At 44.9% G+C, this 271179-nt stretch overlaps 1 protein-coding gene across 4 annotated transcripts; it reads right to left on the bottom strand.

The window, feature by feature from the left end:
* Positions 1 to 75369: 75369 nt before the first annotated feature.
* On the bottom strand, positions 75370 to 234882 carry LOC127395165 (E3 ubiquitin-protein ligase UHRF2-like). 4 transcript variants are annotated; one of them, XM_051641666.1, is made up of 17 exons: positions 234329 to 234367; positions 223299 to 223420; positions 206167 to 206409; positions 173184 to 173446; positions 158453 to 158671; positions 131307 to 131416; positions 129066 to 129252; positions 116226 to 116349; positions 115916 to 116023; positions 105015 to 105119; positions 97481 to 97587; positions 94800 to 94962; positions 90097 to 90234; positions 89173 to 89296; positions 88632 to 88792; positions 85141 to 85239; positions 75370 to 76439 (listed from the first exon to the last, which is right to left on the bottom strand). In XM_051641666.1, exons 3-17 carry the CDS (start codon positions 206311 to 206313, stop codon positions 76293 to 76295), a joined length of 2202 nt encoding a protein of 733 aa, XP_051497626.1. In that variant the 5' UTR covers positions 206314 to 206409; positions 223299 to 223420; positions 234329 to 234367; the 3' UTR covers positions 75370 to 76292. The 4 variants fall into 4 exon arrangements, with proteins under 4 accessions (XP_051497626.1, XP_051497625.1, XP_051497627.1 ...); XM_051641665.1 differs by lacking the exon at positions 223299 to 223420 and having other exon boundaries at positions 234329 to 234882; XM_051641667.1 differs by lacking the exons at positions 223299 to 223420; positions 234329 to 234367 and adding an exon at positions 233724 to 234019.
* Positions 234883 to 271179: the final 36297 nt, after the last annotated feature.

The raw sequence follows: 271179 nt of genomic DNA, 5'->3' as shown, positions 1-271179 counted from the left end.
ATAGATGAAGTAACACCAGGGGGGGCGTCATGTACCCCAGACCCAATTGGTTGTGCATGCGTTTTTGGCCTCGTTTTATGCAACCTGGGAGGGACAACTTGTGACACAGGCCAGCCCCCTCTGTCAGAACTCTGTCCCTCTGCCAAGAATATATAAACCAGGATTTTCCTGAGGGCATGGGGCCTAGTGCATCGCTAAGGTCACTGTTGCTTCCATGGGGATGCCCATGTAAAGTGCTGCGCCTGCTGACTGCCTCTTGCACCACATGATGCTACTGTGGGTCTTCATCCCTGTTGGGTTGGTATATATAAACTTTAATGAGTAGTACCGCTTTTGCTTTGTGTAGGGAATTAGTAGCTTAATAAATTGCATATGCTTATCTTATCAGTGTGTTCATGTGTCTCCCCTTTTAAGCCACTAAAGGAATCCCCGATCCCACTCTAAAACAGTCCTGCACTTGGGTTACAATAACTCCATGCAATGCTACAGGCTTGGGGAAGAGTGGCTGGAAAGCTGCCTGACAGAAAAAAAAACTAGGGTGCTGGTTGACAGCTGGCTGAACATGAACCAGAAGTGTAGATGGGTGTCATATTTGCCACCCTCCAGTTCACTGGGACTTCCCCAGTTTGCCAAGACTTCTGGTAAATGATGGAAAGAGGCTTGGTGAGAACATCTGCCAGCTCCTTCAGTACTCTTGGGTGCAACCCATCTGGCCCCATAGACTTGTGTATGTTTAAGTGTTGCTGCAGGTCCCTGACCATTTTCTCTTTGATTGAGAAGGCTTCATTCTGTCCCCTCTCCCTATCCTCCAGCCCAGGGGGCTGGTTGTCCAGGGAACAACTAGTTCTACTGGTAAAGACTGAGGCAAAGAAGGTGTTAAGCACCTCAGCCTTTTCCTCATCCTTTGTCACTAAGTTTCCCCCCACATCCAATAAAGGATGGAGATTTTCCCAAGTCCTCCTTTTGCTGTTGATATATTTATAGAAAGATTTTTTTGTTGTCCTTAATAGCAATGTGCTCTTGTGGCCAAGAAGGCCAATGGCATCCTGGGGTGTATTAGAAAGGGGGGGGTTGGTAGGTCAAGAGAGGTTCTCCTCCCCCTCTATTCTGCCCTGGTGAAGTCACATCTGGAATATCGTGTCCAGTTCTGGGCCCCTCAGTTCAAGAAGGACAGGGAACTGCTTGAAAGAGTCCAGCGCAGAGCCACAAAGTGGAACATCTCCCTTATGAGGAAAGGCTGAGGGAGCTGGGTCTCTTTAGCTTGGAGAAGAGGAGACTGGGGAGCAACCTCATCAATGTTTATAAATACATTAAGGGGGAGTGTCAGGACGATGGAGCCAGGCTCTTCTCAGTGATGTCTGGTGATAAGACAAGGGGCAACAGGTGCAAGCTGGAGCATAGGAGGTTCCACGTAAACATGAGGAAAAACTTCTTTACTGTGAGAGTGACAGAACACTGGAACAGGCTGCCCAGAGAGGTTGTGGAGTCTCCTTCACTGGAGACATTCAAAACCCACCTAGATGCATTCCTGTGTGATGTACTCTAGGTGATCCTGCTCTGGCAGGGGGGTTGGACTAGATGATCTTTTGAGGTCCTTTCCAACCCCTAAGATTCTGTGATTCTGTGTAGCTAGATTGAGTTCTAGTTGGGCTTTGGGTCTCCTAATTTTCTTCCTGCATAGCCTCACTACATCTTTGTAGTCCTCATGAGAGGCCTGCCCCCTCTTCCAAGGGCCATAAACTCTCCTTTACTTCCTGAGTTCCAGCCAATGGTTTCTATTCAGCCAGGCCAATCTTCCTCACTAACTTGTCTTTTGGCACATGGGAATAGCATGCTCCTGCGCCTTTAAGACTTCTTTTTTTAAGTATGTCCAGCCTTCCTGGACTCCTTTATCCTTCAGGACTGTCCCCCAAGAGATTTTGTTGACCAAAGTCTGTCCTCTGGAAGTCCATGGTGGCAGTTCTACTGACCCCCCCTCTGTACTTCCCCAAGGATTGAAAACACTATCATTTCATGATCGCTAGGCCCTAGATGGCCTCTGACCAGTTCTTCTCTGTTCACAAGGAGCAGGTCCAGGAGGGCACCTTTCCTGGTCGGTTCCTTCACCAGTTGTGTCAGGAAGTTATCTTCCACACAGTTCAGGAATCTCCGGGATTGTTCTCTCTCTGCTGTATTGTATTTCCAGCAGACATCTGGGAAGTTGAAGTCTTCCATGAGAACAAGGTGTAGCAATCGCGAAACCTCTCCTAGCTTTTTATAAAATATTTCATCTGCCTCTTCATCCTGGTTGGGTGGTCTATAACAGACTTCCACCACCATATAAGCCTTGTTGCCCTTCCCCCTAGTTCTTACTCATAAGTACTCATCACCCTCATTAATATGCAGGCATTCATATGTCTCCCTAATATAGAGGGCAATCTCACCACCTCTTCTTCCTCGTCTATCCCTTCTGAAAAGTTGGTAGCCACTGATCACAACACTCCAGTTGTATAAGTCATCCCACCAGGTTTCTGTGATGGCAGCTATATCACAGTTTTCCTACCACACAACAGCCTCCAACTCCTGTTTATTGCCCATGCTATGTGAATCAATGTAGATGCACTTCAGCTGGGCTAATGATCCTTTTTCGGGGGAGAAGCCCTAATACCTACCTGACTATTCTCAGCCACTTCCACAATTACTAACCTGTCAATGAGCCTTTTATTTTTGCTGCCGCATGGATCAACATCCCCCACCTCCACTGAGACAGCAGATTGAAAGGCCTTACCAGCACACCGTTCCACAAGCACCGGTCTGCCACACACAGGCTCCCCTGCGGTCAGCCCAGTCCCATCCCCTTCCCACTTCGAGTTTAGTTTAAAGACCTTTCTATGAGCCCTGCCAATTCATGCGTGAGGATCCTTTTTCCTCTTTGAGATAGCTGAACCCCATCTGTTGCCAGTAGACCCAGTACCATGTAAACCTCCCTGTGATCAAAAAACCCAAAATTCTGTCAGTGGCACCAGCCTCTAAGCCATGTGTTGGTCATGTGTTATCCTGTTTCTTTCAGTACACTTCCCTGCCACTGAAGGGACTGAGGAAAACACTACCTGTGCTTCCGATTTTGCAACCAATCTCCCTAATGACCTGAAGTCCTTTTTAATTGCTTTTGAACTTCTCTCTGTGATTTCATCACTACCAACTTGGATAACCAAAAGCAGGTAGTAGTCTGAGGGCTGCACTAGACCAGCAAGTTTCCTACTAATATCGCTAACCCAGGCTCCAGGGAGGCAGCAGACTTCCCTGTGGGAGGGATCTGGTCGACATGTGGGGCCCTCAATTCCCATCAGAACCTACCACGATTACCCTCCTTTTTTTCCATTCCCCCTCATCTCTTCAGTCCCCTCCTCTTACCTGGTGGCAGGAGAGTAGGAGATCCTGTGCTTCATGTAGAACTTAGTGAGGTGGGTGCTGTTCTCTTTTCCCAAGTAACAAGTGATAGGATGAGAGGAAACATCCTCAATTTGTGCCAGGGGAGGTTTAGATTGGATATTAGGAAAAATGTCTTCACTGAAAGGGTTGTATTGCATTGGAAAAGGCTGCCCAGGGAAGTGGTGGAGTCACCATCCCTGGAGGTATTAAAAAGACATGTAGATGTGGTGCTTAGGGCCATGGTTTAGTGGTGGATTTAGCAGTACTAAGTTAATGGTTGGACTCAATGATCTTAAGGGTATTTTCCAAGCTAAATCATAGAATCCTAGAATCCTAGAATCATAGGGGTTGGAAGGGACCTCTGAAGATCATTGAGTCCAACCCCCCTGCTGCAGCAGGAACACCTAGGGAAGATCACACAGGAACACATCCAGACAGGTCTTGAAAGTCTCCAGAGAAGGAGACTCCACAACCTCCCTGGGCAGCACGTTCCAGTGCTCCATCACCCTCACAGTAAAGAAGTTTTTCCTCATGTTGAGGTGGAACTTCCTGTGTTGCAGCTTGGTGCTGTTTCCCCTCATCCTATCACAGGGCACCACTGAAAAGAGACTGGCCCATTCCTGACATCCACCCTTCAGATATTTGTAGACATTAATAAAGTCCCCTCTTAGTCTTCTCTTCTCAAGACTAAACAGCCCCAGGTCTCTTAGCCTTTCCTCATATGACAGATGTTCCAGTCCCTTAATCATCCTTATAGCCCTTTGTTGGACTCTTGCCAGCATATCCCTGTCCCTCTTGAACTGGGGAGCCCAGAACCGGACACAATACTCCAGATGTGGTCTTATGAGGGCAGAGTAGAGGGGGAGGAGAACCTCCTTCGACCCGCTGGACACGCTGTTCTTAATACATCCCAAGACACTATTGGCTCTCTTGGCCACAAGGGCACATTGCTGTCCCATGGATAACTTGTCCACCAGGACCCCAAGGTCCTTCTCCATGGGGCTGCTTTCTAGCAGGTCAACCTATACTGGTGCATGGTGTTTTTTTCTCCCCAGGTGCAGGACTCTACACTTATTCTTGTTGAACCTCATGAGGTTCATCTTTGCCCAGCTCTCCAGTCTGTCTCGATCTCACTGAATGGCTGAACAGCCTTCAAGTGTATCAGCCAATCCTCCCAGGTTCGTATCATCAGCAAACTTGCTGAGGACACACTCCATCCCCTCATCCAGGTCATTGATGAATATGTTGAATAAGACTAGGCCCAGTATTGGGCCCTGGGGAACACCACTAGTCACAGGTCTCCAACTGGACTTTGCACCGTTGATCACAAACCTCTGGGCTCTATTGTTTAGCCAGTTCTCGATCCATCTCACTGTCCACTCCTCTAACTCACACTTCCTGAGCTTATCCACAAGGATGTTATGGGAGACAGTGTCAAAAGCCTTGCTAAGGTTGAGGAAGACTAGAATGCTAGAACAGTCTAGCAATGACTTCTGCCAGTTCACTCAGCACACATGGATGAATCACATCAGGGCCCATGGATATGTAGATGTCCAGTTTCCTTAACTGATCTTTAAATCAATCTTCTTCAATCAAGGTAAAGTTTTCCTCACTCCTGACTTCTTCTGTGGTCTGGAAGGTTTGGGAGTCCTGAGGGTCAGCCTTAGCAGTAAAGATCGACGCAAAGAAGGCATTAAGTAACTCCATGTTCTCCGTATCCTCTGTCATGAGGGCACTCGCTTCATTCAGCAGTGGGCCCACATTTCCTCTGGTCTTCCTTTTACCTCCAATGTACTTGAAGAAGCCTTTCTTGTTGTCCTTGACTTCCCTTGCCAGTCTTAATTCTAAGGAGGCCTTAGCTTTCCTAGTTGTATCCCTACACCCTCTGACCGCATTCTTTTATTAATCCCAAATGGTCAATCCCTTCTTCCATGATCTATAAACTTCTTTCTTCTACTTAAGTTTATTCAGAAGTTTCCTACTCAACCATGCAGGTTTCCTGGCTCTCTTACTTGATTTCTTACTCTTCGAGACATTTCGATCTTGAGCTTGGATGAGGTGGTGCTTTAATATTAACCAACACTCTTGGGCCCCCTTTCCTTCCAGTACCCTATCCCATTGGATTTCTCCAAGTAGTTCCTTGAAAAGGCCAAAGTTAGCTCTTCTGAAATCCAGGGTTTTGACCCTGCTTGGTGCTCGGTAGCTGCTGCACATGATTCTGAACTCTACCATCTCATGGTCACTACAACCAAGGCTGCCCCCAACCTTAATGTCTTCTACCAGTCCCTCTTTGTCAATACTAGGTCTAGTAGTACACCTCTCCTTGTTGGTTCCTCCACCACCTGATTCAAAAAGTTATCATCAATGCACTGGAGGAACCTCCTGGACTGTACCTGCCTGGCTGTGTGGTCTTCCCAGCAGATATCAGGATGATTGAAGTCCCCCATGAGGACCAAGACCTGTGATTGTGAGGCGACTCTCAGCTGTCTGTAGAAGGCCTCATCCCCATCCTGATCCGGTGGCCTGTAATAAACACCCACAACCATGTCCCTCGTATTAGCCTGCCCCTTAATCTTTACCCATAGGCTCTCAACCTTCATCTGCCCCCAGGGACAGCTCAATACATTCCAGGTGCTCTCTCACATAAAGAGCAATTCCACCACCTTGCCTTGCTGGTCTATCTTTCCTAAAAAAGATGTACCCATCTGTGACAGTGCTCCAATCATTTGAGCTATCCCACCATGTCTCAGTGATTGCAATGAGATCATAGCCGTGCGACTGCACACAGATCTCTAGTTCTTCCTGTTTATTCCCCATGCTGTGTGCATTAGTGTATAAGCATTTCAGAGAGGGAAAAATACTTGCATTATGCCCCACAAGTGCTGAGCCACAACACCCAGGCACCTCTCTAGCAAGCCCAGTTGTATCCCCATCCCCCTTCAAATCTGGTTTAATGCTCTCTGGATGAGCCCAGGTAACTCTTGTCCTCTTGTTACCCCCAGGCTCATTTCCAGCGGGCCTGGTTTTATCCCCTACCCCCTTCAAACCTAGTTTAAAGCCCTCTCAATGAGCCCTGCTAACTCCTGGCCAAGAATCCTTTTCCCCCTTGTTGATAGTTATACACTATTTTTTGCTAACAGACCCGGTGCCGTGTAAATATCTCTGTGACTGAAAAACCCAAAATTCATCTGATGGCACCAGCCTCTAAGTCATTTGTTAATCAGCCATGTTTTCCTAATCCTTTCAGCTTTTCCTGCCACTGAAGGAACTGAGGAAAAGACCACCTGTGCTCCTGATCCTGCAAGCATTCAGCCCAGTTCTCTGAAATCCCTTTTCATCACCCTAGGACTTGCCTTGGCAACCTCACTGGTGCCCACCTGCATAACCACTAGTGGGTAGTAATCAGAGGGCTGCACCAGGCCTGGGAATTTCTTGGTGATATCACTAACCTGGGTCCCAGGAAGGCAGCAGACCTCCCTGTGGGATGTTTAGACTTATGTGGGGAAGAAAAGAACAGTTTCCCACATCAGCATACGGGGCCCTCAGTTCCCTTCAAAAGAGAATTACCTTCCTTTTATTGTTAAGAGAGGCAGTCCTAATGTTTGGGGCTCTTTCATTCTATGATTCTAATGTAAGTTGGTCTGTCTTCAGTGATGTAGCTGGTTATTGCTTAGACTAAAGCTTCATGCAGTCAATTGAGTTCAGTAGTATTATGTTGCTGGAAAATGTATCTAATAACTAGATCCACTAGTGATCCAAGTAATAGTGCTACACTCGCTACCTGCTTAGGTGTCCAGTCCCAGAATGGACCTGGAATCCTGCAGTAGGTTTGAGAGGTTTCTTCTCAGGTCAAGAGACATTTAGGCTCTCAAGAATTAGATCTGTGTTGAGGGGGAGGTGAAAGAGTGGCTGTAGGAAAGGTCAAGGATGGGATGTCACTCAATGGGTTTCACTGTCTCCTGTAATTAGGAAACTTTGCCCTTTAAAAAGGAAGGAAGTCATTTGGTAAAGATTTGTATTGGGTTTGCATGGTGTCCTGGTTTGAGTGAGGATGAAGCCAATTTTCCTTTTAGGGATTTTTTTTTCCTTCAGTCAGCTCTCTTTTAACTAGCAAAGTGTTCCAGCTTGGAATGATAACAAACACTGGATTGTTTTTATTATTTCTGGGACTCTGCCGGCTCAGGCACTACTGGGAGATCTATGACCCCCCCCGTAGGAAGCTGAGTTAGACAGACAGCAAAATTGGCTAGTGATATTCCATTCCATATATCTATGTAAGCTCAGAGGAAGGTCAGAGATCACAGAAGACAACTTCCTTCCTGCTTCTTCTTCCCTTCTCTCCCGTCCATGGCCGGCATCCGGGGAGGACTCCATCCATCCAGCACCGTCGACCCTTAGGCTTGAACCCTCCTGACCCTCATCACTCTGTTCTTTCTCCAGCAGCAGCTCCGGGATTTCTCAGAACTGTTCCAGCTCAGGGGAGTGTGGTGGGAGTTGCTGGGGGTGGGGGGAGGCAAGAGGTTTTTGTAAATTTCCTGAACACATCTGTATATAATTGTATATATATATTTTTATCATTACTGTTTAATTAAAGCTGTGTAGTTTAGTTTTCAATCCAGAGTGTCTCTCTTCTCATTCTCTCCTTCCATACCTGAGTGGGAGAGGGAGGGGATCGAGAGCATTGTTGTCAAGCTGAGTGAAACAGTGAAAACAATTTATTGGTGCAAACATGGGGCTCGATTTTAAGCCCAGATTATATATTTTTGCTAATTGGGAGTGTTCAAAAATCCATCTCTGATGGGAGGAATCCCTCAGATAGCAATGGGCAGCACATATGCTGAATGTCATGATGGATTGAAAGCTGAACAGACACTTTCTGCAATGAATCTGCTGGACCTTGTTCCCAACATGCAATTGTACATGCAGTATACAGCCAAAATCATACTGCACTGTGTAAATGCTCTTCTTATTGTTTCATGTTTTCTCAACAGAACTGTGGCCATTATCAACCATATACTTGCCAGCCTAGTGATCCTAGGGGTTATGATACTGATCTTTATGGGAGCACTATACATGTACAGTTATGGTACACCTCCTAAAGTGAACGGAATGATCCATGTTGGTAATGGCAGTAGCAGGTTCAATTTTACTTCTCCATTTTCTTTCAAGCTGAATCTCCCAGCTCTTGATTGGAATAGCATTGTTGCAGTAGGGATGCTTCTGCTCAATGTTTATAACATATTGCAGAAATATAGGGTGAGGTGTTGCTCCACTCACTGTTACTACTACAAAAACAGCTGCTTCTACAAGAGCTGCTACAAAAACAGCTGCCTCTTCAAAGACTAAGGACACTCCCATTTGAATCAAACTAGTTAATCCTGTGATCAGGAGCAAGGCCAAGGTGAAATGCTCCTCCCTTTTTATCCGCTCCTGTCTGAGACACCCAGAGCTTCTTCAAGAAATGATAGAGACTGAGATTGAGGAAGCAGACAGTTCTAAATCAGTTGATGGAGCAGGTACCTCTCAAATAGATACAAAATCAGGCCCTTCTCAAGCAGATAGAACAGCAGGCCTTCCTCAATCAGATGATGATGATGACCTTGCTCAGCCTTTCTCTATGAAGGAACTGCGCCTCGTGAGAAAGGACTTCACCCGCACTGACGGTGAGGGAATTCTTCCTTGGTTGCTCCGATGCTTTGATAGTGGTGCTGAAACCTATAACGTGGACAAGAGAGAAGCCAAGCAGTTGGGATCCCTAGCCAGAGATGCTGGTATTGACAGAGCACTTAGTAATAAGGTGGGAACTACCACCCTGTGGGACCGACTTCTTTCAGCTGCGAGGGAGAGATACCCCCACAAGGGTGACATCGAATGGCGCTGAAGCAGAACACCCACTCTTGAGAAAGCCATCACATACCTGAGAGAAATAGCTGTGCGAGAGGTGATCTATGATAAAGATGGACTTACAAATCCTGATGATGTTCTGTGCAAAACACAAATGTTTTGGAGGTTTGCGCGGGCTGTACCAGCAGCACATGCCCATATGTTCTCCTTCATGGGATGCTTTGATGATGATGCAAGATCAACTGTGCGTGAAGTGGCTTTCAGAGCATGACAGTATGGAGACATGATCTCTGATTCCCATCAGTTCCACACCTCAGCCATTGAACAATTGACTGACAGAAAGAATAAGATGCCAAACAGATGGGGAGGTAAACCCCAGAATCTCCCCAGAGACGATTGGTCACGTGTTGCAGCCATTAAGAGGAGAGGTCCTGCTATGAGACAGCAGCAAGTGAGACAGGACCCACTGCAACGCCACCTGTGGTCTCTCATGAAAAATTATTTTAAAGAGGACATGAGAGTCTGGGACAAGAAACCCACTGATATTCTCCAGATACGCATGCAAGAGCTACTAAACAGAACAAAGCCAGGAGATGGTTCTTCCAAGAAGAAGGTTGCACCAGTCTCCACCCGGGATGGTGCATCAACCTCCAATGCTCAATGTTAGAGGTGCCCTGCCTCCAGCCAGGGGGAGGAGAGGGACAACCGAGTTTACTGGACTGCATGGATTCGGTGGCCTGGCACATTAGAACCACAAAGGTATAAAGCCCTGGTGGACACTGGTGCACAGTGCACCCTAATGCCATCAAATCATAAAGGGACAGACTCCATCACTATTTCTGGAGTGAAGGGAGGTTCTCAACAACTGACTGCCGTGGAGGTCGATGTGAGCCTCACTGGTAAGGAATTGGCGAATGCACCCTGTAGTGACTGGCCCAGATACTCCTTGCATCCTTGGAATACGCTATATCAAAAAAGGATATTTCCATGACCTGAAAGGGTACCTGGTGGGCCTTTGGTATAGCAGCTGCAGAGACCGAGGACACTGAACAGCTGCATACTTTGCCTGGCCTTTCGGATGACCCTTCCCTAGTGGGGTTGCTGAAGGTTGAAGACGAACAGGTGCCAATTGCCGCTTCAATGGTGCATAGACTGACAATATTGCACCAACAGAGACTCTGTGATCCCCATTCGTAAGCTGATCTGGCAATTGGAGAGCCAAGGAGTGATCAGCAGGACTCACTCAGCCTTCAACAGTCCTGTTTGGCCAGTGCAAAAGCCTGATGGCGAGTGGAGGCTGACAGTGGTCTATCATGGCCCGAATGAGGTTACACCTCCGCTCAGTGCTGCTGTGCCGGACATGCTAGAACTTCAGTACGAGCTGGAGTCGAAAGCAGCCAGGTGGTGTGCCACTACTGACATTGCTCATGCCTTTTTCTCTATTCCTCTAGTACCAGAGTGCAGGCCACAGTTTACTTTCACCTGGAGGGGAGTCCAGTACACCTGAAATCGACATAGCCTTCATGTTCCAGAATAACCTGTCTCCTATCCATCATGACACCAATGCGACTTGGAGTAAATGGACTGCTTTAATCACCCAGCAAGCTTGAATAGGAAGGCCTACTCGTCCAGGTATTGTGGAAGCAATTACAAACTGGCCAGAAGGGACCCACTTTGGAATGCCACCACAAGAAGTGGTGTGACAGGCTCAAGAAGCTCCACCATATGATGATCAACCAGAGACTGAGAATTAATTTGCTCTTTTCACCAATGACTCCTGTCATCTTGCAGGGGACCAGTGGAAGCAGAAAGCTCCCATGTGGAGTCCTACATGACTAGTTGCACAAGCAGCTGAAGGAGAAAGTGAATTGAGTTAATCTGCAGAGGTAAAAGCCATTCAGGTGGTTTTGGACATTGCTGAGCGAGAGGGGTGGCCGAGACTCTATCTCTACACCAACTCGTGGATGGCAGTGCATGCCTCGTGGGGTTGGCTAAAGCAGTGGCAGCAGAACAACCTGCAGCAAAAGGGTAAACCTATTTGGGTTGCTGACCTGTGGAAAGACATTGCAGCTTGGATAGAGAAACTGGTGATAAAAGTGCGTCATGTAGATGCACATGTACCTCTGAGTCGAGCCACTGAGGAACATCGACACAACCAATGAGCAGATGAGGCTGCTCAAGTGTTCCAAATTGTCTTAGACTGGGAACACAAGAATGAACTCTTTCTGGCTTGATGGGCCCATAATACTTCAGGTCATCAGGGCAGAGATGCAACATATAGATGGGCTCATGACCGAGGGGTGGACTTATCCATGGATGCTATTGTGCAGGTTATCCACGACTGAGACGTGCACTGCAATTAAGCAGGCAAAACAGTTGAAACCTTTGTGGTATGAGGGGAGGTGGTCAAAGTACAGATGTGGGGAGGCTTGGCAAATTGACTACATCACACTGCCTCAGAGCCGACAGGGTAAGCGCTATGTGCTTACAATGGTGGAAACAAGTAATAAAAAAAAAAAATAAATAAAATGCTGACCGCCTTTGCCCCATGGCAAGAGTGGCTGTAGGAAAGGTCAAGGATGGGATGCCACTCACTGGGTTTCACTGTCTCCTGTAGTTAGGAACCTTTGCACTTTAAAAAAGGAATTAAGAAGGAGGTCATTTGGTAAAGATGTGTACTGGGTTTGCATGGCATGGTTTTTATAGCAGGGGAGCTTCAGGGGACCTACAGGGGTGGCCTCTGTGAGAAAGCTGCTAGAAGCTTCCACTATGTCCAAAAGAGCCAATGCTAGCTGGGTCCAAGAGGGACCTGCCACTGACAGAAGCTGAACCAATCAGCAATGCTGGTAGCCCCTCTGTGGAAACATATTGAAGAAGGGGAAAGAAAAATAAAACTGTGCAATTACAGCCAGAAAGAGCACCAGGAGGGGTGAACTTGGCTAGTGGACTTGTATTTTGTGGCCAATGGACTCTGATTTGCTGCCAATGGACTCTGACTATGCAGCTGTGGAACACCCCAGCACCAGGGGAGTTGGCTGTTCCCAAAGCAGCCTGTGACTCTGTGAGAAGCCCACGCTGGAGCAGCTTGCTCCCGACCTCGTGGGAAGGACTCATGAAGGAGAGGTTCATGGAGGACTCTCTCCCATGAGAGGGATCCCATAGGGAAGCAGGGAAGGACTTTAAGGAATCCTTCTCCCTGAGGAGGAAGGAGTGGCAGGAACCACCAGACTGTGAATTGACTAAACTCCATCCCCTGGCCCCTGTGCCGCTGGGGGGAAGGAGGGAGAGAAACCGGGAACAAAGTGATTTGGGCCCAGGAAGAAGTGAGGGGTGGGGGTAACATATGCAAGCACTGCTCTTTGTGTTGTCTGTGTCCTGTGTGTGTTTGATTAGTGTGAAATTAAATTATTATTTTTTCCTCAAGTTGAGTCTGTTTTGCCTGGGACCTTAATTGGTGAAGAACCCTCCTTGTCCTTCATCTCAACCCATGAGCTTTGTCCTCCTCATCCCAGTGTGTGTGTGTGTGGGGGAGTTGAGTGAGCAGTCATGAGGCTGTTCCTTTTGTTGTCGTGTTGGGCCCAAACCATGACACATGGTTCAAAACTACCCTTGACCTTGGTTACTACAGAAACCCAGAACTACAGAAACTCACGGAACTGGACTCTGCAACCTCTCAAAACTACAGTTTCTCTGAACAGAAAAATTATTTTAGAATTCTGTTCCAGCAAAACCAGGACAGCTCTTTATATAAAATTAAAGCTTACTGAGTATGACTTTGCTGTCCTTGATTATGCCAAAATATGCTAAAAGTATGCCAGGGACATTTAGGGAGCTGCAGATCATAAGATGGAAACCACCATAAAAGATTCCCTCAAACTTACCTTATGCATCACATCTGGGAGATGTGATATACAGCACTTATATGTTAACACTGAATGTTAGAAAATTATAGCAAATTCTGCTTTTGTTTGCTTTTTTCCCTTTTGTTGCTTTTTTTCCTTTTGTTAGCTCATAATGAGCTAAAATATATCAAAAACATAGCAAACTTTAACTGAAGAATATGGAACTATATGATCTTTAAGGTCCCTTCCAACCCAAACCATTCTGCGATTCAATGATTAATCTTGAGAAAATCAGAGCTACAGGACTATGATTCCATATGGGATTCCACATCAAATCAAAGATGTAGTATCTTCAGTGTTTTTATGATTAGAAGTTTTATTATTTTCAGGTTTTATTTTTGAGTACAAATAAAACTAACAGAACAAAAAAGTGCTTGCAAGAAGATACCAAGTTTGTCACCATTAGCAGCATGAACTGATACATTCAGTTACCAACTGCCAAGCTAAAGGCATGTATACACCGTTCAATGGATGTGGGAAACTGTTCTTTTCTTCCCCACATAAGTCTAAACAAAATGCCTTTTAAGCCAGCGAAGGCCTCTCCTGATTATCCCCAGCTAATGAACTAAAACGGACTTGCTTCTCAAGGACAACTGAACCCAAAACAACAGATGTGATCCAGGACAGAAAGGATGAGTGACAAGCCATCCTGTGCCCCTGGCAGTCACCACCATAACGTGGGGCTCACAGATGCTCCTTGGCTCTGGACAGTGACACTGACTGGACAGGTGGGTCACGGGGGTATCAAAGGCGGTGAGTGCAGCAGGTGGGCCCTTCCCTCCTCCCTTTGGTCCTTAATCCTCTCCCTTAAAAGCACCTTTGCATTGCCTCCCTAAAGGACACTTTCTCACTACATACATATTTATATCCCTGGTAGCCATTCACATTTGCATTGTCCCTAAACATCATCCCTTGGTTTGTGTCAACCCTTAATAAACCAATTAGTTTGTGGATTTAGAGGCAATTTCTGAGCATGGTGGGGTGGGGGTGCTTTCTAACTACCTTAATTGGTGAAGAACCCTCCTTGTCCTTTGTCTCAACCCATGAGCTTTGTCCTCCTCATCCCAGTGTGTGTGGGGGGGGTGGAGTTGAGTGAGAGGCCATGTGGCTGTTTTTTTGTTGTCGTGTTGGGCCCAAACCACAACAGGGGCACAAAGATGATAAGAGAGCTGGAGCATCTCTCCTATGAAGACGGGCTGAGAGAGTTAGGGTTGCTCAGTCTGGAGAAGAGAAGGTTCTGAGGAGACCTTATAGCGGCCCTCCAGTATCTGAAGGGGGACTACAGGAAAGCTGGAGAGGGACTTATTACAAGGACTTGTAGTGAGAAAGCAAGGGGTAATGGATCAAAACTGGAAGAGGGGAGATTTAGGTTAGACATTAGGAAGAAATTCTTCAGTGTGAGGGTAGTAAGACACTGGAACATGTTGGAAAGGGCTCTGAGCATCCTGATCTAGTGGGAGGTGTCCCTGCCCATGCAGGGGGGTTGGAACTAGATGATCTTTAAGGTCCCTTCCAACTCAAACCATTCTATGATTCTATGAAAATGGGGATTATGTTTCCCCTTTTCCAGTCAGTGGGAACTTCACCAAACTGCCACATCTTCTCAAATATGATGGAAAGCGTCTTTGCAACTTCATCCATCAGTACTCTCAGGAGCCGCAGATGCATTTCATCAGGTCCCATGGACTTGTGCAGTTTCAGGTTCATTAGATGGTCTTGAACCTGATCTTCTCCTACAGTGGGGGGATCTTCCTTCTCCCAGTCCCTGCCTTTGCCTTCTGCAATTTGGGTGATGTGGCCAGAGCCCTTGCTGGTGAAGACTGAGGCAAAAAACTCATTGAGTACCTCAGCCTTCTCCATATCCCACATGACCAGGTCTCTGGTTTCCTTCTGGAGCAGACCCACATTTTCCCTAGTCTTCCTTTTATCACTGACGTACCTGTAGAAGCTTTTCTTGTTACCCATGATCTCCCTGGCCAAATTTAATTCTATCTGGGCTTTAGCTTTCCTAACCTTATCCCTGGTTGCTTGGACAACTTCTTTGTACTCCTGCCAGGCTGCCCGTCCTTGCTTTCACCCTCTGTAGACTTTCTTTTTACATCTAAGTGTGTCCAGGAGCTCCTGCAATAAAAAGATATTGCATTGCATGGGTTACACTGTTTGGGTTAGTGGTTATGGAACCTGGACCACCCAGTTACCTTTAGGGAAAAAAAGTGCATTAGCATAATTTGGGAATGTTAACCTTATGTCCCTTATGGAGACAAGGACCTTTGAGCAACCAACTATGGGGGAAACGAAAGTGAGATGAAACAGATCCCTGGCAACACCCATCCACTGAAAGTAAACAAGGATTGATCTTAGAACCTATTTTTAGCCCCCAAATTACCTTATTTCAGAATCAAATGTGGTCATACAGCTTATCAGGGCAAATAGAAATAGTGGCAAATGCAACAAAGACAGGATTACAGGGTTTGAATATTCAATTACAGGCTACATCTAAAATGACTTTGCAGAATAGATTGTCATTAGACCTAATGCTATTACATGAGCATGGAGTCTGCAGGTATTTAAATTTAAATAACAAAGATTGCTACATTCACATCCCCAATGTTACTGATGTTTTAGAGGAACAATCAGATAAAATAAAACAAGTAGCAAACCTGAATTGTTATCTTAAAGGCTGCAATGGATATGGGATGATTAAACAAAATATTACATGGACTAGGATTCTCCCTTAACTGGATGGTTGCAAAGCTTATTGCAAGGTTTGATTTACATGGTAATAACAACTGTGATTATTTGTATCCTATTTGGATGTATTAAGAGCATGATAGTGAGAAGAGTTACAGGACAGTATACAATGATGATTCCTAATGATAAAAGTGAAACTTATCTGAGGATAAATTATAGATAAGTTTCAAAGGGGGGAATTGATGACAAAGGGAAGATTGTTGAGGAATACCAGAAGCTGGTAAAGGCCTATATAACAGCCTTGAAGAGTTACAGGAATAACAAGAACTGAGATAAGAGGACTCTAGCTTTTATACCTTAATAACCATTAATCTGAAGAGGAAACTTGAGAGATAACAAAGGAAATATTGTGCCACAAGGCATGAGGTCAGCAGAACTCAAGAGAAATTAAAGAGGGCAGGGGAAGATTGAGACCACGGAGTCAAGAAACACCCCCTCCTCAATTAAGACCACTCCTCACTGAACATGCGCCGTGATTTAAAAGGACACTGTGACTTTAAACAGAAGAGGGGAGTACAATTAACCAATGAGATAGGTAACTTTTTCCCAAAAGTGGGGTTGTCATCCAGTATGCACAAAGCCAATCCACACACAGAGTCAAGATATTTGCTTTAATATCCAGTTCTGCACAGAAAAGGGAGCAGGGTGGTATTCCACAAAGCAAGCTCAGTTTCCCAAAACACAAGTGCTACTTTTATACCCAAAAATGTGAGAAAGAACTTTATCTCTAACATTATTCTATCACTGGCGCACGATTGGTCAACCAATTCCTCCCTTGAGCAGGGAAAGACTGACTGTACAGCACTCTTCATAGCCAAGACACTGGTGTGGTGGGTTGACCTTGACTAGCTGCCAGGTGCCCACCAAGTCGTTCTATCACACACACCCCCCCCCCTTATCTGGATAGGGGGGAGAAAATAAGGACAGTGGAGAAGATAAGGACAGTGATCACTTCCCATTTAACATAATGGGCAGAACAGACATGACTTGGGGAAATGTATTCAATCCATTGCCAATTAAACAGAGCAGGATAATGAGAAATAAGAACAAATCTAAAACCACCTTTCCCCTAGCCCTCCCTTCTTCCCAGGCTCAGCTTCACTCTTGACTCTTCTACCTCCTTCTCTGCTGCACAGTAAGACAGGGAATGGGGGTTGTAGTCAGTTCATAAGGCTTAGTCTCTGCTGCTCCTTCCTCCTCATGCTGTTTCCCTGCTCCAGCATGGGGTCCCATCCATGGGAGATAGTCCTTCTCCAACCTTAGTCCTTCCCATAGGCTGCAGTTCTTCAAGTACTGCTCCAGCATGGGTCCCTTCCATGGGGTGCAGTCCTTCAGGAACAGACTGCTCCAGCATGGGTCCCCTGCCAGAGGTCCTGCCAGAAAACCTTCTCCTGCATGGGCTGTCCAAGAGCTGCAGCTCCCTTCAGGACATATCCACCTGCTCCAGCATGGGGTCCTCCACAGGTTGCAGATGGGTATCTGTTCCACTGAGGCCCTCCATGGGCTGCAGGGGGACAACTGGTGTCACCATGATCTTCACACAGGCTGTAGGGGATTCTCTGCTCCAGCATCTGGAGCACCTCCTCCCTCTCCTTCTTCACTGACCTTGGTGAAGCCTTGGTTATTTACATTCACATTCTCGCTCTCTCAGCTGCTGTTGGGCAGCATTTTTTACCCTTTCTTAAATACATGATCACAGAGGCATTACCAGCATTGCTGATTGGCTCATCTTTGGCCGGTGGTGGGTTTGTCTTGGAGCCAGCTGGGACTGGCTCTGTCCCACATGAGGACAACCCCTGGTGTCTTCTCACAGAAGTCACCCCTGCAGCCCCACCACCACCCCTCCTCCCCCCCGCCCTCGCTACCAAAACCTTGCCACTTAAACCCAATACAATGGTGTAAGTACAAGCTAAAGCACAGTTTAGGTGTCACATGTTTATAAATGGAAGCTGTTTTCTGCTCTTGTTTTTCCAGGTACCTCTATTTCCTGGAATCTTCTTTTCCTATTGGCCTTTCCTAACTCTTTATCTACATTATGGCTCCAGTGCCCTTATGACCTTCTGTCGTGGTTTAAGCCCAGCTGGCAACTAAGCACCACCAGACTGCTTGTTCACTCCTCCCCCCACTGTGGGATGGGGAGGATAAAATATAATCTAAAAGGTCATGGGTCAGGACAAGGATAGGGAGGAATCACTCACCAATTATGGCCACAGGCAAAACAGACTGATTTGGGGAAAAAGATCAATTTTATTTGTCACTGATCAAAACAAGAGTAGTGATGTTGAAAGAGACAAGCCAGCATGACCAATGGAAGGGGGTGCTTGCTGAGCTTATCTTGGTGTGAATGTCTGTAGCCACAGGAGATGGGTATCACAGGTAGCAGAGAAGAATGAGCAGTTAAACTTACTGGGAAGGACCCCCTTCTCACAAAAGAACTCTCCAGACAAGTATGTAGACAATAATATTGGTGTACTTGGGACGTCATACACTTGTATGGTGATGACCTGAGTACGGGGAGTCTGGTTGAGAGCACTTCTCTTTATATATTTGGTAATTTTATAATTGTTAAAAGTTTCATTGTTTTAGTTGTGTCTCTTACTGTTTCTTTGCTTCACTTGTGTCTTGTATTTGTACTATTAAAATGGTAACATATCCTCAGCAGGAGGTGGCATTACCAAATGTTCACCATTAGGGTGCATTCTGGGAAACTGGAATAAGTTTGGGGGTGATCCCCTGTGGGAAACTGTTCTTTTCTTCCCCACATAAGTCTAAACAAAATGTCTTTTAAGCCAGCGAAGGCCTTCTGCTGATTATTCCCAGCTAACGGACTAAACCAGACTTGTTACTCAAGGACAACTGAAACCAAAACAACAGATGTGGTACGGGACAAGTCATACTTTGCCCCTGGTAGTCACCACCCTAATTTGGGGCTCATGGATGCTAATTGGCTCTGGACAGTGACACTGGCTGGACAGGTGGGTCACGAGAGTATAAAAGGCAGCGAGTGGTGCAGGTGGGCCCCTCCTCCCTGAGGCCTGTTCCAATGCTTTCTTCGTGGGACACCCCCCTGCTGTGGATACTGGTGCTGGGACTCTGCCTGCCCGCCTGCCCCGGGTCGAGCCTGGGCCTTAGCAGTGAGCGTGCCGAGGTCCTGACCCCTGGGGTCGGGGCCGGAGCACCCCCCGTGTTGCTGCCGGTTGCCGGGGAAACCAACAGCCGCTACACCCGCTGCCGAGCCGCGAGAAGCTGCCCCTCCGACACCACGGACTTCGGACCCTGCCGTCACTGCCTAGCGAAAAGGGGCCACCAACCGCCGCTGCCGCTAGGAAAGGAGCCATCGGGGACAAGCCGCCGTCGGGTAACATCACTACGCAGGCACGCAGGCACGCACACACGCGCGCGCACACACACTCCTCTCCTCATACTTGCACACACAGCGCGACCTCTTAAGGAGGACTGACGTCGGGCTTCCTCCCTCCTCCCTTTGGTCCTCAACCCTCTTTCGGAAAGAACACCTTAAAAGCACAGTACCTTTTGCATTACCTCCCTAAAGAACACTTTCTTACTGTATATATACATATATATATATATCCTTGGTAGCCATTTACATTTATATTTTCCCTAAACATCATCCCTCAGTTTGTGTTAACCCTTAATAAACCGATTAATCGTGTAGTAAACATTGGTCTTAGAGGCAATTTGTGAGCGTGGTGGGGGGGTGCATTCTAATTACCACTCTAAAATACGGTCCCGCAGTGGCCGTTCCTCTGTGAGGGGCGAGCACCACGTGTGAGCCCTCGGTCTTATTCAAAAACCCCTCCACATCGTGTAGAGGGCTTTTTTAGCGAGCAGTGGATATGTGAGCAATCCAGCCTTTACAGTAAACATCGGGACCTCGCCAAGGCCGTTGCCATGGATACCAACTGAAAAAAGTGAGCAGCGAAGTAAACAACTTCCGGATGTGCCAAAGAAAGGAGGCGAAGAGTCATGACTGCGCATGTGCATGCTAGGAACCCAATCACTGTTTAGGTCGTGGCAGGCCTTATGAGAATTGACCAATGACAAGAGTGGTTTCAGTCGCGTGTACACAACAAGAGGCTATATAAGAAAGCTTGGCGCGCAGAATAAATTATCAGCACCCAACCATATTGGTTCTTGTGTGTCTGTCCTTAGTTTATCCTCCCGCAACATCGGGGGGGAAGTCGCGAAAGCATCCTGGCAGCCGGTAGCCCCCCAATATCAGCTCGCAACATCCCCTTACCCGGAAAAAAAATGATTATGTATTGTAATGAATGGGGGCCACTTTATACCCTGAAAAATGGGAAAAAATGGTTGGAAAAGACCTCTAAGATCACTGAGTCCAACCGTCCACCCAGAGGGGTGGAAAAAAAGTAAAAGAAAAAATGAAAAACAACAACAAACAAAAAACATAACCACACACCCCACAAAACCAACAACAAAAAACCTGCAAAAAACCCACCATGCCCACTAGAGCACCAACAATAACCAACCCCTGAAGTGCCACATCTACACATTTCTTAGATACCTCCAGGGATGGTGACTCCACCATCTCCCTGGGCAGCCTGTTCCAGTGCCTAACTACTCGTTCAGTAAAGAAATTCTTCCTAATATCTAGTCTAAATCTCCCCTGGTCAACTTCAGGCCATTTCCTCTAGTCGTATCATTATTCACTTGGGAGAAGAGGCCAACGCCTGCCTCACTACAATCTCCTTTCAGATAGTTGTAGAGAGCAATGAGGTCTCCCCTCAGCCTCCTCTTCTCCAAACCAAACAATCCCAGTTCCCTCAGCCTCTCCTCATAGGACTTTTTCTCTAGACCCTTCACCAACTTGGTTGCTCTTCTCTAGACCCGCTCCAGCAACTCAATGTCCTTCTTGTAGTGAGGGGCCCAGAACCGAACACATTATTTGAGGTGTGGCCTCACCAGTGCCAAGTACAGGGGAACAATCACTTCTCTACTCCTGCTGGCCACACTATTCCTGATGCAGGCCAGGATGCTGTTGGCCTTCTTGGCCACCTGGGCACACTGCTGGCTCATGTTAAGCCAGATCAAGAATTAGTAAGAAAGGTTGTTGTGATAGGGGATGAGGATGTAGATGTGTAGTTATTGGTACACTCAGCTCCTCCTCTCCACCCTGGTAATGATGGAGGGAGTGAAAGGGGGGTGAGAAGGTGATTGGAGGATATGGATTTCAGTCCAGTGGCCAGGAGAATGAGGGTAAGAATCCTGCTGTTCAAGCTCCTTTAAGACAAGTAGTTGGGGTGGAGGGACAACCTGTTTATGTGCATGTTCCTTTTACAGCGTTGGACTTGTAATGTTAAGTTACTAACCAATGAGTGTAAATAAAGGTGGATCTTGATGCTTGCTAAACAGGATAAATATGCCATAGCTGTTTGTATAGGGTATGCTAGCTTTGTGGATTTACCACCTAGCACACCCCTTTCTGCGCAGAACTGGAATAAAGAAATACCTCAGCTCTGTGTGTGGATTGGATTACTACACACCAGATAAATGGACTCCATTTTGGGACAACAAATCCACGCACAGCACGCTGGGCAGACCCCGTTCCATTTTTGTCGTTCAAGCTATTTAAAGGATTTTCATACAATAAACCAACTCTATTAATCATTTTCACTGTCAAACAGCAAGGATGTTCTCATGAAAGCCTCTTGCTGCACTCCTAGATAAAGCCAAGGACATGCAGGCAGTCTAATTGCTGGTACCAAGTGGGAGCTGCCCACAGGCTTCTCTGCTACAATGAGTTGGCTGTTTTATCCTGTGGCTACGGGATTTGTGCCACCAACACAGGCCTGAAGTCCGTGCTGTATGTGCAGGATACCAAGTTAACTGTTATGTGGATCACTCACCCCTCGATGTACAATGGTCTCCTGGGTAGGATCACTACATTCTGGTCTGAACATTCATTACCTGACTCCTGCAAACCAGAAGTCCCTTCATCAGGATCAAGAGGAGAGGTGTCCTCAGCCCTTGTATTGCCTCTGGGGAATTGCTTGACAGAAACCAGAGCAGTAATCTTCCTGGATTAACCCATTTTAGCTGCTGTATTTCCCTGCAATTCACATACTCAGGCTTCCAGGTCTGAGGTGGATACACCATCCCACTTCCTCACGTGCTCTTCATAGTCCCATAGATGGAACCACAGTGTTGTCCCAAAAGCAAGGGCCATCACTCGGTGTGCAAGAAGCCGATACACACACAGTTGAGATATTTGCTTTAATATCCAGTTCTGTGCAGTAAAGGGAGCCAGGTGGTATTCCACAAAGCAAGCGCAGCTTCCCGAAACACAGGGGCTACTTTTATACAAAGAAACATGTAAGATTAGTTTCTCTCTAATTATATTCTATCACTTCTATACATTCTTGGTTACCTAGTTCTTCACTTCCATTTAAAGTGACAGTGCTTAAAAATTTCATTATGCATACTCAAAGGGTAGGGGGCTTGTTGTTAGTAGGGGTCCCTCTAGCCTATGGTTGGGTATTTTAGTATGCTAATAGTACATTAATATACTGATGATATGTTACTAGAGTGATGTCACCGTTTGACTCAGGTCTGACAACAGTGCTCTCGATTCCCTCCCCTTCCCACCCAGGTAGGGAAGGAGAGAGAGAAAAAGAGAGAGACTTGGCTGGATTGAAAACTAAACTACACAGCTTTAATTAAACACTAATGATATCAGAAAATATATACAATTATATACAGATTTGTTCAGGTATGTGCAAGAGCCTCTCGCCTCCCCCTACCCCCAACAACTCCCACAGCACTCCCCTCAGCCAGAACAGTCCCGAGAAATTCCGGAGCTGCTGCTGGAGAAAGCAGAGAGTGATGAGGGTCAGGAGAGTTCGAGCCTAAGGGTCGACGGTGATGGATGAACAGAGTCCTCCCCGGATGCCGGCCATGGACGGAAGAAAAGGGAAGAAGAAGGAAGGAAGTTGTCTTCTGTGATCTCTGACCTTCCTCTGAACTTACGTAGATGTATGGAATGGAATATCTCTGGCCAATTTTGCTGTCTGTCTAACTCAGCCTCCTACGGGGGGGTCATAGATCTCCCCATAGTGTCTGAGCCGGCAGAGTGAAGGTGCGACCTTGAAGCCTCAGCAGTTAGAAGAACATTCCAATGTCTTATCAGCCTAGCTAGAACAGAATGTTGCTAGTTAAAAGAAAGCTTACTGAAGGAAAAAAAATCAGTAAAAAGGAAAATTGGCTTCATCCTGGTTCAAACCAGGACAGGTGAGTCCAATCAGTCAGTGTTTTCTGATCACATTTGGGAAAAATCACATAAAAGAGAACATAAGGGACACACAGAATAAAAACAGGACCTAGATAACAGTGAAACAGTAAAAATTAGACAAAACCAGATTCCAATTAGAGGAAAAACATTCCCCAAGTAGTCAACAGCCTGGCCTTGAGACAGGCCTGCAGGACACCTGCAAGACAGATGAAAGAGATGGAAAGAAGCACTCCCCACAGCTTATCTTGGTTACAGCCTTAACCACTGGGGAAAAACACATTGAGTAATCGAAATCACCGTATTAATATATTAATGAACCATTAGCATACTAAAATTCACACCCACAGGCTAGAGGGAGCCCTACTAACAAGCCCCTTACTCTTTGAGCATGCGTAGTGAAATTCCTGAGCATTGCCACTTTAAATGGAAGAGAGGAATTAGTTGACCAATTGTGTGTGCCAGTGATAGAATAATGTTAAAGTTCTTTCTCACATTTTTGGGTATAAAAGTAGCACTTGTGTTTCGGGAAACTGAGCTTGCTTTGTGGAATACCACCCTGCTCCCTTTTCTGCGCAGAACTGGATATTAAAACAAATATTTTGACTCTGTGTGTGGATTGGCTTCTTGCACACCAGGTAACGGACCCCATTTTCAGGACAACATATTCACATGACTTTTTAGGTCCTGATATGGAACCTTTTACACAGTAAAAGTTAGTTCTTTGCCAGCCAAAGAGGGAGACAAGGGAATTTATTCTGTCATATTAGCAATGCACATAGCAGTGCCCCACCCTAATGCATGGAGGACCCCAATATAGAGGAAGGCAGGGTTTATATATATTGCAATACAATTGTGTAGACCAATTAAATTATTCATATAAAGAGGTGGGATAATAATAGAATCATAGAATGGTTTGTGTTGGAAGGCACCTTAAAGATCATCTAGTTCCAACCCCTGTGCATGGGCAGGGACATGTGGGAAACAGTTCTTCTTCCCCACATAAGTCTAAACAAAATGCCTTTTAAGTCAGCAAAGGCCTGTTGATTATACCCAGCTAACAGACCAAAAACAGGCCTGCTGCTCAAGGACAAATGAAAGCAAAACAAAAGATGTGATACAAGGCAGGAAGGACGGGCAACAAGTTATGAAATGCCCCTAATAGTTACTGCCCTAATTTGGGGCTCATGGATGCTAATTGGCTCTGGATATTGGTATGTTCATGCATTGCAGCAGTGACACTGACTGGACAGTGGGTCACTGGGGTATAAAAGGCAACGGGTTTTGCAGGTGAGAGTGGCCTGCTCGGACGTTTCTTGCGTGGGACGCCCCCCTGCTGCGGAGCCTGGCGCCGGGACTCTGCCGGGCGGGCGGGCCGGCCGGCCTGCCTGCCCCGGGGATCGAGCCTGAGCCCTTATAAGGATTGGCGCGCCGGAGTTCTGACCCCTGGTCCACCGAGTTCTTCCCGCAGCCGTCGGGGCAGGGGCTGGAGCCCTCCCCCGTTTTGCTGCCGGTTGCCGGGGAAACCAAGCCGCTGCCCCTGAGGGGGAACAGCCGCCGCTGCCGAGCTGTAAGGGGCTGCCCCCCGCCCCGAAACCACGGACTTTGGGACCCTGCCGTAGCTGCCTGGCAAGGAGAGAAGCCGCCGCTGCCTGCTGAGAGGGAGGGCCATCCACTGCCGCCGCCGCTAGAGAAGAAGCCGCCGGGGACTGCACTGGGGGCTGCACCCCCCCCCCCCCCCGACAAGCCAGCCGCGGGAGGGTAACGACTCCATACAACCCTCTCTTCCTCTCCCCATACTTGCACACACATCGCGACCTCTTTGAAGGAGGACTGTCGTGGGGCTTGCTCTCCTCCTCCCCCTCCTTTGATCCACAACTCTCTCTAGGAGAGAACGTCTTAAGGGCACAGTACTTTTTGCATTACTTCCCTGATATATCCTTGGTAGCCATTTGCCATTTTTACATTTTTCCTAAACCTCCTAATCCCTCAGTTTGTGTTAATCCTTAATAAACAGGTTAATTCGTAAACTAAACATTGGCCTCAGTAACAATTTGTGGGCATGGTGAGGGTGGTATTCTAATCTCCGCCCTAAAATACGGTCCCGTAGCAGCCGTTCCTCTGTGAGGGGCGAGTGCGACGTGTGCCCTCGGTTTCATTTAAAAACCCCTCCAAATTGGGGAGGGAGGGGGAAGTCGCGAAACCATCCTGACAGCCGGTAGCCTGTGTGACGGCACCGGCTCGCAACAGGACACCTCCCACTAGATCACGTTGCTCAAAGCCCCATCCAACCTGGCCTTGAACACTTCCAGGGATGGGGCTTCCACAGCTTCCCTGGGCAACCTGTTCCAGTGTCTCACCACCCTCACACTACAGAATTTCCTCCTAATGTCTAACCTAAATCTCCCCTCTTCCAGTTATTAATGCATTACCCCTTGTCCTCTCACTACAAAAAAGTCCCTCTCCAGCTTTCCTGTAGGCTCCCTTCAGGTACTGGAAGGTCTCCCCAGAGCCTTCTCTTCTCCAAGCTGAATAACCCTAACTCTCTCAGCCTGTCTTCATAGGAGAAGTGCTCCAGCCCTTGGACTCGCTCCAGGAGCTCCATGTCCTTCTTGTGTTGGGGGCCCCAAAATTAGACACAGTACTCCAGGTGGGGTCTCACAAAAGCCGGGTAAAGGGGGAGAATCACCTCCCTTGACCTGCTGGCCACGCTTCTTTTGATGCAGCCTAGGACACAGTTGGCTTTCTGGACTGCATGCGTACATTGCTAGCTTATGTTGAGCTTCTCGTCCACCATCACCCCCAAGTCCTTCTCCTCTGGGCTGTTTTCCATCCATTCTCCACCCAGCCTGTATTTGGTTTTGGAATTGCCCTGACCCAGGTGCAGGGCCTTGCACTGGGCCTTTTTGAACTTCATGCAGTTTGCACTAGCCCACTTCTCAAGCCTGTCAAGGTCCCTCTGAATGGCATCCCTCCCTTCCAACATGTCGACCTCACCACACAATTTGGTGGTGTCAGCAAACTTGCTAAGAGTGCCCTCAATTCCACTGTCCATGTCTCCGACAAATCAGTTACTGTTGTTTGCATAATCAGTATGTGCTTGTCCCGTGCAGGTGATGTGGATGTATGGTCAGTGGTGTGTTAATCTTCATTGTTCTAAACTGATGTCCCATGCAGGTGGAGTGGTTTTATACTGAATTCTGGTCAGTTGCTGTTTTGGCCATGGTTATACACCTGTTTTTTTGAAAGGTAAATTGTGGAGAGTCCTTAAGGGGTTAAGCTAATAGAAGAGGCCAGCTGCAAGCTGTAAATCTATCACTTAAACTTGTTGCTAATTAGTTGTGAAATTCTTTTGTGTGAGCTTATCTGTAGTTTTTAGGAATAGACTACAGGAGTCCTTGAAGAAGCTTCTCAATTGAGATAAGGAGTGTCTTCTGTCTCTGAAACTAATTCCACTGCTGATTAAAGAAAGACAGGATGAGAAGACTCCCTGATAAAGTGATGGACTTAATAATTGGTGGACACTTGTTTAGATTTAATTGACCAATGAATAGGTAAACTGCTTATATAATCTTCCTGTGGACACAGCATGGACAAGGAACTGATTGTTACCTAAGCACATGCAACATAGTAAAAGACAAGCCTTAGAGTATAAATTAGGTACTGTACTAACAATACAGGATTTTTGTCTGGTATGCAATAGGTGATTTTCATTTGTGCTAATTTTCACCTGGAATAAACTTATCCTGTTTGAACCGGAATGGAGGTCCATGCCTCATTTGCTACAGTAAATCTCCTGTTGTTTTATCGTCAGTATGGGACATTCTCAGTTGGTAAGAGCTGGCTTAGGTTGGGTCTTCAGGTCACATCGATCCTGAGGTAAAAGCTCATAGTCCCGGGTAGTGTTTGTTATTCTAAGCAAGTTGAAGTGAAGTTAGTGCCTTGCCTTGAGCAAGATGCAACATGAAAACCTGCATATTAGGGTTTTCAAGGCATATGGGTGCACCATTGACCTTGAAAGGACCAATAATTTCCTTGCTAGGGACTGCAGTGGAAAAAACAGTGGGGATGTTATTCTGTCACTAAGATAGCTTGGTGATGATCAAACTGAAAAAGAGAAGACAGAGCCTGAAGCATTTCAAATGCAACAGCTCAAGGATAAGGTTACTCGGAAAGAGGTGTTTCTTGTACTAATACAGGCAGGAGTGCCTAGAGAGCAGACCTTGGGGCATTCCTGATGAATGTAAATATATATATAAAGTTGTCCTGGTTTGAGCAAGGATGAAGCCAGTTTTCCTTTGTCCGGCAGTCAATTCCAGGTGTAATGGACTCCCCTCCAGGTGAAAGCAAACTGTGGCCTGCACTTTGGTGCTCGAGGAATAGAGAAAAAGGCATGAGCAATGTCAATAGTGGCATACCACCTGGCTGCTTTTGACTCCAGCTCATACTGAAGCTCTAGCATGTCCGGCACAGCAGCACTGAGCGGTGATGTAACCTCATTCAGGCCACGATAGTCCACTGTCAGCCTCCACTCACCATCAGGCTTTCACACTGGCCAAATAGGACTGTTGAAGGGTGACTGTGTCCTGCTTATCACTCCTTGGCTTTCCAATTGCTGGATCAGCTTATGAATGGGGATCACAGAGTCTCTGTTGGTGCGATACTGCCGTCTATGCACCGTTGAAGTGGCAATTGGCACCTGTTCGTCTTCAACCTTCAGCAACCCCACTAGAGAAGGGTAATCTGAAAGGCCAGGCAAGGTACTCAGCTGTTCAGTGCCCACCGGTATCCTTTTGGGTCACGGAAGTATCCTTTCCTGAGATAGTCTATGCCAAGGATGCACAGAGCATCTGGACCAATCACTACAAGGTGCATTTACCACTCCTTACCAGTGAGGCTCACATAAGCCTCCACAACAGTCCGTTGTTGAGAACCTGCCATCACTCCAGAAATAGTGACGGAGTCTGTCCCTTTATGATTCAATGATAGTAGGGTGCACTGTGCTCCAGTGTCCACCAGGGCTTTATACTTTTGTGGTTCTAATGTGCCAGGCTTTGGCGCCAGTCGATGTCACCCTTATGGGGGTTTCTCTCCCTTACAGCTGAAAGAAGTAAGAGATCCCAACTGCTTGCCTTCCCTCTCATCCACATTATAGGTTTCAGCACCACTATCAATGCATCGGAGCAACCAAGGAAGTATTCCCTCACCATCAGTGCGGGTGAGGTCCTTTCTCATGAGGCACAGTTCCTTCATAGAGAAAGGCTGAGCAAGGTCATCATCGTCATCTGATTGAGGAGGACCTGCTGTTCTATCTACTTGAGAGTGGCCTGATTTTTTTATCTGTTTGAGAAGTACCTGCTCCATAATCTGATTTAGAATCCTCTGCTTCCTCAATTTCAGTCTCTGTCATTGCCTGAAGAAACTCTGGATATCTCAGACGGGAGCGGCTAAAAAGGGAGGAGCATTTCTTCTTTGCTTTGCTCCTGGTCACAGCATTAACTAGTTTGACTCAAAAGGGAATGGACTTTATCTTTGTAGAAGCAGTTGTTTTTGTAGCAGCACTTGTAGAAGCTGCTGGTTTTATAGCAGTACGAGTGGTGATAGCAGCAACAGTGGCAGCAGCATTGCCTGTGGGGGAGTGGCAGTGAGTGGAGCAACACCTCGCCCTACGTATCCACAATACATTATAAACATTCAGCAGAAGCATCCCCACTGCAACAATGCTATTCAAATCAAGAGCTGGGAGATTCAGCTTGAAAGAAAATGGAGAGGTAAAATTGAACCTGCTACTGCCATTGCCAACGTGGACCTTTCCATTCACTTTAGGAGTTGTACCATAACTATACATGTACAGTGCCCCCATAAAGATTAGTATCATAACCCCTAGGATCACTAGGCTGGTAATTATACAGTTGATTATGGCTACAGCTCTGTCCATAAACCATGAAACAATCACAAGAGCAGCTACACAGAGCAGTATGCTCTTGGATGTATACCTGTATACTGTATATCTTGTACCCATGTGTAGCTAGCGTTTGTCCTTCAGGGATGAATTGTGCTCAAGTAAGACGACTTCACCAGAGACTCCCACTAGAATAAGTACATCAAGATCCAAGGGTAAATGATAATGCAAATGCTATCATCTGGGCTCAAGAATAGCAATCGAGAAGTCTAATGATTGTTAGAAGTACTGAGAGTTTAATATGTTAGTAAGAGTTTAATTTAGATTGAATGATTTGTAAATTTGGATGCTTTCAATGTTTTACTAATGCTGTGTATTACTTATTTGTTAAAAACAGTAATCATTAGTAGTTCACACCGGATTGTAAGACATACATATTATTGTATATACTGTTTGGGAATTGTTCCCTCATTTCAACATATATGTAACACCTGAGGAGGGGAAGGATCAAATGAGGAGAAGGACTGAAGGATTTGGGCAGGAATCTAGATATAATAATGAACATAAAAGATATTTTGTTTAGACTTATGTGGGGAAGAAAAAGAACCATTTCCCACACCTCACCCTGTGGCTTTTAAGGCAGCAGGTTGTAATTTGAAGTTTTATGTTTATTATTATATGTTTTAAGTCAGTGAAGGCCTTCTGCTTATTATACCCAGCTAAAGGACCAAAAACAGACCTTGTCACCATTTGACTCAGTTTGACAACAATGCTCTTGATCCCCTCCCCCTCCCACCCAGGTAGGGAAGGAGAGAGAGAAAAAGAGAGAGACTTGGCTAGATTGAAAACTGAACTGCACAGCTTTAATTAGAATACTAATGGGTGATATGAGAGAATATATATGTGATTATACAGAGGTGTGAGCAAAAGCCTCTCACCTCCCCCCACCCCCAACAACTCCCACAGCACTCCCCTCAGACGAGACAATTCCGAGGAATCCCGGAGCTGCTGCTGGAGAAAGGCAGAATGTTACGAGGGTCAGGAGGGCTTGAGGTCGACAGGTCGACGATGATGGACAGATGGTGTCCTCCCCGGACGCCGGCCATGAACGGAAGAGAGAGAGAGAGAAGAAGGAAGGCAGGAAGTTGTCTTCTGTCATCTCCGACCTTCCCCCCGAGCCTACGTAGATATATGGAATGGAATAGCTCTGGCCCAATTTGCTGTCCGTCTAACCCAGCCTCCCACGGAGGGGCCACAAATCTCCCCGCAGTGTCTGAGCCGGCAGAGCAAAGGCACGACCTTGAGGGCCCAGCAATTATAAAAACATTCCAGTGTCTTATCAACCTAGCAGAACATGCAGTTGCTAGTTGAAGAAAGCTCACTGAAAAGAAAAAAATAAAAAAAAAATCAGCAAAAGAAAAACTGGCTTCATCCTGGCTCAACCCAGGACAGACCTGCTGCTCAAGGAAAAATGAAAGCAAAACAACAGGTGTGATACAAGGCAGGAAGGATGGGCAACAAATTATGCATTGCCCCTGCTAGTTACCGCCCTAACTTGGGACTCATGGATGCCAATTGGCTGTGGACAGTGACACTGACTGGACAGGTGGGTCACGGGGGTATAAAAGGCAGCGAGTTCAGCAGGTGGGACTGAGGCCTGCTTGGAAGCTTCCTGTGTGGGGCACCCCCCGGCTGTGTAGCCTGGTGCAGGGACTCTGCCGGGCCTGCTAGCCAGCCAGCCAGCCAGCCAGCCAGCCAGCCAGCCAGCCTGCCCCGGGGATCGAGCCTGAGCCGTAAAGGTGAGTGTGCCAGGATTCTGACCCCTAGGTGCCAGGGTTCTGACCCCTGGAGCACCGGGTCCTTCCCGCAGCCGTTGGGATCGCGGCCGGAACCACGAGGGGCTGCCCCCCCCCAAACCATGGATTTCGAGAACCTGCCGTAGCTGCCTGCCTGGTCCTCCTGCCGCTCTGCCCCGGGATTGGAGCATGCCCGGTCCGCCTGCCTGCCTGCCTGCTGCTGGGGGGGCGCCCCTGTTACTGGGAAGCAGACCCCTATGGACCTGCTACCGAGCCCTGCCAGCTGGAAAAGAAACCGCATCCCAGGAGCTACACGCTATGGAAGGGTAAACACACACACTCTCTAACTTTCCTGCCGGACTCAACTCCTCCCTCCCTCTCCTTTGATCCACAACCCTTTCTCGGAGAGAACGCCTTAAGGGCACAGTAGGTTTTGCATTACCTCCCTAAAGGACACATTACTTCCCCGATATATCCCTGGTAGCCATTTGCCATTTGTACATTTTCCCTAAACCTCACCCCACAGTTTGTGCTAAGCCTTAATAAACCGGTTAATTTGTAACTAAACATTGGTCTCAGTATCAATTTGTGAGTGTGGTGGGGGTGTATCTAACTACCACTCTAAAATACGGTCCCACAGTGGTCGTTACTCTGAGAGGCGAACGCCAGGTGTGAGCCCTTCGTCTTATTCAACAACCCCTCCAAATTGGGGGGGGGGGGGATGTCGTGAAAGCATCCTGACAGCCGATAGCCCCCGGCATCAGCTCACAACATAAGGTTACTTGGAAAGAGGTGTTTCTTGTACTAATACAGGCAGGAGTGCCCAGAGAGCAGGCCTTGGGGCATTCTTGATGAAGGCAAATATATATATTAAGTATTTCAAAAAAGAATCCAAGGAGTATCAAGAGTATCAATGTCACAAGTTCCCACATAAAATCAATATAAAGGCTATACAGAAACAGGTTGAGCACTAGTACCAAGACAAGCAGGTCTGGGAAATTCTTGAAGTTTGTAGGAGATAACATCTTGTCACAAATACTTTATGAGCCAACTGAGAAAGACGCCTTCCTAGACTTGTTATCTGCAAATAGAAATAGAAAAGGACTTGCGGACATGTGATGGTAGGTGGCTGTCTTGGCCACAGGGATCATTAAATGGTTGAGTTTAAAATTTTCAGTGTAATGAGAAAAAAAGACAGCAGAGTTGCTACCCTGAGCTTCAAGAGAGAAACCTTTAAGCTATTCAGGGAGGTACTTATCGGTGTCCCCTGGGAATCTGCCTTTGAGGGCTTAGGAGTCCACAAGCGCTGGTCAGTCTGCAAGAAGCACCTTTTAGAAGCATAGGAGCAGGCTTGTGTCAAAAGTCAAGCAAGTGGGCCAGAAGACTAGCTTGGCTGAACAGGGAACTCTTCATGGAGCTCAAAAGGAAAAAAATTGTACGATCCCTGGAAGTGAGGTCAGGCTTCGCAGGAAGATTACAGAGCAGTGGTTCAGATATGCAGGGAGAAGATATAAAAGGCCAAAGCTCAATTAGAGTTGAAACTGGCCAGTGTTGTGTCAGACAACAAGAAAAGCTTTTTAAAGTACATTAATAGCAAGAGGAGGTCTAAAGAAAACAGTGGACCAATGCTTGTTGAAGATGGTCACCTGACCAACAGGGATGAACATAAAGCAGAGGCATTTGTCGCGAGCCGGTACCGGGGGGCTACCGGCTGTCAGGATACTTTTGCGACTCCCGCTCTCGATGTGGAGGGATTTGTGAATAAGACCGAGGGTCACATGCGGCGCTGCCTCTCACGGAGCAACGGCCACCGCGGGACCGTATTTCAGGGTGGTAGCTAGAAAGCACCCCCCACTCCACCACGCTCAGAAATTGCCTCTAAAGCCAAGGTTTGCTCCACGAACTAATTGGTTTATTAAGGGTTAACACAAACCGAGGGATGATGTTTAAGGACAATGCAGGTGTGAATGGCTACCAGGGATATCAATATGTATGTGGTGAGCAAGTGTCCTTTAGGGAGGCAATGCAAAGGTGCTTTTAAGGGAGAGGATTAAGGACCAAAGGGAGGAGGGGAGGAGGGAAGGAAACCCGACGCCGGTCCTCCTTAAGAGGTCGCGCTGTGTGTGCGAATATGAGGAAAGGAGTGTGTGTGTGTGTGTGTGTGAGTGTGTGAGGTGATGTTACCCTCCGGCGGCTTGTCCAGCGTTGGTCGGTGGCCGGAAGGCAGGACGGCAGGTCCGTGGTGTCGGAGGGGCAGCCTCTCGGCAGCGGGTGCAGCGCCCGTTGGTTTCCCCTCAAGCGGCAGCAACACGGGGAGGGGGCTCCGGCCCCGACCCCAGGGCTCGGGACCCCGGCACGCTCGGCGCTGAGGCTCAGGCTGGACCCGGGGCAGGCAGGCAGGCAGGGTCCCAGCACCAGTGTCCGCAGCAGGGGGGTGTCCCACGCAGAAAGCGTCCGAACGGGCCTCAGGGGGGAGGGAAGGGCCCACCTGCTGCCCTCGCCACCTTTTATACCCCCTGACCCACCTGTCCAGTCAGTGTCACTGTCCAGAGCCAAGGAGCGTCCATGAGCCCCACATTAGGGCGGTGACTGCCAGGGGCACAGGATGGCTTGTCGCCCATCCTTTCTGTCCTGGACCACATCTGTTGTTTTGGGTTCAGTTGTCCTTGAGAAGCAAGTCTGTTTTAGTTCATTAGCTGGGGATAATCAGGAGAGGCCTTCGCTGGCTTAAAAGGCATTTTGTTTAGACTTACGTGGGGAAGAAAAGAACAGTTTCCCACAGCATTCAATGTTTTTTTTTATCAGTCTTTAATAATACTGATAGCCCTTGGGCTGCCTGGTTCCCTGAGTTGGAGGACCACAACTGTGGAAGCAGTGACTTTCCATTTGTGGACACTGAAATTGTAAGGGACCAGCTCTGTCAGCTGAATGTTCACAAGTCCATGGGGCCTGATGGGATTAGTTCCAGAGTACTGAAGGAGCCAGAGGATGTTATGGCAGGATCCCTCTTGATCATCTCCCAGAGGTCTTGGGAGTGTGGAGAGGTCCCTGCTGACTGCAAGCTAGCCAACGTTATTCCACTTTACAAGAAGGGCGTGAGGGAAGATCCAGGAAACTACAGATTTAATGAGATATCAAGGCCTGGTTATCACTGAATATTCTGTTCCCAGCACCAGCTGTAGAACTCCTTCGTCTCCAATCTCAGCATGTCCCACACTAAACTCCCCGGTTCTCAGGTACACATCGCAAGGGGGGAAGCAAAATGGTTGGGTGGGTTGCTGAGACATCTCTTTAGTCCATCAACAAATCTTGTTTAACTCTTAGATGTCTCAAGACAGACAACAGATTTCCTGAGGGCCTGAGTACATCGCTTATCTCTTGGATTGTTCGAGACAAGCACTATAGATCCTGAATGTCACATCACCCCATGGTTCAGACAATCCAATGCTACTTCCTGGGTGGCTCAACGTTGTGTTTTTTCCTATGTGATAGTTTTGAAAGATAGATAAGGAAAATAGGAAATTTTAGCACACTTATTGCCTGCCTGCCTAGGTGGCAGCTTATTTGCCAGCTGCTCGCTAGCACATGCGCATGAAAAGGAGAAGAAAGGATGGAAAAGTAGGAAGAGAGCATCAGCTAAAAACAACAACAATGACAAACAACAACTATATACAAATTCTAAGAACAATTACAAAGATCACAACCACCCTCAACCCAAAGTCCCCAAAAGTCCAAATAGTTTTTTCTCTGCTACCATTCTCCTCGGGTCAATGATTTCTCCACTTTTATCCAGCATTACTTTTTTTCTGGAAGCTCTGATATAAGTCCCAAGGAAAAATTTAGTCTTTCCGCTGTAACAGTCCAACTCCAGCCCGTGTTTTCCATCCACGGTGATAGCAGAAAGGAACTGTAAAACTCAACAATTATCAGCAGTTATCAATTACAAGAACTAACAATCAACATTAACGATTAACAATTTCTTAACATTATTTTTACAAAACTGGGGAGATCCCAGGCCAGGACCAAGGTCTATGGCTGGGAAGGGTTAGAGGTGGAAGGTAGGGGAGAGTTAGAGGGGGAAGGTGCGGGGGGCTTAGAGGTGGTAGGTTCAGTATTCTCAGGGGATGAGGATGACCATCTACACAAACGACTACATACTTCACACAAGCGATTGCAAGGCCATAACAAATACAAAGCAAAACTGGCAAAAATAATAATGAGGACAGCAGACATGGCAAAGTAGGCATGTATGGCACCCTCCAGGATTTCATTTTGTTTTTGCATGGCGCCCAGGATGTCATTTTTCAATGCCTTCATGTCACTTCTTAAAATCTCTAAGCTGCTCATGGTGGGTCTGTCGCGCCAAGGTCTGCTATGCTGGAGTCTGATGTGCTGGGGTGCGATGCGCTGGCTATGCCTGTGCTGGTCTGGCCCATGCTGGTCTGGCCACGCAGAAGGAAAAAGGATGTCCATGCCCTCATCCCATCAAGGCGCCTGCGCAGCTCAGGTTTTTCCCATCTCGTAGATAGTTATAGTTTTTAAGCTAGCTATGCAAAAACAAACTATAAAACATATAATAGGGAATCTGTAAAATAGTGTTTGCTCATAGAATCCTTACCACTGATGGTTTTGGTTGGTAAACTGCATGAATGTGTTTAACACCTTCTGGGGATAAAGTGGTTACAAACTGCATCTTGGCTACTACGTGTTGGATAAGTTGGATAGAACATGGAATGATACAAGGCAAAAACATTAATGTTGCTAAACCACATAAAACAAAAAAGAGGATATGTTTGATGGTTGGGCCACCTGGAAGCCACGAAAACATATCAACTTCCCAGCCTTTCCAGGTCTGGACTGGGACATGAGCCAGTTTCCAGACTCCTTGGGTAATATCCTTTACAACTTTCCCATTATCATCAATTTTCAAACAACAAATGGAATCATTAAGCTTCCCACAGACTCCTCCCTCTTCTGCCAGCAGGTAATCGAGAACCATCCGATGTTGCAATATTGCTGTCCGCATTTGTGTAGCTTGGTCTGCTAATAGGTCAAGAGCGGCAGCTGTCTAGTTGGTAATAATTTCTAACACGGCCTGTAGCCATATAATGTAATTAAGATTATAAATTGGTTCTCGAGCACCACTGATCGGTTCATAGGGGTTCCATGTGGCCAGCCCATAATATTCTATGATACGCTGAGGGGTCCACTTGTCTTTCCCCCATGACTGGGAGCGTTTGCCCACCAAGCTTGTGTCTATGGAACGTTTTTCTCGGTGTAAATCATCATACACTTTAACTCCAAGTTCATTACCCACTACATTCGGGAGTAAGAAAAATAAGGGGTGAATCACCCCAATGTAACATATTCCAGTCCAATTGGCAGGTAACCATTGATAAGCAGTATACCCACAAATCCAGTAATGGCCTCTTAATGCTCTAGTTCCATTAGCAAAAGGGCCATTCCAATGTTCTTCATCTGTAGGGACCTGATAATATAATGTGTCACCTGGTCCTAAGGGTCCCCCCAAGACGGTGGGCTTTCCACCTTTATCACAATAGTCACATTGCCATGCTTCCCCATTTTCTTTCCATTTACAATTACAAGCAAATTCTTTACCTGTTTGATTCGAACTAGCCCAAAATTTCTTGAATTGAGTGCGAGAGCCATTTTGGAGTTGCCACTGCCATTGACATACACGTATGATGTGTATATCAATGTATATAATTTCGGTGAAGCCACTGAGGCGAGGGACACCAGAGCGAGGGATCGTGCCGGTGGACCCCTTCTGCAGCGGCTAAACCGCAAGGAAAACCTCGGCAAAACCGAGGAAGAGAAGGCGAGAGAGAGAGAGAGAAGCGGAGAGAGAGGGGGAGGGAGTCAGTCCCAGCCCCTGTCTCTGGGCGGCGAGTGAGAGCTTCTGGGGAGTGGCAGCTCTGACTCACCGTGGGCGGAGACAAAGGGATGGCGGCCTGGCCCCCCCTCAGGTAGAAGAGCAGCCCCTAGGGAGCGCCAGCGACCAGGAGTAGGCAAACAGGGCGTGGCGCGGTAGTTGGCCCGGCAGTTCGCGCAGGCAAGGCGCGCGGAGCAGGGCACGGGCCCCCTCTTGGTTCAGGGTAAGAACTCGGCTAGTGATCATCCCCCCCTTGAAGAGGACCTAGCCATGGTATCCACTCGGGCGAACACTGTTGCCAGGAGGACAGTGGCAACCCAGACAAAGGTCCCTCTCAAGAATGCAGCTGTCCAGGTCTCTGGCTGCACAGAATGCCTCAGCCTGGCAGTCGTATCGGAGGAGAGCAGAGAGAACACCTGCGTATGCTGTGACCAGGTGAATGATTTACTCAGCCTAGTGGCTGAGCTGAAAGAGGAGGTAGAAAGATTACAAAGTATCCGGGAGTGTGAAAGAGAAATAGATTGGTGGAGTAATAGCCTTCCATCCTTGAGACAAAGCCCCAAGGGAGAGGTTTCACGAGACGTAAAGGATCTTCTGCCTTCCTGTCACCTGGCAGAGGTAGGGGACCTGAGAGAAGAGGAAGACTGGAAGCGGGTACCTGCTCAAGACAACAGGTGAACCCACTCCAGGAAAATCTGGTAACTGAAGTTACTGACCAAGGTCCGTCCAGGGAGTTGCCGAGGCAGTCTGCCCCATGCATTAGAACTGCCTCTGTTAAGAACAAGAGGAAGGTAATTGTTGTGGGAGATTCTCTTTTGAGGGGAACTGAGGGCCCTATATGCCGGCCAGATCCAACCCTCAGGGAGGTCTGCTGCCTCCCTGGGGCCCAGGTTAGCTATGTTACTGAGAAACTCCCAGGCCTGGTGCAGCCCTCTGATTACTACCCACTAGTGGTCATGCAGGTGGGTACTGGTGAGGTTGCTAAGGCAAGTCCCAGGGCCATGAAAAGGGATTTCAGAGGACTAGGCCGAATGTTTGCAGGATTGAGAGCACAGGTGATCTTTTCCTCAGTTCCTTCAATGGGAAGAAAAGCTGCAAGGACTAGGAAAACACAACTGATTAACAACTGGCTTAGAGGCTGGTGCCGTCAGATGAACTTTGGGTTTTTCAATCACGGAGATGTTTACAGGGCACCAGGTATGTTAGCAAATAATGGCATAGAGCTATCAACAAGGGGGAAAAGGATTCTTGGCCAGGAGTTGGCAGGGCTCATTGAGAGAGCTTTAAACTAGACTTGAAGGGGGTAGGGGACAAAACTCCTGAATGGCTTGATGTACAGGACACCGGGCCTGCTGGCATTGAATGGGAAGACCCTGTCCTGCAGGGAACAAAGGGTCCTAGGGCAAGAGTTAGCAGAGCTCATTCACAGAGCTTTAAACTAGATTCAAAGTGGGAGGGGGTTGTAGCTGGGTTTGAACTAGCGGGGCATTGTTCTAGTATTAATGAAGACCAGAAGGCCTCCCGCCTCCCAAGGGTGCCACCAGCGTGCTCAGCTCGCTCCCTGAAATGCCTGCACACCAATGCATGCAGCATGGGGAATAAACAGGAGGAGTTAGAGGTCTGTGTGCAGTCTAAGGGTTATGATCTGGTGGCAATTACAGAGACATGGTGGGACAGCTCACATGACTGGAATGTGGTCATGGATGGCTATGTCCTTTTTAGGAAAGACAGGTCAGTGAAGCGAGGTGGTGCAGTTGCTCTTTATGTGAGAGAGCAACTAGAATGTATTGAGTTCTGTCCAGGGGCTGATGAGGAGCAAGTGGAAAGTCTGTGGGTATGAATTAAGGGGCAGGCTGGCATGGGTGATACAGTTGTGGGGGTCTATTACAGACCTCCTGATCAGGATGAAGGAGTTGATGAGGCTTTCTACAGGCAGCTGAAAGCAGCCTCGCAATTACAGGCCTTGGTCCTCATGGGGGATTTTAACTACCCCAATATTTGCTGGAAGGCCTACACAGCCAGCCATTCACAGTCTAGGAGGTTCCTCCAGTGCATTGATGATAACTTCTTAATGCAAATGGTGGACAAACCAACTAGGAGAGGAGCGCTGCTGGATCTCATACTCTCCAACAAGGAGGGTCTGGTTGAAGCGGTGACGGTCAATGGCAGCCTTGGCTGCAGTGATCACGAGATGGTGGAGTTCAGGATCCTGTGTGGGAGGAACAGAATACCTATCAGGACCACAACCCTGGACTTCTGCAGGGCCAACTTTGGCCTCTTCAAACAATTGTTAAGGGAAGTCTCATGGGAAAGGGTACTAGATGGTAAAGGGGCTCAAGAGATAGTTGGTCAACATTCAAGGACCACTTCTCCCAAGCTCAGGATCAGAGCATCCCAATGAGTAGGAAATCAAGTAAGGGAGCCAGGAGGCCAGCATGGTTAAACAAGGAACTGCTGGGCAAACTCAAATGGAAAAAGAGAATCTATGGATCATGGAAGGAGGGGCTGGCCACTTGGGAGGAATATAGGACTGTTGTCAGAGGATGTAGGGAGGCAATTAGGAAAGCTAAGGCCTCCTTGGAGCTTAATCTTGCAAGTGAGGTCAAAGACAATAGAAAGGGCTTTTTCAAATACATTGCAGATAAAACTAACACTAGAGGCAATATAGGCCCACTGCTGAATGAGGTGGGTGCCCTAGTGACAGGGTATATAAAGAAGGCAGAGGTGTTGAATGCCTTCTTTGCCTCTGTCTTTACTCCTGCAGGCTCTCCCCAGGAGCCCCAGATCCCTATAGCCCCAGAAGGAGTCAGGATGAAGGAGGAGTTTGCTCTGGTAGATGAGGATTGGGTTAGGGATCAGTTAAGCAATCTGGACATCCATAAATCGATGGGTCCGGATGGAATGCATCCAAGGGTGCTGAGGGAGCTGGCGGAGGTCATTGCTAGGCCACTCTCCATCATCTTCAGTAAGTCATGGGCAACAGGAGAGGTGCCTGAGGACTGGAGGATAGCAAATGTCACTCCAGTCTACAAGAAGGGCAAGAAGGAGGACCCGGGTAACTATAGACCTGTCTGCCTCACCTCCATCCCTGGAAAGGTGATGGAACAACTTATTCTTGGCACTATCTCTAGGCATATCAAGGATGAGGGGGTCATTAAGAGCAGTCAACACGGTTTTACCAAGGGGAAGTCATGTTTGACTAACCTTATAGCCTTCTATGAGGAAGTAACTAGGTGTATAGATGATGGTAGAGCAGTAGATGTGGTTTATCTTGATTTCAGTAAAGCATTTGACGCTGTCTCCCATGGCATCCTCGTAGATAAGCTAAGGAAGTGTGGTCTTGATGATCAGGTAGTGAGATGGATTGTGAACTGGTTGAAAGGAAGAAGTCAGAGAGTTGTGGTCAATGGGACAGAATCTAGTTGGAGGTCTGTGACTAGTGGAGTCCCTCAGGGGTCAGTACTGGGACCGGTACTGTTCAGTATTTTCATCAATGACCTGGATGAGGGAACAGAGTGTGCCCTCAGCAAGTTTGCTGATGACACTAAACTGGGAGGAGTGGCTGACACACCAAAAGGTTGTGCTGCCATTCAGCGAGACCTAGACAGGCTGGAGAATTGGGCAGGGAGAAACTTTATGAAATTCAACATGGGCAAGCGTAGAGTCTTGCGTCTGGGGAAGAACAACCCCATGTACCAGTACAGGTTGGGGGCTGACCTGCTGGAGAGCAGTGTAGGAGAAAGGGACCTGGGGGTCCTGGTGGACAGGCGGATGACCATGAGCCAGCAATGTGCCCTTGTGGCCAAGAAGGCCAATGGCATCCTGGGGTGCATTAGAAAGGGTGTGGTTAGTCGGTCAAGAGAGGTTCTCCTCCCCCTCTGTTCTGCCTTGGTGAGGCCACATCTGGAATATTGTGTCCCATTCTGGGTCCCACAGTTCAAGAAGGACAGGGAACTGCTTGAAAGAGTCCAGCGCAGAGCCACAAAGATGATTAAGGGAGTGGAACATCTCCCTTATGATGAAAGGCTGAGGGAGCTGGGCCTCTAGCTTGGAGGAGACTGAGGGGCGACCTCATCAAAGTTTACAAATATGTTAAGGGGGAGTGTCAGGACGATGGAGCCAGGCTCTTCTCAGTGATGTCTGGTGATAAGACAAGGGCAACAGGTGCAAACTGGAGCATAGGAGGTTCCATGTAAATATCAGAAAAAAACTTCTTTACTGTGAGAGTGACAGAGCACTGGAACAGGCTGCCCAGAGAGGTTGTGGAGTCTCCTTTGCTGGAGACATTCAAAACCTGCCTGGACAAGTTCCTGTGTGATGTACTCTAGGTGACTCTGCCTGGCAGATGGTTGGACTAGATGATCTTTTGAGGTCCCTTCCAACCCCTAAGATTCTGTGTGATTCTCTGTATGTGGTTAGGACTGGTGGTGTTAGCATGGGGGCAACTCAAAAACAAGGCATCAAAAAAATTGTCCTGTCCCACAGCTTTACATCCTTCCCCTGTTGGTTTTTCGTAAGAGCATTTCACCCAACTATTATTGGAAAGTTTTACATGGGTCTGATTCCATCTTCCTGCATACTTAGAACAATCATAGGGGCAACAATATGGATCCCAGCAATCATAACCAGGAGACAAGGTCCATTCACAATTACTTTGTCCCACAAAATGACCATGGGGATCAATTCTATTTAAACAGTATATGCCTTTTTCAGGATAACGAATGGACCAGGGGGAGGCATCCTCTTCCTAGAATGCTGTACCGTTTCTCACATCACTTAACTTGCTTATCCACCACTTAGCAACTGGCTTGGCTACCCAGGGCCAACTTGAAAGTCCCAAGGGTCCTCTGCACACCCAACAAGAGGTGAGGTCAAAGGCTTGGGCTATCTATTCACCTAAAACCATAAATTCATTTTGTCCTCCCCAGTTCTCCCATGATTCTGGTGTTTGGTCTCTCCCTTCAAAAGCAATGACATGGAGGATGGTTGTCCAAAGAATAAGGGATAATATTCCATAATACATGATAGGGTCCCACCCACTACAATGATTATACAAACAATACACATAATTACAAGGGTTTCAGGAGTCAATTCTCCCATAAAGTTGCATAGCAGAGATTTGATCCTCTTGGTTCTGTGCCTGTAAAGAGAAAAAAAAGATAAGATCCTTGGTCCTAAATGAGGGACTGGGTTAATATTAAAAGGATGGGACAATCCATCTTGTGTTGATTTTGTGCTCTGTTATGAGCATCTCTGGCTTTCCAGATATACCGGTTTAGGGGTATTTTTAGCACAAGGGGGACTCTCCCAACTGTGGGGAGGTCCACCAGGACTGGTTGCCCTGGGTAATAGGAAGGGTGTGTTGGGTGATCTGATTCAATGGGAGTGGGTAAAATAGTGGGAGCTTTGAGGCAAAAGGCTGTCAGTTTTGGACATCCATTCCTTCCCTATTGGCTATTCACGGCTGTAACTGCATCCCTCAGTCTTGATGTCCACCCACTGCCTTGTGGTTTCAGAAAACGTTTTAACATGCCATTAGTTCTTTCTACTATTCCATTTGCTTGAGGATAGTAGGGAGTGTGGAAAATCCAATTGATTCCCTCCTGTTTTGCCTAGTCTTGCACATTTTAGCAGTAAAATGTGTGCCATTATCTGATTGAACTGTTTGAGGTTTTGGGAGTGTCCCCGCAAGGGGGGAAGCAAAACGGTTGGGTGGGTTGCTGAGACATCTCTTTAGTCCATCAACAAATCTTGTTTAACTCTTAGATGTCTCAAGACAGACAACAGATTTCCTGAGGGCCTGAGTACATCGCTTATCTCTTGGATTGTTCGAGACAAGCACTATAGATCCTGAATGTCACAACGTGGAAAAATTATGGAGAAATCATACTGGGAACTATTGAAAGGCATTTAAAGGACAATGCAATCATGAGGCACATTCAACATGGGTCCACAAAGGGAAAGTCCTGTCTAACTAATTTGATATACTTCTGTGATAGGGCCACCCACCTAGTGGATGAAGGGAAGGCAGTGGATGTAGTTATTCTGGATTTTAGTGAGGCTTTTGATACTGTCCCTCGACAGCATCCTTCTGGACAAGTTGTCCAACTGTGAGATGAGCAGGCACACAGTGCGCTGGGGGAAGAACTGGCTGAAGGGCAGGGCTCAAAGGGTTGTAGTGAATGAGGCTGCATCTGGCTGGCAACTGGTCACCAGCAGTGTTCCTCAGGGTTCAATTCTAGGGCCAGTTCTGTTCAATATTTTTATCAATGGTCTGGATGCAGGAGTTGAATGCATGTGGTGGTGCAGACCCCTGACTCACTGAGCCACGTTGCGATGTCAACACCAGCCAACGTTGTTCTTGCTTTAGTTACAAGGGCGGTGGGCCCAACATTGCTCTTGTTTCAATAGCAAGTGCAGTAGGCTGAGACAATCTAGCACATTCCGACCTTGCCTACTGGGGCAGTGAGTTGAAACAATTGGGTACCTTCTTGTCCTAGTGCAAATACAGTGAGTTGGGACGATTAGGAACACTCTAACTGCACCTGGGACTCCTGTTGTCTGGGAAATGTACCCGAGACCCCTCCTGCTTGGATCACAAGCCCACTCTGAAAGTTGCCAAAGATCACCTGACTCGAATTGTGGCCACAGTGGAAAAATATTAACCCAAGTCAATCATCTTGTGACCCTATAAATATCAATCCTGAAATGAGGCCCTTTGGAGCTCTCTAGGATCTCAGCAGACTACTACTCTGTCATGAAGGAAATTGGTCTATCCGATAGAAAGAGTGAGTAGTCCACTACTTCTCATTTTGCGGCAAATAGATGGATTTATAGTAATTCACTATAATTTCATCTCGCAGATCAATTGGAGGAATATTTCACTGCAACTTCTTTTCATGCAGTTTGATGACTTTTAGGTACCAAAATTTAACATCTTAACATCTCTGTGTGTACGCGTATGTGAGCAATTTAGTTTAGAAACTTTGTTAAATCTTTAATTGAACCTCTGTGCTTGATTATAATAAATTGTTGATTATCGTTAAGTGTTGCTAGAAAATCATATAATCCAATTTTGTGGTTTGTTATAATAATGTAAATCAACCTCAAATTGCTGCTATTCCAAATAACACCAGACCCATAATTATGTGTTAAAGCACTACACTGAAATCCCTACACCTAAACCTTTTAAACATAAACCATTGACCAAATATGGGACTAAGTCCGGATCCAGCCGCACCTGGACTCCTCTCTGAGAAAGAGTTTAGAAAGCAAGAAGGTCCATTCTGAAACTCCTGACTCAATGGGAGGGCCTTTGTCATTCTTTTCCCTCATCTCTGTGCAGATCACTCCAACCCGATCCTGACTCAGTTTCCCCTATCCCTGTATAAATTGTTTCCTCCTCTAATCCAATTTCAACCCCTACACGTCCCTTTCACATAGTAATAGAGTGAACCTTGCCATAGAATTCTGTTAAGTCGCACTTTCATAAACCTGTATTAAAATCACCTTTTCCTAATATCTTTGTCAGTGATTCTTTAAGTGACCTTAAGACCTTCCACTCCATTAGCAAACTTTCTGATGATACCAAACTGGGAGGTGCTATTGTCTCTCTTGAGGAACAAGAGGCCTTGCAGAGGGATCTAGATATATTGGAGCTTTGGGCAATGATTAATGGGATGAAATTTAACAAGTTCAGATGTTGGGTTCTGCACGTGGGACAGAGAGTAACACTGGGCACAAGTATAGATTGGGAGAGGAGGGGCTGGAGAGCAGCCCTGCAGAAAGGGATCTGGAGGTCAGCAGCAGGCTCAATATGAGTCAGCAGTGTGCCCTGGCAGCCCAGAGGGCAACTCACGTATCCTGAGGTGCATCAAACACAGCATAACTGGTCGGTCAAAAGAGGCGATTATCCTGCTGTATTCAGCGTTGATGCAGCCTCACCTTGAATACTGTGTGCAGTTCTGGGCCCCACAATTTAAGAAGGATGTTCAGATCCTTGAAAGCATCCAGAGGATGACAACAAAACTGGTGAATGGGCTAGAAGGCATGTTCTATGAGAAGCAGCTGAGGAGTCTGGGTTTGTCTATTTTGAAGAGGAGGCTGAGGGGTGACCTCATTACTCTCTACAGCTTCCTGAGGAGGGGAAGTGAAGAGGGAGGTGCTGATCTCTTCTCCCTAGGATCCTGTGACAAGACATGTGGGAATGGTTCAAAGCTGCATCAGGGAAGGTTAAGGCTGGACATGAAGTAGCATTTGTTTACTGAGAGGGGGGTCAAACACTGGAACAGGCTTCCTAGAGAGGTGGTTGATGAAGTGGTCAGGCAGCTGGACTAGATGATCGTTGTAGGTCCCTTCCAACTGAACTTTTCTATTCTGTTCTCTTCTGTTCTAGCACTATGGATACATGTAATTCACCTGAATGTTATTCCTGTAATGTTGTAAAGTTGCTGAGGGAAGCTGCTCTGGAGTTGGCCTGACCTGCAGTGGAGTGGCAGATCCCAGCACACAGGGGCTTTTCCTCAGGCAGGGAAATGCCAGGGCAGCACAGAGATCCACCAGAAGCTGGCAGCTCTCGCGGGAGCTGCTGATGAGACCTGGGCGTTGCCAGGGCTATGGTGCCTACCCCCACACCTATAAAAATCTGCCTAGGGAGCGCTGCCAACAGAGCAGGCAAACAGAAGCGCAACACAGCAATTTGCAGGGAAGGGCCTGCAAGAAGGGCATAGTGACCACAATAGCTCAGGAGGTGAGTTCAATTGGTGGTAATCACCCTCTGAAAATAAGCTTAACTATGGTATCTACCTAGAGGAAAGCTCTGTTCTCTGCACTCACCAGAGTGGATGTGGCCACCCAGACAGAGCTCGCATGAAAACATGCAGCTGTCCAGACAGAGCTCTCATGAAAACATGCAGCTGTCCAGGTCTCATCTTGAAAGTACAAACAGAAGGCCAAGTTGATGTCTGTAATGCCAGCTGCTCTCCTGTGTGGAAGAACATGGAGCTCAGCCTAGCCACAGCTAGGCCAAAATGGAGACAAAACAAGAATGAACAGATAAACAAAAGAATTCTCGCTTGGTGAGTGTCGCGAGCCGATGCCAGGGGGGCTACCGGCTGTCAGGATGCTTCTGCGACTCCCCCCCCCACCAATGTGGAGGGCTTTGTGAATGAAACTGAGGGCTCACACGTGGTGTTCGCCTCTCACAGATGTTAGAAATGAATGGTAGTGTTGATTTTGCATTCTAGTGTTAGAAATGTAGTGTTTGGTTTGGTTCACATATATATATTCTAGTGTTAGGAACATATAGTATATTTTAGTGTTAGGAATATAATTGTTTGTTTGAGAGATATCTACACATTCCAGTGACACCTGGAGTGGTTTATGGGCCAAGAAACTGAGGGACTTAATTGGGCTCCATCTGGGGGATCTGAACATGGAGAAGGATTTATGGCCCAAGATAAGGCCGAACAAAGCTACTTCTATGTTGCTCCTCAGGGCAGGATGACACCAGTAGATTGTTAATTGGGAAGACAGCCAAGGGGGCAAGAAAGGTCAAAATTTTACCTTAAAAGGTAAAAAGTAAACTGCTAGAATGGAATGTGTAAACAGGGGCGGGAAACTTATAGGATAATTTGAAGCGTCGGATAGGCTGTAAACCCTGGAGTACTCAGCCAGTGGGGAAACAGGGGAGGGAATTTTGCGTCGGGAATAGGGAATATAAACCGTTATTCACCTTGCTATAGGTGTGCCTACTTGCTTAGGTCACCCATTCTTGCAAGGATGTAAATAAACTGTGCTTCGCTGAAGGATCTGTGTGGGCCTGCTCATTGGCGCGACAAACGTTTCTCACAAATTTGGGGGCTCGTCCGGGATCAAAGTCATCATCCAGGGAGTCGTCGTCTCCGAAGAACGGAAAGGTGCACCCCGTTGATTTCAGCGGTTCCGTGGATCGGCGGCGCTGGCTCCAGGGAGACTGACCAAGACCCGAGACCGGTTATAAACAGATCCCACGAACCACAGAGGGGGAAATAAAGGAAAGTAGGCGCCCTGATATCGACCAGGCAGACTCTGTGCACGGACCAAGGTGAGAAAATTGACTGTTAAGTATTGCCTTGGTGGTCGGGGCCGGGGTGAGAAAACTGACTGTTAAGTATCACCCTGGTGGTTTGAGACTCGTGTGTGTGTGTGTGTGAGTGAGACGTACATCAGTACGAAGCGAGTGCGGAGTCCAACTTCGCGGTTCTGTTCTTCCGCGAGGAAAACAGCCGGAGAAGGACGAAGCGAGAGTAAAAGAGTGCAAGGAGAGTCTCGGGAATGAAATAAAAGCGCTAGGCCTAGGGAGGATAAGGGAATATCCTCGGGAGCGATTCCTCCATACAGTCCTTTAGGGAGGATGCTGCAGTACTGGGAAGTACTGGAAAGACATGTCAGGTACTAAAGGGAAGAATAAGAATTCAATGATAAACTATTGTGTGTTTATCTGAACATGGGAGCCCATACAGGGGCGGCATGTATTTTGGCTGAAGTATGGGTCGGATAATAGCTGGCTGTGCCAGGATTTGCTTTTCTGTGTGAATGCAAAAATTCTTTTTTCTTTGGAGGAGTGTGAGTATGTTCTGTGCTGGATTACAGAGCATCCCCAGGACCATCCTGTTAACTTTCCCCCACCTCCTCACAATCCTAAGCCCCAGGAGAGTGTTGTAAATCATTCCTCTACTTCACACACTCCTGTGAATTCCTCTCCCCCTTTATAGCACCCTGAGCACTGTGACAGCACTTACAAGGAAGCTGCAAGTGCTGCGAGTGCTTCCCCTTTTACAAATTTTCCAAAATTGAGAAGAGAATTGGAACAATGTAAAAGAGACTTGGAGAGTTTTCTCATACAAGGGGGCAACCACTGACGGGCAGGCTCAGTGGAAGTTATGTTTCCCCTCCGGGAAGTACCTCTTGGTCCCGGACAGGTGGGATGTGTCAGTGCCCCGCTGACAAGCACTGAGGTGCGGAACTTTAAAAAGTAAATGAAATCATTGGTTGAGGACCCTGTCGGCTTATCCGAATAATTAGATCAATTTTTGGGTCCTAATTATTATTCCTGGGCAGAATTAATGTCCATCATGAATATTCTGTTTAGTGGAGAAGAACGGGGAATGATTAGACGGGCGGCTCTGCAAGAATGGAAAAGGAGGAACCCTCCCAGGCAAGGGGTAGTTCCCGCAGAGCAGAAATTCCCCAATGTGGATCCCAATTGGGATAATAATAACCCTGTACACCAGAATAATATGAAAGACCTGAGAGAACTAATAATACAGGGAATTAAAGAGGCTGCCCCGAGATCCCAAAATTTTATTAAGGCATTTGAACTCTAGCAAGGGAAGGATGAGTCCCCATCAGATTTTTTGCAAAGGTTATGGGATCAGATGAGGAAATATCCAGGCATGAACCCTGAGGATCCGGTGTCCCAGGGTTTGTTAAAAGTACATTTTGTTACTAAGGTATGGCCAGCCATTCAAAAGAAGGTACAGAAAGTAGAAGGCTGGAGTGGGAAACCGCTTGAGGAGTTATTGAGAGAAGCACAGAAAGTGTATGTGAATCGGGAGAAAGAAAAACAGTAACAGAAGGTTAAAATGATGGTTTTTATAATGGCATAGTGCAAGAGAGTGGAAACAGAGCTGAGGAAAGAGAGAACAGAGAATGAGAGCGAGAAGTGTAGAATGAAGTAGAAAATTATCAGGGCAAGGATTGTCCAGTAACCTCCCTTCAGCTGGATGTCATAACTGTGGCAAGCTGGGACATTTTAAAAAGCAGTGCCCAGACTTGAAGAGAGAAGGGAGGGTGATGTCATTGATGTATCTTGAAACTCAGGGGTTCTATCAGTCCCACCCAGAGCCCTTGATAAACATAAAGGTGGAACCCCAAGAAGACGTAATCTTCTTGGTGGATACAGGAGCGAGCAGAACTTCTTTAAACTATGTTCCTCCTGGGCTAAAATTAACCTGTTAACTAGTGTTTGTTTCAGGAATAGAGGGAGAAAAGTTTGGAGTTTTTACATTTGAACCTACAACGCTTAAAATTGGAAATAGAAAAGCCCAGGAACAGTTGCTATATGTTCCTGAGGCATGTGGTAACCTATTGGTCAGGGACATGATTATATGATTGGGCTTGTAAATCAGAACTCACTCAGAATGTATGGTTATTTCTATGAATGTGTTAACAGAACAAGATAAGGCTGGAATAGATAAGGGAACGGCAAGAAATAAAACAAGCCACAAATTCACTTTTAAATTTTTTGGGTAAGCAGGGCTTACAAGTCTCAAAGACAAAACTCCAATATGTGGAGGAAGAGGTTAAATATTTGGGACACCTTATTTCAGAAAGAAAGCGGAGAATTAACCCTGAAAGGATTCAGGGAGTTGTAAATCTGCCACTTACCCGGACAAAAAAGGAATTGAGAAAATTTCTAGGTTTAATTGGATATTGTCGCCTGTGGATCGAAGCCTATGCACAAAAGACAAAATATTTATATCTTAAATTATTAGAAGAGGAACCTGATGTTCTTATTTGGACTAATGATAAAGTAAAACTAATCCAAGAACTGAAGCAGAGTCTAATAATGGCCCCTGTCTTGGCTCTGCCATCCTTAGATAAACCCTTTTGTCTGTTTGCCACGGTGGATAAAGGAGCAGCTCTGGGAGTTTTTACCCAAGAATGGGGGGGGAAACAACAGCCGGTGGCTTATCTGGCTAAACTTTTAGATCCAGTATCCCGGGGTTGGCCAGAGTTTGTGCAGGCAGTGGCAGCAACTGCCCTTTTGGCAGAAGAAAGCAAGAATTTAACTTTTGGGGAGAAATTAAGTGTAAGCACACCACATCAAGTAAATCCTGCCTCCTTTTTATGAAAAGGTGATAATGAAAACTCAGAACATAGTTGCTTGGACCTAATAGAATATCAAACCAAGGTCCGACCAGATCTTAAGAATATACATTTGCATGCAGGACTTTAGTTGTTTATAGATGGTTCTGCAAGAGTAATTCAGGGAAAGTGGCACAATGGATATGTTATTGTAGAAGGGGTAAACAGTGAAGTTAAAGAAATGGGGCGGTTACCTAATGAATGGTCAGCCCAAACATTTAAGTTATATGTTTTCAATCAAGCACTACTGATGTTAGAAGGCAAGAAGGAACAATTTATACTGATTTTAAATATGCCTTTGAAGTAGTGCATACCTTTGGGAAAATCTGGGAGGAGAGAGGACTGGTAAACAATAAAGGGAAGGAGTTGGCCCATGGAGAACTTTTTCAGCAAGTGCTGCAGAATTTGATGCTGTCAGAAAAAGTAGCTGTGGTGCATGTTAATGGGCATCAGAAAGGAAACTCCCCACAAGCTAGAGGTAACAGGCTGGCAGATGAAACTGCTCGAGAAGCAGCCATGCAATCAGAAGTAATAACAATGAATTGTCTCATTCCTGAGATGCCAGCTCCAAAGACAACTCCAATTTTTGAAGAAAAAGAAAAAGAGTCAATTAAGAAACTGGGGGCAACAAAACAGAATAGAAAATGGTTACTCCCAGATGGTAGAGAAATGTTAAATAAACAAACCATGAGGGAAATATTAGCTGTTCTGCATCAAGGTAACCATTGGGGAACACAAGCCATGCGTGACCTGGTGCTACAAAAATATGGGTGCATTGGAATTTATACAATAGCTAAGCAAATTTGTAAAGGATGTATGGTTTGTAGAAAGATCAACAAAAAGGTGCTAAAAAGGCAACCAACAGGGGGGCGAGCTCTAGCTTTAAGACCTTTTCAGAGTATTCAAGTATCAAAGATAGGCAGAGCTAAATATTTACTGGTTCTAGCAGATCATCTAACAGGGTGGGTAGAAGCATTTCCTCTCAATACAGCTACTGTATTAGCAGTGGCAAGGGTAATCCTGGAACAGATTATTCCCAGATATGGGATAGTGGAAAACATTGATTTAGATCAGGGAAGTCACTTTACCTCCAAAGTGTTGCAGGAGTTAATTAACAGCCTGGATAAACTAAATTGCCTTGGACTAAGTGTCAAAGACATAGGGGTGTCACCTTATGAAATGCTGTTTGGACTATCATATTTAGGCAAAGGTGATGGACTTCTACAGTTTGATACTAGAGATGTTTTTCTGAAGAACTGTATACTCGGGTTGTGGTCTTCTTTGTCCTTCCTTAGGCACCAAGGGTTCTTGGCGCAGACTCCGCCCTTGGAATCTGCAGTGCATTGATGCCAGCCTGGAGACTGGGTCCTGGTTAAATCTTGGAAAGAAGCCAAACTCCAACCAACCTGGGAAGGACCATTTTAAGTTCTGTTGACTACAGAGACTGCCATCTGGACAGCTGAGAAAGGGTGGACTCATTATACCCGACTCAGAGGACCAGTAGAGGCTCCACCTGAGAAGGAACAGTGGCAGGCCTACCCAGCTGAAAACCCCTTTTGCCTTAAACTGAAGAAGCACTAGAATTGATCCATGCTAACTGATGAAGTAGAGTTTGTAGTAATTCTGGTTATTGCAGTTATTGGGTTAATGTTTATCTGTTGTGTGGAAAATCATAGGTTCTGTGGCATAAAAGGAGAAGAGAGCCTTTTAGTGAAAATGAGGGAGATCATCATAATAGTGAGTTGTCTGTGGATCCAAAAGTAGTAACCTTGACAGAGGTCAAGGATATAAAGCAAACCCTTTAAATTGAAACTGGATATGGAGATACAAATGCCTGGGTAGAATGGGTCAAATATACAGTGCGAAGTTTGCCATGTTTGTGTTTCAGGGAGGCCTATGAAACAGATAGTTCCTTTTCCATTGGGGTGGAGCAAAGACCCACAGGGAATGAAATGCATGATTGCTTTATATCAAGACACAACTGCATGGGGTGATGAGGCTTGCAAGTCTCTATCACTGCTTTTTCCTGCTGTATAGATCAAAGACCTCAGTGTGCCTCCTGCTTTCTCTATAGTGCCCGGTAACCATACAGCTTGTCTCTCACGACAGGATGTGAATGCTGCCAGGTATCTTGGAGATTTGGAGATGTGTATTGAGTCACTGAATGTGACTGGTGACAAAGCAGGAAACTACTCAGCTATGAGTGTCCCCAGGGCAGATGGTGGTATTGTGGAGGAAAAATTCTAAGGTCTGTGCTCCCTTACAATTGGAAGGGTACGTGTGCTCTTATTCAATTGGCCATTCCATTCACCCTGGCATATGTAGAAGAGCCTCATGTTGAGAGACAGAGAGCAAAGAGAGGTGTAGGGATATCATTTGATGATAAGATTTACATTGATGCTATTGGGGTTCCTAGGGGAGTTCCTGATGAACACAAAGCTAGAAATCAGATAGCTGCAGGATTTGAATCCTTCCTGTTCTGGTGGGTAACAGTCAATAAAAATGTGGATATGAGGGATGCAATCAAAGGAATTGCAGAACAACTCGATGCCACCAGTAGGATCGCATGGGAAAATAGAATAGCATTAGACATGATACTGGCAGAAAAGGGGGTGTGTATGTGTAATGCTGGGGAATAAGTGCTTTATTTTTATTCCAAATAATACTGCCCCTGATGGTACAATAACTAAGGCACTGCAAGGACTCACTACTCTGGCAGATGAATTAGCAGAAAATTCAGGAATAGATAGCTCACTCACTGGATGGCTAGAGTCTTGGTTTGGGAAATGGAAGGGGATGATAATTTCCATTTTAACATCCCTAATTATAGTGCCATGTGTACGAGGTCTTGTTCAACATCTCATTAAAACTGCTTTATCAAAGCAAATGCCTCTAAAGCCGCCGTCATACACTGACGCAATGCTATTATTAGATTAGCAAAATCCAGAAGAAAGATGTGAAATCATGTTGTCTGAACTAGAGGCGTCTTACAAAACAACCTGAGATAATGCAAAAGCAACAGTAGGGTAAATAAAAGAAGGGGGAATTGTTAGAAATGAATGGTAGTGTTGATTTTGCATTCTAGTGTTAGAAATGTAGTGTTTGGTTTGGTTCACATATATATATTCTAGTGTTAGGAACATATAGTATATTTTAGTGTTAGGAATATAATTGTTTGTTTGAGAGATATCTACACATTCCAGTGACACCTGGAGTGGTTTATGGGCCAAGAAACTGAGGGACTTAATTGGGCTCCATCTGGGGGATCTGAACATGGAGAAGGATTTATGGCCCAAGATAAGGCCGAACAAAGCTACTTCTATGTTGCTCCTCAGGGCAGGATGACACCAGTAGATTGTTAATTGGGAAGACAGCCAAGGGGGCAAGAAAGGTCAAAATTTTACCTTAAAAGGTAAAAAGTAAACTGCTAGAATGGAATGTGTAAACAGGGGCGGGAAACTTATAGGATAATTTGAAGCGTCGGATAGGCTGTAAACCCTGGAGTACTCAGCCAGTGGGGAAACAGGGGAGGGAATTTTGCGTCGGGAATAGGGAATATAAACCGTTATTCACCTTGCTATAGGTGTGCCTACTTGCTTAGGTCACCCATTCTTGCAAGGATGTAAATAAACTGTGCTTCGCTGAAGGATCTGTGTGGGCCTGCTCATTGGCGCGACAAACGTTTCTCACACAGAGGAACGGCTGCTGTGGGACCATATTTTAGAGTATTTCAGAATACCCCTCCTCACCACGCTCACAAATTGCTACTGAGACCAATGTTTAGTTTACGAATCAACTGGTTTATTAAGGGTTAATACAAACTGAGGGACCAAGGTTTAGGAGAGGTAGACTAGGTATATATATATGTATAAGGAAAATAATTCAAAGGTACTGTGGTCTTATTAAATGTATACTCCGAGGGAGAGGTGTGGAATCAATGGAGTAAAAGGGTAGGAGTCGAGCCCCGCAGGAAAGTTAGAGTGTGTGTGTGTGTGCGTTTACCCTTCCGTAGCTGTGGTTCCTGGAATGCGGCTGGCAGGGCTCGGCAGGTCCGTAGGGGGCCGGCTTCCCAGCAGCAGGCAGGCAGGCAGGCAGACGCGGCTCCTCCGTGAGTCGCGGCGAGCTCCAATACCGGGGCAGAGCGGCAGGCGCGGACCGGGCAGACAGCTGCGGGCTCCGGTCCGGTTTGGCTCCGGTGTTAGGCTCGGGCAGGCTCCGCCCAGGCAGGCTCCGGCGGGCAACAGTCCCTCGGGAGCAGGCCAGCTCCCCGCGGAGAGGGTACAGCTGCCCCTCCCTCGGCTTCTCCGGGCAGCGGTTGCGGGGCAGCCCCCCCTTCCCTCGACAGCGATGCTGGCATTCCAGGCGGCTTCTGGTACTGCAGCAGGGTCTCCTCCCGGGCAGGCAGAAAGCACCGGCCTGCAGATCTTGCCCTCTTTCATAGATCAGAAATCACTGTTCGAGTAAAGTACCACTGTTCAAATTAGCCAATTAGCATTAGCCAGGTACGTGCTCTGTCAGAGGCAGTCTTTAACCTATTGTCCATTTTTCTGCCAGTTATCATAACCCTTGTGCTCTTTTCTTGCTGTGGACTTATCTGGTACAGCAAGAGGCCTGTTCCAGTCTGTCCTTGGCTAAATCAGCTAAAAGACACCACTCTTGCTTTGCTGGCTTGAAAGGCATTTTATTTAGTCTTATGTGGGGGGAGAGAAGATGGACCGTTCCCTAGAAAAGGCTTTTATAAATTCATCAACAATATAAAGAGAGCCAGGGAGAATCTCCATCCCTTACTGGATGAGAGGGGGAACATTGCAACCAAGGATGAGGAAAAGGCTGAGATACTTAATGCCTTCTTTGCCTCCATCTTTAATAGTCAGACTGGCTCCCCCCAGGGTGTTCAGCCTCCTGAGCTGGAAGATAAGGACAGAAAGCAGAACAACCCCTCCTGTCGCAAGCCAGTACCGGGGGGCTACCGGCTGTCAGGATACTTTTGCGACTCCCCCTCTCAATGTGGAGGGGTTTGTGAATGAGCCCGAGGGTCACACGCGGCGCTGCCTCTCACGGAGCAACGGCCACCGCGGGACCGTATTTCAGGGTGGTAGCTAGAAAGCACCCCCCCCTCCACCACGCTCAGAAATTGCCTCTAAAGCCAAGATTTACTCCACAAACTAATCGGTTTATTAAGGGTTAACACAAACCGAGGGATGATGTTTAGGGACAATGCAGGTGTGAATGGCTACCAGGGATATCAATATGTATGTAGTGAGCAAGTGTCCTTTAGGGAGGCAATGCAAAGGTGCTTTTAAGGGAGAGGATTAAGGACCAAAGGGAGGAGGGGAGGAAACCCGACGCCGGTCCTCCTTAAGAGGTCGCGCTGTGTGTGCGAATATGAGGAAAGGAGTGTGTGTGTGTGTGTGTGTGTTTGAGTGAGGTGATGTTACCCTCCGGCGCCTTGTCCAGCGTTGGTTGGCGGCCGCTGGTTTCCTCTCAAGCGGCAGCAACACGGGGGGGGGGGCTCCGGCCCCGACCCCAGGGCTCGGGACCCCGGCACGCTCGGCGCTGAGGCTCAGGCTGGACCCGGGGCAGGCAGGCAGGCAGGGTCCCAGCACCAGTGTCCGCAGCGGGGGGGTGTCCCAGGCAGAAAGCGTCCAAACGGACCTCAGGAAGGAGGGAAGGGCCCACCTGCTGCCCTCGCCACCTTTTATACCCCCTGACCCACCTGTCCAGTCAGTGTCACTGTCCAGAGCCAATGAGCGTCCGTGAGCCCCACGTTAGGGCGGTGACTGCCAGGGGCACAGGATGGCTTGTCGCCCATCCTTTCTGTCCCGGGCCACATCTGTTGTTTTGGGTTCAGTTGTCCTTGAGAAGCAAGTCTGTTTTAGTCCGTTAGCTGGGGATAATCAGGAGAGGCCTTCGCTGGCTTAAAAGGCATTTTGTTTAGACTTATGTGGGGAAGAAAAGAACAGTTTCCCACACCTCCATAATCCAGGAGGAAGTAGTTAATAATCTGCTTCTGCACCTGGACATGCACAAGTCTATGGGGCCGGATGGGATCCACCCTAGAGTACTGAGGGAGCTGGTGGGGGAGCTTGCTAAGCCTCTCTCCATCATTAATCAACAATCCTGGTCAACAGGGGAGGTCCCAGATGACTGGAGGCTGGCTAATGTGACACCCATCTACAAGAAGGATCAGAAGGAGGATCTGGGGAACTACAGGCCTGTCAGCCTGACCTCAGCACCAGGAAAGATCATGGAGAGGCTCATCTTGCGTGAGCTCACATGGCCAGTTCAGGGCAGCCAGGGGATCAGGGCCAGCCAGCATGGGTTTATGAAAGGGAGGTCTTGCTTGACCAACCTGATCTCTTTCTATGACTATGTGACCTGCCTTTTGGATGAGGGGAAGGCTGTGGGCATTGTCTACCTGGACTTTGTTAAAGCCTTTGATACCATCTCCCACAGCATTCTCTTGGAGAAGCTGGTGAATCATGGCATAGACAAATGTACTCTTCACTGGGTAAAAAACTGGCTGGATGGCCGTGACCATAGAGTTGTGGTAAATGAGGTCAAGTCTAGTTGGTGGCCAGTCACCAGCGGTGTCCCTCAGGGCTCAGTTTTGGGGCCAGTCTTGTTCGATATCTTTATCAATGATCTGGATGAGGGGGCTGAGTGCACCCCCAGTAAATTTGCAGGCAACACTAAATTGGATGGGAGTGTTGATCTGCTTGAGGGTAGGAAGGCTTTGCAGAGGGACCTGGACAGGCTGGATCGATGGGCCAAGGCCAATTGTATGAGATTCAACAAGGCCAAGTGCCGGGTCCTGCACTTGGGCCACAACAACCCCATGCAATGTTATAGGCTTGGGGAAGAGTGGCTGGAAAGCTGCCCAGCAGAAAAGGACCTGGGGGTGCTGGTGGACAGCCGGATGGGCATGAGCCAGCAGTCTGTTCAGGCGGCCAAGAAGGCCAACAGCATCAGGAATAGTGTGACCACCAGGAGCAGGGAAGGGATCGCGCCCCTGTATTCACCACTGGTGAGGCCGCACTTCAAGTGCTGTGTTCAGTTCTGAGCCCCTCACTACAAGAAGGTCATTGAGGTGCTGGAGCGAGTCCAGAGAAGAGCTACCAATCTGGTGAAGGGTCTAGAGAGCAAGTCATATGAGGAGCAGCTGAGGGAAATGGGGATGTTTAGTTTGGAGAAGAGGAGGCTGAGGGGAGACATCATTGCCCTCTACAACTACCTGAAAGGAGGTTGTAGGGAGGTGGGTGTTGGCCTCTTCTCCCAAGTGAATAATGACAGGACCAGAGGAAATGGCCTGAAGTTGCAGCAGGGGAGGTTTAGATTAGATATTAGGAAGAATTTCTGTACTGAAGGAGTGATCAGACACTGGAACAGCCTGCCCAGGGAGGTGATTGAGTCACCATCCTTGGAGGTATTCAAGAAACATGTAGATGTGGCACTTCAGGGCATGCTCTAATGGCCGAGGTTGTGTGTGGGGGGGTTATGGGTGTTTTCTGGTGGAGTGTGTGTGATTGGTTGTGTTTGGGGTTTTGGTTTGGTTTTTTTTTTGTGTTGATGGTTGGACTCGATGATCTCAGAGGTCCTTTCAAACCATGATGATTCTGTGATTCTGTGAATGGAGTGCACCCTCAGCAAGTTTCCTGATGACACCCCTACCTGGCTGGGAGGGGGAGGGGATCGAGAGCATTGTTGTCAAGTTGAGTCAAACGGTGACAACAATTTGTTGGCGCCGAACGTGGGGCTCGGTTTTAAGCCCAAATTATAAATTCTCACTAGTTGGGAGTGTTCAGAATTCCATCTCTGATGGGAAGAATCCCTCAGATAGCAATGGGAAACGCTTCTGCTGAATTTCATGACTGATTGAAAACTGAACAGACATTTTCTGCAATGAATCTGCCGGACATTTTTCCCAACATGCACTTGTACATGTGGTATACAGCCAAAATCATACTGCTCTGTGTAAACGCTCTTGTGATTGTTTCATGGTTTATCGACAGAGCTGTAGCCATAATCAACTGTATAATTACCAGCCTAATGATCCTGGGGGTTATGATACTGATCTTTATGGGGGCACTGTACATGTACAGTTATGGTACAACTCCTAAAGTGAATGGAAAGGTCCATGTTGGCAATGGCAGTAGCAGGATCAATTTTACTTCTCCATTTTCTTTCAAGCTGAATCTCCCAGCTCTTGATCGGAATAGCATTGTTGCAGTAGGGATGCTTCTGCTCAATGTTTATAACATATTGCAGAAATATAGGGTGAGGTGTTGCTCCACTCACTGTTACTACTACAAAAACAGCTGCTTCTACAAGAGCTGCTACAAAAACAGCTGCCTCTTCAAAGACTAAGGACACTCCCATTTGAATCAAACTAGTTAATCCTGTGATCAGGAGCAAGGCCAAGGTGAAACGCTCCTCCCTTTTTATCCGCTCCTGTCTGAGACACCCAGAGCTTCTTCAAGAAATGATAGAGACTGAGATTGAGGAAGCAGACAGTTCTAAATCAGTTGATGGAGCAGGTACCTCTCAAATAGATACAAGATCAGGCCCTTCTCAAGCAGATAGAACAGCAGGCCTTCCTCAATCAGATGATGATGATGACCTTGCTCAGCCTTTCTCTATGAAGGAACTGCGCCTCGTGAGAAAGGACTTCACCCGCACTGACGGTGAGGGAATTCTTCCTTGGTTGCTCCGATGCTTTGATAGTGGTGCTGAAACCTATAACGTGGACAAGAGAGAAGCCAAGCAGTTGGGATCCCTAGCCAGAGATGCTGGTATTGACAGAGCACTTAGTAATAAGGTGGGAACTACCACCCTGTGGGACCGACTTCTTTCAGCTGCGAGGGAGAGATACCCCCACAAGGGTGACATCGAATGGCGCTGAAGCAGAACACCCACTCTTGAGAAAGCCATCACATACCTGAGAGAAATAGCTGTGCGAGAGGTGATCTATGATAAAGATGGACTTACAAATCCTGATGATGTTCTGTGCAAAACACAAATGTTTTGGAGGTTTGCGCGGGCTGTACCAGCAGCACATGCCCATATGTTCTCCTTCATGGGATGCTTTGATGATGATGCAAGATCAACTGTGCGTGAAGTGGCTTTCAGAGCATGACAGTATGGAGACATGATCTCTGATTCCCATCAGTTCCACACCTCAGCCATTGAACAATTGACTGACAGAAAGAATAAGATGCCAAACAGATGGGGAGGTAAACCCCAGAATCTCCCCAGAGACGATTGGTCACGTGTTGCAGCCATTAAGAGGAGAGGTCCTGCTATGAGACAGCAGCGAGTGAGACAGGACCCACTGCAACGCCACCTGTGGTCTCTCATGAAAAATTATTTTAAAGAGGACATGAGAGTCTGGGACAAGAAACCCACTGATATTCTCCAGATACGCATGCAAGAGCTACTAAACAGAACAAAGGCAGGAGATGGTTCTTCCAAGAAGAAGGTTGCACCAGTCTCCACCCAGGATGGTGCATCAACCTCCAATGCTCAATGTTAGAGGTGCCCTGCCTCCAGCCAGGGGGAGGAGAGGGACAACCGAGTTTACTGGACTGCATGGATTCGGTGGCCTGGCACATTAGAACCACAAAGGTATAAAGCCCTGGTGGACACTGGTGCACAGTGCACCCTAATGCCATCAAATCATAAAGGGACAGACTCCATCACTATTTCTGGAGTGAAGGGAGGTTCTCAACAACTTCAGTACGAGCTGGAGTTGAAAGCAGCCAGGTGGTGTGCCACTACTGACATTGCTCATGCCTTTTTCTCTATTCCTCTAGTACCAGAGTGCAGGCCACAGTTTACTTTCACCTGGAGGGGAGTCCAGTACACCTGGAATTGACTGCCCCAGAGGTGGAAACAAAGCACAACCTTTTGCCATGGACTCATCCACACTACACTAGAGAAGGGCAGAGCTCCAGAACACCTGCAGTACATTGATGACATCATTGTGTGGGGTGACACACCACAAGAAGTCTTCAAGAAAGGTAAAAAGATCATCCAAATCCTTCTGGATGCTGGTTTTACTGTAAAATGAAGCAAGGTCAAGGGCCCTTCAAAGGTGATCCAGTTCCTGGGAATCACGTGGCAAGATGGATATCGCCAGATCCCAACGGATGTGATTAACAAAATAACAGCAATGGCCCCACCATCTACTAAAAAGGACACTCAAACCTTTTTAGGGACTGTTGGTTTCTGGAGAATGCATATTCTTGTTTACAGTGAAATTGTGAAACCTCTCTATGAGGTGACCTGAAAGAAGTGGGACTTGAAATGGAGTCCTGACCAACAGAAAGCTTTTGAACGGGTTAAAAAGGAGATTGTGCAGGTAATGGCCCTTGGACCATTTCAAACAGGTCCAGACATCAAAAATGTGCTCTACACCACAGCCAGGCACAACAGTCCTAGCTGGAGCCTCTGGTAGAAAGCACCGGGGGAGACCGAGCCTTGGGATTCTGGAGCTGGAGCTACAGATGTTCTGAGGCCAACTACACAACAACTGAGAAGGAGATACTTGCAGCATAGGAAGGAGCTGCTTTGGAAGTGATCGGCACTGAAGCGCAGCTCCTCCTGGTGCCCAGGTTACCAGTACTGAGCTTCACGTTCCAGAATAACCTTTCTCCTATCCATCATGCCACCGCTGCGACTTGGAGAAAATGGACTGCTTTAATCACCCAGCAAGCTCGAATAGGAAGGCCTACTCGTCCAGGTATTGTAGAAGCAATTACAAACTGCTCAGAAGGCACACACTTTGGAATGCCACCACAAGAAGTGGTGAGATGGGCTCAAGAAGCTCCACCGTATGATCATCTACCAGAGACTAAGAAACAATTTGGTCTTTTCACCAATGGCTCCTGTTGTCTTGTAGGGGACCACCGGAAGCGGAAAGCTGCCGTGTGGAGTCCTACACGACTAGTTGCAGAAGCAGCTGAAGGAGAAGGTGAATCGAGTCAGTTTGCAGAGGTAAAAGCCATCCAGCTGGCTTTGGACATCGCTGAGTGAGAGGGGTGGCTGAGACTCTATCTCTACACCAACTCGTGGGTGGCAGTGCATGCCTCGTGGGGTTGGCTAAAGCAGTGGCAGCAGAACAACCTTCAGCAAAAGGGTATTGTTCATTATTTTTCTGCCAATCATTTTTGTTTTCTGTACTGAGATTTTGTTTTTTCTCCTCCTCCTGCCCTCTTTTTGGTTTTCTTTTTGATGTCTTTTTATTGGCAGAAGGAGGGTTATTTAGTTTCCTGACTTATTGGATCTTTCCCTGGAATTAGACCTTGAATTGGACCTTGAATTAGACCTTCTAGGCCATTTCTCTACCAGTGTTTTTAGGAGATTGTAGGAATAATTCTGAGTCAAAATCTCAGGTGGGATGCCTATATGCCTGGCTTCTTCTTTAAGCTTAGCATATGGCCCCATGTCACCTTGAGATGAAGCAGCGTTCTTTTCAGGATGTTGGCCTTTTTGTGTGCTGTTTGGCTTTCTGTTCCGTTTACCTCTGTTCACAACTATCCAGTCACCCCGTGATTCCTTTTGCTGCTGAGGAGGAGGAGGGTTCTGGGGTGGCATAGCAGCCACATCAGCATATGAGGGCTCAGTGACTTGCCTGACCACAGGAGGCTTGTGAGAATATTCAGGTTCAGGTGCACTATAAATCCTGCTGTAATCTATCAATTCCCTGGCCAAATCAGACCAGGTGTACCCTCTGCTATCTCCCTTTTGAATTTTATCTTTATTTTGGATGGCCACATTTTTAAGTGACTCAGGGAGTCCCCTGATTAAAGCATTCATTCTATCTGGATTCACTCGGAAATTCATAGGATATCATGACTTGGCACCAAGTCATGTTCATAAATCATTTGAATTGCGGCAGCCTTTTGAACATTTTCCAGAAGATTAGGGTGGTCTGCTCGCAGGACACTCGGTTCTCCCCTAGAAATGGGTTCAATTGAGCCAACATTATAAGCCGCCCACTGAGTTAGGGTCCATGGGTAAGTCGGATCTCCAGTTGTTAAAGTAATTCCAGGTCCCCAGTACCCTGTGGCTTCATCTTCATATAACATGATTTTGTCTCCCCCTGAGATGGACACTCTAACAACATATTCAGTGTCCGTCTCAGATGGAAGCCTGCTGAATTGTTTTCTAAGCTTTGTCAATTCCATTGGTGTGTAAGATGTCTCTTTATGTGTCACTGTTCTTTTACCAGTATCTTTTTCATCAGAAAAATCGGTTCACACAACCGCAGGTGTTTATGTTCCACTCTCCTCTTCTCCTCATCTTCAGAAGTAGTACAGTGAGAAGATGAATGAGTTAAGGCACTTTCCACAACTGTGGAGAGTTGGTGGAGTTTTTTCTCCAATTTGTCAAACCATTCGGTGCCATGTATTATAAAGGCATTGACTACTTGTTGCAGCACCTTTGATGAATCTGCCTTTATTTCTCCCTCCCGCTTCTCCTTGGCTGGAATGGGGGGAGAGAGAGGCTGCATGGGGACTTGCTGCTTTTGCAGCTGTGACTTTGTTTTTGAGATGGAAGAGCAGAGTTTTCCCATTTTGGGATGGAAACTCCCACGTTTCTTAGCTGATTGCTTGGGGAAGAGAACCTGCTTAGAGTTTACGGGCTTGCATTTTTTTAGTGTATTAAGGTCGTCCGGGATCTCAGTGCCCTGGCTACTGGAATCTGAGGAATCCTCATAACTTACAAATTCCCCAAATTCATCATCTGACCAAGACGGGGTAGCACTGTTTTTTTCTTCTTTTCCTGCTTTCTTAACTCTTTAACCTCTTGCTGTAACCCTTCATTCTCTTGCTGTAACCCTTCATTCTCTTGCTGTAACTCTGCAACTTTATGCTGTAGCCCCTCCTTTGCTTGCCACACAACCATGGCCAAGATAAAGAAACTACGGGCGTTAAAGTAATCAACCCCATGTTTCTTAATCTGACTTTTAGCCTCTTTAGACAGAGGAGTACCATTTTCCAAAGCCATGAGGTCATTTGCGATGCTACCGAGGTCTCCCTTCATGTAGGCATTGTAAATTAATTTATAATGATCCCTGTTTATGGTGTACTTATGCCTTTTAAAGTGCTCCCAAAAGGGACGCACAAACGTACATTTTCGCAATTCCTCCTCAAAATCAGGGAACAGCGAAAATAACCTTTCCTGATCTTCAGTGCTTTCTGCACAAATCTCATTGTCTGAACAAGCACTCTCAGCATTGATATCATTTATATCCACCTTGGTAGCCATATCTATCTATCTATCTATCTATCTATCTATCTATCTATCTATCTATTTTCCAAAAACTTTTTACTTTACAAATGTATCAATTTCAGAGCGTGGTGGGCTTCTAACGACCCCTATATCCCACTTCTGACACCACAATGTCGTGAGCCGATGCCAGGGGGGCTATCGGCTGTCAGGATGCTTTCGCGACTTCCCCCCCCCAATTTGGAGGGGTTGTTGAATAAGACCGATGGCACACACATGGCGTTCACCTCTCAGAGTAACGACCACTGTGGGACCGTATTTTAGAGTGGTAGTTAGAATACACCCCCACCACACTCACAAATTGATACTGAGACCAATGTTTAGTTACAAATTAACCGGTTTATTAAGGCTTAGCACAAACTGTGGGGTGAGGTTTAGGGAAAATGTACAAATGGCAAATGGCTACCAGGGATATATCGGGGAAGTAATGTGTCCTTTAGGGAGGTAATGCAAAACCTACTGTGCCCTTAAGGCGTTCTCTCCGAGAAAGGGTTGTGGATCAAAGGAGAGGGAGGGAGGAGTTGAGTCCGGCAGGAAAGTTAGAGAGTGTGTGTGTTTACCCTTCCATAGCGTGTGGCTCCTGGGATGCGGTTTCTTTTCCAGCTGGCAGGGCTCGGTAGCAGGTCCATAGGGGTCTGCTTCCCAGTAACAGGGGCGCCCCCCCAGCAGCAGGCAGGCAGGCAGGCGGACCGGGCATGCTCCAATCCCGGGGCAGAGCGGCAGGAGGACCAGGCAGGCAGCTACGGCAGGTTCTCGAAATCCATGGTTTGGGGGGGGGCAGCCCCTCGTGGCTCCGGCCGCGATCCCAACGGCTGCGGGAAGGACCCGGTGCTCCAGGGGTCGGAACCCCGGCACACTCACCGCTAAGGCTCAGGCTCGATCCCCGGGGCAGGTCTGGCAGAGTCCCTGCGCCAGGCTCCACAGCAGAGGGGTGTCCCATGCAGGAAGCATCTGAGCAGGCCTCGGTCCTACCTGCTGAATTCACCGCCTTTTTATACCCCCGTGACCCACCTGTCCAGTCAGTGTCACTGTCCACAGCCAATTGGCTGTTTTTGTGTGTGTGTGTGTGTAAGTTTGTTTACCCTTCCGTAGTGTGTCTCCTGAGATGCGTCTTCTTTTCCAGCTGGCAGGGCTCAGTAGCAGGTCCGTAGGGGGGCTGGCTTCTGGGTAACAAGGGCGACCCCCCAGCAACAGACAGGCAGGCAGGTGGACTGGGCAGGCAGCTACGGCAGGATCTCGAAATCCATGGTTTCGAGGGGCAGCCCCTTGTGGCTCGGCAGCGGCGGCAGTTGTTTTCCCTGGCAACCGGCAGCAAATCGGAGAGGGACTCTGGCCCCGACCCCGACAGCTGCGGGAAGGACTCGGTGCTCCCGGAGTAAGAACTCCGACACGTAGGGGTCAGAACCCCGGCACACTCACCGTTACAGCTCAGGCTCAATCCCCGGGGCAGGCAGGCAGGCAGGCAAGCTGGCTAGCAGGCCTGGCAGAGTCCCTGCAACCAGGCTACGCAGCAGGGGGGTGTCCCATGCAGGATGGGGCTGAGCAGGCCTCAGTCCCACCTGCTAAACTTGCCGCCTTTTTGTACCCCCGTGACCCACCTGTCCAGCCAATGTCACTGTCCACAGACAATTGCCATCCATGAATCCCAAGTTAGGGCCATAACTAGCAGGGCCATTGAATAACTTGTTGCCCATCCTTCCTGCCTTGTATCACACCTGTTGTTTTGCTTTCATTTTTCCTTGAGCAGCAGGCCTGGTTTTGGTCTGTTAACTAGGTATAATCAGCAGAAGGCCTTCGCTGGCTTAAAAGGCCTTTTGTTTAGACTTATGTGGGAAAGAAAAAGAATAATTTCCCACAGTGGAACAAAAATTTGGCAAAGGACACCTGGTTAGTTAACACCAGTGGATCCATCAATCAGACTGGTCCTGCTCAATCAGACCTTCTACATACAATAGATGGGGATAAAGTCCCTGTACTGTGTGAAAGGAATCTGTTGGGGAAAAGTTTTTGGTTTTTTCCTGCTGTCTGGGGTGTTTCTTTTGTTCAGGGACCTGGACATACCTGGTGTGTGATGATGGAGGATGGTGAAGTACAAAATGTACCTCAAGGGGAGAATCCTTAATTTGACAGCTGGTAAAGTATGGATCCTATATGTAATATATGGTATGGAATAAGGGGTGGAATGTCCTGGTTTGAGCCAGGATGAAGCCAGTTTTCTTTTTACTGGCTTGTTTTTTTTTCCTTTAGTAAGCTCTCTTTTAACTAGCAACAATTTTTCCAGCTAGTGGACTGATAATGCTAGAATGTTTATGTTACTGCCGGGACTGCAAGGTCACCAGAAGAGTCGTATCTACAGCCCTCCCAGAGGGAGGAGCGTACTAGACGGACAGCAACATTGACCAAAGTATTCCATTCCATATATCTACGTAAGCTCAGCGTAAGGTCAGAGATCATGGAAGTCAACTTCCTTCCTGCTTTTTTTTCCCCTTTTCTTCTGTCCATGCCTGGCATCTGGGGAGGACTCTGTCTATCCATCACCGTTGATCCCTAGGTTTGTGCGTTCCTGACCCTCATCACTCTCCCTCAGCTCCTGTCTGCTCTGCCACTATCTCAGGCAGTGGTTCGGGACATTTCAGAACTGCTCACAGCTAAGGAGAGTGCCGTGGGAGTTGCTGGGGGTGGGGGGAGGCAATAGGTTTTTGCACATTCCTGAACATATTTGTATATAATTGTACATGTTTTCTTTTGTCATTAGTGTTTAATTAGTTTTCAGTCCAGAAAGTCTCTCTCCCTTATTATCTCTCTCCTTTCCCTACCTGGGGGAGGGGATTGAGAGCATTATTGTCGCTGGTTTTATTGCCGATCCTGAGTCAAACCATGACAGCCAGGGAAAGCACCTCACCTTTACCCCAATCACTTTGGAAGGAAGTATTATCCTTTGGGCTGGGAACCAGCAAGAATCTAAAAGTGCAGCTTTTAAGATAATTCCATAAGGTCTGTGTGTGAGTCTTTCCTCTACTATTAATAACACAATGAGATACTCCCCTTTAGGTGAATTAAGGTTCTTTTAGCAATCTTCCCCCTCCAGTATATTGCCTACCTGTGTGCTCATTCCTGTAAAGGGTTACAGAAAAGGCCTAAGAACCTTTTTCATCTTTTATGAAAAATAAGGTTGTAAACTGCTAGCTAATGCTTATATTAACTCATAACCTGTAATCAGTGACTGGATTTGTTCTTAATAATTTTTTCATGCTCCAACCACGTCCTGGAGAATGGCAGGGACACATGATTGAACCAACACAGTCAGAATAGAAGGCAGAGCTGGATAGATTCTGTCATGCTATGATCAATATTCAGCAGGAAATTTCTAAAATAGAGGAAGACAGGATGGACCCTGATTATCCCACTGAAGTTAATAATTATGTTCAGGTCTTGGATAATATCTTAAACCAAATTGAAAAATTCACAAAGGTTGATTAATTTCCTTTTTTAAACTGGTCTGTTCTTCAGATACCCTGTCCTGGTTGTATGTTCCAGAGAACCTCTTAGGGCTTATCTCAGCTATATTCATGTAGTAACGTGGACTTGAAGGAATGAGGATTCAGCGTTGACACATTTAGTTGAATCCAGTTGTCTCATGTCTTAAAGACATCTTTCTGCCCTAATTGTCACCACATACTCTTAACTGCCTCTTCTAGATGGGCTCATCCTTACTGTAGAAAAACACAAAATCACAGAACGGTTGAGGTTGGAAGGGATGCGATTGGCTTTCTGGGCTGCGAGTGCATGCTGGTGGTTCATGTCAAGCTTCTCATTTACTACGACCCCCAGGTCCTCCTCCTCTATCCATTCTCCCTCCAGCCTGTATTTGTGCCTGGGATTGCACCAACCCAGATGAAGGACCTTGCGCTTGTCCTTGTTGACCTTCATGAGGTTGGCATTGGCCCACCTCTCCAGCCTGTCAAGGTCCCTCTGGATGGCATCCCTTCCCTCTAGGGTGTCAACCACACCACACAGCTTGGTATCATCAGCAAACTTGCTGAGGATACACTCAATCCCACTGTCCATGTCACTAACAAAGATGTTAAACAGCACTGGTCCAAATACTGACCCCTGAGGGACACCACTCGTCACTCGCCTCCACTTGGACGCTGAGCCATTGACCACAACTCTTTGGGTGCAGCCATCCAGCCAATTACTTACCCTCCAAGTGGTCCATCTGTCAAATCCATGTCTTGTCAGTTTGGATACCAGGACGTTGTGTGGGACAGTGTCAAATGCTTTGCAGAAATCCAGGTAGATGTTGTCAGTTGCTCTTCCACTATCCACCATCTCTGTAGCCCCATCATAGAAGGCCACCAAATTGGTCAGGCACGATTTGCTCTTAGTGAAGCCATGTTGGCTGTCACCAATCACTTCTTTATTTTCCATGTGCCTTAGCAGATTATCTAGGACGATCTGCTCCATGATCTTGCCAGGCACACAGATGAAACTGACCAGCCTGTAGTTCCCCAGGTCTTCCTTTTTTCCCCTTTTTAAAAAAAGGGGCTATGTTCCCTTTTTTCCAATCAGTGGCAACCTCACCAGACCACCATTTCCTCATAGGAGAGATGCTCCAGTCCCTTAACCATCTTTGTGGCCTTTTGCTGGTCTCTCTCCAGTATGTCCATGTCTCTGTTTTACTGGGGAGCCCAGAACTAGACACAGGACTCTAGGTGGGGCCTCACCAATGCTGAGTAGAGGAAAAGGATCACATCCCTCAACCTGCTGGCAGCACTCATAATGCAGCCCAGTATGCCATTGGCCTTCCTTGAAGAAAGAGCACATTGCTGGCTCATGTTCAACTTGGTGTATACCAGGATCCCTAGGGACTTTTCTGCCAAACTGCTTTCCAGCTGCGTAGCCCCCAGCATATAATGGTGCTTGGGGTTGTTCTTCCCCAGGTGTAGGACTTGGCACTTCTCAATTTTGTACTTTATGATGTTTCTGTTGACCCATTTAATCAGCCTGTTGCTGTCCCTTTGGATGGCAGCACCACCTTCCGAGGTATCAGCCACTCCTCCCAGTTTTGTGTCATCAGCAAACTTAAAAACATGAGGCTGCTCCTATCTGTCTATAGAGAGTCTCATCTGCTTATTGTTCCTGGTCAAGCAGTCTGTAGCAGCCACACACTATTATGCCACCCTTACTTGTCCTTTCTTTAAACTCTCAGCTGGCTTTTCATTCGTTCCCATGTAGAGCTCCATGAACTCCAGCTGCTCTCTCACATAAAGTGCAAATCCTTCTCCTTGTCTTCCCAGTGTGTCCTCCCTAAAGAGCCTGTATCCCTTCATTGCAACACTCCAGAAGTAGCAGCCTTCCCACTAGTAACTAAATTATGGACTTGTGAAGAGATAAATTTGCCCTCTGCTCTGTGTTTTCCTCAGCTGTTGATCATAGAATCATAGAATGTCTTGGGCTGGAACCTATAAAGGTCATCTAGTCCAACTCCCCTACAATAAGCAGGGGCATCTCGCACTAGAACAGATTGCTCAGAGTCCCATCAAGCCTGACCTTGAATGTCTCCAGGGATGGGGCCTCCACCACCTCTCTAGGCAACCCGTTCCAGTGATCCACCACCCTCATATTGAAGAACTTTTTCCTAATGTCCAACCTAAATCGACCCTTCTCTAGCTTAAAACCATTGCCCCTTGTCCTATCATTATACGCCCTTGTGAACAGGTCTTCACCAGCCTTATTATAGGCCCCTTTCAGGTATTGGAAGGTCACAATAAGGTTCCCCCAGAGTCTTCTCTTCTTCAGGCTGAACAACTCCAACTCCCTAAGTCTGTCTTCATAAGAGAGGTGCTCCAGCCCTCTGATAATTTTTGTGGCCCTCCTCTGAACATGCTCCAACAGGTCCACATCTTTTTTGTGTTGGGGGCTCCAGAGTTGGACGCAGTACTCCAGGTGAGGTCTCACCAGGGCAGAGTAGAGGAGCAGAATCACCTCTCTTGATCTGCTGGCCACACTTCTTTTGATTGCAGCCCAGGATGCGGTTTGCCTTCTGGCCTGCAATTGCACATTGGTGGCTCATGTCCAGCTTTTGATCCACTAGTACTCCCAGGTCTTTTTCCACGTTGCTGCTCTCAAGTGTGTCCTCCCCCAGTCTGTATACATATCTCCAGTTGCCTGGGCCCAGGTGCAGGACCTTGCACTTGGCCTTGTTGAACCTCATGAGGTTCACCTGGGCCCACTTCTCCAGCCTGTCCAGGTCCCTCTGGATGGCATCCCATCCCTCTGGCATATCAACCACACCACCCAGCTTGGTGTCATTGGCAAACTTGCTGAGGGTGCTTTCAATGCCACTGTCAATATTGTTAATGAAGATATTAAATGACACTGGTCGCAGTATAGACCCCTGAGGGACACCACTTGTCACCGTTTTCCATCTGGACATTGAGCCGCTGACCATTACCTTCTGGACGCAACCATCCAGCCAATTCCTTATCCACTGAACAGTCCACCCATCAAACCCATATCTCTCCAACTTAGAAGGATGTTGTAGCGGACTGTGTCAAAGGCCTTGAAGAAGTCTAGATAGATGACATCCATAGGTCTTCCCTTGTCCACTGATGCAGTCACTCCATTGTAGAAAACCACTAGGTTGGTCAGGCAGGATTTGCCCCTAGTAAAGCCATGCTGGCTGTCCTGAATCACCTCCCTGTCCTCCATGTGCCTAAGCATGTCTTCTGGGAGGATCTGTTCCATGATCTTCTCAGGCACAGAGGCGAGGCTGACCGGTTGGTAGTTCCCAGGGTCTTCCTTTCTATCCTTTTTAAAAATGTTTCCTTTCTTCCAGTCACTAGGGACTTCACCTGACTGCCATGACTTTTCAAATATCATGGAGAGTGGCTTGGCAACTACATCAGCCAATTCCCTCAGGACTCTGGGGATGAATCTCATCAGGTCCCATGGACTTGTGTATGTTCAGGTTCCTCAGATGGTCATGAACCTTGTCTTCGCTTATGGTGGGAGGGACTTTGTCTCCCTGGTCTCCGTCTTGTGGGACATCAACTTGAGAGCCATGAGGAGAGAGGATGCCAGTGAAGACTGAGGCAAAAAAGTTGTTGAGAATGTCAGCCTTCTCCTCATCTGTTGTTACTAGTTAAGCATTGTTGCTCATCTGGGGGGTACGCTTTCTTTAACCTTCCTTTTATGGTTTACATACCTGTAGAAGCCCTTCTTGTTTTTCTTTACAGCCCTTGCCAAGTTCAGCTCCAGCTGTGCCTTGGTGTGGGAAACTGTTCTTTTCTTCCCCACATAAGTCTAAACAAAATGTCTTTTAAGCCAGCGAAGGCCTCTCCTGATTATCCCCAGCTAACGAACTAAACCAGACTTGCTTCTCAAGGACAACTGAATCCAAAACAACAGCTGTGGTCTGAGACAGAAAGGATGGGCGACGAGCCATCCTGTGCCCCTGGCAGTCACCGCCCTAACGTGGGGCTCACGGACGCTCATTGGCTCTGGACAGTGACACTGACTGGACAGGTGGGTCAGGGGGTATAAAAGGTGGCGAGGGCAGCAGGTGGGCCCTTCCCTCCTCCCTGAGGTCCGTTCGGACGCTTTCTGCGTGGGACACCCCCCTGCTGCGGACACTGGTGCTGGGACCCTGCCTGCCTGCCTGCCCCGGGTCCAGCCTGAGCCTCAGCGCCGAGCGTGCCGGGGTCCCGAGCCCTGGGGTCGGGGCCGGAGCCCCCTCCCCGTGTTGCTGCCGCTTGAGAGGAAACCAGCGGCCGCTACACCCTCTGCCAAGAGGCTGCCCCTCCGACACCACGGACCTGCCGTCCTGCCTTCCGGCCACCGACCGACGCTGGACAAGGCGCCGGAGGGTAACATCACCTCACACACACACACACATACACACACATTCCTTTCCTCATACTTGCACACACAGCGCGACCTCTTAAGGAGGACCGGCGTCGGGTTTCCTTCCCTCCTCCCCTCCTCCCTTTGGTCCTTAATCCTCTCCCTTAAAAGCACCTTTGCATTGCCTCCCTAAAGGACACTTGCTCACCACATACATATTGATATCCCTGGTAGCCATTCACACCTGCATTGTCCCTAAACATCATCCCTCGGTTTGTGTTAACCCTTAATAAACCTATTAGTTTGTGGAGTAAATCTTGGCTTTAGAGGCAATTTCTGAGCGTGGTGGAGGGGGGGGTGCTTTCTAGCTACCACCCTGAAATACGGTCCCACGGTGGCCGTTGCTCCATGAGAGGCAGCGCCGCATGTGACCCTCGGGCTCATTCACAAACCCCTCCACATTGAGAGGGGGAGTCGCAATAGTATACTGAAAGCCGGTAGTCCCCCGGTACCGGCTTGCAACACTTGGCCTTCCTGACCTCATCCCTACACAACCGGGCAACGTCCCTATACTCTTCCCATGATACCTGGCCCCACTTCCACTGCCTGTGTAGTTCCATCTTGCCTTTTAGTTTGACCAGCAGGTCTTGACTCAGCCATGCTGGTCTCTTGCCTTCCTTGCCCAATTTCCTACACCTGGGGACTGAGTTCTCTTGCGCTCTATGGAAAGCATCCTTAAAGATCTGCCAGCTCTGTTCTGCTCCCTTGTCCCTGAGGGCCGTTTCCCACGGGGTCCTACTTACTAACTCCTTGAAGAGCTGGAAGTTTGCTTTCCTAAAATTTAGAGTCCTGACTATGCTTTTCATCTGCCTCATACCCCTTAGGACAGTGAACTGCACTAGTGCATGATCACTGCAGCCCAGGCTGCCTTCAGCTCTGACACCCCTGATGAGTTCACTTGCATTTGTGACCATCAGGTCTAATAATGCATTGCCTCAGGTAGGGCTGCCAATTTCTTGTCTTAAGAAATTATCATTGAGGTATTCCAGGAGTTTCCTGGCTTGCCTAGATCTTGACATGCTACTTTTCCAACAGCTGTCAGGGTGGTTGAAATAAAAGCCAGCTGTATCCTGGGCCACATAAAAAGAAGCGTGGCCACCAGGTCAAGGGAGGTGATTCTCCCCCTCTGCTCTTCCTGAGACCCCACCTGGAGTATAGTGTCCAGTTCTGGAGTCCCCAACATAAGAAGGACATGGAGCTCCTGGAGGGAGTCCAGAGGAGGGCCAAGAAGATGATCAGAGGGCTGGAGCATCTCTCCCATGAAGACAGGCTAAGAGAGTTGGGGTTGTTCAGCCTGGAGAAGAGAAGGCTCTGGGGAGACCTTATAGCCACCTTCCAGTACCTAAAGGGGGCCTACAGGAAAGCTGGAGAGGGACTTTTTACTAGGGCATGTATTGAGAGGATGAGGGGTAATAGCTTTAACTGGAAGAGCAGAGATTTAGATTAGATATTAGGAAGAAATTCTTTAGTGTGAAGGTGGTGAGACACTGGCACAGGTTGCCCAGAGAAGCTGTGGCTGCCCCCTCCCTGGAAGTGTTCAAGGCCAGGTTGGATGGGGCTTTGAGCAACCTGGTCTAGTGGAAGGTGTCCCTGCCCTTGCAGGGGGGTTGGAACTAGATGATTTTAAGGTCCCTTCCAACCTAAATCATTATATGATTCTACTATTCTAAACCATGTCTCTAAGTGCCACATCTACATGCCTTTTAAATACCTCCAGGGATGGTGACTCAACCACTTCCCTGGGCAGCCTGTTCCAATTCTTGACAACTCTTTTGGCTGTCACAGTTTGACTCAGGTTGAATCAGAATCGACAATAATGCTCTCGATCCTCTCCCCCTCCCACCCAGGTAGGGAAGGAGAGAGAGAATGAGGAGAGAGACTTTTCTGAATTGAAAACTAAACTACACAGCTTTAAATAAACACTAATGATAAAAGAAAATACAATTATATACAAATGTGTTCCGGAATGTGCAAAACCCCTATTGCCTCCCCCCACCTCCAACAACTCCCACAGCGCTCTCCTTAGCTGTGAAAAGTCCCAAAAAGTCCAGGACTGCTGCCGGAGAGAGTGCAGAGTTATGAGGGTCAGGAGAGCTTGAGCCTAGGGGTCAACGGTGATGGATGGACAAAGTCCTCCCTGGATGCCGGCCATGGACAGAAGAGAAGGGAAGAAGAAGCAGGAAGGAAGTTGTCTTCTGTGATCTCTGACCTTCCTCTGAGCTTACATAGATATATGGAATGGAATATCTCTGGCCAATTTTGCTGTCTGTCTAACTCAACCTCCTATGGGGGGGGGGGTCATAGATCTCCTGGTAGTGCCTGAGCCGACAGAGCAAAGACGTGACCTTGGAGTCCTGGCAGTAACAAAAATATTCCAGCGTTTGTTATCAGTCCTAGCTGGAACACTTTGCTACTAGTTAAAGGAAAGCTTACTGAAGGGAAAAAAAAATCAGTAAAAGGGAAATTGGCTTCATCCTGGCTCAAACCAGGACATTGGTGAAGACATTTTTCCTAATATGTAATCTGAACATCCCCTGGTGCAACTTGAGACCATGTCCTCTTGTCCTGTTGTTTGTTACTTGGGAGAAGAGACTGACCCCCACCTCGATAAAATCTGCTTTCAGGTAGTTGTAGAGAGTGTTAAGGTCTCCTCTCCTTTTCTCCAGACTAAACAACCCCAGTTCCCTCAGTCACTCTTCGTTAAACTTGTGCTCTAGACCCTTCACCAGCTTCGTTTCTCTTCTTTGGACATGCCCCAGCACCTCAAATGTATGAATGCACATATAGACATGCACTCAAAAGGGGATTATCACTTTACATAAAACTATTAGCAAATAAAGTATAATACTTTACTGACATAATGCAGCCTCAACCAATATTTAACAGTAAACAGAATCACAGAATTGTCAGAGTTGGAAGGGACCTCTAGAAATCATCTAGTCCAACTTCCCTGCTAAAGCAGGATCACCTAGAGCACATTATACAGTGTCCTGGTTTGAGCCAGGATTAAGCCAATTTTCTTTTTACCGATTTTTTCTCTTCAGTCAGTTCTCTTTTAAGCAGCACACTTGCTGAAACTAGCAACAAGTTTTCCAGCTAGTGGACTGATAATGCCCAAATGTTTATAGTTACTGCTGAGAGACCAAAGCCACTTTGCTCCACTTGTTGCATCTGCTGCTTCAGACACTAAAGGAGCAGAAGAGTCAGTGGACTACCCAGGTGATTTAAAACTGGCCAAATGGAGTATTCCAGCCCACTACATCATTCTCGGTATAAATTCAGGGATCATAGAAGTAAAGTTCTTCTTCCATCTGTGGTCGGTGTCCAGGGACAGCTCCGTCTATCCATCTCCTTTGATTCCTAGGCCTGTACTTTCCTGACCCCTATATCTGTACCCTCAGCTCCTGTCTGCTCTGCCACTATCTCTGGAAGCAGTCTGGGACCTTCTCAGGACTGTCCACAGATCAGGGGAAGTGCTATGGGAGTTGCTGGGGGTGGGGGGAGGCAATAGGGACTTTGCACATTCCTGCACATATTTGTATATATTTGTACATATTTCCTTTTATCACTAGTATTTCATTAAAACTGTCTCATTTAGTTTTCAATCCGGAAAGCCTCTCTCCTTTCCCTACCTGGGTGGGAGGGGGGGAGATAGAGAGCATTATTGTAATTTGTTTAATTGCTGCTCTAGTGACTCCCAGGAATGCATCCTTGCAGGTTTTGAATATCTCCAGAGAAGAGGACTCCACAACCTCCCTGGGCAGCCTGTTCCAGTGCTTTGTCACCCTCACTGTAAAGAAGTTTTTTCTCATATTTAAATGGCACTTCCTATGTTCCACCTTGTGCCCGTTGCCCCTCGTCCTGTCACTGGGAACTACTAAAAAAAATAAATAGTATTTCAAAGGTCTTAAATGAGAATTGACACAAAGATTAATATCTATTTTTTGTTTTCCTCCAACATCATAGCATATGGCCTTTGTAGACTATACACTGTTGGTACTACCCCGTGACTACTTAGACAACGCTTTTGCTGATCACTGTGCTGGGATTCCACAACACACAAAGCTAACAGGAAGGAAAGGCTCTCTCCTGCAGCAGGTCTCAGGACTTCTGCTTTGATATATAGAGCTAGGGATAGTTCTTGTCTCAAGCAGAGGCCTGAATGGCTACGCTTGTAGCACAAACACTGCTACAGGAGAAATATAGAACTGATATGTAAGACCCTGAAATCAGGTTAGATATTTTTCTTAAGTCATGGTCGGGGGGGATGATGTCTTAGAAATTCATTTGAGCAAACATTCTTCTGTTTTCTTGATGAATTAATTAAGGTTTATGAAGATTCAAGTTTGAAGAATAACAAGCCTGCCTAAAGGAAATAATCTGTAGTCTGAAAAAAGTATCTTAATTTTAAATGTAATAATTTAACAAGTTTGGATAATACAAAATACACACAATTAGCAACATTTCTGAATAATAAAATATTTAATGCATATTTTGGGGGATTATATTGTATATAAAATTTCTGGTCATCATATGAAGCAATTTAAACTATTTTTGAGCTAGCACTGTCTTCAATGCTGTATAGATTTATTGCCACTGATACAAGACCTACTAAAAGCATACATTTTAAACTAATACAAAAGTGGGGGGTTTTATATTAAATTTTTGTACACAACTACTGTCTCGAATATCCAGTTAGTGCAAAAAAACACAGATCACTTTACACTACTGTAGCAACAACACATTCATATTGTTATTATTATTAGTCCTTAGTAGTCAGCTTGCATAAGATACAAGAAAAAGCACAGTGAAGCTCACAAAAACAGACTAAAAGTCAGCCTGTTCTTGCAAAAAAAAATACACCATAATGGAAGACAAAAAAAAAGGACTATGCACACCACAGATTTTTCTGTTCTTTAATCCAGCTGACTTAAGTGCTGTTTGTTTTTTGTTTTGGATGTTTGGGTTTTTTGGCTTTTTTTTGTTGAACCAAACCACATAGACTAGACATAAGTAAAATTAAGAAAGCAGTGGGTAGCTAAAAATTTATGAATTATTTTTTCTGTCCACAATTTTTTTTCCTCTATCTGAGGTAGTTATAAAAAACAAATAATAACTTAAGCACCAGCTAGGACTCACCACTTAGACCTAAAGCTTCTGTTTTGGGTTTTTCTCCCTCCCTTTTAAAAATTATTTTTCAGCTCACCAAAACTACCTTTGATGTTAAAGACAGCAGAGATTTAGAGTTCTCACTACATGAAGAAAGATGGTGATAGGGAGGAAGAGGATTAGCTGCTTCAAAATGCATCAATAGTCAGTTCCATCAAGCTGGCTGGTTTACTGTTGACTTTTAGATGTTTATTCTCCTTTACTGTCTATAAAGTCAATGAGAGAAATATAAAAGGATTTGAACACATCATCGTCCTTTACTATAACCAGGGAAGAACTGGTCAAGTAGTGTCTGCAATATCTTGTTAGGAATCACGGCGTAGCTCTTTCCAAGGTCATAGCGGCAGGCAGGACAGGTAAAGACTTCAGCTCGGAAAGAGCGCTGTAAACAACTCTAGGGCATACAAAGACAAAGGAGTGTTACAGCTTTTGCTTTACATTGAAAATTTAGCTGGCGAAAATTAAGCAATTACTAGGAACCAAAGATGCAGTTTCCCACATTTCCAGAAATAGCAAATTCTTACTGAATTCTCTTGCCATATTTCTGTCTTTACAATTGAAATGCTATACTGTGTCTGCCTGGGATGGAGTTAATTTTCTTCATAACTGTGTTTTAAATCTGTGACTAAACCATTTTTGATAATACACCAATGTTTTAGGTATTACTGAATATTGCTCACACAGCATCAAGGCTTTCTCTGTTTCTCACTCTGTCCTTGCACAAAGTAGGCCAGGGATGGGCAAGAAGTTAAGAGGGGACACAGCTGAGACAGCTAACCCAAATGGAATAAAAAGGGATTTTCCATGCCATATAGCCATATTCAGCAATAAAAACTGGTGGGTGATCTTTCCAAAGTAGCCTTTTCATAATAGTTTCTTTATTTGGCTTTCGGTATAGACTAAGACGTGATGGAAGTCAAACCCTTGGTTTTCTTTTCTCTCTCCTTTTCTGCTTACTGTCGCTTCTATCACCCTCTCTTTTTTCTCCATTTTTTCTTCATAGCTGACATCCGAGGACCCCATCCATGTGCCTAGACACTCCCCCCTTTCAGCCAGGAGACACCAGAAAGAAGAGTTGCTGTGAGAGTCGCTGGGGTAGGAGGGAATGGATCAGGTTTTGCACATCCCATATATATATATATATATAAAAATATATATATTCCCTTATCACTAATAGTTAAAATTAATTCGTGTCACTTTTCAACCCAGAAAGCCTCTCATTTTTTTCTCCCTCTTTCCCTACCTTGGGGGAGAGGATCAAGAGCATTATTGTTATTGGTTTGACTGCCAACCCAGAGCCAAACTGTGACAGGAGACTCGATCTTAAGCTGAATGGACAGCACTTCTACTAAAAGTATGGATGGGTTGAAAACTGAACAGATAATTTTTGCACCAAACGCAGTCATACATGCCTTATGCGGCTGGGAGACTACTGCTTTGTGTATCTGTTCTTGTTATTGTTCTGTGGTTCATTGATAAGACTACAGCCATAATCAACCATGTAATAACCTATCTAGTGATAACAGGGGTCATGATATTGATCTGTATAGGGATACTGTATGTGTATAGTATGAATGTGCATGTGGATGGAAGGTCTATGTTTGGTAATGGCAGACTCAATTTTGCCTTTCCACTTCCGCTCAGGCTGAATGACCCAGCATTGTTTCACTGAGGATGCTTCTGCTGAATGCTTATAGTGGATGCGTAGAGTGAGGTGTTGTTCCACTCACTGCCAATTCCCCACAGGCAGTGCTGTTGCCACTGCTGTTGCTGCTGCCACTGCTGTTGCTGCTGCCACTGCTGCTGCTACCATCCATGATGCTGTTGCCACCACTGGTGCTGCTACAAAAACAGCTGTTTCTGCAGAAATTAAGTCCACTCCCATTCGATTCAAACTAGTAAGAGTTAATCCTGTGACCAGGGGCAAAGCAAAGACGAAAGATCCTTATTCTTGCTCCAGTCTGAGATATCTTCAAACAATGTTAGAAGACGTAATTGAGGAAGCAGACGATTCTAAATCAGATGATGGAACAGGCCCTTCTCAAGCAAATAAACAGACAGGCCCTTCTCAAGCAGATGGAGGAGCAGGCCCTTCCCAGGCAGATAAGAATGACAACCTCCTACAACCTTTCTCCCTAAAGGAATTGCATCTCATGAGAAAGGACTTTACCCGCAATGAAAATGAGGAGCTTCTTTCCTGGCTGCTCCAATGTTTTGATGGTGGAGCCAACACCTATGCCCTGGACAAAAGAGAAGCCAGACAGCTGGGATCCCTGGCCAGAGATGCTGGTATTGAGAGAGCACTTGGTGATAAGACAGGAAATATCACCCTGTGGAGCCGACTTGGTTCAGCCGTAAGGAACAGTGTCCTGGTTTGAACCAGGATGAAGCAAATTTTCCTTTTACTGCTTTTTTTTTTTCCTTCAGTAAGCTCTCTTTTGACTAGCAGCAAGTGTTCCAGCTAGTGGACTGATAACACTGGAATGTTTATGTTACTGCTGAGACACCAAGGTTGCATCTTTGCTCTGCCGCCTTAAATGCTGCCGGGAGCAGCCCATAGGGAGAGGTGGACTAGACAGATAGCAAAATTGACCAAAGTATTCCATTCCATATATCTACATAAGCTCAGAGGAAGGTCAGAGATCACAGAACACAACTTCCTTCCATCTTCTTTTTCCCTTCTCTTCCATCCACGGCTGACGTCCAGGGAGGACTCTGTCCATCCATCACTGTTGATCCCTAGGCTCGTGCATTCCTGACCCTGACTACTCTACCCTCAGCTCCTGTCTGCTCTGCCACTCTCTCCGGCAGCAGTTCGGGACTTTTCACAGCTAAGGAGAGTGCTGTGGGAATTGTTGGGGATGGGGGGAGGCAAGAGGCTTTTCCACATTCCTGAACATATTTGTATATAATTGTACATATTTTCTTTTATCATTAGTGTTTAATTTAAGCTGTCTAATTTAGTTTTCAATCCAGAGAGTCTCTCTCCCTATTCTCTCTCTCTCCTTCCCTACCTGAGTGGGATTGGGAGGAGATTGAGAGCATTGTTGTCTCTGGTTTAATTGCCAATCCTGAGTCAAACCATGACAAACAGGTACCCCCATAAAGGTTACATTGACCCGTGCCGATGCAAAGCACCCACTCTTGAAAGAGCCATCACATATTTGAGAGAATTAGCAGTGTGAGAGGTGATCTATGATGACCAAAGGTTTATAAATCCTGATGATGTCATGTGCGACATGCCCATGTTCTGGAGGTTTGTGCAGGCTGTACCAGCAACACATGCCTGTATATTCTCCTTCATGGGATGTTTTGATTAATTCAATAGAACAACTGTGGGTGAATTGGCTTTCAGAGCACAGCAATATGGAGATATGTTTTCTGATAATAGTCAGTTCCACACCTCAGCCATTGAAAAGATGACTGATAGAAGGAAACTGGACAGATGGGAAGGTAAACCCTACCTTTTCCCTATACCCCAGTATCTCCCTGAAGACAATTGGGCTCGTGTTGCAGCCATCAAGAGGAGACATCCTGCGATGAGACAGCAATGAAAGAGACAGAACCCACTTTGATGACACATATGGTCCCTTTTGCATGGTTATTATAAAGAGGATATGAGAACCTAGGATAAGAAACCCACTGATATTCTCCAGCTATGTGTACAAGAGCTGCTAGGTAGGAAAAGTGCAGCAGACAGTTCTTCCCAGAAGAAGGTTGCTCCAATTTCCAGCAAACAGTCTTTCAAACAGGATGGTGCATCGACCTCTAATGCTCAATATTAGAGTTGCCCTGCCTCCAGCCAAGGGGAGGAGAGGGACAACCGAGTTTATTGGACTGTGTGGATTCAATGGCCTGGCATAATAGAACCACAAAGGTATAAAGCGTTCTATCCTGGTTTGAACCAGGATGAAGCCACTTTTCCTTTTACTGATTTTTTTTTTTTCCTTCAGTAAGTGTTCCAGCTTGGACTGATAACAAACACTGGAATGTTTTTGTTACTACCACGACTCCAAGGTCACATCTTTGCTCTATCGGCTCAGGCACTACCAGGAGATCTATGACCCCCCCCCCATAGGAGGCTGAATTAGACAGACAGCAAAACTGGCCAGAGATATTCCAATTCCATACATCTACGTAAGTTCAGAGGAAGGTCAGAGATCACAGAAGACAACTTCCTTCCTGCTTCTTCTTCCCTTTTCCTTCGTCCATGGCCGGTGTCCAGGGAGGACTTCGTCCATCCATCACCGTCAAACCGTCAAAAGGGGGGAGGCAATAGGGGTTTGCACATTCCTGAACACATATGTATATAATTGTATTTTCTTTTATCATTAGTGTTTAATTAAAGCTGTGTAGTTTAGTTTTCAATTCAGCCAAGTCTCTCTCATTTTCTCTCTCTCCTTCCCTACCTGGGTGGGAGGGGGAGGGGATCGAGAGCATTTTTGTTGATCTTGAGTCAAACTGTGACACCTTGGTTGACACTGGTGCGCAGTGCACCTTAATGTCATTGAATCATAAAAGGGCAGACTCTGTTACTATTTCTGGAGTAACAGGAGGATCTCAACAACTGACCATTGTCGAAGCTGAAGTAAGTCTCACTGGTAATAAGTGGCAGAAGTGCCCTATTGTGACTGGCCCAGATGCTCCTTGCATCCTTGGAATGGACTATCTCAAAAGAGGATATTTCCAGGACCCAAAAGGGTACCGGTGGGCCTTTGGTATAGCAGCTGTAGAGACTGAGGACACTGAACAGCTGTGTACCTTGCCTGGCCTTTCCAATGACCCTTCTCTATTGGGGTTGCTGAAGTCTGAAGACCAACAGGTGCCAATTGCCACTTCAACAGTGCACAGACGACAATATTGCACCAACAGAGATTCTGTGATTCCCATCCATAAGCTGATTCGGCAACTGGAGAGCCAGGGAGTGATCAGCAGGACTCACTCACCCTTCAACAGTCCTATTTGGCCAGTGTGAAAGCCTGATGGAGAGTGGAGGCTGACAGTGGTCTATCGTGGCCTGAATGAGGTTACACCACCCCTAAGTGCTGCTGTGCTAGACATGCTAGAGCTTCAGTATGAGCTGGAGTCAAAAGCAGCCAGGTGGTGTGCCACTATTGACATTGCTCATGCCTTCTTTTCTATTCCTCTAGCACCAGAGTGCAGGCCAGAGTTTGCTTTCACCTGGAGGGGAGTCCAATACACCTGGAATTGACTGCCCCAGGGGTGGAAACACAGCTCAACCATTTGCCATGGATTGATCCACGCTTCACTGGAGAAGGGTGGAGCTCCAGAACACCTGCAGTACATCGATGACATCGTTGTGTGGGGTGACACACTATAAGTCATCTTCGAGAAAGGTAAAAAGATCATCCAGATTCTTTTGAACGCTGGTTTTGCTGTCAAAAGGAGCAAGGTCAAGGGACCTTCATGAGATTCAGTTCCTGGTAATTGGATGGCAAGATGAACATCGCCAGATTCCAGTGGACGTGATTAACAACATAGCAGCTATGGCCCCACCAGCCAACAAAAAGCATACTCAAAACATTTTAGGAATGGTTGGTTTCTGGAGCTTGCATATTCCTGATTATAGTCACATCATGAAACCTCTTTACAAGGTGACCTGGAAGAAGAATGACTTTGAGTGGAGTCCCGACTAACAGGATGCTTTTGAGAAGATTAAAGATGAGATTGTGCATGTGGTAGCCCTTGGACCAGTTCAAACAGGTCCAGACATAAAAAATATACTCTACACTGCAGCCAGACACAATGGTCCTACCTGGAGCCTCTGGCAGAAGGCACCAAGGGAAATTTGAGGTCATCCCCTGGGATTTTGGAGAAGAAGCTACAGAGGTTCCAAGGCCAATTACACCATAACTGAAAAGGAAATACTGGCAGCATATGAAGGAGTTAGAGCTGCTTCAGAAGTGATCGGTACTGAGGTGCAGCTCCTCCTGGCGCCCCGATTGCTAGTACTGCACTGGATGTTCATGAGTAATGCTCCTCCTATGCATCATGCCACTGATGCTATCTGGAGTAAATGGACTGCTTTATTCACCCAGAGGGCTTGGATAGGGAACTCCAATTCTCCTGGGATCGTGAAACCTATTACAGACTAGCCGGAAGGCACACATTTTAGAATGCCACCACAAGAAGTGGTGAAATGAGCTGAAGAAGCCCTGCCATGTAATCATCAGTCTGAGGCTGAAAAACAATTTTCTCTTTTCACCGATGGCTCCTGTTGTCTTGTAGGAAACCACCAAAAGTGGAAAGCACAGCATGGAGTCCTACGTGACTAGTTGCACAAGCAGCTGAAGGAGAAGGTGTATCAAGTCAGTTTCCAGAGATAAAAGCCATCCAGCTGGCTTTGGACATTGCCAAATGAGAGTGGTGGCCAAGACTCTATCTCTACACTGATTCGTGGATGGCAGCAAATGTCCTTGTGGGGTTGGCTAAAGCAGTGGCAGCAGAACAACTGGCAGAGAAAGGGTAAACCTATTTGGGTGGCTGAACATATGGAAAGACATTGCTGCTCAGGTAGTGAAATTGGTTGTGAAAGTGCACCATGTAGATGCACACGTGCCTCTGAGTCTAGCTAATGAGGAACATCAGCACAACCAACGAGCACATGAGGCTGCCCAAGCGTTCCAAATAGACTTAGACTGGGAACATAAGGGTGAGCTCTTTCTGGCTCGATGGGCCTGTGACGCTTCAGGTCATCAGGTTAGAAACGCAACTTATAGATGGGCTCGTGACCAAGGGATGGACTTAACCATGGACACTATTGCACAGGTGATCCACGACTGTGAAACGTGCACCGCAATTAAGCAGGCTAAACGGTTGAAACCTTTGTGGTATGAGGAGAGATAGTCAAAGTACATGTATGGAGAGGCCTGGCAAATTGACTACATCACACTGCCTCGGACCCTCCAGGGTAAGCGCTACGTGCTTACAATGGTGGAAACAAGTATAGGATGGTTGGAAACACATGCCACAGACCAGAACACCATCCTGGGCCTTGAGAAGCAAATATTGTGGAGACACGGTACTCCAGAAAGAATTGAGTCAGACAATGGGACTCATTTCAAAAACAATCTTGTGACTGACTGGGCCAAAGAACATGGTGTCAAGTGGATATACCATATCCTGTACCATGCTCCAGTCTCAGGGAAGATTGAAAGGTACAGTGGTTTGTTAAAAGCTACCCTGAAGGCAATGGGAAGTAGAACCTTTAAGAATTGGGACAAGCGTTTAGCAAAGTCCACTTGGCTAGTTAACACCAGGGAATCCATCAGTAGAGCTGGTCCTGCTCAGTCAGACTTTTTGCAAACAGTGGATGGGGGATAAAGTCCCTGTGGTATGTGAAAGAAATCTATTGGGAAGAAGTGTTTGGGTTTATCCTGCTTCTAGCAAAAGCAAACCTGTCCAGGGAGCTGCTTTTATTCAGGGACCTGGATATACTTGGTGTGTGAGGATGGAAGATGGTGAAGTTCAGTATGTACCTCAAGGAAATCTAACACTGGGAGAGAATTCTTAATTTGACAATTGATAGACTTTGTGTAAATATTATGAGAATGGAATAGAGGTGGAATGTCCTGCTTTGAGCCAGGGTGAAGCGAATTTTCTCTTTCCTGATTATTTTTTCCTTCAGTGAACTTTTTTTTAGCAGTGCCAGTGGACTGATAACAAACAAGGGCACTTCTGAAAGAGCGGAGAAGCTCATGTCTGCGGCTTCTCCCCCCATGGGGGAGCAGACTAGACTGAAGGCAGGATCAGCAAATCAGAATATTCCCTTATCATAATATTTTCTCTATCTGGCTTTCGGTATAGGTTAAGGCATGACGGAAGTCAAACCCTTGGTTTTCTTTTCTCTCTCCTTTTCTGCTTACTGTCACTTCTATCACCCTCTCTCTCTCTCTCTTTTTTCTCCATTTTTTAGCTGACATCCGAGTACCCCATCCATGTGCCTGGACACTCCCCCCTTTCAGCCAGGAGACACCAGAAAGAAGAGTTGCTGTGAGAGTCGCTGGGGTAGGAGGGAATGGATCAGGTTTTGCACATCCCATATATATATATATATATATAAAAATATATATATTCCCTTATCACTAATAGTTAAAATTAATTCGTGCCACTTTTCAACCCAGAAAGCCTCTCTCTCATTTTTTTCTCCCTCTTTCCCTACCTTGGGGGAGAGGATCGAGAGCATTATTGTTATTGGTTTGACTGCCAACCCGGAGCCAAACCATGACACCATTGCTTGGAGACCGGAGGTGGTGAGCAAATGCCTTTGTATCACTTTCTTTTATTTATTTATTTTTTTCCTCTTCACTTATTAAACTGTCTTAATCTTGACCCACAAGTTTTTCTCACTGTGGGAAGATTGAGCAAGTGGCTGGTGGGTGCTTATTTGTAGAATAAAATAGGTTTCAGACTACAGTATCTAAAAGATGATTATTAACATTACTTTTTTTTCTTTTTGGTTTTCCCAAACTGCAGACAGTCCAAGCATATAAGTTAAATATGAAAATTTTATGAGGGAAAAATCTTTTCCCAAACAACAACACTGTCTGTCAGTCTATAACTTAAAACAGTAACTGGATGTTACTTTATAATTAGTCTTGGATAGATTTAGATTCTATGCTTTGAAATTGTTGTCATTAAAGATTCTCCATATTTTTTCCATCACTCTATATATTAATCTCCTCATAATACTTTACCTCTATGTAAAAAGCAGCTCTTTAAAGGAGCAGTCTTACTCTATTCTCACTTCTTAACTACATAAAATTAACATCTTCTTGTACCAACATATAGCTCCTGGAACAAATTTATCCCTAGCATAGCTTCACTAACTACAATGGAATGATAAACTTGATACATCATGTTTATAAGAAATTTTACTAAATATATGTCCACTAATTTTTACATAACATTAAGATGGATGATATGGCATCCACACAACTGGAAGTGAGCATGTTACAGTTCTTGCTCAGACTGCTAGACAATAATTATTGTCTTCCTAAAACATATGTTGGTTTTGGTGATTGGTGTCTCAGTGCCAAGAACACAGCCCAGAGCAATACAGGGATTATTCTTACTTTACAGATGTTGTGGAGACACTCTGTTGTCACTGGCTGGTAAACCAGCTCCTGACAGCAGACACACATAAAAGATTGTTCCAATTTCTTCAGGAAATTCTAGTACAGAGCAAAAGAGAGAAATAGAACTATTAGAGGCACATTGACAAATATACAAATAAAATGTATTTTTACTTAAAAAATATTTTTAAAATAAACTAATTTACCTGACTACTGTAATTACCTATATTTAAATCATAAATTCACAGCCCTAAATTAACTAAAAAAGTTGGCCTTCATAGCATTTGGTAATTGCAGAGATACATTAATGAAATACTTGTTTTAACATCCTTGTTACTCTTCCCAAACTCATAGTTAGCATGGGCTAATAATGTTACACAACTGCTAGGAGTTGTTAAATCCAATATTCAGTGTGATAGGACATCTTGACATTTCAAAGATTCCTTAGACTGAAACTTTTCTAGTGTCAGCTTCAGGTCTCAGTTCAAGTTACAAACTTCCTTCCAAAGCCTACCACCATTACTCCTGTATTCATGGACATTTACATAACGACGTTCCCTCACCCTCTGCTATTACCTCTACCTATCTTCTGCTTGTTTCCTATATTACTATTGTTCACAGCTTCATGTTAATTCTTATTTTCTCACAAGTGAACCTCTATTGTGTTCAGTGCAAAGTATACATTAAATAAATTATGTTTATTACATTAAAAATTGTCCCGGTTTGAGCCAAGATGAAGCCATTTTTCCTTTTACTCATTTTTTTTTTCCTTCAGTAAGCTTTTTTTTAACTAGCAGTAAATGTACCAGCTTGGACTGATAACAAATGCTGGAATGTTTTTGTTACTACCAGGACTCCAAGGTCATGTCTTTGCTCTGTCGGCTCAGGCACTACCAGGAGATCTGTAACCCCCCTCCCCCATAGGAGGCTGAATTAGACAGACAGCAAAACTGGCCAGAGATATTCCAATTCCATATATCTACGTAAGTTCAGAGGAAGGTCAGAGATCACAGAAGACAATTCCTTCCTGCTTCTTCTTCCCTTTTCTTCTGTCCATGGCTGGTGTCCGGGGAGGACTTTGTCCACCCATCACCGTTGACCCCTAGGCTTGAGCTCTCCTGACCCTCATAACTCTACACTCTCTCCAGCAGCAGTCCTGGACTTTTTGGGACTTTTCACAGCTAAGGAGAGTGCTGTGGGAGTTGCTGGGGGTGGGGGGAGGTGAGAGGCTTTTGCACATACCTGAACACATTTGTATATAATTTTCTTTTATCATTAGTGTTTAATTAAAGCTGTCTAGTTTAGTTTTCAATCCAGAGAGTCTCTCTCCTCATTCTCTCTCTCCTTCCCTACCTGGGTGGGAGGGGGAAGGGATCGAGAGCATTGTTGTCAATCCTGAGTCAAACTGTGACACATCTTTGGAAGGCTCATCTTATATCCTTCACATCCATGAGAAGGAGTGTGGCTAATAAAGTATTTGGACAGCAAGTCCATGAACAATTAATTCCTCTTCTTTTCTGGAAATCAGAGAACTTGGCTCCACCCTCCTTGCACCCACCCTTTAGGTACTTATAGGCATTAATAAGGTCTCCTCTCAGCCTTCTCTTCTCAAGGCTAGAGTCCCAGCTCTCTCAGTCTTTCTTCATAAGGGAGATGCTCCAGTTCCCCAGTCATCTTTGTCGCCCTCCACTGGACTTTCTCTAGTAGTTCCCTGTCTCTCTTGAACTGGGGAACCCAGAACTGGACACAGTATTCCAGATGTGGTCTCACCAGGGCAGAGTAGATAATTTACTAATGGATAATTTACTGACTACCAGGACTGCCAGATCCTTCTCCGCTGAACTGTTTTCTAGCAGGTCCACCCCTAACCTATATTGGTACATGGTGTTCTTCCTCCCCAGGTGCAGGACCCTACATTTGCCCTTGTTGAACCTCATTAGGTTCTTCTCTGCCCAGCTCTCCAACCTGTCCAGGTCATGCTGGATGGCAGTGTAGCCCTCTGGTGTGTCAGCCACCCCTCCCAGTTTTATATCATCAGCGAACTTGCTGAGAACACACTCTGTACATTAATATAATTAAAAACAAAACAGAGGGCCTATGAAGCCTGATTCTTAGCCCAAGTCAGAGAATTTGGAAGCTAATATCTGTATTTAGTGATTATCACTAGAATTTTGCACATCCATGATGGATAAGTGATTGTTACTGCTCTGCAAAGGGAAAGCAAAATACTGTATACCACTTTCATTAAGAAATTCACCTCTGCACCTGCTGGAGGTGTTTAATTGGTTTCTTGAGTCCTCACTCTGAAATACTCTGTATTAGGTAAAAGACCCTTCCTGTTTTTCAGTCTTCTCAGAGCAAGTCTGAAGAATGTGGGATAAATTTTGTGCTGTAGATTTTACACATAAAAGCATGCTTACAGAGACCTTATTCTCTGGTATTTCAGTAGTCTCAAGCATATTCACTCAGAAAAACAAGTGTAAAAATATCTAAAGTTAATAAAAATACAGTTATTTTCAATAATATTGGATTCATTTCAACACAAAACTTATCATTTAAGTGGAAAGGCTGTTTCAAGCATTCAGATTTATATTTTCATTGCAACTATTGCATCATTTTAATTGAAATTTCTGTATGGCTATCACCAAGGGCAATCAAAATTATGAGCAGGAATCTATAGGAAAATAACTTCCTGGTAACTGGATTTCTCTTAAGATACTGTTTTCTGTTGCTTTAGAAACAAATATCTATTGTATTTTATCACATAACTAAGAGTTGAAAGTCTATTTACAAACATTGGACAAACAACAGATAAATCACTCATAACTTTACAGTATCAGCTCTTATACAAGTACGGTAGCATTATAGCAATAGTAGTACTGTAAGTGAAATAACAAGGAGTTACCAGATGCTTTTTCTGTCAAAGAACCTGGAAATTCCCAAATAGGATTATTTTATACATTAATTTTTAGGCATCCATTCTCAAACTAATCTTTTGTTCTTTCACTGACTTGATAGTGACCTTTACAGTTCTGATATTTTTATTTCTTTTCCTCTGCAAAATGGCTAAAATAACTATGAATTGGAAGATCAATAAAGTTGATTAATGTTCAAGGACATAATATTTCGGAGGATATTACAGAGACTAATAAAAAAAAATATCCACAAGTGTCTTCAAATCTGAACTGTCCTTCCTATTTTCTTGACAGCTGGGGAAGGAAAGTATTTCCTCCTTTTTACTTAAGGTTCTCTCTATAGTGAGTTGAATAATCTACTAAACTTGAGATAAAAATATTTTGATTAGGTATCTAAGTCTCAATATGACAGTATTTCTTCTTTCTCCTTAAATTAATGAAACTACATGACCCATACAGATAGTATGTATTCAGCAATTTTAAGCAAGTGAATTAGGTTTTAGCAAAGCCTCATTTTTCCTAACTCTATATGAAGAAAGGCTAAAAATTAATAATTTAAGCAAGCTGCAAGCATACTGGTCCTTCCTTAAGAGATGCAAGTACTTCATCCCACAATTTCTGGTTCATACAGTCTTCTTTAATCAGCCACTTCTGTTGCTGGGTTAGTTGGAAAGACTCTCCTTTCCCTCCATTTCCCATTCTCATGGCTTTGGATGTATTTTTAGTCTCCTCTATACCTGTTTAAAATTACGACAAGATACAGTAACAGTAGTAGTCTGAACTATTAAAAAGGGAAGACAAAATTATTTCTATAAAGCTAAAACACTAATCACATCTATGATGCAATGAAGTTCCTATACAAATTGCCCAGCTTTGTTTTTAACTACAGATCATAGCTACATAGAAGATAATTCATTTTTCTGTGACATTTAAGAAAGAAAAAAAACCTTACAAGTATGGAACAGCACCATAAGATCCCCAGCTTCCCATTTTATTACTGCGCACTTAACACTCCACATTTGGATTTCAGATTATTTCCAACTTCCTGGTATTTTTCATACTATTTTCTTGTATATAACTTGACAGAGCTCTAACACTAGTAAGTAAAAAGAAATACCATCATCATTTGTCCTTTTCTGGTTTCCGTTACTCTGGCTGGTTGGCTCCTGTTTCACAGTTTTCTTCTTAACCTTATCCTTTTTCTCCTTACTAGCCATGGCTTCCCAATAACCTTCTGGATACTAAGAAAACCCAAAAAAAACAGTTTTAAAGCAAAATCCACTAGCATCTAGGAATTCCCAAATACTGACAAGTCTATTTTCTAAAAGAATGAAAACCCCTATGACTACATATTGAAATAATATAAAAATATTTTTAAAACTCTATATAAACAGGAAAGCTTTTAAATTAATATTTTTTTAGAAAACTATAAAGTCAAAGGATCTGATCTAGAATAATTTTTATTAAAAGGCATCTTATATCCATATCTACAACTCAAACTACACAAATGAGAAAGTTACAGTTGAAGATGTCATGTAGCAAAACATCACATCCAAATGAAATGATCGGCTTGCTGAAGAAAAAAAAACAAACTACTTTGATTCTTCCCATCTGCCACAAATTTCACAGTGCTTAAGTCCCTGCCTGAAATGTTATCTATAATAGTTCCTCAATCACAGGTTACCATTAAATAAAAACATATATTTTTTAAATTCTAAGATAAGACTAAACTATTACAAGAGTTACTTTTATAAATCTTATCCAGCATAAGGATCAAAAAACTGTATTCAAAGTCATAATTTCCTGATCCAGAATATTTTCCTGTTAAGGCAGAGAGCTTCATCCACAATTCTTTCTGCTTTGCCAATATAATAGTTTTTCAAATTACAGATTATCTAAAATATTTGTTATATTAGACCCTGCCTCATTGAGGTATATGAAAAACAGGGCTCAAAATTAATTTACATTCCTAGTTTTAAAATTTAAGACTCCATTTATTTGAACAGAATATCAGAGCAACTTTGTGAATAGTGATTCTGACCTGTACACTCAGACCCAGTTTCTTTGACCGTTCCATCCCTTCTGAAGTCCAAGGTGCCGGTTCAATATCATCTCTCCTCAGAAGATAGCGCCAAACCAGGAACCCACATTTTCCAATTTCTGGCCAATATTTTACCACCTAAGGATAAATAACAACAGGTTTATGTTTTTGCTAACACAGTAGATCCTCAAGTCCAATTTAAGAAATTCTACCCAAAAGTTCAACAGATATTCTGCTAGGTAGTAATGATTTTATCACAAGCCAAACACATGCAGGTAGTCAGATTTTATTGGCTCAAGGCAAAGAGAGTAAATTTGAATGATGTTACTATTTTACAGTATCTCTTCTCTCAGTTGGGAAATGTTTGTATTTTGATAAACACAGTACATCTGATTCACATCTTTATTCTAGATACCAAGAAGATATAAAGTGTATGAAAAGTCAGAAAGGGAGCTGGAAGGAATGAAGAAATCAATTGATTTCCAGGAATGAATATGACATAGTTAACACGCACAAAAATAGCTTACATATTCTGTGGATTACTAGCCATTATTACTCTTTCACGAGAGCACAAATGACACCGCAACCCATAACCTGGGCAGAATCAAGACAGACTACAGAGCTCTGGGGCAACAAGTGAAAAAATTTGGGGGCCAAGTTATCTCTTCCTCCATTTTACCAGTCAGAGGCAGGGTGACAGCCAGAAATAGGCATATAAAACATATCAATCTCTGGCTATGTGACTGCTGTCATCATGAAGGTTTTGTTTTTTCTGACAATGGGACATTCTTTTATGACTGTAACCTGTTAGGGATGGATAGGATCCATTTGTCTAGAAGGGGCAAAGGAATCTTTGGCAGGAGGCTGGCCAACTTAGTTAAATGGGCTTTAAACTGGGCACCTGGCAGCCAGCCAAGGTCAACCCACCACAATGTTGAACTGCATGGGGCCCCAGTATTGATTCCTGGGGGATCCCTCTTGTGCCAGGCTGCTAGCCTGAGTAAAAACCATTGATCACCACCCTCTGAAGGCTGCCTGTTCACCAATTTCCTACTTGGCTTGCAGACCACCTGTCTAATCTAGATCTTGCCAGTTTGTCCAAGACAAGGCTGTGGGTAACACTGTCAAACACTTTGGGGAAATTCAGGTAAAGAACATCCACTGCTCTCCCTGTGTCAACAGATGGTGTTATTTTGCTGTAGAAGGTGATCAGGTTAGTCTGGCAAGATTTGCCTTTGGTATATGTGTATTGGCTTTTCCTAATCACCAGCTTCATTAGGTTTCTGACAGTTTCTAGGATTTGTTCCTTTACTTTCCCAGGGATTGAAACAAGACTAATAGGCCTTTAGTTTCCTGGGTCTTCTTTTAGGCCCTTCTTGTAGATGGGTGTGACATTTGCCCTTTTCCAGGCATCAGGGACATCCCCTGATCTCCACAATTTTTCAAAGATTATAGACAGTGGTCTTGCAACTGTGTCAGCCACTGCTCTTAACACCCTGGGGTGGATTCCATCCAGGCCCATAGATTTAGGGTAGATTTAGCTTAGACATCAGGAAGAAATTCTTCACTGTGAGGGTAGTAAGGCACTGGAAGAGGTTGTCCAGGGAGATTGTGGAAGCCCCCTCCCTGGAAGTGTTTAAGGCCAGGTTGGATGAGGCCTTGTGCAGCCTGGTTGAGTGGGAGGTGTCCCTGCTCATAGCAGGAGGGCTAAAACCTGATGATCTTTAAGGTCCCTTCCAACCTTAACAATACTATGATGTTTGTGGGTTGAGCCCTTGCAAGAGGCTGCAGACCAGCCCTTTCTCTATTACTGGTGGATCAACACGTATGTTGTTGTAGCTATTTCATCTTGTGATCTGGGATCCAGCTACACCAGTAAACACAGGCAAATAAGATATTGAGAACCTCTACCTTGTCAGCATTATTACTGTCTAGTTTCCCTGCTCTGTTTAGGAATGGGCCCATGTCTTCCCTGTGCTTCTGCTTACTGCTCACATACCTGAAGAACCATTTCTTGTTGTTCTCTAATTTCAGTTCTAGCTGAGCCTTAGCCTTCCTGGCTGCATCTCTGCATACCCTAACAAGGCTCTTATAGTCCTCAATGGTTATTTGGCTGCTTTTCCATAGCCAGTATGCTTCTTTTTTTCCTTTAAACACAGCCAAAAGCTCTTTGTTAACCCAGGGGGGGTCTCTTGTTCTGCCTTCTTTTTTTCCCTTTGTAGGGGATGGACTGTTCTTATGCTTCCAGAAAGTTGTTCTTGAATGACTCCCAGCACTCACAAGCTCCTTTGCCCTCCATGGATACTTTCCACAGGATCCCTAGCAGCTGAGCTCCGAATGTATTGAAGTTAGCTCTTCTAAAATCCAGGGTCTTTGTTCTACTACTGGTCTTCAGCATGCTCAGCAGGATCTTAAACTCCACAATGTTGATTGCTGTATCCAAGGTTGCCATTGGTAGTTATGTTGTCCAATAAGTCTTCTTGGTTCATAAGCAGTAAATCTAGCAATGTGCTGTTCCTAGTCAGCATGTCCAGCATCTGTAGCAGGAAGCAGTCCTCAATGCATTCCAGGGACCTGATGGACAACTTGTGCACTGTTGTGTTATTTTCCCAACAAATGTCTAGGTAATTGAAGTCACCCATGAGGACCAGGTTCTGATGGCTTGAACAACCAAACTAAGATTTTGTTAGCCTCATCATCCTGCTTGGGATGTCAGTAACAGACACCTAACAAAAGATCCCCCTTGGTGATGATCCCTCCAATCTTGATCCAAAGGCATTTGATAGAGCTTTTGTAGTCTCCATAGCTCACCTCCATACATTCAAATTTCTCTTTTACATAAAATGCAACTCTATCTCCCCCTTTCCTATCTTTCCAAAAGAGCTTGTAGTCTTCCAGTCATGTGAGTTTTTGATAGGTTGACCTTTTCTGGATGTCAGGTGCTCACCAAGCCACTCTATCACTCCCTTTCCTCAGCAGGACACAGGGAGAAAACAAGATGGAAAAGAACTTGTGGATAAAGGCAGTTTAATAAAGTAAAAGCAAAGGCCGTGTGCAGAAGCCAAGGAAAACACAAGACTTATTCTCTACTTCCCATCAGCAGGCAATATCCAACCACTTCCGAGAAAGCAGGGCTTCAATACACATAGCAGTTGCTCCAGAAGACAAATTTAATAATAACAAATGCCACCACCCTCCTTCCTCCTCCTTTCTCTTAGCTTTTATTTCTGAGCAGATATCATGTGGTATGGAATATCCCTTTAGTCAGCTTGGGTCAGCTGTCCTGGCTATGTCCCCTCCCAAGATCTTGTCCATTCTCAGCCTAATGGCCTTTGGAGACGAGGGGGGGGAAATGTTGGAGACAGCCTTAATGCTGTGGGAGCGCTGCTCAGCAGTAGCCAAACACTGGTGTGTTATCAACACCATTCTAGCTACCAATACAAAGGCACAGCACATTTGTAGGGCTGCTCTGGGGAAAGTTAACTCCATCCCAGCCAATACAATCTCTGCCCCTTATTCCATACCATTTACATCATGCTCAGGCCCCACATAATTTAATACATACATCTATATCTTCTAACCACCTCATTTTATTTATCATTACTTGAGTTTTCCCACCAAGTATCTTATGACATCATAACTCCCAGTCTTGGCATGGAGCTCCAGTTCCTCCTGTTTGTTGCCCAGACTACATGCTGTGGTATATATGCACTTGAGGTGGCTGAGCTTGGATAGGTGGAAAGAGTTGGGGAGCATTCCTCACATCCCAGATCTTGGCTCCTGGCAAACAGCAAACTCGTTTTTTTTTCTGTTGCCAAGACTTCATCTCTGTTGTTGGCTGGTATGTACAAGGAAGTGGGGGAGCAATATCCTATTGCCACGAGTCACCAGAGACCATGGCGCCTCCTTCTCCAAGGTGCTGTCTGTTCACTGTTGACACTTTGGCAGTCCTTGGAGGTCAGTGTCATGGGGCCCTAGTATTTCTTCTTGCAAAGTCTCAAATATACTCTATTGCTTGTTCTCCATCTCTAATACAGCATAGCCTCCTGCAGCTCCTCTACCCGCTGCCTGAGTGACTCCACAAGAGCACACCTTGCACAGGTGGAGCTTGCGCCCTCCTCCACCCAGGACTGTGAGGGTGCGGTCTTTGCAGCCCTCTACCTGGAAAGCAGCTTTCCTGGTAGGAAGTTCTGTCTGAGTGGCTGCCTTCACTTGTCCCAGAATAGCCTGGCTAGTTAGCTGATTAATGCCTGCTGCAGAGCATAACCATTGCCTGTTCTCTACCACTATGCATTTGACTATCCCAAATCACTGCCTAATAAGCCCTTCTAATTCCCTGGAGACCTCAAACTGCTGGGTAGGCTTGCACAGCTACCAGCTAGCTGGGGTGACTGCCAGGGCTGCAGCCTAAGCCTGTGGGTCAGCAGGACAGGCAGTAGCCCAATAACTGTCAGAGTGCACAGCTCTTCCCACATGTACATCCACGTGAACTGCAACACAATCTGTCAATGCCACAGATGGAACAGAATGAAATATTTCAATTTAATTTCAGTAGAAAATGAGGAAGGCTAAACTATCCTCATGGTAACAAAATAATTGTTCCTTCAAAAGCAATAATGAAGAGTTTGCTATGTAACGCACACAAGACAAAAAAGCATGTCTTAAGAAAAATGTAATGCTATATATAATAAAAATCATAATACCTTGTAAATGCCATCATATCTGTTGCCTTCCTCTGGGGCATATTTGCTGATCCGTCGTCCTTTTGAACTGCGCACTACTCGGACTGGTTTACCAGCTCTCCAATTCTTAGACTCTGCTCCATTTTTATCATCCAATGGAGCATCACAGTTAAGGGCCAATGCCCTGAAAATCACATTAAATATCTTCATAAATCTTCATTAAATATGCTTCATACAACATGCTATTGAGAATTGGTGTGACAAAATCAAATTTGTTTGCCTTATCCAATTATGTTTACTGAGCAGAAGAATTTGCAGTGAATTCTTCAGTAGACTGCAATACCAATGGAAGCACGTGTGAGAATAGGAATACATTTAGTTCCAAATATTCACCATGAAAACTCAGCTAATATAGTTAAATAAAAGAACCAAATCCCTTCAGGTTTAATATTTTTTCATTTAAAAAAATATTTCTGAAGTAACATGGAAGGATTTTAAGAAGTCATAACAATGGCAAATTATCTCTCTATTTCACATTACTGCATATTTTTTTTAAGTACATGAATTAATATAATGAAAAGTAACATATGGAGAAAAGTATATAGTGACTATGCAAAAATACATCTGTAACAAATATTACTTTTCTTATCCCATTAACTCCCTACGTTTACAAATTAAATGCCATGAACTAATTCAGAGACAAGCAAACCATAATGTTCTTTTCTATGTATTTTGATCTAGAAGAGTATTGATGGATCAAAGGTTCAGAAAAAATAAATATCAGTAAACACCACAAAAATGTTCTTCCTTTTTTAGTTGCAGCATCTCCCACCTCACATGTTAGTTTTAAGAATGAATGAAAATAAGAATTTCTACGCATGAGGGGAGAAAAGTATTGTTTTTGGCAGGAAGTGAAAATCTTTATGGATAAACCTTTATCCTTCCAAAAGGAACACGGGAATAAATCTCATGAAGATAACTGGTATTTCTTAGAAAAACATTATAACAATGTAGAGAAACGTTAAGCAACAGTATTTATATTGTCTAAATTTAACCTTTTACCTATTTGGATCTCCATACAATTGATGATCAGAAGTAGGTTCCAGCTTGCTCCGAGTCTCTCCTGAAGCACTCACATTTATGCACTATTTATATAGGTGTCCTATTTTAGATATTTGGAGTAAGATAGCATGAACCCCTCCCTGACTAAACAGCTTGAACATAAAATATTTTTATGGCCATTCATTGATTTGAGTGTGGATGAACAAGTCTCTGAAATCAGGTTCAAACCCAACCATAGACCACAAAAGAAACAATGATGCTCTAAAAAAATATGGGAAAATTTACAGCCTGCAATATACAGAAACCTAAGGAAAGGTGAAGTAATGCAGGTTTTAAAATTATTTATTTTGTACAGACAAAAGGAAAGTTCTTGAAAAAAAACCCAACAATTCTGATTCTATTACATGCAAACATACTGTCCTCCTTCATTCATCACAAGGATAAAGAACATGAAACCCAAAACTAAGACTACCACCAGCCAGTCAAAATGGATAACTAGTAGCACCACATTATACTCCATGCACCTCAATTACTACAAAGCAACCAGACACACGCTTTGCCAATGGCTTTCACAACCATTTGCTGAGAGCAGAGGAACAGCAAGACAAAGGAGTCTAGGTTTTATTCCAGGTTCCAGTAAAAAGTTTGTTTTAATGATTAAAAGCCATTATAAGCCTGCTGCCAAAATATATTTTTTGTCTCTCTTCTTTCCATGCACTTGTTTCTGTTACATCTATCTCTTCCTCCTCTGTCACTATCCAAGTTAGGCTTTTCTTCTTTTTCCTCTGAGTACCAGCACAGAGCATGAAAGAATGCCTCCCCACTCAGTTTTGGCACTTGACAGAAGCACAGCACATCCAATGTCAGGTCTGGTAGAGAAAGTCCAAGTCAACCTTAGCAACCCACAACCACTGCACAGTTAGTTGCTTCAAGCAGATGGTATACATTTAAAAATGTAAGGGTATGGAAAATTCCTAGAGTTTAGGCAGGCTATTCACAGAATATACAGAATATACTTTAAACAAATGTCTAATTTATTTTTTCAAACTCTTTTTTAAATTTCAGTCAATTGTTTTTGCCTACAGTTTGGTAAAAACATCGGCCAGCTTTTGTTGAGGACATCAAAACACACAACCTAAAGGCAAAGCAATACTAATTCCTTTTTCTTCAAAGTATGAAGGAACTAGAAGCTATCAAAAATATGTAAGAATTCTTCTAGTATGGGCAAATTAACATACTTTCTTCATACCTAACCTTCATAAACTGTTAAACCATTTAACATGAAAATTTATAAGAACAACCTGAGGCAAACATCCAGCACAGAAAATTTCAGCTTAAGAGGTTTAAGTTTGGCAAACTGAAAACCAAGCCTTCTCATAAGTGTTGGTCAATTTCAACTAGATACATAGCTACCAGCTGAACCTGTAATACAACAATATATTTTTATCAGTTATAAATGATTCTTTAAATCAACCTAACACTATGTTTGACAAAATGCCTCTAAACAGCAGGAGGCATCACTGTTTACAGTAGCAGATGATGTGTAAGAAGAAACATATTTTGCTAAATATGATTTCTAAATTAAAGGAATAAAACTCAACTCTTTGGAGCATTTTAAAAATTTAGTCTGAAAAGCTTACCTGTTCATGTGTGTTAATGTTTGATCAAATGAATGTTCTCCAATTCTTTTATTTCCAGAAAGATCTCTACCTCCACTCCCAGTATAAGTGAACTCATATCCTCTATCCTGTGCAAAAAGATTATCCTCCATTTTAGCATTCCATATTAAAGCATCTGAACTGAAAACCTGCTCCTTCATTTGCTCTATTTACTCAAACAAGAACAATTGCCTGAGTCAAAGAAAAACACATGCTCAGTTTTAACATCATTGTCCTTTCAAAATAACCATGACAGCAAAAAGCTACTAGTTCAGTTGCAACATATTAATCAGAAAGTGATTATATAAAAAAAAACACACCTGCCTTAAAAAAATATTTTAACTCCTCAAGCATTACTTTTAGTCACATAAATATTTCCAATAGAGGGAATGCATTCTAGCTAGGGTTTACTCATTCACCAACCTCACAGCTTGCAAGAAAATCCCACTGGAAAACACATGATACATTACTCAGAGACCTCACTTCTGCTTGTTCATGGGACTAAACACCAATACAGCAAAGCACTTTGTACTTAAGTACTTCACTAACACTATGCTAATTTACTATCAAGCAAAAAAAGCCAAAGAAAAAAAAAGAGGTGTCTAAGGTTTTGGTTTTTTGTTGCTGTTTTTATTTTATTATTATTATTTTTACATTTGCAGAAGTCACCCATACCTCGATTTCAGTTGTACTGAACTGCTAAGAACTTAGAAGGCTAATTCAGAGACAAATTTTATGAACTGATATAATTCTGTAGTAGTTTATATTTACTGATGAAATAGTATGTAAAACTGAACAAAAGTTGGTTAAACACTCCTTAAAAAAAAATTTGAAAAAGAATTTAAAAATACATAGTGCTTAAGTGAAGCCACTATTATTTTTTCTTTGACCTGTCAGAAATTTACAATACTTGTAAAAAAAGCAAGTATTTTAGAAAACACACAAATATATTAATTATAATGAATCTCTTTTAAAATGCAAATCTTTTGCTAAGCACAAAAACACTGATATAAAATGAACATTTAGCAAATTAGCAATTTTCATACGAAGTTTCAGAGCAAAAATCTTAAACATACTAGTATGCAATAGTAAAATTCAGACAATTTCTAACCATTATTAAAAGTTTTTAATCAATTGATATTGGAACCAATACCAATCCACTACAAGATTATTACAGCCATTTTATGACTGGCAATAACAGAAAACTGTTATGACAGAGAAACCTTGGTTATAGAGGACCATAAAATGATTACAGAAACGCTGCTTAGTTTATACTGTGTCGAAAAATCGTAACAAATGAAGCAACAGAATCAGCAAAGGGAATTTGTTAGTGGTATCTGCATCCCAACTGTTTATGAGACGCCTCGAATGTCTAAAGAGAAACAGTGTAATTGTTAAAAAAATATGCTGCTAGCATACACGTGCTTTGCTGCGCTAGGTTGCGTGTACTGTGTGGCCTTCAGGCCTGTGTTATGCTGCACAAATCTCTGGGCCGAAGGAGAGACTCCAGTAGCTCATTGTAACAGAGGAGCCTGCAGGCACCTCCCACTTGGGTGCCAGTGATTCCTTATATAACAGTGCAGCAAGATGTTCTCATGAGAACATAGTTTTTGTTTTAACAGTAAAAATAATGGAGTTGTTTCCTTGTAAGGAAATCCTAGAATTGCTTGAATGACCAAAATGGGAGAATCTCTGCTATGGGCAGTGTCTGTCTGTGTGTACTATGCATGGATCAGGGGTCTGTTGGATGCTACACTGCTCAGGGTTCCCAGCATCTAAAGAGATGTAAGATCATCTATGCTATTCTCTCTATTATGAAGGGACTGGGGTGTCTCTCCTACGAGGACAGGCTGAGAGAGCTGGGACTGCTTAGCCTAGAGAAGGCTCAGGCGAGGGCTCTCATCAGTGTATGTAAATACCTGAAGGGAGGGTGCAAAGAAGACGGAGCCAGGCTCTTTTTGGTGGTGCCCAGTGACAGGATCAGAGGCAATGGGCACTAACGGAAACACAAGAGGTTCCCTCTGAACATAAGGAAATGCTTTTTTACTGTGAGGATGACTGAGCCCTGGAACAGGTTGCCCGGGGAGGTTGTGAAACCTCTGTTTTGGAGCTATTTAAAAGCCATCTGGACATGGTCCTGGGCAACCAGCTCTAGGTCACCCTGCTTGAGCAGTGGGATTGGACCAGATGACCACCAGAGGTCCCTTCCAACATCAACCATTCTATGATTCTATGACTGTATGATTCTATGACTTTAGTCTCATGTATACACAAACTCCTGTATCTCTGTATCTGTCAATATATAAAATATTATATGATTAAAGGTTAAGATTTTCTTTAGCATCACAAAAACAGAATAAAATTCTCTTTTTAAAAAAGAAGCTATTAAATGCAAGACAAGCTTTAAATATAGTACTTTTGTTTGAAAGAAAATGAGATTTTTCAGGCTGTGAAAGTAATCTTCAACCTAATGCAAGTACAGAAAAGGAGACAATGAGGGGTTTGAAGATCAGGACACAGCAAGAGATTTCACAAAATTATACAAGAAAGATAACTTTTTTGTATTAGCATTTTGTATAAACTGAAAGGTAACAACAATATGGAACAATATGTAAAGGAAGGTGGAGAGGAGACTATTGTAGAACAGAAAAAAATACCCTGCCTATGAATCTAAAATACCAGTAACAAGAAAGTATGACTTTAAAAAATACCATATAGCAAAGCAATGTCAAATATGCCCTTAATATCATAGATATCTGAATGAATGGGAAGATGCTTGCTAGCTATTCCCATAGTAGAGAGATAACTCACAATGTCTCACACTGGAACGCTAGTTCCAAACTAATAGGTGCCAACTCAGCATGGCAATTAAGAGATGTTGGAACCATGACAGCATCTATAAAAATGGATAACAGGTGTCAGGTTTTCAGCTCCGTAATCAGTTCAGATTACTCACACTAGACAGATTCTCAACATAATGACTGTAATGAGTTTCTGATATTGGATCCTCAGCAACATAAACAGAAATTAGAACACCTCAAAGGACCTGCGCCCTTAGCAACAGAGTCAGCGGGGCATATTTCAAGACATTTACATGTGATACAGCATTTCCTCTGTACCTAGTGCATCAGTAATAGTTCTCACACTGGATCCAGACGATGTAGGCATATAGCTAGAATAGATACAGACCATGCATGCCATTTTGACTAGCAGTTTACCCAGACCTTTGGATATAACAAGTGTTGACTAAAATCTGAAGCTCTTATTGCTGCTTAATTTGTATCTAAAATAATTTAAATGGGTGATTAATCAGTCTTGGCAATGCATCTTTGGCACTGGTAGAACTGATCTAGCATTTTTATTAAGGAATAAACATTAAGCAATGGTTCAGAGGTTCCGGATCTTCACCATAAGATCCAGACAAATCTAGAGATCTAAATATTAATAATGCTGTAACTGTACAATTTCAAGGAAGTAGAACACAGTCATAATGACACCTTGGGACTGATTACCCAAACTTGAGATTGATGTAGATACACTATCCAAAATGGACAGTAGACTGTTTCATAAAGCAGTTTATTAATGCCACATTCTAGGCACTAGATTTGATTGAGCTAGATTAAATAAAGAATCTAAGCAATAAGTATATTAGCTTGGAGTCACATTTGAGTCACTAGAACTACCCTAGAATATATATAGATTAATATACCCTCAGAATGTTCTGCAAGAGTGAGTGATCACAGCAGATACTATTCTCCAAGACATTCTAAACCTCAATGTTGAGGCACCGTATGATTCTATATGCAAAAGCCATTTAATGAAGAAACAAACTTTGTTAATCTGAACAACACAGAAAGAAAATTAACATCTCAATAACACTACCTCAATCCAGCAGAAGTATGGATCTCAAAATGTATGCATGAGGAAGCTAAACAGTTTTTGACCCCAACTCAAAACCAGTGACAACAAGTAGGATATCAATTTTGCAACTCAAGGAAAAAGTAAAATATCTTCAGCCACTTCATTTGATGAACAAATACTTTCAAATCATTTAACCATGCAATTTGTGATCATATCTTTCACAGTAGCTCAATGTAACCAATAGTTGGGTTACAAATGTTAATTCAGTCAAAAAAAGAAGTTTACTTTCAAAATAATTATTGCTATTTCTCAGCTAATATGCCCATTATATGTCCCTAAGCTAGGGGACAGGGACCAGGAGCAGAGCGATCCCCCCACAATCCAGGAGGAGATGGTCAGTGACCTGCTACACCACATAGACGTGCACAAATCTATGGGGCTGGATGGGATGCACCCAAGAGTGCTGAAAGAGCTGTCAGGGGTGCTCACCAAGACACTTTCTATCATTTACCAGCAGTCCTGGCTGACTGGAGAGGTACCAGCCAATTGGAAATCAGCCAGTGTTGCCACCATATACAAGAAGGGACAGAAGGATGATCCAGGAAATTACAGGCCTGTTAGTTTGACTTCAGTCCCAGGGAAGCTGATGGTGATGATCATCCTGAGTACCATTATGTGGTACCTGCAGAACAACCAGGTGATCAGGCCCAGTCAGCATGGGCTCATGAAGGGCAGGTCCTGTTTGACTAACCTGATCTCCTTCTATGACAGGGTGACACACTTATTGGATGAGGGAAGGGCTGTGGATGTTGTCCGCCTTGACTTTATCAAAGCCTTTGACAAGGTTTCCCACAGCATTCTCCTAGAGAAGCTGGCTGCTAGTGGCTTGGATGTGCACACGCTTCGCTGGATAAAAAACTGGTTGGATAGCCGGGTCCAAAGAGTTGTGTTCAATGGAGTTAAAATCCGTCGGCAGCCGGTCACGAGTGGTGTTCCCCAGGGCTCAGCCCTGGGGCTGCTCCTGTTTAACATCTTTATTGATGACTTGGATGAGGGGATAGAGAGCCTCAATGAGTTTGGAGATGACACTAAGCTGGGTGGAAGTGTCAATCTGCTTGAGGGTAGGGAAGCTCTGCAGAGGGATCTAGACAGGCTTGACTGTTGGGCCAAGGCCAATAGCATGAGTTTTAATAAGGCCAAATGTTGGGTTCTGCACTTTGGCCACAACAACCCCCAGCAGCGCTTCAAGCTTGGGGAGGAGTGGCTGGAGAGCTGCCTGGCCCAGAGGAACCTGGGGGTGCCATGAGCAGGGAACCCTACCAGTAGACCAGGTTGCACAAAACCTCATCCAACCTAGCCTTAAAAACCTCCAGGGATGGGGCATCAACAACCTCCCTGGGCAACCCATTCCAGTTCCTCACCACCCTTATAGTGAAGAATTTCTTCCTAATATCTAACCTAAATCTCCCCTCTCTCAGTTTAAAACCATTACTATCTTCTCTGATGAAAAGCCTCTCCCCAGCTTTCCTGTAGGCCCCCTTCAAGTACTGGAAAGCCTCCATAAGATCTCCCTGGAGCCTTCTCTTCTCTAGGCTGAACAGCCCAAATTTTCTTAGCCTGTCTTCATAGCAGAGATGCTCCAGGCCTTTGATTATCTCAATGGCCCTTCTCTGGACCCTCTCCAACAGGTCTATATCTTTCTTGTGCTGAGGGCACCAGAACTGCATGCAGTATTCCAGGTGCGGTCTGACCAGAGCAGAGTAGAGGGGTAGAATCACCTCCCTGGCCCTGCTGGCCACACTTCTTTTGATACATCCCAGGATGCAGTTGGCTCTCTGGGCTGCAATTTTTTCTTTTCTTTTTTTTCAATAGAATTGAAAACTGAGTTTGTGTTATAATAACTGCAATTATTCTATTCCTAGTCTTGTACCCATGTGTAGCCAGCGTTATGTCCTTCCTGAATGAACTGTGCTTGAGCAAGATGACTTCACTCAAGATTCCCAGTGATCGAGTCTGATACTGCAGCTGGGATTCAAGGGTGAATGATAATATAAATGCTCTCTTCTGGAATAACAATTGAACAATCTAATGACTGTCAAAAATAACAAGAGTCTGACATGTTGGTAAGAATGTGGTTTAGACTAGATGATTGGTAAATTTGAGTGTTTACAATGTTTTATTAATACTGTGTATAACTTATTTGTTAAAACTAGTAATAATTAGTGATCATGGAGCTTTTGAAGATATGTTAGATTGTTAGACGTGTGATTGTATATACTTATATGATATGGGAACTGTTCCCTTGTTCATACATATATATTCCAGCCAACACCCACGGAGGGTAAGGATCAAATGCGGAGGAGAAGGATTTGGGCAGGAATCCAGATATAATATACATTTATGCACATAAAACTTAACTTTACACCTTGCTGCCTTAAAAGCCACGGGGTGAGATGTGGGAAACTGTTATTTTCTTCCCCACATAAGTCTAAACAAAATGCCTTTTAAGCCAGCGAAGGCCTCTCCTGATTATCCCCAGCTAACGAACTAAAACAGACTTGCTTCTCGAGGACAACGGAACCTAAAACAACAGCTGTGGTCCGGGACAGAAAGGATGGGCGACAAGCCATCCTGTGCCCCTGGCAGTCACCGCCCTAATGTGGGGCTCATGGACGCTCCTTGGCTCTGGACAGTGACACTGACTGGACAGGTGGGTCAGGGGGTATAAAAGGTGGCGAGGGCAGCAGGTGGGCCCTTCCCTCCCCCCTGAGGCCCGTTCGGACGCTTTCTGCGTGGGACACCCCCCTGCTGCGGACACTGGTGCTGGGACCCTGCCTGCCTGCCTGCCCCGGGTCCAGCCTGAGCCTCAGCGCCGAGCGTGCCGGGTTCAGGGCCGGAGCCCCCTCCCCGTGTTGCTGCCGCTTGAGAAGAAACCAACGGGCGCTGCACCCGCTGCCGAGAGGCTGCCCCTCCGACACCACGGACCTGCCGTCCTGCCTTCCGGCCACCGACCAACGCTGGACAAGCCGCCGGAGGGTAACCACCTCACTCAAACACACACACACACACACATTCCTTTCCTCATACTCGCACATACAGCGCGACCTCTTAAGGAGGACCAGCGTCGGGTTTCCTTCCCTCCTCCCTTTGGTCCTTAATCCTCTCCCTTAAAAGCACCTTTGCATTGCCTCCCTAAAGGACACTTGCTCACTACATACATATTGATATCCCTGGTAGCCATTCACACCTGCATTGTCCCTAAACATCATCCCTCGGTTTGTGTTAACCCTTAATAAACCTATTAGTTCGTGGAGCAAACCTTGGCTTTAGAGGCAATTTCTGAGCGTGGTGGGGTGGAGGGGTGCTCTCTAACTACCACCCTGAAATACGGTCCCTCGGTGGCCGTTGCTCCGTGAGAGGCAGCGCCGCGTGTGACCCTCGATCTTATTCACAAACCCCTCCACATTGGGAGGGGGAGTCGCAAAAGTATCCTGACAGCCGGTAGCCCCCCGGTACCGGCTTGCGACACCGATCCTGAGTCAAACTGTGACACTGATATTTTCATAAGTACTTCTTTTAGGATCAACAACAGGCACCATTTTTCATCTTTATAAACTTTAAAATAACTTATTAGAGATTTGACTAAATTACATACCACTTCATCTTCAAATCCTCCAGCTAGTACAAGCGAATAAGCTCCATCGTTACTGCGTCCATGAATTCCACCAACATGGGGTCTGTGAACACCTGCTTCACTCACCTTGAGTATTAAAAAGAACAAATTTTAAAATAACTTTTTGAAAAACCTGGCCATTTAAAATATTTTTCTGCTTAAAAATTATTTCCATAAGTATGTTTGTGTAACAGAATTGCCATTAAATGAAACAATTTTATTAATTCTCTAGGTTATTTAAAGAAAAAAAAAACAAAAGAAAGGGCATCCAATGAAAAGAAAGGACAATATAGAACAGTGCTGACACAAAGATCAATAAGTACACTTTGCCTTTTAGGAAAAATCTTCATTATTCTTGCCATAAACAAAATTTAAGACCAGATTCATGGTTGCTTAGACCAATTCATAGAAGATACATATTCAGTAGTGTTTTAAATTTGTGTAAATAATTATGCAAAAAGATCATAGTGAGTAATTTTTTTTGGTGAAAATTATGTCATTGTTAAAAGTTAACCAACTCAAGAAAATGCAATCACATTTACAGCCTTCCTTAATCTCTGAACATTTTCTCTTCCCAGTTCTGCCCAACCCCTGTATCCCCCCCCACACTTTTATGCAATTTTACCAGATTTTGCATTGCTGTTCTATTGTAATAAGAATGTCATAGTCATCAAACTGCATCAAACCAGAGTTCCATCTAGCCAAATATCCTGCCTCTGACAACAAATAAAAACAGATAACTGGTGCCCTGGTTTAAGCCAAGATTAAGCCAATTTTCCATTTACTGATTTTATTTTCCTTCAGTAAGCTCTCTTTTAACTAGCAGAAAGTTTTCCAGTTTATGTTACTGCTGGGACTTCAAGGTCACTTAGTGACTCTGCAGCCACAGATGCTATGGGAGCAGAAAAGTTGTATCTGCAGCCCTCCCATAGGGAAGAGGAGACTAGACGGACAGCAAAATTGACCAAAGTATTCCATTCCATATATCTACATAAGCTCGGTGTAAGGTCAGAGATCATGGAAGTCAACTTATTTCCTGTTTCTTCTTCCCTTCTCTTACATCCATGGCCAGCATCCAGAGATAACTCCATCTATCCATCACTGTTGATCCCTAGGCTCATGCATTCCTGACCTTCATAAGTCTACCTTCAGCTCCTGTCTGCTCTGCCGCTATCACCAGCAGCGGTCTGGGACATTTCAGAACTGCTCACAGCTAAGGACAATGCTGTGGGAGTTGCTGGGGGTGGGGGGCAGGCAATAGGTTTTTGCACATTCCTGAACACATTTGTATATAATTGTACATATTTTCTTTTATCATTAGCATTTAATTAAAGCTGTCTAGTTTAGTTTTCAATCCAGAAAGTCTCTCTCCTTCAGTTTCCCTCTCCTTCCCTACCTGGGTGGGAGGGGAAGGGGATCGAGAGCATTGTTGTCTCTGGTTTAATTGCCAATCCTGAGCATAACCGTGACAATAATTTCTTGGAGCCCAACACAAGGCCTGACCTTAAGCCCAGGCTATAACTTCTCACTAATTGGTGAATGTTTAGAATTCCATCTCTAACAGAAGGAAACCCTCAGATAGCTATAGGCAACGCTTCTGCTGAATATATTGACCGTTCTCATTAGATCCAAACAAACAAAAGTTAAAGTTAATCCTGTGACTAGGAGCAAAGCAAAGAAACATCCATCCAAAACCACAAGAACACGTTTAACAGTAGAGGGCCCCTTTTTCAAAGCGATGTTAAAAGACCTAACCAAAGGAGCAGACGCTTCTATAACAGATAAAGGAGAAGGCCTCTCTCAAGCAGATGATAGTGATGATCTTGTCCAACCTTTCTCTCTAAAGGAACTGCACTCATGAGAAAAGACTTTACCTGCAATGAAGGTGAGCTGCTTCTTTCTTGGTTGCTCCGATGCTTTGATAATGGGGCTGAAACCTATGACATGGACAAAAGAGAAGCCAAGCAGTTGGGATTCCTGGCCAGAGATGCTGGTATTGATAGAGCACTTGGTAGTAAGACAGGAACTGCCACCCTATGAAGCCAACTTCTCTCAGCTGTAAGGGAGAGATATCCCCATAAGGGTGACATTGACTGATGCCAAAGCAGAACGTCCATTCTTGAAAGAGCTACCACGTATTTGAGAGAATTAGCTGTGCGAGAGGTGATCTATGATAACAACGGGATTACAGATCCTGATGACATCCTGTGCGATATGCCCATGTTCCGGAGGTTTGTGCAGGATGTACCAGCAGCACATGCCCATATACTTTCCTTCATGGGGTGTATTGACTGTGAAAGACCAACTGTGCATGAATTGGCTTTAAAAGCACAACAGTACAGAGACATGATCTCTGATCCCCATCAGTTCCACACCTCAGCCATTGAAAAAATGACTGGCAGAAGGAGTAAGATGCTGAACAGATGGGAAGGTAAATCCCAGTATCTCCCTAGATACAAGTGGTCTCGTGTTGCAGCCATTAAGAGGAGATGTGCTGCTACAAGACAGCAGCGAGAGAGATGGGATCCCCTTCAATGCCACCTGTGGAATCTCTTGCATAATAATTATAAAGAATACATGAGAACGTGGTACAAGAAAACCACTGCTATTCTCCAGATACGCATACAAGACCTGCTAAATAGAACAAATGCAGGCGATGGTTCTTCCAGGAAGAAGGCTGCAGCAGTCTCCAGCGACTGGTCCTTCAATCAGGATGGTGCATCAATCTCAAATGCTCAATATTAGAGGTGCCCTGCCTCCAGCCGGGAGGAGGAGAGGGACAATCAAGTTTACTGGACTGTGTGGATTTGGTGGCCTGGCACATTAGAACCACAAAAGTATAAAGCCCTGGTGGACACTGGTGCACAGTAAACACTAATGCCATGGAATCATAAAGAGACAGACTCCGTCACTATTTCTGGAGTGACAGGAGGTTCTCAACAACTGACTGTTGTGGAGGCTGATGTGAGCCTCACTGGTAAGGAGTGGCAAATGCACCCTGTAGTGACTGGCCCAGATGCTCCGTGCATCCTTGGCATAGACTATCTCAGGAAAGGATACTTCCGTGACCCGAAAGGGTACCGGTGGGCCTTTGGTATAGCAGCTGCAGAGACTGAGGACACTGAACTGCTGCATACTTTCAGATGACCCTTCTGTAGTGGGGTTGCTGAAGGTTGAAGACCAACAGATGCCAATTGCCATTTCAATGGTGCATAGACAAAAATATCACACCAAGAGAGATTCTGTGATCCCCATTCATAACCTCATAGGGCAACTGGAGACTCAAGGAGTGATCAGCAGGACTCACTCACCCTTTAACAGTCCTATATGGCCAGTGCGGAAGCCTGATGGCAAGTGGAGTCTGACAGTGGACTATCGTGGTTACACCACCGCTCAGTGCTGCTGTGCCAGACATGCTAGAACTTCAGTACAAGCTGGAGTTGAAAGCAGCCAGGTGATCTGCCGCTATTGACATTGCCATGCCTTCTTTATTCCTCTAGCACCAGAGTGCAGGCCACAGTTTGCTTTCACCTGGAGGGGAGTCCAGTACAGCGGAAATCGACTGCCCCATGGCTGGAAACACAGCTCAACCTTTTGCCATGGACTGATCCATGCTGCACTGGAGAAGGGTGGAGCTCCAGAAAACCCACAGTACATCAACGACATCATTGTGTGGGGTGACACGCCAGAAGAGGTCTTTGAGAAAGGTAAAAAGATCATCCAAATTCTTCTGGATGCTGGTTTTGCTGTGAAAAGAAGGAAGGTGAAGGGACCTACACAAGAAGTTCCGTTCCTGGGAATCAGGTGTCAAGATGGATGTCACCAGATCTCAGTGGACGTGATTAGAAAATAAATGCTATGGCCCCAATGTCTACTAAAAAGCATACTCAAACCTTTTTAGGGACTGTTGGTTTCTAAAGAATATATATTCCAGTTTACAGTCAAATTGTGAAATGTCTCTATGAGGTGACCCAAAAGAAGAGTGACTTTTAATGAGGTCCTGACCAACAGAAAGCTTTTGAGCAGATCAGAAAGGAGATTGTGCAGGCAATGGCTCTTGGACTAGTTTGAACAGGGCCAGACATCAAGAATGTTCTCTACACCGCAGCTGGACACAACGGTCCTACCTGGAGCCTCTGGCAGAAAGCACCACGGGAGACTCGAGGTCGACCCTTGGGATTCTGGAGCCAGAGCTACAGAGGTTCTGAAGCCAACTACACAGCAACTGAAAAAGAAATACTTGCAGCATATGAAGGAGTTAGAACTGCTTTGGAAGTTATAGGCACTGAAGTGCAGCTCCTCCTGGTGCCCAGAAAACTGAGCTTCATGTTCCAGAGTAACCTTTCTCCTATCCATCATGCTGCTGATGAGACTTGGAGAAAATGGGCAGCTTTAATCACCCAGCGAGCTCAAGTAGGAAGGCCTAATCATCTAGGTATCGTAGAAGGAGTTACAAACTGGCCAGAAGGCACACACTTTGGAATGCCACCACAAGAAGTGGTGAGACAGGCTCAAGAAGCTCCACCATATGATCATCTCATATGATCATTATCCTGAAACATCTGGATAAATTTGAAAGGGGATCCCCTAACCAAAGAAAAGATTAAATTATACTGTAATCAATGGTAGCCACAGTATCAATTTGAAGATACTGAAAAATAACCGGAAAATGTGTTTTTGAAGTATAATACAATATTGCAATTAATGTTGTTTTGTAAACATGAAGGAAAATGAGATTAAGCACTGTCACCATTTGACTCAGGTCCGACAACAATGCTCTCGATCCCCTCTCCCTCCCACCCAGGTAGGGAAGGAGAGAGAGAAAAAGAGAGAGACTTGGCTGGATTGAAAACTGAACTACACAGCTTTAATTAAACACTAATTAATAAGAAAATATATATAATTATATACAAATATGTTCAGGTATGAGCAAAAGGCTCTCGCCTCTCCCCACCCCCAGGAACTCCCACAGCACTCCCCTCAGCCTCCTACGGGGGGGTCACAGACTTCCCGTAGTGTCTGAGCCAGCAGAGTGAAGGTGCAACCTTGAAGACCCAGCAGTTAGAAAAACATTCCACTGTCTTATCAGCCTAGCTAGAACAGAATGTTGCTAGTTAAAAGAAAGCTCACTGAAAAAAAAAAAAATCGGTAAAAAGGAAAATTGGCTTCATCCTGGCTCAAACCAGGACAAGCACCATATGTGGAAATAACTATGGTACTAGAAGGAAATATAAGTTGTTAAAAGGGAATATGCAAAGTGTTATAATATTGACTGAACAATGTTAGAGAACAAAAGTAATCATGGGGAATTTCCATTATTGTAATTGTAATACAACTGTGTGTAAATTGTCCTTTTTCATTTGGTATTAAGCTACTATTTTAATTCTGGTGTGATGTTTGTAAAGATTATACCAGATAAATGGAAGGTGGATTGGAACCCTGTCCCATGGATCTCAGCTCTGCTCGAGAAACTTGGACTCAAAGGGGTATGGAACCCAGAAAACCAAGAGGTGACCTATATATATCTGGCACATAGTTGGTCCTACCTGGAGCCTCTGGCAGAAAGCACTAGGGGAGAATCAAGGCCAACTCCTGGGATTCTGGAGCCACAGACGTTCTGAAGCCAATAACATGACAACTGAAAAGGAGATACTTGCAGCATACGAAGGAGTTAGAGCCACTTTGGAAGTGATCAGCACTGAAGCGCAGCTTCTCCTGGTGCTCCGATTACCAGTACTGAGCTTCATGTTCCAGAGTAACCTTTCTCCTATCCATCATGCCACCAATGCAACATGGAGTAAATGGACTGCTTTAATTACCCAGTGAGCCCGAATAGGAAGCCCTAATTAGCCAGGTATTGTAGAAGCAATGACAAACCAGCCAGAAGGCACACACTTTGGAATGCCACTGTAAGAGTCGATCACAAGATCAGTATTGTCTCAGCATTGTCATCAGTGACTAGACCCCAAAATCTGGACTAACATCTCAACATGAGTTTGCAGTGGCTTGCTGAACTGGCTTGCAGATGCAGAAACCATGGAGAATGGACTGAGGTATGAACAGTGCCGATACCTGGTACGGGTCTATTCTACTGGAGCAGCAAAGCGAAGAAGATGGATCTCGCTTGCTGTGCCAACACCGATGAAGCCTCAGTTGAACTTTCCTCATTATCATGTTATTATAATACAAAAATCACACCTCCTGGTAAGAAGCTACCTGCCTCAAAAGCTGGCCACGCCTCAGACACTCTGCTCTGGGTATGCATGGAAGCCTCACTCCAGACAGGTGGAGATTGGCACATTTCCACAGGACAGAGGTGGAGTGGAGGTGGGTCCAAGGAGGAGCAAGGTGTGCTACTCAGAATAAAAGATGGTTCCTTAGTAACCAAACTTCGTAGATCTTCCCCACCGAGAGATCACAACGATTGAAGAAGAAGCAGCGGAATGCCTTCTGGATTCAGGACCATAGGGACGCCTTTGGACCCGTGGTGGTAGCTATTATCCTCTTTCCCCCCACTTTTTGCCTCATCTTTCCTATTCTTTCTTCCTTTCTATCGCATGACACTTTACGGGCAAGACCAATAAAGTCATTATGTGTTGATAACTTAACTCCCTGGGCTTGTTGCCATTTCATTTTTGCAGTTCGGGATCACAACTGAAACGAACCATCACATGTCCATCGAGGAGTGGATCATGACAGCCAACACAAGAAGTGGTGAGACGGGCTCAAGAAGCTCCACCATATGATCATCTACCAGCAACTGAGAAACTATTTGCTCTTTTCACCGATGTCTCCTGTTGTTGTGTAGGGAACCGCCGAAAGTGGAAAGCTGCCGTGTGGAGTCCTACACAACTAGTTGCACAAGCAGCTGAAGGAGAAGGTGAATCGAGTGAATTTGCAGAGGTAAAAGCCATCCAGGTGGCTTTTGACATTGCCGAGTGAAAAGGGTGACCAAGACTCTGTGCACTGACTCATGGATGACAGCAAATGCCTTGAGGGGTTGGCTAAAGCAGTGGCAGCAGAACAACTGGCAGAGAAAAAGTAAACCTATTTGGGTTGCTCACCTGTGGAAAGATATTGCAGCTTGTATAGAGAAACTGGTTGTAAAAATGCGTCACGTAGATGCACATGTACCTCTGAGTCGAGCCACTGAAGAACATTCACACGACCAACAAGCAGATGAGGCTGCTCAAGTGTTCCAAATAGACTTAGACTGGAAAAATAAGGGTGAACTCTTTTTGGCTCAATGGGCCCATGACACTTCAGGTCATCAGGGCAGAGATGCAACATACAGATGGGCTCATCACCTAGGGGTGGACTTAACCATGGACGCTATTGCGCAGGTTATCCATGACAAGTACAGGATGGTTGGAAATATATCCTGTGCCTCATGCCACAGCCCAGAAAACCATCCAGGGCCTTGAGAAGCAAATCTTATGGTGACACGGTACCCCAGAAAGAGTTGAGTCAGACAATGGGACTCATTTCAAAAACAGTCTTGTGACTGACTGGGCTAAAGAACATGGTATCGAGCGGATATACCCTATCCCATACCATGCTCAAGCCTCAGGGAAGACTGAAAGATACAATGGTCTGTTAAAAGATACCCTGAAGGCAATGGGTGGTGGAACTTTCAAAAACTGGGACAAAAATTTGGCAAAGGCCACTTGGTTAGTTGACACCAGGATGTCCATCAATCGGGCTGGTCCTGCTCAGTCAGACTTTTCTACATACAGTACATATGGATAAAGTCCTTGTGGTGTGTGAAAGGAATCTGTTGGGGAAAAGTGATTGGGTTTTTCCTGCTTCAGGCAAAGGTAAACCTGTCTGGGGTGTTGCTTTTGCTCAGGGACCTGGACATACCTGGTGTGTGATGATGGAGGATGGTGAAGCACAATATGTACCTCAAGGAAATCTGACTCTGGGGGACAATCCTTAATTTGGCAGTTGGTAAAATACAGAGTTTACATGCAATATATATTGTCTGGAATAAGGGGTGGAATGTCCTGGTTTAAGCAAGGAAGAAACCAGTTTTCCTTTTCCTCATTTTTTTTTTTCCTTCACTAAGCTCTCTTTTGACTAGCAGAAAGTTTTCCAGCTAGTGGACTGATAACGCTGGAATGTTTATGTTACTGCCAGGACTTCAAGATTGGTGCTCTACTTAGTGAATCCGCAGCTCAAATGCCATGGGAGCAGAAGATTCTTATCTCTGACCCTCCCGCTTGAGGAGTGGATTGAATCGACAGCAAAATTCACCAAAGTATTCCATTCCTTATATCTACATAAGCTCAGTGTAAGGTCAGAGATCATGGAAGTCTATTTCCTTCCTGCTTCTTTTTCCCTTTTCTTCTGTCCATGGCCAGCATCCAAGGAGGACTCCATCTATCCATCACTTGATCCCTAGGTTCATGGGTTCTTGACCCTCATAACTACCCTCAGCTCCTGTCTGTTCTGCTGCTATCTCCAGCAGCAGTATGGGACATTTTGGAACTCTTCACAGCTCAGGAGAGTGCCGTGGGAGTTGCTGGGGGTGGGGGGAGGCAATAGGTTTTTGCACATTCCTGAACATATTTGTATATAATTGTACATATTTTCTTATATCATTAGTATTTAATTAAAGCTGTGTAGTTTAGTTTTCAATCCAAAGAGTCTGTCTCCTTCATTTTCTCTCTCCTTTCCCTACCTGAGTGGGAGAGGAAGAGGATTGAGAGCATTATTGTCGCTGGTTCTATTGCCAATCCTGAGTCAAACCGTGACAACTGGTCAGTGTGAAAACTGACTATGCAAGTGCACAGTGATATTTATGTGTAAATTTTCTGTTTCAAGCAATGTGTGACAGATTTCCTGAGCCAAAGGCATAGTCTTTGCATTTCATGGAAGAAAAGTCAACCAATGGTTGCTAATTTATCTACTTGAGTTCTGAACTCTTGCACACTCCTAGCTTTCACAATACCCTACAGGAAAGAGTTCATAGTATTGCTGCATATTGCATGTACTGCTTCCATTCAGTCTTAATCTAGCGCCCGATCATTTCATTTCATGTCCCTTCCTTTTGCATCAAAAAACCATAGTTGTTCCCTACTTGCCTTCTTCAATTTTAATAGACTTCTGTAGCATACCATCTTTCATACAATTTTTGTATGAAAGCCATTCTATACCTTTAACCATCCTTGTTTTCATAATTATATTGTTTTTCTCTTCCTTTCTTAATCATAGAATCATAGAATCATAGAATGGTTAAGGTTGGAAGGGACCTTAAAGATCACTGGGTTCTAACCTCCCTGCTACGAGCAAGGACACCAGGCTGCACAAAGCCTCATCCAACCTGGCCTTGAACACCTCCAGGGAGGGGGCATCCACAATCTCCCTGGGCAACCTATTCCAGTGCCTTATTGCCCTCATGGTGAAGAATTTCTTCCTGATATCTAACCTAAATCTACCCTCTTTCAGTTTAAAACCATTACCCCTTGTCTGTCTCTGGTGAAAAGTCCCTCCCTAGCTTTCCTATAGGCCCCCTTCAGGTACTGGAAGGTGGCTATAAGGTCTCCCCAGAGGCTTCTCTTCTCCAGGCTGAATAGCCCCAACTCCCTCAGCTTGTCTTCAGAGCAGAGGTGCTCCAGCCCTTTGATCATCTTTGTGGCCCTTCTCTGGACCCTCTCCAACAGGTCCATGCCTTTCCTGTGCTGAGGGCTCCAGAGCTGTATGTGCAGTCTCACCAGAGCAGGGTAGAGGGGGAGAAGCACCTGCTTCACCCTTTTGGTGTGGTCCCTTCCAACTCAAACTATTGTATGAATCTATAAAATCCTAACTTTTATTCCTGCTGATTCTGGCTAATCCAATAACAAGAAAATTTGATTCAGATCTTGAGTCTGCAGAACTGATTTTTAAAACTTCCCCTATCTAAGAGGATATACTTTACCTGGAAACTAATTTAAATATTGATGATTAAAGAAGTACATTTTCAGAATAAAAATATGTTTTGAAGTATTTATTTTTAGTTTGCTTCACAGAAAATTTCTTCAAATACAGTAGGGATAAATCAAAATATCACAAAAACTATAAGAATAGACAATTTTCTCAAAGCAGTAGTTGTGTGTAAAATCAATGAATGATTGACATTAAGGCTGCAATTTTGCATTAGAAAATTAATTTGTTTTGCTATTCTCTAATATCGGTATTGATGGTAGTGTTCACATTAGCACCAAAGTCAGGCAAGGGTCAAGGAACTTGTTTCGTAGTCAGCTGTTTCACTGTGAATTCTATTAAGGGGAGAAAATGAAAACTGTTGCTAAGGGGTAAAACCTCTGTTGTTGACCATTTTAGCCTGAAGACATGCATGTCATACCAAACTCAAAACTGTTCAGAGACCCATTTTCCATAAGAAAACCCGATTTTTAAAATAAGCACTTGTGAGCATCAGCTATGGGCCGCAGCCAGCCTTGGTCTCGACAAACTACAGCTGTGCCCTTGACAGTTAGAGACAAACATGTTTGTGGGAAAAGAAGGTATGAGAGAGATACGGATGTGTGTTGACATTCTTGTAAGAAAATGTAAGAAACTTGTAACCTATCACAAAGTAAGATAGAACGCGTGAACAGAAGCTGTTAACCAATGGGAAGGAAGTGTAAGGCGCGTGGACAGGAGAAAAAGGTATAAGAATGCTATGTAGCTGAATAATAAAGGCTGATACTGGTGACCACCATGGCGTGTCAGTCCCTTGCTCCGCTGCAGGCACTCTCTCTGGAGGCAATGGATGGGATGAAGATTTCAGAAAACACATTGGAAGAGGCTTTTGGTTCTTGCCATGCCCCTCCTCCCCAAGGGGAAAAAAAAGTCTCTGGCTATTATTCATATTTATTTCAATTACAAATCTAAAAACATACCTGTACTCTGAATTTCCAGGTTGTCCCAACAGGAACACCAGGTATAGGACCATAGTGATTAGAAGGGACAATAGTGCATTCCTTAGTGCGACCAACACAAGCCATGCCCTAAAAAACACATCAGAGGGAAAGAATTTTGTCATATTTAAAATAATTTATAAAAGGTGATGCAGATACCAAGACATCCAGCCATTATAGTAAACACTTCAAAATATATTCATAGAAACATTTTTAACAGCAGTTAATTAATTAATTTGCATTTCTTTACCTCTAGTCATCTTAACAATTTTTAAATTAAAATACACTCTACCTTGCCCCAGTCTCTCTGGCTTTCAGTACTGGCAGATGGCATCTTTGCTTTCTTTTTACTCTGTTTAAGTTTTTCTCCAGCCTTTACAACTTCATTAGAATCATTTTTGCATGAAGGACAATACCTAAAATAAAAAGTTTCAGTAAAATCTTTATTATTAATAAAAATGGCAATACATTTATTCTAAGCAAAATAGTGTAAAATATGTTCATCCTGACTAAATATTTTTATGCTAGCAAATATATGACAGTTTTTAAAAGCTGAGGACTCAGGCTGAAACAATAAACTCAAGAATAAATACTGTCCACTTCTAAACCAAGATTGTTTTGTTTGTGGTAGAGGTGAAAGATTTGGGGATGGATGGGGAGCTGAATGAGAGCTTATGGGTCAGGATTAAAGGGAGGACAGGGGACATTACAGTGGGGGGTCTGCTACAGGCCACCTGACCAGGAAGACCAAATGGATGAGGCCCTTCATAGACAGATAGGAGCAGCGACATGTTCACAAGCCCTGGTCCTCATGGGGGACTTCAACCACCCGTATATCTGCTGGATGAGCAACACAGCAGGGCATAGGAAATCCGGGAGGTTCCTAGAATATGTGGATGATAACTTCCTGCTCCAAGTGGTAGAGGAGCCAATGAGGAGAGGTGCTATACTGGACCTTGTTCTCACCAATAAAGAGGGGCTGGTGGGGAATGAGAAGCTCAAAGGCAGTCTAGGCTGCAGTGAGCAACAGATGGTGGAGTTTAAGATCCTTAGGGCAGCAAGGAGGGCACAGAACAAGCTCACTACCCTGGATTCCAGGAGAGCAGATTTTGGCCTCTTCAGGGATCTGCTTGGTAGGACACCATGGAATAAAGCTCTGGAGGGGAGAGGAGCCCAAGAAAGATGATTATATTCAAGGATCAACTCCTCCAAGCTCAGGAGCAAAGCATCCCAACAAAGAGGAAGTCAGGCACAAATGGCAGGAGGCCTGCATGAATGACCAAGGAGCTCCTGGACAAACATAAAAGGGAAGCTTACAGAGGATAGAGCAAGGACAGGCAGCCTGGGAGGAATACAGACAAATTGTCCGAGCAGCCAAGGATCAGGTTAGAAGAGCTGGTGGTCAACGGAGTCAAAGGTGGTCAATGGAGTAAAATCCAGCTGGCAGCCAGTCACAAGTGGTGTTCCTCAGGGCTCGGTGTTGGGACCATTTCTGTTTAACATCTTTATTGACAATCTTGATATGAACATAGAGTGTATCATCAGTAAGTTCACAGATGACACCAAGTTAGGAGGGAGTGTTGATCTGCATGAGGATAGGGAGGCTCTACAGAGAGACTTGGATAGATTGGATAATTGGGCTAATGTTAATGGTATGAGCTTCAACAAGGCCAAGTGCCGGGTCCTACACTTGGGCCACAACAACCCCATGCAACCCTACAGGTTTGGGGAAGTGTGGCTGGAAAGCTGTCTGGCAGAAAAGGACCTAGGGGTTCTAATTGACAAGCAGCGGAATATGAGCCAGCAGAGTGCCCAGGTGGCCAAGAAAGCCAATGGCATCCTAGCTTGTATTAGAAATAGTGTGACCAGCAGAAGTAGAGAGGTGATTGTCCCCCTGTACTCAGCACTGGTGAGGCCACACCTGGAGTATTGTGTCCAGTTTTGGGCACCTCAATTCAAGAGAGATATCGAGGTGCTGGAGCAAGTACAGAGGAGGGCAATAAAGCTGCTGAAGGGCTGTCCTGGTTTGAGCCAAGATGAAGCCAATTTTCCTTTTACTGATTTTTTTTTTCCTTCAGTAAGCTTTATTTTAACTAGCAACAGTCTGTTACAACTCAAACTGATAACAGTGGGATGTTTCTCTAACTGCTGGGGCTTCAAGGTCACATCTTTACTCTTCCAGCTCAGGCACTACCGGGAGATCTATGACCCCCCTGTAGGAGGCTGAATTAGATAGACAGCAAAATGGGCCAGAGATATTCCATTCCATATATCTACATAAGCTTAGAGATCACAGAAGACAACTTCCCTCCTGCTTCTTCTTTCCTTCTCTTCCATCCATGCCCGGCGTCCAGGGAGGACTCCGTCCATCCATCACTGTCGACCCTTAGGCTTGAGCTCTCCTGACCCTCATAACTCTCCGCTTTCTCCAGCAGCAGTCCGGAATTTCTTGGGAATGTTCCAGCTAAGGGTAGTACTGTGGGATTTGCTGGGGGTGGGGGGAGGCGAGAGGCTTTTTCACATATCTGAACATATGTGTATATTATTGTAATTAAAGCTGTGTAGTTTAGTTTTCAAACCAGCCAAGTCTCTATCTTTTTCTCTCTCTCCTTCCCTACCTGGGTTGGAGGGGATCGAGAGCATTGTTGTCGAACCAGAGTCAAACCATGACAACAATTTATTGGCACCCAACATGGGGCTTGACTTTAAGCCCAGATTATAACTTTTCATTAATTGGGAGTATTCAAAATTCCATCTCTGATGGGAGGAATCCCTCAGATAGCAATGGGCAACAGCTCTGCTGAATTTCATGACAGATTGAAAACTGAACAGACACTTGCTGCAATGAATCTACTGGATCTTTTTCCAAACATGCAACTGTACATGTGGTGTGCAGCTGAGAGCATTCTGCTCTTTGTAGCTGCTGTTGTGATTGTTTTATGGTTTATTGACAGAACTGTGGCCATAATCAACCATATAATTACCAACCTAGTGATCCTAGGGATTATGATACTGTTCTTTATGGGGGCACTGTATGTATACAGTTACAGTACAAATCCTTGTGGCACAACTCCTAAAGTGAATGGAATGATTCATGTTGATAACAGCAGTAGCTGGTTCAAATTAGCTCTCTATTTTCTTTCAAGCTGAATCTCCCAACTCTTGAACTGAATCGCATTGTTGCAGTAGGGATGTGTAGAGGGCTTTTAGCGAGCAATGGACATGTGAGCAATCCAGCCTTTACTGAAAACATCTGGGCCCCTGAGCAAGGACGCTTCCAAGGATACCAACTGAGAAAGTGAGCGGCGAAGTAAACAACTTCCGGATGTGCCAAAGCAGGAAGTGAAGGCGGAGAATCATGACTGTACATTCGCGTGCTATTAAGCTAGGAATCAATCACCATTTAGGTCGTTGCAGGGCTTTATGACAATTGACCAATGACAAGAGTGGTTGCGGCGCATGTACATAGCAAGGGGCTATATAAGAAAGGTGGGCACGTAAAATAAACAGCATTTACCTGATCATATTGATCCCTGTGTGTCTGTCCATAATGATCTCCCACAGGGATGCTTCTGCTAAATGTTTATAATGTATTGTGGATACGTAGGGTGTTCCACTCACTGCCACTCCCCCACAGGCAATGTTGCTGCCACTGCTGCTGCCACCTGTGATGCTGCCAACACCACTGCTGCTGATACCACCACTCGTACTGCTACAAAAACAGCTGTTTCTACAAGTGCTGATACAAAAACAACTGCTTTTACAAAGATAAAGTCCACTCCCTTTTGAATCAAGCTACTTCACCCTGTGACCAGGAGCAAGGCAAAGGCAAAACGCTCCCCTCTTTTTACCGGCTCCCATCTGAGATATCCAGAGTTCATTAAAGCAACAGAGGCTGAGGCTGAGACTGAGGATTCCAAATGAGTTGATGGAGCAGGTACCTCGCAAACAGATAACAAATCAGACCACTCTCAAACATACAGAACAGCAAGCCCACACTGATGGTGAGGGAATTCTTCCTTGGTTGCTTTGATAGTGGTGGTGAAACCTACAACGTGGATGAGAGAGAAGCCAAGCGGTTGGGATCCCTGGCCAGAGATGCTGGTATTGACAGAGCACTTGGTAGTAAGATGGGAACTACCACCCTGTGGGACCGACTTCTTTCAGCTGTGAGAGGGAGATACCCCCACAAGGGTGTCATCAAATGGCGACAAAGCAGAACACCCATTCTTGAGAAAGCCATCATATACTTGAGAGAAATAGCTGTGCAAGAGGTGATCTATGATAAAGATGGACTTACAAATACTGATGATGTTCTGTGTGACACACAAATGTTCCGGAGGTTTGCGCAGGCTTTACCAGCAGCACATGCCCATAAATTCTCCTTCATGGGGTGCTTTCAAGATTACGAAAGACCAGCTGTACGTTAGGTGGCTTTCAAAGCACGACAGGATGGAGACATAATCTCTGATTCCCATCAGTTCCACACCTCAGCCATTGAACAAATGACTGACAGAAATAATAGGATGCTGAACAGATGGGGAGGTAAACTCCAGATTCTCCCTAGAGACAGTTGGTCACGTGTTGCAGACATTAAGAAGAAACTGCTATGAGAAAGGAGAGAGACAGGACCCACTGAGACCCCACCTGTGGTGTCTCTTGCAAAATTATTTTAAATAGGACATGAGAGTCTGGGACAAGAAACCCAATTATATTCTCCAGATATGCATGCAAGAGCTACTAAACAGAACAAAGGCAGGACATGGTCCTTCCAAGCAGAAAGCTGCACCAGTAATCATCCAGGATGGTGCATCAAACTCTAATGCTCAACATTAAAGATGCCCTGCCTCCAGGCAGGGGGAGGAGAGGGACAACCGAGTGTACTGGACTGTGTGGATTCAGTGGCCTGGCACATTAGAGCCACAAAGGTATAAAGCCCTGGTGGACACTGGTGCACAGTGCACACTAATGCTATCGAATCATAAAGGGACAGACTCCGTCACTATTTCTGGAGTGACAGGAGGTTCTCAACAACTGACTGTTGTGGAGGCCGATGTGAGCCTCACTGGTAAGGAGTGGCAAATGCACCCTGTAGTGACTGGCCCAGATGCTCCGTGCATCCTTGGCATAGACTATCTCAGGAAAGGATACTTCAATGACCCGAAAGGGTACCGGTGGGCCTTTGGTATAGCAGCTGCAGAGACTGAGGACACTGAACTGCTGCATACTTTCAGATGACCCTTCTGTAGTGGGGTTGCTGAAGGTTGAAGACGAACAGGTGCCAATTGCCACTTCAGTGGTCCATAGATGACAATATCGCACTAACAGAGACTCTGTGATCCCCATTCATAAGCTGATCCGGCAATTGGAAAGCCAAGGTGTGATCAGCAGGGCTCACTCAGCCTTCAACAGTCCTATTTGGCCAGTGCGGAAGCCTGATGGTGAGTGGAGGCTGGCAGTGGACTACTGTGGCCTCAATGAGGTTACATCACCGCTCCGTGCTGCTGTGCCAGACATGCTAGAACTTCAGTATGAGCTGGAGTCGAAAGCAGCCAGGTGGTCTGCCACTATTGACATTGCTCATGCATTCTTCTCTATTCCTCTAGCACCAGAGTGCAGGCCACAGTTTACTTTCACCTGGAGGGGAGTCCAGTACACCTGGAATCGGCTGCCCCATGGGTGGAAGCGCAGCTCAACCATTTGCCATGGACTGATCCACACTTCACTGGAGAAGGGTGGAGCTCCAGAACACCTACAGTACATTGATGACATAATTGTGTGGGGTGGCACACCAGAAAAAGTCTTTGAGAAAAGTAAAAAGATCATCCAAATTCTTCTGGATGCTGGTTTTACTGTAAAAAGAAGCAAGGTCAAGGGACCTTCGCGAGAGATACAGTTCCTGGGAAGCAAGTGGCAAGATGGACGTCGACAGATCCCAATTAATGTGATTAAGAAAATAACAGCTATGGCCCCACCATCAACTGAAAAGGACACTCAAACCTTTTTAGGGACTGTTGCTTTCTGGAGAATGCATATTCCATGTTACAGTGAAATTGTGAAACCTCTCTATAAGGTGACCCGAAAGAAGAGTGACTTTCAATGGGGTCCTGACCAACAGAAAGCTTTTGAGCTGATCAGAAAGGAGATTGTGCAGGCAATGGCTCTTGGACTAGTTCGAACAGGGCCAGACATCAAGAATGTTCTCTACACCACAGCCGGACACAACGGTCCCAACTGCAGCCTCTGGCATAAAGCACCACAGGAGACTCGAGTTCGACCCTTGGGTTTCTGGAGCCAGAGCTACAAAGGTTCCGAGGCCAACTACGCAACAACTGAGAAGGAGGTACTTGCAGTGTATGAATGAGTTAGAGCCACTTTGGAAGTGATCGGCACTGAAGTGCAGCTTCTCCTGGTGCCCAGATGACCAGTGCTGAGATGTTCCAGAATAACCTTTCTCCTATCCATCATGCCACTGATGTGACTTGGAGTAAATGGACTGCTTTAATCACCCAGCGAGCTCGAGTAGAAAGGCCTAATTTTCCAGGAATTGTTGAAGCAATTACAAACTGGCCAGAAGGCACACACTTTGGAATGCCACCACTTTGGACATTGCTGAGCTAGAGGGGTGGCTGAGACTCTACACTGACTTTTGGATGGCAGCAAATGCCTCGTGGGGTTTCCTAAACAGTGGCAGCAGAACAACTGGCAGCAAAAAGGTAAACCTATTTGGGTTGCTCACCTGTGGAAAGACATGGCAGCTGGGATAGAAAAAGTGGTGGTAAAACTGCGTCATCTAGATGCACACGTACCTCTGAGTCGAGCCACTGAGGAACATCGACACAAGCAACAAGCAGATGAGGCTGCTCAAGCGTTCCAAATATACTTAGATTGGGAACATAAGGGTGAGCTCTTTCTGGCTAGAAGGGCCCATGACACTTCAGGTCATCAGGGCAGAGATGCAACATACAAATGGGCTCATGACCAAGAGGTGGACTTAACCATGGATGCTATTGCAAAGGTGATCCACGACTGTGAAACATGCACTGCAATTAAGCAGGCAAAACGGTTGAAGCCTTTGTGGTATGAGGGGAGGTGGTCAAAGTACAGGTATGGGGAGGCTTGGCAAATTGACTACATCACACTGCCTCAGAGCCGCCAGGGTAAGCGCTATGTGCTTACAATGGTGGAAACAAGTACAGGATGGTTGGAAACATATCCTGTGCCTCATGCCACAGCCAGGAATACTATCCTGGGCCTTGAGAAGCAAATCTTGTGGAAGCATGGTACCCCAGAAAGAATTGAGTCAGATAATGGGACTTATTTCAAAAATAATCTTGTGACTGACTGGGCTAAAGAACATGGTATCGAGTGGCTATACCATATCCTGTACTATGCACAAGCCTCAGGGAAAATTGAAAGGTACAGTGGTCTATTAAAAGCTACCCTGAAGGCAATGGGTGGTGGAACTTTCAAAAACTGGGACAAAAATTTGGCAAAGGCCACCTGGTTAATTAACACCAGGGGATCCATCAATCAGGCTGGTCCTGCTCAGTCAGACCTTCTGCATACTGCAGATGGGGATAATGTCCTTGTGGTATGTGAAAGAAACCTGCTGGGTAAAAGTGTTTGGGTCTATCCTGCTTCAGGCAAAGGTAAACCTGTCCGGGGTGTTGCTTTTGCTCAGGGACCTGGACATACCTGGTGTGTGATGATGGAGGATGGTGAAGTATGTGTATGTCAGGGTAATCTGACTCTGGGGGAGAATCCTTAATTTGACAGCTGGTAAAATATGGAGCCTGTATGTAATATATGGTATGGAATAAGGGGTGGAATGTCCTGGTTTGAGCCAGGATGAAGCCAATTTTCCTTTTACTAATTTTTTTTTTCCTTCAGTAAGCTTTCTTTTAACTAGCAACAGTCTGTTACAACTAAAGCTGATAACAATGTGATGTTTCTCTAACTGCTGGGGCTTCAAGGTCGCATCTTTACTCTGCTAGCTCAGGCACTACCGGGAGATCTATGACCCCCCTGTAGGAGGCTGAATTAGACAGACAGCAAAATGGGCCAGAGATATTCCATTCCATATATCTACGTAAGCTCAGAGGAAGGTCAGGGATCACAGAAGACAACTTCCCTTCTGCTTCTTCTTCCCTTCCGTCCATGGCCGGCGTCCAGGGAGGACTCCGTCCATCCATCACCATCGACCCTTAGGCTCGAGCTCTCCTGACCCCCATAAGTCTCCGCTTTCTCCAGCAGCAGCTCCGGAATTTCTCGGGACTGTTCCAGCTCAGGGGAGTGTGGTGGGAGTTGCTGGGGGTGGGGGGAGGCAAGAGGCTTTTTCACATATCTGAACACATTTGTATATAATTGTATATATTTTCTTATGTCATTCATTAGTGTTTAATTAAAGCTGTGTAGTTTAGTTTTCAATCCAGCCAAGTCTCTCTCTTTTTCTCTCTCTCCTTCCCTACCTGGGTGGGAGGGGGAGGGGATCGAGAGCATTGTTGTCGAACCAGAGTCAAACGGTGAGAAGGGCCTAGAGAATAAATCTTATGGAGAATACTTGAAGGAGCTGGGAACATTTAATTTGAGGAAGAGGAGTCTGAGGGGAGACCTCATGAGTCTCTACACCTACCTGAAAGGACATTGTAGAGTGCTTGGTGCTGGTGTCTTCTCACAGGTAATTAGCCATAGAAAAAGAGGGAATGACTTCAAGGTGCAACAGGGTAGGTTTAGACTGGGAATTAGGAAAAAAAATTTCACAGGAAGAGTCGTCAGACACTGAAAGAGGCTGCCCATGGAGGTGGTTGAGTCACCATCCCTGGATGTGTTTAAGGGCCGTTTGGACATGGTGTTGGTGGATATGGTTTAGGGGAGAACTTTGTAGAGTAGGGATGATGGTTGGACTCAGTGATCCCAAGGGTCTTTTCCAACCTGAATGGTTCTATGATTCTATGATTAAGCGAAAGCCCTAATCAAATTAAATCTGGCCAGGGACATCTAGGGTAACACGAAAAGCTTCTATAGGTACGACAGTGATAAAAGGAAGACTAGGGAAGATGTGGAAGGAAATGGGAGACCTGGTTACACAGGATATGAATAAGGCTGAGGAACTCAATGAGTTTTTTGCCTCAGTCTTCACCGGTAAGTGCTCAAGCCACAGCACCCAAGTCATAGAAGGCAAAGGCAGGGACTGGGAGAATGAAGAACCACCCATGGTAGGGGTAGATCAGATTTGAAACCCTCTAAGGAACCTGAAGATGCACAAGTCCATGGGACCTGATGAGCTACATCCACGGGTCCTGAGGGAACTGGTGGATGAAGTTGCAAAGCCACTTCCCATCATATTTGAGAAGTTGTAGCAGTCTGGTTAAGTTCCCACTGAGAGGAAAAGGGGAAATATAACCCCCATTTTTAAAAAGGGAAAAATGAAGACCGGGGGAGCTACAGGCCAGTCAGCCTCACCTCTGTGTCCAGCAAGATCATGGAGCAGATCCTCCTGGAAACTATGCTAAGCCACATGGAAAATAAGGAGGTGACTGGTGACAGCCAACATGGCTTCACTAAGGGCAAATTGTGCCTCACAGATTTGGTGGCTTTCTATGATGGGGTTACAGTGTCAGTGAATAAGGGAAGAGCAATTGATGTCATCTACCTCGACCTGTGCAAACCATTTGACACTGTCCCTCATTACATCCTTGTCTCTAAATTGGAAAGATATAGATTTGATGGATGGACTGCTCAGTGGATAAGGAATTGCCTGGATGGTCACAAAGAGTTGTGGTCAACTGCTCAATGTCCAAATGGAGACCAGTGACGTGTGGTTTCTCAGGGGTCAGTACCAAGACCAGTGCTGTTTAACATCATTGTTGGCAACGTGGACAGTGGAATTCAGTGCATCCTCAGCAAGTTTGCCTACGACCCAAGCTGTGTGGTGAGGCTGACACACTGGAGGAAAGGGAGGCCATTCAGAGGGACCTTGACAGGCTTGAGAGGTGGGCTCATGCCAGCCTCATGAAGTTCAACAAGGCCAAGTGCAAGGTCCTTCACCTGGGTTGGGGCAATCCCAATCACAATTACAGGCTGGGCAGAGAATGGATTGAGAACAGCACTCAGGATAAGGACTTGGGGGTGTTGGTCAATGAGAAACTCAGAAAGAGCCGGCAATGTGCACTTGCAGCCCAGGAAGCCAACCGTGTCCTGGGCTGCATCAAAAGAAGCATGGCCAGCAGTTCAAGGGAGGTGATTCTCCCCCTCTACTCTGCTCTCATGAGACCCCACCTGGAGTATTGCATCCAATTCTGGAGCCTCCAATGCAGGAAGGACATGGACCTGCTGGAGCGAGTCCAGAGGAGGGCCATGAAGTTGATCAGGAGGCTGGAGCACTTCTCCTATCAAGACAGGCTGAGAGAGTTGGGGTCGTTCAGCCTGGAGAAGAGAAGGCTCTGGGGAGACCTCATAGCAGTCTGCCAGTACCTGAAGGGGGCCTGCAAGAAAGCTGGGGAGGGACTTTTTACAAGGGCATGTGGTGAGGGGACAAGGGCATGTGGTGAGGGGACAAGAGGTAATGGTTTTAAACTAAAAGAGGGGAGAATTACGCTAGACATTAGGAAGAAATTCTTTAGTGTGTGGTTCGTGAGACACTGGCACAGGTTGCCCAGGGAAATTGTGAGTGCCCCCTCCCTGGAAGTGTTCAAGACTGGGTTGGATGGGGCTTTGAGCAACCCGGTCTAGTGGAAGGTGTCTCTGCCCATGGCAGGAAGGTTGGAACCAGAGGATATTTAAGGTCCCTTCCAACCCAAACCATTCTATCCTTCTATGATTCTGCGACCTCTCTCTTCTCACGCGATGTACGAGGGGTCACCATATTTCCTGTATTCCCTCCTCATTTTCTCTTCCTTTTCTTGCTTGTTCATATCACACAGGGGAGAGGATAATTGAGATTAGAGTATGCTGCTGACTAATGCTCACGGTTAATTTCCACATCCTGCCCACTCATCATCTTCTTTTGCTGCACCAAATCTCACTTCAGACAGGTGGACATGAAACAGCCTTGGGGTACCACAAAACATGCATGCATGTACACATGCATCCCTATCCTACCCCACCATTCCTAAGGCATCAGGAATGTGACTCCACTAGTGACTCAGTACTCAACAAATGGGAAGAGTATTAAACTCCATTTCTATATATTTCTTTTCCTCATATGGCATTGAGACTCATTCCAGCCACCATAAAACCATTACAGCAGAAAAAGGATAGGAGATTGTAGGAAACAGTGGCTAAGGCAAAGGAAGGAAGGGAGAACACAGATCCTTTTATTGCTTCTAACAGTGCTTTTTTCCCAGTCCAGGAGTGCCAAGACAAAGGCAGCTGCCATTGCTTCTGGCTTCCGTGGGCTGAGTTTGGTGCAAAAGTCACTAGTGGAAAAAGTCTGATCTATATTAATAACAATATATTTAGATTGCTACTAGTAATAATGCCTTGCTTTTACTATATGCTTTTTATCTTTGAGTATGAACAGAAGTCACTGTGTACAGGTATTGCACAATAATTGTCTGCGTATACAGCTCTAAACCCTCTAAGAAGATGGGAGTTACCTCAAATAATGTTTTTATTTGCAACTTAGAATTCACATAGATACTTATTGCAAAACACAGTCACAATTCACAATTCAGTTTAATACTCAAGGTCTTGGTACTCATAAAGCAGCTTATTACACTAAAACCAAGAAATAATGTAAAAGTATTCTAAATTTCTAAAAATTGAAAAATATACACTGAAACAATCTTTTCCAAATCATACCTGTTCAATTTAAAGGTAAAGAAAAATCTTTCCATAATTTTCTGCTCGGCAAACTCCACCTGGACATTGACATTTAGGCTATGTTCTTTCCTGTTCAAACACACTTTGAGGGCTGTTCTTTTTAAAAAATTAAACTTGGAGCATGTATATTTTCTTTTTTGTTTCTCCAAACAGAGCAAATATGAGAAAAATTCTTTTCAGTTCAGGTTATTCAAAAGGAAATGTCTATTTTCTTTTAAATTAGCAGAAGCATCTCAGTATGCACATATATACAATGAAAAAAGCCTCACCAAATGTCATCGCTGAAGTTGCACATAGGTATAAATATAACCAGAGTCTGGGGAAACCGAAATATATTAGCCCAAGAAAAAAGATAGAGCATTAGATACTGAACTATAAACAAACTTCCTCAGTATGAGGAAGCTAATGTAATATAATACACTAAGTGATTTACTTCCATAGAATGTTAAAACTTCTAAAGTACTTAAAATATTTTATTTGAAGTGTGTAGTTCCACTAAAATCTATCACAAAGTGCAGTTCAAAGTTTTTCTTTAAAACATGTCCGTAGACATCTATCGATGTATTCATAATGGAAAACTTAATTCTAAATTTCTATTTTTAAGTCACTTATAAAAGATTAGCATTTAATATATTTTACAAGGAGGTTATAAGTACAAATGGTTTGAGTTGCACATAACTGATACAGGTGAGATGTGTCATGGAACTCAAGATGATAAGCTTCAAGGGGCTGATGCTGACTCCATGCAGAGTCATCTCAGAATGGAGTCAGTTGAGTCCACCAAGGCCTACTAGTTTGGCTTTCTTGCTAGTGGTGCTGGAGTTACTGGAAATGGGGAGGAGTAAGGTAGTGGTTTTCTCACAGCAGAAAAAATGAATGAGGCAGCTAAAAGGATAAGGGAAGGGCAAGGAGGCAGCAACAAGGACTGAGATTGAGGGGAAAGAAAAGGATTGAAAGAGAAGCAACAATGAAGTCTGAATAAAACAAACAAAAGGTTGGGGAAGCACCACTGTAGGTGGTGTTAATTAAGTCTAATAACATCAGTTAATGTCACAGAGGTCATAAACTGAACAAACTGATTTCTGAAATTCTGTAATGGTCAATAATGCTCAATGTCAATAGTTTACGAATTATATTTATGAATAGAATCTTAACATAAAATGTAAATATGTTTACATACAGTGAAAGGACGAAAAACATACCAGAAATATAAAAGCTCTTCAGTAATTCCTCTAGTTGCAAATAACAAAGAGGTACCTTGTGTAGAATGGGAATATACATAAGTAAATCATCCTTGTATATTTACCAATCTTCATCTTCAGGTATCTTGCTTAAGGGAGGGTTCAGGCAGTATATATGATAAGCCATATTACATTCATCACAAAGGAGTTGCATGTGAGCATCCTGTTTTCCACCACACAAGTAACAGGAGCAAAAGCGACATTCCTTATCTGGGTCAGCCCTGCAGTGTTTGCATTCAGGGCCACTCTTTCCTATCAAAAAAGATAAAAAGCCACAAGTATTAGAAAACTGATTTCAGATTTAGAAATACAACATAGTGGTAGAAGAATATATATATGTGTGTCCACATGAAGATGCCGTGGATCTAGTAGCTTTGCTATTACAGCGAAGTCTGGGTTGAAAAAGATCGAGCCAACAGGAACAGTTTATACCTATATAACATTTATGTATTACTGCATGACTAAGCAGCTACTGTCAATATCAACTTATGTTCTTCAGCCTATCATTTATAAAAGGGTCATTGTCATTTACAGTTTAGGTTGCAACCTAGCCTGTTGCTCTGCTAACCTGGCCATTGGGGGATGAGGGTGTTTTAAACTGGTTTAATAACTCAAATTGCATTGATTTTATTTGCACTGTTGTTCAGATAGAGATGAGTCTGTTCACCCCTACCACTACTGTAAAATTAAGTTGTGTAGGTTCTTTCATATTCCCTTCTATTGTAGGAAGAAACTTATCTAAAGTTTGTAGTACAAATTTAGATTCTGATGGAAGTTAAAGTAATATGTTGATAACCAGTTCTGTTTTGTATAAAAACATCTAAAATATGTTCTAGAGCTCTTAATTTCAGCACATTCTCTGACCCTGCTCCATAACAAACTCATGGAGCATTTCAGGCCAATTAATTATCTTTGAATTCTAGTTTCTGTTATTAAAATACCGATGTACCTTTTTTCTTAGCATATGAATACACTAAGTGAGCTGTACGTATGGCTAATTTTTGAATGTAGAGTAGGACTAGGGCGGCAAATACAGAGGAGAAAAAGAAATCAGTTGAGCCATAAGCAATAAGAAAACTACAGTGCATTGTGCTTCACTGAACATATTGAGGACAGCTTACAAAAAAAAGAGCAGAATAACAGCAGGAGAAAACAAAGTAAATAGTGTGGTAAGGAAGTTAGACTTTGGGGGGAAAAAGTAGATGAAGACAAAGGAATAAAGTTACATAGCCAGCAGTAAATTGACAATTAAATCTTTAAGGTTAAAATATAAGTAAATAGTATTGTGTTACACTTAATTATGATGGCTTGTAAAGAATAATCTTGAAAAAAGTGATTAAGAGAAACATAAAGTAAATGGATCGTGGGTTTTCATTGGCTAATTTTGAGAAAAAGAAATAATAAACAATGAAAAAAATAAATGGCTTAAAATGCCTTCATTTATTGAAAATTACATTTCTACTTTTATGAACACATTTGCAAAAAAACCACTGATTTTTTAATATGACATTATTTCTTTAATAGTACACTGCAGTCTTGTGTATTAACAACACCTATATACAATGACACAAATATTGGCCTTGGATTATAAATGAAAACTAAACTGTGATAAATTTGCTTCTTTTAAAATTCAGTAATATCTATCAATAATGTCACACAACCTCTCAGTGTTTCCCTTATAAACACTGTTTTATAACTCCCGTTCTTTAACTTTCACATATTTTTAAACTTAGGATACAGTGCTTTTTAGAGAACTGCCCTTTAGGGAGGAGACATGGTGTATTTAGTGTTCAGAAGGACATAAGTGGTCAAATAATAATCTAAAATCAAATAAATCTGGGGTTTTTTTATACTTCTAGCAAGTTTGACACTTTCTTGCTCTACACAGCTAATGATTTTTCATTCTTAGATAAAGATAGCACTATTGACTCTCTCAGTTTTTTTCATCTGTTAAGAAATCAAATGAGATGTCAATAATGACAGTAAGTTTTGTGATTCTGATACCTGCCTAGGAACTTATCTGACTAGGAACTGACTCCATACAGATAATCTAAAATATCAGCCATTTCCCTGCTTATGAGATTATATCCATAGCACTAATGTATTGACATATTACATCAAAAATTTATTCTTAATATGCCATGTAATAGTTACATTATAGTAAAAACTTTTCAAACCAAAAATCTGTGTAATAACGATTCTTTTATTATACACAAAAGAAACCTTAATTAAATTCATCCTGTGCCATTCAAGTGCCATTCAAGTATTTCACTAACAGTCTTAACCATACAATAAAAAAAGCATACTTTTGAAATCTCCATCTCCAAATGTCAGTGGATAAGCTCCTGGCTTTTCAATCTTGTACATTTCCTCTATAAAGAGGATTCTGCAGTCATTTATTGCATCTTCTGGGCCTCTGAAAAATAAAAATAGAATAAAGTACAATGAACTCTCTTTCTCAGTCTTAGCCTCTATAATTGGCAAATCCTAAGCAAAGTAATATAGTTATCTGGCATCTGTTTTATCAATGATAAAATAGTTTTTATTGACTTCACAAACAAAATTCAATGCAGTGCTCTAACATGTAGCAAAACCAAAACAGTATACAGTCTAAATAGTGGCACAGATGAAGAATATCCCAACACAATGTTTCATTATCCAGCTTGATTCTTCCAATAATACTTCTAATATAATACACACCACAACAGCAATTTTATCTTAAACCAACACACAGTTATGCCTAATTTTCCTTCTAAATAACAGGAAACTTTGCATTGGAAGTATATTGAATTGAAAGTGTATGTGTGTGTGTATATATATACACACGTGCACACATATTTTTATGTGTGTTTGTGTATAATGCAAAATATAGAAATATAAATAAATCTTAAGCTTTAGGCATATCTATATGGAAAAGTCAAAATCAACAAATTCAATCAGTTGTTGGCTATTAGTAAGCATCTATTTAAATTCTGAAGCACACTGTATTAAACTAGGAACAAAATTTTGTTGAGAAACATACTATATTGGCAATTTCAGCATAAATCAGGCAATGCAGCTGCAAATGAGACTTTCCCTAGTAGCTAGTAAAATGGAATTTTTGGCTGGAGGAGAGAAGGGAAAGAAGAAAGAGGGGACAAGAAAATGATGTCTTTAGTAAGAGGTTAGACAAATGCCTTTCAGAAATAACAACAGGTAGAGTTCATCTTAAAGAATGGTCCAAGAGAAACTCATTCAGTCCCTTGCAATCTTTCTGTTTATGATTACTTAGATGCTGAATTTTGCTACTGTATCTCAACTAGGACCTTGGTACAGGGTACAGGGAATAACCACAATGAGTGGCTCTAAATCACATCAATCAAGGATTCCCTTTAAGAAGCTTTGTTACTTATAGAGAAATAAACTACATGTGTGTGCAAGAAGTCTATAGACAGTTTTTTTAACAAGTGAACGTTAATAGAGCTGGTCAAGAATGTTTCAGCAAATTGTTACACCACATGCCACTATGTTATGTGAGCTATTTTGAGAAATGAACCAGAAGTAACATTCTGCATCACAACAAAAATGTCTTCAAAGCTCAAGCAGCAAGTACCAAAGGTATTAGATGAAAAAACCCCATATTATCTTGGATATGGAATTATACCACATGAATATATATAAACATCAGTAAGAGAATCTATAGAAACTGAAATTCCAGGTCTAAATAGAAAAAAAAAAAAGAAGCATTAGGACTGCATCATTGTGTACCCAAACAACATGACAAGAGCAACTACAAGATGTTGAAGGCCATCAAACATACTAAGAAAGGAAACATAACAGTACTAGATCAGTTACTAGACTTGACGTCAAGATTAAATTTTTAGACACCCCACCAACATGCACATATATACTTCCTTGAAAGTTCAGAGAGAAAAATAAAAATACTCTAATTACTTTCACCATACTTCCCAAAGAAAGCAAGAATAGATGAATTTCAGAGGTACTGTAAACTGAGATGGCAAGTTCTCTGGGGTATCAGAGAAACAGGAATGACCACTCTGAACTGAAAATAATGAAGTAAGATCAGAGTCATGAGAGTCCTACAGTCTTGGGCAGACTTGATCTGTGCTTATAGCATCACAGGTTTGCTGATATTTGTATTTAAGCTGCATTTAGTCTGGTTTGGATAGGTTTTAGAAACACTACAATGTCAACCTTTAATTGCAATGCAGATACAGAACAAATGAGAATTATTAATATAGGGTTATATCTACTGCTGAAATTATTGGGGGGGGGGGGTGGTGTCTTTGTTCAGTTTTGCTTTTCTCTCTGATAATGTTCTCTAATTTATCTTGGTTCCCCAAAAAATGAAATAACAATGACTTTTCCACGAGGATTTGACTGAGAAATGAGTAAAGAAATAGCACATAACAGATATGCACATAAAAAATACAGTAAAAAATATATTTTCCTCATCACAAGTGTCCTGGTTTGAGCCAGGATGAAGCCAATTTTCCTTTTACTGATTTATTTTTCTTCAGTGAGCTTTCTTTTAACTAGCAACATTCTGTTCTAGCTAGGCTGATAAGACAGTGGAATGTTTTTCTAACTGCTGGGGCTTCAAGGTCGCACCTTCACTCTGCCGGCTCAGACACTATGGGGAGATCTATGACCCCCCCCGTAGGAGGCTGAATTAGACAGACAGCAAAATTGGCCAGAGATATTACATTCCATACATCTACGTAAGCTCAGAGATCACAGAAGACAACTTCTTTCCTGCTTCTTCTTCCCTTTTCTTCCGTCCATGGCCGGCATCCGGGGAGGACTCCATCCATCCATCACCATTGACCCTTACGCTCGAGCTTTCCTGATCGACATAACTCTCCGCTTTCTCCAGCAGCAGCTCCGGAATTTCTCAGAACTGTTCCAGCTCAGGGGAGTGTGGTGGGAGTTGCTGGGGGTAGGGGGAGGCGAGAGGCTCTTGCACATACCTGAACAAATCTGTATATAATAGTATATATTTTCTGATATCATTAGTGTTTAATTAAAGCTGTGTAGTTTAGTTTTAAATCCAGCCAAGTCTCTCTCTTTTTCTCTCTCTCCTTCCCTACCTGGGTGGGAGAGGGAGGGGATTGAGAGCATTGTTGTCGGACCTGAGTCAAACCGTGACAAGTTGTATGGACTCTACACCATCACTGTACACAGTGTAAACATGCCTTTGTTATTTCCTGTCCTTGTACCAGCCACTCAATGAAACCTTTGTCAAAAGCAATAAAGAACAAGAAAAAGTTGTATTATTTTTTATCAAATATTCAAGCCCTCTTAAACATAATATTGAAGAGAGAAAGAATCATTGAATGAAACAGCTGCAAGTGTTCTGCTTCCCTTTACTGCCTGCCAATGTTTTTTCATACGTAGTTAACAAATAATCACCTAAAATAAGTCTCTCATGATAAATCAGTTTTTATTGAAAAGAATTAATAGCTAACACCAACACTAAAGAACTGATTTTACAAACCCAAATACCTGAAATCAAGTAATTCCCATTGAAGCACATTCTTTGCACAAGTTTATCAATTCCAGGAAGTTTATCTTGTACTTTTACCATTAATTGAGATGAATGACTGGGGTAACTCAGATTACTCAGAATTATACCTGGATGAATCATAAGAAACATCAGGTCTTAGAAAAGTTTGTTTTCTGCATACTATCATAGTTGATTTGCCATGTGTATAAGCTATTAACACATCAATGAAGCCTGAACGCTTAGGCAGAATCTTCCAGAGGACAGTGAAATAAGATTACCATGGGGAGTCATACCTACTTACTATCTTCAAAATTTAAACATAACTATCAGATTACTTAGGTTTAAAAAAAAAATAAAAATTTACACCTAAGATTTCTAACTGAAATAAAGAATTTTTATTAGATAATGTAGACACTACCCAAAATATCTGTTTTTGCCAATATAAAGCATATTTTGGTTAACCCATTTTAGTGGGGGGGACGACACCGACAAAAGAACCTTTGCCACAAAAAAAACCCAAAACAAAACCAAAACACCCCAAAGAGCAGTTTTAAAAACATTATAAATAATCAGAGGTTCATACCTGAAATTCATATAAATCGACCTCTGGACAGTTTTGTTTTGCAGAAGGTCATGAAGTCCATTTCTGCAGTTCACCAAATGTCATACACATATTAAATGCATTACAATAAATATAATGGAAAAACTATAAGGACAGTCAACCAGTAGACAGAAATCCAGAGAGGTTGTGCAGTCTCCATTCTTGGAGGTTTTCAAGACTAGACTGAATAAAGCCCTGAGCAACCTGGTTTGACATCATAGCTGATCCTGCTTTGGGAAGGAAGTTAGAGACCTCTTGAGGCTCCTTCCAACCTGAATGATCTTATCATCTTGAGAACTCTGGATTGTTTTTTTCTTTTAAAAAATACTTCTCCCTTGCTAAGTTTATGGTCAATAATTCAAACTTCCTATTCAACGTGTTGTTTTAGATTTGAGGGTGGCTTTTCTTAGATGACAATTATCTCCAAAATGAATTAATATTCCTTCTCTACATTTTGAATCACAGGAAGGCATAATACATGGAAATATTTCCTCTAAACCACTCCCGTTAGCCTAAATTTTAAAGCAATGCTCAAAACAGATTTGCATATGCTTGCAAAAGCTACCAACTCAACATCTTGCACATTTAAAAAATGCAACTATTTCTGATACGTAAGCAAAATATTGAATTGTGGCTCATAATAAAAATATTCTGTCATTCTCTCCCAATCAATCAGAAATGTTCATAAAAATTCAACATCCCTCCATTCTTACAATAAAAAGCATTCTAAAGTCTGAATGGTCAAAATAATTTTAAGGAAAATGGAGAATTACGATACTGTTTCTTGTGGTGAAATTTAGGAGGTGCCATCACTAAAGCAAACTTTTTATTATCCAAAAATAAATGTTCACTTCAAGCTACACTGTAACATCAGTTTCACTCTTGGTAACACATGCATCCCCGTGTTTCCATCTTCCTACAGTTGGAGACGACAGACTGAATCTAACTGCCTTCAGTTCCTTTGTGATTATGATATGGTAATAAAAGGACTCTGTGTCAAAGGGACAAAGAAAGCTAGCAAGAGAGGCAAAGGCTAGCACTGACTTCTTCGAGGAACTGTAAAGACTGCATTCTTTAAGATAGGGAAAATAAGCAATGTCACAGCCTATTTAAAGCTGTCGTGTGGAATTCTGCAAAAAACAACTGGATTTCTGAAGAAGTATACCCAAGTTCCTAAAATTTAACAGGTGTACTGGATCTGGCTGGGATGGAGTTAATTTTCTTCATAGCAAGCCACATGGTGCTGTGATTTGGATCTGTGACTAAAACAGCATTGATAACACACCAGTGTTTTGGCTACTGCTGAGCACTGCTTACACAGCATCAAGGCTTTCTCTTTTTCCTACTCAACATAGATACGTTGGTTATCAATTGCACTTTAGATGTGCACTTAGCCTCTATGGTAAAGGAAGACCTATGGGGATGTCCCACTGAGGCCCAGTGGCACCCACTAGTCAAAAAAGGGTCCTGATCCACTCAGAGCCCATTTATTGTCAATAGGCGCTTGCTTTACAGGTGCCCTCATATCTGGGTAGTTAAAAATCCCCCTAAGCCTGTGCAAAAGGGCCCTGACCCAAAGCAGCTTGAAGCACAGAAAGACTATTTGTCCCTGGGCATTCCTGAAAAGGCAATCCTCATGTTGGTAGAAATGGGTGGCAAGGTGTGCAAGCCTCATATTGGGAATGGGAGCATGCTTTTTTTTTAGGGCCAGTTCTGCTAATTTTTTAAGAATTTTATCAATGATCTGGATGCAGGAGTTGAATGCACCATTAGCAAGTTTGCTGATGATACTAAAATGTGAGGTGCTGTTGACTTTCTTGAGGGACAAGAGGCCTTGAAGAGGGATTGTGGGGAACGCCCTATCTTCTTTACCCCACATAAGACTAAACAAAAGATGCCTTTTAAGCCAGCAAAACAGGAGTGACGCCTTCACTCAAGGACAGAATGAGCAGGCCTCTTGCCCTGCGAGATAGGTGCATAGCAAAGGAACAACATAAAGGTTATGATGACTGGCAGAAGAAAAAACAATAGATTAAAATGTAAATATACATGGCCAATGGTGATTGGCTAATTCAGACAGTGGTACCTTTTGGAACAATGGTCTTTGGTCTATAAAAAAGAAGAAAGAGAAAAATCTGCGGGGTTTTTAGGACTCTGCTCGCCCTCTCTGCCTGCTTTGGACAGACCCCGCTGCAGCACCTGGACCTGCTTGGACGCCACTCCCGCGCTCGGAGGAACGGAGAGAAAGGGGGGCGCTGCCTGTGCTCGCTCCGCGGGGGTCGTGCCCGCTCCCTGGAACTCTGCCTGCCTAGCCCGGACTGAATCGGACCAAAGAAGCCAGCCCAGCCTGCGTCTGCCACTTGCCACGGGACCGGAGCCTTGCCTGCCAGTAGCAGGAAGGGGTCACCCCGGTTACTGGGACGCCGGCCCCCTTGCAGATCTCCAATTGAGCCTGCCAGCACTTCTGACGATCAAATTAAGGAAGGAAGGTAAATATACAGACACATACACACACACACACATACTTTTACTTTCTTACAGGGCTCAACTCCTACCCTTTCACTCCATTGGTTTACACCTCTCCTGAACCTTGATCCCTTAGTGTGTATTATCCCTTAATAAACTGATTAATTTACAAACTAAACATTGGTCTCAGTAACAATTTCTGAGCGTGGTGGGGGGGTACTTTAATCTACCCTCTAAGAAACGATCCCACACTCAGGGCTCATTTATAAACCTCTCCACATTGGGGGGGGGGAGGAAGTCGCGAAAATATCCTGACAGCCGGTAGCTCTTGGTACCGGCCCGCGACAGGGATCTAGATAGATTGGAGCATTGGGCAATGACTAATGGGATGAAATTTAACAAGTTCAAATGCTAGATTTTGCACCTAGGATGGAGTAACACTGAACACAAGTATAAATAAATAAGAGGGCTCTTTTGGGGGCTTTTCAAAGCCTGGAAAGCGGCTAGCCTGTGCAGGGGACCAGCAGCTTGTGGGAGGGCTGCTGAGGCGGCGTGGGCAGAGCCAGCACCACCGGCAGCCACCCCCAATCTCATAAAAGGCTGCCCAGGGAGCATAGAGCGTGGCATGTCAGCCAGGGTGCGATGAGGCAGTTAGTGCGGGGAGGGCGCTGAAAGCCTGCCAACTCGGCCAGGAATCAATGGTAAGTACTCGATGGAAGAGCTCTGCACCCAACAGCTCTGATGCAGCTTCCTAAATGGAGCTCTCGTGGGGACATGCTGTCACCCAGGCATCGGGCTGTAGGGTGTCCCCTGCTCTTACACTGGTGTCGGATGACAGCGGTGAGCACGCCTGTGGGAGGTGTGTCCAGATAGAAGAACTACTCTGCTTAGTGATGGAGCTCAGGGAGGAGGCAAGCAGGTTGAGGGCCATCAGGGAATGTGAGAGAGAGAGAGGGGCTTGGAGTTGCACCCTGCATCCCATGATAGAAACCCAGCAGGCAGACAGAGCCCCTGCTGCAGAGAACTCCCTGTCCTCTCTCTGCCTGACTGAATGTGGCAGCTTGGAGGACAGGGGGCAATGGCAAGAAGTTCCTGCCTGGTGCAACAGGTGCTGCAGGTGTGTCTGCCCAGTGAAACCCCACCTTCCCAGGTGCTGTTACATAACAGGTAGAGTGCTCTGCAAGGGGAAATGGACAATGGTGAGAATTATAGTTCTTCCAGCTTGGAGGTGTTGTCGAGGTCTAGTTGGACCACTCGCCGCATCAAAACCTCCTCAGTTAAGAGTAAAAGATGGGTCATTGTCATGGGTGACTTGCTTCTGAAGGGAGCAGAAGGCCCAATATGCAGACTGGACCTGCTACATAGGGAAGTCTTCTGCCTCCCTGGAGGCCAGATTAATGATGTAAAGAAGCTTCCTTCCCTAGTACGGCCCTCAGATTATTGGCCCCTTTTGATCTTTCAAGTAGTCAGTGATGAAGTAGTGAGAAGAAGACCAAGGGCAATGAAGAAAGATTTCATGGCCTTAGGATGACTGATCAAGGGATTGGGTGCACAAGTCACATCCTCCTCTATCCTTCCAGTTGTGGGGAATGATGAGGGGGTAAACAGGAAGAGCCAGTAGATCAATGCCTCCAAGACTGGTGCTACTGGCAGGACTTGGGGTTCTTTAGCCATGACTTGATTTACAAGCTTGATTTACAAGACACCAGGCCTGCTGGCAATGGACAGGAAAAGCTTATATCGCAAGGGTTCTAGGACAAGAGTTAGCAGGGCTCATTGAGAGAGGTTTAAAGTAGATTTGAAGGGGGATGGGGATGTAACTGGGCTTGCTAGAGAGGCACCTGGGAGTAGTAGCTCAGCACTTGAGGGGCAGGGTGCTACTATTTTTGAGAACCAGAAGGCCTACCACGCCCAAGGGTGAAAACTACATTCTGAACTCCCCCTCTGAAATGCTTATACACCAATGCACGCAGCATGGGAAATAAACAGGAAGAGCTGGACATCTGTGTGCAGTCGCACAGCTATGCTCTCATTGCAGTTACTGAGATGTGGTGGGATAGCTTGAATGACTGGAATGCTGTCATGGATGGCTATGTCCTTTTGAGGAAATATAGGCCAGCAAGGCGAGGTGGTGGAGTTGCTCTTTATGTGGGAGAGTAACTGGAATGTATTGAGCTCTCCCTGAGGGCAGATGAAGAGCAAGTTGAAGGGCAGGCTAATATGAGACACACTGTTGTGGGTGTTTATTACAGGCCACCTGATCAGGATGGGGAAGTTGATGACACCTTCTACAGACTGTTGAGAGTTGTCTCATAAGAGCTAAGTAAATGGAGAGAATCACATCCCTTGACCTGCTGGCCACACTTCTTATGATGCAGCCTAGGACACGGTTGGCTTTCTGGACTGCAAGCGAACAGTGTTGGCTCATGTTGAGCTTCTTGTCCACCATCACTCCAAGTCCATCTCTGGGCTGCTTTCGATCCATTCTTCACCCAGTGTGGGAAACTGTTCTTTTCTTCCCCACATAAGTCTAAACAAAATGACTTTTAAGCCAGAGAAGGACTCTCCTGATTATCCCCAGCTAACGGACTAAAACAGAATTGCTTCTCAAGGACAATTGAACCCAAAACAACAGCTGTGGTCCGGGACAGAAAGGATGGGCGACAAGCCATCCTGTGCCCCTGGCAGTCACCGCCCTAACGTGGGGCTCATGGATGCTCATTGGCTCCGGACAGTGACACTGACTGGACAGGTGGGTCAGGGGGTATAAAAGGTGGCGAGGGCAGCAGGTGGGCCCTTCCCTCCTCCCTGAGGCTCGTTCGGACGCTTTCTGCGTGGGACACCCCCCTGCTGCGGACACTGGTGCTGGGACCCTGCCTGCCTGCCTGCCCCGGGTCCAGCCTGAGCCTCAGCGCCGAGCGTGCCGGGGTCTCGAGCCCTGGGGTCGGGGCCGGAGCCCCCTCCCAGTGTTGCTGCCGCTTGAGAGGAAACCAACGGGCGCTGCACCCGCTGCCGAGAGGCTGCCTCTCCGACACCACGGACCTGCCGTCCTGCCTTCCCGCCACCGGCCAACGCTGGACAAGGCGCCGGAGGGTAACATCACCTCACACACACACACACACACACACACACACACACACACACACTCCTTTCCTCATACTTGCACACACAGCGCGACCTCTTAAGGAGGACTGGCGTCGGGTTTCCTTCCCTCCTCCCCTCCTCCCTTTGGTCCTTAATCCTCTCCCTTAAAAGCACCTTTGCATTGCCTCCCTAAAGGACACTTTCTCACCACATACATATTGATATCCCTGGTAGCCATTCACACCTGCATTGTCCTTAAACATCATCCCTCGGTTTGTGTTAACCCTTAATAAACCAATTAGTTCGTGGAGCAAACCTTGGCTTTAGAGGCAATTTCTGAGCGTGGTGGAGTGGGGGGTGCTTTCTAACTGCCACCCTGAAATACAGTCCCGCGGTGGCCGTTGCTCCGTGAGAGGCAGCGCCGCGTGTGCCCCTCGGGCTCATTCACAAACCCCTCCACATCGGGAGGGGGAGTCGCAAAAGTATCCTGACAGCCGGTAGCCCCCTGGTACCGGCTCGCGACACCCAGCTTGTATTTGTTCTTGGAATTGCCCCGACCCAGGTGCAGGACCTTGCACTGGGCCTTGTTGAACTTCATGCAGTTTGCACGAGCCCACTTCTCAAGCCTGTCAAGGTCCCTCTGAATGGCATCCCTTCCTTCCAACATGTCGACCTCACCACACACTTTAGTGTTGTCCTGGTTTCATTTGGTGGGTTTTTTGGTAGCAGGGGAAGGGCGCCAGGAGTGGCTCTGCTAAGAAGCTGAGAAGATCCCCCTGCTCCAAACCCAGCCAAGGAGCCATTAGAGGGACAATAGAGGTGCCTCAGCAATTGACATACAGAAGAACGGATATAACACCTGAGCAGAGAAGCACTTGAGGGAGAAAAGCTGTGCTGGAGGAGGAGACCAGTGCTGCTGGTGGAGGGTGGTGCTGGTGGTTGGTGAGGAAGGAGGGGAAGAAGGTGCCCTAGCAGAAGATTCCCTGCAACTCATGGTGAGATGGCAGGCTGTCCCTCTACACTCTATGGAGGAACGTGGTGGAACATTCCCTGAAGGTGCCAGGAGGGGTGAACTTGGCCACCAGACTTGGATTTTGTGGCCAGTGGTTTTGCTGCCAGTGGACTCTGATTATACAGCTGTGGAACACCCCGGTGCCAGGGGAGTTGGCTGTTCCCAAAGCAGCCTGTGACTCTGTGAGAAGCCCACGCTGGAGCAGCTTGCTCCCGACCTCATGGGAAGGACTCATGAAGGAGAGGTTCATGGAGGACTCTATCCCATGGGAGGGACCCCGTGGGGAAGCTGGGAAGGACTGTAAGGAATCCTTCTTCCTGAGCAAGATGACGTGGCAAGAACCACCAGCCTGTGAACTGACTCTAAACTCCATCCCCCCTGTGCCGCTGGGGGGAAGGAGGGAGAGAAACCGGGAACAAAGTAATTTGGGTCCAGGGAAGAAGGGAGAGGTGGGGATAACATATGCAAGCACTGCTCTTTGTGTTGTCTGTGTCCTGTGTGTGTTTGCTTAGTGTGAAATTAAATTATTATTTTTTCCCCAAGTGCAGTCTGTTTTGCCTGGGACCTTAATCGGTGAAGAACCCTCCTTGTCCTTTGTCTCGACCTATGAGCTTTGTCCTCCTCATGCCAGTGTTTGTGTGTGTGGGGGAGTTGAGCGAGCAGCCATGTGGCTGTTTTACTTTATTGTCATGTTGGGCCCAAACCACGACAAGTGTCATCGGCAAACTTGCTGAGGGTGCACTCAATGCCACTGTCCATGTCGCTGACAAAGCTGTTAAGTAGCACTGGTCCAAGTGCTGACCCTTGAGGAACACCACTCATCACAGGTCTCCATCTGGACATCAAGCCATTGATCACCACTCTTTCAGTGTGACCAGTCAGCCAGTTCCTTACCCAACGAGTGGCCCATCCATTGAATCCATGCTGTTCCAGTTTTGATACCAGGATGTCATGCGGGACAGTGTTGAAAGCTTTGCACAGGTCCAGATAGATACATCGGTTGCTCTTCCTTTGTCAATCGATGCTGTGACCCAACTGTAGAAGGCCACCAAATTAGTCAGGCAGGATTTGCCCTTGGTGAAGCTGTGTTGGCTGTCACCAATCACCCCTTTGCTCTCCATGTGCCTTAGCAGAGCCTTCAGGAGGATCTGCTCCATGATCTTGCCGGGCACAGAGGTGAGACTGACTGGTCTATTGTTCCCTGGTCTTCCTTTTTCTTCTTCTTGAAAATGGGAGTTGTTTCCCCTTTTCCAGTCAGTGGGAATTTCTCCAGACTGCCAAGACTTTTCAAATATGATGGACAGAGGCTTTGCACCTTCATGGGCCGGTTTCTTCAGGAGCCATGGATGAATCCCATCAGGTCCCTTCAGGTCCTTTAGATGATCATGAACCTGCTCTTCTACTACAGTGGGGTGATCTTCCTTTTTCCAGTCCATGTATTTGCCTTCTCTAACTTTTATGGTGTGACCAGAGCCCTTGCAGGTGAAGACTGAGGCAAAAATTCATTGAGTACCTCAGCCTTTTCTACATCCTGCATGACCAGGTCTCCAGTTACCTTCTGGAATGGGCCCACATTTTCCTTGTCTTCGTCTTATCCCTGACATACCTGTAGAAGCTTTTCTTGTTACCCATGGGAAGATCAAGTTCAGGATCATGGGTAGTATGCACAAAACAATAAGTAGGATTGCAACCTTGGACTTCAGGAGGGTTAACATTTACCTCAACGTAAGAAGCTCCTGGAGAGAGTCCAGACAAGGGCCATGAAGATGATCCAAGGGCTGAAGCACCTCTCCTACCAAGACAGGCTGAGAGAGTTATGGCTGTTCAGTCAGAGAAGAGGAGGCTCTGGGGTGTCTTGGTTTGAGCCAGGATGAAGCCAATTTTCCTTTTACTGATTTTTTTCCTTCAGTAAGCTTTCTTTTAACTAGCACCAGAGTGTTCCAACTCAGACTGATAATGGTGGAATGTTTTTCTAACTATAATCAGTAAAAAGGGAAATTGGCTTTATCCTGGCTCAAACCAGGACATCGATATATCTACGTAAGCTCAGAGGAAGGTCAGAGATCACAGAAGACAACTTCCTTCCTGCTTCTTCACCCTTCTCTTCCGTCCGTGGTCGGCGTCCGGGGAGGACTCCATCCATCCATCACTGTAGACCTTTAGGCTTAAGCTCTCCTGACCATCATAACTCTCCGCTTTCTCCAGCAGCAGTCCAGAATATTTCAAGACTGTTCCTAGCTCAGGAGAGTGAAGTGGGAGTTGCTGGGGGTGTATATAATTGTATATATTTTCTTATATCATTAGTGTTTAATTAAAGCTGTGTAGTTTAGTTTTCAATCCAGCCAAGTCTCTCTCTTTTTCTCTCTCTCTCCTTCCCTACCTGGGTGGGATGGGGAGGGGATCGAGAGCATTGTTGTCGAACCAGAGTCAAACGGTGACATGGGGGTCCTTATAGCGGCCTTCCAGTACCTGAAGGGGGCCTACAGGAAAGCTGGAGAGGGACTTTTTACAAGGGCATGTAGCAATAGGACGAAGGGTAATGATTTTAAATGAAGAGGTTAGATTTAGGTTAGACATCAGGAAGAAATTCTTTAGTGTGAGGGTGGTGAGACACTGGAACAGGTTGCCCAGGAAGTTGTGGCTGCCCCCTTCCTAGAAGTGTTCAAGACCAGGTTGGATGGGCTTTGAGCAACCTGGTCTAGTGTCCTTGCCCATGCAGGGGGGTTGGAACTAGATGCCTTCCAACTCAAACCATTCTATGATTCTATGATCCCTGGAAAGATGATGGAACAGCTCATTCTGGGTATCCCCTCAAAGCATGTGTAGGAAAATAAGGTTATCAGAAGTAGTCAACACAGATTCACTGAGGGGCAGTTGTGTCTGACTAATCTAATGGCCTTCTACAGTGGCATGACTGGATGGATAGATGAGGGGAGGGCAGCAATGCTTGACTTCAGCAAGGCTTTCAACAAGCTTAGGAAGTGTGGGTTAGATTAATGGACAATGGGGTGGACTGAGAACTGGCTGAAAGATAGAGCTCAGAGGGATGTGATTAGTGGCACAGAGTCTAGTTGGAGGCCTGTGGAAAACCTAAGTCTGTCTGTCTCTAATGGACTTAGTTGTTTATACCTATAAGAGACACTGCACCGATTTCAAGGACACCCTCAAGGACATTACAGTTCAGTGACTGACAGTGTATAGACATAACAGTTGCAACTTTGTTGCTGAGGATGGTCTGAGGAGCAGTGATTGGACCATAACTGCACAGAGACAGAAAATGTTTGGTTAATAATAACCAGTCACTGAATGGACTGAAAATGGACCGGTCCTGGACTAAGGTTCAGTCAAAAAATAATTATAAAAGGGACTGCAGGAGCAGACTTAGGTGCGGTTCATAAGGGCAGCACGACTGGAGAACGGAGCAGGATTCTTGAAAGAGCTGACATCACTAAAAGAGCTGAACTGAGAAATCGCTTTTAAATCCCTTCGTTTCTTGCCTGCTTGCTGCCTGCCACCAGTTCACCAGTCAGCTAGTGTCCCAGCTGCCCGCCACCCTGAGCCGGCTTGCTGCAGCCTGCTTGCCTGTCTGCCTGATGCTTCCCACTGCTGCTGCCTGCCTGTTGTGTGCCGCTTCCTGCCACTCCTGCCTGCCCATCTAACACGTGTCATCACCACCAGCCATAGCAGGTTGCCACATCATCACCTGCAGCCAGAGAACCCGGAACTACATTCTCATCAATCACCAGATCTCGCGGACACATAAATGCGGCTAATCGGTTTCATACTTGCTTTCTGCAGTATTCTGTTCCTGGGGGAAAGAAACGCGGTCCTCTTACAAGTACGCACAGTGTCAACTGAGGGTGCGTCGGGCATTAACTCCTCACCTCCCAAGTTGGTTCTTTGTTTTCTAACTTAAACCCTTTTCCTATTCTGGGCAACTCCTCTGCCGGGAGTGTGCCAGTATAAACTAAACATTCTCACAGTTGCATTCTCAATTCCCCTCTTGTTTTAAACCCTCTATTCTGAATATATTTTCCTGTGTATTTGATTCAAAATAAATTGTAGAGGGCCTTTTTAGCGAGCAGTGGAATGTGAGCAATCCAGCCTTTACTGTAAACACCTGGGCCTCACCAAGGCCGTTGCCATGGATACCAACTGAAGAAGTGAGCAGCAAGTAAACAACTTCCGGATGTGCCAAAGAAGGAAGTGAGGCAGAGAGTCATGACTGCACATGTGTGTGCTAGGAACCAATCACTCTTTAGGTCGTGGCAGGCTTTATGAGAATTGACCAATGACAAGAGCGGTTTCAGTTGCGTGTACACAGCAAGGGGCTATATAAGAAAGTTTGGCGCGCAGAATAAATTGTCAGTCAGCCATTAAATCAAATTTATTCTAGTGTGTCTGTCCATGAATCCTCCCACAATAAATCGTGTTAATTCTTTAAATATATCACAGTATCCAGGCTTTAATTTTGGCATTTAGTGTAATTAAGAGAGTTGTCACACGGTAACACCCAACACATCCAAGTTGGCTCCAATTTGGAGTGGACCCATGTGAATGCTTTGGTCCTAATTGCTCTGCTTGTGTTACTGGAAGGCCAGTAATCACAACCAGGGCTGGTGTCAGAAAACCTGATAATTAAAGGGGCGTGTCTCAATTAACTTATGGCCACCCATTTTAACTCCACCACAGCACGGTCTGAATAATTGGCTCTGCCCAGATCATGACATATTTAATTGGTGTCAGAGGTGGGATACCATGCTCAACACCTACTTTGCCTCTGTCTTTAGCAGTGGAACTAGCTGTTCCATAGATACACAGACACATGAGCTAGGAGACAGAGAGGGGGTGCAGAATGAGGTCATCACAATTAAAGAGGAAGTGGTCAGAGATCTACTACACCACTTAGATGCACACAAGTCTGTGGGACCAGATGGGTGACATCCTAGGGTGCTGAAAGAGTTGGCAGATGTGATCGCCAAGCCACTTTCCATTATTTACCTGAAGTCCTGGCTAACTGGGGAGGTCCCAATGGACTGGAAGGTAGCAAATATAACACCCATCTATAAGAAAGGCAGAAAGGAGGATCCAGGAAACTATAGACCTGTCAGTCTGACCTCAGTACCAGGGAAGGTCATGGAGCAGATCATCTTGAGTGTTATTAGAAGCCATATAGAGGACAACCAGGGGATCAGGCCCAGTCAGCATGGGCTTATGAAAGGCAGGTCCTGCCTTACGAACCTGATCTCCTTCTATGACCTGATGACCCAACTATTGGATGAGGGAAAGGCTGTGGATATTGTCTATCTGGACCTCCAAAAAGCATTTGACACGGTTCCCCATAGAACTCTCATTAAAAAGCTGGCTGCTCATGGCCTGGATGAGCATACAATATGTTGGATCAAGCACTGGCTGGACAGCAAGGCCCAAAGAGTGGTGATCAATGGAGTCAAATCCAGCTGGCGACTGGTCACAAGTGGTGTTCCTCAGGGGTCAGTGATGGGACTGTTTCTGTTTAACATCTTTATTGATTATCTTGATAAGGACATAGAGTGTATTATCAGTAAGTTCACAGATGACACCAAGCTAGGCGAGAGTGTTGATCTGCATGAGGATAGGGAGGCTCTACAGAGAGACTTGGATAGTTGGGCTAATGTTAATGGTATGGGCTTCAACAAGGCCAAGTGCCGGGTCCTACACTTGGGCCACAACAACCCCATGCAACCCTACAGGCTTGAGGAAGTGTGGCTGGAAAGCTGTCTGGCAGAAAAGGACCTGGAGGTTCTAATTGACAAGCGGCTGAATATGAGCCAGCAGTGTGCCCAGGTGACCAAGAAAGCCAATGGCATCCTGGCTTGTATTAGAAATAGTGTGACCAGCAGAAGTAGAGAGGTGATTGTCCCCCTGTACTCAGCACTGGTGAGGCCACACCTGGAGTATTGTGTCCAGTTTTGGGTGCCTCAGTTCAAGAGATATCAAGATGCTGGAGCGAGTACAGAGGAGGGCAACGAAGCTGGTGAAGGGCCTAGAGAATAAATCTTATGAAGAATGCTTGAAGGAGCTGGGAATGTTTAGTTTGAGGAAGAGGAGGCTGAGGGGAGACCTCATCAGTCTCTACAACTACCTGAAAGGACATCATCGAAAGGTTGGTGCTGGTCTCTTTTCACAGGTAATCAGTGACAAAACAAGAGGGAATGGTTTCAAGCTAGGTAGGTTTAGATTGGACATTAGGAAAAATGAGAGTGGTTAGACACTGGAATAGGCTGCCCAGGGAGGTGGTTGAGTCACCATCCCTGGATGTGTTTAAGAGTCATTTGGATGTGGTGTTGGTAGATATGGTTTAGGGTTTAGGGGAGAACTTTGTAGAGTAGGGATGATGGTTGGACTCGGTGATCCCAAGGGTCTTTTCCAACCTGAATAGTTCTATGATTCTATGATTCTATATTACAACTCCTAATTACCAGCCAAAATTTTTAAATTAGCCCAGTTCGCCATGATTTGTGCGAGTGCCTTTTGTGCAGAATCGGGGAATGCTCAGGGTAATGGAAGCTGATCACCCTTTCCTTTTAAGGAAGAGTTTAAGTCTTGCCCTTTTGTGCAACCTTTCTATGACTTCCTTAAAAAACATAAATACACCCCTTCAAGTGATTATTATAATTTGATAAAGAAGTCCTATAATAAGAATGATTTGGCCTGAATTTGTTGTGACTTAGAATACCTCCAATCTGGACCTATATTATTCAAAAAACAGAAATAAAAAAACCTCAGATTGGACTATTTTATTGCTAAAGCCTTTTGACCTTGGCTACTATCATTTGGCAGGAGAAGGAGGATTTAAAAAGTAAAGTTGAGAGGGTTAATAAAAACAACACAACTCCATCCACTCTACCCCTGGAGGAGGAATTTGGAGAGTTTATATATTTTGAGTCCTGTTCAGAGGAAGAAGGAATTGAGAAAGCAATAGAAAAAACAGAAGCCCCTGATATTGACTCCCAGTCAAATAGTGACATGTATACAACTGAGGAGGAAGAGAAACTTATACCACACGAACCACCCAAGAGGCATGTTCATTTTAACACCAGGCAAGTCAAGAACCATTCCAAACCCAGACGTATCATCACATGACACCAGCAGTAATCAATTAAAACAGGAGATACTGGCCCTCAAACATAACATACCTAAGTTAGAAGGATTAATTCACTCCTGTGTTAACACTGGAAAATGAGAAATAAAGCGCATGGGGAGCAAACTTAAACATTTAGCCACTATAGTAATGAGCTCTTCTGGTTGTCCAAGCTCAGAGGATGACCACTCCCCTCATCACATATTCCACCCAGTTTTGCACACTGACTACCATGTTGATGGCAATTCACAAAGGAGGGGCCATTTAACCCATAAAGAGACACCATACACCCCAATTGAACTGGCCAATTTAAAGAAACGATTCTCCGTCTGCCCTCTGAAACAGATACTGAATATGTTATTCAAGTATCTGCGAGTGGGGGTGATGGAATTATGTTATCGGAATGAGAGGGACCTGGTATCCTATTAACAAAGGGCAACTATGAGTCACCATGGACCCTTACCCAAAGGGCAGCCTATAATATAGGATTAATTGACCCCATGTCACAGGGTGAACCTTTCATTCTGAAAGGGAATATTTCCAAATTAATGGAAAATATACATAAAGCTCCTGTTATTCAGATGATTTATGAGCGAGAATTAATTCGAGGCCAAGATTCCCCATTAATGCTCACCATTGATCCTGAGCAAATGGATGCCTTGATTAGGGGCTTACCAGGTGAATTAAAGAATTTGGCAATACAAATTAAAGGTAAATTAGAAAATACTGACACAGAAGTAAATCCATATACCTGGGCAGATTTAGCTAAGACCTTAACAGAGTATGGCTACAAATATGGTGTCCCAGAATTCGATTACACGAAGGGACCTTCCATCAAACAAATTACTCACACTGTGGAACACACTCATCCCACATATGTAGTTGTGGCTGCCAGACCACCATGCCAACCTTCCCAAAATGGAGAGGGACGAGGTGATCGGGCTGTCACTAATAGAAATCAAAACAGCACAAGAAATCCTCAATGCTCCACAGGTGCTTTGCTGAGAAATGAAAATCGGCAGGGACCTTTTGCAAGGTTTAAGGAGGAAGCCAAGTGGAAGGGAATCCCACCCATACTGTTAAGCCGGAACTACTCCTATAATCATTTAAAGGACTTAATTGAGAATTGACCTACACGGGCTGATACTAGGAATACAAATAGCAATTCGGGAAACTAAGTAGCCCTCCCTCTGTAAATAAAAGAAAGCCAAAACAAAGTCAGAGGGAGGAAAAAGGAGAAAATCAGAATGCAGTCAATTTGACTGAAAACCTGGATCAACCATGGGAAGCCATTCCAGGGAATCAAAATTATTTGCAACACAAATCAGACTCCAAATTAATAAAACCTCCTAAAGATTGGCAAAATGTACTGAGGTTAACACAAAATTCCAAGGGAGACTTGGAGATCACTTGTGCTGTTGGTCCAAATCGTCATCCTGTCACATTTGTGGTGGACACTGGAGCCCAAATCTCCACATTAAAGAAAGATGAGACTAAAAGATGTGGCATTGATTCGTCCCTAAAACCTATGCTAGTAAGTGGGGCTTTTGGCTGCCCTACCTTACAGAAAACTGCCTTTCTCTCAAATTACCAGGCTAAGACTTGAAATTAAATTATTGGAACAGGCTCCTATACTCCCACAAAGCAGGATCACAAATATTAAACAATATCTGATTCCCACTGTGGCTAGGGAAGGAATAAAGGAAGTGATCAAGGATTTAAAACAAAAAGGAATTATTGTTAGTACTCACTCTCCATATAATTCGCCCATATGGCCATTGAGAAAACCAAATGGAGATTAACTATTGACTTCAGATGCCTAAATGCCAACACTGAACCTTTAACTGCAGCAGTACCTAATTTGGCCAAGCTAATTCTGGAAATTCAGGAACGAGCTCACCCTATCGTGGCTGCTTTTGACCTCAAAGATATGTTTTTCATGATATCCATACATCCCACCGATCAGAAGTTTGCCTTTACTTCGGGTGACAATTAGTACACTTTCACTCGCCTCCCACAGGGCTATAAGCATTCTCCAACCCTGGCTCATCACGCTCTAGTGGTGGAGCTAGAGTCAATCCCATCCATTAAAAACAACAAGAACGTAAAAATTTATCAATACATAGATTATATACTAATTGGCGGTACCAGTGAGCCTGAGGTAAAGAAAGTTAATGAAGAAATCATACAGCACCTTTCTCAATTGGGCATAGAGATACCAGTAGATAAACAACCTCCTTCTAATGAAGTTGAATTTCTTGGAACAGGGCACTTAAACTGCTGTTATTTTAAATTCAAATCTATCAAACCTTAGACCTATTGCACCCTACAGATCCTATCATAATAAAGTGGGGTTTTGCAGTCCATGCTTTTTCTTATCACTTTCGGCAGCGAGGACCTGATGGGAGTACCAGGCCAATAGGTTTTTATTCTCAGTCCTTCAAAGATTCGGAGCAAAGGTATTCTGTTTGGGAAAAAGGACTACTTGCTGTAAGTACTGCCTTGAAAGAAATTAGCAAAATTATAATAAACCAAAATGTCATAATCAGAGGACCTTTTAAAGTAATTTATCAGTTCATATCAGGAAGAGCTCCTCTGGAAGGCGTCACAAAAAAGTACCACCCGCAAGTGGTTTTCTCAAATAGAATACTATGCAAATTTATTAAATTTAGAAGAAGGATCTGAGAAACACCTTACTATACAAGAGCATATTAACCCAGAAGCTAAAGATGAGAATGATTTGACCATGAAAACACCTTCTCCCATGAAAGAAGCTCCAGAATACAACTCAGATCTCAAACACGTATGGTTTACTGATGCTGCTTCTATGAGAGAAGGTAAACTCTGGAGGTTTAAGTCTGCTGCTATAAATCCTAATACTGGAGAACAGATTGTCAACTATGGAGAAGGCAGTGCTCAAGTGGGAGAGCTTGACGCCGTTTTTAATGTAATTAAAAGGGTACAAGATGTCAATGACCCAGTTTACATCTATACTGATTCTTATGCTGTGTACAAGGGGTGCATGGAATGGATTACATACTGGAAAGAGAACAATTGAGAGGTAAATGGTTTGCCAGTATGGGAAAAGGAGGTGTAGCAACAGATTTATGATATAGCTTCTAACCACACTAATCTCCATGTCAGGTGGGTACCATCCCATCAATCAAATTTTAAAAATTAAGCCGCCAGGCTAAACAATCAGGCAGATGAATTTGGGAAGCTCTTGATTTAGGTGAAAACAGTGAATGGGGCAAACTCCTTGAGTGGCTGCACTGCAAGCAGGGCCATTTGGGAAGTTTGGACCTTTATAGAGAGGCACAGTCTCGAGGCTGGCCTATCACCAGAGAGCAATGCAAAACTTTAATTTCAGCCTGTGATTTATGTAAAATAAGGATGGGACAGTGTTAAAGTCATCCAAGACCTCAGTATCCTGACTACCAGAACCTGAGGAGTCCTCGCAATTAGCAAGTTCCCCACATTTATCACCTAAGTGAGACAGGGTGGCACCAGTTCTCTCCTTTCCCTGCTTTCTTAACCCTTCAATTTCTCGCTGCAACCCTTCAATTCTTTGCTGCAACTTTATATTCTCTTGCTGCAACCCTTCAATCTCTTGCTGCAACTCTTCGGGTTTTTGCTGCAACCCTTCAATTCTTTGCTGCAACTCTTTATTCTCTCGCTGTAACCCTTCAGTTCTTTGCTGTAATCCCTCCTTTGCTTGCTGCACCACCATGGCCAGGATAAAGAAATTTCGGGCATTGATGAAATCAAGCCCGTGTTTCTTAATCTCCTTTTTAAGCTCTTTAGACAGAGGAGTACCATCTTCCAAAGTCATGATGTAATTTGCGAGTCTACTGAGGTCTCCCCCCATGTAGGCATCGTAAATCACTTTGTACTGCTCCCTCTGTATAGCGTACCCGCGCCTCTTAAGGTGCTCCCAGAAGGGACGCACAAATGCACATTTCTGCAATTCCTCCTCAAAACTAGAGGGAGATGAAAATGGCACCTCCTGAACTTCATTGCTTTCCTCACTAATCTCATTTTCTACATTTTCTGCACCAGCACTTACAGCATCTGCATCACCTATATCCCCCTTGGTAGCCATTTTCTTTTACATAATTAATTAATTAAATAATTTTCTTTTTTTTTTTTTTTTTTACTAGTCAAGCAATTTCAGAGTGTGGGGGGCTTCTAACGACCCCCGTTATCCCACTTCTGACACCAGATGTCGCAAGCCGGTACTGGGGGGCTACCGGCTGTCAGGATACGTTTGCGACTCCCCCTCTCAATGTGGAGGGGTTTGTGAATGAGCCCGAGGGTCACACGCGGCGCTGCCTCTCACGGAGCAACGGCCACCGCGGGACCGTATTTCCGGGTGGTAGCTAGAAAGCACCCCTCCACCCCACCACGCTCAGAAATTGCCTCTAAAGCCAAGATTTACTCCACAAACTAATAGGTTTATTAAGGGTTAACACAAACCGAGGGATGATGTTTAGGGACAATGCAGGTGTGAATGGCTACCAGGGATATCAATATGTATGTGGTGAGAAAGTGTCCTTTAGGGAGGCAATGCAAAGGTGCTTTTAAGGGAGAGGATTAAGGACCAAAGGGAGGAGGGAGGAGGGAAGGAAACCCTACGCCGGTCCTCCTTAAGAGGTCGCTGGTCCTCCTTAAGAGGTCGCGCTGTGTGTGCGAGTATGAGGAAAGGAGTGTGTGTGTGTGTGTGTGTGTGTGAGGTGATGTTACCCTCCGGCGGCTTGTCCAGCGTCGGCTTGTCCAGCGTCGGTCGGTGGCCGGAAGGCAGGACGGCAGGTCTGTGGTGTCGGAGGGGCAGCCTCTCGGCAGCGGGTGCAGCGCCCGTCGGTTTCCTCTCAAGCGGCAGCAACACGGGGAGGGGGCTCCGGCCCTGACCCCAGGGCTCGGGACCCCGGCACGCTCGGCGCTGAGGCTCAGGCTGGACCCGGGGCAGGCAGGCAGGCAGGGTCCCAGCACCAGTGTCCGCAGCAGGGGGGTGTCCCACGCAGAAAGCATCCGAACGAGCCTCAGGGAGGAGGGAAGGGCCCACCTGCTGCCCTCGTCACCTTTTATACCCCCTGACCCACCTGTCCAGTCAGTGTCACTGTCCAGAGCCAATGAGCGTCCATGAGCCCCACTTTAAGGCGGTGACTGCCAGGGGCACAGGATGGCTTGTCGTCCATCCTTTCTGTCCCGGACCACAGCTGTTGTTTTGGGTTCCGTTGTCCTCGAGAAGCAAGTCTGTTTTAGTTCGTTAGCTGGGGATAATCAGGAGAGGCCTTCGCTGGCTTAAAAGGCATTTTGTTTAGACTTATGTGGGGAAGAAAAGAACAGTTTCCCACAGACAGTATCCCCTGACTAGAGAAAACCTGCACCTCTGTGATGACAAGAGACTCTGGGACACGTGGCATATAGACTATATAGGCCCTTTCAGAAGATCTCAGGGCAAGCAATATATCGTTGTTATGGTCAAAGTGCTTTCTGGACTCACATGTGCAGAATCATATAACAAAGCCACAGGAGAAAACACAGTCTATTTCCTTAAAAAGACATTTGGTGTTGTCCTGGTTTGAGCCAGGATGAAGCCATACACCCCTAAATAACAATACTTGGACTGCTGTGGACAAGGCAGGAAAGCAATACAAAATTAGTGTGAAATGGATCATTCATATTGAATAATTTGCTTCCCTTATTTCTAGGCTATCATGAACATCTGTTTCTTTCCCAATAGTCTAATGTTTGGTAATCATGTATCTATGGTATGTTCTTATGTTATTGTTACTTCTTTGAACTTTTAAAGGAACACCACCAATGACCGAAGGAAGAACTGACCACTTTTCTGGAGGACACTGTGAGGGGTGGATTGAGAACTGGCTGAAAGATAGACCTCAGAGGGATGTGATTAGTGGCACAGAGTCTAGTTGGAGGCCCATAACAAGTGGTGTTCCCCAGGGGTCAGTACTGGGTCCAGTCCTGTTCAATATCTTCATCAATGACCTGGATGAAGGGATAGAGAGTACCCTCAGCAAATTTGCTGATGACACAAAACTGGGAGGGGTGGCTGACACACCAGAGGGCTGTGCTGCCATCCAGCGTGACCTGGACAGGTTGGAGAGTTGGGTGGGGAAAAACCTTATGAAATACAACAAGGGCAAGTGTCAAGTGCTGCACCTAGGGAGGAATAACCCCATGTATCAGTACAGGTTAGGGGCTGACTTGCTGGAATGCATCTCTGGGGAAAAAAGACCTGGGAGTCCTGGTGACTGACCATGAGCCAGCAATGTGCCCTTGTGGCCAAGAAGGCCAACGGCATCCTGGGGTGCATTAAGAAGCGTGTGGCAATCAGGTCGAGGGAGGTTATCCTGCCTCTCTAGGGGCAGATGAGGCCTCACCTGGAGTACCGTGTGCAGTTCTGGGCTCCCCAGTTCAAGAAGGACAGGGAACTGCTGGAGAGGGCTACAAAGATGACTGGGGGACTAGAACATATCTCTTATGAGGAAAGGCTGAGGGACTTATCATAGAATCATAGAATGGTTAAGGTTGGAAGGGACCTTAAAGATCATTAGGTTCCAACCTCCCTGCTATGAGCAGGGACACCTCCCACTAAACCAGGCTGCACAAAGCCTCATCCAACCTGGCCTTGAACACCGCCAGGGAGAGGGCATCCACAACCTCCCTGGGCAACCTATTCCAGTGCCTTACTACCCTCATGGTGAAGAATTTCTTCCTGATGTCAAACCTGAATCTCCCCTTTTTCAGTTTAAAACCATTACCCCTTGACCTATCACTACCCTCTCTGATGAATAGCCCCTCCCCAGCTTTCCTGTAGGCCCCCTTCAGGTGCTGAAAGGCCGCTATAAGGTCTCCCCGGAGTCAGATTTGGGTATTTTTAGTCTGGAGAAGAGAAGATTGAGGGGAGTATCTTATCAATACTTATAAATCCTTACAGGGTGAGTGTCAGGAGGATGGGGCCAGTCTTTTTTTTCAGTGGTGCCCAGTGGCAGGACAAGAGGTAACGGACACAAACTTGAACACTGGAAGTTCCATCTAAACATGAGGAGGAACTTCTTTACTTTAAGGGTGGCAGAGCACTGGAACAGGCTGCCCAGAGCGGTTGTGGCGTCTTCATCTCTAGAGATATTCAAATGCCACCTGTATGCCATCCTGTGCAACCTTCTCGAGGTGAACCTGCTCTGGCAGGGGGGCTTGTACTAGATGATCTCCAGAGGTCCTTTCCAACCCCTAACGTTCTGTGAAATTGGGAGAGGAGTGGCTGGAGAGCAGCCCTGCAGAAAGGGATTGGGGGTGCTGGTCAGCAGTAGGCTCAGTAGGAGTCAGCAGTGTGCCCTGGCAGCCCAGAAGGCTAATTGCATATCCTGGCGTGCATCAAACACAGTATAAACAGCTCCTCAGAAGTGGTGATTATCCCACTATATTCAGCATTGATGCAGCCTCACCTTGAGTACTGTGTGCAGTTCTGGGCCCCACAATTTAAAAAGGATATTCAGGTTCTCAAATGCATCCAGGGGAGGGCAACAAAGCTGGTGAATGGGCTGGAAGGCATGTCCTATGAGGAGCGGCTGAGGATTCTGAGTTTGTCTATTTTGGAGAGAAGGAGGCTGAGGGGTGACCTCATTGCTCTCTACAGCTTCCTGAGGAGGGAACGTGAAGAGGGAGGTGCTGATCTCTTCTCCCTGGTATCTTTTGGTCAGCCTTGAAGTAGAGCCTTCTACTCTTTCCTTTCCACTTTCCTTGTCCTTTCTGATATTTATTAACTCCTCAGGGATTGCCCCCTTACACTTAAAGTTTTACAACCTATTCTTCATTATGTCCTTTGCAATGTTCCTTTCCTGAAGGATGTGCAGAATACATTACAGTTCAGCATTGGGTTTTTGGTATCTCTGCTGTTATCGACAGAGTCTGACCTTGAGGTACCAACCATTTTGTTCTCACTCCTCTCTCCTTTCCCTGTTCTGCAGCTACCAATGATCCCTCCAATTCACCTATTACAGAAGCCTTCCCTTTTGCCACCCTCATAAGCTCTTGTAGGGGCTACAGTGCAAGCGCATATTCCCCCTGCCAACGCTATCACCACAGCTCTTAATTACAGGGGTACTAGGACTAGATTTGCATGAAGGCATTCTGAAAAGAGTTAACTCAAATAACTACCTGCTGCTTGGCTTGTACCCTAGACAGGATGCATTTTGTTCTTTTCTTACAGAGTGCCTCCTTTGACATTCTGCTACTCTGAAGCAGAAATCCCAATTCCCCATGACTCTTGGTTCACTAAATTTTCAGGACAAATGGGAAAATCTGGATCATGGAATTTTAATATTGCCAGGTCCATGATCTACTCCATGGGTGACTGACAATGGGCTTGACAGGGAATGAAGGGGTGGTGATTGGTAGACACTGAAGCTTGCATCCCTGAGCCAGGTCTGTAATTTATGTGTGCAGGAAATTCCTTTAGAACCCTTTGATATGTGCCTTAATTCCCCTAGCATAGTCTGTAATTTATCAGTATACCCCAGTGAACTGAGTGAATACTTGTCTACGCCTGGAACAGCTATGTATCTTTATGATCTTAATATTCTTCTGTATATATTGACTCTACATATAACCATACTTTATGTTAGTAAATCTATGTGTCTGTTATTTTACACCCCTATCTGGATGTGATTTTTAACTATACTGCCCCAGTTATCAAGTACTGTCAACTAACTATACCCTCTACCACCACATCACCTTGGTGATGGTATGAATTCATCTCTGATTGAACGGGTTTTGCCCCATAAAGACTTACATTGACTATTGAAACAGGCAAAGGACCAGGCACAACAAATTTTAATAACTGCCCACTATGAGATTACAGAGATTAAACAAATACTGGAATGTGTTTAAAAGATAGTCAAATATAGTTGGTGGGAATCCCTTCTAGGATGGACTACCACAGCTATGGGGATGTCTCACTTAATTCCCCTAGTTTTTATACTTATTTTGAGTGGTTTCTTACTTGCTCTAGTCATCATATTATATATTTGTACTTGGCTTCTGGCTTGCATTATTTTGATGGTTTCTCAACACACCACCTTATTGACTGCCTTGATTCTAACCCTCCATGACAAAACTCCCCTCCACACCTGACATTCTTGGGTAGGTGGGAGGCATTGACATTGGTCTGCCACATGCTGCCATGACAAGATGACCACCCTTTCCCCCACCGAGTTGAGTAAGCAAGGCTGGAAAAGGGGCTAGTATTGCCTTATATGGTATTTCTGGGTCCCACGCACACCAAAGATGGAACCGGCATAGAGGGAGAAGCAGACACGAGATGTGATGATGGGTTAACAAGTCCAGATAGTGCTTCCATGACTCAACAATAAAAGAGTACAGTCTGATCAGGTGAGTATTGTCTCAGCATGCTCGTTGTGGTCTATTGAGAAATGACAGACTTGGGTAGGGGAATTAAGGCACATTTCAAAGGTTCTAAATGAATTTCCTTCACACATGAACCCCATACCTGGCTTAGCAGTGGAAATACAGTATGTTAATGTTAACCCAATGATGAGTAGCAAACTAAAATTTTAGGTTTTGTTTGCTTGTTTAAGAATGTAAATAGACTTTCCGTATTAGCCAAAGAAATCTTACCCCAGCAGAATTTTAGCATGAACCTCTTTGTTAGCCCTTGAAATTTCTCTCAGAGAGGTAATTTCTGCATCGAACCAGAATCCTCTTTCTTCTGGAGCCTCAACATTGTAGTTAACCATCACCACATCACCCACTTTTAGTTCACTCCACTTCAGAATGGTTCTTGCTCGTGGTCGAAGATTTCTGGTGTCCATTTCTACTATGCCATTCTCTGGATACCTTGAAAGGCAAAATCGGACAGAAATGAAAATTAGTACTCCCAAAGTAGTAAGAAATACGTTAAGGTCATCGTTTTTCAAAAGCACAATTTTCAAAATAACTTTTGGGAGCGTGAATGCTTAACTCTGTTTAAAAATTTGATCTAGTATGGTTTTTTCTAAATATTATATTAGTCTAAATGCAAACTAGTGACTTATCTCACAGTGGAAAAAGCATCCAGCAATCCAAAGGAAAAAAATATATCCATGAGCATTTGGTGATCTCTTTTTATAAGTTCAAGTTAAAGTTTCCACATAGGCACAGATGAAATTTATTGTCAGTAAAGTTAAAGGTCCAAATTAAGCAAACAGTGAAAAAGCAACAAAGATGAAAACACGAATCTTCAACACTGCTCAATTCTAGTTTAACTTGGCTTTCATACATTTGTTACATTTCCACCAACTTCAATAACAACATAGCTAAGACGATGTTAGCTCATTTAAGAAAAAAGTCAACCCTACAAACAGTGTGTATAAAAAAAATAAAATCTCATGATGAAGATTTCACGAGTCCACATTCCATTTAACAAGCTATGTTTAAAAAAATGGCTAACTGCAGAAACCCATAACCAAAATCAGGACTATTTCTAACACTTTCGAATAGAAATAGTAACTAATAGTTTTAAAGTGTTTTCTTTCTTCAGTTATAAAAATAAAACCCTATTACGTTAAATCAGAGAAGCATTACTTCAGGAGTTCACTTAATGAGATACAGCAAGAGTGGCAAAATTATAAGAAATAAAGAATAAGTAGAAGGAAAAAAAGACAGTGCACTAAAGGACAACTATGGGATTTTTTGTTTATTTGGGAGTTCTTGAGGTTTTTTGTTGTTTGGGGTTTTTTTTTTTTTTAACTAGAAATCTGATTATCCCCCCCATCCCAGCTTTGCTATGAATAATTTCCAGTGAGATCTATTCCCTTTTCAAGTTGAGACGCACTTGTTTAGGACAATTAAACTAGTGCTACTTGAATGGAATTGTATGATTAAAGAGCGCAAAAAACTATAAAGAGGTGCTTAAGGTTTTGGAGGTGCCAATTCTGATTAACAGCGCAGTCTTAAATTCTCTGTGTAAAGATATTTTGCAGTGACTGTAGAGGCTGCATAGACTCTCAATGTGCTGGTAAAACTGCAATGTTGTCCTGGTTTGAGCCAGGATGAAGCCAATTTTCCTTTTACTGATTTTTTTTTTTTTCTTCAGTGAGCTTTCTTTTAACTAGCAACATTCTGTTCTAGCTAGGCTGATAAGACAGTGGAATGTTTTTCTAACTGCTGGGGCTTCAAGGTCGCACCTTCACTCTGCCGGCTCAGACACTACAGGGAGATCTATGACCCCCCCCATAGGACCCCCCCCCCATATATCTACATAAGCTCAGAGGAAGGTCAGAGATCACAGAAGACAACTTCCTTCCTGCTTCTTCTTCCCTTCTTTCCTGTCCATGGCCGGCGACTGGGGAGAACTCCATCCATCCAGCACCGTCGACCTTTAGGCTCGAACTCTCCTGACCCTCATCACTCTCTGCTTTCTCCAGCAGCAGCTCCGGGATTTCTCAGAACTTTTCCAGCTCAGGGGAGTGTGGTGGGAGTTGCTGGGGGTGGGGGGAGGCGAGAAGCTCTTGCAAATACCTGAACAAATCTATATATAATTGTATATATTTTCTGATATCATTAGTGTTTAATTAAAGCTGTGTAGTTTAGTTTTCAATCCAGCCAAGTCTCTCTCTTTTTCTCTCTCTCCTTCCCTACCAGGGTGGGAGAGGGAGGGGATCGAGAGCATTGTTGTCGTAACTGAGTCAAACGGTGACAAATGTGGACACTGAAACTAACTGCAGGAAAAGGAATTTGAAGTTATACAAAGATAGAAATATACATTTTTCAATTAAAACAAGTTACTTAGAACAGAATAGAATAGTTCAGTTGGAAGGGACCCCCAAACCGACGGAGACTTCTTCAGCTTATCGAACCTGAGTTGCAGAGCAGACAGTGGGGTGTGAGCGGGAGGAAATCCCCTGCTTTACTTTTTCGACCAGGCAAGAGAATGCAGGTGTTTTCCCTGGGTTCCTGCCCTCTCGGTGCCCCATCTGGATATAAGGAAAACATTTTTTGTTCATGCGCTGCAAATGGTTTCCAAGGCCTAGGTGCCACACCACAGACAGGGTTTTCGGGGATTGTGGATTCTGAACTTCCATTCACCAGAAAAGGAGAGACAGAGGACTCTTCCTGGAGGTGAGTATGCGACTATGCGAGGGAAGTTGGGGTGGGGGGCGGACGGGCGCGCGCAACGGCAGCCTGCATCTCCTCGCATTCCCTGGCTCCCTTGTATTGAAGCTGCGCGGGAGTTTAGCGTCCTATTCCTTTTAGGTGCTGCAAACAGCTTTTTACAGAGAAGTATATCAGTTGTGGCTGATATCTCAAGAAGTACTTAATTTACACCTGGATTCCAATGGTATTGGCGACCAGTGGTTAAAAGTTTTTCTGTGAGTTGATACTTTCTCCCCATATCAGTGTGGGGCACATCTTCATCCAAATAGTTTCAGGCTGTATTTTTGCTGATGAAAGGTGTAACTTCTTTTAAGCTGCTTTACATAAATGAGGTATGGTCAGTGCTTAAGTATTAGGGAGAGGCATAAATATGACATGAGGGAGAAAAAGGAGTGTCGGATGTGTTGTATTTTTAGGGAGTTTGACTCTTAAGATGGGACTTCTTACTACAAATGAGCATAGCAATGCTAGCTTAAGCTGAGCAACATAAGATGGGGCAAGTTTTCTGTCCTATAACAGATGAAGCACATACCTGTATAAACAGAAACAATCATAAGAAATGACAGTTTGCTATCACCAAGAGATGATAATTCAGGACTAGAATGTGAACTTGCAATCTGAAATGTACTTAAAACCAAAAGAAAACAAATAGGGTTTGTGTCATGCTGACTGTATTTTGAGCAATCTTGTTACTGTTCCACAAGACAGATGTGAGCCAGGTTTTGTGAGGGCATGTTGAAGCAGATGGCTGCAGACAAACTTATGCTGTTTTGACGAAGCCAGATGCAAACAGCATTGGTCTTATAGTTGAATAACTTGTTTACTTTTGTGTTGTGTCTGAGTCAGCATATGTATGTGTTTATGTATATTGCTAAAGATCTCATCAGAGATGGGAGTGTTTAGAAGACTGATAAGTCAGTATAAAACAACATTTGACTAGGTTGACTTAAATTATCAACACATCTTGTGGTGATGTCTAACTTTTTACTTCTTATTACATATTCAAAACACTCAGTTCTTAACAATTGTAAAATACATATAAGTCAGTTGTGAGTATGCAGTACCATAAATTTGATAGCATGTAGTTAATCATCAGTGGTCTTGGTCACAAGGTGATCAGGCTCCCGAGCTCTGACATGGGAAACTGGAACAGAAATAGGTAGCTTCTCTGTCTTCCCCCCCTGCCCCATATTTCAGATCTCCTACTTCTGTGGGATGTTTGAGTTTCTAGACACACAGTTCTTAGCCTTTGGCCTCTGTCCCTGGACTACAAACTGCACAGTGCTGGGGAGGGGCAGCAGGGGCGGGGATTGCTTTCCCAGTAGTAGACACCTAATGATAAGCTCTGGTTCACACAGCTAGTTCTCATACCAAGTTGATAACAAGCTTAACTGTGTGATCTTGCAGAGTTAACATAAGCCATGTGGTCTGTTAATACCAATGCATTGATATGTGGCCTTTCTGGCCACAAAAATGCTTATATGTTTACCAAATATGCTATATCATTGTGCTATGTTTGAGTTTAAAACAAGCTGATGCTAATTAAATCCTGCTTAGTGTGTTTCTACTTCTGTGAGTGCACCAGAACTCTGCTCTGGCTATTTGTGGAAAATGGTTTACCTGAGAAACAGAGAAAATAAGCCTGTAGTGAGTTGAGATTCTTGAAGTAGTCAAAAGGTCAAACTAATTGGAGTATCTGTATTTCGGCCATTATGTTAGTATGTCATGTCTTATTTTATTATTCCACTTTTAAATTCTTATAGCTGAACTTGTCTACATGGATGGGTGATAGTTTAGGGTGCAGTTGAGATCATAAGTGAAGCTAAAGTTATAGATTCTTCATCATTAATTTCACTCATTATGTAACTACTTTTTTTTTTTTTTGGTAACCTTACATAATGAGCTCTAAAGCTTCCTTGATGATTGAGTTGGGTTGATCCAGCAGCTGACCTCAAGGTACTAGTAATTAGAAAGGCGAAATTGAGATGGATTGCTCCCATACAATTAAAACAGGATGTAGATGAAATATTAGCATAGCAATATGTAAAGCACTCCTGTAAGTCTCAGAGATGTGATAGAGATGCACAAGTGTTGTAACTGAATGGGAGCTGAACAGAAAACAATGTATTATGCTAAAGGAAAAAACTGAGGGGTTAGTCCTGAGATGAACTTAACCCCTCTGTACTGGGTCTGGCTGGGATGGTGTTAGCTTTATTCATAGCAGGCCTGTATGGTACTGTGCATTAGATTTGTGACCAAAACAGTGTTGAAAACACACTAGTGTTTTGTCTTTTGCTGAGCAGTAACTGCAAAAACAATGTATCAAAAACAGGCATCTAAAATATCCCATTTTATAGACAGAAAAAGTTTCCCAGAAACCATGCAAATTTTAGAATGGAACATCCAATTGTCAAATAATTGGGCTTTTGAAAGTGAATTTTTTTTTTTTTTTTTAACAACTCTTCCATGAACTCTGAACTACACGTCTTCCCAGAGTTTCTTAATAAACTTAAGAAAGCACCCTTAGGAGCCCTTCTCTTGACACATTTGTACTTGACTTCTGAACTTCCAGACCACAGGAGAACTGAAAAGGAGCAATATTAATCCTTATTAATCCATGCTTTTCTCTGGATGCCAAGTTAGTCCCGAAGTCATTCTATGAGAATAAAATAATTCAGTTGGAAGGGACCTACAACAATCCTGGCCGGGACCTCAAGGTCAGACTCTGTCGATAATAGCAGAGATACCAAAAACCCAATGCTGAACCGTAATGTATTCTGCACATCCTTCAGGAAAGGAACATTGCAAAGGACATAATGAAGAATAGGTTGTAAAATTTTAAGTGTAAGGGGGCAATCCCTGAGGAGTTAATAAATATCAGAAAGGACAAGGAAAGTGGAAAGGAAAGAGTAGAATAGTTCAGTTGGAAGGGACCTACAACAATCATCTAGTCCAACTGCCTTACCGCTTCAAGGCTGACCAAAAGATACCAGGGAGAAGAGATCAGCACCTCCCTCTTCACGTTCCCTCCTCAGGAAGCTGTAGAGAGCAATGAGGTCACCCCTCAGCCTCCTTCTCTCCAAAATAGACAAACTCAGAATCCTCAGCCGCTCCTCATAGGACATGCCTTTGTCCTGGTTTGACCAGGATGAAGCCAATTTTCCTTTTTACTGATTTTTTTTTTCCTTCAGTAAGCTTTCTTTTAACTAGCAACATTCTGTTCTAGCTAGGCTGCTAAGACATTGGAATGTTCTTCCAACTGCTGAGGCTTCAAGGTCGCACCTTCACTCTGCCGGCTCAGACACTACGGGGAGATCTATGACCCCCCTGTAGGAGGCTAAATTAGACAGACAGCAAAATTGGCCAGAGATATTCCATTCCATATATCTACGTAAGCTCAGTGGAAGGTCAGAGATCGCAGAAGACAACTTCCTTCCTGCTTCTTCTTCCCTTCTCTCCCGTCCATGGCCGGCATCCGGGGAGGACTCCATCCATCCATCCATCCATCCATCCATCCATCCATCGCCATCGACCCCTAGGCTTGAGCTCTCCTGACCCTCATCACTCTGTGCTTTTTCCGGCAGCAGTCTGGAATTTTTTGGGACTGTTCGCAGTTAAGGAGAGTGTTGTGGGAGTTGCTGGGGGTGGGGGGAGGCGAGAGGCTTTTGCACATATCTGAACATATTTGTATATAATTGTATATATTTTCTGATATCATTAGTGTTTAATTAAAGCTGTGTAGTTTAGTTTTCAATCCAGCCAAGTCTCTCTCACTTTCTCTCTCTCCTTCCCTACTTGTGTGGGAGGGGGAGGGGATCGAGAGCATTGTTGTCGAACCTGAGTCAAACGGTGACAGCCTTCCAGCCCATTCACCAGCTTTGTTGCCCTCCCCTGGATGCATTTGAGAACCTGAATATCCTTTTTAAATTGTGGGGCCCAGAACTGCACACAGTACTCAAGGTGAGGCTGCATCAATGCTGAATACAGTGAGATAATCACCACTTCTGAGGAGCTGTTTATACTGTGTTTGATGCACGCCAGGATATGCAATTAGCCTTCTGGGCTGCCAGGGCACACTGCCGACTCCTACTGAGCCTGCTGCTGACCAGCACCCCCAGATCCCTTTCTGCAGGGCTGCTCTCCAGCCACTCCTCTCCCAATTTATACCCGTGTCCAGTGTTACTCCATCCTAGGTGCATAATCTGGCATCTTCACCCAGTGCACCATCAACCCGCTCATCTCACAAGTTGGACAACTTGTCCAGAAGGATGCTGTTGAGGGACAGTTATCAAAAGCCTCACTAAAATCCAGAATAACTACATCCACTGCCTTTGCTCCATCCACTAGGTGGGTGACTCTATCACAGAAGGATATCAAAATAGTTAGACAGGACTTTCCCTTTGAGAACCCGTGTTGACTGTGCCTCATGATTGCATTGTCCTTTAAATGCGTTTCAATAGTACCCAGTATGATTTCTCCATAATTTTTTCAGGTACTGTGGTTAGACTAACAGCTCTGTAGTTTCCTGGGTCTTCCCTCACGCCCTTCTTGTAAAGTGGAATAACGCTGGGTAGCTTGCAGTCAGCAGGAACCTCTCCACACTCCCAAGACCTCTGGGAGATGATCGAGAGGGGTCCTGCCATAACATCCTCTGGCTCCTTCAGTACTCTGGGATGAATCCCATCAGGCTCTGTGGACCACAGTCATGGTCCTCCAACTCAGGGAACCAGGCAGCCCAAGGGCTATCAGTATTATTAAAGACTGATTAAAAAAAAACAACAAACGCTGAATGTCTCTGCTTTATCTTCATCCCTATTGGTCAGGTGATCATCTTCAACAAGTATCGGTCCACTGTTTTCTTTAGACCTCCTCTTGCTATTAATGTACTTTAAAAAGCTTTTCTTGTTGTCTGACACAACACTGGCCAGTTTCAACTCTAATTGAGCTTTGGCCTTTCATATCTTCTCCCTGCATATCTGAACCACTGCTCTGTAATCTTCCTGCGAAGCCTGACCTCACTTCCAGGGATCATACAATTTCTTTTTCCTTTTGAGCTCCATGAAGAGTTCCCTGTTCAGCCAAGCTAGTCTTCTGGCCCACTTGCTTGACTTTTGACACAAGCCTGCTCCTGTGCTTCTAAAAGGTGCTTCTTGCAGACTGACCAGCACTTGTGGACTCCTAAGCCCTCAAAGCCCAGGGGACACTGATAAGTACTTCCCTGAATAGCTTAAAGTTTTGCAACTCTGCTGTCCTTTTTTCTCTTAAACCATTTCATGATCCCTGTGGCCAAGACAGCCACCTGGTGTCACATTTCCCATAAGTCCTTCTCTATTTGCAGATGAAATGTCTAGGAGGGCATCTTTTTCAGTTGGCTCACAGAGAGCTTGTGACAAGGAATTATCTTCCTCAGACTTCAAGAATTTCTAAGATCTGCTCATCATATCAGTATGATGTTCCCAGTTGATGCCTGGAAAGTTGAAATCTCTGATAAGGTCAAGGGCTACCGATCCAGAGTTTTCTCTTTACTGCCTATAGAATAACTTCTCAGTGCTTACATCCTGGCTGGGCAATCAGTAGTAAATACCCACTACAACACCTTTTTTTTCCATCCCCCTAATCCTCATCCAGAGGCTCTCCACCAGATCACCGCTAACTGTAAGGGCTGTAAAATCAAACCTCTCCCTTGCCTGTAGCGCGACACCTCCACCTCACCTGCACTGCCTGTAGCCCTTCACCCCAGCACTCCAATCATAGGAGTCATTCCACCAGGTCTCACTAATACCAATGATACCATAGCTCTGGGAGCTGACCAACGCTTCCAGTTCATCCTGTTTGTTTCTCATACTGCGTGTGTTGGTGTCCAAGCATTTCAGATGTGGTCCTGAGCCCTCCGTGCTCCCAGAAGCAACAAAAATGTTTCAGCTAGAATTGCCACCCTCAGGCGATGGTTGTGTTTTCCCAGATTCAGTTCTGTGCTATCTTTCTTATCCCAATAAGAACTCTGAAAAGAACCTTTCATGATATATTACTGATGCACTTTTAGCATTTTTATCCTTTACAGCAATTCCATCTCTGTCCTGAGACACATCCAATGAAAAGAATCTAAAGAAACAAGATTGTTGGGCAGCATGAATAAAATAAGACCATATATCAAAACCAGGCACCCAAAATATCCCATTTTATAGACAGAAAATAGCTACTCTCCAGAAAAGAAAAAAGAAGGTAGTTATTGCTGAGTTTCTTCTGTTACTGCCTGCTCAGAGGCTTAAGTTGAGAAACATTCCTTTGGAGGAACAGATAGATTAAAATGGGTGAAACTTTTCCTCTCAGAATCCATTTTTCCAATTTCATGTGTAGAATGCTGAAAAGAAGATTTTACTTTGTTTTTACAAGGTGCCTGATGCTTCAAGAGGCCTTTTATATATCTCTCTAATGGATGCTGCTTCCAAGTGCATATCTGAAGGTCTATTGTGAGGACAAAATTTCTTCGGACATGAATTATGTTTCAGATGGCCACAGAAAAAATTTCCTAGAAACCATGCGAATTCTAGAATGGAACATCCAACTGTCAAATAATCGGGCTTTTGAAAGTGATTTTTTTTTTTTTTTTTAACAACTCTTCCATCAACTCTGAACTACACGTCTTCCCAGAGTTTCTTAATAAACTTAAGAAAGCACCCTTAGGAGCCCTTCTCTTCACTCATTTGTGCTTGACTTCTGAACTTCCAGACCACAGGAGAACTGAAAAGGAGCAATATTAATCCTTATTACTCCATGCTTTTCTCTGGATGCCAAGTTAGTCCCGAAGTCATTCTATGAGAAGTTACAGTCATTTTTTACCTTCCTCTCTTCTGGCGCAGACATGCATCTGATGTCTTACCAATTTAAGGAAAAAGTTCCTGATTTACAAAAAAGGAAAAATTCAAAGTGATATGGTTTGAGGAAAATATGATTGGAATATTTTCTTTAGAAACCCCCCCCCCCATGTAGCCTTTTAACCATTCACCTTATGAAATTAAAAAGCCAGTCTACTTGAATAATAAAGGCATTCATCTGGTTTTAGTCTAAATCAATACCTCTGTTATCTAGAAACCGGATGAAGGATAAAAACCAAGGATGTTCCTATGTACTGCAAAGCCCATGTTTACATTACTTCTTCATCTCTCTATTCTACAACTTTTAGTAATAGGGTGCTCTAACTTTATAGATATGAGGGCAAAAAGCGTGTCCACTGAATAGACCTTCCCCCTCTAGGTCTCTCATTTTCCGCCTGACATACAAGAAGTCTCATTATTAAAAGGTGCAGAGGTTTTTACAGTTGTTGCCACTCACCTTAAGCCTAGTCTAAGGAATCCTTTCAATAGGCTAAGGAACACCAATATTCGTTTTCAATGGGACACAGGAGAGAAGCAGCTAGCATTCATATTTGTCCATACCCAACATCACAGGTTGAACATCCAGATACTCTTTTTAGAACTGGAACACCATTTGTCACAAGCATTTGAGAATGAGTCTAACTCATACTTTTGGAATCATGTCTAAGTACATCAAACACTATAATGCTGTTCCTCATTACATCACAAAAGAAATCAATTGTGCTTTTATAGGAAACTTCTGACCTCAGATGTATCTTAATACTGTAATACCACAAAAAATAGTATATTTTCCATCTTATGATTCCACCATCTAGACGATTTCTCTCCTTCCTTTTTTACTTGTCCTAAATAACAAAGCAAAATAAGCATAGTGGAAATAGATTCAATTTAGGTAGTGCTACTTACTCCATGTCAAATTTCATCCTATATTTAAACATGCTATTTATAGGAATGACAACAATATTAAATTAAAACCTAAACTCTCAAATACACAAGATGAGTATGTAACTAAGGTAGCAGAAAATGGGAATATGCAGGGCTATGTAAATCAAGCTAATAAAAGAGGAAAAAAACATACTCTTAAAAAGGCTCAAGAACTAAGAAAATACTATAACATTTTCAGGTTTATCGCTTTCATTAAAGAATTCATGTCAGGAAAACCTGAATTAAAAATGTTGCTAGATGCAACTATGGTTAGTAAAGGTGTTTTCTTATTTATTGACTTTCTTTTGAAATCCTATGGTGATCCTCAAGAGACAACAGAAGTTACATGCAGTAATTGCGCAGCATCAAGGCCTTCTGTTTCTCGCTCTGCCCCAGCAACAAGTAGTAGGCTGGGTGTGTGCAAGCAGTTGGGAGGAGACACAGCTGGGACAGCTGACCCCAACCGACCAAAGGGATATTCCATGCCATGTGAAATTGTGCTCAGCAATAAAAGCTCAGGGAAAGAGGAGGAAGAGGGGGACAGGGGACGTTTGTGGTTACGACATTTGTCTTCCCAAGCAACTGTTATGTGTGCTGAGGCCCTGATTTCCAAGAAGTGGCTGGATATCTGCCTGCCAATAGGAATTAGTGAATGAATTCCTCTTTTTGCTTGGCTTGCACGTGCAGCTTTTGCTTCACCTTTTAAAATGTATCTCGCTGCACAAGTTTTCTCGCTTTCCTTCTGCGTTCTCCTCGTCCTGCGGGAGAGGGGAGTGAGAGAGCGGCTGTGTAGGTACTTGGCTGCTGGCCAAGTGACAACACAGGCTGCAGAGTGACTAGCTGGGTAGCAGCTCTGCAGAAAAGGACCTGGGGGTCCTGGTAGACAGCAAGCTGAACGTGAGGCAACAGCGTGCCCAGGTAGCAAAGAAGGCCAACAACACCCTGGGCTGTCTCAACAAGAGCATAAGCAATAGATTGAGAGGAGTGACTATTTCCCTGTACTTGGCACTTGTTAGATCTTATCTAGAGTATTATGTCTGGTTTAGGTCCCTCAATGCAAGGAAGATGCTGACAAGCTGGCATTAGCCCAGTGGAGGGCTGGCAAGATGGCTGTCAAGATATGCTCTGTGAGAAGAGGCTGGGGGACTGGGCTTGTTCAGTCAGGAGAAGGAAGAGCTTGGAGGGGGATGATGGTGGTGGCAGCTAATAGCAGCCTTTCAATACCTACAAGGAGGTTGGTAGGACCTGTTCGCAATGATCTTCTCTCCCCCCACCCCCCAAGAAAAACACGATTGTGCTTTAGTATAAATAAAGCTGATTAAGTCTCTCAACTACAGAGGTGTGAGATACATTATGTTGGACAACATTCAACTTGAATTGACCGGTGTCAACACTAATGGGACAACTGGAAAAAAAAAAAAAAAAAAAAAAGAAAAACAAACAAACAGCTCTAGATCTCCATTTAAGTGGAGACCTGTGGGATCTTTGGGGTTTGAAGACAGCTAGGAGAAATAGACCTGTACTAGGAACCTTGGTCCAAAGAACTAGATCTATGACAGTGGAGGGCTTCATGTTGAGATCAAGGGTAAATAGCTTTCCGGTATCTCCTGCATAAACATCATTGAGTAGTCGGTTCCAGATGTAAACAGAAATAAAATGGATGTTTGATTTCCCTCCCCCCCCCCCCCCTTTTTTTTTTTTTTTTTGGTGTGTGCATGCATTCTCAGACTGGACTTGCCACAACAGCTGGGTATCAAACGATCTTTGAGGTAACATGAAGTCTAAGAAACAAAGCATAGGTCTACTCCACATTCCCAACCTCATTTCAGGACATTACAACAGACTTGTCCTTCAGCTGTAGCCTTCTTGATGGACAGTTTTTCTAGACTGGATAATTAAACAGGCAGTGAAGGAGAACCAGTCTAGATGATCTCAGTGAGGATCTGAACGACCGTTAATCTGTGTCAGAGGCAAACCCCATAGTCTTCTCCATAATGTAAGAAAGACATTTTGATGGCTTTATGGGCACCAGGCTTATGGTCTCCATCTGCAGGTTGCTTGTCAGAGACGTGCAGTTTTCCCGAAGGAGAAAAAGCAACTTCTTCCACCTCTATCAGGAATGTTCCTGTTGTGGGCAAGGAGCCTAAAGCCCTTCAGCCAGGGTGAAATCATCTGCTGTAGGAGATAGAAGGAAGGAGAAATGAGCTACTTCAAGAAAAGGCTTGGTAAGAAAAGGCTGTCAAGGTGGATTGGTGTCACTAGCCCAGCCCAAACCTAAGCATCCAGGAACGGCAACCATGCACAGAAGAAATAGGAACTAATAGTAGAATATGAACCTCAAAGAACAAGCACAAAGAGATGGCAAATAGGATAAGAACATCTGGAACTGAAAACTGAAGGACGCACATTACGCACTACCCTATTTATCCATGTCTTCTTCCTCCCTTTTGTTTGATACGTGTGCTCTACAGATACCAAAGAGGCAAAAAGACTAATGTCTGAAGCTGGCGTTATGAGTACATGCACAACCACCCACCGTGCGAATGTGCATGTTAACTACCACTCAAAGAACAAAGAAGTGGGATGTTGAAAGGTAAATACAGTGTCACAAATCACACCTTGTGTTTTGTCTCATGTAAGCAGTTAACTTTTACCAAAGTCGCTGTTAGCTGATAAATGCTTGTTAGAAAGTTTTAAAATAACTTTTCTCCCTGAAAGCTCAAACTTTTAACATTTCAGGCCAGTCAAGTAAATGACCATGACATAAGCAAAATTAGATAATACATAATGTTTTAAGATGATCACTGGCTAAGAACACGAACCTGTGACAGGAAGACTAAGATGACTGTCTGCATCTACTGGAAATGCTAGATCTTAAGGTACACGTGAAGTGAAACTGATGTTTCATAAGGATAAGTACACCTATGCAAGTCAGATCAGCTTGATTATACTTTCTACTTCACGGGGGGCTTCTCCCTTGAATCTCTAACACATAAAATGACACAATCTACAAAAGAGGAACGTAATTTAACTCCAATAATTACAAACACACTCTCTCAAATTTTTGCCCTTTGCTCAATTCAACACTTTTGTGATGTTACACAATTAACCAATCTTAGAACCAGGTCTTTGAAAGCATACCATGATGCATATCTATCATTTTAGAGACAATTTATTTTTTTTAAGAATACTTCAGTTGAAAGGGGCCTGCCATGATCATCTAGTCCAACTGTAATGATACTGAATGACTAAAGTAGTGAGAAAGTTCTGAATTTAAGTATATTTAAATACATTTTAAAGTAAATTTTTGCTTTCAACTCTGTAGCTATCTGTTTTGTGTGTGTGTGTAGAAACATATCTGCAGATAAAAAATTGATAGTTGCAGATATAAAACTGCATTTGAACTACACGTTCAGACAAAAGTCTTCAGACATTCAGCTTAAGTCTTCAATGTTCTTTTTTCCCTAGCAAAACTGTTTTAAATTGTAATTATTAATAACAACAGAACTTGAAATCGATACTTAAAAAATATTTTGAAAACTTCAATTTATCCTCAACAAGACTAATACTGAATGTGCTTCTATGTAAAGTAAACATATGTTCCTATATCTTTAATCTCACATGCCAAAGTGTGATATTTTTGTTGTTCTCTGTAATAAAAAATTCTAATTGATGCCACTGGTTTAGAAGCTTAGTTAGCTGCTTCAGCAAATTAAGGCATCATTAAACAACTAGGATCCAATTTATGTGAATGCATCAGTGCAAAAGCTGGTGATGAGAAATCCCACTTAATTTATGGCACAAAGCCTTTACTCTAGCACATCTGTTGTAGGTTCTGAAATTTGCTTGTACCGCAGACTTAAAAAATAAAAATAAAAAATCCCTTTGTACCCTCACTCCAGCTCAGAATTCATTTTATGTTCTCAGTCACCAGATTCTCTACAAGAACCGCTACACGAAATGCAGACCTGTCATCTCATGCATAAACATTACTTTTTAAACAAAATTTAAACAATTCAAGCACCAGAACTTGCTCCCATGAAACACTTGCTTAGAATTCAATGGAAGGAACTGAATATGAGCAGAGTAGTTTTTGAAGAAAATATTCACTTATCTTTTACATAGAAAAACAAGTACAGAAAAATCCAATGCATAGTTTCCTTTCCTTAGAGATAGAGGTTCTGAGTTTCATAAAGAGAAGATAAAGGTAATACTTCACAAGAACTTGTGAATAAAAGAAAAAAAAACCCTCATTATATCTGACTGAAAGACATTATGGCTTTTTAATATTTCTTTCCTTGGTTGCAATATTGAACTTGCTCTCTTTGATTCCAAGTTTCTTCAACAAAATTCTTTGTTTATACACACCAAATCATAACATATGATGTCCTCAAAATAATATCAGAAGCACTTACTCATCATACTTGATATGATAAATAGCTTCTTCATCAGTGTCCATGCAGTCTGAGTAAGATGTCGATGGTGTACTGTCCAAATAATTTGCATTCTCTCTAGAATGATCTTGACTTAAGTTTCCATTAGTTGTTTTGTAAGAATTGCCACTCTTTACTTGAGCTTTACCATTCTTATGTCCTTTTGTTGCTCGAGTAACATTTTTTATATGAGCTTCAAACCAGGCTCCAATGCTGACATCACGGGCATCCACCAATTCATTTATCTAAAAGGAAAATTTGATAATGAATATCTATTTTCTATAACCCTGATTAAGAACAGAAAGGAAAACTGACCAAAATACTTAACTGTCAGTGAAAAAGATTCTACGCTGCAGATTTCAACTGGTTTGGACTTGGGTAAGTTAGTGCAACGTTCAGTCATTCAAGTGTTGTGCTTTAACTATTTTATTTCTCTGCTCTTAGTAAGATCTGTTATGAACACAATTTGTAAAAAATATATTTTTAGAAGTTGAGGGTGATTTTTTTTTTTTAACCTACAATTTAGCTTAATCTCTCTTTCCACTGAACTTTTTCTCACTTCATAGAATTGTTCCTTATGACTAAAATAAGCACGTATACTTAAAATGTTAGCCCACAACCAGATTTTAATATTTCCCTGGACTTCCAAATTGGAATTATTAGTTAACTCTGATTCTTTTTGACCTGCACTGCTGCTGAATCCTTCAATGTTTGAGAAAGGAGAGGGGAGGGAGATGGGCTCTCCAAGTCTTAACAAGGCTGCTATCATAACCAGTTGAGACTGGTGCTTCCATAAATCTTTCAGCTGTAAGAAACAGAAGTCTGTCATGACTCTTCTCCTTTCTGCGCTCACAATAGTGCTGGTAGTAAGTTACAAAACTACTCTGTTGTAGAGCATGTTTCATTCATTCATTTTCCTAACACATTTTCTCGACCCTTCAACTAATTAAATGCATATTACTTCAACAATACAAGGTTTTTCCTGTGATTTGAGTTAAACCACTGAGGTATACATTGCTTCAGTTACACAGGCATTCTTTTAAAAACTGTAGGGTTAAAATAGTATATAAAAAAAAACCACTTAAAGAACACCTTCATACACTGCATGCCAAGTATGAGAAAACATTATTGCAGTAGAACTGCTATGGAGCTATACCAAGCGAAAAAGATAAGGCATATGGATAGAGGGCTCTAAGATGAAAAATTTAAAGTAAATTTTTAAAATGCTCAGAACAGGTGCAATTACTGTAAAATCAAATTGGGGGAATTACTTTTCATGCTCATTTTGGAAATAATATTTTAACAGGAATGTTTCACAGGTGTATTTTTAGTTTTACTTTATTTGCAAAATATGATTTTCTTCTAATTTTTTTTACATAAAGAAGGAAATTTACTTTCTAAAGACCATCTAAATGTCACTTTAAAAAACCCAAAACAAACCAACTAACAAACAAAAAAACTGAAAAATTGAGCCCAAAAGATAACACATTAGCATAGCAGTCAACCTCAGGGCATGAACAAACTCGCTTTACCACACTATTATGCATGCAAGAGAATTTTGCATTTCCAGAATGTTTAATAAGCAGGCTCTGTACTGATACATAGATAGAACAAGTATAAAACTCATTGTTCTGGGATAAATTTATAAGGCTGAATTGCTTCAGGGGCTGTATTATGTGTTTACAGGTGTTTTTTTTTTACACGAAGGCAGTTTAATTTGCCACAGATGTGTATGGTTTAATTTATAGCCTTAATCAAGCAGCAAGACAGTGACAGAGGATATTTTTTCTTACTACACCCAAATACCAGCATCTATAAATAAAACAACACAAATTATATTAATTATCAGTGTTTAAACTGAAGCAATCATTAGGTAATTTGAAGTACAAATGAAGGCAGTTCCTAAACTAACAAATTTACCAAGAGATAGAGGGTGAAAGGTAAGAATATAATGCATAAAGTATATATCATATTGAGCCTAATTCTTCTTACTTTTCACACGCTTCCTTGAAATAAACCTATCAAATAATTCAACCCTTTCCTTTTTTTCCCCCATGTAAAATCCTGGCATCCAATTTAAATTTTTATTCTCAACTCCCATAATATTAAAAGTATACCTTTTTAAAAGATAAACATGTAATAAACAAATGAAAGCTCTGCCTTGTTTTAAGTCAGTCAGTCTGTTGATCTATTTTAAACATACAGAGCATGTATTTCTGTAAGGAAACCTCAGGAAAACATCCCTATGTAACCGTAGGCCTTTCAATTAGTTCTAGCTTAAAGTGATTCGCAACTTCCTCCTCCTGAAAATGCAGTTGAGACACAGAAATTATTGAGGTTTCCCCATCTGCAGCTACTTTTTGAGACTAGCTACAAAGACGACAAAGAAGCCATATTATTCAAGCCAAAACACATTAGAGTCAGAAAGAAGTAAATCTCCTGTGATTGTTCCTCCCAAATGCATCTTTCTCCACTGTGATGCTCACACTTGGACAATAGACTTCCTAGTCTTGTAGAGAGTAAAGGCAAATAATTACAAGTATAAACCCCTAAGGGACTATATCACAGTTATTTTATATGCCATCTTATTTATACCTGATGAAGTAAAGATGTGCACGATAGCAGAGGGGTTAAAAGAAAAACTAAGACATTCAGAAGAAGAATGTTAATCCGTGGTATAACAGCAAAGCCTTTTTCATCTGTAACTCTGTTATGACTATAATTTGAATTGGAAAATCAACATGGACACTTTAAGCTTAAAGGCAGCCATTGATATGGAGAGCTTTAAACTAGACTTAGCAGGGGAAGGGGATGTGGATTTGAGCAACAGAGAAGAAGAGCCAGGGGCTGCTGATGTATTAGGAACCGACAGGGAAACACCTGTGAAGTGACTCAAAGGAATTAGGTTGTGTCCCTCTAAAAAGGCGACAAGGTAGGTAGCCCAGCTGACGTGCCTCAGTAGCAATGCGTGCAGCATGGGTAACAAGCAGGAGGAGCTGGAAGCCACTGTGCAGCTAGAAAGCTGCGATCTGATTGTTACCACTGGGACAAATTGCACGACTTGAGCGCTGCAATTGATGTCTCTCAACTTTTCAGAAGGGACAGGCAAGGAAGGAGGAGTGGGGGGGAGGTTGACCTCTATGTAAAAGAATGGATTGACTGTACAGAGCTGTCTTTGAGAAACATCGATGAACAACTTGAGAGCTTATGGGTAAAAACTAGGGGCCAGGCCAACAAAGGAAACCTCGCAGGTGGTGTTTGCTACAGGCTGCACGATCAAGGGGAGCCTGTTGATGAAGCGTTCTTACTTCAACTACAGGAAGCATCACACTCGCAGGCTCTGATGCTGTTGGGGGGATTTCAGTCACCCTGACATCCACTGGAAGAGCAGCACAGCAAGCTGTAAGCAGTCCAGGAGACTCATGGAGTGCACTGAGGGCAATTTCTTAATCGAGGTCTCTCCAAGGGATGTGAAGAATCATAAGAAGGGCTTCTACAGGTACATTGGTCAGAAAAGGAAGACAAAAGAAATTGTATCACTTCTGATAAATAGGACTGGATCCCCATCCTGTGACAACTGACATGGAGAAGGCATAGGTACTCAACAATTTTTTGCCTCAGTTTTCCCCGGCTCTTCCCACATCCCTCAAGTCCCTGAACCTCAGGGCAGGCACTGTGGGAATGAAGTCCCACCCATCGTAGGAGAAGATCAGGTTCAAGACCACCTGAGGAACCCGAACGTACACAATCCATGGGACGTGACAAGATGCATGCCAGGGTCCTGAGTGAATTGGCTGATGTAGTTGCCAAGCCACTCCCCATCATATTTGAAAAGTTGTGACAGTCAGGCAAAGTCTCGAGTGACTGGAGAAAAGGGAAGCATCATGCCCTTTTAAAAAAAAGGGTAAAAAGGAGGACCCTGGGAACTACCGACCAGTCAGCTGCAGCTCTGTGCCTGGTAAAAATGATGGAACAGATCCTCCTGGAAGTTGTGATGAAGCATGTGCAACACAGAGAGGTGATCAGGGACAGCCAACATGGCTTCACCAAGTGCAAATCGTGCCAGACTAATCTGGTGGCCTTCTACTATGGAGTGACTGCCTTGGTGGACAAGGAAAGAGCTATGGATGTCATCTACCTGGACTTCTGTAAGGCCTCTGACACGGTCCCCCACAACATCCTTGTCGCTAAATTAGAGAAAGATGGGTTTGATGGATGGACTGTTAGATGGAAAAGGAACTGGTTGGAGGGTTGCATCCAGAGAGTTACAGTCAACGGCTCAATGTCCAAATGGAAACCGGTAACGAGTGGTGTCCCTCAAGGGTCCGTACCTTTATGATCGCTTCTTCATTTTGTTCTAACGGACAACACAGCAAGTTTGCAAATAAACGAATAGGGTAAAACTAGAAAACCTCCTCATGGCTTCAAATTTCCAGTTGGCTTTATCTTTCTACAGGAAGCCATTTCTGGTTCAGGGGTAAACTTATTTGAGAACACACAAAATGTTGCTGGCATCGTGTCTGAGTATATGAACCCTTCTGTAATCTGCAACACTGGATATCCCAGTGCAGAGAGACTTCTGCGATTCCATAGGAGTCGACTTGGACAGACCCCAATTAAGAAGTTCTACTTTGACACTGCCCCCAAAGTGCTCCTACAAAATCAGATTATCCTCCAGTATGGGTAATTTCTCAAGCCTGTCCCGGCCTCTCTGGATGGCATCCCTTCCCTCCAGCGTGTCGACCGCACCACTCAGCTTGGTGTCGTCGGCAAACTTGCTGAGGGTGCACTCAATCCCACTGTCCATATTGCGTGCGCTCAATCCCGCTATCTATGCCACGGATGAAGATATTAAATAGTATTGGTCCCAGTACAGACCCTTGAGGAACACCACTCGCTACTGTTTTCCTTTTGGACATTGAGCTGTTGACTATAACTCTTTGGATGTGGCCATCCAGACAGTTCCTTATCCATCCAAGACAAGATCTGCAAGTAATGAGCAAGAGAGATTACATTTGGTGGTGGGTTCACCTTGGCTGGCTGCCAGACTCAACAGCATGGGGGGAGAAAATAAGATAGAAAAGATCATGGGATCAGGGAGATCACTTACCAATTACCGTCACGGCCAAAAAAGACTTGACTTGGGGAAGATTAATTCATTTCATTGCAAATTAAAATAGAATAGGATGGTGAGAAACAAAGACAGAACCTAAAACACCTTCCCCCTACTCCCCTTTCTTCCCAGGCTCAACATCACTCTTTTAATTCCCAACTATTGTACCTCCTCCCACCCCGAGCAGCACAGGGAGGCATGGGGAATATAGGGCTGTGGTTAGTTCTTTTTCTCTGTGGCTCCTTCCTCTTCACGCTTTTCCCCTGCTCCAGTGTGGGCCAGGACCCTGCTCCAGCATGGGCTCTCCGCAGGTTTTGTGGCATAAGAGGAAACAACTTGTTGGTGAGGCCACAGAGAAACATAGAATAGTTTGGATTGGAAGGGACCTTTAAAGGTCATCGAGTCCAACCCTCCCTGCAATGGTGGCTGACATGCCCTGGTGGTTGATCCTTGAGGTGTGTGGGAGGATTTGGGCAGATGCCTACGGTGGTTATAACCTCTGATAGCCTGGGATTTTACGCCTGGATGGGCATGTAATTCTGTTGAATTGGTGCGCCACTTGACAGAAGTGAGACCTAGCAGCTCCTAGCACTGTATTGGGGCATGGCCTTTGCCTACTGAGCCTCTGTTCAGCACCATCAGAGGAGCACTGGAAGGAGGGCCTCTACATCTGAGAACACAATGGTTAAGACAGGGATCCAAGCCCCAACTACACTAATTGCCCCAGTAGTCAAGAAGAAACACTGGATGTGGAGGTCAACAGGTCCATATCATTGATTAGTAAGGGAGGAGGAGGAGGAGGAAGAAGGGTCGGATCAGGAAGCTGGTTCTTTGACAAAGAAAGAGGAGGAGGAAGCGACAGACTTCACCCAAGAGGCAGAAACCACATAGTCCCTCACCCTGAGTGAACTTAGAGATCTTTGGAAAGGTTACAGCCTTCAGCCAGGCGAGTGGACTGCTGCCTGATTGCTCTGATGCAGGGATACTGGGGCCAGCAGTCAGGAATTAGAGGATAAGGAAGCCCAGCAGCTGGTATACCTAACTAGGGACTGGCAAATTGACAAAGAAATAGGGAGAGAGGTGACAATTCTCAGCCTCTGGAGGTGGCTCCTGTCAAGTGTGAAGGTGAGATATCCCCTCAAGGATGATCTTCTAAATTACTGGGGGGAGTGGACCATTACTGAGGAAGGCATCCAGTATCTGAGAGAATTAACAGTGGTGGAAGTCGTCTACAGTGACCTGGACAGCAACCAAAGATCTGGATGACATCCAGCATACACGGGCCACGTGGAGGAGGTTTGTCCAGGATGCACCAATGTTGTACTCCAACACCCTGGCGATGATGGACTGGCCAGATTTCAATATACCAACTGTGGAGAGACTGTCTCACCAGCTCCAGCGTTTTGAAGAGAATCTCTCATCCTCCTCATCCCCGTGGGCCAGCATCTCGGCTGTCAGGGGCATCCCCCAGAGCCAGCCTCTCCCTGCCAGAGGGAAAGGCAGCCCCAGGCACATGAGGCATGGTACCCTCTGGATCATGCTGCATGACCAGGGGGAGGACATGAGGAAGTGGGATGGTGAGCCCACCTCAAAGCTAGAAGCCCACGTAATGTGACTTGTGGGGGAAGACAGATGCTAAGAAGAGGCCACCCAAGAAGGCTTTTGTTCCAGGTGCTGTTGAGAAGGCAATTGGCAACCAGGAATCCCCCAGATGCAGAAGAAGGACTGAGAACACCTCTCCTCTTGATTTTGGCAAAAGGACTTCTGGTCTGACACCACAGGGGTCAGATAGCAAATACTCCAATGAGGAACAGAGGGTCCCTGCCTTCAGCCAGGCAGAGGAAAAGGATGAGTGTACTGGACTGTATGGATTTGATGGCCTGGCACATCAGACCCAGGGGAGTATAAGGCTCTGGGTGGACACTAATGCACAGTGTACCCTAATGCCATTGGGGTACAAGGGGGTGGAACACATCTGGATTTCTGGACTGACAGGGGAATCCCAACTGCTGTCTGTGTTGGAGGCTGAGGTGAGCCTAACCAGGAACAAGCGGCAAAAGTACCCCATTGTTACTGGCCCGGAGGCTCTGTGCATCCTTGGCACAGACTACCTCAGGAGAGGGTACTTCAGGGACCCCAAAGGGTACCGGCTGGCCTTTTATGTAGCTGCTATGGATACACAGGTGACTAAACAGGTGTCTACCCTGCTCAGCCGTTCAGAGGATCCCTCTGTTGTGGGGTTGCTGTGTGTCAAAGAACAGCAGATATTGATTGCAGTGCACTGTCAGCAATATCACACCAACTGAGACTCCCTGCTTCCTATCCATGAGTTGATTTGCTGACTGGAGAGCAAAGGGGTGACCAGAAAGACTTGCTCACCCTTTAGTAGACCCATATGGCCAGTGCAGAAGTCTGACGGAAGGTGGAGGTTAACAGTGGACTATCGTGGCCTTGGAACTTCAGGGACAGGAAAATGAAGTTGGAGTGATAGATCTGTCTGGTGAAGCACCTAGGACTTGTCACTCAGCCCCACGCCTTAGGACTTCTTCAACTAAGAAGGAAAGGAGGGTAATTGTGGTGGGTGACTCCCTTCTGAGGGGAACAGAAGGGCCCATCTGTCGACCGGACCCATCCCACAGGGAGGTCTGCTGCCTCCCTGGGGCTCGGATTAGAGATGTTAAAAGGAAACTCCCTAATCTTGTAAATTCCTCCGATTACTACCCACTGCTGATTTTTCAGGTTGGCAGTGACAAAATTATTACAAGAAATGTAAGGGCAATGAAGAGAGACTTCAGGGCCCTGGGACAGCTAGTTAGGGGGTCTGGAGCGCAAGTAGTGTTTGCCTCCGTACCTCCTGCAAGAATGGGTGGAGAGGTAAACAGGAAGAGTTTACTGATCAATGAATGGCTACGAGACTGGTGCCAAAGGCAGGGCTTTGGTTATTTTGATCATGGGCTGCTATATGAGACACCTGGCCTGATGGTGGCAGGTGGGATGCACCTGTCCCAGAGGGGGAAAAGGCTTTTGGGGCAGGAGTTAGCGGGCATCATTGAGAGGGCTTTAAACTAGATGTGAAGGGGGAAGGGGAGATAACTGGGCCTTTTAGGGACAAGCCCAAGAGGAACATACCAGGGCCTGAAGGAAGGTGGTCTAAGGAGGATTTGGTCCCACCAGTGTGCTCTGCTTGCTTCCTGAAATGCCTGTACACCAATGCACGCAGCATGGGGAATAAACAGGAAGAGTGAGAGGTCTGTGTGCGGGCTAAGGGTTATGATCTGGTAGCAATAACAGAGACCTGGTGGGGCAGCTCACACGACTGGAATGTGGCCATGGATGGCTCTGTGCTTTTTAGGAAAGATGGGTCGGTGAAGCGAGGTGGTGGAGTTGCTCTTTATGTGAGAGAGCAACTAGAATGTATCGAGTTTTGTGCAGGGGCTGATGAGGGGCAAGTTGAAAGCCTGTGGGTAAGAATTAAAGGGCAGGCTGGTATGGGTGATACAGTTGTGGGAGTCTACTACAGACCTGATCAAGATGAGGAAGTTGATGAGGCTTTCTACAGGCAGCTGAAAGCAGCCTCACAACTACAGTCCTTGGTCCTCATGGGAGATTTTAACTACCCCGATATCTGCTGGAAGACTTACACAGCCAGCCTTTCACAGTCTAGGAGGTTCCTCCAGTGCATTGATGATAACTTCTTAATGCAAATGGTGGACAAGCCGACTAGAAGAGGAGCGCTGCTGGATCTTGTACTCACCAACAAGGAGGGCCTTGTTGAAGCAGTGGTGGTCAATGGCAGCCTTGGCTGCAGTGCCCACGAGATGGTGGAGTTCAGGATCCTGTGTGGGAGGAACAGAATACGCAGCAGGACCAGAACCCTGGACTTCCACAGAGCAAACTTTGGCCTCCTCAATCAATTGTTAAGGGAAGGGGACAGGGTGCTAGAAGGTAAAGGGGCTCAAGATAGCTGGTCAACATCCAAGGACCACTTCTTGCAAGCACAGGATCAGTGTGTCCCAATGGGTAGAAAATCTAGTAAGGGAGCTAGGAGACCAGCGTGGTTAAAAAAGGAACTGCTGGGCAAACTCAAGTGGAAAAGGAAAATCTATAGATCATGGAAGGAGGGGCTGGTCACTTGGGAGGAATATAGGACTGTTGTCAGAGGATGTAGGGAGGCAACTAGGAAAGCTAAGGCCTCCTTGGAACTTAACCTTGCAAGTCGGGTTAAGGATAATAGAAAGGGCTTTTTCAAATACATAGCCAACAAAACTAACACCAGAGGCAATATAGGCCCACTGTTGAATGAGGCGGGTGCCCTGGTGACAGAGGATATAAAGAAGGCAGAGGTGCTGAATGCCTTCTTTGCCTCTGTCTTTACTCCTGCAGGCTTTCCCCATGAGCCCCAGTTTCATATAGCCCCAGAAGAAGTCAAGATAAAGGAGGAGTTTGCTAAGGTAGATGAGGATTGGGTTAGGTTGAGTTAGTTAGGTTAGTTGAGTAATCTGGACATCCATAAATCGATGGGTCCGGATGGAATGCATCCAAAGGTGCTGAGAGAGCTGGCGGAGGTCATTGCTAGTCCACTCTCCATCATCTTCGGTAAGTCATGGGTAACAGGAGAGGTGCCTGAGGACTGGAGGATAGCAAATGTCACTCCAGTCTACAAGAAGGGCAAGTGTAGAGTTTTGCATTTGGGGAAGAAAAACGCCATGTACCAGTACAGGTTAGGGGCTGACCTGCTGGAGAGCAGTGTAGGTGAAAGGGACCTGGGGGTCCTGGTAGACAGGAGGATGACCATGAGCCAGCAGTGTGCCCTTGTGGCTAAGAAGGCCAATGGCATCCTGGGGTGCATTAGAAAGGGTGTGGTTAGTCGGTCAAGAGAGGTTCTCCTCCTCCTCTATTCTGCACTGGTGAGGCCGCATCTGGAGTATTGTGTCCAGTTCTGGGCCCCTCAGTTCAGGAAGGACAGGGAACTGCTTGAAAGAGTCCAGCGCAGAGCCACAAAGATGATTAAGGGAATGGAACATCTCCCTTATGAGGAAAGGCTGAGGGAGCTGGGTCTCTTTAGTTTGGAGAAGAGGAGACTGAGGGGTGACCTCATCAATGTTTACAAATACGTAAAGGGTGAGTGTCAAGAAGATGGAGTTAAGCTTTTTTCAGTGATGACCAGTGATAGGACAAGGAGTAATGGATGCAAATTGGAGCACAGGAGGTTTAAGGTGAATATCAGAAATTTTTTTTTTACTGTGAGAGTGACAGAGCACTGGAACAGGCTGCCCAGAGAGGTTGTGGAGTCTCCTTCACTGGAGACATTCAAAACCCGCCTGTACGCCTTCCTGTGTGATGTACTCTAGGTGACCCTGCTCTGGCAGGGGGGTTGGACTAGCTGATCTTTCGAGGTCCCTTCCAACCCCTAGGATTCTATGATTCTATGAATGAAGTCACACTACCATTGAGTGCTGCTGTACGGGACATGCTAGAACTCTTATATGAAATGCAGCTGAAGGCGGCCAAGTGGTATGCCACAACTGATATTGTCAATGTGTTTTTCTCAATCCCTTCTGCAGCAGAATGCAGGACACAATTTGCTCTGACATGGAGAGGTGACCAACATGTCTGGAACCAACTGCTCCAGGGGTGGAAGCACAGCCCTACCATTTGTCATGAACTGATCCAGACTACACCAGAGCAGGGTGATGCCCCTGAGCACCTGCAATACATTGATGACATCATTGTGTGGGGCAATACAGCAAAGGAAGTGTTTGAGAAAGGGAAAAGAATAATCCAGATTCTTCTGAAAGCTGATTTTACCATAAGACAAAGCAAAGTCAAAGGACCTGCACAAGACATCCAGTTTTGGGGAATAAAATGGCAAGATGGACATTGTCACAGATCCAAGGGATGCGATCAATAAGATTCCATCCACTTCAGAAGTTGTTGGTACAAAAGCACACTTCCTCTTGGCACCATGATTGCCTGTGCTACACTGGATGTTCAAAGGAAACGTCCCCTCTACACATCATGCAACCGATGCTACATGGAGTAAGTGGGTAGTGTTGATCATGCAACGGGCTCGAATGGGGAAACCCAACTGCCCAGGAATCCTGGAAGAGATCGTTGGACTGGCCAGAAGGCAGAGATTTTGGAGCATCGCCTGAGGAACTGACTTGTGCCCAAGAGGTGCCACCATGCAATGAGTTGTCAGAAGGTGAAAGACAATATGCTCTGTTTACCAGTGGATCCTGTTGAGTTGTAGGAAACCATCGGAAGTGGAAAGCAACGACACAACAAGTCATTGAAGCCGTCAAAGTTGAGTCAGTTTGCAGAAGTGAAAGCCATCCAGCTGGCCCTAGAGATAGCTGAATGAGAAAAGTGGCCAGTGCTTTATCTCTATATGGTCTCATGGGTGGTGGCAAATGCCCTGTGGGGGTGGGCTACAGCAATGGAAACAGACCAACTGGCAGCACAGAGGTAAACTCATCTGGGCTGCTGCATTGTGGCAAGACATTGCTGCCCAGGTAGAAAAACTTGCTGTAAAGGCATATCACATAGATGCTCACATGCCCAAGAACCTCGTCACTGAAGAACATCAATACAACAAGCAGGTAGACCAGGCTGCCAGAACTGGAGTGGCTCAAGTGAACCTGGACTGGTAAGCTATTCATAGCTTGGAGGGCCCATGAAACATCAGGACATCTAGGGAGGGATGCAGTGTACTGATGGGCTCGTGACTGAGGGATGGACCTGACTATTGAGGCCATCACATAGGTCACCCATGAATGCAAAACCTGTGCTGCAATGAAGCGAGCCACACAAGTGAAGTGTCCCTGGAATAGCGGGAGGTGGCTGGGATATTGATATGGCGAGGCCTGGTAGATTGACTATACTGCCACAAACTTGCCAAGGCAAGCACTGTGTGGAAGCAACTACTGGGTGGCTAGAAACATACCCTGCAAACCACACCACCGTTCGAAACACCATCCTGGGCCTTGAAAGGCCAGTTCCGTGGCAACAGGACACCCCAGAAAGAATTGAGTCAGACAATGGGACTCATTTCCAAAACAACCTCATAGACTCCTGGGCCAAGAAACACGGCACTGATTGAGTGTATCACATCCCCTATCACCCACAAGCCTCCGGAAAGATCGAATGATATTAATGGACTGTTCAAGACTATGTTGAGAGCATTGGGTGCTGGAGAACAGAAGCACTGGGATGTAAAATTAGCAGAAGCCACTTCACTGGTTAACACCAGAGGATCCAATAATCGACCTGGTCCTGCCCAAATACAGCCCCTACATATTGTGGGAGGAGATAAGGTCCCCGTAGTGCACATAGGGAAGTGGCTGGAAAAGACAGTGGGGGTTGTTCCTCCCTTGGGAAAAGGCAAACCCATTTGTGGGACTGTCTTCGCTCAAGGATCCAGGTGTACTTGGTGGGTAATGCAGAAGGATGGGGGGAAACCCATGCACCTACCATCATACACAAAATCATCCATTCACGTGGCACATCCACCTTTAAATAACAGTAACTCAATGATTAGCAGATTCTTAAGCCAATTGTCACAGAGTTATTTTTAAATATTATTCTACAACGAATTAGTGTTCTATTCTCTGCCCAAGTAATTTTCTTTTAAATCAGTCTTCCTTTACAGGAGTATTCTATGGCTAGTAATGCCACATTTAAGTCTGCAACTAGAACACCAGAGAGGAGAGTGCTGCAAGCATGCTTCTCTAATGATGTAAAAGGTACAAAGCACTGTGCGGTATTCAGCAGTAATGACACTCAGAACAAAAATATCTGTTTCTGGTATGAGCGCACCTTAGCCTTTATTTTGCTGATGCTGTACTTATAGAAGCCCTTCTTGTTGCCCTTTACATTTCTTGCTAGTTCCAACTCCAGCCAAGCTTTGGCTTTCCTAACTAAATCCTTGCATGCATCTCCATATTCCTCCTGGGTAGCCTTTCCCTGCTCCCACCTTCTGTGTACTTCCTTTTTTGTCTTGGAGCTCAGTCAGGAATCCCCTGTTCATCTATGCTGGCCTTCTGCCACACTTGCTTGACTTCTGGCATGTCTGAGTGGATTATTCTTGTGCTTTGAGGAGGTGGTCTTTCTGAGGATCAACCAGCCCTCCTGAGCCCTTTGCCCTTTAGGACAGTCTCTCATAGTATCCTGCTAAGCAGGTCCTTTAACAAGCCCAAATCTGCTCTCCTGAAATCCAGGGCTGTAATTTTGCTATGTGTCTTGCTCACTTCTTTCAGGATCTTCAACTTCATCCTCATTGTGGCTGCTGCCAAGGGTGCCATTGACCTTTATGTCCCCAACACTGTTCCTTGTGGTTGACAGATCCAACATCTTCCCCTAGTTGGCTTATCTCCATCAAGAGCTTGTATTGAACACAGTCAAAAAAATTCCTGGATCATTTTTTTGTCCTTTCACGTTGCCTTTCCATCAGATATTGGTGTGGTCGAAGTCCCTCAGGAGTACCAGGGCCTGTGATCGTATGGGCTTTTTCCAGTTGCATAAAGAAGGCTTCCTCTACTTCCTCTTGATCAGGTGGTCTATAGCAGACATCTCCTCAGTGTCGTGGTTTAACCCCGGCTGGCAACTAAGCACCACACAGCCGCTCACTCACTCCCCACCCCAGCGAGATGGAGGGAGAATCGGAAGGCTGAAAGTGAGAACGCTCATGGGTTGAGATAAAGACAGTTTAATAGGTAAAGCAAAAGCTGCACATGCAAGCAAAGCACAATAAGGAATTCACTCACTACTTCCCATCAGCAGGCAGGTGTTCAGTCATCTCCAGGAAAGCAGGGCTCCATCACGCATAACAGTTACTTGGGAAGATATACCCCATAACTCTGAATGTTCCCCCTTCCTCTTTCTTCCCCACAGCTTTTATTGGTGAGTGTGATGTCATATGGCATGGAATATCCCTTTGGTCAGTTGGCATCAGCTGTCCTGGCTGTGTCCCCTCCCAACTTCTTGTGCATCCCCAGCCTACTCGCTCGCTCCTCCCCCACTCCAGAGTAAAGCTGTGTGTGTTTGAGCTACTCCTTTGCACTGAGCACAACCCTTCCCTGCCTCTTGTCCAGCCTGTCCTTTCTGAAGAGCTTCATCCATCCATGGCTGTACTTCATTTATATGACCTATCCCCCACATCTCTGTCATCCCAATGAGGACAGAGCCCTGCAACCGTGGCCAGGATATTGATTTATCTTGGTTTTGTCATGTGTGTGTCCCTCCACGCTGCATGCATTTATGTGCAGGCACTTCAGATGGGCTCCCACTTCTGCTTTCACACGGAAAGTGAGGGTCTACCTGTCCCCTGAGTACTTTCTCCATGCCCTTGTTCCTTTAGTTCTCTTCAGGCTTTGGTCGTCATGACCTGTCAGACCTAGTTCAAAGTCCTCCTCTCCAAGTTGGCAAAGATGCCCCACTTTGTCAGGTCGTTCTTGTTCCTTTTCAAGCAGTCCTCATCAATCAATTAGGATCCCATGGACACTAGCTGTGCAGCCAGGTGTTAACCTATAGGATGCATCTGCTCCTACCAGAGCCTTTTCCCTTCACCTGCAGTATTGAGAAGAACACCTGGGTTCCCATGTGCTTCACCCTTGTTCCCAGACCTCTGTTGCCACTCGTTATTTCCTCTAGGTCTCTTTTTTTTTTTTACAGTGTTACCAGCATCCGCGCAAACAAGCAGTAAGGGATAATAGGTCAAAGGGCTGGATGAGCCTCTGTAACATCCTGTATCTGGGCCTCCAGCAAGCAACAAACCTCCCGTGACAGATCCTTTCCTACAAGAAGACAGAACTCGTGATGCATGATGGGAGGATGAGAGTCAATGGGCATAAGCTGAAATAAGAGAGGCTCTGACTGAATATAAGGAGAAAACATTTTCACAATGAAGTCAATCAAGCAGTAGAGCAGGTTGCCCAGAGGGGTTGTGCATTCTCTGTCTTTGGATGTTTTTGAGACCTGAATGGATAAAGCCCTGAGCAACCTGGTCTGAATTCAGTGTTGACCCTGCTTTGAGCAGGCCCTTCTGAGGTCCCTTCCAACCTGAATTATTCTATGATCCTATGTCTGGTCAGCAGATGGGTCCCCTGCAGAAGGGAGACTCCAACTGCAGTCACCCAATGTTCCCTCTTGGTTGCTAATGCACAGCTCTATTGGGTGTACCATGGCAAAGTTTTGGTAGCCAGGTGTGGGACTGCAGGGGCGGCTTCTGTGAGAAGAGACCAGGAGCTGCCCTGTGCCAGACACAGACAGCTCCAGCCAGCTCCGCAACGGATCCACCACAGGCCAGAGCTGAGCCAAGCAGCAAAGCTGGTGGCGCCTCTATGAAAGCATATTTAAGAAAGGGCACATGGCAGAGAGGGGGGAGAGGAAAAAACCTGTGAGGAACATCCCCGTGAACACCGAGGGCAGAGAAGGAGGGGGAGGAGGTGCTCCAGATGCCGGAGCAGATATTCCACTGCAGCCCATGGAAGAGACCACAGTGGAGCAGGTATTTCCCTGCAGCCTGTGGAGAGGAGCCACGCTGGAGCAGGGAAAAAGTGCGAGGAGGGAGGAGCGGCAGAGACAAGGTGTTATTAATTGACCGCAACCCCCAAATCCCCATATCCCCGTGCTGCTCAGGGGGGTGGGGAGGTGGATGTAGAGGAGTCAGGAATGAAGGAGTGAAGTTGAGCCTGGGTGGGGGAAAGATGTTGTTTTAATTTTTGTCTTTGTTTCTCACCATCCAACTCTATTTTAATTGGCAAGAAAATTAAATTTATTTTTTCCCCACGTTGAGTCTGTTTTGCCCATGACGGTAATGGGTAAGTGATCTCCCTGTCTTTATTTTGACCCACAAGCTTATTCACCTTATTTTCTCCCCCTGTCCTGTTGAGGGGGGGAGCGAGAGAGCTGCTGGGTGGACATCTGGCAGCCAGCCAAGGTCAACCTACCACAACAGTTCTGGCCCAGCTGGCTCTGAAGCCTCCCTAAGAGCTGGTTTCTCCTCTTGGGCTACCAAGGTACCCTACCGGTTCTGTAAATTCAGATCTGCAGGTAGAGAAGGACCTTTTCTCCTGCTGCCAGAAGTCACAAGGTTCCAGGACCCTGCCTCCCCATGCACACACACTTGGGCACATCCATCTTGCTCTCATTAAAGCATAACTGCTAACCATCCCTCCTTCCTTGCATCATGTGGCTCAGGCTCCTGCCTCCACAGAGTCTCTGTGAAGACCCTGTCCATCTCCTGCTCATCCTCCTCGATGCTACACAGCCTGCTCCTCTCCTCCCATAGCTCCTTCACCTGCTGACTCAGTGCCTCGACCAGAGCATGTCTCTCATAGGTGATGCCACCATCACCCCCAATCCCAGGGAGAGGCCCCAGGCACTCCCTGCAGCTCCAGACCTGGGCAGCTGCATCCTCCCTCCAGGGCTCTGTGTCTGGGTCAAGCTCTCTGCCATGCTAGGGGTACTTGCTCCACCCAGTGCTGGGGACCGAGCTCTGTGGCACATCATTGCCACTGTCACACAGCTTTGAGCAGTCCCTATACTCTCTGGAGCAGTTTGTGGGCCTCCTTTGTGCCCCCTGCTGTACTAGCTGCCAAGTCTCTCAGCTGTGCTCTGCAAACTTGCTTAGTGGTTACATAGGTGCTCCCCTGAAGCAGATAAGCTTAGTCTGGCCAATTTTGCCGTTGTTTTAGTCTGTCTATTAGGAGCTAGTTATCTGGCTCTTTTGGTCTTTGTTACCAAATTGGTCCTCCAGGGATATACTTTGAGGTGTGCTTTGGCAGCAAGTTTACTGCTTGACAAAATACCCAATATCAGCAGCTTTGATATATGTAGCATGGCAGTGAAGAAATTTTTCTGATAGTCACATATCATCATGATTGCCGAATGAAATGGTGGTACCTTCTGTATCCCTCTTAGGTGGTTATACATCAGTCCAATAACTTGCATAGAAAATACTGCATACATTGGACTCCTAGTCTAGGCAATCAAGGATTAAGCTCTTAGGTGCTTTGAAATGTTGCTTGTCACTTGATGTGTCTGTGAATTAAGGCATATTAGTGCAAATGTTTTATCAACTATTTTTTCCTTAGCAAAAACTAAGGATGTTAAAATATTTGCCTTTTCTTGCATTATTTGAATATTTTCATTCCTGTCTATTGCAGACAGTAGTCATCAAGCAACTTGGGAAGAGAATAAGTACTTCAAAGTATTTCTAAAAAGAAGAAATAAAAAAATGTTAACTGAAGTTTGAGACTGATATCTATATTTAGTAGTCTTCCAAAATATTTTGCTCTGTAGCACTTTCCAAATGGACTAGTTCCCACTCATATATATAAGTGTCAAAGAATAATAACAATGACATGGTATCTATCAGGAATTAGCTAAGGTTCTGGGAGAAGTATAGCTGGACTACAGTAGCATTGTTCATTGGCTAATTAGCATTGCTGCCAGAGCTACTTAACTCTTCTGGAAACTACATTGCACTGATACAACAATATTGTTCTATTTCCAACACTAACTTGGGGTGCCTGTACCATACTCTGTTGTGTGGTGGAGATGAGCCATGTATTTTTTCTATTCTTGCTTGCACCTTATTTTTTTCTTTTGTGCAATGAAGGCCTTGCTCAGATCAGACGGCAGTCTGGCATCATCTTTACAACATATAACCTTATATGTTGCTTGCCTTTCTTAGTTTTGTTTTCTATTCTGGCATCTTTTAGAGTTTATTGATGTTTCTTTAATTTCTTTATTGTACGGCTCTTTGCATGTTAGTAATATGAGCTACTTAAGTATTTATTGTCTTTCCCCTTACCCCTCAGTCCCTTCTCATTTCAAGGTTCTCTTTCCTAAGAAATAAGATGGAGTCTATTGGGTCTCTCTCCTGTAAATGTCTATCACAGTATCACAGTATCACTCTGGTTGGAAAAGACCTTCAAGATAATCGAGTCCAACCACTACCCTAACTCTGCCACGTCCATCACTAAACCCTGTCCCCTGGCACCACATCTGTCTTTTTAGATGTCTCCAGGGATGGTGGCTCAACCACCTCCCCAGACAGCCTGGATGACCAAGTCCAACTCCTGCCCCAGAATAGGACAACCCCAAAATTCACACCATGTCCCTGAGGGCGTTGTCCAAATGCTTCTTGAATATTGTCAGGCTCGATGCCATTACTTCTTCCCTGGGGAGCCTATTCCAGTGCTCCACCACCCTCTGGGTGAAAAATCTCTTCCTAATGTCCAACCTAAACCTCCCCCTGCACGCCTTCCTACCATTCCCTCGGGTCCTGTCGTTGGTCACCAGAGAGAAGAGGTCAGCACCTACTCCTCCTCCTTCCCTAATGAGGAAGCAGTAAGCAGCGATGAGGTCTTCCCTCATTCTCCTCCAGGCTGAACAGACCAAGTGTCTTTAGTCGCTCCTCACACGGCTTCCCCTCTAAACCCTTCACCAACCTCGTGGCCCTCCTCTGGACACTCTCCAGTAGCTTTCTATCCTTTTTGTACCATGGCGCCCAAAACTGCACACAAGACTCAAGTTGGGGATGCACCAGTGCAGAGTAAAGTGGGAAAATCACTTCCCTCGACCGGCTAGCTATGCCGTGCTTGATGCACCCCAGGACTCGGTTGGCCCTCCTGGCTGCCAGGGCACACTGTTGGCTCATGTTCAAATTGCTGTCGACCAGAACTCCCAGATCCCTCTCCGCAGGGCTGCTCTCCAGCCTCTTGCTCCCCAACCTGTATGAAATATTGTCCTGGTTTGAGCCAGGATTAAGCCACTTTTACTGATTTTTTTTACTGATTTTTCCTTCAGTAAGCTTTCTTTTAACTAGCAAAGTGTTCCAACTAAGACTGATAACAAGTGCTGGAATGTTTTTCTAACTGCTGGGACTCCAAGGTCACATCTTTGCTCTGCCGGCTCAGACACTACGGGGAGATCTATGACCCCCCCATAGGAGGCTGTATTAGACAACAAAATTGGCCAGAGATATTCCATTCTATATATCTACGTAAGCTCAGAGGAACTTCAGAGATCACAGAAGACAACTTCCTTCCTGCTTCTTCTTCCCTTCTGTTCTGTCTGTGGCCGGTATCCGGGAAGGACTCCGTCCATCCATCACCATTGACCCCTAGGCTCGAGCTCTTCTGACCCTCATAACACTACACTCTCTCCGGCAGCAGTCTGGGACTTTTCGGGACTGTTCACAGCTAAGGAGAGTGCTGTGAGAGTTGCTGGGGGTGGGGGGAGGCAATAGGGGTTTTGTACATTGCCTTAATACATTTGAGCAATGTACCCTTGTGGCCAAGAAGGCCAATGGCATTCTGGGGTGCATTAGAATGGGTGTGGTTAGTAGGTCAAGAGAGGTTCTCCTCCCCCTCTATTCTGCCTTGGTGAGGCCGCATCTGGAATATTGTGTCCAGTTCTGGGCCCCACAGTTCAAGAAGGACAGGGAACTGCTTGAAAGAGTCCAGCGCAGAGCCACAAAGATGATTAAGGGAGTAGAACATCTCCCTTATGAGGAAAGGCTGAGGGAGCTGGGCCTCTTTAGCTTGGAGAAGAGGAGACTGAGGGGTGACCTCATCAAAGTTTACAAATATGTTAAGTGGGAGTGTCAGGACAATGGAGCAATGGGTGCAAACTGGAGCTTAGGAGGTTCCATGTAAATATCAGAAAAAACTTCTTTACTGTGAGAGTGACAGAGCACTGGAACAGGCTGCCCAGAGAGGTTGTGGAGTCTCCTTCGCTGGAGACATTCAAAACCCGCCTGGACGCATTCCTGTGTGATGTACTCTAGGTGACCCTGCCTGGCAGGGGGGTTGGACTAGCTGATCTTTCGAGGTCCCTTCCAACCCCTGAGATTCTGTGATTCTGTATATAATAGTATATATTTTCTTTTATCTTTACTGTTTGGTTAAAGCTGTGTAGTTTAGTTTTCAATCCAGAGTGTGTCTCTCTCATTCTCTCTCTCCTTCCCTACCTGGGTGGGAGGGGGAGGGGATCAAGAGCATTGTTGTCGATATTGAGTCAAACGGTGACAAATATCCAGGGTTACTGTGTCCCAGGTGCAAAATCCGGCATTTCTCCTTGTTAAACTTCATGCTATTGGCGATTGCCCAGCTCTCTAATTTGTTCAGATCCCTCTGCAGGGCCTCTCTGCCCCCGAGAGTGTCAACGGCTCCTCCCAATTTGGTGTCATCTGCGAACTTAATAAGTAGGCCTTTGAGTCCTGCATCAAAGTCATTTATGAATATATTAAAGAGCACTGGCCCTAAGATGGATCCCTGTGGAGCCCCGCTAGTGACTGGTCGCCAGCCTGATGTGACCCCATTTACTATGTCCCTTTGAGCTCGACCCATCAGCCAATTTCTCACCCAATGCATTATGTGCTTGTCCAGCTGGATGCTGGACATTTTGTTTAGAAGGATACTGTGAGAGACAGTATCAAAGGCCTTTCTGAAATCTAGAAAGATTACATCAACTGCCTTCCCTTGGTCAACTAGGTGGGTAACCTTGTCATAGAAAGAAATCAAGTTAGTTAAGCAGGACCTTCCCCTAACGAACCCATGTTGGCTGGGACCAATGACTGTGTTGTCTTTTAGGTGTTTTTCAATAGTTCCCAGAATCATCTTCTTCATAATCTTACCAGGCACAGAGGTGAGACTAGCAGGCCTGTAGTTACTGGGGTCATCCCTGCTGCCCTTCTTGAAGATTGGGACATTTGCCAACTTCCAGTCAACTGGTACCTCTCCAGATTCCTAAGAGCACTGAAAAATCATTGAGCGCGGTCTCGCTATGACCTCCGCTAGCTCTTTGAGTATCCTAGGATGAATCTCATCAGGCCCCATCGACTTGTAAGCATCCAGCTGGAGCAGCAAATCCCACACAAGTTCAGGGCTGATTGGGAGATTATCACAGTTCTCTAGCCCAGGGCTCTGGGGGTGCTCAAGCCCATCATCAGTGTTGAAGACAGAGGTGAAGAAAGCATTAAATGTCTCTGCCTTGTCTATATCCCTGTTTATGAGGTGTCCATGATCATCAAATAATGGGCCAATTTATTTCTGGCCTGCTTTTTGCTATTAACATATTTTTAAAAGCCCTTTTTATTATCCTTCACAGTGCAGGCCAGCTTCAACTCTAGTTGAGCTTTAGCTGCACGGATTTCTGCCCTACAGTGGCGAACAGCATCCCTATAGTCCTCCCATGTTGTCTGTCCTTCCTTCCACGGGCCATACACTTTCCTTTTGTGCCTTAGTCCTAGTAGGAGATCCCTGCTCAGCCAGGGTGGCCTTCTACTTTGCCTGCTTGACTTCTGGCATTTTGGAATTGCCTGGTCTTGTGCTCTTAGGAGGTGGTGCTTAAAGAGTGACCAGCGCTGTCAGACCCCAGCACCCTGAAAAGCTTTTTCCCAGGAGACCTTACCAAGCAGTTCCCCATGCAACCTGAAGTCTGCTTTCCTCAGGTCCAGAGTTGAGGTCATACTGTTAGTTGTCCTCCTATTACCATAGATGTTAAACTTGACTGCTTCATGGTCACTGTGGCCAAGGCAGCCTCCAATTGCCACTTCACCCACAAGACCTTCTCTGTTTACAAGTAACAAATCAAGGAAGGCAACTTTCCTGGTTGGTTCTCTCAACACCTGTACCATAAAGTTATCATTTAGATAGTTTAGGAATCTTCTGGACCTGTTTGTACCAGCTGTGTGGTGCTCCCAGTTGATATCTGGCAAATCGAAGTCCCCCATGAGGACAAGTGCAGATGACTTGGAGGTATCCCGTAGTTCCCTAAAGAATGACTCGTCAGTTTCCTCATCCTGATTGGGTGGCCTATAGCAAACTCCCACGATGACATCTGTTTTAATTGTTTGCCCCTTAATTCTTACCCAAAGGCTCTCAACTGTGCCATCACCAACTGCAAGCTCCACAGATTCCAGCCTATCCACTATATACAATGCCACCCTCCCCCTACCTCTCCTACCCTGTCTATCCCTCCTGAAAAGCCTGTAACCATCCATCATGGCACACCAGTCACAGGACTCATCCCACCAGGTTTCACTAATGTCAATAATGTCAAATTACTGGGAATGGGCCAATCCTCATGCTACGTGCATTTGCATAGAAGCACTTCAAGTGTGGTTCATTGCGCCCACTTCTTTGTGGAGCAGAATGAAGAATCTCACTAGGACACGGTTCATCGGATTTTGATGAGCCTTCCCACTGCTCTACCCTGACTGGCCTGCTATTGCCCTCCTCCCCCTTCAAATCTAGTTTAAAGCCCTATCAATCAGTCCAGCTAGCTCTCGAGCAAAAATTCTTCTCCCTTTCTGTGAGAGGAGCATGCCATCAGGCATCATTAGACCCAACGAAGAAAAGACCATCCCGTGGTCCAAAACCCCAAAGTTTTCTGCCTATAACACCAGCCTCAGAGCCACATGTTCATCAGCCGGGACCGCCTACTCCATTTGTTATTCTTCCCTGCTACTAAAAGTAGTCTATGCTGTATACTTGCACATAATATTTTTCTTTCGCTTCTGAATGTATGCTGGTTAATTTATTCGGTGATAGTTTGTTCTGTATTCATACCAATGAGTTTGCAGTAGTGGTTTGGGCTGAAATCTTGGAAGCATTTTTGCATGACTCACTTAAGCAAACTTCCATGGTAACTGAATATTATCCTGAACTGCACACTACTACAGCTTTAAATTTAGGTATTGTTAATGGCTTGTTTCTTGTGAAGATTGATAATAAGCTTCTGTTGCAGTGAAAATAAGGGTATAGCTCCTCTAAACATTTCAAAGGAAAGCAAAGGTAATGTGACAATGAAATAGCTCATAATGTTTCCTATTATCAAGGGCAAGCGCAGCAGAGGGCCATCAAGATGGGCAGGGGGCTGGAGCATGATATGCAATGAGAGGCTGAGAGCTGGGTTTGTTCAGCCTTCAGAAGAGAAGGTGCCAGGAGACGTTATTTTTGTCTGCAACTACCTGACCAGAGGACACAGAGAAAATGGAGCCAGACTCTTCTCAGAGGTGCACAGTGATAAGATGGGAGGCAGCGGACACATATTGGAACATTGGAAATTCTGATTAGATATCAGGATGTGGACAGGCTGGAAGAGGGTCCAGAGAAGGGCCATGAGGATGATCAGAGGACTGGAGAACCTGCCATATGACGAGAGGCTGAGAAAACTGGGTTTGTTTGGCCTTGAGAGGAGAAGGCTTATTACAATGTTCCAGTACTTAAAAGGGTGGCTACAAAGAAGATGGAGACTCCCTATTTACAAGGAGACACACGGAAAAGAAAAGGGGTAATGGGCACAAGTTGCTCCTGGGGAGATTCCGATTGGACACAAGAGGTAAACTTTTCACCATAAGGACAGTCAAACATTGGAATAGTCTCCCAAGGGAAGTGGTAGATTCCCCCACATTGGACAGTTTTATGTCTCAGCTTGACAGGGTGCTGAGCCACCTCATATCAACTAGAGTATCACCTAGAAAGGTTGGACCAGATGATCCTTGAGGTCCCTTCCAACCTGGCATTCTATGATTCTATGAGTTTGTTTGTTTGTTTGTTTTAACCATGAGGATGTTCAAATACTGGAACAGGAGCGCAGAGAAGCTCCTTTGATCTTCTTCTGAACCCCATCACCACACACATGTGCACATTATTATTCATCATTAAGATGAAACTACATAGAGAGTGTAGTAGAGGGGTTTTTGTTTGTTTTTAAGCTTGAGAAGAATAGGTGATGGCAAATCTTAATCTGCCCAGGCCTTACGTACTCTCTAAAACAGAGTTCTTGAACAGAAAAGACATAAGGATAGATAGCTCCAAGTTCAATAAGAAAACTTTGGTTAAGGGTCTTTTATAGAAGTTATCCACACTAAACCCATCATAAAGAATGTTACTTTGAATAAATTAAAGGAACTTGGAACTCCGCATTCGGTGCCCACATAAGTCAAGTTCAGTGGAGCTTTTAGAATTTCTACTATACTCAGTCTCATGATTTATGTGCAGAACTTGCTCTTCCTGCCACGCAAGAAGGTTGCTGGGATTGTCACTTCCATCTAACCTCTTCCAGAAGTTAAGGAGTTCAGGATTTTTTATTCCTTGAGCACACAGCAGGAGAGTTCCCTGTTGAACATGCTCAATGAAGGCTTTCCTCTGGTCAAAAGTTGCATCAACTGTCTTGTACAGAAATATAGCACTTGGCCAATGAATTTACCTGGCCAAGAGCTATATTTCTGTTCCTTTCAAGGGTGCTTCAGGAGTCCTAGTTAGGTTATGTGATAAAAAAGGCTTGTCTCCAGAGGAACAATGGCAGGTGAGGGAACCTGAAGAGTAATCTGCCCAGGCCTATCACAGGAGAGCCACCAGCCCATCAAAGGCTCATCTCCACACACACAGGAGGGAGCACAGAGGCACAATGGCAGGCAGAGGAACCCCAATAACTCAGTCAGAGTAAGGGACACCCTGCCCCGGAGGCTCCTCCCAGGGCTGTCCCAGGAAATCATAGAATCATAGAATCATAGGGGTTGGAAGGGACCTTGGAAGATCATTGAGTCCAACCCCCCCTGGTGCAGCAGGAACACCTAGGGAAGATCACACAGGAACGCGTCCAGATGGGTCTTGACAGTCTCCAGCGAAGGAGACTCCTCAACCTCTCTGAGCAGCCTGTTCCAGTGCTCCATCACCCTCACAGTAAAGAAGTTTTTCCTCATGTTGAGGTGGAACTTCCTGTGTTGTAACTTGGTGCCGTTTCCCCTCATCCTATCACAGGGCACCACTGAAAAGAGACTGGCCCATTCTTGACATCCACCCTTCGGATATTTATAGACATTAATAAGGTCCCCTCTCAGTCTTCTCTTTTCAAGACTAAACAGCCCCAGGTCTCTCAGCTTTTCCTTGTATGACAGATGTTCCAGCCCCATTGTCATTGTCCAGGGGTGACACCCATCAAGATGGTGTCAAGATGGTGATGGATGGACTCAATGATCTTAAGGGTCTTTTCCAACCTAAAGGATACTGTGATTATAAGATGAGCCAATGGGAGAGGCTCTCTGGATCACCTCACAGACCGGGGGGGTGGGAGAGTACTGCCTAGGGAATATGGGACACATTATGGGATGCAGGGGAAGAGCATTTTGGGATCACACAAGACTTATTATGGGATGCTTAGGGGAGGAAACAAAGGCAGGGGAAGGGAGGGATCTAGGTGGTTTGGGGAAAAATGAGCACAGGAAAACAGAGGGATAAAAGGGCCTGGTTCCAGGCAAACAGATGGTTGGTCAGTATGCTTGTCTGGCCATACCCTGCACCTGATCAGCACAGTCTGTCCTGTCTTCTCATTAAAAACATTTTAACTCTTTTCCTGGATGAGGGGACTCTCTATTCTGTGTGTATATGTGTGCATGGAGGCCTAAATGCTAGTATCTAGAGTCAGACCATGGATCATAAGGCCCATGTGTCTGGGGTGCCAGCAACTGGAGCGAGCAAGGACACAAATGTTGGTGCATGACCACCTAACTAGCTGGCGAGTGGGTTAAGTGGCTTGGAAGCCAGGTATGCATGTATGCCTCTGGAAATGAGACAACCCGGAGGAGTTGGCTACCGGAGGGACCAGGGTGTTCAGGTCAACTGCTGGAGAGACCGTAGGGTCTGGGAGTTGACTAAGAGACCCCTTTATACACATCTGTGTGTGAGGCAACTGGGGAGAATGAGGATGCAGCTACTGGATGGACTGAGTGTCTATGCCCAGTTATTGGAGGGATCCACAGCACATGTATCTGTGTTGGTGTGTGTTAAGGGAGGTTTGTACCAGCAGCTGGAGTAGGACTACAGGCCTCGGGGACTTATCTGTCCAGGTACCAGCAACTGGGGAGACCAGGGATCCAAGGGCCAGCTACTGTGTAGACTGGCTAAGCCCAGCTACCAGAGGGATCCACATGGCATATATGTATATATTTCCTACTAACAGACCTTCAACCTGACCAGTCAGAGAGGGAAACAGGACGAGGTCATTGGTGTTGGTTGGATTTGTGTGCATGCTGAGTATTTCTGCCTGTGTTGATCTGTGTGACCAGCCATGTGTGCATGTATGCATGTTGTATATGTGGGAGGCCTACTGGAAATACAGGCTCAGTCTGTGGGTACGGAGCTGCAGCAGCCTCGCCTCCATTGGACTACCAGATTCAGCAACCCCTAACACACGCAGGTTTGGGAAATGTCAAAAGCCTTTAGGTAGGCTATATTGGCCCATAACAAGTGTCTACAAGCTAAATGGCTAAACGGTTTCTGCTTATGCTTTCAACACTGAAGAGCGCCTGACCTCAGTGCTCTGATCATTTTTATGGCCCTCCTCTGGACTTGCTCCAACAGCTCCATGTTCTTCTTATGTTGGGGGCCCTAGAACTGGACACAGTACTCCAGGTGGGGTCTCACAAGAGTGGAGTAGAGGGAGAGAATCACCTCCCTCGACCTGCTGGCTGCACTTCTTTTGATGCAGTCCAGGATACAACTGGCTTTCTGGGCTGCAAGCACACACTGCTGGCTCATGTTCAATTTTTCATCCACCAGTATCCCCAAGTCCTTCTCTGCAGGACTGCTCTCAATCCATTCACCCCCCATTCTCTATTGATGCTGAGGATTGCCCTGACCCAGATGCAGGACCTTGCAAGTGGCCTTGTTGAACGTCATGCAGTTCGCATGGGCCCACTCCTCAAGCCTGTCAAGGTCCCTCTGGATAGCATCCCTTCCCTCAAGCACCACTCAGCTTGGTGTCATCTGCAGACTTGCTGACAGTGCACACAATCCCAATGTCTATGTCATTGTTGAAGATATTCAACAGTATTGGTCCCAATACGGACCCCTGAGGAACACCACTTGTTACTGGTTTCCATTTGGACATTGAGCTGTTGACTGTAACTCTCTGGATGCAACTCTCCAGCCAGTTCCTTATCCATCTAACAGTCCATCCATCAAACCCCTATCTCTCCAATTTAGCAACAAGGATGTTGTGGGGGACCATGTCAAAGGCCTTACAGAAGTCCAGGTAGATGACATCCACAGCTCTTCCCTTGTCCACTGATGCAGTCACTCCATTGTAGAAGGCCACCAGATTAGTCAGGTACAATTTGCCCTTGGTGAAGCCATGAAGCTCTCAACTTGTGTATTGCTGTTTTTCAAAGAGAGCTCTATGTAATCAATCTTTTTTTTTTAATGTAGAAGGCGACCCCCCACCTTCCTTCCTTGCCTTTCCCTCCTCAACAGTTTATAGCCATCGACTGCAGTGCTCCAGTCATGTGATTCATCCCACCAAGTTTCAGTGATAGTGACAAGATCATAGCTTTCCAGCTGCACAGTGGCTTCCAGCTCCTCCTGTTTGTTGCCTATGCTGTATGCATTGGTATAGAGACACTTCAGTTGGACTGTTGACTGTCTCACCTTTTTGGCAGAACCTTTTTGGAGGGTTGGGGGGTATTCCTCACTACTCCAGTAGGTGTGCTCATCCACCCTGCTGCTTGTGAGTACACAAGTGTCGCAGCTTTGAACCCCATCCCCCAAGTTAGTTGGTTTAAAGTGTGATTCACTAAGTCAGCCAATCTGCCAGCAAAAATTCTCCTTCCTCTTCTAGATAGGTGGATCCCATCTCTCCCCATCTAAGAATGTCCTGTGATCATAGAAGTCAAAGCCCTGGTGACAACACCAGCCACCAAGCCAGGTGTTGACCTGCATGATGCATTGACTTCTGCCTGCACCCCTATCCCTGACTCGCATGACAGAGAAGATCACTTGGGCCCCTGTCCCCTTCACTTGTGCCCCCAGGGCTCTGAAGTCCTATCTGATCTTGCCCAGGCTTTGCTTTACCATGTCATTGGTGCCCACATGGAAAAGAAGCAGGGGATAGTAGTCTGCACTTTTAAACAGTTGTGGCAGTCCCTCCATGACACCCCGGATCTTGGCTCCTGGCAAGCAGCAAACTTCCCTTGACCAGCCAACAGATGGGTGCCTCGGTGCCTCTCAGCAGGGAGTTGCCCACTACTAGCACTCACAGCTTACTTTTGTTGCCCTTAGTGTGTGCAACTGGTGTGGTTTGTCGCTGTGAGTCTTGCTCATTGGCTTCATTCACTGCCAAGACTTCGTATCTGTTGCTGGTTGGTACATACGAGGAAACGGGGGAGGTGATATCCTGCTGCCACAAGTTAGCAGAGACCATTGGTAAAATACTGGAACAGGTTGCACAGAGAGGTTGCAGATCCCTGAAAACATTCAAGGTCAGATTGGATGGGGCTTTGAGCAACCTGATCTAGTTGAAGATATCCCTGCTCATTGTAGGAGGGGTCGGACTAGATGACCTTTAAAGGTCCCTTCCACCCCAAACCATTCTATGATTCTATGGTGCTTCCTTCTCCAAGGTGCTGTCTGTCTGCTGTTGATTGTCTTTGTCTGGTAGCCCTTGGAGGTTAGTGCCATGAAGCCCTAATATTTGGGTCACTCGCAGAGGCAAACAGCTTCGGTCCAGGCACATCTGCATCAAGGTAGAAAATCGGCAAAAAAGGAGGCCTTTACTGAGCTTTCTGGAGCTGGGAACAAGCCCGGGCAGCTCCGGGGGAAGAGCAGCTCATCAGAGGGCTGCTGAGGAGGCATGGGCAGAGTCCACCCCTCACTCCCACAAAAGCGGCCCTGGGGAGCGCCAACAACCAAGAGTGCAGCGAACAGGGTGGCAAACAGGGCATGGCACATCAGAAAGGGTGCGGCATAGCAGTTTGTGCGGCACGGCAGTTTGCGAGGGCAGGGCGTGCTGGGAGGGCGATCCTTCGAAGGGCTCAGCTCCAAGGTAGTCTGCACGGGTCAAAGGTGCTCATCTTAACTAACAAGGCAGAATGGTGAGCACTCAGCCAAGAGCAAAGGCTGCTGCTCTGGCTGGGGCTTCTACACCATCCAACCCGGTGGTGACTGATGCCTCAACTCAGACAGAGCTGTTGAACGAAGAGGTTGCTGTACAGACCACAGGCTGTGAGAAGTGCCTGGACCTCTTGCATGGGGCAGAGTTAGGTGGGAAACCTTCATGCATAAGGTGTGCCCAGGTAGAGGACCTCCTGCAGCAGCTGGCTGAGCTGAAGGAAACTGTGAAAAGGCGGTGTAATATCAGGGAGGCAGAAAAGGAGATAGATAGCTGGATCCAGGCCCAGGCTGCAGCAAAATCACAGCCTATGGTCACACAGCCAATAAATGCCCTGCCAGCACACAGAGAAAGGAGAGAGGCCAACAATGAAGAAGAAGAATGGAAGATTCCAAAGGTTAAAAACAGCAGGAAGAAGAGGCTTCCTGCAAAACCCAAGGTGCTTCATGGTTCTGCAGACTGGAGAGGGAAAATAACAGGCTGCATCAGGTAAGTTGCTGGAGCCAAACAAGGCAGCCAAACCGGCTCACCGTATATTGACAAGTGCAAACAAGAGGAAGTGATGGGTGATAATGGTGGGAGACTCTCATCTGAGAGGCACGGAGGCACCCATTTGCTGACCAGACCCACTCTCTAGAGAGGTCTGTTGCTTACCAGGGGCTCGCATAAGGGACGTCACTGAAAGACTACCCAAACTTGTATGTGCCACTGACTATTATCCACTCCTGCTGTTTCAGGTGCATTGCAGTGACATAGCAAGGAGCAATCTGAAGACCACGAAGAAGGATTACAGAGCCCTGGGAGCAGCGGTGAAGGATTTGGGGGCGCAGATAGTCTTTTCATCAATCCTCCTGGTCAAAGGGAATGGGCGTGAAAGGGCAAATCGCATTGGGAAAATCAATACAAGGTTACGGGAGGGGTGCCACAGCCAGGGCTTTGGCTTCCTAGACCATGGGTCTCACTTTGAGAAACCTGGTCTCCTAGGGGCTGAAGGGGGTTCATCTTTCAGGGAAAGGGGTGAGTATCTTTGGCAATAGACTTGCCAATCTAGTAAGGAGGGCTTTCAACTAGAGTTGCCGGGGGAGGGGATCCTCAGTCCACACCACTGCCACCTCTTTGAAGCCAATTTAAGTAAGAGATGCCTTGGGCCTGAAGAAGGATCACAGGCTAGCAGAAGAATACCTGAAATGAAGGATAATGGAATCCCAGGCAGTGAGGCAACTTAAATGCCTCTATGCAAATGCACGTAGCATGGGAAATAAGCAGGAGGAGTTACAAATGTGTGCATGCCTGCAGGGCTATGATGGCATCACTGAGATGTGGTGGGATGACTCCTATGACTGGAGCGTGGGAATGGATGGGTATAAGCTCTTTAGGAGGGACAGGCAGGGGAGACAGGGAGGGGGTGTTGCCCTCTACATCAACAACCAGCTGGAGTCCATGGAGCTCCACCTGGGCATGGATGAGGAGCTGACAGAGAGCTTATGGGTCAGGGTTAAAGGGAAGACAGGGGCTGGTGACATCACAGTGAGAGTCTGCTATAGGCTGCCTGACCAGGATGACCGAGTGGATGAGGCCCTCTACAGGCTGATAGGAGCAGCTTCCCATTCACAGGCCATTGTCCTCATGGGGGATTTCAACCACCCCGACATCTGCTGGAGGGACAACACAGCAAGGCACCAGCAATACAGGAAGTTCCTGGAATGCATTGATGGCAACTTCCTTTTCCAAGTGGTTGAGGAGCCAACGAGGAGAGGTGCTATGCTGGATCTCGTTCTCACCAACAAGGATGGGCTGGTGGACAACGTGAAGCTTAAGGGCAGCCTTGGCTGCAGCGCCCACAAAATGGTGGCGTTCAGGATCGGTAGGGCAACAAGGAAGGTGCGCAGCAAGCTTGCTACCCTGAACTTCAGGAGAGCAGATTTCAACCTCTCCAGGGATCTGCTTGGTAGGGTATCGTGGCATGAAATCCTGGATGGGAGAGGAGCCCAAGAAAGCCGGTCAATATTCAAGGATTACCTCCTCCAAGCCCAGGAGCAATCAATGCATCCCAAGAAAGAGGAAGGCAGGCAAGAATGCCAGGAGACCTGCATGGATGAACAAGGAGCTCCTGGACACTCTTAGACGTGAAAAGAAAGTCTTCAGAGAAGGGAAGCAGGGACAGGTAGCCTGGATGAAAAACAAATAAGTTGTCCAAGGAGCCAGGGATCAGGTTAGGAAAGCTAAAGCCCAGATAGAGCTAAACCCGGCCGGGGACGTCAAGGGTAATAAGAAGGGTTTCTACATTTGACACTGTCCCGCATGACATCCTGATCTCAAAATTGGAAGGATACGGATTCGATGGATGGACCACTCAGTGGGTAAGGAACTGGCTGGATGGTCGCACTTAGAGAGTAGTGATCAATGACTTGATGTCCAAATGGAGAACAGACTTCTTGAGTTGATGTTGAGAAGACTGGATAGATCAGGATGACATGTCATTCCCTTATTTTAAGGGGGATAATTTTCTTTCTGTTGTGCCAGCAACTGGACCAAGTGGGAGTCCAAGTGCAACAGGAGTGAGGAACACAGGTCAGAGGGCCCGTGTATCTTTTTACACTCTGGCTGATATAATTCTCATGGAGATCAAGATTTGGGTTGTATCTTTTCAGCTCTTGATCCTACTCTTACCTTTTTCTCAATTATCTGCAGTTTTGTTGTGGTTTAGTGCCAGCTGGCAACTAAGCACCACACCAACACTCACTCACTCCTATTTATCAGAAGTGATGCAGTTTATTTTGTCTTCCTTTTCTGGCCAATGTACATGTAGAATCTCTTATGATTCTTCGCAACCCTTGTAAATTCAGCTCCAGCTGTGCCTTTAGCTTTCCTCATCCCATCCCTACACATCCAGGCAGTGTCCCTATATTCTTCCCAGGATGTATGCACTTGCTTTCACTGCCTATGCATTTTCATCTTGTGTTTCAGATTGACCAGGAGGTTCTTTCTCAGCCATGCTGGTCTCCTGCCTTCCTTGCTTGATTTCTTGCACATGGGAATTTATAGTTCTTGTGCTCTAAGAAAAATGTTCCTAAATAGCTGCCAGCTCTGTTGAACTCCTTTATTCCTTAAAGCAATATCCCAGTGGGTCCCATCCACTAATTCCTTACACAACTGAAAGTTTGCTCTCCTAAAATTCAGCATTTTGACTTCACTCTTTGCCTGGCCCATATCCCTCAAGACCATGAATTCTAATAGGGCCCAAATACTTAATATTTTGTTCTCAAACTTCAACTATATAAATAATTATGTATACACATAGACACACATATATATCAACTTGCTGATGGTAGTGTTTCTGTCCTTAAAGCAAGCTGTGTATAAAAGGGTAGCCAATTTTGAACCTATTTTAAAGAAGTGGTAGAGATGATGTTCAAAATTATAGATCAGTGATGAAATAATCACTCTTTAAGTTACCTTGCAATAACTTTAAACAAATTACCTCCTTAGGTCCTTAGAGTCTCTGAATATGTTACACACCTGTACGCTAGGTTTGGAAAGCAGAATGCCTTATCTAATAATACATTCCAATCGCATCTGTTCACAGAATCATAGAATCATTTAGGTTGGAAGGGACTTCTTGGGATCACCTAGTCCAACCTCCTTGCTCAAGCAGGGTCAGCTAGAAAAGGTTGCCCAGGACTGCATCCAGTCAAGTTTTTCATATCTCTACCTCCTCTCTTGGCAACCTTTTCCAGTGTTCAACCAGTTTTAGCTTCTAACTAAATTATTCATTAACTTAGTTTAAGATTTATTTTAATCTGCATGATGCAAACTAATCTTAACTCTCTCAGTCCCACTGACATAAAGCTGGTCATTATAAGAAACTGTTTAAAGATGCAGGCTTGTATAAGCAATAAAATTAAAGAGAAAGATGCAAGATAAGGCCCCGCTTTCAGAACTTGCACATACCTTGTACAATCCAATGCCAGGATCAATAAGAAACAAATGAGTTGATGTAGATGGCTCATTCGGTGATCTGCTAATTGCTGCTCTTTTGACTTTGTTTTTACAGTTGGAAACAGCACAGGGATTGACCTCTCCACCCTGATTTATCATAGAAGTGGTAGGAGCTTCAGATTCAGAGCGTATCAAAAGCTGAACTATGTCATTTAGTCCAACATTGTAGTCAAATAAAGTATGTCCATCTTCCAGCTGTCAAGAAAAAAAAAATATATTGGTAAAGTTTCACCTTGATATTAGTATGTAGCCCTCCTCATTGAGAGAACAGTTTAAAAAAAAACCCAAAGAGATATTTGCTTCAAAATTGAAGAGACACAAGACATATTTCAGGTAAATGTATAAAATCATGTATCTTGAGTGAATTTAACAGCAACTCATCAAGAACCAGTGGAGTCATGATTTCTGCCCAAAGACATCTATTAAATACATGCATCTTTACAGACAAGATGTTTTAATAATGAAACTGAAATTTAAAGTACCACAGGTATTTTCTACTCAGATCACAGGTAGGAATTGCATTGCCTCTTACACCATTATGGAATAACTGGGTAAACATTATTTAAAAATTATATTTAATTGATGGATTGACTGCTTTGGTGGACAAGAGAAGAGCTATGAATGTCATCTACCTGGACTTCTGTAAGGCCTTTGACATGAGCCCAAGAATATTCTAGTAGGAATACTTAAGCATTACTCTTCTGGTTTAACCCCAACAGGCAATTATAAAACATCCAAAAACATTTTCTAAAAGTAATGTTAAACAAATGGACTTATAAAACATCAAAAGAAATGTTTTAAATTGATGTTAAATTAATACAATTATAAAACATCAAACCACAGTTTTTAAAGTGATGTTCAGGACTGCAACCTGAAAAAGATAGGTAGTAATACATTTGAGTTGCCTTTATATCATAATTAATTTTTCATTTATCATGTTTGATTGAATTGCCTTTATCTAATTTGAATGGGGTAGAGTTACATTTCTTCATAGTAGCCTGTATGGGGCTAGGTTTTGGATTTGTGGTGAAAACAGTGTTGCCGACACAGGGATGTTTTAATTATTGCTGAGCAGTGCTTACACAGCGTCAAAACCTTTTCTGCTTCTCAGACCACCACACCAGCAAGTAGGCTGGGGGTGCACAAGAAGTTGGGAGGGGACACAGCCAGGACAGCTGATGCCAACTGACCAAAGGGATATTCCATGCCATATGACATCACACTCACCAATAAAAGCTGTGGGGAAGAAAGAGGAAGGGGGAACATTCAGAGTTATGGGGTATATCTTCCCAAGTAACTGTTATGCGTGATGGAGCCCTGCTTTCCTGGAGATGACTGAACACCTGCCTGCTGATGGGAAGTAGTGAGTGAATTCCTTATTGTGCTTTGCTTGCATGTGCAGCTTTTGCTTTACCTATTAAACTGTCTTTATCTCAACCCATGAGCGTTCTCACTTTCAGCCTTCCGATTCTCCCTCCATCTCGCTGGGGTGGGGAGTGAGTGAGCGGCTGTGTGGTGCTTAGTTGCCAGCCGGGGTTAAACCACGACACTGAGGAGATGTCTGCTATAGACCACCTGATCAAGAGGAAGTAGAGGAAGCCTTCTTTATGCAACTGGAAAAAGCCCATACGATCACAGGCCCTGGTACTCCTGAGGGACTTCGACCACACCAATATCTGATGGAAAGGCAACGTGAAAGGACAAAAAAATGATCCAGGAATTTTTTTGACTGTGTTCAATACAAGCTCTTGATGGAGATAAGCCAACTAGGGGAAGATGTTGGATCTGTCAACCACAAGGAACAGTGTTGGGGACATAAAGGTCAATGGCACCCTTGGCAGCAGCCACAATGAGGATGAAGTTGAAGATCCTGAAAGAAGTGAGCAAGACACATAGCAAAATTACAGCCCTGGATTTCAGGAGAGCAGATTTGGGCTTGTTAAAGGACCTGCTTAGCAGGATACTATGAGAGACTGTCCTAAAGGGCAAAGGGCTCAGGAGGGCTGGTTGATCCTCAGAAAGACCACCTCCTCAAAGCACAAGAATAATCCACTCAGACATGCCAGAAGTCAAGCAAGTGTGGCAGAAGGCCAGCATAGATGAACAGGGGATTCCTGACTGAGCTCCAAGACAAAAAAGGAAGTACACAGAAGGTGGGAGCAGGGAAAGGCTACCCAGGAGGAATATGGAGATGCATGCAAGGATTTAGTTAGGAAAGCCAAAGCTTGGCTGGAGTTGGAACTAGCAAGAAATGTAAAGGGCAACAAGAAGGGCTTCTATAAGTACAGCATCAGCAAAATAAAGGCTAAGGTGCGCTCATACCAGAAACAGATATTTTTGTTCTGAGTGTCATTACTGCTGAATACCGCACAGTGCTTTGTACCTTTTACATCATTAGAGAAGCATGCTTGCAGCACTCTCCTCTCTGGTGTTCTAGTTGCAGACTTAAATGTGGCATTACTAGCCATAGAATACTCCTGTAAAGGAAGACTGATTTAAAAGAAAATTACTTGGGCAGAGAATAGAACACTAATTCGTTGTAGAATAATATTTAAAAATAACTCTGTGACAATTGGCTTAAGAATCTGCTAATCATTGAGTTACTGTTATTTAAAGGTGGATGTGCCACGTGAATGGATGATTTTGTGTATGATGGTAGGTGCATGGGTTTCCCCCCATCCTTCTGCATTACCCACCAAGTACACCTGGATCCTTGAGCGAAGACAGTCCCACAAATGGGTTTGCCTTTTCCCAAGGGAGGAACAACCCCCACTGTCTTTTCCAGCCACTTCCCTATGTGCACTACGGGGACCTTATCTCCTCCCACAATATGTAGGGGCTGTATTTGGGCAGGACCAGGTCGATTATTGGATCCTCTGGTGTTAACCAGTGAAGTGGCTTCTGCTAATTTTACATCCCAGTGCTTCTGTTCTCCAGCACCCAATGCTCTCAACATAGTCTTGAACAGTCCATTAATATCATTCGATCTTTCCGGAGGCTTGTGGGTGATAGGGGATGTGATACACTCAATCAGTGCCGTGTTTCTTGGCCCAGGAGTCTATGAGGTTGTTTTGGAAATGAGTCCCATTGTCTGACTCAATTCTTTCTGGGGTGTCCTGTTGCCACGGAACTGGCCTTTCAAGGCCCAGGATGGTGTTTCGAACGGTGGTGTGGTTTGCAGGGTATGTTTCTAGCCACCCAGTAGTTGCTTCCACACAGTGCTTGCCTTGGCAAGTTTGTGGCAGTATAGTCAATCTACCAGGCCTCGCCATATCAATATCCCAGCCACCTCCCGCTATTCCAGGGACACTTCACTTGTGTGGCTCGCTTCATTGCAGCACAGGTTTTGCATTCATGGGTGACCTATGTGATGGCCTCAATAGTCAGGTCCATCCCTCAGTCACGAGCCCATCAGTACACTGCATCCCTCCCTAGATGTCCTGATGTTTCATGGGCCCTCCAAGCTATGAATAGCTTACCAGTCCAGGTTCACTTGAGCCACTCCAGTTCTGGCAGCCTGGTCTACCTGCTTGTTGTATTGATGTTCTTCAGTGACGAGGTTCTTGGGCATGTGAGCATCTATGTGATATGCCTTTACAGCAAGTTTTTCTACCTGGGCAGCAATGTCTTGCCACAATGCAGCAGCCCAGATGAGTTTACCTCTGTGCTGCCAGTTGGTCTGTTTCCATTGCTGTAGCCCACCCCCACAGGGCATTTGCCACCACCCATGAGACCATATAGAGATAAAGCACTGGCCACTTTTCTCATTCAGCTATCTCTAGGGCCAGCTGGATGGCTTTCACTTCTGCAAACTGACTCAACTTTGACGGCTTCAATGACTTGTTGTGTCGTTGCTTTCCACTTCCGATGGTTTCCTACAACTCAACAGGATCCACTGGTAAACAGAGCATATTGTCTTTCACCTTCTGACAACTCATTGCATGGTGGCACCTCTTGGGCACAAGTCAGTTCCTCAGGCGATGCTCCAAAATCTCTGCCTTCTGGCCAGTCCAACGATCTCTTCCAGGATTCCTGGGCAGTTGGGTTTCCCCATTCGAGCCCGTTGCATGATCAACACTACCCACTTACTCCATGTAGCATCGGTTGCATGATGTGTAGAGGGGACGTTTCCTTTGAACATCCAGTGTAGCACAGGCAATCATGGTGCCAAGAGGAAGTGTGCTTTTGTACCAACAACTTCTGAAGTGGATGGAATCTTATTGATCGCATCCCTTGGATCTGTGACAATGTCCATCTTGCCATTTTATTCCCCAAAACTGGATGTCTTGTGCAGGTCCTTTGACTTTGCTTTGTCTTATGGTAAAATCAGCTTTCAGAAGAATCTGGATTATTCTTTTCCCTTTCTCAAACACTTCCTTTGCTGTATTGCCCCACACAATGATGTCATCAATGTATTGCAGGTGCTCAGGGGCATCACCCTGCTCTGGTGTAGTCTGGATCAGTCCATGACAAATGGTAGGGCTGTGCTTCCACCCCTGGGGCAGTCGATTCCAGGTGTACTGGACACCTCTCCACGTGAAAGCAAATTGTGGCCTGCATTCTGCTGCCAAAAGGATTGAGAAAAGCACATTGACAATATCAGTTGTGGCATACCACTTGGCCGCCTTCAGCTGCATTTCATATAAGAGTTCTAGCATGTCCCGTACAGCAGCACTCAATGGTAGTGTGACTTCATTCATAGAATCATAGAATCCTAGGGGTTGGAAGGGACCTCGAAAGATCAGCTAGTCCAACCCCCCTGCCAGAGCAGGGTCACCTAGAGTACATCACACAGGAAGGCATCCAGGCGGGTTTTGAATGTCTCCAGTGAAGGAGACTCCACAACCTCTCTGGGCAGCCTGTTCCAGTGCTCTGTCACTCTCACAGTAAAAAAAAAATTTCTGATATTCACCTTAAACCTCCTATGCTCCAATTTGCATCCATTACTCCTTGTCCTATCACTGGTCATCACTGAAAAAAGCTTAACTCCATCTTCTTGACACTCACCCTTTACGTATTTGTAAACATTGATGAGGTCACCCCTCAGTCTCCTTTTCTCCAAACTAAAGAGACCCAGCTCCCTCAGCCTTTCCTCATAAGGGAGATGTTCCACTCCCTTAATCATCTTTGTGGCTCTGCGCTGGACTCTTTCAAGCAGTTCCCTGTCCTTCCTGAACTGAGGGGCCCAGAACTGGACACAATACTCCAGATGCGGCCTCACCAATGCAGAATAGAGGGGGAGGAGAACCTCTCTTGACCGACTAACCACACCCTTTCTAATGCACCCCAGGATGCCATTGGCCTTCTTAGCCACAAGGGCACACTGCTGGCTCATGGTCATCCTCCTGTCTACCAGGACCCCCAGGTCCCTTTCACCTACACTGCTCTCCAGCAGGTCAGCCCCTAACCTGTACTGGTACATGGCGTTTTTCTTCCCCAAATGCAAAACTCTACACTTGCCCTTCTTGTAGACTGGAGTGACATTTGCTATCCTCCAGTCCTCAGGCACCTCTCCTGTTACCCATGACTTACCGAAGATGATGGAGAGTGGACTAGCAATGACCTCCGCCAGCTCTCTCAGCACCTTTGGATGCATTCCATCCGGACCCATCGATTTATGGATGTCCAGATTACTCAACTAACCTAACTAACTCAACCTAACCCAATCCTCATCTACCTTAGCAAACTCCTCCTTTATCTTGACTTCTTCTGGGGCTATATGAAACTGGGGCTCATGGGGAAAGCCTGCAGGAGTAAAGACAGAGGCAAAGAAGGCATTCAGCACCTCTGCCTTCTTTATATCCTCTGTCACCAGGGCACCCGCCTCATTCAACAGTGGGCCTATATTGCCTCTGGTGTTAGTTTTGTTGGCTATGTATTTGAAAAAGCCCTTTCTATTATCCTTAACCCGACTTGCAAGGTTAAGTTCCAAGGAGGCCTTAGCTTTCCTAGTTGCCTCCCTACATCCTCTGACAACAGTCCTATATTCCTCCCAAGTGACCAGCCCCTCCTTCCATGATCTATAGATTTTCCTTTTCCACTTGAGTTTGCCCAGCAGTTCCTTTTTTAACCACGCTGGTCTCCTAGCTCCCTTACTAGATTTTCTACCCATTGGGACACACTGATCCTGTGCTTGCAAGAAGTGGTCCTTGGATGTTGACCAGCTATCTTGAGCCCCTTTACCTTCTAGCACCCTGTCCCCTTCCCTTAACAATTGATTGAGGAGGCCAAAGTTTGCTCTGTGGAAGTCCAGGGTTCTGGTCCTGCTGCGTATTCTGTTCCTCCCACACAGGATCCTGAACTCCACCATCTCGTGGGCACTGCAGCCAAGGCTGCCATTGACCACCACTGCTTCAACAAGGCCCTCCTTGTTGGTGAGTACAAGATCCAGCAGCGCTCCTCTTCTAGTCGGCTTGTCCACCATTTGCATTAAGAAGTTATCATCAATGCACTGGAGGAACCTCCTAGACTGTGAAAGGCTGGCTGTGTAAGTCTTCCAGCAGATATCGGGGTAGTTAAAATCTCCCATGAGGACCAAGGACTGTAGTTGTGAGGCTGCTTTCAGCTGCCTGTAGAAAGCCTCATCAACTTCCTCATCTTGATCAGGTCTGTAGTAGACTCCCACAACTGTATCACCCATACCAGCCTGCCCTTTAATTCTTACCCACAGGCTTTCAACTTGCCCCTCATCAGCCCCTGCACAAAACTCGATACATTCTAGTTGCTCTCTCACATAAAGAGCAACTCCACCACCTCGCTTCACCGACCGATCTTTCCTAAAAAGCACATAGCCATCCATGGCCACATTCCAGTCGTGTGAGCTGTCCCACCATGTCTCTGTTATTGCTACCAGATCATAACCCTTAGCCCGCACACAGACCTCTAACTCTTCCTGTTTATTCCCCATGCTGCGTGCATTGGTGTACAGGCATTTCAGGAAGCAAGCAGAGCACACTGGTGGGACCAAATCCTCCTTAGACCACCTTCCTTCAGGCCCTGGTATGTTCCTCTTGGGCTTGTCCCTAACAGGCCCAGTTTTCTCCCCTTCCCCCTTCACATCTAGTTTAAAGCTCTCTCAATGAGCCCTGCTAAGTCCTGCCCCAAAAGCCTTTTCCCCCTCTGGGACAGGTGCATCCCACCTGCCACCATCAGGCCAGGTGTCTCATATAGCAGCCCATGATCAAAATAACCAAAGCCCTGCCTTTGGCACCAGTCTCGTAGCCATTCATTGATCAGTAAACTCTTCCTGTTTACCTCTCCACCCATTCTTGCAGGAGGTACGGAGGCAAACACTACTTGCGCTCCAGACCCCCTAACTAGCTGTCCCAGGGCCCTGAAGTCTCTCTTCATTGCCCTTACATTTCTTGTAATAATTTTGTCACTGCCAACCTGAAAAATCAGCAGTGGGTAGTAATCGGAGGAATTTACAAGATTAGGGAGTTTCCTTTTAACATCTCTAATCCGAGCCCCAGGGAGGCAGCAGACCTCCCTGTGGGATGGGTCCGGTCGACAGATGGGCCCTTCTGTTCCCCTCAGAAGGGAGTCACCCACCACAATTACCCTCCTTTCCTTCTTAGTTGAAGAAGTCCTAAGGCGTGGGGCTGAGTGACAAGTCCTAGGTGCTTCACCAGACAGATCTATCACTCCAACTTCATTTTCCTGTCCCTGAAGTTCCAAGGCCACGATAGTCCACTGTTAACCTCCACCTTCCGTCAGACTTCTGCACTGGCCATATGGGTCTACTAAAGGGTGAGCAAGTCTTTCTGGTCACCCCTTTGCTCTCCAGTCAGCAAATCAACTCATGGATAGGAAGCAGGGAGTCTCAGTTGGTGTGATATTGCTGACAGTGCACTGCAATCAATATCTGCTGTTCTTTGACACACAGCAACCCCACAACAGAGGGATCCTCTGAACGGCTGAGCAGGGTAGACACCTGTTTAGTCACCTGTGTATCCATAGCAGCTACATAAAAGGCCAGCCGGTACCCTTTGGGGTCCCTGAAGTACCCTCTCCTGAGGTAGTCTGTGCCAAGGATGCACAGAGCCTCCGGGCCAGTAACAATGGGGTACTTTTGCCGCTTGTTCCTGGTTAGGCTCACCTCAGCCTCCAACACAGACAGCAGTTGGGATTCCCCTGTCAGTCCAGAAATCCAGATGTGTTCCACCCCCTTGTACCCCAATGGCATTAGGGTACACTGTGCATTAGTGTCCACCCAGAGCCTTATACTCCCCTGGGTCTGATGTGCCAGGCCATCAAATCCATACAGTCCAGTACACTCATCCTTTTCCTCTGCCTGGCTGAAGGCAGGGACCCTCTGTTCCTCATTGGAGTATTTGCTATCTGACCCCTGTGGTGTCAGACCAGAAGTCCTTTTGCCAAAATCAAGAGGAGAGGTGTTCTCAGTCCTTCTTCTGCATCTGGGGGATTCCTGGTTGCCAATTGCCTTCTCAACAGCACCTGGAACAAAAGCCTTCTTGGGTGGCCTCTTCTTAGCATCTGTCTTCCCCCACAAGTCACATTACGTGGGCTTCTAGCTTTGAGGTGGGCTCACCATCCCACTTCCTCATGTCCTCCCCCTGGTCATGCAGCATGATCCAGAGGGTACCATGCCTCATGTGCCTGGGGCTGCCTTTCCCTCTGGCAGGGAGAGGCTGGCTCTGGGGGATGCCCCTGACAGCCGAGATGCTGGCCCACGGGGATGAGGAGGATGAGAGATTCTCTTCAAAACGCTGGAGCTGGTGAGACAGTCTCTCCACAGTTGGTATATTGAAATCTGGCCAGTCCATCATCGCCAGGGTGTTGGAGTACAACATTGGTGCATCCTGGACAAACCTCCTCCACGTGGCCCGTGTATGCTGGATGTCATCCAGATCTTTGGTTGCTGTCCAGGTCACTGTAGACGACTTCCACCACTGTTAATTCTCTCAGATACTGGATGCCTTCCTCAGTAATGGTCCACTCCCCCCAGTAATTTAGAAGATCATCCTTGAGGGGATATCTCACCTTCACACTTGACAGGAGCCACCTCCAGAGGCTGAGAATTGTCACCTCTCTCCCTATTTCTTTGTCAATTTGCCAGTCCCTAGTTAGGTATACCAGCTGCTGGGCTTCCTTATCCTCTAATTCCTGACTGCTGGCCCCAGTATCCCTGCATCAGAGCAATCAGGCAGCAGTCCACTCGCCTGGCTGAAGGCTGTAACCTTTCCAAAGATCTCTAAGTTCACTCAGGGTGAGGGACTATGTGGTTTCTGCCTCTTGGGTGAAGTCTGTCGCTTCCTCCTCCTCTTTCTTTGTCAAAGAACCAGCTTCCTGATCCGACCCTTCTTCCTCCTCCTCCTCCTCCCTTACTAATCAATGATATGGACCTGTTGACCTCCACATCCAGTGTTTCTTCTTGACTACTGGGGCAATTAGTGTAGTTGGGGCTTGGATCCCTGTCTTAACCATTGTGTTCTCAGATGTAGAGGCCCTCCTTCCAGTGCTCCTCTGATGGTGCTGAACAGAGGCTCAGTAGGCAAAGGCCATGCCCCAATACAGTGCTAGGAGCTGCTAGGTCTCACTTCTGTCAAGTGGCGCACCAATTCAACAGAATTACATGCCCATCCAGGCGTAAAAATCCCAGGCTATCAGAGGTTATAACCACCGTAGGCATCTGCCCAAATCCTCCCACACACCTCAAGGATCAACCACCAGGGCATGTCAGCCACCATTGCAGGGAGGGTTGGACTCGATGACCTTTAAAGGTCCCTTCCAATCCAAACTATTCTATGTTTCTCTGTGGCCTCACCAACAAGTTGTTTCCTCTTATGCCACAAAACCTGCGGAGAGCCCATGCTGGAGCAGGGTCCTGGCCCACACTGGAGCAGGGGAAAAGCGTGAAGAGGAAGGAGCCACAGAGAAAAAGAACTAACCACAGCCCTATATTCCCCATGCCTCCCTGTGCTGCTCGGGGTGGGAGGAGGTACAATAGTTGGGAATTAAAAGAGTGATGTTGAGCCTGGGAAGAAAGGGGAGTAGGGGGAAGGTGTTTTAGGTTCTGTCTTTGTTTCTCACCATCCTATTCTATTTTAATTTGCAATGAAATGAATTAATCTTCCCCAAGTCAAGTCTTTTTTGGCCGTGACGGTAATTGGTAAGTGATCTCCCTGATCCCATGATCTTTTCTATCTTATTTTCTCCCCCCATGCTGTTGAGTCTGGCAGCCAGCCAAGGTGAACCCACCACCAAATGTAATCTCTCTTGCTCATTACTTGCAGATCTTGTCTTGGATGGATAAGGAACTGTCTGGATGGCCACATCCAAAGAGTTATAGTCAACAGCTCAATGTCCAAAAGGAAAACAGTAGCGAGTGGTGTTCCTCAAGGGTCTGTACTGGGACCAATACTATTTAATATCTTCATCCGTGGCATAGATAGCGGGATTGAGCGCACGCAATATGGACAGTGGGATTGAGTGCACCCTCAGCAAGTTTGCCGACGACACCAAGCTGAGTGGTGCGGTCGACACGCTGGAGGGAAGGGATGCCATCCAGAGAGGCCGGGACAGGCTTGAGAAATTACCCATACTGGAGGATAATCTGATTTTGTAGGAGCACTTTGGGGGCAGTGTCAAAGTAGAACTTCTTAATTGGGGTCTGTCCAAGTCGACTCCTATGGAATCGCAGAAGTCTCTCTGCACTGGGATATCCAGTGTTGCAGATTACAGAAGGGTTCATATACTCAGACACGATGCCAGCAACATTTTGTGTGTTCTCAAATAAGTTTACCCCTGAACCAGAAATGGCTTCCTGTAGAAAGATAAAGCCAACTGGAAATTTGAAGCCATGAGGAGGTTTTCTAGTTTTACCCTATTCGTTTATTTGCAAACTTGCTGTGTTGTCCGTTAGAACAAAATGAAGAAGCGATCATAAAGGTACGGACCCTTGAGGGACACCACTCGTTACCGGTTTCCATTTGGACATTGAGCCGTTGACTGTAACTCTCTGGATGCAACCCTCCAACCAGTTCCTTTTCCATCTAACAGTCCATCCATCAAACCCATCTTTCTCTAATTTAGCGACAAGGATGTTGTGGGGGACCGTGTCAGAGGCCTTACAGAAGTCCAGGTAGATGACATCCATAGCTCTTTCCTTGTCCACCAAGGCAGTCACTCCATAGTAGAAGGCCACCAGATTAGTCTGGCACGATTTGCACTTGGTGAAGCCATGTTGGCTGTCCCTGATCACCTCTCTGTGTTGCACATGCTTCATCACAACTTCCAGGAGGATCTGTTCCATCATTTTTACCAGGCACAGAGCTGCAGCTGACTGGTCGGTAGTTCCCAGGGTCCTCCTTTTTACCCTTTTTTTTAAAAGGGCATGATGCTTCCCTTTTCTCCAGTCACTCGAGACTTTGCCTGACTGTCACAACTTTTCAAATATGATGGGGAGTGGCTTGGCAACTACATCAGCCAATTCACTCAGGACCCTGGCATGCATCTTGTCACGTCCCATGGATTGTGTACGTTCGGGTTCCTCAGGTGGTCTTGAACCTGATCTTCTCCTACGATGGGTGGGACTTCATTCCCACAGTGCCTGCCCTGAGGTTCAGGGACTTGAGGGATGTGGGAAGAGCCGGGGAAAACTGAGGCAAAAAATTGTTGAGTACCTATGCCTTCTCCATGTCAGTTGTCACAGGATGGGGATCCAGTCCTATTTATCAGAAGTGATACAATTTCTTTTGTCTTCCTTTTCTGACCAATGTACCTGTAGAAGCCCTTCTTATGATTCTTCACATCCCTTGGAGAGACCTCGATTAAGAAATTGCCCTCAGTGCACTCCATGAGTCTCCTGGACTGCTTACAGCTTGCTGTGCTGCTCTTCCAGTGGATGTCAGGGTGACTGAAATCCCCCCAACAGCATCAGAGCCTGCGAGTGTGATGCTTCCTGTAGTTGAAGTAAGAACGCTTCATCAACAGGCTCCCCTTGATCGTGCAGCCTGTAGCAAACACCACCTGCGAGGTTTCCTTTGTTGGCCTGGCCCCTAGTTTTTACCCATAAGCTCTCAAGTTGTTCATCGATGTTTCTCAAAGACAGCTCTGTACAGTCAATCCATTCTTTTACATAGAGGTCAACCTCCCCCCCACTCCTCCTTCCTTGCCTGTCCCTTCTGAAAAGTTGAGAGACATCAATTGCAGCGCTCAAGTCGTGCAATTTGTCCCAGTGGTAACAATCAGATCGCAGCTTTCTAGCTGCACAGTGGCTTCCAGCTCCTCCTGCTTGTTACCCATGCTGCACGCATTGCTACTGAGGCACGTCAGCTGGGCTACCTACCTTGTCGCCTTTTTAGAGGGACACAACCTAATTCCTTTGAGTCACTTCACAGGTGTTTCCCTGTCGGTTCCTAATACATCAGCAGCCCCTGGCTCTTCTTCTCTGTTGCTCAAATCCACATCCCCTTCCCCTGCTAAGTCTAGTTTAAAGCTCTCCATATCAATGGCTGCCTTTAAGCTTAAAGTGTCCATGTTGATTTTCCAATTCAAATTATAGTCATAACAGAGTTACAGATGAAAAAGGCTTTGCTGTTATACCACGGATTAACATTCTTCTTCTGAATGTCTTAGTTTTTCTTTTAACCCCTCTGCTATCGTGCACATCTTTACTTCATCAGGTATAAATAAGATGGCATATAAAATAACTGTGATATAGTCCCTTAGGGGTTTATACTTGTAATTATTTGCCTTTACTCTCTACAAGACTAGGAAGTCTATTGTCCAAGTGTGAGCATCACAGTGGAGAAAGATGCATTTGGGAGGAACAATCACAGGAGATTTACTTCTTTCTGACTCTAATGTGTTTTGGCTTGAATAATATGGCTTCTTTGTCGTCTTTGTAGCTAGTCTCAAAAAGTAGCTGCAGATGGGGAAACCTCAATAATTTCTGTGTCTCAACTGCATTTTCAGGAGGAGGAAGTTGCGAATCACTTTAAGCTAGAACTAATTGAAAGGCCTACGGTTACATAGGGATGTTTTCCTGAGGTTTCCTTACAGAAATACATGCTCTGTATGTTTAAAATAGATCAACAGACTGACTGACTTAAAACAAGGCAGAGCTTTCATTTGTTTATTACATGTTTATCTTTTAAAAAGGTATACTTTTAATATTATGGGAGTTGAGAATAAAAATTTAAATTGGATGCCAGGATTTTACATGGGGGAAAAAAAGGAAAGGGTTGAATTATTTGATAGGTTTATTTCAAGGAAGCGTGTGAAAAGTAAGAAGAATTAGGCTCAATATGATATATACTTTATGCATTATATTCTTACCTTTCACCCTCTATCTCTTGGTAAATTTGTTAGTTTAGGAACTGCCTTCATTTGTACTTCAAATTACCTAATGATTGCTTCAGTTTAAACACTGATAATTAATATAATTTGTGTTGTTTTATTTATAGATGCTGGTATTTGGGTGTAGTAAGAAAAAATATCCTCTGTCACTGTCTTGCTGCTTGATTAAGGCTATAAATTAAACCATACACATCTGTGGCAAATTAAACTGCCTTCGTGTAAAAAAAAAAACACCTGTAAACACATAATACAGCCCCTGAAGCAATTCAGCCTTATAAATTTATCCCAGAACAATGAGTTTTATACTTGTTCTATCTATGTATCAGTACAGAGCCTGCTTATTAAACATTCTGGAAATGCAAAATTCTCTTGCATGCATAATAGTGTGGTAAAGCGAGTTTGTTCATGCCCTGAGGTTGACTGCTATGCTAATGTGTTATCTTTTGGGCTCAATTTTTCAGTTTTTTTTGTTTGTTAGTTGGTTTGTTTTGGGTTTTTTAAAGTGACATTTAGATGGTCTTTAGAAAGTAAATTTCCTTCTTTATGTAAAAAAAATTAGAAGAAAATCATATTTTGCAAATAAAGTAAAACTAAAAATACACCTGTGAAACATTCCTGTTAAAATATTATTTCCAAAATGAGCATGAAAAGTAATTCCCCCAATTTGATTTTACAGTAATTGCACCTGTTCTGAGCATTTTAAAAATTTACTTTAAATTTTTCATCTTAGAGCCCTCTATCCATATGCCTTATCTTTTTCGCTTGGTATAGCTCCATAGCAGTTCTACTGCAATAATGTTTTCTCATACTTGGCATGCAGTGTATGAAGGTGTTCTTTAAGTGGTTTTTTTTTATATACTATTTTAACCCTACAGTTTTTAAAAGAATGCCTGTGTAACTGAAGCAATGTATACCTCAGTGGTTTAACTCAAATCACAGGAAAAACCTTGTATTGTTGAAGTAATATGCATTTAATTAGTTGAAGGGTCGAGAAAATGTGTTAGGAAAATGAATGAATGAAACATGCTCTACAACAGAGTAGTTTTGTAACTTACTACCAGCACTATTGTGAGCGCAGAAAGGAGAAGAGTCATGACAGACTTCTGTTTCTTACAGCTGAAAGATTTATGGAAGCACCAGTCTCAACTGGTTATGATAGCAGCCTTGTTAAGACTTGGAGAGCCCATCTCCCTCCCCTCTCCTTTCTCAAACATTGAAGGATTCAGCAGCAGTGCAGGTCAAAAAGAATCAGAGTTAACTAATAATTCCAATTTGGAAGTCCAGGGAAATATTAAAATCTGGTTGTGGGCTAACATTTTAAGTATACGTGCTTATTTTAGTCATAAGGAACAATTCTATGAAGTGAGAAAAAGTTCAGTGGAAAGAGAGATTAAGCTAAATTGTAGGTTAAAAAAAAAAAATCACCCTCAACTTCTAAAAATATATTTTTTACAAATTGTGTTCATAACAGATCTTACTAAGAGCAGAGAAATAAAATAGTTAAAGCACAACACTTGAATGACTGAACGTTGCACTAACTTACCCAAGTCCAAACCAGTTGAAATCTGCAGCGTAGAATCTTTTTCACTGACAGTTAAGTATTTTGGTCAGTTTTCCTTTCTGTTCTTAATCAGGGTTATAGAAAATAGATATTCATTATCAAATTTTCCTTTTAGATAAATGAATTGGTGGATGCCCGTGATGTCAGCATTGGAGCCTGGTTTGAAGCTCATATAAAAAATGTTACTCGAGCAACAAAAGGACATAAGAATGGTAAAGCTCAAGTAAAGAGTGGCAATTCTTACAAAACAACTAATGGAAACTTAAGTCAAGATCATTCTAGAGAGAATGCAAATTATTTGGACAGTACACCATCGACATCTTACTCAGACTGCATGGACACTGATGAAGAAGCTATTTATCATATCAAGTATGATGAGTAAGTGCTTCTGATATTATTTTGAGGACATCATATGTTATGATTTGGTGTGTATAAACAAAGAATTTTGTTGAAGAAACTTGGAATCAAAGAGAGCAAGTTCAATATTGCAACCAAGGAAAGAAATATTAAAAAGCCATAATGTCTTTCAGTCAGATATAATGAGGGTTTTTTTTTCTTTTATTCACAAGTTCTTGTGAAGTATTACCTTTATCTTCTCTTTATGAAACTCAGAACCTCTATCTCTAAGGAAAGGAAACTATGCATTGGATTTTTCTGTACTTGTTTTTCTATGTAAAAGATAAGTGAATATTTTCTTCAAAAACTACTCTGCTCATATTCAGTTCCTTCCATTGAATTCTAAGCAAGTGTTTCATGGGAGCAAGTTCTGGTGCTTGAATTGTTTAAATTTTGTTTAAAAAGTAATGTTTATGCATGAGATGACAGGTCTGCATTTCGTGTAGCGGTTCTTGTAGAGAATCTGGTGACTGAGAACATAAAATGAATTCTGAGCTGGAGTGAGGGTACAAAGGGATTTTTTATTTTTATTTTTTAAGTCTGCGGTACAAGCAAATTTCAGAACCTACAACAGATGTGCTAGAGTAAAGGCTTTGTGCCATAAATTAAGTGGGATTTCTCATCACCAGCTTTTGCACTGATGCATTCACATAAATTGGATCCTAGTTGTTTAATGATGCCTTAATTTGCTGAAGCAGCTAACTAAGCTTCTAAACCAGTGGCATCAATTAGAATTTTTTATTACAGAGAACAACAAAAATATCACACTTTGGCATGTGAGATTAAAGATATAGGAACATATGTTTACTTTACATAGAAGCACATTCAGTATTAGTCTTGTTGAGGATAAATTGAAGTTTTCAAAATATTTTTTAAGTATCGATTTCAAGTTCTGTTGTTATTAATAATTACAATTTAAAACAGTTTTGCTAGGGAAAAAAGAACATTGAAGACTTAAGCTGAATGTCTGAAGACTTTTGTCTGAACGTGTAGTTCAAATGCAGTTTTATATCTGCAACTATCAATTTTTTATCTGCAGATATGTTTCTACACACACACACAAAACAGATAGCTACAGAGTTGAAAGCAAAAATTTACTTTAAAATGTATTTAAATATACTTAAATTCAGAACTTTCTCACTACTTTAGTCATTCAGTATCATTACAGTTGGACTAGATGATCATGGCAGGCCCCTTTCAACTGAAGTATTCTTAAAAAAAATAAATTGTCTCTAAAATGATAGATATGCATCATGGTATGCTTTCAAAGACCTGGTTCTAAGATTGGTTAATTGTGTAACATCACAAAAGTGTTGAATTGAGCAAAGGGCAAAAATTTGAGAGAGTGTGTTTGTAATTATTGGAGTTAAATTACGTTCCTCTTTTGTAGATTGTGTCATTTTATGTGTTAGAGATTCAAGGGAGAAGCCCCCCGTGAAGTAGAAAGTATAATCAAGCTGATCTGACTTGCATAGGTGTACTTATCCTTATGAAACATCAGTTTCACTTCACGTGTACCTTAAGATCTAGCATTTCCAGTAGATGCAGACAGTCATCTTAGTCTTCCTGTCACAGGTTCGTGTTCTTAGCCAGTGATCATCTTAAAACATTATGTATTATCTAATTTTGCTTATGTCATGGTCATTTACTTGACTGGCCTGAAATGTTAAAAGTTTGAGCTTTCAGGGAGAAAAGTTATTTTAAAACTTTCTAACAAGCATTTATCAGCTAACAGCGACTTTGGTAAAAGTTAACTGCTTACATGAGACAAAACACAAGGTGTGATTTGTGACACTGTATTTACCTTTCAACATCCCACTTCTTTGTTCTTTGAGTGGTAGTTAACATGCACATTCGCACGGTGGGTGGTTGTGCATGTACTCATAACGCCAGCTTCAGACATTAGTCTTTTTGCCTCTTTGGTATCTGTAGAGCACACGTATCAAACAAAAGGGAGGAAGAAGACATGGATAAATAGGGTAGTGCGTAATGTGCGTCCTTCAGTTTTCAGTTCCAGATGTTCTTATCCTATTTGCCATCTCTTTGTGCTTGTTCTTTGAGGTTCATATTCTACTATTAGTTCCTATTTCTTCTGTGCATGGTTGCCGTTCCTGGATGCTTAGGTTTGGGCTGGGCTAGTGACACCAATCCACCTTGACAGCCTTTTCTTACCAAGCCTTTTCTTGAAGTAGCTCATTTCTCCTTCCTTCTATCTCCTACAGCAGATGATTTCACCCTGGCTGAAGGGCTTTAGGCTCCTTGCCCACAACAGGAACATTCCTGATAGAGGTGGAAGAAGTTGCTTTTTCTCCTTCGGGAAAACTGCACGTCTCTGACAAGCAACCTGCAGATGGAGACCATAAGCCTGGTGCCCATAAAGCCATCAAAATGTCTTTCTTACATTATGGAGAAGACTATGGGGTTTGCCTCTGACACAGATTAACGGTCGTTCAGATCCTCACTGAGATCATCTAGACTGGTTCTCCTTCACTGCCTGTTTAATTATCCAGTCTAGAAAAACTGTCCATCAAGAAGGCTACAGCTGAAGGACAAGTCTGTTGTAATGTCCTGAAATGAGGTTGGGAATGTGGAGTAGACCTATGCTTTGTTTCTTAGACTTCATGTTACCTCAAAGATCGTTTGATACCCAGCTGTTGTGGCAAGTCCAGTCTGAGAATGCATGCACACACAAAAAAAAAAAAAAAAAAGGGGGGGGGGGGAGGGAAATCAAACATCCATTTTATTTCTGTTTACATCTGGAACCGACTACTCAATGATGTTTATGCAGGAGATACCGGAAAGCTATTTACCCTTGATCTCAACATGAAGCCCTCCACTGTCATAGATCTAGTTCTTTGGACCAAGGTTCCTAGTACAGGTCTATTTCTCCTAGCTGTCTTCAAACCCCAAAGATCCCACAGGTCTCCACTTAAATGGAGATCTAGAGCTGTTTGTTTGTTTTTTTTTTTTTTTTTTTTTTTTTTTCCAGTTGTCCCATTAGTGTTGACACCGGTCAATTCAAGTTGAATGTTGTCCAACATAATGTATCTCACACCTCTGTAGTTGAGAGACTTAATCAGCTTTATTTATACTAAAGCACAATCGTGTTTTTCTTGGGGGGTGGGGGGAGAGAAGATCATTGCGAACAGGTCCTACCAACCTCCTTGTAGGTATTGAAAGGCTGCTATTAGCTGCCACCACCATCATCCCCCTCCAAGCTCTTCCTTCTCCTGACTGAACAAGCCCAGTCCCCCAGCCTCTTCTCACAGAGCATATCTTGACAGCCATCTTGCCAGCCCTCCACTGGGCTAATGCCAGCTTGTCAGCATCTTCCTTGCATTGAGGGACCTAAACCAGACATAATACTCTAGATAAGATCTAACAAGTGCCAAGTACAGGGAAATAGTCACTCCTCTCAATCTATTGCTTATGCTCTTGTTGAGACAGCCCAGGGTGTTGTTGGCCTTCTTTGCTACCTGGGCACGCTGTTGCCTCACGTTCAGCTTGCTGTCTACCAGGACCCCCAGGTCCTTTTCTGCAGAGCTGCTACCCAGCTAGTCACTCTGCAGCCTGTGTTGTCACTTGGCCAGCAGCCAAGTACCTACACAGCCGCTCTCTCACTCCCCTCTCCCGCAGGACGAGGAGAACGCAGAAGGAAAGCGAGAAAACTTGTGCAGCGAGATACATTTTAAAAGGTGAAGCAAAAGCTGCACGTGCAAGCCAAGCAAAAAGAGGAATTCATTCACTAATTCCTATTGGCAGGCAGATATCCAGCCACTTCTTGGAAATCAGGGCCTCAGCACACATAACAGTTGCTTGGGAAGACAAATGTCGTAACCACAAACGTCCCCTGTCCCCCTCTTCCTCCTCTTTCCCTGAGCTTTTATTGCTGAGCACAATTTCACATGGCATGGAATATCCCTTTGGTCGGTTGGGGTCAGCTGTCCCAGCTGTGTCTCCTCCCAACTGCTTGCACACACCCAGCCTACTACTTGTTGCTGGGGCAGAGCGAGAAACAGAAGGCCTTGATGCTGCGCAATTACTGCATGTAACTTCTGTTGTCTCTTGAGGATCACCATAGGATTTCAAAAGAAAGTCAATAAATAAGAAAACACCTTTACTAACCATAGTTGCATCTAGCAACATTTTTAATTCAGGTTTTCCTGACATGAATTCTTTAATGAAAGCGATAAACCTGAAAATGTTATAGTATTTTCTTAGTTCTTGAGCCTTTTTAAGAGTATGTTTTTTTCCTCTTTTATTAGCTTGATTTACATAGCCCTGCATATTCCCATTTTCTGCTACCTTAGTTACATACTCATCTTGTGTATTTGAGAGTTTAGGTTTTAATTTAATATTGTTGTCATTCCTATAAATAGCATGTTTAAATATAGGATGAAATTTGACATGGAGTAAGTAGCACTACCTAAATTGAATCTATTTCCACTATGCTTATTTTGCTTTGTTATTTAGGACAAGTAAAAAAGGAAGGAGAGAAATCGTCTAGATGGTGGAATCATAAGATGGAAAATATACTATTTTTTGTGGTATTACAGTATTAAGATACATCTGAGGTCAGAAGTTTCCTATAAAAGCACAATTGATTTCTTTTGTGATGTAATGAGGAACAGCATTATAGTGTTTGATGTACTTAGACATGATTCCAAAAGTATGAGTTAGACTCATTCTCAAATGCTTGTGACAAATGGTGTTCCAGTTCTAAAAAGAGTATCTGGATGTTCAACCTGTGATGTTGGGTATGGACAAATATGAATGCTAGCTGCTTCTCTCCTGTGTCCCATTGAAAACGAATATTGGTGTTCCTTAGCCTATTGAAAGGATTCCTTAGACTAGGCTTAAGGTGAGTGGCAACAACTGTAAAAACCTCTGCACCTTTTAATAATGAGACTTCTTGTATGTCAGGCGGAAAATGAGAGACCTAGAGGGGGAAGGTCTATTCAGTGGACACGCTTTTTGCCCTCATATCTATAAAGTTAGAGCACCCTATTACTAAAAGTTGTAGAATAGAGAGATGAAGAAGTAATGTAAACATGGGCTTTGCAGTACATAGGAACATCCTTGGTTTTTATCCTTCATCCGGTTTCTAGATAACAGAGGTATTGATTTAGACTAAAACCAGATGAATGCCTTTATTATTCAAGTAGACTGGCTTTTTAATTTCATAAGGTGAATGGTTAAAAGGCTACATGGGGGGGGGGGGTTTCTAAAGAAAATATTCCAATCATATTTTCCTCAAACCATATCACTTTGAATTTTTCCTTTTTTGTAAATCAGGAACTTTTTCCTTAAATTGGTAAGACATCAGATGCATGTCTGCGCCAGAAGAGAGGAAGGTAAAAAATGACTGTAACTTCTCATAGAATGACTTCGGGACTAACTTGGCATCCAGAGAAAAGCATGGAGTAATAAGGATTAATATTGCTCCTTTTCAGTTCTCCTGTGGTCTGGAAGTTCAGAAGTCAAGCACAAATGAGTGAAGAGAAGGGCTCCTAAGGGTGCTTTCTTAAGTTTATTAAGAAACTCTGGGAAGACGTGTAGTTCAGAGTTGATGGAAGAGTTGTTAAAAAAAAAAAAAAAATCACTTTCAAAAGCCCGATTATTTGACAGTTGGATGTTCCATTCTAGAATTCGCATGGTTTCTAGGAAATTTTTTCTGTGGCCATCTGAAACATAATTCATGTCCGAAGAAATTTTGTCCTCACAATAGACCTTCAGATATGCACTTGGAAGCAGCATCCATTAGAGAGATATATAAAAGGCCTCTTGAAGCATCAGGCACCTTGTAAAAACAAAGTAAAATCTTCTTTTCAGCATTCTACACATGAAATTGGAAAAATGGATTCTGAGAGGAAAAGTTTCACCCATTTTAATCTATCTGTTCCTCCAAAGGAATGTTTCTCAACTTAAGCCTCTGAGCAGGCAGTAACAGAAGAAACTCAGCAATAACTACCTTCTTTTTTCTTTTCTGGAGAGTAGCTATTTTCTGTCTATAAAATGGGATATTTTGGGTGCCTGGTTTTGATATATGGTCTTATTTTATTCATGCTGCCCAACAATCTTGTTTCTTTAGATTCTTTTCATTGGATGTGTCTCAGGACAGAGATGGAATTGCTGTAAAGGATAAAAATGCTAAAAGTGCATCAGTAATATATCATGAAAGGTTCTTTTCAGAGTTCTTATTGGGATAAGAAAGATAGCACAGAACTGAATCTGGGAAAACACAACCATCGCCTGAGGGTGGCAATTCTAGCTGAAACATTTTTGTTGCTTCTGGGAGCACGGAGGGCTCAGGACCACATCTGAAATGCTTGGACACCAACACACGCAGTATGAGAAACAAACAGGATGAACTGGAAGCGTTGGTCAGCTCCCAGAGCTATGGTATCATTGGTATTAGTGAGACCTGGTGGAATGACTCCTATGATTGGAGTGCTGGGGTGAAGGGCTACAGGCAGTGCAGGTGAGGTGGAGGTGTCGCGCTACAGGCAAGGGAGAGGTTTGATTTTACAGCCCTTACAGTTAGCGGTGATCTGGTGGAGAGCCTCTGGATGAGGATTAGGGGGATGGAAAAAAAAGGTGTTGTAGTGGGTATTTACTACTGATTGCCCAGCCAGGATGTAAGCACTGAGAAGTTATTCTATAGGCAGTAAAGAGAAAACTCTGGATCGGTAGCCCTTGACCTTATCAGAGATTTCAACTTTCCAGGCATCAACTGGGAACATCATACTGATATGATGAGCAGATCTTAGAAATTCTTGAAGTCTGAGGAAGATAATTCCTTGTCACAAGCTCTCTGTGAGCCAACTGAAAAAGATGCCCTCCTAGACATTTCATCTGCAAATAGAGAAGGACTTATGGGAAATGTGACACCAGGTGGCTGTCTTGGCCACAGGGATCATGAAATGGTTTAAGAGAAAAAAGGACAGCAGAGTTGCAAAACTTTAAGCTATTCAGGGAAGTACTTATCAGTGTCCCCTGGGCTTTGAGGGCTTAGGAGTCCACAAGTGCTGGTCAGTCTGCAAGAAGCACCTTTTAGAAGCACAGGAGCAGGCTTGTGTCAAAAGTCAAGCAAGTGGGCCAGAAGACTAGCTTGGCTGAACAGGGAACTCTTCATGGAGCTCAAAAGGAAAAAGAAATTGTATGATCCCTGGAAGTGAGGTCAGGCTTCGCAGGAAGATTACAGAGCAGTGGTTCAGATATGCAGGGAGAAGATATGAAAGGCCAAAGCTCAATTAGAGTTGAAACTGGCCAGTGTTGTGTCAGACAACAAGAAAAGCTTTTTAAAGTACATTAATAGCAAGAGGAGGTCTAAAGAAAACAGTGGACCGATACTTGTTGAAGATGATCACCTGACCAATAGGGATGAAGATAAAGCAGAGACATTCAGCGTTTGTTGTTTTTTTTTAATCAGTCTTTAATAATACTGATAGCCCTTGGGCTGCCTGGTTCCCTGAGTTGGAGGACCATGACTGTGGTCCACAGAGCCTGATGGGATTCATCCCAGAGTACTGAAGGAGCCAGAGGATGTTATGGCAGGACCCCTCTCGATCATCTCCCAGAGGTCTTGGGAGTGTGGAGAGGTTCCTGCTGACTGCAAGCTACCCAGCGTTATTCCACTTTACAAGAAGGGCGTGAGGGAAGACCCAGGAAACTACAGAGCTGTTAGTCTAACCACAGTACCTGAAAAAATTATGGAGAAATCATACTGGGTACTATTGAAACGCATTTAAAGGACAATGCAATCATGAGGCACAGTCAACACGGGTTCTCAAAGGGAAAGTCCTGTCTAACTATTTTGATATCCTTCTGTGATAGAGTCACCCACCTAGTGGATGGAGCAAAGGCAGTGGATGTAGTTATTCTGGATTTTAGTGAGGCTTTTGATAACTGTCCCTCAACAGCATCCTTCTGGACAAGTTGTCCAACTTGTGAGATGAGCGGGTTGATGGTGCACTGGGTGAAGATGCCAGATTATGCACCTAGGATGGAGTAACACTGGACACGGGTATAAATTGGGAGAGGAGTGGCTGGAGAGCAGCCCTGCAGAAAGGGATCTGGGGGTGCTGGTCAGCAGCAGGCTCAGTAGGAGTCGGCAGTGTGCCCTGGCAGCCCAGAAGGCTAATTGCATATCCTGGCGTGCATCAAACACAGTATAAACAGCTCCTCAGAAGTGGTGATTATCTCACTGTATTCAGCATTGATGCAGCCTCACCTTGAGTACTGTGTGCAGTTCTGGGCCCCACAATTTAAAAAGGATATTCAGGTTCTCAAATGCATCCAGGGGAGGGCAACAAAGCTGGTGAATGGGCTGGAAGGCTGTCACCGTTTGACTCAGGTTCGACAACAATGCTCTCGATCCCCTCCCCCTCCCACACAAGTAGGGAAGGAGAGAGAGAAAGTGAGAGAGACTTGGCTGGATTGAAAACTAAACTACACAGCTTTAATTAAACACTAATGATATCAGAAAATATATACAATTATATACAAATATGTTCAGATATGTGCAAAAGCCTCTCGCCTCCCCCCCACCCCCAGCAACTCCCACAACACTCTCCTTAACTGCGAACAGTCCCAAAAAATTCCAGACTGCTGCCGGAAAAAGCACAGAGTGATGAGGGTCAGGAGAGCTCAAGCCTAGGGGTCGATGGCGATGGATGGATGGATGGATGGATGGATGGATGGATGGAGTCCTCCCCGGATGCCGGCCATGGACGGGAGAGAAGGGAAGAAGAAGCAGGAAGGAAGTTGTCTTCTGCGATCTCTGACCTTCCACTGAGCTTACGTAGATATATGGAATGGAATATCTCTGGCCAATTTTGCTGTCTGTCTAATTTAGCCTCCTACAGGGGGGTCATAGATCTCCCCGTAGTGTCTGAGCCGGCAGAGTGAAGGTGCGACCTTGAAGCCTCAGCAGTTGGAAGAACATTCCAATGTCTTAGCAGCCTAGCTAGAACAGAATGTTGCTAGTTAAAAGAAAGCTTACTGAAGGAAAAAAAAAATCAGTAAAAAGGAAAATTGGCTTCATCCTGGTCAAACCAGGACAAAGGCATGTCCTATGAGGAGCGGCTGAGGATTCTGAGTTTGTCTATTTTGGAGAGAAGGAGGCTGAGGGGTGACCTCATTGCTCTCTACAGCTTCCTGAGGAGGGAACGTGAAGAGGGAGGTGCTGATCTCTTCTCCCTGGTATCTTTTGGTCAGCCTTGAAGCGGTAAGGCAGTTGGACTAGATGATTGTTGTAGGTCCCTTCCAACTGAACTATTCTACTCTTTCCTTTCCACTTTCCTTGTCCTTTCTGATATTTATTAACTCCTCAGGGATTGCCCCCTTACACTTAAAATTTTACAACCTATTCTTCATTATGTCCTTTGCAATGTTCCTTTCCTGAAGGATGTGCAGAATACATTACGGTTCAGCATTGGGTTTTTGGTATCTCTGCTATTATCGACAGAGTCTGACCTTGAGGTCCCGGCCAGGATTGTTGTAGGTCCCTTCCAACTGAATTATTTTATTCTCATAGAATGACTTCGGGACTAACTTGGCATCCAGAGAAAAGCATGGATTAATAAGGATTAATATTGCTCCTTTTCAGTTCTCCTGTGGTCTGGAAGTTCAGAAGTCAAGTACAAATGTGTCAAGAGAAGGGCTCCTAAGGGTGCTTTCTTAAGTTTATTAAGAAACTCTGGGAAGACGTGTAGTTCAGAGTTCATGGAAGAGTTGTTAAAAAAAAAAAAAAAAATTCACTTTCAAAAGCCCAATTATTTGACAATTGGATGTTCCATTCTAAAATTTGCATGGTTTCTGGGAAACTTTTTCTGTCTATAAAATGGGATATTTTAGATGCCTGTTTTTGATACATTGTTTTTGCAGTTACTGCTCAGCAAAAGACAAAACACTAGTGTGTTTTCAACACTGTTTTGGTCACAAATCTAATGCACAGTACCATACAGGCCTGCTATGAATAAAGCTAACACCATCCCAGCCAGACCCAGTACAGAGGGGTTAAGTTCATCTCAGGACTAACCCCTCAGTTTTTTCCTTTAGCATAATACATTGTTTTCTGTTCAGCTCCCATTCAGTTACAACACTTGTGCATCTCTATCACATCTCTGAGACTTACAGGAGTGCTTTACATATTGCTATGCTAATATTTCATCTACATCCTGTTTTAATTGTATGGGAGCAATCCATCTCAATTTCGCCTTTCTAATTACTAGTACCTTGAGGTCAGCTGCTGGATCAACCCAACTCAATCATCAAGGAAGCTTTAGAGCTCATTATGTAAGGTTACCAAAAAAAAAAAAAGTAGTTACATAATGAGTGAAATTAATGATGAAGAATCTATAACTTTAGCTTCACTTATGATCTCAACTGCACCCTAAACTATCACCCATCCATGTAGACAAGTTCAGCTATAAGAATTTAAAAGTGGAATAATAAAATAAGACATGACATACTAACATAATGGCCGAAATACAGATACTCCAATTAGTTTGACCTTTTGACTACTTCAAGAATCTCAACTCACTACAGGCTTATTTTCTCTGTTTCTCAGGTAAACCATTTTCCACAAATAGCCAGAGCAGAGTTCTGGTGCACTCACAGAAGTAGAAACACACTAAGCAGGATTTAATTAGCATCAGCTTGTTTTAAACTCAAACATAGCACAATGATATAGCATATTTGGTAAACATATAAGCATTTTTGTGGCCAGAAAGGCCACATATCAATGCATTGGTATTAACAGACCACATGGCTTATGTTAACTCTGCAAGATCACACAGTTAAGCTTGTTATCAACTTGGTATGAGAACTAGCTGTGTGAACCAGAGCTTATCATTAGGTGTCTACTACTGGGAAAGCAATCCCCGCCCCTGCTGCCCCTCCCCAGCACTGTGCAGTTTGTAGTCCAGGGACAGAGGCCAAAGGCTAAGAACTGTGTGTCTAGAAACTCAAACATCCCACAGAAGTAGGAGATCTGAAATATGGGGCAGGGGGGGAAGACAGAGAAGCTACCTATTTCTGTTCCAGTTTCCCATGTCAGAGCTCGGGAGCCTGATCACCTTGTGACCAAGACCACTGATGATTAACTACATGCTATCAAATTTATGGTACTGCATACTCACAACTGACTTATATGTATTTTACAATTGTTAAGAACTGAGTGTTTTGAATATGTAATAAGAAGTAAAAAGTTAGACATCACCACAAGATGTGTTGATAATTTAAGTCAACCTAGTCAAATGTTGTTTTATACTGACTTATCAGTCTTCTAAACACTCCCATCTCTGATGAGATCTTTAGCAATATACATAAACACATACATATGCTGACTCAGACACAACACAAAAGTAAACAAGTTATTCAACTATAAGACCAATGCTGTTTGCATCTGGCTTCGTCAAAACAGCATAAGTTTGTCTGCAGCCATCTGCTTCAACATGCCCTCACAAAACCTGGCTCACATCTGTCTTGTGGAACAGTAACAAGATTGCTCAAAATACAGTCAGCATGACACAAACCCTATTTGTTTTCTTTTGGTTTTAAGTACATTTCAGATTGCAAGTTCACATTCTAGTCCTGAATTATCATCTCTTGGTGATAGCAAACTGTCATTTCTTATGATTGTTTCTGTTTATACAGGTATGTGCTTCATCTGTTATAGGACAGAAAACTTGCCCCATCTTATGTTGCTCAGCTTAAGCTAGCATTGCTATGCTCATTTGTAGTAAGAAGTCCCATCTTAAGAGTCAAACTCCCTAAAAATACAACACATCCGACACTCCTTTTTCTCCCTCATGTCATATTTATGCCTCTCCCTAATACTTAAGCACTGACCATACCTCATTTATGTAAAGCAGCTTAAAAGAAGTTACACCTTTCATCAGCAAAAATACAGCCTGAAACTATTTGGATGAAGATGTGCCCCACACTGATATGGGGAGAAAGTATCAACTCACAGAAAAACTTTTAACCACTGGTCGCCAATACCATTGGAATCCAGGTGTAAATTAAGTACTTCTTGAGATATCAGCCACAACTGATATACTTCTCTGTAAAAAGCTGTTTGCAGCACCTAAAAGGAATAGGACGCTAAACTCCCGCGCAGCTTCAATACAAGGGAGCCAGGGAATGCGAGGAGATGCAGGCTGCCGTTGCGCGCGCCCGTCCGCCCCCCACCCCAACTTCCCTCGCATAGTCGCATACTCACCTCCAGGAAGAGTCCTCTGTCTCTCCTTTTCTGGTGAATGGAAGTTCAGAATCCACAATCCCCGAAAACCCTGTCTGTGGTGTGGCACCTAGGCCTTGGAAACCATTTGCAGCGCACGAACAAAAAATGTTTTCCTTATATCCAGATGGGGCACCGAGAGGGCAGGAACCCAGGGAAAACACCTGCATTCTCTTGCCTGGTCGAAAAAGTAAAGCAGGGGATTTCCTCCCGCTCACACCCCACTGTCTGCTCTGCAACTCAGGTTCGATAAGCTGAAGAAGTCTCCCTCGGTTTGGGTGTAAAAAAAAAAAAAAAAAAAAACAAAAAACCCACAACACCACAAAGGGACCTCATTAGTACCCGCTCACTACTGCGGGAGGTGGGGAGGAAAAATACAGAAACCAGAGTTGAGCCCAGAGCCTTTTGTCATGTCGGGCAGCTTATCTTTCCTCCTAAGCTCAGTGAGGAGAGAGAAAACAAAAGCCAGAAAACCCAGTATGGGAAGTCTGGGTGCTTTGCATCAAGTCACAGAGAGCAGAACACACGAAGGAGAAGAGAAAAAGAGAAGCTCCCCTCCACTCCTACCCACCATGTTTCCAGCTCACCTGCTTGCCCCGGTAGAAAAGGCGCTGGCGGTCGGGGCTCACACAGAAGGTCTTCTGGATCTTCTCCCGCAAACATTCAATCTTGGTGAGACGGCTCAGATCATCAATAGTATGGGTCTCAGTGCCGTCTATGGTACGAACTTGGATCCACATGGTATGCACCTTTTACTAGCTCAGCCACCGCAGTGAAGGGAAGGTTTTGTTCTCCGAGTGCGAGATAACAGAAGACAAAACAGGCGTTTCCCTCACTTCTTTGTTCAGCTCAATAAAGCAGGATTTTTTTAATACCGCTGAACAGGCACGAGCCTCCCAGCCCGAAGGCCTCGCTCAGAAGGGCGTGGAGAGGTAAAGGAGGCCTGACCCAATCCTCATTTACTCCCCAAATGTACCCCGTAATCACACAAACAAAACCGTAAACTCTCCAAGCCAGCACGACACGAGGCAAAGTCTGGCAGGAATAACCAGAGGCAAGTCTAACGAACACCACCAAGAATCATCACCAACCCTCAGAGAGTGTTTACTAGTCGCTACCGCTCTCGTACAGAGGTCACGGCGCCAACAGTGATCTCGCGAGAGCGCTCAGCCGTAAAGAGACAACACTGGGAAGAGGAGGGAAGATAGATAGCATCATCCCCTCTCCTTCCGCATTCGGCTTAACACAAAGTCACGCCCAGCCCAGCTCCGCCCCACCCTTTGAAAATTCTCTGGCCAGCATCTTTTTTCCTTATGCTCTGTAGCTGTATCAAGGACTCCGAGGAGCGGGGGAGGAGATAGTTTAGTGCACACGTAGAGAAGCGACCGTTATCGTTCCTATGGGAACCAAGCGGTAACGTCTTCTCGTTCCCTTACAGAGCAAAACATCTCTATAGTCTCAGACCTGCAAATTACACCAGTGACACTGGAAGTGACTCTGTGCTTCCACCTTACCCTTTCAGACACACACAGAGTCAGGACCCAGCATATCAGGTGTCACAGTGACACAAAAGTATGGACAGGAGTGACAAGGCATAAATAAAAAGCAAGTAAAACTCGTTTGAATCCACTGATGAAATCTAGGCCCCAATGTTTCCCAGTACAAAAGTGTCATCAAAATGTCAATTCAGCCAAATTTACCTCTGCCTAATAGATCCAGAATAGATCTGTCTGCTCTTATCATATTAGAAAAGTGTAGATGTGGGCCAGGACAAAAACATCATAGAGTCATAGAATGGTTTAGGTTGGAAGGAACCTTAAAGATCATCTAATTCCAACCCCGGTGCCATGCGCAGGGACACCTTCCACTAAACCAAGTTGCTCAAAGCCCCCATCCAACCAGGTTGGCCTTGAACACTTCCAGGGAGGAGGCACTGTCACGGTTTGACACAGGTTCGACAACAATGCTCTCGATCCCCTCCCCCTCCCACACAAGTAGGGAAGGAGAGAGAGAAAAAGAGAGACCTGGCTGGATTGAAAACTAAACTACACAGCTTTAATTAAACACTAATTATATCAGAAAATATATACAATTATATACAAATATGTTCAGATATGTGCAAAAGCTTCTCACCTCCCCCCACTCCCAGCAACGCCCATAGCACTATCCTTAGCTGCGAACAGTCCCGAAGAATTCCAGACTGCTGCTGGAGAAAGCAGAGTTATGAGTCAGGAGAGCTCAGCCTTAGCTAGAACACACTGTGACTAGTTAAAAGAAAGCTTACTGAAGGAAAAAAAAAAAATCAGTAAAAGGAAAATTGGCTTCATCCTGGCTCAAACCAGGACATTCCACCCCTTATTCCATACCATATATTACATATAGGCTCTATATTTTACCAGCTGTCAAATTAAGGATTCTTCCCCAAACTACCTTGAGGTACACATTGTACTTCTCCATCCTCCATCATCACACACCAGGTATGTCCAGGTCCCTGAGCAAAAGCAACACCCCGGACAGGTTTACCTTTGCCTGAAGCAGGATAGACCCAAACACTTTTACCCAGCAGGTTTCTTTCACATACCACAGGGACTTTATCCCCATCTGCAGCATGTGAAAGGTCTGACTGAGCAGGACCAGCCCGATTGATGGATCCCCTGGTATTAACTAACCAGGTGGCCTTTGCCAAATTTTTGTCCCAGTTTTTGAAAGTTCCACCACCATTGCCTTCAGGGTAGCTTTTAAAAGACCATTATACCTTTCAACTTCCCCTGAGGCTTGTGCATAATACAGGATATGGTAGATCCACTCAATACCATGCTCTTTAGCCCAGTCAGTGACAAGATTATTTTAAAATTAGTTCCATTGTCTGACTCAATTCTTTCTGGAGTACCATGTCTCCACAAGATTTGCTTCTCAAGGCCCAGGATAGTATTCCTGGCTGTGGCATGAAGCACAGGATATGTTTCCAACCATCCTGTACTTGTTTCCACCATTGTAAACACATAGCACTTACCCTGGCGGCTCTGAGGCAGTGTGATGTAGTCAATTTGCCAGGCTTCCCCATACCTGTACCTTGACCACCTCCCCTCTTACCACAAAGGTTTCAACGGTTTCGCCTGCTTAATTGCAGCACATGTCTCACAGTCATGGATAACCTGTGCAATAGAATCCACGGTTAAGTCCACCCCTCGATCATGAGCCCATTTGTATGTTGCATCTCTGCCATGATGACCTGAAGTGTCATGGGCCCATCGAGCTAGAAAGAGCTTACCCTTATGTTCCCAGTCTAAGTCTATTTGGAACACTTGAGCAGCTTCATCTGCTCGTTGGTTGTGTTGATGTTCCTCAGTGGCTCGACTCAGAGGCACGTGTGCATCTACATGACGCACTTTTACCTCCAGTTTCTCTCTCCGAGCTGCAATGTCTTTCCACAGGTCAGCAACCCAAATAGGTTTACCTTTTTGCTGCCAGTTGTTCTGCTGCCACTGCTTTAGCCAACCCCACAAGGCATTTGCTGCCATCCACGAGTCAGTGTAGAGGTAGAGTCTCGGCCACCCCTCTCGCTCAGCAATGTCCAAAGCCAGCTGGATGGCTTTTACCTCTGCAAACTGACTTGATTCACCTTCTCCTTCAACTACTTGAGCAACCAGTCATGTAGGACTCCACACGGCAGCTTTCCACTTCCGGCGGTTCCCTACAAGATGACAAGAGCCATCTGTGAAAAAAGCAAATTGTTTCTCAGTCTCTGGTAGATGATCATATGGTGGAGCTTCTTGATCCTGTCTCACCACTTCTTGTAGTGGTATTCCAAAGTGTGTGCCTTCTGGCCAATTTGTAATTGCTTCAACAATTCCTGGATGAGTAGGTCTTCATATTCGAGCTCGCTGGGTGATTAAAGCAGTCCATTTACTCCAAGTCACATTGGTGGCATGATGGATAGGAGAAAGGTTACTCTGGAACATGAATCTCAGCACTGGTAATCTGGGCACCAGGAGGAGCTGTGCTTCAGCGCCAATCACTTCCGAAGCGACTCTAACTCCTTCATACGCTGCAAGTATCTCCTCAGTTGTCGTGTAGTTGGCTTCGGAACCTCTGTAGCTCCGGCTCCAGAATCCCAAGGGTCAACCTCGAGTCTCCCCTGGTGCTTTCTGCCAGAGGCTCCAGATAGGACCATTGTGCCCGGCTGCGGTGCAGGGCACATTTTTTATGTCTGGCCTTGTTCAAACTGGTCCAACGGCCATTGCCTGCACAATCTCCTTTTTAATCTGCTCAAAAGCTTTCTGTTGGTCAGGACACCATTTCAAGTCACTCTTCTTTTGGGTCACCTCATAGAGAGGTTTCACAATTTCACTGTAACATGGAATATGCATTCTCCAGAAAGCAACAGTCCCTAAAAAGGTTTGAGTGTCCTTTTTAGTAGATGGTGGGGCCATAGCTGTTATTTTGTTAATCACATCCATTGGGATCTGGCGATATCCATCTTGCCACCTGATTCCCAAGAACTGGATCTCTCGTGAAGGTCCCTTAACCTTGCTTCTTTTTACAGAAAAACCAGCATCCAGAAGGATTTGGATGATCTTTTTACCTTTCTTGAAGACTTCTTCTGGCATGTCACCCCACACAATGATGTCATCGATGGACTGCAGGTGTTCTGGAGCTCCACCCTTCTCCAGTGCAGCATGGATCAGTCCATGGCAAATGGTTGAGCTGTTTCCACCCCTGGGGCAATCGATTCCAGGTGTACTGGACTCCCCTCCAGGTGAAAGCAAACTGTGGCCTGCACCCTGGTGCTATAGGAATAGAGAAAAAAGCATGAGCCATGTGAATAGTGGCACACCACCTGGCTGCTTTTGACTCCAGCTCGTACTGAAGTTCTAGCATGTCCAGCACAGCAGCAGTGAGTGGTGGTGTAACCTCATTCAGGCCATGATAGTCCACTGTCAGCTTCCACTCGCCATCAGGCTTTCACACAGGCCAAATAGGACTGTTGAAGGGTGCGTGAGTCCTGCTGATCACTCCTTGGCTTTCCAATTGCTGGATCAGCTTATGAATGGGGATCAGAGAGTCTCTGTTGGTGCAATATTGTCGTCTGTGCACCACTGAAGTGGCAATTGGCACCTGTTTTTGAGAGTCTATGCCAAGGATGCATGGAGCATCTGGGCCATTCACTACAGGGTGCATTTGCCACTCCTTACCAGTGAGGATCACATTGGCCTCCAGAACAGTCAGTTGTTGAGATCCTCCTGTCACTCGAGAAATAGTGATGGATTCTAACCCTTTATGATTCAATGGCATTAGTGTGCACTGGGCATCAGTGTCCACCAGGGCTTTATACCTTTGTAGTTCTAATGCGACAGGCCACCAAATCCGCACAGTCCAGTAAACTCGGTTGTCCCTCTCCTTTCCCTGGCTGGAGGCAGGGTACCTCTGAGATTGAGAATTAAAGTTTGATGTACAATTGTGGGTGATGACTGGTGCAGCCTTCTTCTTGTAAGAACCATCTCCTGCCTTTGTTCTGTTTAGCAGCTCTTGCATGTGTATCTGCATCATCATCAAAGCACCCCATGAAGGAGAATATATGGGCATGTGCTGCTGGTACAGCCTGTGCAAACCTCTGGAACATTTGTGTGTTGCACAGAAGGCCGTCAGGATTCCTAAGTCCATCCTTATCATAGATCACCTCTCGCACAGCTATTTCTCTCAAGTATGTGATGGCTTTCTCAAGAGTGGGCATTCTGCTTCAATGCCATTCGATGTCACCCTTGTGGGGGTATCTCTCCCTCACAGCTGAAAGAAGTCGGTCCCACAGGGTGGTAGCTCCCATCTTACTATTAAATGCTCTGTCAATACCAGCATCTCTGGCCAGGGATCCCAACTGCTTGGCTTCTCTCTTGTCCACGTTGTAGGTTTCAGCACCACTATCAAAGCATTGGAGCAACCATGGAAGAATTCCCTCACCCTCAATGCGGGTGAAGTCCTTTCTCATGAGGCGCAGTTCTTTCATAGAGAAAGGCTGGACAAGGTCATTGTCGTCATCTGATTGAGGAGGGCCTGCTTTTCTATCTGCTTGAGAGTGGTCTGATTTGTTATCTGTTTGAGAGGTACCTGCTCCATCGACTGATTTAGAATCCTCTGCTTCCTCAGTCTCAGTCTCTGTTGCTTTAAGGAACTCTGGATATCTCAGACAGGAGCGGGTAAAAAGGGGGAAGCGTTTTGCCTTTGCCTTGCTCCTGGTCACAGGATGAACTAGCTTGATTCAAAAGGGAGTGGACTGTATTTTTGTAGAAGCTGTTGTTTTTGTAGCAGCACTTGTAGAAGCAGCTTTTTTTGTAACAGTACAAGTGGTGGTATCAGCAGCAGTGGTGGTGGCAGCATCACAAGTGGCAGCAGCATTGCCTGGCGGGGAGTGGCAGTGAGTGGAGCAACACCTCACCCTACACATCCATAATACATTACAAACATTGAGCAGAAGCATCCCTACTGCAACAATGCTATTCAAATAAAAATCTGGGAGATTCAGCTTGAAAGAAAATGGAGAGGTAAAATTGAACCTGCTACTACTATTGCCAACATGGACCGTTCTGTTCAGTTTAGGAGTTGTACCATAACTGTACACATACTGTGCCCCCATATAGATCAGTATCTTAACCCCTAGGATAACTAGGCTGGTAATCATATGGTTGATTATGGCTACAGTTCTATCGATAAACCATGAAACAATCACAAGAGCAGCTACACAGAGCACTATGCCTTTGGCTGTATACCACATGTACAATTGCTTGTTGGGCAAAAGGTCCAGTAGATTCATTGCAGAAAGTGTCTGTTCAGTTTTCAATTTGTCGTGAAATTCAGCAAAATTATTGCCCATTGCTATCTGAGGGATTCCTCCCATCAGAGATGGAATTTTGAACACTCCCAACTAGTGAAAATGTATAATCTGGGCTTAAAATCGAGCCCCATGTTTGGTGCCAATAAATTGTTGTCACCGTTTGACTCAGGTTTGACAACAATGCTCTCGATCCCCTCCCACACAGGTAGGGAAGAAGAGAGAGAAAAAGAGAGAGACTTGGCTGGATTGAAAACTAAACTACACAGCTTTAATTAAACACTAATGATATAAGAAAATATATACAATTATATACAAATATGTTCAGGAATGTGCAAACCCCTATTACCTCCCCCCACCCCCAGCAACTCCCACAGCACTCTCCTTAGCTGGGAACAGTCCCGAAAAATCCCAGACTGCTGTTGGAGAAAGCGGAGAGTGATGATGGTCAGGAGAGCTCGAGCCTGGGTTCGACGGTGATGGATGGACGGAGTCCTCCCCGGATGCTGGCCATGGACAGAAGAGAAGGGAAGAAGAAGCAGGAAGGAAGTTGTCTTCTGTGATCTCTGAGCTTACGTAGATATATGGAATGGAATATCTCTGGCCAATTTTGCTGTCTATCTAATTCAGCCTCCTACAGGGGGGTCATAGATCTCCCCGTTGTGTCTGAGCCAGCAGAGTAAAGGTGCGACCTTGAAAACCCAGCAGTTAGAAAAACATTCCACTCTGATCAGTCTTAGTCGGAACGCAGTGGTGCTAGTTTAAAGAAAGGTTACTGAAAGAAAAAAAAATCAGTAAAAGGAAAATTGGCTTAATCCTGGCTCAAACCAGTACAACTAATATAATAAATTAAGGTGTCAGTTAATAATTTTTTGTATGTTACTGGTGTCTTGTAGTCATGATGTTGGGAAGGAATATGTGGATTAAGGCTAGTTCCCATCCATCGCACCTCTCTGGGGCAACTTTTGATTTTTAAATAACCACATGCTGGGCTGAGCCATGTGTACACCTCCTGGTTGGCCTGGTAAGTAGCTAGGGGTCACAGATCTAGTACGTTTCCACTTGCAAAAATAACTTGCTATGATAAAGCAGTTTGAAGGATGCCAACATCCACACATAATTATCTTAAGTAGTGGAGTGGGGGGTGAGGGCTTCCAACTCTCTGGTGTTACAGGAAGAAACTAGTTTTCTGGCCTTGCACATGCTGATTTTTCAGGAGAACAGCACAACTGTGGGTGCTCGGTGTGAGAGGTCCTGGAGCAGTCACAAGGTTTAACAAAGAGAACTATTACCAGTGGATGAGAATCAAGTCAGGGACTCCTTAAGAAAACCTGACCCTTATATGTTTATGGGAGTTGACAGGCTTAAGCCAAGGGGGTTGAGAACTTTCTGATTTCCTTGCAAGGCCACTCCCTATCATCTTTGAAAGGTTGTGGATATGGGGGAGGTCCCCAACAACTGGAGATGAGGTAAATGCAGCACCTATCTGTAGAAAAGGTCAACCTGGGGAGCTACAGAATGGTCAGCCTCATTTGGGTTCCTAGGAGAAACAGGGAGCATGTGTCAGGGCTCGGAGTGCACCAACAGATTTTAATTGCCCCAACTAGCCTCACCTGGGGCCTCCAATTACACCCTCTGCCCATTGGTCATGGTGCTCCATTTAACCTTAGGCCTGGTTCAGGTTGTGTGGTAGTTTGTATTTTGTTTGGTTGAGATAGAATAACTTTTCTTTGTAGTAGTCCCTTTGGTGCTGTACTTTGTGGCTAAAGCAGCGTTGATAACACACCAGTGTTTTGGATATTACTGAGCAGTGCTTGCACTGTGTCAAGGATTTATCTCTCACACATGCACACACACCTCTGTTCATTCCCCACATTCCTTATCCAAGCAAGTATTCTGGGAGCGGGCAAGAATTGGGGAGTGGTTGCAGGTGGGACAACTGACATGAATAGACCAAGGGATATTCCATACCATCTAACGTAATGATCAGCAATAAAACTGGGGGTAGAGGAAGAAAGGGAGATGTGTGTGTTCTAAGGTGGCCATTGCTCAGAAACTGGCTGGGCATCAGTCTGCTTGTGGAAGGTGGTAATTGCCTTTGCATCACTTGGTTGGTTTGGTTTCCCCTCTCCCCCCCTTTCCTTCACTTACTAAGCTGTCTTATTCAGATGATAGCTTTCTAGCTGCACAGTGGCTTCCAGCTCCTCCTGCTTGTTACCCATGCTGCATGCATTGGTATTGGGGCACTTCAGCTGAGCTACCTACCTTGTCACCTTTATAGGGGACAAACCCTAATTTCTTTGAGGCATTTCATAGGTATTTCCCTCTTGGTTCCTAATACATCAGCAGCCCCTGGCTCTTTGTTGCTCAAAACTGCATCCACTCACCCCTATTAAATCTAATTTAAAGCTTTCCTTATAAATCTGTCCAGCTTGTTGGCAAAGACCTTGCTGCACTTGGTCAGGTGAATCCAATGAGCTCCCAACAGAGCCAGCTTCTCAAAGGTAGATCCATGATCATAGAAGCAAAAATCTTGAGTATGGCACCAGCCACACAGCCAGGCATTCATCTGTTCAATTCATCTCCTCCTTCCTAAACCCTTACTCTGATTGGGAGGATAGAGGAGACACCACCTGTGCTCTTGATCCTTTTGACATTGCTCAAAGGGACATATAGTCTCTTTTGATGGTTCTAAGTTGTCTCATCACAGCATCATTAGACCCTATTTGGAATAGTAGGAGTGGATGATAACACATCCATCAATTCCTCATGTCACATTATTTTTCCATGTCGTGTTTGGTTAGCTGAACCACAGGCCAGGGCCTCGTCATCTGCCTGCATACCTTAACATTGTTCACTTTTTGTAGAGTTTCTGCTCACCCTGAACAGAGAGAATGGAAAGAAAGCCTCCCAGAAACAACTGCTAAATACCAGATATTTCAGAATAATGTCGTCAATGTAAAATGGGAATAAAGAAGTGATTGATCGGGCCCAACATTCTCAGAAGATTGTGTTGCTGCTAGTGTATTTCTGCCCCTCTGCTCTGGTGAGACCCCACCTGGAATACTGCATACAGTTCTGGTGCCCTCAGCACAAGAAATATATAGACCTGTTGGAAAGGGTCCAGAGAAGGACCACCAAGATGATCCAAGGCCTGGAGCACCTCTGCTATGAAGACAGGCTGAGAGAGTTGGGGCTGTTCAGCCTAGAAAAGAGAAAGCTCCATGGAGACCTTATAGCGGCCTTTCAGTACTTAAAGGGGCCTACAGGAAAGCTGGAGAGGGACTTTTCATCAGAGAAGATAGTGATAGTACAAGGGGCAGTGGTTTTAAACTGAGAGAAGGGAGATTTAGGTTAGATATTAGGAAGAAATTCTTCACTATAAGGGTGGTGAGGAACTGGAATGGATTGCCCAGGGAGGCTGTTGATGTCCCATCCCTGCAGGTTTTTAAGGCCAGGTTGGATGAGGTTTTGTGCAACCTGGTCTAGTGGTAGGGTTCCCTGCTCATGGCACGGGAGTTGGAACTTGATGATCTTTAAGGTCCCTTCCAACCGTAATGATTCTATGATTCTCTATTCTGTTATTTCACTAGCCTAAGTTTTCTGGCCAATAAAGGTAAAACAAATTTTCTTATAGTACCTGTTTACTTTATAGGTCTGCATTGGCTCAGAAATATATATGGGGTTTGTACTGAATTTGAAAGTAGCAAATTTGTTCCAGGAAGGCACTGGTCAATCTACCATACTGGACAAGAATCTATGGCCTTTGAAGGAAGGGGCAGGCCACTCATGAGGACTACAAAAATGCTGTGAAGCTATGCAGGGAGGGAATTAGAAGGTCCAAAGCCCAGCTAGAAATTAATCTGGCCTCCATGGTTAAAGATAACAAGAAAAGCTTTTCTAAATATACTAACAGCAAAATAAAGACCAGGAAGACCCTCCATCCCCTATTAGATGCAGGAGGAAACATAGTGATGAACGATGAGGAAAAGGCTGAGGTGCTAAATGACTTTTTCGCCTCAGTGTTTAGTAGCAGGACCAGTTATGTTGAGGGAATCAAACTCCCTAAGCTAGGAGACAGGGACCAGGAGCAGAGCGATCCCCCCACAATCCAGGAGGAGCTGGTCAGTAACCTGCTACACCACATAGACGTGCACAAATCTATGGGGTTGGATGGGATGCACCCAAGAGTGCTGAAAGAGCTGGCAAGGGTGCTAACTAAGCCACTTTCTATCATTTACCAGCAATCCTGGAAGACTGGAGAGGTACCAGCCAACTGGAAATCAGCCAATGTTACCCCCATATACAAGAAGGGACAGAAGGATGATCCAGGAAATTACAGGCCTGTTAGTCTGACTTCAGTCCCAGGGAAGCTGATGGGAGCAGATCATCCTGAGTACTGTTATGTGGTGCATGCAGAACAACCAGGTGATCAGGCCCAGTCAGCATGGGTCCTGTTTGACTAACTTGATCTCCTTCTACAACAGGGTGACACACTTATTTGATGAGGGAAGGGCTGTGAATGTTGCCTACCTTGACTTCAGCACACTAATCAAATACACACAGGACACAGACAACACAAAGAGCAGTGCTTAAATACATTACCCCCACCCCTCCCTTCTTCCCGAGCCCAAATCACTTTGTTCCCAGTTTCTCTCCCTCCTTCCCCTCAGCGGCACAGGGGGATGGGGTTTAGTCGGTTCATGAGCTGGTGGTTCTTGCCACGCCATCCTCCTCAGGGAGGATTCCTTACAGTCCTTCCCTGCTTCCCCACGGGGTCCCTCCCATGGGACAGAGTCCTCCACGAACCTCTTCTTCATGAGTCCTTCCCACGAGGTCAGGAGCAAGCTCCTCCAACATAGGCTTCTCACAGAGTCACAGGCTGCTTCGGGAACAAACTCCCCTCGCGCCAGGGTCTTCCAAAGCTGCCTAATCAGAGTCCACAGGCAACAAATCCTCTGGCCACAAAATCTAAGTCCAGTGGCCAAGTTCACCCCTCCTGGCGCCTTCAGGGAATGTTCCACCACGTTCCTCCCTGAGTGCAGGGGGACAGCCTGCCATCCCGCTATAGGTTGCAGGGAAACTTCTGCTTGGGCACCTTCTTCCTCTTCTTCCTCACCAACCACCAGCACCGCTCTCCTCCACCAGCACCGCTCTCCTCCTCCTGCACAGTTCTCCCCCTCTCCTAGCTCTGCTCAGGTGTTATAGCTGTTCTTTCGTATGTTAATCGCTGAGGCGCATCTATTGTCCCTCTATTGGATCTCTGGCTGGGTTTTGGAAGCAGGGGTAGCTTCTCAGCTTTTCACTGGAGCCACCCTGGGGCCCCAGCTGCCAAAAAAACCCACCAGAACAGCAAGTCCCTCAGCCTTTACCAGGCTTCCTAGTCAATAATGAAAGAAACAACAAGGAAGCTAGTGAAATAATGCACACTTATTGCAAACGGATGTGCTTCTGAGCAATTTCTGTTAGTAAATTCAATAGAAATATAGCCTAAATTCAATAGAAATATAGCCTAATAAAAGTTTACTAAAATAATTAATTTGCTATACTAAGAGGGTTGCTTTTAAAACAAGGTGCTTTGTGAAACTATCAGTTGATACATCATAGAATATTTGTTAGTAAATTCAATAGAAATATAGCCTAATAAAAGTTTACTAAAATAATGAATTTCTATACTAAGGGTTGCTTTAAAACAAGGTGCTTTGTGAAACTATCAGTCAACTATGCCAAGCATCCTGTAGGTTGTGATAACATCAAGTCTTCTAAGACCCTGGGCGCCTACAGACACACTGATGTGGACTCTGACCCACCTGGGCAATCTACCAGCGGGAGACTGGAGACAGGACAAAGATGACAAAGGACTAGAATCAACAAAGAACCCCACAGGAGACCCTTGAGCCTGCATAATTATAAAGATAGCCAATTCCAGGAAATAAAATTACTATGTAGAAGAATTCTGGGAACTCATTGACATGGAACTGAATATGCATGTTTTTGGTGTATATTAGTAGGGGTGTTTCACTGACTCGTTGGAGCACTCATGGTGGATAATTCCCCAGTGCTTCCCAGCGCTGCAATAAAGAATGCCTGCTCAATAACAGCTTGTTTGTTGTTATTGGGTCTTGATCTCGGAATCCTTACCCAGCCGCACCTAGCCTCCCACTGCGGTGAGGAGTGTTAGAAAGCAAGGGGGTTTGGAAGCTCCGAATTTTTTTGTTTCACAGTCAACTATGCCAAGCATCCTGTAGGTTGTGATAACATCAAGTCTTCTAAAACCCTGTGGCACCTACAGACAACACTCGTGGACTCTGACCCACCTGGGCAATCTACCAGCAGGAGACTGGAGACAGGACCAGGACAGGAGACCAGGACAAAGATGACAGAAGACTAGAATCAACAAAGACCCCACAGGAGACCCTCGAGCATGCATAATTACAAAGATAGCCAATTCCAGGAAATAAAATTACTATGTAGAAGAATTCTGGGAACTCATTGACATGGAACTGAATATGCATGTTTTTGGTGTATATTAGTAGGGGTGTTTCACTGACTCATTGGAGCACTCATGGTGGAGAATTCCCCAGTGCTGCCCAGCGCTGCAATAAAGAATGCCTGCTCAATAACAGCTTGTTTGTTGTTATTGGGTCTTGATCTCGGAATCCTTACCCAGCCGCACCTAGCCTCCCACTGCGGTGAGGAGTGTTAGAAAGCAAGGGGGTTTGGAAGCTCCGAATTTTTGTTTCAGAATGCCAGAGGTGAAAAGTGCACAGCGATGAAGACATATGGCCTTCATCCCAAAGACCCCCGCCTGAGGCCCCCAGGAGACACTGCGCAGATGCAGCAAGGAGGAGTTCAGGGTGGCAACTATGATAATGATTTCCCAGAAATAATTATAATAACCCCTCCCTATCCTCGGACACCTAATATATATGCAACAGCATGGATGAATATGTATTACTTTGTGGCGTATAACGAGCTTGCCAACAGCTCTAGGGTGTTTGTGGAGGAGCGATCCCCCATGCACCCAACGCTGAATAAACATACCTTCTTCAAAACTTTATAGGTTGTAAGGTCGTTATTCCGCATGTCAGTGGGGCTGATAACCTATAACTTGGAAGAAAGAAAAGCCAGGCAGTTGGGATCGCTGGCCAGAGATGCTGGTATTGATAGAGCAATTGGGAGTAAGACAGGAACTACCACCCTGTGGAGCTGACTTCTCTCAGCTGCATGGGACAGATACCCCCATAAGGGTGACATCAACTGGCGCCGAAGCAGAACAATGAGTCATGAGAAAGCCATCAAGTATTTGAGAAAATTAACTGTGCTAGAGGTGATCTATGATAACCAGAGCATTACAAATCCTGATGATGTCCTGTGTGACACGCATGTGTTCTGGAGGTTTACGCACGCTGTACCAGCAGCACATGCCCATATATTATCCTTCCTGATGCCCAGATATTGTCCTTCCTCTCCACATGCCCATATATTCTCCTTTCTGTTGAATATGACAGACCAACTACGCGTGAATTCGCTTTCAAAATATGACATTACAGAGGTATGTTCTCTGATTCCATTCAGTTGCACACCTCAGCCATTGAAAAAATGACTGACAGGAGAAATAAGATGCTGAACAGATGGGAAGGTAAACCCCAGTATGTCCCTAGAGACAACTGGTCTCCTGTTGCAGCCATTAAGAGGAGACACTCTGCTATGAGACAGCAGAAAGAGAGACGGGACCACTTTGACACTACCTGTGGTCTCTCTTGGGTGAGAAAAAAAGAAACCTTACAGAAGGAAAAAAAAAAAAATCAGTAAAAGGAAAATTGGCTTCATCCTGGCTCAAACCAGGACATTCCACCCCTTATTCCATACCATATATTACATATAGGCTCTATATTTTACCAGCTGTCAAATTAAGGATTCTTCCCCAAACTACCTTGAGGTACACATTGTACTTCTCCATCCTCCATCATCACACACCAGGTATGTCCAGGTCCCTGAGCAAAAGCAACACCCCGGACAGGTTTACCTTTGCCTGAAGCAGGATACACCCAAACACTTTTACCCAGCAGGTTTCTTTCACATACCACAGGGACTTTATCCCCATCTGCAGCATGTGAAAGGTCTGACTGAGCAGGACCAGCCCGATTGATGGATCTTTGTCCCAGTTTTTGAAAGTTCCACCACCATTGCCTTCAGGGTAGCTTTTAAAAGACCATTATACCTTTCAACTTCCCCTGAGGCTTGTGCATAATACAGGATATGGCAGATCCACTCAATACCATGCTCTTTAGCCCAGTCAGTGACAAGATTATTTTAAAATTAGTTCCATTGTCTGACTCAATTCTTTCTGGAGTACCATGTCTCCACAAGATTTGCTTCTCAAGGCCCAGGATAGTATTCCTGGCTGTGGCATGAAGCACAGGATATGTTTCCAACCATCCTGTACTTGTTTCCACCATTGTAAGCACATAGCACTTACCCTGGCGGCTCTGAGGCAGTGTGATGTAGTCAATTTGCCAGGCCTCCCCATACCTGTGTGTTGAAGAATGGCTTGAGCAGCAAGGCCATGGGTCCTTGCTATCTCCTTGAGAGGCCTTGAGAGATTAACACAAATAGCAGCTGTACAAGCAATCTCTTTTTTAGCCTAACACAAGTATAAACAATCTCTCTGCTAGCTTAAACTAACTCAAGGACAAGGTAGAGAAGTAGAATAATAGAAAACAAGGAAGAACCCTGGAACTCAGTGTGTATGTTACTATCCAGTAAAATCACTGCAAGTAGTTACCATCCAGTGAAATCACTACAAGTAGTTACTATCCAATGAATTCACTACAAGTAGGTTTGGAAAAGGGTATAAAAGTAACACTGTGTATTCAATAAATCGAAGCTTGCTTTATCAATCACATTGATTCTGGACTGCTTGCTTCCCTCGCCGCTGGCACCTGTGCATTGACCACCTCCCCTCATACCACAAAGGTTTCAACCATTTTGCTTGCTTAATTGCAGCACATGTCAACAGTCATGGATCACCTGGATCACCTGTGCAATAGCATCCATGGTTAAGTCCACCCCTCGATCACAAGCCCATTTGTATGTTGCATATCTGCCCTGATGTCCTGAAGCATCATGGGCCCATTGAGCTAGAAAGAGCTCACTCTTATGTTCCCAGTCTAAGTCTATTTGGAACACTTGAGCAGCCTCATCTGATCATTGGTTGTGTTGATGTTCCTCAGTGGCTCAACGCAGAGGTACGTGTGCATCTACATGGCGCACTGTTACTACCAGTTTCTCTAGCCGATTTGCAATGTCTTTCCACAGCTAGAGGAAGAGAGAAAAACGCATGAGCAATGTCAATAGTGGCATACCATCTGGCTGCTTTCTTCTCCGCCTTGTACTGAAGTTCTAGCATGTCCAGCACAGCAGCACTGAGTGGTGGTGTCACCTCATTCAGGCCATGATAGTCCACTGTCAGCCTCCACTCGCCATCAGGCTTTCACACTGGCCATATAGGACTGTTGAAGGGTGAGTGAGTCCTGCTGATCACTCCCTGGCTCTCCAATTGCCAGATCAGCTTATGAATGGGGATCACAGAGTCTCTGTTGGTGCGATATTGTCATCTATGCACCATTGAAGTGGCAATTGGCACCTGTTGGTCTTCAGCCTTCAGCAACCCCACTAGAGAAGGGTCATCTGAAAGGCCAGGCAAAGTATGCAGCTGTTCAGTGTCCTCAGTCTCTACAGCTGCTATACCAAAGGCCCACAAGTACCTTTTCAGGTCACTGAAAAATGCTTTTTTGAGATAGTCTATGCCAAGGATGCACTCAGCATCTGGGCCAGTAAGAACAGGGTGCATTTGCCACTCTTTACCAGTGAGTCTCACACTGGTCTCCACAACAGTCAGTTGTTGAGAACCTCCTGTCACTCCAGCAATAGTGACGGATTCTGTTCCTTTTTGATTCGATGGCATTAGTGTGCACTGTGCATCAGCGTCCACCAGGGCTTTATACCTCTGTGGTTCTGATGTGCCAGGCCACCGAATCCACACAGTCCAGTAAACTCAGTTGTCCCTCTCCTCCCGCTGTTTGGAGGCAAGGCATCTCTAATGTTGAGCATTAGAGTTTGATGCACCATCCTGGGTGATGACTGGTGCAGCCTTCTTCTTGGAAGAATCATCTCCTGGCTTTGTTCTGTTTAGTAGCTCTTGCACGCATATCTGGAGAATATTAGTGGGTTTCTTGTCCCAGATTCTCATGTCCTCTTTGAAATAATTTTTCAAGAGAGACCACAGTTGGCGTCGCAGTGGGTCCTATCTCTCTCGCTGCTGTCTCGTAGCAGGATGTCTCTTCATAAGGGCCACAACACATGACCAGGTGTCTCTAGGGCCATTCTGCAGTTTACTTCCCCATCTATTTGGCATCTTATTCTTTCTGTCAGTCATTTGTTCAATGGCTGAGGTGTGGAACTGATGGGAATCAGAGATTATGTCTCCATACTGTCGTGCTTTGAAAGCCACGTCACGCACAGTTAGTCTTGTGTAATCATCAAAGCATCCCATGAAGGAGAACATATGGGCATGTGCTGCTGGTACAGCCTGTGCAAACGTCCGGAACATTTGTGTTTTGCACATATCGTCATCAGGATTTCTAAGTCCATCTTTATCATAGATCACTTCTCGCACAGTGTGGGGAACGGTCTATCATCTCTCCCCCCACATAAGCAGAAGCATACCTACTGAAACTATGCTATTTAGATCAATAGCTTGGAGGCTCAGCACGAGAGGAAACAGAGATAAAACTGACCCTGCCATTATCAACATAGACCTTTCTGTTCACATAAAAATCCTTACTATACCGTGCCACTCTATAGATCAGTATAAAAACCCCTTTTATCACTAAATAGCTTATTACATTGTTGATAATGGCTTTGGTTATAGTCTTGTTGATAAACCACAAACAATAACAAGAGCAGCTACACAGAGCAGTATTGAAAACTAAACTAGACTGCTTTAATTAAATACTAGTGATAGAAGAAAATATATACAAGTATGTGCAGGAATGTGCAAAACCCTATTGCCACAGCACTCTCCTTAGCTGTGAGCAGTTCTGAGATGTCCCAGACCACTTCAGAGATAGCGGCAGAGTAGACAGGAGCTGAGGGTAGAGTTATGAGTGTCAGGAACACAGGAACCTAGGGATCAACAGCAATGGATAGATGGAGTCCTCCCTGGACACAAGCCATGAATGGAAGAGAAGGGAAGAAGAAGCAGGAAGGGCTTGACTTCCGTGATCCCTGAACTTACACCGAGCTTATGTAGATATATGGAATGCAATACTTTGGTCAATTTTGCTGTCTGTCTAGTCCACTCCTCCCTGCGGGAGGGTTGCAGATACGACTCTTCTGCTCCCTTAGCACCTGAGACTGCATATTGAAGTACAGCAAAGTGACCTTGGTGTCTCAGCAGTAACATAAACCACCATTATCACTCCGCTAGCCAGAAAACTTGCTGCTAGTTAAAAGAGAGCTTACTGAAGGAAAAAAAATATTAGACTCAACTTGGGGAAAAATAATATTTTAGTTACACACTAATGAAATGCACACAGGACACAGACAAAACAAAGAGCAGTGCTTACAGACATTACCCCCACCCGTCCCTTCTTCTTGGGCCCAAATTACTTTGTTCCCAATTTCTCTACCTCCTTTCCCCCAGTGGCACAGGGGGACAGAGGATGGGGTTTAGAGTCAGTTCACAGTCTGTTGTTTCCTGCCACTCCCTCCTCAGGAAGAAGGATTCCTCACAGTCCTCCCCTGCTTCCCCATGGGGTCCCTCTCACAGGAGAGAATCCTCCACACACCTCTCCTGCATGAGTTCTTCCCATGAGTTCAGGAGCAAGCTGCTCCAGTGTGAGCTTCTGAAAGTCACATGCTGCTTTGGGAACAGTCATCTCTCCTGCCATGGGATCTTCCACTGCTGCATAATCCAAGCCCACTGACAGCAAAATCCAAGTTCACCCCTTCTGGCGCCTTCAGGGAATGTTCCACCACGTTCCTCCAGGGGGACAGCCTGCCATCTCGCCATAGGTTGCAGGGAAGCTTCTGCTTGGGCATATTCTTCCCCTTCTTCCTCACCAACCATGGGATCTTGACCCTGGCACTGCCATTCACCTCTCCAGCACAGCTCTCCCCCAACTGCTTGCTCTGCTCAGGTCTCATATCAGTTCTTTCGTATATTGATCACGGAGGCGCATCTATTGTCTCTCTCTAATGGTTCCTTGGCTAGCTGGTTTTTGGAGTTGGGGGCAGCTCTTCAGCTACTTACTGGAACCACCTGTGGGGCCCTTCTTCCACTACAAAAAGAAGTGCCAAACCAGCACAGCTTCATCCTGGCTCAAACCAGGACATGGCGTTATACAGCATGTTATTGTCTTGTAAATTCCGGTACCTGTCTGTAAGTACAGAGTAGTTGAAGTGACATCCTAATATATAGGTGAAATTACAAACATACAGATTTGAATGACTGTCAAGTTGTACCACCTCGTTATCTATTGTTAAGTTGCTACAGAGAGTTCTTAATCATACACATCCTTTCCCAATATACACCAAGACAGATTCAGGATTGTCATCAGAGTGTATTTCAAACTGACAGTTTAATATCTAAACAGACGTCTTGGTCCTTTAAAGTGTTGCTTTCATGGATAAATCTCTGTTGTTCCTTTACCATGCAAGCATCAATAGCAGTTGTTTTCCAGTTGGGTGGCTGTTTTTAGAAGCCCAGACTCGATGCTCTATAGGGTACAATACACTGTTGCTACTGTAAATTCCTAATGCTGCAATAGGTTTGATGGTGTATATCATTGCCTCACATAAGCAAGATGTTATTGCTATTTGGATTGTATATAAAGTTGCCCCCATGACTGAAATTTCTTTTCAAAAGGTGTAGCATGATCTCAGATCACCTTTCTGATTTCCATATGTGGGGAACAGTCCATTTTCTCTCCCCCCACATAAGACTAAACAAAATGCTTTTCAAGCCAGCAGAGTGGTGTCTTTTTACTGATTTAGCCAAGGACAGACTGGAACAGGCCCCTCGCTCTGCCAGATAAGTCCACAGCAAGAAAAGAGCATAAGGGTTATGATAACTGGCAGAAAAATGGACAATAGGTTAAAGACTGCCTCTGACAGAGTACGTACCTGGCCAGTGCTAATTGGCTAATTTGAACAGTGGTACTTTCTCAAACTGATTTCTGATCTATAAAAGAGGGCAAGATCTGCAGGCCGGTGCTCTCTGCCTGCCCAGGAGGAGACCCTGCTGCAGTACCAGAAGCCGCCTGGAACGCCAGCTCTGCTGTCCGGAGGAGCCGAGAGGGAAGGGGGGCCTGCCCCGCGGCCGCTGCCCGGAGAAGCGGAAAGGGGGGCCGCCTGTGCCCGCTCCGCTGGGATTGTGTCTGCTCCGTGGGGATTCAAACCTGCTCGCCGAGGCCTGCTCGCTCCCGAGGGATTACTAACTGCCCAAGCCTAAACCAAACCGGACCAAATTAGGAGCTTGCCCAGCCTGCGCTTGCCACCCTGCCTCAGGATTAGAGCTGTGTTTGCCACATCTCCTGCTGCTGGGAGTGGTCGCCCCGGTTACCGAGAAGCCGCCCCCCCCATGGATCTCCTGCCGAGCCCTGCCAGCCGCATCTCAGGAACCACGCGCTATGGAAGGAGGGTAAACGCGCGCGCACACTCGAACTTTCTGGCCGGGTTCAACTCCTACCCTTTCACTCCATTGATTTTACCCCTCTCCCTCGGAGTGTGCATTTAATAAGACCATAGTACCTTTTAATCACTTTTCCGATATACACCTAGATAACCTCTCCTGAACCTTGATCTCTTAGTTTGTGTTGACCCTTAATAAACTTATTTATTCGTAAACTAAACGTTGGTCTCAGTAACAGTTTGTGAGCGTGGTGAGAGAGTATTTTAATCTACCCTCTAAGATACGGCCCCGCAGTGGCCATTCCTCTGTGAGAGGCGAGTGCCACGTGTGAGCCCTCGGTCTCACTCACAAACCTCTCCACACTGGGGGGGAAGTCGTGGAAGCATCCTGACAACCGGTAGCCCCCGATACCGGCCCACGTCGCCATAGGTAAAAACCCAGTCTCTCCCTCTCTGATTATTGCAGCAACCATAGATTATACCCGTAACTGAGCTCGGATACAAACCAGGATATTGCCAGATTTCATTTAGATCTGTAGATACCCTTCCAGTCTGATCCACATTTACACAGCTTCTGATAATTACTGTACATATTCCTACTTTTGATGCTAAAAGCATATCCAAGGCCATCCTATCCTGTACAGTGATTTTTGCTAATTGTGTCCTCCTCTTGGAGGGCTGTGATTGCATCAGCAATCTTATTTCCAATTGTCTCGATCATTGCAGAGCTATTTATTATTGTTTTTTTCTAATTCACTTACTCCTGGGCAAGGGATGAACCCTCTGGCAAAAGAGTGAAATGCAGTGTTACTTTCAGTTAGGGGATTATTTCTTTTGCTACTTTTCATAAAGGTTCTGAGCCGTATTTGTTCCTCACTTTTCAACTTGATAATAGTCACATTAGGGACCACAGCTCCTATAGTGCAAATTCCTGACCAATTTATCAGTAATACTTTTCCAGTTTTGGTTCCATATATCCAATACCAGCCTTTTCCTTCAGGCACTGGCCAACTGGTGTACTTTTTTCCTACAATCAGGATTACAACTGATATGGTTTGGGCACACCCTGAATAATTTCCTAAAAAAATGTTATCTTTTAAACAGTCTAGCTTGTCAAAAACTTTTGGGGGGTTGCACCTTTGTATACATGTGCAATATTTTTCATTTGATACTGGAGCACTTTTTTCTCACTTCTGGATTTCTGATTCTTTATCTGTATTAAGGGTTGTATTTACCCATAAGTTGGTCCAGGAGATATTAGAAGGAATGGGAATGCCAATCAGAGGTACCCCTTTCTCTAAATGTTCTGGAAAATGAATACAAACCCAGCAATTGGTCTTATTGGTTGTTCTAACGTTCTTTTGAGCCAAGCTGATGTGTATATTCTCTTCCCACAGTGTAGCTTGCACCAGAATGCTACCAAACTTTACAACACTCATTGACTTCATCAAACCTAACAAAATCATGACTTCCTCTCTTACCAGAATGACCATTGTTCTCCAAGAAATTTAAATTTCTGCAAAGCAAGATTAAAATTATAGGGGTTAATCCTGTCAATACATAAAATAATATCAGTAATATCAGTAACCCTTGAGGACAGTCTAGCTTCATGTAAGCACTTTCTGATCTTCAGGTAGAGTTCATCAGTTCAAATTATTTCTGGATATCTTCAATTTTAATTCCCCAGTAGGGGTCGAGGTCCACTGTTCTTCTGGAGGAGCGTCCTTCACTCAGGCATAATAGATCCAGGAGTTGATCCTGTTCACATCCACTGCCTTGTAAGTGGTTAGTAAAACAGTATAAGGTCCCTTCCACTTCTCCCTCAGTGGCTTGTCCTTCCAGGTCCAGATATAAACTCAGTTTCCTTGCTGAAAGTTATGCACAGATGAGTCCAGAGGTAGAGGAGCTCACTGGTTAAGGTAGCTGTGTAGGGATGATAAAACCCGCGACAGAGACAATAAATGACTTTTTAACGCTTCCTCTCCTTTGATATGCATCTGATCACTTCCTGCTGCAATACTGTTAACTGCATAGGGTTTACCATATAAGGTTTAGAATGGACTCATCCGTTCCCTGACCCTTGGAGGGTCTCAGTAAGGACATAGGCCCAAATCTAGGCTTTCAATAGAATTTTAATAACTGCTTTAGCCCAATTGATGTGGCAAGGAAAAGCTTCTGGCCATCCACAACAAACAATGTGCACTTGCAGCTCAGAGGGCCAATAGCATCCTGGGCTGCATCAAAAGAAGTGTGGCCAGCAGGTCAAAGGAGGCGATTCTGCCCCTCTACTCTGCTCTTGTGAGACCCCACCTGGAGTACTATGTCCAGCTCTGGAGCCCTCAACACAAGAGGGACATGTGTAGGAGGCGACGGGAGAAATGCAACCGACCATGATGAGTGATCAGCAAGTCTCGTTTATTGACTCCAATCAGGCAGTATTTATACTCTCAATAATGAAGCTCATACATAGTGCAAAGCTAAGCTCACCATTGGCTAACTATTAATGTTAACCACGCCTTTGATTACATTATTGTAGTTAGTGTTCCCAGGCTAGCTTTCTCACTCTCATGTCCAAGTTCCCTCTACGATATCTTGTTATTGTATAGCAGTTTTTGTGCTCAAGGACATGCTGTCCTGGTTTCTTGCAAAACTCCCTTTTCTCAGCTCTTACAATTAACCAGCTGTATCACGTCTACGTGACCTTTCTCACGCAGCCAGTCTTCTGCAAGACTCTCCACAGACATGGACCTATAGGAGCGAATCCAGAGAAGGGCCATGAAGATGATCAGAGGGCTGGAGCACCTCTTCTACAAAGACAGGCTGAGAGAGCTGGGATTGTTCATCCTGGAGAGGAGAAGGTTATAGGGAGACCTTATAGCGGCCTTCCAGTACATGAAGGGGGCCTACAGGAAAGCTGGGGAGGGACTGTTTACAAAGGTGTGTAGCGATAGGACAAGGGACAATGGTCTTAAACTAGAGCAGGGTAGATTTACAGCAGACATTCGGAAGAAGTTCTTTACAATGAGGGTGGTGAAGCGCTGGAACAGGTTGCCCAGAGAGGTTTTGGAAGCCCCATCCCTGGAAGGGATTCAAGGTCAGGCTTGACCAGGCTTTGAGCAACCTGATCTAGTTAAAAAGGTCCCTGTACACTCCAGAGGGGGCTGGACCTTTAAAGATCCCTTCCAACCCCATACATATTATGATTCTATGATTCTATAATCCTGAAAAAGTGTCTACCACAACAAGCAAATACTTGTATTGATTGCATTTTGGTAACCCAGATTAATCTATTTGCCAGTATTCCCCTGTGGTTATTCCCCTTTTTACTTCAGCTTCTGGTGGCTTCCTTTGGATCTTAGGATTATCTGGGCAGCAGATCTGGTGTCTCCTCACTGTTCCATCTGCACTTGATTGCATTTTGGCCCTATAGCATATGTCTTAATGCTGCTTGTCATAGCATCAGCTCCCATGAGAGTTTCTTCATGTCACTTCTTAAGGAAACTTCCATAATTTTGGCCATAATAAGAACTCACTGGTTAGGATTTATCCACCATCCTTCCATATCCTTTGAACATTTCAGCCTCTCCACCTATCTATCATCCTTATGCACATGCCGGGGAGGTTTCATGTTGATTTTTCTGCCAGGTATCAGAGCTCCGATTGCCTGTTCGTGCAAGGCAACTCTTTTTGCAGCCAAGTCGGCCTTTATGTTTCCTTGCCACTGTTCTAATTCCTTAGCCAGTGCCTCACCAAATAGAGTGGGGCTATTTTTAAATCCTTGAGGAAGAACAGTCCAACACAACTGTTTTTTTCTTCCTGTAGTAGGGCTTTCCTATTCAAAGGCAAAAATTGTCTGGCTATGCTCATCCACTGATTCTTTTGAAGCCCACACCAGAGGAATTACTACATCCAATACCACATCCAGGATATTATCTTCAAGCTCCTCCAAAGTTTTATCAGTCAGTAGGCAAATTTGTGCTTTCCATTTTGTTTGGGATGTGAAGCTGTACAGAGTTCTTGCAGAAGGTTACTTGAGTATTTAATTCTCAGAACAAATCACATCCTAATAATGGCAGGGGAAATTCTGGCATATAGAGAAATTAATTAATTAATTTCTTATTTCCAATTGTGTACTCCATTGGTTTCAGGAATGGTTTTAAAACCTGCTTTTTGGTTGCCCTGACAATCGATACTGTAATCTTACTTAAAGGTCCTTTACAACTAGTAATCACTGAATGTGTAGCTCTGCTGTCTAGCAAAAAATCTATAGTTTCATTCTCCAGCTTAATTGAAACCATCATCAGGGAGACCTTATTATGTTAAATGATTCAGACAATGAATGAAGGGTACTGGGGGGAAATATTAAGGTTAACATTTCCCAAATAATCTTGTTCCTCTGGCCTCTTTTGGTTCAGACATTCATTTTTCCAGTGTTCCTCCTGTTTACAAACCGCATGTTGATCTGGCCCCAAAGGGGTTCGATTTTGCAGGCCTTTTACCTGTGTCATTCTGCCTCATCCTCCTCTACCTCTACCTCCACCTCCACCTCTTCTCCTGCTTCTACCTCCAATATCATTCCCATTTATTGCTGCTGCCAGCCTATTCTGTTTCTTTTTCTTCTCTCTTCTTCCCCCAATCCCATGGACTTTCTGTAACTTTCTTCTTATGTGCTGAGCCAACTGTTTAATAAACAACATATTGAGCATCCTCTGATTTGTTTCATCATCTGGATTCTAGTGACTTCACACAACCTCTCATAAAAGGCTGACAGGACTTCTTCTGAGCTGTCTTATTTCATACATTCTTAGGTTTAGGCACTCCATGTTGAAAACCATATATTTTGAATTGCTAGTACTGTTCTAATTGAAATCTCTCTCCCTGAATATTTGAATCCCATTCTGTGTCCTGTTTGGTAGGTAGAAAATTCTCAGAATCATCTTGCCTAGTTCTTCTCCCCCTGCTCCTGCAGGTCCTTTTGCAGTTTTCTTTTCCCCTTCTTAAATATGTTAATCACAGAAGTCTTATCACCATCTCTGATGGGCTTGGCCTTGGTCAGAGGTGGGTCCAGCTTTGGAGCAGTGGGAGCCCCAAGCAGCTTCTCAGAGAAGTCACCCCTGTGGCCCCTCTCCCACTCCCAAAACCTTGCCACACAAACCCAACACATTCCACCTCTCACCTCTGCGAACCACATATTCAAGAATTTCCATTAAAATCCACATTCACCACACTATCCTCACAAACCTCACACCAAAAATTAAAATAGTACCACAATACTGAATGAAAATGCACTATTTACACACAATCCACCCATCATCCCTTCACCACAATTCTAACAACTGAAATTCCCCATGATCATTCTGTTCTCTAACATTGTTCAGTCCATAGTACTTTTTTTGTGCATGTCTGTGTTTGTTTTTCTGTTACCTCTCCCAATTATTATCCTTATCTTGAATTCTTCATGCCCCACAGTTGTGGGGTTTTGTGGGGTTTTTGTTTGCTTTTTTTTCTGTTGTTGTTGGGGTTTGGGGGGGGTTGTTTGTTTTGGGTGGTTTTTTTGTTTGGGGAGTTTTATTTGGGGCGTTTTGTTGCTTTTGAGGGAGCTTTTTGGTTTTTTGGTTGTTCTTTTTTTCCTTTAGGATTAGGGTCCTTATGCAAAGTTAAACAGGCATGAACATAAAATTTTTCATTCAATTTTTCCAGTCAGGGACAAAACATCAATTGCACTCAACATTCTTACCTCATTTTTTGCAAGCATCATCCTTCTGATCCTCCTGTTCAGTATCCAAAAAATATATATATATATATTCCATTTCCCCTTCATGCATATTCAACAACTTACATTTCCTTCTAGTACCATAATAATTTCTAGAACTCATAAAGGCATCCATATACAGTACCTTGTCCCATCTTCCTTCACACTTAGAAAACAACATTAACTGCAATATAGTATTATAATTTAAAGAAACCCCCTTTGGGCCATTTCTTTCTCCATCATCTAATTAATATTGTGACCACCACTGATTACAATATTTTTTTTCTATTTTATCTTTAGTTATATTGGTGTCATTTATTAATTGAGACAACTGAGGATAAGACTTAAGATAAAATTACATCATTCCAAAAGGAGGTCTCAAAACTGGCAAAAATCTCAGGGGAAAAAAAATATATATAAGAAAAAAAATATTGCCATACAGTATGGACAGTAACAAATACAAGCTGCTGTGTGTATATGGATTAGAATGGAAGAATATCCACAGACCTGAATGAAATATGATGATAAACTCAAGTTTTACATGAGATAGAAAAGAATGATATCTTTCCTGAATTTACTGAAACATAGAATTGGCTTACTTTTTGGTTTCCAGGTTTAAGCAATTGATTTAGAAGAACTGCAGAATTAGTAGTAATTCTTACACTAGTGTGTGTGTGTTTATATGTGTTTATACAATGCACTTTAAGATGCTTGTCATGGTTTGGACCCAACTTGACAACAAAGAAACAGCCACATGGTCGCTCATTCAACTCCCCCCCCCCCCCCTCAGCTCTCTGGGATGAGCAGGATAAAGCTCATGGGTCGAGACAAAGGACAAGGAGAGTTCTTCACCGATTAAGGTCCCGGGCAAAACAGACTCAACTTGGGGGGAAAAAAATAATAATTTAATTTCACGCTAATCAAATACACACAGGACACAGACAACACAAAGAGCAGTGCTTACATACATTACCCCACCCCTCCCTTCTTCCTGGGCCCAAATCACTTTGTTCCCAGTTTCTCTCCCTCCTTCCCCCCAGCAGCACAAAGTGACAGGGAATGGGGTTTAGAGTCAGGTGGTGGTTTATGCTGCTTCATCCTCCTCAGGAAGAAGGATTCCTTACAGTCCTTCCCTGCTTCCCCACGGGGTCCCTCCCATGGGACAGAGTCCTCCACGAACCTCTTCTTCATGAGTCCTTCCCACGAGGTCAGGAGCAAGCTCCTCCAACATAGGCTTCTCACAGAGTCACGGGCTGCTTTGGGAACAGCCAACTCCCCTGGCGCCGGGGTCTTCCAAAGCTGCGTAATCAGAGTCCACTGGCAGCAAATCCACTGGCCACAAAATCTAAGTCCAGTGGCCAATTTCACCCCTTCTGGTGCCTTCAGGGAATGTTCCACCACGTTTCTCCATGAGTGCAGGGGGACAGCCTGACATCTCGCCATGAGTTGCAGGGAAACTTCTGCTAGAACACCTTCTTCCCCTTCTTCCTCACCAACCACCAGCACCACTCTCCTTCCCCAGCACATCTCTTCTCCCTTGAGTCCTTCTCTGCTCAGGTGTTATATCAGTTCTTTCGTATGTTAATCACAGAGGCGCATCTATTGTCCCTCTAATGGATCCTTGGCTGGTTTTGGAGCAGGGGGTGCTTCTCAGCTTCTTACAGGAGCCACTCCTGGGCCCTTCCCCTGCTAGCAAAAAACCCACCAAACCAAACCAGCGCAATGCTGTCGCCAAGCTCTGTTCTCAAAGAGAACTCCAAATATAGTCATGTTACTCAAGTGTAATGAGCTTCTTCCCAACCTTAGTAAAGAGAAAATAATCACAGAATAGTCATGGTTGGAAAGGACCTCTGAGATCACCAAGTCCAACCATAATAAAAAAACAACAACAACAAACAAACAAAAAAACCACACAACACACCACCAAATAACACCCACAAAAAACCACAACCCTACAGTCTTGGCCACTACAGCATGCCCTGATGTGCCACATTTACATGTTTCTTGGATACCTCCAAGGATGGTGACTAAACCACCTCCCTGGGCAGGCTGTTCCAGTGCTTGACCACTCTTTCAGTACAGAAATTCTTCCTAATATCCAATCTAAACCTCCTCTGCTGCAACTTCAGACCATTTCCTCTGGTACTGTTGTTCACTTGGGAAAAGAGGCCAACACCCACCTCCCTACAACCTGCTTTCAGGTAGTTGTAGAGGGCGATGAGGTCTCCCCTGAGCCTCCTCTTCTTCAAACTGAACATCCCCAGTTCTCTCAGCCACTCCTCGTATGACTTGTTCTCTAGACCCTTCACCAGCTTAGTGGCTCTTCTATGGACACGCTCCAGCACCTCAAGGTCCTTGTTATAGTGAGGGGCCCAGAAATGAATACAGTATTCAAGGTGTGGCCTCACCAGTGCCAAGTACAGGGTCATGGTCACCTCCCTAGTCTTGCTGGCTACACTATTCCTGATGCAGGCCAGGATGCTGTTGGCCTTCTTGGCCACCTGGGCACATTGCTGGCTCATGTTCATTCGGCTGTCAACGAGCACCCCCAGGTCCTTTTCTGCTGGGCAGAACTCCAGCCACTGTTCTCCAAGCCTGTAGTGTTGCCTGGGGTTGTTGTGAACAAAATACAGGATCCGGCACTTGGCCTTATTAAACCACATGCAATTGGCCTCAGCCCATTGATCCAACCTGTCCAGGTCCCTCTGCAGTGCCTTCCAACCTTTGAGCAGATCGACACTCCCACCCAATTTGGTGTCATCTGCAAACTTACACTTAATCCCCTCATCCAGATCATTGATAAAGATGCTGAACAAGACTGGCCCCAAAACTGAGTCCTGAGGGACACCACTGGCGACCAGCTGCCAACTAGATTTGACCCCATTTACCACAACTCTCTGGACCCAGTGTCCTGGTTTGAGCCAGGATAAAGCAAATTTTCCTTTTACTGATTTTTTTTTCCTTCAGTAAGCTCTCTTTTAACTAGCAGCAAGTCGTACAGCTAGTGGACTGATAATGCCGGAATGTTTATGTTACTGCTGGGACTGCAAGGTCACCAGAAGAGTTGTATCTGCAGCCTTCCTGTAGGCAGGAGTGGACTAGACAGACAGCAAAACTGACCAAAGTATTCGATTCCATATATCTATGTAAGCTCGGTGTAAGGTCAGAGATCATGGAAGTCAATTTGCTTCCTGCTTCTACTTCCCTTCTCTTCTGTCCATGGCCAGTGTCTGGGGAGGACTCCGTCTATCCATCACCATTGATCCCTATGTTTGTGCGTTCCTGACCCTTATAACTCTACCCTCAGCTCCTGTCTACTCTGCTGCTATCTCCAACAGCGTTCCGGGACTTTTCGGAACTTCCGATCCTGAGTCAAATCGTGACACCCAGTGTGGGAAACTGTTCTTTTCTTCCCCACATAAGTCTAAACAAAATGCCTTTTAAGCCAGCGAAGGCCTCTCCTGATTATGCCCAGCTAACGAACTAAAACAGACTTACTTCTCAAGGACAACGGAACCCAAAACAACAGCTGTGGTCCGGGACAGAAAAGATGGGCGACAAGCCATCCTGTGCCCCTGGCAGTCACCGCCCTAACGTGGGGCTCATGGATGCTCATTGGCTCCGGACAGTGACACTGACTGGACAGGTGGGTCAGGGGGTATAAAAGGTGGCGAGGGCAGCAGGTGGGCCCTTCCCTCCTCCCTGAGGCCCGTTCGGACGCTTTCTGCATGGGACACCCCCCTGCTGCGGACACTGGTGCTGGGACCCTGCCTGCCTGCCTGCCCCGGGTCCAGCCTGAGCCTCAGCGCCGAGCGTGCCGGGGTCTCGAGCCCTGGGGTCGGGGCCGGAGCCCCCTCCCCGTGTTGCTGCCGGTCGAGGGGAAACCAACGGGCGCTGCACCCGCTGCCGAGAGGCTGCCCCTCCGACACCACGGACCTGCCGTCCTGCCTTCCGGCCACCGACCGACGCTGGACAAGGACAAGCCGCCGGAGGGTAACATCACCGCACACACACACACACACACACACACACATTCCTTTCCTCATACTTGCACACACAGCGCGACCTCTTAAGGAGGACCGGCGTCGGGTTTCCTTCCCTCCTCCCCTCCTCCCTTTGGTCCTTAATCCTCTCCCTTAAAAGCACCTTTGCATTGCCTCCCTAAAGGACACTTTCTCACCACATACATATTGATATCCCTGGTAGCCATTCACACCTGCATTGTCCCTAAACATCATCCCTCGGTTTGTGTTAACCCTTAATAAACCTATTAGTTTGTGGAGTAAACCTTGGGTTTAGAGGCAATTTCTGAGCGTGGTGGAGCGAGGGGGGGGTGCTTTCTAACTACCACCCTGAAATACGGTCCCGCGGCGGCCGTTCCTCCGTGAGAGGCAGCGCCACGTGTGACCCTCGGGCTCATTCACAAACCCCTCCACATCGGGAGGGGGAGTCGCAAAAGTATCCTGACAGCCGGTAGCCCCCTGGTACCAGCTTGTGACACCCAGTCATCCAGCCAGTTTTTTTACCCAGTGAAGAGTACATTTGTCTATGCCATGATTCACCAGCTTCTCCAGGAGAATGCTGTGGGAGACAGAGTCAAAGGCCTTACCAAAGTCCAGGTAGACAACATCCACAGCCTTCCCTCCATCCAAAAGGCAGGTCACATGGTCATAGAAAGAGATCAGGTTGGACAAACAAGACCTCCCTTTCATAAACCCATGCCCTGATCCCCTGGCTGCCCTGCACTTGCCGTGTGAGCTCACTCACAATGAGCCTCTCCATGATCTTTCCTGGTGCTGAGGTCAGGCTGACAGGCCTGTAGTTCCCCAGATCCTCCTTCCAGCCCTTCTTGTAGATGGGCATCACATTAGCCAGCCTCCAGTCATTCAGGACCTCCCCTGTTGACCAGGATTGTTGATTAATGATGGAGAGAGGCTTAGCAAACTCCCCTGCCAGCTCCCTCAGTACTCTTAGGTGAATCCCATCCGGCCCCATAGGGTTACGTGTGTCTAGGTGCAGAAGCAGATTATTAACTACTTCCTTCTGGATTATGGGGGAGTTGTTGTGCTCTCTGTCCTTATCTTCCAGCTCAGGAGGCTGAACACCCTGGGGGAAGCTGGTATGACTATTAAAGACGAAGGCAAAGAAGGCATTAAGTATGTCAGCCTTTTCCTTGTCCTTGGTTGTAATGTTCCCCCCTCTCATCCAGTAAGGAATGGAGATTCTCCCTGGCTCTCTTTTTATTGTTAATGAATTTATAAAAGCCTTTTTTGTTGTCCCTTATGTCAGTGGCCAAGCTGAGCTCCAGCTGGGCTTTTGCCTTCCTATTTTTCTCTCTGTATGACCTAACAAGATCTCTGTACTCCTCTTGAATTGCCTGTCCCTTCTTCCAAAGGTGGTAAGCCCTCCTTTTTTTCCTAAGTCCCAACAAATGCTCCCTATTCAGCCAGGTTGGTCATCTTCCCCACCCTTTGATCTTGCAACACGTGGGGACAGCCTGCTCTTGGACCTTTAAGATTTCCTTCTTGAAGACTGTCCAGCCTTCCTGGACCCCTTTGCCCTTCAGGACTGTCTCCCAAGGGACTCCCTCAACCAGTGTCCTGTCTGCCCTCTGGAAGTCCAAGGTGGAGGTTTTGCTAACCCCCTCCTTACATCACTAAGAATTGAAAACTCAACCATTTTGTGATTGCTAAGCCCAAGATGGCCTCCGACCACTAGTCCTTCTCTGTTTATGAACAGGAGGTCCAGTGAGGCACCTCCCCTGGTAGGCTCACTTACCAGTTGCATCAGGAAGTTATCTTCCACACACTTGAGGAACCTCCTAGCCTGCCTGCTCTCTGCTGTGTTATATTTCCAGCAGATGTCTGGTAGGTTGAAGTCTCAAACCAGAACAAGGGCTGGCAATTGCGAGACTTCAGCCAGTTGCCTCCTCATCCTGGTTGGGCGATCTATAGCAGACTCCCAGCACAACATCTGCCTTATTTGCCTTCCCCTTCATCCTTACCCGTAAACCCTCAACTTTATCATCACTATAATCAAGCTCTATACAATCAAAACACTCCCTAACTTACAGAGCCACACCACCGCCTCTCCTTCCTTGCCTGTCCTTCCTGAAGAGCTTATATTCATTCATTGCAGCATTCCAGTCATGACAGTTGTCCCACCACATTTCCATGATGGCAACTACATCATAGCTGTCCTGCTGCACAATGGGAATTGCTAAATTATCAGTGGGAAAATATGTCCAGGAGGGAAAATATTAATGAGACAAATTATTACAGTGATGAATAAATGTAAGTCTCAAAGGGGGGAACTGATGTTGGTTATTAATTGGAAAAAGTAAAATTTTTGGAAAAAAACATATAAAAGAGAACAAAGAGACATGTAGAATAAAAACAGAGCTTACATAACATTGAAACAGCAAGAATTAGAGGAAAACACGTCCTAAGTAGTCAACAACCCATCCTTGAGACATAAACCTGCAAGACAGGTGAAAGGGATGGAAAGGAGTACTCCCCACAACTTATCTTGGTTATAGCCTTGAGCACTGACTAATTGGACTCACTGTATTAACATATCCTTAGCATATTAATGAACTATTAGCATTAAAATATACCCACCCATAGGCTAGAGAGACCCCTACTAACAACAAGCCCCCTACCCTTTGAGCATGCATAATTGTCCTGGTTTGCATACTAGGCTGATGGGATTGATCTGTTAGAGCAAGGTGATCCTGTTGATATTGAGACCACAGGGTTTTCAGACCTTGCCACGTCTGTGCAAAAAGCAGCTTGCATTCAAGCAACGTACGAGAGAAGATTAGAGCATGACTCCCCCATGTTAGCCCATATTGACCACGCAAGGCTAACTCCTCTGTTGTCTCCCAGAAACCTTGAAACACTATGTTGCTAGTGTCCTAGTTTGAGCCAGAACTAAGCCAATTTTCTTTTTACTGATTTTTTTTTCTTCAGTGAACTCTCTTTTAACCAGCACACTTGTTGAAAGTAGCAGCAAGTTTTCCAGCCAGTGGACTGATAAGGGCAACATTTAAATTCCTCTTGAAAGGGGGAGGAAGGGCGTGTGGGTGGGTCAGTCTGCTTTGAACGCAGCATATCCAGAATTCCCATTGTGGTGTATTTGGTTTGTGTGGGTGAACACGCAATCTGGGCTTGTTTGGCCTAGATCCCACTTCTGACACCAATAAGAAATGTTGCCATCTGAGTTAAACTCGGGCTAGAAAACTCAAGTTGAATCACAGATCGCCCCTTCTCTTCTCCTCAAATAGAGGAGGAATAGTCCCAAATTGGCTGGTTTTACTTTCCCAGAGAGTTCGTCCCTAGCTTGGGACCGGCTGGCTATACTGGCCAGGGGACGGTGGCCCAGGGGACGGTAGGCACACAATTGGAGCTGTGGCTGGACCTCGGAAGTGCAGCTGCAACAGCCGCTTTAGGAGCGCTTGATGACAGAGGGCTTTGGGGAGCAAGAAGTGATTCCAGCTTTTTTAGTGTGCTCCTGTGGCAGAGCATGGGACTGACATGCCATGATGGTCACAAGTATCAGCAAAAGCGCCACGCCAATGTGCTACAACATCCCTGGCTCTTTCTCCAGTATGGGCAGAAGCCCAACAAGCTTTTTTTCTTTTTTTTTTTTGAAGGTCACAGTTTTCTTTTTCTGATATGGTAAAAAAAAACACTCCAAAAAGTGTGATGGATCTGCCCATTCTTCATACCATTGAGCAATAAGCCCAACCAGGTGATCATGAGACAACAAGACATACAAACTAAGAGGAATAGCAGTAACGACTCACCATGCCTTCTTTTCTGAAATGGCAATTTCCACCTGTTTAAATGCTGTTTCAGCTTCTGGTGTGAGGCACCGAGGAGATGGTAGGTCAGTGTCTCCTTTTAACAGTTCAAACAGTGGAGCTAGCAAGGTGTTAGATAGCCCCAACAAAGGCCTTAGCCAGTTGATAGTTCCCAACAATTTCTGTAAGTCATTCGAGGTAAATCCATGTTGCATAATCGTAGTTCTTAAATCACATAGAATACTCCAATGAAACGGATCCCACTCGTTTGATTCCTTCTCATTACCACAAATAACAGGGCAAGCCAAAATATCACCGGCCAGTTCCACTTCTCCTGCCTCTTTAGCTTGCTCATACACTTTCTTCCAAGATTTGCCTAGGTCTGCGCCTGGAATTGCTACAGAAACCGGCTGTATAGTCAGTAAATTCTGAAGGGGGAGGACAGAGGGCAAACACGTCCCTCCGTCATTCACTCCGGGGGCTGGAATCACAGGCTGTACAGTTAACGAGTTCTGCAGGGGGTGGGCGGGGAGGCGACACTCCCCACTCCGTCGTTTTTCCCCAGGGGCCGAAATCACAGGCTGTATAGTTAGCAAATTCTGAAAGGGGAGGGGCGGGGGGGCCGACACTGCACTCCCCCATTCTCTCCGGGGGCCGATAACATCTATTAAACACGATAAGATCTATTAAACACGAACTCACAGGTTCCCTTACTGCTACTTCCTTAAACTCATCGTCTGTCTCGGGGGGTAACGGGGGCAACGAGCACGCTTCAGGAGGTGGAGGGGGTGGGAGTGGCACGTCCATGCATGCAGGGGCCGTGGGAGCCGATTTAGAGTTCACTTGCACGGGGCTGGCAGTGCTGGCGCCGCGGCCGCAGCTTCCCGGTCTGCCTTAAGCTGTTTTAATTACTCCAGCACAAGCCGCCAAGTTGTTAACGACTTTGTGGCCATTTCATTCCCCTTTGTAGCTGCATCCCAAAGCGCACGCCCCGCCTCCTCTCATGTCTCTATGAAAAAGGCTGTTTGCCCATCACCCTGCACACCATTCTTCTTGCACCAGACAAGCAAAGGACGTAGCACATGCTCATCATATTTTATGACCCTCTTTTCCAATACTGTTAGCAGAATGGTTAATATAGACCTCTCTTCTGCCGACATCTTCGCCCCCATATTTATGTTCCCAGCTGCTCACCTTTGCCTCCCAAAGGTGCGTATTTCTTCTGGACTAGGCTCTCGATCCGCCTTTTTTTTCTTTTACTTAGCTGGGCTCCGCCGCCGGCTGCTCTCAGGTCCGCAGTCACTGATTCTTATCACGTCGCCGATCCTTATCATGTCGGGGTCACCACTTGCGGCGGAGCATGGGACCGGGACGCCATGATGGTCACAAGTATCAGCCTTTATTATTAGGTTACATAGCATTCTTATACATTTTTCTCCTGTCCACGCGCCTTACGCTTCCTTCCCATTGGTTAACAGCTTCTGTTCACGCGTTCTATCTTACTTTGTGATAGGTTACAAGTTTCTTACATTTTCTTACAAGAATGTCAACACACATCCGTATCTCTCTCATACCTTCTTTTCCCACAAACATGTTTGTCTCTAACTGTCAAGGGCACAGCTGTAGTTTGTCGAGACCAAGGCCGGCTGTGGCCCATAGCCGATGCCCACATGCTCCAGCTCCCTTCTTCCGTTTCTTTGGCTCCATTTGTGTAGCTCCTCGGCAAGCAGGCTCCACGAGAAAAAGCAGGAACAAGCTCCTTTTCCCAGCCACAGAAGGGTCCGTTTTATCTGGTCTCTTTCTTCTATCTTATTTTACTTCTCTCCTTTGTTCCAGCAGCAGCTAACAATAGGCGGCAACGATCCATAATGGCCCTTAATGACCATTTGATCGGTCTTTTTGTTCACTCAGCTCCCAGTCCCAAGCTGCGGTTCCTGCAAGGGCTGGGTCCTGGCTGCAAACACAGCAAGGTGGGACTGGCTGTCCCTGTCCTTAATTGTGTAAGCCTCTACCCACAACCCCGTCCCCGCAGTGTTGCTGCCGTTTCTCTTTTTTATTCTTTTTCGTCTGTTTAAGCTCCTCTATCACAGTCAATTTAGTTCAGACACATATATTTTGTGGAGGCAGGTTCTCCACAACCATAAACCTTAATTGGCTAATCGGGGAAGTTTCACACACAGATGCGTGCCAAGGAAAGAGGGGTAATTGTCTTTGCCGACAAGAGGTTGGAGCTGAGTGTTTGAAACTGTGATTAAGGTAATTCTTTTATGGTTATGGTATGGGTACAACTACTTACAGTGAAATACCTCCTGTTTCTCTCAGATGCATACTTAAAAACTGGAAAATATTTGGGAGTGTTCTAATGACAAAAGAGAAAATGGAATTGTATTGTAATTATTGATGGATGAATTATGAGCTTGAATATGGGGAAATGTGGCCACAAGATCGATCCCTGAATTATTACAATATATTCCCATTGAAGTTGTTTTGCTGGAATTGGCTATCTTTGTAATTATGCATGCTCGAGGGTCTCCTGTGGGGTCTTTGTTGATTCTAGTCTTTTGTCATCTTTGTCCTGGTCTCCTGTCCTGGTCCTGTCTCCAGTCTCCCGGTCCTGTCTCCAGTCTCCTGCTGGTAGATTGCCCAGGTGGGTCAGAGTCCACATGAGTGTTGTCTGTAGGTGCCACAGGGTCTTAGAAGACTTGATGTTATCACAACCTACAGGATGCTTGGCATAGTTGACTGATAGTTTCACAAAGCACCTTGTTTTAAAAGCAACCCTCTTAGTATAGCAAATTCATTATTTTAGTAAACTTTTATTAGGCTATATTCTATTGAATTCACCAACGAATACCCCATGATGTATCAACTCTGGAAATGCACCACCTGCATACTAGGGCAGCGAAAGGGGGGTGTCGCGGGCAGATACTGGGGGGCTACCGGCTGTCAGGATGTTTTCGCGACTTCCCCCCCCCCAAAAGCGAAGCGGTTTGTGGCACTCGCCTCTCACAGAGGAACGGCCACTGCGGGACCGTATCTTAGAGGGTAGATTAGAATACCCTCTCACCACGCTCACAAATTGTTACTGAGACCAATGTTTAGTTTACGAATAAATAAGTTTCTTAAGGGTCAACACAAACTAACGAACGGTTCAGGAGAGGTTGTCTAGGTGTATATTGGAAAAGGGATTCAAAGGTACTATGGTCTTATTAAATGCACACTCCGAGGGAGAGGGGTAAAATCAATGCAGTGAAAGTGTAGGAGTTGAGCCCGTTAGTAAAGTTAGAGAGTGTGGCGACCACTCCCAGCAGCAGGAGATGTGGCAAACACAGCTCTAATCCTGAGGCAGGGTGGCAGA

Source organism: Apus apus, chromosome W (genome assembly GCF_020740795.1).
Source record: "Apus apus isolate bApuApu2 chromosome W, bApuApu2.pri.cur, whole genome shotgun sequence".
Lineage (NCBI taxonomy): Eukaryota > Metazoa > Chordata > Aves > Apodiformes > Apodidae > Apus > Apus apus.
Note: the sequence above shows the minus strand (reverse complement) of the source record. Positions and strands in the feature narration are given on the sequence as shown.

Coding starts and splice junctions, on each gene's coding strand:
- LOC127395165 (XM_051641665.1), bottom strand. CDS start 234,481: ATGTGGATCCAAGTTCGTACCATAGACGGCACTGAGACCCATACTATT. Junction 97,588..105,014: donor GAGGATTTGAAGATGAAGTG/GTATGTAATTTA, acceptor CTTTTTGCACAG/GATAGAGGATATGAGTTCAC. Junction 89,297..90,096: donor AACTGGGTCTGAGTGTACAG/GTCAGAATCACT, acceptor GGGTTTTCTTAG/TATCCAGAAGGTTATTGGGA.